The sequence below is a fragment of the Emydura macquarii genome, unplaced genomic scaffold (assembly GCF_026122565.2).
Source record: "Emydura macquarii macquarii isolate MOO-44397 ecotype Brisbane River unplaced genomic scaffold, CSIRO-AGI_Emac_v2 contig_2473, whole genome shotgun sequence".
Classification (NCBI taxonomy): Eukaryota; Metazoa; Chordata; order Testudines; family Chelidae; genus Emydura; species Emydura macquarii.
The window spans coordinates 46062181-46350538 of NW_027132610.1; positions in this window are offsets into that span (position 1 = coordinate 46062181).

Sequence of the window (288358 nt, forward strand, 5' to 3'; positions counted from 1 at the left end):
CAGTATGTGGTGATGCATGCAGCATAGCTGCAGGCAAAACTGAGGCTCTGTTGTGGGTTTTACTCATGTTATCATGGGTTTGCCTCTCACCTGCAACAGAATCATACAGCTCAGAGATGGGAAAGGTTGGTTTGGTTATTTAGTCTGCCTTGACAATGCATGATTGTTTTCTGCACATGTTCTTGTGATTTCCCAATATTTTCCCCCCTCCAGCCCTTACAGTAAGGTACTTTCTGACAACTTTTATTCTACCCTCAAGATATGAAATCCATTCATTGCCAAGGTCATTATGAGATTAATAGTTTTTTCTAGAAAACAAACTCTGAATACAGTACAAGGCAAGAATTATCCTAATGGGACAAAATTCACTGCCTCCCATGATGTCCCTGGGATCTCTCCATTCTAATGAAGATGAATAATGTCTGCTAAAAACATGCAGAAAGTGATACATTATCTCCATCAACTTCATTACGGGTTGATAGCAAGCCCTCCATGCAAGGAACTAACACGGACGTCAACTGCAATACTGGTCATGGAGGGCTTGCAGGATCATATGCAAGGGCACAAAGCTGCATTAAACCTGGCAGCTGAGGTAGGTGAGAGTGTTTGAGGGTACCTAGGAGTCCTGGATATTTGATCCCTACCATCGGGAGTGGATGGGTTCTTGATGAAGATGTCTCGGCATGAATCTGGCAGGGTGATGGTGGCGGAGTAATTGGGCTGGTGGTGCAATGCCTATGATAGCTGAATGTACTTGGTGGGTTGATGCATGGAGCAGTTGGGATGCAAAAGTAAAGTTTGCTGTGGGTACTGAGGTAGTGTGTGATAGGGGAGGTAGGGAAAGAGTCTACGGGCAATATTGGGACACCCCTCACCTCGTACTGCTGCTGCCTTCTTCTAGTTATCTTCCTGGCTGTGATCTAGCAGGGTGAAGTGGCCATGAAAAGGGGCTACCTGCTCAGCAAACTCCACAGTAGTCTGTATATTGGGAGTTAAGATAGGGCATTTATAATTTGACTACCTTTACAACCCATTACAAGAATATGAGAACAGTGTCCATTTTTGGTTGTTGTATTCCTCTTCCTTTTAAAATAAATAAATAAAAATCAGGACCTAGATATAATACTGAACAGTGTTCTAAAAATGCAGTAGTTACAGACTGATGAATAAGCATGAAGCAGCAGCAATAGGAAATGTCTGTAGCCTGGTAGAAATATGTTACAGGGCAGTCAGCTGTCTGAGTGCCATGCTTTAAACATCTATTATGCTAGTGACTTGGGATCTTAACTGATTTTCAATAGAGGTGTCTCATATATAGACACCGAAAGAAGACCCACAGGACAGCAGGTAAGTAATCATGTTAATGGGTCATTTTCAGTGCTGCATATAGTTACAGTATTTCATAAAGTTTTTCAGACACATTTCTATGTAAAATTGTCACTATTAAATTTGTTTGTATCACAGTTACGTGCACTTTGTATACGTGTTTGGGAAACTAACTGGAAGACATGTTACAAGAAAAGGTTCATGATAAATAGTCTTGTTTATTCTAAGTAGTGGTAACGGGTGATGTAAAGAATTGCACAGAGGAAGCAATTTGGAGTGCACAACAAGAAAGTGTTTTTGATTCACCAAAGTCAGGAATTATACTATGTGTTCATGAGCACCAACTTTTGGTACTTTCTCTATTATCTACATATCTCATCTCTCATAATGGTTACAGTAACACATGGACACCAATCTGACAGACAGCTGCATGTGGGGGGCTGTTCCCTCATGGAGCCGCATGGAATTTAATGTGTGACATATCTCATTTTCATAGTACTATACAGAGATAAACTAGTTAATTTAAAGAATAACTCAATAGTTCATCATGACTCCTTGAGTAATATCCCTAATGATATGTTCTAGTCATCAGCATTGAGAATGTTATTCTGCATGTATCAGAAAATATTTTTTCCCATCCCTACCTTCTGTAGACAATAACTCCAAACTCATTTCAATTAGAGCTGTACGAATAACAGATTTTTGGTTCACTGGCAGTTCTGAAAAAAATCTAAAAGGTGGGGAAAAGATGTTTCTGGGTGAACTAAACTTTTTGTTTGATACAAAATGAAGCACTTCATTTTCAGACATTTTAACACTTTTTTTTTTTTAATAAAAGAAAAGGAAATTTATAAACAAAGGGCTAGCATCACAAGGGGACTTAGGTGCCATTCACAAAACTGAGAAGGCGGTGGTGACTCCTTAATATCCAAAAGCTTAATGGTTAGGGCACTCACCTAGGATATGGGGAGCTAAGATATGAATTTATCTTGGGAAGCAGAGACTGAAATCTCACCCTTCCATGGTACATGCCTAGCCTAATCACTAAGCTACTGGTATTCTGGGATGGGGCTTTCTCAATTTCTCCCTTTGAAGCTGTTCCACTTTGTATAAAGTCAGTGATCCAGAGCATGAGAATGATTCTATAGCCTGGTGGTTGGGCCACTCACCTGGACACGGGGACACCTGAGGGCCACTCCCTGTGCTAAGGATTGTTACCTATGCAAAGTGGAACAGCTTCAAACAGGAAAGATAAAGAGATCTACTCCGTAATATAAGATTGTCATGTTCATGCTCTAACCGTCTCAGCCAGGGGTCACAAACTCTGGTAAGTGTCCCCCTGGTTTATGTAAGACATCTCTGTGGGATAAGAGGGAGAAATTGTGTCATGGTGGATTCTATTTTTGAATTATTCTATTTATTGCATTTTCATATTAGACTACTCAGACAAAGCTTTAAAACTCTGTGGGAATGTGTTATATAAAATACTGTAGTTATTTTACTTCAAGATATACCAACGAGAACACAGATAACAAAGATGTTGATGTACAAAGCCCTCCTATCACCACACAGTGTGGGTTCAGTTGTCTAGCAACTGTAAAGTCTAACTGAGCTCAGAAATTAGTCAGGGTTTTTTTTTTTTTGGTTGCATATGACATGCAATAACTATAGCTGTATCTAACAGCGAAATATGGACAGAGGGGTAAAGACAGGTAGTGTTAAGAAGAACACACAAAGTATCAGAGATGAGAAGGGTAGAGGTACCTGAGCAGCTGATAGATCTGGAAAGGGATATGGAATAAGAAAAATTTGGGAATCTCAGCCCTAGTTTATGGGGAGGAATGGGTTCAAGATGCTTCTCCAAAGATTCAAATCTGTGTTTCCCACATCCCTAGAAAGTGCCCTAACCAGTGGAGCAGTGGGTGTTAGGGGGGACACTACTACTTCTTCTTCCATTTTGTGAATCTAGCACAAAAAACCCTGAAATGTTTGGTTTCATAAATGGCCAATGAAACCATTTCCAAAACATTGTTTCTTTCAACCAAGAATTTACTGAAATCAGCATGAATTCCACAACGTGAATGTAATTTTTTTCTGGAAGAAAAAAAAAAAGGCCAAATAATTTCACTCAGCTCTGATTACATTATTCATTACTCTTCAGTATAAGAATGTCTTGAGTAGTTCACTTGTATGTATCCCAAATGTGTGTTAGTATCTGTAGCTTATTCTCTTTTTATTGTTAGCAGTTTTTTCAATAGCTCACAGGATGTAGAGCTTCCTTACTATTTTTAGTTTCCAATGATCTTTACTGAGTAATGATCTGTTATACTAAAGCTGGGACTTTATTTCATGCGTATTACCATGATACTTCTGTCAGATAACTACTTGTGGGATTTTGGTACAGTTATTGATGAAGTTTTTTGGGGGGGTAGTGAGGGGCTGGATAGCTTGTTCTATAAACAGCTGAGCCAGCTAATAAGAATATCATCCTACACAGCAAGAGTTCCTCACTTTCAATTAAACCACAGCAACCTTATGTTTACATCGACTATTTGTAAGCCTTGTGGCCTGAAGCTCTGGAGGGTAAAGAGCTCTCTGTGCCCAATGGTTGGTGAAGAGAGAGAAGAATGGCCTCAGAACTGCTTCATCTGCATAAACTACCCAGTATGGGGAAGTATGGCTACAGAGAGAGATTCACTTGCATAAACTTTCAGCCCTGAATTCCTTCCGTGATCCTTTAGGAATCACCATAATTGTACATAAACTGAGAATTGCTTTGGGAATTGAATTGAGATGCAGGAAAAGGGCTCCTACCTTGTAGTAAGGTGTGTGTGGCCCTAGTAACATGTATTCAGCTAAATAGCCATCTGTGTTCCTGGTTCTCCACTACTGAGGGATTTGTACTATTTGGAAGACTGATAAGAAGTGGTTCCTTGATGTGTCGTAATGCAAAGAAGGGTCTTTGCTGAAGCTGTAGAGGACAATAGCAGAGCTGAGTGAACACTTGTGAGGTCCCTCTTTTATAGCCACTACATAAAGTTGAAATCACTATAGCTGAACTAAGTTTTAGACCGCAGAACAGGAGCATACAGCATTTTCCAGGAAGAGGAGACAGTCCTCTCTCAGTGCACCTCAGGACGGTGGGGCTATACTATCCACTGACACCAAACTATGAGTGGGGTTTACCTAATGGGGAAGGGAGAAGTGACATTTGTGTATTAGATGCTCATACTGGAGGATGGGGAAACAGAGTTAATAAATTACTTCCAAAGTCATCATGGAGAAGTGTTTTATTTATCATTCATATAGATATACTGTTCCTGTGTTTTCCAAAGTTGATGTGTGTTTCTTTTTCCCCCATACAGTGCCCCCCCATTATTTAATACACAAACTCACTGCTTGTGGTTGGGGAAGTATTGCCTACTAAAGACAGCCGCAAAAGGCATTTAGTGTTCCCAGAAACGTGGGATAGGGAATCAAGCTGGTGATGTTCATTAGTTTTAAGAGGACCCATTAGCTATTTGAATCCAGCCCTTGTTACTGCCAGCAACACTGGGTAGAAGCATTATGCATTTGTGATACACATAGATGTCATTAACATTAGCAAAACTATAGTCATTTCTATTGAGTCTAAAGGAGTGCAGGCTTAAATGCCAAGTCTTTAACATTTTAGCAAACCAATCGCTATAATTCCATCTTGCAATTTTTCAGCACCTTTATCTTCTCCATTTCCATTCATAGGAACCTTGCCCTTTTCACTTCTACTTAAGGCTAATGCTGTGTTTAATAGGCATACAATAACTAGTTGTGGCCTTTTTATTGCTTATTTGACATGTGATTTTCTTAAAGAGGCTGAGAGAAAGTTTTAAGCATCTCACAGGAATTCAATACAACATGCTTTATGCTGCTTTCCCTTGTATTGTTGAAAATCTTCTCTGATAAGAGAATTAGAGAAGCAGCTTAGTGTTTCTCATGTAGTTTTCTAGCACCCTTGATGGCTGTGTCTCATCTAACTGCATACTGTAAGTGATTTGGTAGAAACCTCCAAGAAAAAAATCATTATTATAAATGTGGTCAAAGCGTAAAGTGGAAATAACAAAAGCCACAAGTGATGTTGATGATAGAGGGCTCAATTCTGCTACTCTTGTTCACGTTGACTCATACTGTACTTTGAGTAACTCCACTAAATTCAATAGGATTGCTGTCAGACACAGCTCAATGTGAGGAAGAGCAGCAGACTCAGGCCCAGAATGAATAGTGCCATCATTACCAGTTTTAGAAGTAATTAACCTTCAGAGAGCATGTGCAGAAAAGAATCTTGCTGTCAAAAATATTCTCTTCTCAAGTCCTTAGAGGATTAGAGAATCAGTGATATAAATAAAGTTGTAAGTGAACTTCCCAAAACTGATATTTGATTGGTCTCTAAGAACTACTGCATGATCTTGATCACTCAAGAGCATCAAACATCTCCATAATTAATCCTAGCAAACCAAGTGTGATAAAATTTAGCAGGCAATTTAGGTATTTATCAAATGCATTCAACTTTTTTCCCATCCATTAATTTGTGTTCTGTTAGCCACAATTCTTCACATGTAGTTACTGACTGAAAAACACTTTATGATAATAATCATGTGACTGCATCATTGCTTTATTGGCTAGTGTCCATTACTTTCTTTGACTAAGATAGTTCTGTTACTTTCTTGATGAAACTTTTTAATTTTTATTTAGATATTAAGAAACCAGAGCAAAAGCAGATCCTTATCAGGGATTGGTGGCTCATTGTACTTTACGCAGAAATAGCAGAAAGACAGCCGTGTCCTAAAGAGTTTAAATATAAATAGTAAAAATTCATCCCTGTGGGTTTTATCCTGCACATTATGGGTGCCGGGAATATAAACACAACGTAAAAGTTACGAAAGGGGGCCCAGAGTAACCCAATCCTGCACTAAAATGGACTTGTCTACACTAGACTATTTTAATGCTAATTAACTGACAAGTGATTAACTCTATTTAAAGTCTACTGTAGAAAACCCTTATAAGGCAGGATTCAGCTGAGGATAAATCACAAACTTTTGTTGAGTGTCCAGACTAGCATATACAAACATGTTGGCTAACCATAGGTAACTGGCAATCCTTAATTCAAATTACAATCTCTAGTGTACACATACCCTAAGAGTGCTACTACACAAGTGCCAAGTCATAGGTCTCTTGCCTAGCTGCTAGAGCAGAACCAAAAGAGAAACATGTAGGCAAAAACATTTTGCTTGCTGAGCATCACATGACAGCTATGCACCTTGTCCACCAATCACATTCATTCTATACCAACATCCATCCCTTTTCATATCCTGCAATCCTATGAAGAAAAAGGAGTGGCTATGGATAGGACTTGAAAGTACACCTAGGTTTTAACCTCACTTGAATCCTCCACTCAGCCTTGCTCTGGATTCAACAACCTTACACCCCCTTTTGTGCACCATACAAAGACTTTAGTATCAGGGTGCAGCCATTGTCCTCTCCACTTACATCAATTTGGCTCAAGTCCCTTATGAGCTTACTCCAGAATTTAAACGGGATGGGGTTTGGACTGACAAAGATCATGGCTAAATCAGACTGACTTAAAGGCAATCCTCTTCATGCGTATGCACTTGTCTTTTTGGCTAGTAGGCAGGGATATGTTGGTGGCTGCATAGCACAGATTTAATTAATCCAGGACTGGGTTCCCTTGTGCCTCCTGTTCTTGTCAACTTTTTATTTTCTATTTGTATTCACAACACCTTACAAGTGTATTATACAGCATCAACCCCCAATTTTATTTTTGCTTCAGAATCAAATATGAGATTTTTAAATGGAATTTTTAGGTTCTCAAATCACAGAGATACAATTTTAATAACATAGCTTCTGAATAATGATTCTTTAGTTACTTAGTTGAGAGCTCTAACCTGTGAACATGAAATTGCAGATCCCACTTCACATTTGAGTATATACTCATCTCACTTTCATGTAAACTAGGGTGGTTTTTTTAATTGACCCAGACCTAAAGACATTCCATGTTATCTTATGAATAATGAATTTAAAACAAGGTATTAGATTTTCTACAGCATCTCACTGATTATATGTCATTTAAATAATAGCTTGCACTAATGTTTTTTCAACAGAAGGAACCGACAGCAATACATGATGGAACTGTAGGAAAGGGAATGAGAAGTAATTCCACCAATCAAAACTACAGGTGGAAAATCTGGAACCTACTAGATACTACTGATGTGTACTATAACAATTACTACTTCTAGACAGGATCTAGGTAGGAAGACTAAAAATGGGATTATTAGTCCTATGCTTCCTAAAAATAGCCACAACTGGGCAAAATTTCCATTTTATATCTTATCCATACAGTAGCACCTCCAGTAACTCTGTCTCATAATGCGAACTAGATAGATTAAGTATTAACTCAAAGAATTGAATGCTACCTTCTGAGTCATGAGAGGCTTTCTCCACCAGGTGGCTTTTCTGCAGCTAAAGTCAGTTCTGGCACAATGGTGAACAAATCCTACGAAGTGCTGAGATCTCTCTGCTCTCATTAACTGAGCACCTCACACATTCATTGCCTTCTGGAACATTCTGAAAAAGATGGATGTAACTTCTCAGCATGAATTTTTCAAGCCTCCTGCAGTTGCTTTTCCAGTTCCCTGGCCCTATAACCATTGGTCCAGCTTTGATCATGATAAAATCAGTATGTCTTTCTTTCCTTTGCTCTGCTTCTGGATCATCTAAATTACAGGAAGTATGATGCAAGGCAGTTGCAACCATGTCCTTCCCAGTATATTAGAGAGGAAAGGTAGATGAGATAATAACTTTTATTGGACCAACTTCTGCTGCTGAAAGAGACAAGCTTACAAGCCACACAGAGCTCATCTTCAGGTCTGGGGAAGGTACTCTGAGTGTCCCAGCTAAATAAGAGCTGGAACAAACAGTTTAACTTAAGTAGATAGCACATATCAAAGGGACCATTCAAAGTAGTGCGGTCCTTTAAGACCTCTGCAGTCAGAGGACAAAAAGAGGGAGTTAGTGGGTTACAGATCATTGTAATAAACCATATGACCTTGAATGGTCCCTGAGAATATATTCTAACTATTTATGCTAAACAATCTGTTCCACTTTTCATTTAGCTATGACACTTGGAGTACCTTTGCCAGAGCTGAAGAAGAGCTCTGTGTGACTCAAAGGCTTGTCTCTCCAGTTCTTCAGCAGAATCACACAAATCTGCTAACTTTAACTCTTACCACAACTGGCAGGGGTTTTAGCTGTCCCTCAATACTAGGATGAGGTCTGCCAGGGAGGAATGTAACTGATTAGAATTAAGATGGCTGAGAAGTCCAATTTGTGCTCTACAGGTTTTTCCACATATGTGACATGTGATTGCTTGGAGAGGGCACAACTGCTGGGTGGGAGGCTGTACACTTTTCTTCCTCCTCAGCCATTTCTCAGCCACTTGAGCAAGGCAATTCTCTTCAAAATAGGCTGACACTTGATGTATGATGTGACGTGATTGCAGTCTATTGCTGGCCAGCTATTCCCATTTAGTGGGTTCAGTTTGTGCCTCCCTTCTTAAGATATACTTTTTGGTGTCCATAGGGACATAGAAACATAAGAACAGCCATACTGGGCCAGACCAATGGTCCATCTAGCTCAATATTCTGTCTTCAAACAGTGGACAATGCCAGGTGCTGCAAAGGAATTAATAGAACACGTAATCATCAGGTGATCCATCTCATTGCCCATTCCCAACCTCTGGCAAACATCAATCCCTGCCTATCCTAGCTAATAGCCATTGATGGACCTATCGTCTATTAACCTATCTAGTTCTTTTTTGAACCTCATTATAGTCTTGGCCTTCACAACATCCTCTGGCAAGGAGTTCCACATGTTGACTGTGTGTTGTATGAAAAAATACTTCCTTCTGTTCATTTTAAACCTGCTGCCTATTAATTTCATATGGTAGCCCCTAGTTTTTGTGTTATAAGAAGGAGTAAATAACACTTCCTTATTTATTTCCTCCACATCAGTCATGACTTTATAGACCTCTATCATATTGCCCATTAGTCATCTCTTTTCCAAGCTGAAAAGTCTGAGTCTTATTAATTTCTCCTTATATGGAAGCTTTTCCATACCCATAATAATTTTAATTGCCTTTTTCTGCTCCTTTTCCAATTCCAATCTATCTTTTTTGAGATGGGGTGACCAAATCTGCATGCAGTAGTCAAGATGTGGGGGTACCATTGATTTATAAAGAGTCAATATGATATTTTCTGTCTTATTATCTGTCCCTTTCCCAACATTCTGTTAGCTTTTTTGACTGCTGCTGCACACTGAGGGGATATTTTCAGAGAACTACAATGACTCCAAGATCTCTTTCTTATATGAATACTTGGGATTATGTTTTTCAAGGTGCATTACTTTGCATTTATCAACTATAAATTTCATCTGTCATTTTGTTCCCGAGTCACCCAGTTTGGTGAGATTCTTTTGTAACTCTTCTCTGTCTGTTTTGAATTTAACTATCTTGCATAGTTTTGTATTATCTGCAAATTTTGCCACTTCACTGTTTATCCCTTTTTTTCAGATAATGTATTAATATGTTGAATAGCACTGGTCCCAGTACAGACTCCTGGGAGAAGCCATTATATACCTCTCTCCACTCTGAAAACTGACCATTTATTCCCATCCTTTGTTACCTATCTTTTAACCAGTTACTGATCCAGGAGAGGACCATCCCTCTTATCCCATGACCGCTTACTTTCTTAAGAGTCTTTGGTGAGGGACCTGGTCAAAGGCTTTCTGAAAATCTAAGTACACTGTATCCCCTGGATCACCCTGGTCCATATGTTTGTTGACTCCCTCAAAGAATTCAATAGATTGGTGAGGCATGAATTCCCAATACAGAAACCATGTTGACGCTTCCCCAACAAATCATATTCAACTATGTGTCTGATAATTCTGTTCTTTACTATTTGCTTGGTACTGAAGTTAGATTTATCAGCCTGTAATTGCTAGGACTACCTCTGGAGTCTTTTTAAAAAATTGGTGTCACATTAGCTATCCTGTCTGGTACACAAGCTGATTTAAATGATATATTACATACCACAGTCTGTAGTTCTGCAATTTCACATTTGAGTTCCTTCAGAACTCCTGGGTGGATACCATCTGGGCCTGGTGACTTATTATTGTTTACTTTATCTATTTGTTCCAAAATCTCCTCTACTCACACGTCAGTTTGGGACAGTTCCTCAGATTTGCCACCTAAAAAGAATGTCTCAGCTTTGGGAATCTCCCCTACATCCTCAGCTGAGAAGAGCAATGAAAACATTTATTTTCTCCGCAATAGCCTTATCTTCTTTGAGTGCTCCTATAGCATCTTGATCATCCAGTGGCCCCACCAGTTGTTTAGCAGACTTCCTGCTTCTGATGTACTTTAAAATATTTTTGCAGTTTCGTTTTTAGTCTTTGGCTAGCTGTTCTTCAAATTCTTTTTTGCCCTTCCTAATTATATTTTTACATGTCATTTGCCATTGTTTATGCTCCTTTCTATTTTCCTCAATAGGATTTAAATTCCATTTTTTAAAGGATGGCTTTTTGCCTAAAAATGCTTCTTTTACTTTGTTATCTAGCCACACTAAAAGTAGCACTTTTTTGGTCCTCTTACAATGTCTTTTAATATGGGGTAAACATTTAATTTGAGCCTCTATTATGGCATTTTTAAAAAGTTTCCACGTAGCTTGCAGGGATTTCACTTTTGGCACTGTACCTTTTAATTTCTCTTTAAGTAACTTCCTCATTTTTGTGTAGTTCCCCTTTATGAAATGAAATCCTACTGTGGAGAGATGTTTTGGTTTTCCTCTCCTCCCCCACAGTGAAGTTAAATTTTATTATGTTATGGTCATTGTTACCAAATGGTTCATCTATATTCACCTCTTGGACCAGATTCTGTGCTCCACTTAGAATTGCCTCTCCTCTTGTTGTTTTGAGGACTAGGTGTTCCAAGAAGCAGTCATTTAAGGTGTCAAGAAACTATAGCTCTGCATCCCGTCCTGAGGCGTCATGTACACAGTCAATAGGGGGATAGTTGAAATCCCCCATTGAGTTTTTTATTTTTATAGACTTTCTAATCCCCCTGAGCTTTTCACAGTCATTATCAACATCCTGATCAGGTAGTTGGTAGTATAGCTCTACTGCTATATTCTTATTATTCAAACATGGAATTACTATTCATAGAGATTCTATGGCACAGTTTGGTTCATTTAAGATTTGTATTTCATTTGACTCTATACTTTCTTTCACATATAGTGCCACTCCTCCACCAGTACAACCTATTCATCATAGAATCATAGAATCATAGAGTTGGAAGGGACCTCAGGAGGTCATGCCTCTGTGTTACCTATTTTCTGTATTACCGCATCTGAAGAAGAGAGCTGAAGTCTCTTGAAAGCTTATGTCTGCAAATATTAAATTTGTTAGTCTTTAAAGTGCCACAGAATTCTTGTTGCCAAAGCTAGATAGCACTTTCTATAACACTTGACAGTTGATGGAATCAAAAGTCTTAGTTACGTCAATAAATGCCATAAACAATGGTTGGTGTTGTTCTCTACATTTCTCTTGGATCTTTTGTGCAACAAAAATCATGCCAGTGGTGTCTCAAGACTGTCTGAAACCATACTGGGATTCTGGAAGGATGTCTTTGTCAAGAAGAAGGAGACGGTTCGAAAGGATGTTAGCAAGGATCTTCCTGGCAATGTAGAGGAGTATTCTCGCACATTTACTTGTTCCTTTTTTTAAAATGGTCACAATATTGGCATTCTTTAGGGTGGAATTTCTCATTAACCCAAATTCTAACAAGAAGTTGATGAAGTTTTTGAACGAGTGCTATTCCAGCACCTGTGAAGACCTCCATGCAGATGCCATCTGGGACTGGTGCTTTTTTGTTTCTAGTCTGAATTATGGCATGCCAAACTTCCTCAGAAGATAGGGGGTTGGCAAGAGGTTCTATGAAAGATAGTGAGGAATGGACTCAATGGTGGCAGATTTCAGATTCACGGTTCAACTGGGTCTTAAAATGCTCCTTCCAATGTTGCTCGAGGGCTACGTTGTCCTTTAGAAGGGTGTAGCTGTCCTGAGATCAGAGAGTGTTTGTGCTATTTGAACTTGGCCCACAGATGGTTTTGTTGCTTGAAAAAAGCTTCTGGTGCCATGTTCATCAGCGAACCTCTGAATTTTCATGGCCTTAGCTTGCCCCCACTGATTCTTGATGTCATGCAGACCCCTTTGAACTACAGCTTTAAGCCAATGATAAGTCTCTTGTTTTTGCTGGTTAGAGGGTTCATTTTGCCAAGTGTAAAATAACTTTTCTTCTGATGACTAAGTACTAGGATTTCCTCATTGTTCTCATCAAACCAATCCTGATTGTGATGAGTGGAATATCCAGTTGCTTCAGCACATGCCTTGTGAATAATGGTCTTGAACTCTTCCCTATGTGCTTGGATTTCATTGATGTTGTCAAATAGGTCAGAGAGCCTCTCAATAGGCATTGCTGAAGAGTCTCGTAATTTTGAAGTGCCTTGATGTTAAATCTCTTCAGCATCCCTTTCAGTTGTTTATGGTGTTGTGGTGCAAGCCACATGTTTATGATTGATCTGGCTAAATGATGGTCTGTCCAGCAATCATCTGTACATCTCATGGCTCATGTAATATGGTTTGGTTTGAGTATTTTATTAATATAATACCCTAATGTTTAAAGTAATTAATAAGAGCTAGATTGAGGCATTGCTCCCAGTGTATAGTAAGGAATGGCATATTGCTGCATTACCCCACAAACAGTCCAAGGAAGGATTTTGACTCTTGGAACTGCAGTTCCTCTCTCCAACTTCTTCCAAGTGTTAGTAGCCTGTTACTGACCCACAGTGGTATCAGAATACTTTTTCTGCACTGACTGGTGCCTTGGGGTGGGAAAACTTCTTCTATTTTGTGCCCTTCCCCACCTGGGCAGGATGTTGGGGAAGTAGCAGCCCCCCAATATACAGGGGAGGAAAAGGAGCACTTTGTGCCCCCTTACTCCTCTGTACAGGCTCATAGCCCTGTTCCTATGCTTAATGTGCACTACATTTCCTGTATAGTATTTACTAGGGCTAGAAATTCTGAACACAAAGTTTAGAATTCTTCATTACAATAGAAGGCTGTACTTTCACTGCTTATGTTTTCACATTGCCTACGGTACCCTTAAGATATGAATATATATGTAAACCTAATAAAATTAATTACACAGCAAAACATTATAATACTTTGATTCAGGTTACACTTTTACCATCACTACACATATTAACATTCATCTGCAAGATATAAAAAACCCTGTTGTTGTTGCCTCATAGCAGAGTATGACTCATTTTAAAATTTATATTAATGTAACATGACTGGCTTCCAAATTGTACCTCTACAAAAACAAAAAAAAGAACACAGATAGTGATAGCAGTTGATGGTGTCTGCTCACAAATTACATGTAAGGTTTTTTTTAACCCCTTCTTTTGCCATCTGGCAGAGCATGAGATCTACATAAATCAGTTGATAATTATTTTGCCAAATGAAGGCCTAACACCCAAAATTTGGGTACTAAATGAAATCAGCAGGCTTCAATCCTGGCTGCCCTTGAGGTGGGCCTGACAACGGGAGCCTCTCCTCATCGCGGTCGGGGCTCCCGCTGTCAGCACTGAGTGGCTGGGGCTCCCGCTGTCAGTCCTGGGGCTAACTGACAGAGGGAGCCCCAGCCACCACAGAAATTTCTAAGTAAAATGAATCCTGACTCATGATCTGTGGATAGAACTCTCAGTGTCAGGATTTTTTTTTTTTCATGGCTCAAAAAAAACCCCTGACATTTAAGAATTTTCTTGCAAGATCATGAGTCAGGATTCATTTTACTTAAAAATTGCATCTCTCGTGATTAATTCACGAGAGTTGGCATGTCTGATACAGTAACCTTTGGTTTGGAGTGTTGTTTAACATGTGTTGCAACCTTCTTTGTTGATTGGAGCAAACATTTTGACACCTAGTGGAAAAAGATGTTTGAGAGATTATGGGAGAGCCATCAACACTAAATGACTCTCTCCTCTTGAGGCAAAGGGCTTTTTATTGATAGGCTTATTGATTTTGAATGATTTTCTATGTAGCAGCTGGGGCAGACCAATGTAATTTGAAAGAACACCAGACCAAGAGGGCCAGATGGACTGTCTGGCCTGAGGACGATGATCAGACTTCACCCTTACTGAACTGATGAAGCCAAAATTGAGAGGCTCCATTTAAGACTTTGTTTTTTGGTTAAAAGGTCTGTAACTCTAGTGTGCTTTAAGGGTAAAGTATCTGTGTTTAAGAAATCCCTTTGTTAAGCCTGTGTTCTTTCCTTTCCTTTCCTGCCACATTGTCTCTAGAAACCAGATCTCCCACACCCTGGTGTGAATGTTTAAAATACTGGGGACTCAGGCGGCCTGTGGCACTGCTTCTGGTGTCTGAGGCAGCCAGATTGTGGGTTTCCATTACCCCAAAAAGCTGTCAGACACTGGGAGTGCACCAAAGACTGTGCTTTAATTACCCAGATTCAGGAACAATGATAAGTCACAACCCAGATCATGGAGGCCTTAGAATCACATTGGATCTACTCACATCAAACTGGTGTCCATTCACAGAGGAGTACTGGGCCAGGTAGTGACAGGGCCCATGGGAAATGCATTTACTTGGAGCATACTTACCAAACTGCACTGTTTTTTGCACAACATGTACAAGATGCTGCAGTTACAATAGCAGCTGCTCCCTGATCGGATGGGTGGATGTGGCCCCACTAGACCTCCCTACACTATATCAGCATATACAATGATAACTGAGGAGGTATTTAGGTGAAGTGACTTTCATCTTAACTGAATTGTGTGGTACATATTGCAGGCTGGGCAACAGTTTAAAGAACAAGTTCAGTGACAGAACAGGATAATGATAAATTACAATGTAAAGAGTTGTGAGCGGGGGGGAAGAGGGAAGTTTGGGCACCTTGAGATGAAACAGGTATCTATAGAGTGGCACAGGAATTTGTATTTGGACTGGTTTTATTTATCATTATTAATTATCTGTACAAAAGGGTAAAAACAATACATTAATTATATTTTCTGATGATACTAAAAGTTGCAAACCCACCTCACTAGTGGTTTTTGTGAGTGGCATTCTATTTGCTATAGAACTAGAATGACTCACATCTTTTTTTTTTCTTGTCTTGTGTCGAAAGTGAAATACAATCGACTAACTTTGGTATTCCATGAGCTCAAAAAAAATATTGACAAGATTATAAATGTCCTTCATACTGAAGTAATTTTGAACTACATATAAGAAAGTCAGGAATACAAGTATCTTATATAAGCCTAATTATAATAAAAACAAATAATTCTTCAGGTTAAAAAGCATGCCCTTCTTTAATAAAGGTGGGATTTTCAAAAGGGACCTTTCTAATCCTATTGAAAGTTAATGGTAGGTGAACACCTAACTTTTTCCCTAGATAAGTTTGAAAACCCCTCTCAATACTAGTACTTACTGTCAAACAACTGACTAACTAGGAAATTGACACTATTATGGTGAAAGTCCATTTAATTCAAAATCTTTTCAGATAGATGCCTGCATGCCTCTTACATGTTATGCTTTCAGATGCACACAGATTTCCTACTGATGTTACATGTGGCAGAATTTGATCCATAATGATAAAATTAATGCAAAAATACTTTGAAAATAATAATAATAGATAATAATAATAAATAATTCCTTGGTGATAATAAATTGTGATTCATAATTATACTGTAACAAACAAAAAGTACTTGTTTTAAAATGATCTATATCTAACAAATGAGTATAAATCTCTATTTTTATTCCCATCTCCAAAATTGCACCTTAAAACACCTAGTATTAGTTTATGTCATACAATATTTAACTTAATCCATACGATTCCAAGAATGTTTTTAAATTGTTTTAGAGCACTCCATCTTATAGCAGCTAATACCATATTCACATCTATGACTGTCTTAATTGCATTGGATACAGAAGTGCCTCTAAAAAAACCAAGCATCACATTTTTCAATGTCATATCAACCCCACTCTCCATGAATTTAATTAACGGTCTAATTCTTTTAACCTTGGCTTGTTTGACTGGGCCAACAGAACATACACAACTTTTGTCACTTGTCTTTAGATATTTGTGTATACATATCCAAATATGATGGAAAACAAAAAAAAATCGTTCACGTTAACATATGTAATTAAATAAATCAGGAGACTCAATAATCTGAGATTTTACAAACAGACATCCAGAAAAAAATATCCCTCCATGGTTCCCTGTAGCCTGAGTATGAAGTTCTAACCTTAATAAAATATATATACAACTGAACATGTTAAAGCCAATAAGTACAGCAGACTATTTTTTCAGACCCCTTACAAGCCCCATAATGTAATTATTCTTTTTAATTTTTTCCAAATTATAAAAAAATCATATCCTCAAATTCAATGTATTTAGGTTTTATTTGGATAGGAAACATAGATGTCAGTGCTAATGTGTATGTATCATCAAATTATTTGATAGCAGGAATACATTTTTAAACTTTCTTATTGTTTTTTCCACTAAAAATTCAATCACTGACAATTAAATTTATTCAACAATACTTTTATTTCTGGATTCTGCTCAAGAGACAGTCTCCACAATGTATTCAATGGGGCTGGTAAATACTTTTTTGCAAATTCATGATATTGATAAATTTTTGTCCAAATATTGGTGATAAAAATGTGATGAACCTTTCATGAAAATTATTACTTCAATCCAGGTTTAGAAATGTATGACCTTCACTCTCCTTCTTTCACTAAGCACTGACTTTCTTCTTTCATTTTCTGCTGTCTATGTTATTCAACAAAGGACATTCTGACCAGCTCAGTAGACCATTTTATTCAGGGTAACCATTCACTTCATATCTGAAAGATAAACAGTTCCTAATAAAGCAGTAATGTCACCTTTCCTTGCTGCTCAGAAGTAGCTTAATTTTTGTCTGTCTTGATCAGGCAAATGGAAACAAATTATTACAGTTTTAGCTGGGTAAAGTCTTCATCTCAGCCCAGTAAGCTAGACGTGCTGAGCCAGCAAACCACATAAAGGTTTATATCCTGACAACAACACACAAAGCAAGAGTTACCAAGCGAGTACCAAATCAGAATGACTGGGCCTTGGGTATGTCTATAGTGATGGTAGCAAAGTCGTCACTGCTAGATCGATCTTTCTGGATTGATTGAGTGGTCAGTGTAGACCCGCTCAATTGATCAGGAAGTCGACTGAGTAAAACCACCCCCTCAAGTAGCATAGTACTGCATCAAGGGGAGCGCGGTTCCCGTCGGCGCAGTGGAGTGAAGACAGAACGCAGAAGGGAAGCACAGTGGTCGACGGGAGTTACTCAAGCTACTCTGTGTAGTTTGCATAACTGCCGTTGACTGCTGCCGAATCTCCAGGTAAGTGTAGACCAGGGCCTTGTCACCGCTCCAGAAAATTAGAGATCTACAAACAGTAACCTTCCAAAAGCCTGTGCATTGACATCACCTCCCAAAAAGTAGAGGTGATGAGCCACAGATTAGGTGTGACAAAAAAATCATCATAAAACAGCCAGAAATCCTTGGACTAAAACCAGTAAATCCAGCTGTTTTACCAACCCACCAAGATAGAGATGATAAATCAACCCTTGCTGTACAGTTAATTTCTATGCAACAATTTCATTGGTTGTATGATGGAGTCTACACCCATGGTGGATTACTTAGCCCTGTTTCCATGCAACAACACACACCCCTCATGGCAGCATACGCCCTTCATACACCACCCACAAAACACAGTAACCTAATATCACTCTGAAACCTGGAATCTCTGAGTTGGTGTGAAGTGATGAACCAGCTACAAGATGGGATGAGAACTCTTTATGCTTAGAATATCACCAGGTTAAATCATCACTGGAATATGTGGTCTGTTACTGTCCTATGAGTTCGCAGTCATTTTGACATTTTTTTAAAACACTTTAGGAACTACATCTTTGCGATATCACAGGCTTATAGATTCTATTTAAGAATATGAGCTGTGGCTATCTCCCACAGGGTATAGCTGCCTGAGCCAATTATTCTGAGACGGTAAGGGATGAAGTTTATTTCATTGAGCCCCAATCTCTCCCCCTCCAAAATAAAATTGTAAAAATTAAGCTTTTTAAATGGATAAACGTAAAAAAAAAGTCTCTTTCCAAAGCAAACTATTTTAATGGAATCAAAACAGCTCTCCCATTCTGAGTGGAGAAAAGAACTTGGCACACAGTCTCTCAAGGAGGACAAAGGGGAGAAGAATCAATCAGCAGCAAAGGCAGATATCAAAGAGTTATTGGCAGAGAAGAAAGCCCAGGAGGGCTGATATTAATGCTAAAATATTGGCTCTAAATGCAGAAGAAAGCAGCATTTTCTCTACCATGGAGAAGAGAATGAGAGAAAACTCTTAAGTAGGAGCTAATCTACAAAGAATGAAAGCAGTGGGGAAAAAAGAAATGAAATTAAAATAGGATGACATTGAAAACAAGGAAAGGATGAACAATATTTTAATTAAAAGGCTAAAGAGGGAATTCTGAGAATGATAATCCCATTGGGTTTATTCAGCAGGTATTAGAAGAGCAGCTTGATCAACAAAGTGCAGAAGAAACTAATTGACAGAGCATTCTACATTCACTGAACTGCTGGCAATAGACCAAGAGGAGGCCATCATGAGAAAAAACAGTGAGTTGATTGAGATACGTTTTCAAGGTCATACAGTATAAAATGGTCAAGCTTTTTTTTGTCTTGATCCTAAAACTGGGCAGGGAGTTAAGTGAAACAACAGAGTTATTGAAAGGAACAGAGAATGGTTACCAGTGCAGATTTTCCTTCAGGATTTTTTTCACATACTGCAGACAATCATAAAATCTGATAGATTTACATGAAAGGAGAAAACTGAAATTGCTGGGATTAAGTTGTAGAAACAAAAGTACAATTAAGGAATCAGTGGAAAGATTCAGAAGAAAATTCACTAGCAATAGCAAAGGTTTGGCAGTTGTTAAAACTTAACAGCAACAAAAAATTGGAGTGTAAACAACAATCTAAAAGGATCATGGTGAAGACGAAGAAAGCTCAGAGACAGAATTTATTAGAATGATTATTCAAGTTCTAATTTGAATGTTAAGTGGAAACAAATACATACAAAGGAACATGGGATTTGCCATAATTAATCAGACCAGTGGTTATCATTCTCTGGCAGTGACCAGCTCAAGATGCTTCTGAGGTAGGTGCAAGAAACCCTACAGTCAGCAGTTGTGCAATGATCTACCTCTCAGTGATGTGTCCTCCTAATCCCAATTAGTTAGATATTTGTTTGTGCCTTGAAGCATGAGATTTTATAACCTAACTGGGATAGAGTGGGAGCAAAAAGGCTGACTCACACTCTGGACAATCTGTAAACTTCCCTAGAGGTGCCAAACTGAGAAGATAATTGATTAAGTACAGGGTGATTAACCAGTTAACAAGGGGATTCAGCTCCTTAGCTAGGGATGGTTAAAAGAGAGACTGGAAGGGAGAGGCAGAAACTGCAAGAAGGAACAAACCCAAAGATCTGAGAGAGGTGAGATCTCTCCCACCTGTTACCCTGTGCTTAGGGAGTGGGTAGAAGCTTGTAGAAAACCTATGTTGTCAAGACACAAACCTATACAGGACACTGTAAATAAAGCACACAATGTTGAATCTATAGTTCTCACCCACTCCCCTGTTGGCAAGATGAAGCACATGGCAAGGGAGACCCCATCTTATGAAAAGTAGAGGTTTGTTCAATATTTTTCCCTTCCAGCATAGGAGAAAGACCAGGAGGACTGGGCAGCATGGAAAAACTTGTGCACTAGTTAGCTGACCAGCAAAAGGAATTTATTGGAATTGGAATTTATTGGAATTCAACAGAAAGAGCCTTCTTCTTCCTGAAATTTTTCATGTTGCATTTCTTTGAGGGCAAAGATTTTTTGGGACATTTGATAGAAGTTAAACTAGAAGTTTAAAATGATAAGCCAAGATTTTCAAAGGTTATTTGTGAGTTTCAATACCTCCATTTTTGGGTGCTCCACTTCAGAAACCTTAAAGAGGCCTGATTTTTCTGAAGGAGGGAGTTCAGGAGGTTGTTTTTTTGTTTGTTTGAATGTTTTTTTTAAGGTCAGACCCTTTTATGATGCTTCAATATGGATACTCCCAAGTCACCAATCACTTTTGAATTTTTTCCTGAAATTTATTTTGAAAAATGGTCTCACTTTTGTTGGCTCGGAATGAGTTGCCGAGGAACTTTATTTGTGAGGCCTGGTTTATCAGAAATGCCTTTCATATTTTGGAGGGTACTGGGGAAGAGTACAAAGGTATGATAAAATTAACTTGTTATACACTAGGAAAGAGAAGTATCACAACTCTTACACTTAGTGGAATGAAAAGGAGACAAAAGAAAGATAAAATGAACCTCAGCAAGACACCAGTGTGCAGGGGATCTGGGCAAAGCCTAATCCCTTTTGAGGTCACTGGGTCAGCACCACTTGCTTGATGTTAAACACAAGTATTCCAAGGATTACTGAATCTGCAACTCTAGCTTGCTGGGGTGATGTCAAGACCTTGTATTTGTGTGATCACCATCTAAAAAAATCGTGTTTGCTGAGATGATGTTAGTACATAGACTTCTGAGTTAGTATCTAAGCACAGCTGTCTTTCTGGAATTATAAGAAGGAACAGATGTCAGTGTGGTCACTGCTTCAGAAACTTGCTGGACTGATGTCAAAGGCTTCAGTGAAGTTACTGACTGGCATCTCTAAACTGCTGAGATTGTTAAGGAACAACTTGGTATGGCCACTGCTTCTTCACTTCTAAGTTCCTAGAACTGCAGTCAAGATACAGATCTTATTTAGCACTAGAGCTGGTTTAAAAAAATGCAGAAAAATTTGAAAGAATTTCAAATTTGTTTGGCAAAACAATCATTACAATTTTGAATTTTAACATTTTTGACTAGTCTATAAATTTGTTCACAAATAGGCAAAATTTGGACCAGCTCTATTCAGCACCAATCCTGCTGGAATAATAGAAGGCCTCATTTCTGTTAATTTGCCATGAATTAGAGCAAAACAAAGTATGGCAAATAGCAAGGAAAGTAATATGACTGCCAGATTGATAAATCAGATCTCTTTCAGATGTGAGATGAATGGACTGGGGAAATACTGCTACGCTGGGTTTTGGACTGTCTTGTTCACAAATGGCTGAGTAGAATAAAGAAAAATGTAATCAAACAAATGCTGTTTTCATGGCATTTTCAATATGGGAAACAGTGGCCATAAATATTTGTCAATGCTTTTTTTTTTTTTTTTTTTTTAGAATATTGTAAATTTCTACATCAATTCTATGTAAGTAGAGGGCTGCTTAGAGAAAATATTAATCTCATTCTCTTGCCACATCTCTTTTTTTTTTTTTTTTGGTCCACACTGAAAATAGAAACCTGAATATTAGCATCTGTCTGACCTCAAGTTCAGATTTTCTAAATGTTTCTAACTTTTCCAAGTTTTTAGCTTTATTTTTCACTAATACATTACTTGAATAATAGAACTAGAATATGTACCATTAAGATACATTTTGAGAGAGGGAGGCTAGTGGATTTTTATGAGCAAGACGACCTGCCTTAGTGGAAGAAAAAAAATCTTAAAATTAGTAATTTTACTTCAATCCACTGATTTGTCAGTGATCTTGAACATGTAGCAATCTCTATTTTAATGAAATAGATTGACAAGTCCAGAGATGAAAGACATGAGGTAGAATCTAATATAATCCTTCTCTATTAATATTTAATCAGGTCTGAGCTCAGCATAAAAATGATTTGACAAGTACAGAAAATGATCACTAAAATACATTCATTTTTCTATTAAAGGAATAACAATCTAGAACAATATTTTAAAGTTGGCTGAAATGCCCTTAAGATAGGGACTTACCAAAGTCAGTTAAACATTGTTATCAAAGTGTGGTTGATATTTGCTCCTCTGAAACTCCTCAGAACCATTTAAAGAGATCATACTATTTCTTTGCACACCAAGATATGTATCATTTCCTGCAAAATGGTAGGCAAATACATTAATTCTATAAATAGTCCCATTAACATCAAAAGTTTCCATTGCTTTGTAGATAAATTAATCTAGAAATCAAATCTTATTTTTTTTACTCTCTATATACTCTGTAATGTAATGTAATGTAATACTCTGTAAGTGTAATGTAGATATCATTTATACAGGCCCAGCCTGAAATCAGGTAAATTGCAGCAAAGTAATTTGAAGGATTCCTGTGCCAAATCATGTCAGCAGCACAACCTATTGGTGAAGGTACTGTATGCTCAGTACTTGTGCTGTTGGTGTAGGAAAGGAGGAGCTACCAGTAAAGACCTTCTTTAAGGGTCCCTGGGCTCTGGAGCTTGTCCAAAATAGCCCAGGTCTGTTGACTTTCAGGGGACAGTGCAAAGACTATCTATATGCCAAGGGTATGGGGGTGATGGGATTTGTGGTGTATTTTGCTAGTCTGAGTTATGTGGTAGTTAAGTCATGTCTACCATTTCATGGGGAGTTCGCTTTTTTTAAACTACACGTTAAGAGCCAGATTGAGAGAAAATGTAGCACCTTATTCTGCAAAGGATTAGGAAGTCAATGGGACCAGGGGTGTGTGCAAGGGGAGCAAGCAGGATCCCCCAATAATTGGCGGGAGACACAAAACTACTCGCTGTCACTGCTGCAGCACTGGGCTGGAAGAGCTGCTTTGCCTCCACTGCCATGGACCCAGACTGGAGGAGCTCAGCTCTCCTTAGCAGCCAGGACCTATTGGTGCTTTTGGCAACACTACCTGTTACAGTTGAAACTGCAGAAAGATACTTAGTAGCCTTCACAGCAACCTGACAGAAGCTCATCTTTAAGAAATTGTTCATTCTTGCAGCAGAGAGTGATTTAACCAACAGTGTTAACATAAAAGAGGCTTTGGATACATTTATTCAGATGTCTCCACAGTAAATGAATTTTCATTGAAGTATACTGCTGTTTATTTCTATGCATATGATGTATGTGAGCGTGTTGATATGGTTTAATGAGTATAATATGTGTGTGTTTAATGTGCCCCCGACAAAATGGTCAAATTTAAATTCTTGCACACACCCCTGAATGGTACTGTTTGTGTAGTAGAGTACTATGCAATGTGAATAAAGTTATCACAATCTGTCCCTAAATCAATTTTATTATAAAGGGATCCCAAATGTACATGAAGCTTATAAAATCATTCCCTCAAATTAGAAAACAGTTCATTTAATAGCTTGATTAAAATCTGAATGCTTAAAAAAATAAACAGCTTGTGTCAGTGTTTCATAGATTTTACGTTCGAAATGAACCAATATTATTACTAGTCTGATCTTCTTTATAACAGAGGACAAAAACATCACTCAGTAAACTCTTTATCAATTCCATAACTTTTTAATCTGAACTACAGCAGACCTTTTAGGAAGACTTGAAGTGGTGGTAAACCCACCCCCTCCTTAGGAAAGTTGTTCCAATAGTTAGTTACCCTCTTTAAAAAATGCACCTTATGTCTAAATCTGAATTTATTTACCTTCAGCTTTTAACCTTGGATCTTGTTGAGCCTTTTTCTTCCAGAGCAAAGAGACCTCTTCTATATCTCTTCCCCATGTAGGCCTTGTAAACAGTGATTAAGTCACATCTTAACCTTTTTTGGGCTAAGATAAACAGACTGAGCTTCTTAAGCCTCTTACTATAAGACATGTTTTCCAGTCCTCAGATTGTTCCTGTAGCTTTTTTCTGAACACTTTCTGAGTTTTCTACATCATTTTTGAAATGTTAACACCAGAACTGAACACAGTATTTCAGTAATGATCCCACTAATCACTTATTCAGAGGTAATACTCCCTATCTCTATTAAATATTCCCTTGCTTTCACATCTGAGGATTGTGTCACATTTTGTTTCCATTACCAGTAAACTGGCTGAAAAGTGAAAATGCTCCCATTTCTTTTTAAGAGGCCTGATCCTGAGAGTTCTGAACTCCTATTGACTGCAGTGGAAGCTGAGGGTACTGAACACTACTTAGGAGGTTCTCGGTTTATAATTCATAGCTCCAATCAGATGCTGCTCATACACAGTTCCCCTGGGCTTTTTTTATGACTCAGAAAACTGTACAAAAGTAACTCAACTTGAAATGAGGCTTTCATTAAACTTTTTTTAGATATGAAAGTAGAACCCAAATAGAATTCTATACAAATGCATATTCTTCCCATGTAACTTAGCATTTCCAGTTGTCACCCTATGTGTTTCCATGACATATACAATGTTGAATTGTTATAATTAATAACAGCACATATATTCATATTTGAAGTTGAACTTCATTCTTATTGTTGTATTCAAAGATCTGTGTTATTCAAGTCCTTCTGTTTCATATATATTTTTGCATTATTTTGAACTTGCAAAATCTGCTATTATGACTGAGTGCTGTATGCCTACATAGTAACTAAAAAACATGTAAGAAAAGTCCCCAAGATTTCAAAAACTCACTTATCCCTCCATTAAACAGGTAGCATGGAACAAAACATTAGACTCAGGTCTATCACTAAAACGGTACCTCAGAATTCATACCCTATTTTTTTCTTGTTTCTAATAGGCAGTGAGCAGCAGGACTAATTAGTTCACTCTCTTTCAGCGAGCTAACACTGCGTAAGACAGACGATTCTCACAAACTGTCAGTCTCACATAGCAGAATTTTTTTTCTCCTTGAGGCAGAGAAGGATTTACCAGACTCTGAGAGAGAGTTAAATATTATCCTGAAAACAGAATGGCTAGAGAGCTTGCAGGTGCCTCACAACACGTAGATGCTCCCTACTGCACTCAAAACAGAAAGGGTGTTCCTACCTGTCCTGGGCAATGCTGTTTAGCAGTGTAGAGGGGTCTTACTGCCACAGATTTTGCTTATGTGATATTAGTGATGCAGGCTATAAGAAGCCTTACAGAAGGAACACTGACAGACTGTTCCCCATCCTCACTTTTATCCCCTCGTACAGAGAAAGCCCCCTTGACCAAACTGCTGCCTCAGTTGTGTCCATTACTTTAAATAGCACTGCAGTTCCAGGAGATAGAGAGATCATAGGAGCTAGGACAGGAAAAGGGGAGAGATCACAAAAAGAAATGGGAAGTCACAGTCTAGATGAGAAATACAAAACAGGGAGAGAGAAAGAACTAAATAGGATAGGGATAGGAAACAAGGGATGAAGGTAAAGGAAATGTTATGACTATATGTGAAAACAAATATAATTTCAGTTCAAAGAAAGAAAAGGTTCCTCGCTGCTTTGCATATTCTGCAGTCATTTACACCTATGCAAAGAGGATGTAAAATAGTACAGATCAGAATGCATCCAGAAAAAAGGCAAAGAAAATAAATTTGTATGGGAGCTAATTCTTCACAAAAAGGAGAAAATAAGAATTCCCTAAGTGTCTGTACTTCTGTAATCTCTAGCTCAATCCCTTTCACAAAATATTCTCTTCTCCCTGTGGCTCCTCATTTCATACTGAATTTACTCCCTTATAAGAGGCTCAGGAATTCATTAAATTTTCACTTATTGTCTCTTACTACCACCGTTTGGATGAGAAGCAACTAATTAATTATAGCACAGGTGCAACAGATGTAATTTATTGGCTCATAGCCCTTTCTAGCCTGTGATGGGGTGAAACCCCATCATGAAGTATCTTCCATGTTTCTTTTCTGGTAAATGTCCAATTTCAAGCAGAGTCAAGGGCTTCTTGGGGATCATCTGATTATTTGGGGTCTACAATCCTAGTAGGTTCTATAGCTCAGAGCTAGTCTGATTTCCCTTTCAGTGACTTGCTGAAGTTATACGAGAAACTAATTTGATTGTGTGTGATTGGTACTCAGTCTATGACTCCAAAAATGAAATTGATTATTCCTTTCTCTTATACCCTTCTTCTGTATGTAATTGGGCTGCACCCCAGTTTGAGGGTATGCCAACTCCTTTTCCATATATGAAGGCCCTATAAATACACTTGTGTGACAAATTATGTAAGCGATGTGTGTTTTATGCTGCAAAGTTAGTGGGGAAAAATCTGTTCTTAGTTAAATCCACTGAAGTTGACGGGAGTGAATGGGTGTAATTCAGGATGAAACTGAGGACTTGTCTACATGGTGCAGCAATGCACACCAGAGGAGTATGAATTCTAATGCAAACCAGTGTGTTGCACAATAAGTGTCCCATGTATACCCTGACACTAGGGAACTTTTAGTCTGTGCCAGCATGGTCAACGTGGGTCAGTTAGTGTGTGACATGTTTGTACACATTAGATTTAATACCCCTCAAGTGCACGTTGTAGCACTGTGTTGATAAGCCTTGAGCCCACTGCTTCAAATTTAATATGTGTGTGTTGTTCATGGAAGTGTTTTTGTAACTGATTAATATCCTTGATTCTCTCAGTATCAAATTTTCTCTTTTATATTGCCGAGATATTGAATTCATATCAGCCTGTTAAAATTGTACTAAAAAGTAAGTTAGGCAATAAACAACAAGACAAAGCAGAGCTTCTATAAAGCAACCAAAAACATATTAGAAAATATCCCAAGGATTCCAAAACTCATTTTACATATTAAAAGAGTTAGCCTTTTCAAAGGTCTGGTTAAATAAGACAAAATTTGACTACTTTGCCCCCTCATCTATTGTTTGCATTTCAGAGCTCTCATGTATAGGTTTATGAACCCAAATTATCGCTCACTGCTTCCTGTTTAACTGCTCCATTGCTGTTGAACATATCAAGTTCATTCACATCCTGTCCTGTCCTATGTGCCTAAATAATATTCTAGAAAAGACATTTCAGAAAATCTTGTAGAACACAAGTATCACACAGTCTGTGGAAAGCTCCATCAGTAACTAGTTTAACACAACCAATTCCTTGTTTAATCCTTTCCTGGTTCTTGTACGTATCACAGCATTAAGTTGCTGAAATGCTCTTTTTCTAACTCTCTTTATTTATTTCATCATGTCCTGAGGAACACAGACATCATCAGTGACTGATAATGTTGTAGACAAACCAAGTGAAAAGGTAACATTTAGGCCTGAGGACCACATGAATATTTTAAGAACTATTGAGAATCTAAATATTAGAACTTGTCATTAAAGTATGAAACCTTTCATACTTTCATATATCCTCCTTCTATTTTTTTGGGTGTGTGTTTTTTTTTATTTATTTTTTGGCACTATGGTGCTTGTAAATACAATATACATAACTGTGCTTTTAAAACCCATCTTTTAGTCTCCTTGAAAAAAAATGTGTTTAGTGTCTTTGAATTTAACACACCAATTGTCCTTCCAGGCAATGAAGGAGCTTAACCAGCCCCCCTTAAATACTATGAAAAAGGACCAATTTCAAAGGCATCCATTGACAGGAAAGTTGAGGGGATATTTGTTTTTTTGTTTGTTTTGTTTGTAAAACAAAATTATCACTGAGTTTCTATTCATTTGATAAATAATCCTTTTTTGTACTGAGTCATTCAGGGTGGGGGGAAGTCTACTCTAGGCTAGCATATGTGGAAAACTGGAATATTAATACTGATCGTGGACATTCTATAGTAGGAGATAGGTGTAAAATGGGACTGATTTTTTTTTTTACTTCTTTGCATTTGGTAGTGATGCTCACATCTATGCACAGTGGTTCAAAAAATTACCAAATCAAAATGATGACATTTTCCTTTCATGTTGCCATGGTGCAATTTGCAACACAAGGTACAAAACAATAGAGAATCAAACATGCTGTGTTTATGTAAGAAAAGTATCGAACACCTGTCCAGCCTGATGTATTTATGTGCTTTACCTAGCACGCTCACACTCTACAGAATCTAGGTCTTCATTGTTGTGAAGTGAACCTTCCAAATGTTAAATGAAGTGCATTGTTATCTTCCTTAGTCTGCAGCTTGTATGAAACAATGACTCTGGGATATATGAACTCACCAGATCCCATTAATCTAAATGGGGTGTTGACCCTGAAGACTAATGGGAGGACTTTATGTGCCATCATTTAGTTATTTCATTGGTGATGGGATGAGGAAGAGGAATTGGAAGTTGATATACCAAAGGAAATGCAGAGGGTAGAAAGGAGGAATGATAGAAACACGAAGTGTAAGAAACAGAGAAAGAAGGTGGGGGAAGGAGAAAAACACAAGACAGAAACAGTGGTGATCCTGAAGGTGGGAATATTTCCCATCCTGGGTAATGCTGCATGGAGCTTTATATACTTTACTACAGATAATTCTTTCTTGGCAGTCTTGCCCAATTGGTCAGGGTTTAACTGATCACTCTATTTGGGGTAGGAAAGGAATTTTCCCACAGGGAAGATTGGCAAAGGCTTTGGGGTTTTTTTTCGCCTTCTTCTGTAGCATGGGGCATGGCTCACTTGCTAGTGGATTTTCTGTACCTTAAGACTTTAAATCATGATTTGAGAACTTTAACACTCACTCAGAGATTAGAGGTTTATTAAAGGAGTGGGTGGATGAGGTTCTGTGGACTGCATTGTGCAGGAGATCATAGATGATCATATTGGTGCATAGATGATCATATTGGTCCCTTCTTAAAGTTTATCAGTCTATATACAGACTATGGTCTTTGTGCATATTTCCCACTGTCAGCTGCAGGTCCTGCATGTATGCCCTGGCTCAGGGACTATAATTAAAGATAGAATTGAGTTGGACCAGTGGCTTATATCTTAGAAGGACAGAGTGCCCTGTAAGGCTTCTTTGTGATACTCAGAGCAACATTAATGGGCTTCAGATGAAGGAGGGATGACACACTGAAGTTTGTTTGTGAACTAAAATCTCGGAAGGAGCCTGGAAAAGATATTTTCAGTCCCTATTAAACTGAATTTAGAATTGTGCATGTCATATGGAAAGGCTCTGCTACTTTTCATTCTGCACTCAACCTATGTTATACGTTGTGCATTGGAAATATAGTACCTAAAATATTTTTAATGGTCACTGAACAGACATCTATTGGACTCAACACAATTTAATGTTTAAAACACTGTTTTTTGGGGGAAGTCCATTGGGCAGTCAAGCAGAAACATTTGAAAGAAATAGTCCCCACACACTTCAGATCATAGTCAGAGGGACTAGCACCCCACATTATTTCATCCTGAACTGATAAATGACTGATTTCTTGATGTCTGTTTAATAAATATTTTTTCCTATGAGATTTGAAATGGGGGAATTAAGTGGGTTAAATTGTGGATTTTACCAGCTTGGTTTTGGAGACTTAACAAACCTTTGATTATCTGATCTAATGTCAAGTAGAAGAACAAGCAGTAGAAACAAAGTTATACAAATTTGGGAGACATTTCCAAAAAAGAGAGAGAGAACATATATGGAATAAATAAATCCACTAAAGAAAGATATATAAATATATTTGTAATGTGTTTCTAAGTGTTTGGAGGAAAGGATTATCTCCTAACTAGGGCAGGCTAGAAAAAAAGAATTCCTTCTTGTGAAAAAATTAGAGCTTTAAAATTTGGTTTTGCTCTGCATGAGAGTAAAATCAAGTTCCCCTTTTGAAAAATTTCACAAAAATGCAGAATAGACAAAAGACCAGTGATAGGGTACCAGGGAAGTGTGAGATCCAAGTTCAAGACCCTGCTCTTCCTAATACAGAGCAGGAATTTTGAACATGTCTCTCTCACATTCTAGGTGAGTCTCTTTCTCTCCGTCCAGAAATTCTAGCCTGGAATGAGGGAGTTTTGCTGAAACCAGTATATTTCCATAAATTAAAAAAAAAATGGTTTGGACAAATCTGTATTTTCCAATAGGAAAAAAAATGTTTCTTTGATAAATTCCCAACCAGTTCTACTCTTAGCCCATACAAAAAATGAATGATTTGTGTTATTGGCTTCAATTTCTTTTTTTCCTCCTTCACATGAAATCTTATCTTAATCAACTACAAACTGATAGACAAAACTGTTGCAACATCTTCCCAAGGCCTTTTGTTAATTTTGTAAACACCAAAGAGGATTATTATTGTCTCATCTTTATTTAAACAATAGATCTAGTGCAGCAGTTCTCAACCTTTTTTTCCCGAGTGGTACTCGGGTCAGGTACAGTCAGGTCAAGTACCACTCGGGAAAAAAAGGGGGGGGACTTTCGGCGGCGGCGGGGTTTCGCGGAGGGTTGGGACTAGCTTACCTTTGATCCAAGGGCCAAGAGCCACATGTATTTTTTCCCCCTTCCACTCTTCAAGTGATTTATAGTGGTGGATGCTCCTAATCTTTATCTGGTTTTATCTACTGTGAACATGTCCCTATTATTTACACCACCTATCAGTCTTCCCAACTTTGTATGATGTGAATTTCCCTCCCTAGATTCACAAGAATGAAGTGTTATGCCCAAATTACCTCAATAAGGTGTTAATCCCTGTGAAGCTAAACCTATGAGCTGTTTCAGCCACCATTCCACCTCTCCTTTTCTACTTCTGTGTAAATTCTGTATAATTGCCAGTTTATACACAGAGCTCCAGTTCCATTAACACATACAAAAGGTGATAGTGCTCTCTTTCAGTGTATATAATAACATGCATTAGTTCCCAGGATACACTTTACTGAACTGTTTCAGTATAGCTGATGCTTTTAAAATAATCCAGTGCAGCTGTGATACATAATTTGGAGATGTCACATAAATTAGCTTGAAAGTGTCACATAGCAGAAGTTCTTGATGGTAACAAGTATATCCCATCACTCCACCCCTCCTTCCCTATTCTCAGCTTTCAATTTTGGGTTCTCTAGAGAACAATTAAAGGACAATAATGTTGATTTAATCTTCAGTCTATTAACTAGGACTACTGTGACCCTCTGCAATCTGGACTGGTGTACAGCTGTGTCACCCCAATCCCTCACTCCTGAAGCCCATCTTGTGCTTGCTCTGCTATGTGAATCCCCTGCTCCTGGGTCAGCCCTCGCACAGCCTCCTGCAAGCAAGCAGTCCTCAACTCAGTGCATGAGTGCTTCTTGCCAGCCACTCATGGGATTATGCAATAGAACAACCCCAGCAACACCCCTAGTCCCAGATGCAACCCTAGGAACTGCCATCTTGCAATGTTCAGTGCTGCCTACTGAACAAAGCAAGCTCCTTGGTTCATCAATTTATTAAAGAAATTGATCTGCACCAGCTTTGTCACTTCAAATGGAATCTCTGACACACCTTAACCACATGCACCGCTTTAGATAAAACAACAAATACATTTATTAAGCACAGAAAGCTTTTAAGTGATTATAAATCAGAGGAATATGAGTAAGATTTGATCAGGATGAAATAAAAGCAAATCACATTCTAAACTAAGCTTAACTCTTTCAGTAACCTTACAAAGTCAGATAATGCTCACCACAGTTTGGTTGACCTCCTTCAGCCAGGCCCTCCCCCTGTGGAAAATCCTTCAGTTGCTTGATGTTGTTTTGTAGATACAAGTGGAAGAGAGAGCTCTAGATTACAAAACATCTCTTCTTTTAACATGTTCCTTCACCCCCCTTTGGGATCAGGTGACAGACAATGTCTGCATGGCTTCCTCCACTGGAGTCAATGAGCATCCCCTTATCAATGTTTAGGCAAGTCCATTGTTCCTGGAAGAGCTGATTTATTTTATGAATGACTTAATGAGGCATGAACTACCTTTTTACTTTTGGAAGGTTTTGTTTAGATCTGCCTCAAGCCATGTGAGACACATATTTGGGAATATTATATAGCAGAGCTTCATAACTATACATATGACACTGCAACAAACATACTACTATAACAATAATATTCAGTATGTCATGCACATTCCAGAAACATCTCACATGACATACTTTGCATTAAACAATACACAATTACATTATAAGGATGAACATGAATGATACACAATCACATCAAAAGGGTGTGCATATGGTGCAGTGTGTCAAAACTACTCCTTAGCAAGAATTGTTTTGTGTTTTCTTTTTTTTTTTTACTTCCCCTTCTTGCAAAGCAAACACAAGAAACAGAAGAGGATTAGATACAACTTTTTGTAGGTTTCTTATCTGTTCTACTACTTGTGACATGTTTCTGCCCTACAACACATTAGAGATCAATATTCTCCACTGAAATGAAGTTATGCACACCCTACTATGAGATGTCAGCTGCAGGCTCCTGCCCTTTGCTGTTTTGCTTGACAGTTCTTTTTCTTCTTTAGCTTCAAAAAGGTCACTGACCGGTGTTTGTAAGACTAGTTCCTTCTTTCCCCATCCCCCTAAAAAACCAACAAACAAAAAAACATTCAACATTACAGTACATAGGTGTTCCTTCTGGGAAATAAACATATTCTGTGAAGCTCCAAGGTATTTTTTTGTTCATATAAATCAGACTACAATAAATAATTCTTTTGGTGGAAGGTATAGATATGTACCATATCATTTATAAATAAATCATATGATTTGTTCTCACAGTGCCTGTGGGATTCTGGCTTGAGTGTCCACCATGAGTATATACTTTAGACGACATATGTCGAAATGCATTGCTGTTAGAAACTTGAATGGAAATCTACCATACAAAAGAAATAATTGTAATAATAATAGCAGTCTCATCACACTTTGCCAGCCTATATTTTATGTTGTTTTAACTGATGAGTTGCTGCTCATCAATTTTCCTTTCATTTTAATTTGGTTTCATTTGAGATAATGGAACCTTATTTTTTCATCACTAAAAAGTCCTAATCTTTATTGTGTCAGTAGTTCATTCAGCTGTTATCTAGCTGTTGGCTGCCAAAAGTTTTGAACATTGAAAAGAATAAATAATGTCTTAGACAAACACTTCTATTTTTTCTGACCTGCATTTAGAAAAGATGGTGAAGCCATCAGTGAGGAACTTATTTTCCAGTTGGCTTCCCAACAATTTTCTTTAAGCCTTTGGTTGGATGGTGTTTAAATGAACAATGCATTTTTACTTATCTAAATTGAAAAAAAAAAAATAACTGCATGATATAAAATTGGACCACATTCTCCATTGTTATTGTAGCTCACCAGGACGCTTTCAAAGGCATGAACAATAGTGATTTTATGTTACAGTGCCAGTGAATGAGGAAAAAAAATAGATTGCTTATTACTGCCACTTATATAAAGCCCCGAAGCCCATTACTGCAATAGTGCTCCTTATTGAATTATCAGTATTTCATCTCATAGGCATCTGATGTCCTAGATAATATAGGGCTGGACTCTGGTCTTCAATGCACGCACAAAAATCCCATTGACTTCAGTGGGAGGCCTACATTTCAATGGAATTGTTACGGTGCATGAACTGCAAAACAATCTATCTCACCCTTTGCCTGATTGTAGGAAGGCGCTGTGGCCTCCCCCGGAGACAGAGCCCGAGGAAGGGTGCAAGTAGCCTGAATGGACCCAAACAGGCCTGGCGGCTAGGTCTACCCGACAACAAGGGAACCGGGCCGCGATAGGATCGCCCAGCCAGCCCAATCCGCGGCAGCGGGGCGGAGCCCCCACAGGAAGGGATGGTATAAAAGCACGGTCCCAGAGCTCAGTCAGAGACAGATTGCTGCCGGAGAAAGATGTGCTGCCCGGCCGGCAGAGCCCTGGGCCAGAGCAGAGCTACCGCCCGACCCCGGCCCCAACCGGGCCTGGAGACTGGGTAGGACCTTCCCAGAGCTGGACCAGGCAACCCGGGCAGAGAGACTGGGCTGAGGTACCCAGACCCCAGGACTGGACAGAGGCCCCGGAGCAGCCTGGGTGGAGGATACCCCCTGAGGCCGGACAGGACCTGGAGGAGCTGCCGGCCACCGGGCCCCCTGATCTGGGAGAGGACCTGGAGGAGCTTCTGGAAGTCAGACCCCTCCCTGCACCAAATGACCTAGAGGAGCTACCCCTCAAAGAGGAGCTCCCCGCCTTGCCACCCGTGGACGAGGAGGGACTGACGGGCCTACCCCGGACGGAGTACGCCAGCGACACTGAGGAGGCAGGTACCAGGGGATACTGGGATGAAGTCGCCCAGGGGCAGCCAGAGCCTGTGGCTGAGTTGGAGGTCTAGTTGGCGTGTTGCAGCGGGAGCCCCGCTGACACAGTGGCAAACGCCTTCGCCACTGCTAGGGCCCTGGGCTGGGACGCAGTGGAGATGGTTGGGCCTGCGTTCCCCTCCCCTCTCCCCTTTTCCTAGCCACCCTGAAGAAAGCCTCCTGATCACTTCCGCTCCCGAGAGCGCTAAACTCTTTGCTCACCCTGCCTAAGGGTTGGAGCAATTGACTACTTGCTCGCTCGCCCTGCCTGAGGGCCAGAGCGCGAAACTGTTTGCTCACCCTGCCTAAGGGTCGAGCAATAGACTGCTTTCTCACCAAAAGCGAGCTATTTCCCCCTGTATAGGAAGCCACTGTGGCCTCCCCCGGAGATAGAGCCCGAGAGGGGACCCCAGCAACCGGGCCAGAGAAGGCAGCCCGGTAACACTGCTGCTATTTCTTCTTCTACCTGGTGTCGAATTTAGTGAAGATGTAAATGACTAGGAGCAGAGCCCTTATCTTTAATTTGAATGTCAAGTACACCAACGGTGCTATCTGTAAATATTAATGTAGGCAATATTTGAATGGAGTTTGGTGCCTAGTATTACTTTTGCTTTGGAAAACCTTTGACCTGGTCTATCCTACAAAGTTAGGTCAACATAAGCCACTTTGTGTCAGCCTAGTTGTGCATGTGTCTACACTTACATTTCTCTCCCATTGATGTAAGAGCCCCATTACAGTGAAACAGTAACACCACCTCCCAAAGCAGCGCTGAACTAGGGTTGGTGTACTAGGGTCAACGCAGCATGAGTGTAGACACTGCATTACTTATGTCGACCCTAACAGTCATAGAATCATTGAAGATTAGGGTTGGAAGGGATCTCAGGAAGTTATATAGTCTAACCCCATGCTCAAAGCAGGACCAACCACAACTTAACCATCCCAGCCAGGGCTTTGTCAAGTCCTCAGCTAGCTATCCCACAATACCTGACACTGACCACTCTGATCACAATAGTGAAATCCACTGCCCAGAGGTCATGGAGACTAAAAAGTTCTCCGCCCCTTTAAAGCCCTGCAAATTTTGGAAATGTTTTTTTCTGATTACCCAGGTTGGCAAGCACACATAGCAGCCCTCCATTGTTGTGTGCAATTCCCCAGCTGACCATGCTGATTACGGGCTCCAGATGCACTCAGGCTTGGAACAGACAGAAGATATTGGATCTCCTCGATCTGTGGGCAAAGCACAGCTACAGAGGTGCTGTAGAAATGTGGATATCTACAAGAAGATTGCATGGGGGATATAGGAGAAGGGGTAAGATGGAGATGAGAAGCAGTGCTGTGTGAAAGCAAAGACAATTTTTCAGGCGTATTAGAAGGCCTGGGAGGCCAATAGTCATTCCAGTGCCAAGCCACAGATCTGCCACTTTTACAAAGAGATGCATGCCATATTTGATGGAGACCTCACTATCACCCTACAGACTACCATGGATACCTTTTAGGAGCCCCAGTCACAGGTCCCTGACATGAACAGTTAGGATGAGAACGAGATGAAAGAGGAAGAGAAGGAGGATGGGGGACATGCAACTCAGGGATGCAGCTATACTGTGAGCCAGGACCTGTTTAAGACTCTACCACAGTCCTGTCAGCCCCATCAGTCAAGTACAGGCAACCCCCGTTGCAGGGGAAGGGACCTTGAGTAAGTGTGTAATTGGTTTTCCCATTACAATGATGTGCTGATGGTAGCCCCAACTTAGCAGGACATAGCTATTGACTTTTCATTAATTCACTTGTACCAGAAGATGTAGTGGTACATAATCTGCTTTGCATTCCCCTGTTGAGTTAGGCAAGGAAGAGCACATACGGAGTAGTTTGTTTGTTTATGTACCCAGGGACATTCCCTGAGTCTTCCTGAGAAATCTCTATGAACTTTCATGGAGGAACTCTGAAATCCTCTCACAAAGCTTTCTAGGGATGGCAGCCTTATTTCTTCCTCTGAGGCAGGATGCTTTCCAATGCCTGTCAGTGATCACTTCAACAGGCAGTACCCAGGCTAGCAGCCTACAGGGCTCGGCATCTCCAAGATCCCAGCAGCTGCTGTGCTCTCTGTGCCTATGTTACCTTCAGGAGTGAGATATCAGCTAAAGTCTCCCTTTGCTGTATAGCTCCACATTTAGTTTTTCTAATAGCCCTTGTGTCTGGCTGTCCAAATGAAGCAGGCTCTGCCTCTGCCCTGCACCCTAAAGGCAACTTTTCCCCCTTTGCTTCACAAATATCATTCACACAGCAGGTGAATATTTTTTTCACTGAGATCCAATCTTGTGAATAAAGAACACCAGCATCTCTTCAGTCTACCAAAAGTGCATTCAACTGTATTTCTGTACCTGTTGAGCCAGTAGTTGAATCTTCCCTTGTTACTGTCAAGGTTATCAAAGTACCGCTTTCTGAGCTACAGGAACAAGGGATAAACTGAGTCCTCCAAGATCACTGAGGGCATTTCAACATCACCATGTAATCCTCCAGGCAAGAAAGAAAGCCCCTGCTTCTAGCTTTCTGAACGGTGCAACATTCTTAAAGATGTGAGTATAACCCTTCTACCAATTGGAGTCGGCAGCAACAAGGACCGGGTTCAACATCTAGGGGTTCCTTTTAAAAATACAACACAAAACTGGCTCAAGCCCCCACCCAGATATGTGGGCAATGATATGCCACCCTCTGAGCACCTTCACAAGGTGATACTTCCCCTCTCACAAGCACAGAGTCTGAGTGTAGATAGAAGACCATTTAATACGAGGAAGGAAGTAACTCAGCATTAATTTGGGAAAACAGTGCAAGCATGATTCATAAACGTAAAACCATTAGCAACCCCCCCAGACTCCAAAGTAGGTTGGGCAGTGTCCTTTGCCTCTCCTTTCAGTCTTCCCAACACCCCACTCACAGTAGTTGTCCTTCCTCAGTGATAACCCAGAGTTCAGGGGTGCATCTGAGCGAATTTACTTCCCACTGTGGTTGGGAGGGAGGGGGCAGGAAACAAGGCACCCTGCTGGCCACACTGCCTGCCACTTTGTTGGCTGCCCTGGTGGCCACTCATTGCTCCGCAGGCCACTCCACCAGTCACCCACTAGCTGCCCTACCAGCCGCTCTGCTGCACACAGTCACCTTCTGCTACCACCTGCTTCTCCACTATGACCTCTGCAGGTCAATCTCCCAGCTCTCAGATTCTCAGCTCTCAGTGATTTCAGCTAACAGTAACTGTCAGTTCTTAGTGGGTGAACCTCAGTGCTGAAGCTGGGCAGGAGCACTGTCCCACAGTAGATGATTTCAGGTCTAGTGAGCGCTTAACAAAACAAAAGAATCCTAATGAGCTCCATCTTTGAACAGTGGGAGGAGAAGTTAAATCATGCCTGGGTTTTTTAGCCAGAGCCCACACTTCCAGGCAGGAATACTGGTCCCCACACTCTCATCATCTTCACAGGGCTCCGGTATCTGAGTTTCTTGCTTAGCTCATTCCATTCAGATGATAGTGACCCTTCAATCAGAATAGGCTAAACATAGTTTCTATTGCCCTCTGCTCATGCAATAAGGCGAACGATATTTCATTACCCTTGCATTTAACATTAAAGTGATTTGTAACCCAATACCAGCCAAAGGTATCATTTGGGCAAAGCAGTCCCATCATGCTGAGCACCTAAGCAGAATGGGTGTGCTCATGCAAATATAGTCTGGCCCTGATGCCTGTTTCCCTCCTCCCAGCTAGCTAGCTGCGGAGGATTCATTCAGACCCTGCTTACACAAGAATCTTGCAACTTTCCTGACCAGCCAACACTGATGTCAGTGAAATATGGCCTGTGATCCAGCAGTGTATGCATAATTATAGAAAAGTAGCCTTTTCTGTTGATGTACTTTGTGACAAGGTGGTCTGGTGCCAAAATAAGGATATGTGTTCTTTCTATTGCTCCACAGAAATTTGGGAACCCCATTGCTGCAAATCTATCCACTATAACCTCCACATTGCTGAGATTTACAGATATGCGTAGCAGATGACTATGACTAACCCTGCACACTTGCATGAGAACAGCCCCATAGTGAATTTTCTCACTTCAAAATAATTTCCCACTGACTGGTAGCAACCTGGTGCTGCAAATTTCCACAGTGTGATCCCCACTTGCTTCTCCATTGTCAGTGAAACTCTCCTTTTGGTATCTGGAGGGCTGGTGCGAGCTTTGCACCCAGAATCAGGAATGTGGCCCTGCCCAGCTGAGAGGTCTGCAGCCACGGCTGATCATCCTAAACCTGCATTATGATGCAATCCCACCAGCCAGTACTGATTTCTCAGGCTCAGAAATAGTGCTCCCCCAGCTGCAGCTGCTCCATGAATGCCACAAACAACCTTGAATTGGTTCTCATTGTGTCCTACAGCAATTCGTCCTCCAAGAAATAGTCATATTCCCTGCTGATTCAGTTCTTCTTACAGCTTCCAAGTACTGGACGCTCATGCAGCCTGTGCATGCAACACTCATGACAACAGTGCAGAGCTGTGTAAGCTCCATAGGTCTGTCAGAAGGCCATGTGGGTTCATGGGGTTTTTAAAAACGTGTGAAAATTATGGGATATAAAAGACATTATAGGATACAGACAGTTGTATCTTGGGAAGTTGACTCCTTTACCACTGCATGACTCCTTTCTCCCCACCATGCATTGCCACAACTTTCCAAAAGACAATGCAGTGGACTGTGGTGCGTTGCACACTGGAACAACTACTCATTGTGCACCTCACTGTGCATTGACACAAGCTCTCCTGGTGAATACTGACAGCACTGACTCAAGGAGCCAAGTGTGCACACATACATGCACTCGACCAATAGTTGCAAATTATGCTGGCATAAAGCCGCATCAACCACAATTTGTAGCGTAGACATGGCCTTTGTTGGATGATGGCAAACATGAACCCTGAACTCAGCCTTAGGCATTGGTGTGTCTGTATTTCTACTATTTCATTATGATTTTTATCCCTTGTTATGAAATATGATGTGACACTGAAACCAAAAGAGCCAAGGTTTTTATTGTTCATCAGATAAACTCTAGCTTTTATTATCTAGTCTTTTTTTTTAGTGAATATTTGATGGATCAGGAATGCATTGAACTCCAAGCATTTGAAGATACTCAAGAATATTTCAGCATGCATATCTCAAATACTTACTTTTGATTTTATTCTCTAATTTCTATATTCTAAAGTAAATAAATAGATATGGGAGAGCACTGCAAAAATTACGCAAATATTCATTAGAATTTTTTAAACACATTCACTTCAACTGTGTTTTTTTGTTTGTTTGTTTCTGTGAACATTTGTGTGATTTAGTTTTACCAGCACAAATATTAATGAAAGTCTAATTTTTAAACTTGCGTTTTCATGTGCCGAAGGAATGAAACATTTAAAGTAACAATATTCACACCAGAAATTTTATTCTCAAAATTACAGTTACCCAGTCAGGGAACAGAAACAATACCAGGTGATTTATGTGACCAAACTAAGACACACACCTTATGTTTGGTTTTAGAATTTCAAAGCACATGCCATAGAATAAAGGAGATTCACAAATAATAATAGGTTATTGAACATATCAATTTGTTCATAGTAATTACTGGCACAGATTCTCAAGAGGATTTTTTTTTTCTGTTCCTGACTAGATAACTATAATTTTACAAATAAAGTTTCCGGTGTAAATACTATTAATTTAAATGTTGTCTGGCTTCTCAGCCATCACCTGTCTTAGGTAGAGACCTCTGTCTTTCTCCCTTCTGACTGGGAGTTTTATAAGCTGCACAAGTCCTTGCATACACTGTGAATTTCCCAGAAAACCAGACTACCTAAATAGGCCAGTGTCTGCACTTTGTTTTGTCTCTGAAGAGCTGTAATTGCCAACAGTTACAAGTTACCACAAAATCCTCTATAAAAAAGCACATTTATTCTTAGTGAAGGCATTAGAGAGAAAATATATTAAAAAGCATGAAACAATGGACACACATGATAAAAAGCTTACCACTGGCCACCCAAACTCCAACAAGGGCTCTGGAAGAAGTCAGATATTCAAACCCCACACAGAGTTATTTTTCCCTGTGGCTACAAGTTTGTAAGAGCCTTAGCTCAGAAGCAGCACCCCATGAATAATTCAGTCTTTCTTTTATAAAGGTTGGGTCTTTGATCTCCAGTCTCCAGGAACAGGTGATCAACAAACGATGGTCCCTTCTCAAGGTGTAGCTTCAGAAGGCCGGGCTTTTGCAAAACCACAGGTGGGCAGTTGCATTCACCTCCCCCTTGATAAGTTATATTACAATCCCAGCCCACAATACATAAACCATTATTTTTATATAATGCACTCCAAAGATATTTAAACTTAATTCAATAGAGCTTTTCAAGGAAATTGCCCTATCAGTCACAGAGTTGACTCAGAATAGTGTGTAAATTGCTTCCAGTGCTATGCCAGGTTGAGTCAAGTATCTGAGGTGGAATATGACATCACATGATTTATATGGAAATCCTCTTAATCCCTCACCCCACTTCCCATACCTAGTCCATGAAACCAGGTCTATTTCAGGTGAATCCAAAGAGTATATTATGGGGATGGAAAGAATATGTGCAACATGGCAAACTGGTTGACCTTGGAAAAAGCAGGCCTAACTTTAACTCCATGTATTCAATAACTCTCATTGGTGTCATCCCTCATTCCAGTCCTCTTGCATGGATGGCTAGTAGATTTGCATAGTCATGTTTTCACTCTTGTGTATGGGTCAGACAAACTCCCAGTCCTTTCATTTGGGAAACATAAAGACAGCTCCAGGTTATATCCAATGGCAGTATTATCCCCACTAAGGGGGAAAGAAAAGGTTGAGAATGTGTTCCCCTTCCACTCTACTTCACTCTACAGTGAAGCTTTACTACAGGTGGTCCATTAGAGCACAGCTCCTCTCCTACTTCAAGTCTCTACACCTATGTTCCATTTCACCCCCATAACCCATCTAAACTACTGTTTCCTTCTCCACCAAATGAGCACCTGCAAAAATCAGTACCTATTTTACTAAGAATTGAACTACCCTATGAAAACTAAATTGAATCGTTAACATGCAAATCTCAGAGATTTAATTCCTGCTTTAAGTGCAAATGTCAAGACAGTCCTTGCTATAGAGTCTTTATTAATGCCTCTTCAATAAAAATATTTTTTTAGATTTATTTAACTGCTTACTTCAATATAGCTCCTATCTCAGGAAACTTCTAGTACTTTCATGACAAATTTTGCTACACATTGAAAAGTAATTATTTTCTTAAGCTTCTTTATATTCTTCTGCAGAGCACTGGGTTTCTCTATGCTTAAAATCCTACAATAGCACAGCTGCACCACTGCAGTTGTGCCTCAGTAGCACTTCAGTATAGACACTATCTACACCAGTGGAGGAGTTACTCCCACTGGTGTAGATAATATATTTCCCTGAGAGATGGTAGGGTAATGGAAGAATTCTTCCAACAGCCTAGCCCTGTCTACAAGGGGAGCTAGGTCATCTTAACTATACTGCTCAGGGATGTGGATTTTTCACCCCTCTGAGTGACGTAGTGAGGTCAAGCTAATTTTCTCGTGTAGACCAGGCATCAGATATATTCAAGTTCAAACTTACTAGCAGAAGATGTTAATTAAATAAAAAGTATCAAGTGGCATTTATAGTATTCCTTTATTCTCCAGTCTCTTTAATCATAATTCTTCTTTCATAAACGCAGCATATGAGCTTATCTTTCATTAAATCTAGAGAGACAACTCTAACTGGTATAAATAGTCTAACTACCACCTTCATCCACATCATTTGCTTAGTGAGCTAAAAATTGAGGAAATCTGACAATACTTTTTTATTTAGCAACATTTGTGGGTAACTCCTCTTCACCATTTTTCTGTTGATCAGAAGATGATAGTATATTATTGGTATTGCAATAGTCTGTTAGGGTCCCTGTCAAGCTCAGGGCTCTGTTGTGCAAAGTATTATACAAACATACAGGCCTAGATCCATAAAGGGACTTAGGCACCTCAGTCACATTCTTAGGTGCCACTGTGATCCATAAAATTCCTGCTCTGCTGTCATCTACCCTTTAGGGCATTCACCCACTGCTGTTTTACTCTAGGTGTTTGGATGCTCATCTCCCACCCAAGTCTCAGAGTGACCAACAAAACAGGGCAAAATAGTCATTCCCTTGCCTAACTCAGATGCAGGGCCCAATCTGGTAGGTGTGTTCAGAGGCCACTTATATCGGTACAAAACAGAGAAGGAAGATCTCCTTTATAATCTTTGGCACTGTGGTTAGGTACTCACTGAAGATATGGGAGAGCCCCAGTCCAAATTCCCCCTTTGCCTGACGAGGGGAAGGGATCTGAACAGGAATCTGCCACCACTTACGGTGTGTGCCCTGGACTATGGGGGCTCCCTCAATCTCTTCTATCAAAGTTTAAACATTAATTGTGCCTGAGAGTGACAGTCATGCTGTAGTCCATTGGTGAGAGTATTGAGAAATAGCAGATCCCTATTCAAGTCTCTGCTCATCAGGCACGGGTGACAGGGACTTGCACTGGTATTCTCCCACATCCCAGATGAGTACCCTGACTATGGAGTTAATGGTTATAGGGGAGTTCCTCCTCTTCCAGTTTGTTTGGATTTAGGCAGCCTCTGAGCATGTCTACTGGATTAGGCTGCCACATGCAATTTAGGTGGCCGAACAGCTATTGTCCCCTGATTCGTGGATTAAAAATAGAGATAGGCACCTCCTTGCAGCACAGACTTAATTGTCAGTCTCCATGAGTGGGAGCTCCATGGAGCTTAGGACACACCCCTGCCCTCAAGGTGTCTCATTGGCTATTTTAGGCAGCTCCTCACCTAGTGTGCTTTGCTTTGTAGATACCATTCTAAGAAACTTATCCCCATTCATTGTATAGGGAATCTAGGCACTTAACTCAAGCTTTGTGGATTGCAGTGTTGTTCCTATGATTTTGTAGGTGCCTAAAAGTTAGGCTTTGCAATGCTTAGTGTTGCAACACTTAAGCCCCAAATCTCTGCATTAAGTTAAGGTTTTCACTTTTCCCTGTGGTAAGACAAATGAGTTTGACAAACAGGAAGGGAAAGGGTCATAGAGGAAAAGAGTGACAAAAATAAATTAGCATGGTCACCTAGTATTGGTATTGCATGTAATGCACTTGAAAATCCTTGATGGCTTGGTCCTTAATCCTTCCAAGCTTCTTTGAATGTAAATCCTACTCCAGAAGAATCAAATTGAGGACTGTATTAGAAGCTTCACAAGTGTCTGAGGACTTCATTTATAAAGTATAAAACCAACTATAGTTCTACACAATCTTAATATGCTAGTGTAGCCTTAGATTGCCTGAACCCAGCATGCAATACTCTCAGACATTCTCTGCAGTGTCCACAGCTTCATACTGAAGTTCAGAGGGGTCTGTATGCTGCAATGTAGAATCTGTGGTTCAGCCATCTTGTACTCCAAAGTGAGAGGGATCAGCTGTTTGGCATGGATTAAAAAAATCAAAAAACAAGCAAACAAATTCTAATTTCTTTGTTCTTAGATTTTTATTCTTTTAATCTGTAATTATTGAAAAAATATATTAGCTCCATTTGAAAGAAAAAACATAGATGTGGACAATAAAAGTATTTCAAAATGTTATCAGTAGCACAGTAAACAAACAACAAATCAAAACCAATGTTTCATTAAAAGGAAGAGTTACTGGTCAGAGTAATAAATGAGAGCACTATTTTTTCCAACATCTGGCATTCATCCATGCAAATTAGGAGGCAATAATGTAAATGAGGATCAGTACAAGGAAGACTACTATAAGAAGCAACGTATTTAAAAGCAAGAAACTTTCAGCATAAAGGAATTAAAAAACCACAAGCTAGCCATTGGCCCTATTGGATTTTTAAAAAGCATGTTATTGAAAAACAATCACTATTATATTTATTACATAGGAAAATAATGCGGTTCCCTGAAATCTTTTTCCCAGCTATGCGAGAGACTGATGTACAGTTGCAAGCACAAAAAGAATATGGCTCATGCTGAGAAATGATACAGTGTGTTCTTAATAGAATATAATGAAGCATCTTTTTTTTGGTCAGTAGAAAGCAGCTTCTTTTTAAAAACTGATGTGAATATAGTTCTTGTGAAAAGCATGACAAGAGAATAGACACTGAAGTACAGCATAGGCAGTGACAGTGCAAGTTTCCCAATTGTGCTCCACCAGAGTGCCTCATCCCCGAATTGGATATACTGCCATTAGTCATGAGAAGCTACAGGTTTCTGAGTCTCCATTTCCACTTAGTCCTCAGCATTAGCAGAGTCTGCTAACAAAGTTACTGAATAATGTTGTTCATGAAGGTGGCTCTACTTATGTGACCACCTTTACACTAGGATCTTGGAGGAGACCTCATTTCACATAGGCCATTGAAAATGTTTTAAATTATCTTGACATCCAAGATGCTCCATTATAGTTAAGATTTTGACAGTAATTCAGGTCATAAACCCAATTTGTAATGGATTTTTATCTCAGATATAAAAATCCACTCTAGGCTTAAACTTGGCATGTAAATTCTGAGAGACAAATTGTTTTGTATTCATAAGAATTTTTTTTAATTTATAGGTAAGAAATACTAAATGCCATTGGGTGGTCCTATCCATAATGCCTTAAAATGGCATTATTTAAAATTAAATTTTATAACAGTAGATATTAACATAGACTAACAAAGATGTTAACATAAACTAACACTGGAGAATTATACCAGGAGCAATAGAGATATTCGTCATTGATATATGCATAGGTTAAAGGAACAATGTGTTTCTGCTTGGTAGAAACAAAGCATGGAAGAAAAATTACGGTTGTGTGTTTATACTTTGAAGGAGACAAATGTGTATAGAATGTTTCCTTATCTGCTGCACAAAAAAGTTTCAATTCAAGTTGTGCAGTCTGTCAGTAAAAGTGTGCTATGGGTGTATTAAGATACCCTAATTAAGAAGTGTGCCATAACTCATCACTTCCTTGTGGTTAGATTTTGTTGAGAGGGATGTCACATTTACCAATCTTAATCTGGTTTAAACAAGTTGTTGTTTATGGATTAACTCATTTTAATCCTCACACACGAAGGTGAGTATATCCCCTTATTTGCTATATATGTGAATTTTTTTGCTGGCTCATTTATTTTCATGCATAGCACGGGACATACAATCAGTCTCAACAATCAGTCTCAACAGTGACTGTTTCATTATCAGTATTATGTTCATAGCTCTCAGAAGCACAGTAAGTGTTATCCCATGAAAGCAGGTGTAGGTTTGAGTGGGTGCCATTGCCACAATAGTTCAGAAGTGTGCTTGAAACTCTTTCAGTTGTTGCATTAGAAACCATTCGGTTTAGAGTACCAGGCAGTCTCAATCTCGAGGTAGTTTTAAGGTTGGCAATGCCAACTTCAGAATTATTTCATTCCCTAGGCCACCTCAAATGGGAAATCATCTCAAAATGTAGATCACCTAAAATAGGAGCTCATCTCAAACTTTGGATAATCTTAAACTCTTGGCTGTTTAACTTGAAATGTTCATAGTTTTAAGAGTACTGAACACATTTTCTTGAGTTGGTTTGTTCTGTAGAACTCTTTAAGACTTACAAATCAGTCTAAGTCTTAAGACTGAGAGCCTGATTTTCCACTACACATGAGAAGAGTTTATACATAGTTAGAAGGAGACCATGGTCATGTACAACAAAGTAGTATGTGATCATGTAATTAAAGACTATATCATAATACATAAGCAACCTTAATTGTGGCATTTTTGAACCCGAGTGCATTTTCCTGTATGGGACCAAGTCCCCAGCCAGACTATAATTTAGAGGATGCACTACTCACTATGGCTGTGGTGCCATGATGAATCATTGGACTTTTCCATCATGCTCCATGGTGATGCCAAGGGGTGCACCTGTTATTCACTCTAAGGAGTCCAACTCTGAAATCAATGATTATGAAACATCATTTCTTCTAAATGGATTCCACACTCTTAAAGAATCAGACTGGATTCTAGTTTCTTAAAATGGGAGGAAACATGAATGCTCTTGAAAGCTTAAATACTGGCACATGCTTTCAAATTTTCTACCTAGTTTGAATGGAAAAATAACTGAGGTATATAAACAACTTTTAGCTTACGTTAATATTTAAACATTGTTATTTCTGAGAATGAATTAGTGTAGAGAATCACATTATCTTTTGAATTATACAGTGTATGATTTTTCTGGTGACAGACAATATACCTGTGTTATACATTCCAGATAAACCGATTAATTTCAACACCAGTCATTCTAGCAATACAGCAACCTTAGCTGAAGAAAAATCATGGACCTTTTAAACAAAACAGAATAAAAACATTCCCTTGCTAACTATTTGTGTTTTTAATTATGCTTGTTAAGTTCTTTTTAGTTTTTTAGTGACTAATTAAAATACAATCGCTTAAATTAGTACATGCAGACCGTCACAACAATCATCATTCCCTCTGCTTGTGCAAATAGAGGGAAGGAACTCTCTCAGCTACAGTGTTGGGGTGTGACACCTACAGAACATTGCTCCTCCTTTCCTGGGATACCAAAAGACCTCCTCCTTCAGAACTCTTAGGTTGCATGTCACAATATTTTGGACTGGATTAGGAGATGGTCAGGAAAAGGGTAAACATGACTCAGACTTACATTAGTCAAGATGATCAGGTGCTAACGCTGGCTGAAGTAGTATTTAACTCCTGATAGGTTCCCTTGCAGATCATATGCCATAGTCATAGGGGGTAAGGGACACATCCAGTGAAAGCACAGTTCCTTCATGGGCCTTGTTGCCAATGGGCTCAGTGGCCTAGTGAAAGAGTCACACTTCTGTGTGGATACTTCTGCATCCAATGGGAATGGGATTGCTGGGATTGGAAGGCTACATCTCTTCCCACCTGTTGTCAGTTTTCATGGATCTTCTTTGGCTCCACCATCTCTAACCTATGGTTCCACCAAGAAAGTGATGATGTATTCTCTTGTTTCTTTTTAAATAAATTTGTTCTCCTCTGCTGAAGATTGCAGTTGTAGGGTAAGTTGTCTTTTAAATAACCCATCCCTTCAACATAATCTAGCATTTTCTTATCCTGCATAAAAGCACGGCAAGCCTTTTTGAATGAGAGCATGTTCTTTTAATTTCATTCATTTTTTTATTTCCACACTAGAATTCATAGAAAAAATGCTGACCATATTTAATCTGACATGTTTTGTTTTTTTTTAAATAGCATTGGAAAGGAAGAAAAAGCCTTGCACATAGTATCTAATAGTAATTTAAAAAACATTAGATTAATTATTTCATAACACTTTTACTGTAAAAGGTTTCAGGTGGCCGCTGTTCAAAATATGTTAGTAAAAACAGAAACACGTTATTTTAGCTGTGGGAGACAGCCAAAGGACACTTCTGCTAATACCTCTGTGACCCACTCATAAGTATGTATTACAGCTATCCCTTTCTGTTGACCTACAGAGTATGTGAGTTGAGCAGCATGGGAGACAGTTAACAGGAAGTTGGGCATCACAGGAAGAGTACCAAAAATTCTGTCTTGATTCACCTGAAATGGATTTTTTTCGGTCTTTCCCTCCCTGTGAAAAAAAGAAACAGGATTTTTGAGCTTTCATCCTTATTTGTGATGAAAGCTTTTGGCTTTGTTTTCAAAACTTTACAATTTTTCATGGGAAAGAAACACTGTGTTCCGGCCACTTTTAGTAACCACACTTATGAAGTAGATGAGTGAATATTGGTAGGTGTATTGAAAGAAGTGAATTTTAAAGAGACATTTGAAGGAAAAAAGGTTAACTTAGCAACAGAGAGAGATGGAAGGAAGCTCTTGAGAATACTTCAGTTGGAAAGGGGAATTTTTCAGAAAACTTTGAGTATGTGAAAAGGGATAATGAAAGTTCAGGTAATCTTTGCCTATGGTTCCTCCCACAAAAATTGCTGTGAAATTTTTACTTAATAAGTAGGTTCCAGTAGTGGAATGTTATTTTATAGTAAATCAACATTCATTAAACAATCACACAGAGTAATATGAACTCACACAAAGCCTTTCCCAGTTCTTATCTTTAGACATGGACAATTCTAACTAATCACAGATGTGTTACAAGACTTCTAGCACTTGACTAATAAATGAAGAATAATTCTGAATTCATAATTAAATCAATTCTCAACAATTTTTCCCCAGGGCAATAGATTATCGTAAGTACATAACTATTAGAAGTTTTTCTGAAGCACTTATCAAGATAATGCCTGGTGATTTCTTAACAGATCAGTTATCTTGTTCACTTTATTGTGCCCAATTAGTAGGTGACTTTTTATAAATTTAAAAAAAAAAACTTCTCTCCTACAGAATTCATCCAGCACCTTGCCACTTACTCTTCCAAAATATCCACAGAACCCATGCCATCCTTGACCCTGGAGGCTGCAGTTTTCATCTATCCTCCAAAGCCTGCCCTTCTCTCCATAGGTCATTATTACTCTTCCTTTCTCTGGTTTCTGTTTTGCACTTAATGTCTCTTTCAGATCTGTCCCACCAAACTGTAAGGTTCCTTTCAAGCTGTCAACTGTCATGTCCTCTATTTCCCTTCTTTAGAACAGCACATGTAGTGGTCTCTGCATTAAAATGTGGGCTGTAGAAGGCTACCAAATTCCTGTCTCCTATCCCTTATCTCCTGAAAGGCAGCATGAGTGACTCCATTCTTATCTTAACTTCTGATATTCTCTCCTCTAGGTAGCCAGAGGGAGAGAGACATGGCACTTATTGGAGCTTCATTTTGGCCTTAATTTCCTTGCTCTATACCACTGTCGTCTCTTACATGCTTACTCTTCTTAGCAGAGCCAATAAGGAGTTTCCATAAGTTAAATGTAATAACTGAGTTTTTACTTGTGAAGCAATTCTGAAGTCAGCCAGTATCTCATCAGAACAGCAGTATAATCAGTACAGTGAGTGACACAGAGAAGCAGAACTTCTATAAGCACAAATATCAACTCCCATTAACATTGTCAGCCTTTCAGAGCCACGCTAGAGCAGTAGGATCAGTAAAAAAAGGTAAAGGGCATTTGTAGAAAATGAAATATATATATGCACTGCTAAATATCTGTTGCCTTTTTTTAATTACATTGGTTTGGACACCCACTCTCTGACAATGAGTTCCTTCTTTTATCACTTTACACAAAGCTGCTCAGCACTATATTCCAAAAACAAACAAGCAAACACAAATAAAACAAAACCCTTGCTTTTAAAAGCCAGCTAAGTTTGCCAGGTGACCACAGTGTAGTTAGCTATTGCATCATTTACAAAACCTAAACTCTTGAAAGCAAGGAATGAACAATCAGGCCATCTTACACTGCCCATATAATAAACAAGCAAAGTATTCTTATCTAGGATAAGAAATGCACATTTCATCACTAATACTTCAAAAGCCAGGGAAAACAAACAAGCCTTGCAGAATGTGTTGAAGGGCAAACTGTTGGTACTGGGTTGAAGCTGGTTCCTTTGATTAATGGATCATTTCATGTGGATGTTCCTTCAATCTACCAGCATCACTTGTTTTATCCAGTGTAACACGGGGGCCAGTCTGGCCGCGCAGTAGTGGCCCTTCTTTGGGCCCTGGCTCGGAGGAAGGCCATTCAACCTTCCAAAAAGGGGAATGTTTGCTGCAAATATGAGTCTGGTGCCCCTGGCCCTCAGGGAGGGCAGGCGAGCAAAGCAGTCTATCGCCCCCCGGCCCTCAGGCAGGGCGGGCAAGCAAAGCAGTGGTTTAAATTCAAGAGTGCAGGAGACGGTGCTCACTCTCTGGGTGGCAAGGGTAAGGGGGGAGGGGGACACAGACCCACTCAACTCCACTGCGTCCCAGCCCGAGCAGTGGCAAAGGCATGCCACTAAGTTGGCGGGGCTCCTGCCGCAACACGCCGACTGGGGCTTGCCACTGTCTCAGCCACAGTTATGGCCACCCCTGGGCTACTTCCTCCCCATATCCCCAGGTACCTGCATCTGTAGGTTCCTCAGAGTCACTGGGGTAGACCATCCGCGGCAGGTTCACCAGTCCCTCGGCATCCACCGATGGCAAGGCAGGGAGCTCCTCGGCTAGAGGCAGTTCCTCCAGGTCCCAGGGCTCGGGGGATGGCTCAGCCTCGGGCAGCTCCTCTAGGACAGGTCCGGCCTCGGGAGGGGTCTCCCAGCCCACCGGCTCAGGGAACTCCATCCAATCGCTAGGGCCTACAGGATTGGCCCAGTCCAGGGGGCCTGTAGGCCTTGGCCAGTCTAGGGGTCCGGGGGCGCTACCCAACCCTTAGCGGTTGGTCTCTTGGGCTGCTCCCGGGGTTTCCGCCCCAGAGGGCACTCGCTCCTATCAGCGTCCCGGCCTAATTCAGGCTTCATCTGTAGCAGGCAGGGCTGCACATCTGCCTCCGGCAGCAGCTTCCTCCACTCTGAGCTGTGGGGCCTGCTTTTTGTAGTCTCAGCCTTGGCTAAGACTCCGCCCCTCTGGTGCGGGATTGGTCGGCCAGGAGGTCCTATCACAAGCCAGCCTCCCTGTTGCCGGGCAGACTGGGCTGCCGGCCCTTTGTCTGTCTGACCCCCCAGTAGTGGCCTTTCTTCAGGCCCTGGCTCGGAGGAAGGCCACTGCACCTTTCTACATCCAGATTGACTCTTAGCCAGCTTACTGTCCTCTCTGTTTTATTCAAATGGAGAAGCAATCAACTGCACCTGTCAGATCTGATTAAATAGTTGTAGATACATAACAGATAAGAGGGTGGTTGGGACCTTAATTGTGGGTGTTTCAGTTTTAATGAGTTTTATAGGGGGGCAGGAGGGAGGTCTTGAAAAATCATTAAAAAAAATTGTACAGTTTAAGAACAACCCCTTATTACTGAACTTTCTCCCCTCAGGAGAAAGCCTTCTCCCTCAGGAGAAGGAGGTAAATAAGTAGTTGTTGCAAATTCCCACTGAAAGTAAAGAATGAATGTTCTTTCTATTCCTCCTGTAATCAATAAAACCTAGGGACGTTTGCATGGGCCTTGAAAGGGAACTCAAAAGAAGCATTCCCATTTAATATGAGGGTCACACACAATAGCAGAGGGACATATCCTTGCTGTTGCTCTTCTGGAGTCCTAGCCAACCCGCTCAAAATGGTGAAAAAATGTCTGACAGCTGGCCACAGAAGGGAGCACATATTGCACCTTCCTAAGGAATGGTACATCGGACACACTCCCGATGTAGGCTGTTAGGCACAACACCTCCCAGAGCTCTCCCTTAAGTAGTGTGGATTCAGGAAAGGAAGCTGGGAGGTGCAGGTTGTTTATTAAAATGCTTCTGGCTGATCATGTCTCCACTTGGTTCCTGCTGTGCTGCCCTCCTCTTCATTGGCCTATTTTCTACCTACCCACTCAGCAAATCCCATTCCTGCTCTTGCTTATCTCTTGCTCTTCTCTTGCTGATCCTTGACTTTCTTTGCTCCATTGAGGCCCTGTTCCCTACTCATATCTTCCCCTCCTGGCTTCAGTTCATTTCAGGAGCTTCTATTCATCATCTGACATCTCTCTCCTCTCCCTCCCTCCATACCTATGTTTAAGAATATACTCTAGCTTCCTGTGGCTCCTAGTGACTCCCCAGCCCTAATTAGCCTCTATGTGGTCTGAATCCCCTCAACTGCTGAAAAACACCCTCTTCCCAGCTAATAAATAAACTGGATTTGACCCCTAAATTATGGGTCTACAGCTAAAAGGTAGGACCCCTAAGGAGAAAGGAGAGAAGAGAGTTAAAACAAAGGTTTTGATTCTGAACTCACACTAGAGTAAATCAGGAGTTACTCACTGATGTCAATGGAAATGATTTTTGGTTACACCATTCCTGCACTTAGGTTAACTTTGTGCTCTGGAGTTGTTAGTTCAACCTTGAAGCTGTTCTATTTACACTGATTCCCAAGACCACCACTTGGCTCACAGAAGAAGGGAATAGCAGTGATCCAGTGCATTCTGATAACATCTCCAGTATGTTCCTGCTGTGCCCCTTTTTGCTGAGGGCTGGTGAAGGGCTCATGTGCAGCCCTGAAGCCAGCCCTACAGCTGTCTTCTGCACATGAGGCATCCTCAAGGGAGCTGTTTCCACCTACTTTAAGGCCCTTTTATGCTGCTGGAGTGGTGGGAAAGGGCATAATGTAATCAAGAATCTGTTGTAAACCTGTTGTAAACATGGGATATAAGTGAGAGCAGAATCAGAGTGAAAATATTTTTAACTCAAGTTAAGAGATCAAAATTAAGGTTTTATTTCCCAAGAGCCTCCCAAGTTTTAGAAGCATATTCAGAGATAAATCAAATCTAACCACACTCTAAGGCTGTCTGACTTGATCTATTCTCTTGAGAACTGAATCCCAAAACCTAGAGCTCTTTGCTATCTATTTAATCATGCCCCATCTTATGAACTGTTTACTTTTTTTGCTTGACCTCTTATGGTCAAATATATTTGTGACCTTTCAGGTAGCATGTGTTACCGTATATAGCAGGGGTGGCCAAACCTTGGCTCGTGAGCTGCATGTGGCTCTTTTACAGTTAAATTCCGGCTTGCAGAACCCCCTACGCCCACTCCATTCTCCACCAACCAGACTGGGGTGGGTTGCTCGGAGCTTCTGCACTACAGCAGGGTGGTGGGGTTAGAGGATTCTGCTCAGCGGGAAGAGGACTCTCAGGGATGGGGGGATCAGTAAGTTTGACCACCCCTGGTATATAGAACTCCTGGAGTACTGATCCTGCAGTGTGCGGTGAACCTCGTGCCAGGGGCTGAGTGCCCTTTACCTCCCCTGACTTCAACAGAAGCAGAGCCTTCTCTGCAACTTGCAGGATTGTGCCTGTGTTCCATGTGATCTTATTTGGTTATGTCATCAAACACAGGCAGATGTGCAGTCCCACTAGGATTAAATTAAGAGAGTGTGACCAATGCCTCAGATACAGTCAGATGCTAAAAGATCCTTTCCAAACATATTTTCTATGCTCTATAATTAGTGTCATAGTGCTCCACTGGTACATTATTTGCCCTTCTGACTGAAAGGATTAAAGTATATACTTTGATAAGAGATTCAAATGGGTTAAAGTGAAAGTTCATTTAGTCTATAAAGAATTTATCTTTAATAAATTAATTCAAATGAACTCCCATTGGCCTATATGTTCCTCTCTGTTATGGAGCATGGATACATGCAGGTTGTTCTTACAGGTCTAGGGTCCTAGAATTTATTCTCTCCCTTTCCCCCCTTCCCCAAACTGCCTCATCACCATCTCTCTGCTCCCAGAGAGTGACTGTAGACTCTTTCTGGAGCCTCCCTCTTTTTTTTAATGGCAAAGCAGACTTGACTGAATAGTTTATAGTCAACATCAACTATAATTCCTGAATATTCAGGAGTTTACATCCTCTTGCTCTATCCCTGGTTCATTCAGGCAATGTAACTGTGCCTTTTGAATAATACTCTGTTTCCCTGATATTTTTACTAAATAAGAATGTATATTTTTTACTTTAAGACAGTTGAACTCCCCAAAAAGTGTTTCTATTTCTTTATCAAAGCCCTTACATGTCCATAAAAGGTGATCAGCTGTTTCATCCTCCGTACAAAGTCCATCTTTCTGTCTATCTGAAAAAGATTTTTGTTTAAACCACAATGACCAGTTAGTAGCAAAAACACTTCATTAGACCTGTCCAGGCCCTGAAGTGTGTCATAATCCTCAACTTTAGGACAAGGATGTCGGAACCTTTGTATAAGTGGGAGGGGGCATGGACACCAGAAATGGAGGTAGCCAGGGGACCATGCCCCTCACTTTTTATCGTCGGCATACTTCGTGGGGGCAGGAGGCAGCATTGCCTCCTGAACTGCAAGCGTCGGGCAGTCATGGAGCAGCGCCAGCAGGGGCTGCGCTTTGCAACAGGGTTGATGAACATCCCCAATGCAAAGTGCAGTCCCTGCTGGCCCTACCTAGGCCTGTCCAAGGCTTGCAATTCAGAGAGGTCCCTGTCCCCACAAACTATGCCCAAGTTAAAAAGTGAGGAGCTGTGGTCCCTTGCCCCCTCTCCCGGTTCCAGCACTGCTGCTCTAGGACACAATTAAAAAAAAATCTTCCTCTTTTTCCATTAATCCAAATTTTTTACCATTTAAAAAAAAAAAAAATTGATACTATTTTTTAATTCCTGTTTGAATTCCTGTCAAGGATGTATGTATGTCAAGCCTTCCATTTCTTTATAGTATTTCAGCTGCTTTATCCATCATTTCATTCCCTGTTATCCCGATATGTGCTTGGATCCAAGTTAATGCTACATGTATTTCCATTATTAAAAAAACATTACTGCCATTGTTGTGGGTACCTCCCAGAACCAATTTAATGCTAGAATCACTGCTACTAGTTAGGCTGTTATGACAGCTACATAATCAGATATTCTTCTGGATGTATTAATTCCAATTCTGGTGTACAATATGTCGTCCCTACTCTTCCTGGTTTTATTTTTCCTTTTTTGAACCCATGTGTATATATTTGACAACATCAACTCCACTTTTCATTTATACACTGGAAGACTTCATTTTTAATACCTACTGTCTCTTTTTTCCCCTTAAGTTTTTAAAACAAATCTAAATCCATGTTTGGACATGAAATTTTCCATTCATAACTAATTTTCCCAAGATGAAAAGTTTTGATTTCAGCTTTTCTTTATCTTTCTACTCCTGCATCACATTTTAACTCAAACAAATGTTGAATTCTGACATTTTTTATTATAGTTCAGCTATCAAATCCCCAACAAGCCTCAAATTTGTTTGGTATGTTCATCATTGCAGTTCGCATTGACTTGGGCCCAGAAAGTTAGGTCCAGTATTTTCAGTCATAGTGCAACTTGTATTTTACTAGAAGCTATCTGTAGCATTCATATAGATGTTATAATAAATTAACCACACATAACTTGTAGAACCTGAACTTGTATTAAATCTCATTTTTAAAGTTCTGATTTTGACTCTGACTTGGCAGCCATAGTCAATAATTGGTTAAGTCTCTGTATACCATCAGCAGTTTTCTTATCACCAACCCCAATTAATCCCAACAAAAGTTTTCAGTAAATTAATCCTTCCTGTACATTTCTCATTAACATTGTTTCCATGATCTTTCCAAAGTAATTTAATATCAAACATTCCCCTTAAGAATTTGAATGTTTCAACTATATCTATACTCCATATCACCATAATGGTTGATTAACATAATGGTTGATTATTTCCAATGCTGGAAACTTAGGCCTAACCCCCCCAAAAGCCCATGGTCACTGCTTTCTGTCTGAACAATAAAATGTCTAATACCGAACTTGACATGCAGTTGTGTGATGACAATGTCAGCCATGAAGTTAACCCAAATTATCTCGGCGTTACACTGGCCTGGAGTTTGACAACACCTTGAGAACATCTGCAATAAGGTAAGGAGTCATGTCATACTTATTAGGAAACTGTCCAGAGCACCATGGGACCCCAGTTCATGGACCCTATGAAATGCAAAAATTGCCTTGGTACACTCTGCGGCTGAATACTGTGCACCAGTGTGGTCTCATAGCAGTCACATTAAACTCAAGTCAATAACACTATGTGCATAGTGTCGGTGATGTTCAAATCGATCCCAGTTGACTGGCTCCCGGTTCTATCGCACCTCCAGCCTCCACAGTTTAGAAGAGCTGCCCAGACATCTTGCTTTCTTAACCATGTCAGTGAAACATGATCCCATTGTATGATGACCTGCATGATCCTTTTACTCAAGAAGTCTCTATCCCAGACATTCTACAAAATCCACGCATACATTCTTCCCCTTCCCTTTAGTGTACCTACTTTGTACAATAAGTCTTCCCTCCATAGTATGTCATCTAGAAAGACAGCTACCAGGAAATCCTGGTGCCTCAGTTTTTTGTATTTCAGTTTCTAATTTGGCAATGTGATCAATTGTGCTCCTTCCTTGCCTAAAATTTCTCTGAACCTTATCTATAATGCCATTCCAAATAGGAAACCAATCTTTCATTCCTCATTCCCTCCATAATTTTATGCACACGGGACATGATGGTACTTGGTCTATAAGTATCCACTTTTGTGGACAGTTTGCCTGATTTTCTACTAGTGCATGTTTCCACTTCTTTTCACTCCTTTTTCCGATACAGTGCTAAATAATTCCAAGATAACTCTCTGAAAGCAGACTGACAGTTATCTAAAAACATTATGTTACATATATTATCTTTACCTGGGGATGTATTCTTGCTGATATCAATAGCTTTCTCAAGGTCTCACAACCAAAACCATTCATTAAGTATAGTATCTTCTTGTCTTCTTGTTTAATTGTCTTTTAATTTGGTGGAAAACTTCACTTTGGTTTCCATCATTAATCACATTTGGAAGGTTTCTGCTAAAACTTCTGCTTTCTCATGATCAGAACTTCTAACTATTGTCAGTACCAATAAGACCTAAGATATATCTTTTAATACAAATTCCATTCATTCTTCTAACTTACAGTATATTTTTGATGTTTTAGTATATTTGTTTATTCACCCACAGTACTTTCTCCAACTTTTTTTTTTAAAATAATTATTTATGCTATCGCCTTACTACTTTTGTACTTCATTAATTCTTCACTAACTATGGGGGGATTTTTTGGGGGGTGTTTTTTGGCCTTTTTTTTTTTTTTTTTTTTTTTAAAAAGACTTTGTTCCTTTCTTTAACTGCCATTTGCACTCCTTCATAATAGTGAATTTTTAGTTATGGGATACTTCAATATCCTAGGTATGCCTACAGTAGATGTTGCTATTAATCCCTTTGTTACACTGTCATCACTCACACAATGTTTATTCACAAATTCAGTACATTTGTAAATAGCTTCCAGTTAGTTTTCTTGAAGTTCCAGGTCAGTAATTTTCCATTACAGTCAACCTTACTTTTTACTTTTCAGGGGCAAGGTATAAGGAAATGATCACTCCCCATTTCTTCTTTCCCAATTGCATTTATTTGCAATTATCTGCTGTTATAATTTCCAGGTCTAGGCAGAGAAAAATGGTCATCTGCTGCATTAACTCTAGTTGGGGTGCCATCATTTATAATTACTAGATTGTTTTCACCAGTAAACTTTTGTAAGCATGAACCATTTTTATCAGTTGTCTTATTTCCCTTAATTAAAATGTATTATGACTATTTAGGTCACTGCTTATAATATATGGTCTTTTAGCTTTCTTCACAATTTCTTGTACTCCAAATTATTTAATTTCCCACATCAGTTATAGATATTAAATAAATACTTCTCCTCTGCATTGGTCATCTCTAATGACACTCCATATATTACCCCCTTTATTTCACACAAACACTTTGGTAGCTGGCAGCTTATTTAACTTTCCCTAGCATTTTAGTTTATAGCAGTTTATAATTTTGCTCTTGGTTTTTTGTATTCAACTAAAAGCTCCCTCCTTCCCCAATCTCACAACCTCCTAGCTCTTACAATATCCCCTATGGCTTTTTAAAAAAAAATATACTCAGCTGCTTTCACGGATTTAACATCACCTCATCTCCTGTCTGTGGCTAGCGATCTTACAATTGTAACATTTTGGTTTATTTTCTTCCTCAGCTTTCTTTGTGATTGATATCATCTGCTTTACTCCTACTTTTCTTTTTTTTCTTTTTTTTTTTTTTTGCCTCTACTGTGTATCCATTCTTCCTCTTTATTAGACTCTTCTTCAGTTTCCAGAGTGACTTCATTTGAGGATCAGACAATCCTCCATTTTCTACCAGCCCCTTTCTGCTACAAACTTTCTCTCTTTATACTAACCAGCCTGAGCTTCATGATCAGTTAAATCGGGTTCTCCCTCCAGGGGAAGCCGGGTAACATAATTGGCCTGTTAGGCTCACATTAACCCATTTAGGGTCTGTGTGGGGTACACAACGCACCTCAGGCATCATTTCATTTCACGAATAGTGTTTATTGCCAGGATGGAGTGTAATCCTTTAGGATCCTTGCTCTTGGTTCAGTATTTTAGCTACTGTAGCAATGATGAACTGCAAAATGGCTTGGTGGGTATACCAGGGTTTTCTGTGTCTTGTAAGAGGTCATGGGGCCTGGGAACAGATTACTCTGTTCCATGACATGGACTCTTTAAGGAAACAGGTATTCAAGGAAGCACCGATGAGTTGGAGGAGGGAGGGTGGAAGGGTGTTAATCAGATAATCTGTTTATCAATCTGATACTACAACTACCTCCCGAGCATGATAAAACCCAGATGTTAGGTTACTCATAGGAGCACAAAGGGCCGATATCCTGGAGAGGATAACTGTAGGGAAGTATTATGACAGGAGAGACTTTCTCTTGAATAGGAACCAGAACCAGAAGGGAAACTGGTGGGCTGAGGAAGTCTGCAGGAATCATAGCCTAACCTTGAGAAGGAGGACTGGGAGTCCCTGAAGTAGGGGGATGACATGTGTAAGTCCCAGGACCAAGGGAAGATCTGTGAAATTAGCCTGGAACCTGGATTTGATATCGTGAATAAGCCTGCTGGAATCACAGCACAGCCCCATGTAGGAGGGCTGTGAAATCCCTTAACTATGGAAAAGCAATGGAATCCGGGGACAAGAACAGGAGACCTACTCATGGGAAAGACTTTCAAGAGAGGCTCTGGGGGTGGGGAGAGGAACTGTGGGACTGGCAGAACTTTTTGGCTTGGAAGGCATTGGAAGTCTGAAGCCTTGAAACAATGGTGAAATGGAGGCCCCAACAGGGAAAGGTTTGTGCCTGAAAAAGCCAAAGGGGATTTTGTTTTATAAAGACATAATAAATCAGACCCTCAAGAATGGGACTATTACATAAAGTACTCTGCTGTGAATGTTATTGGGAGGACAAGGAGGAAATTGGTGGCAAGTTCTAAGCAGAGTCATGCTGTGCTATGAAGGGGTGTTTGTTGAGGCAGCACCTTTCCCCAGAGGCCTTTTGCAGAAATGAGCAAATGAGGCCAAAGTCTAAAATAATTAGGGGTTTGAGCCAAAGCCCAATGAAATAATGAGTCTTCACAGATTTCAGTCGGTTTTGAATCAAGTCTTAAATAAGCAAAACTTCTCATGGATATGTTAGGATTTTTTGTTTGATTAGAGAAATGGAATACTTGCCCCACTGTCCTTGTCTTTCAGCTATAGGTTAGGAAGAGCAGTCACATTTGGTGTAGTAGCTGGGTTGGTGAAAAATTGATGTAGCATGTTTAGAAATACATTGTAGAAAGAACACTTGATTATAGGGGGAAGGCATGGGCAGCGGGGTGGGGGAAAGGAGGAGGGCAGAGGAGCCACTAAAGTGATGGAGTTCATACAATTTATTTACAGATAGAAAAGATTTAGAACAAGAAAATGCTATATAATACATATTGGCAAATATTTAATAGCCCCACTGAGTTCAATGCGACCACTCATGGGAGAAACTTGAAAGGATTTGGCTCATTCTGTTGCTCCCAACTCTAAGCTTGTGAAGTCCTCCCCCTGGAAAAAATACAATATGCATTTAATGCATACAGTCCAATGTATATTTGCTGTGTACAGTGATAAGTTCTACTGTTATGAGATAAATAGCTGTTGTTTTTGTAGTGCATATTAATATTACAACATTCAATTATGGTTTTGAAGACATTTAAAATAATTCACAAGTATTTCACTTTAAGAATCCCCTGAAGAACTATACTCTTGTTTGCATATCTCATTCTGACATTTGTAGTTCAAAATTTATATATATATTCAGGAGGTGGTTTGGAATGTATTTAGTTGCATAGATTTTAAAAATTGGGATTTTGCTTATTGTAGTTTAACTAATAGTATTAGTGCTGCACTTATCTACTCATACACTGAACATGTCTTAATAGACTTCTTTTTCCAATGGATTAAATTCAGATTTCTAACAATAAAACTGAGTAAGGTGTATAGGTGAGACAATTTTGCCTGTTAAATGGCATAAACAATTTGATTGGATTAAATGGCATAATTTTGTCCGAAAAATTAATGTTTCCTTCTCATCATGGAAATGTCTCTGGAGAAACTGTATTGTGAGGTTTTACATGACATTGATACTTTCTCTCTAGAGGAATATATTATGCATCTCTTAGAATGGTGATATGCAAAGGAGGTTATCAAAGTAATCCTATTTTTTTTGTGAGAGAAAGGAAGTTTTCTTGCTTAGTTTTGTTTTTTTAAAAGAAAAGAAGAACGAAGCATAATGGAACCTAATACTGGTCTGAGTTGTCAGAACATCCAACTCTGTGTGGAAAACAAAATTAGTCCTTCATGCTCTCACAAAGTTCTGCTATATATGACAAGCAAGTCTGAAATAGCACTCCAGATATTTAGATTGTATTGTATATCTCTCTTCCTTCACTGATCCTCAGGATCTTGTCCAATCATGCTGGTTCTTCCCCTCTAACTTCTTTATAGACTCATATAAGGTTAGGGTTGGAAAGGACCTCAGGAGGTCATCTAAGTCCAACTCCCTACTATCCTGTGCACTATGAATCTGTCTACTTTGCAATAAAAGACGTGTGGCTTCCCCGGGTCAGCTGACTCAGGCTGGCAAGGCTTGGGCTTTGGGGATATAAAATTGCAGTGTAGAAGTTTAGGCTAGAGCCCAAGTTATGGGACCCTCCAACTGGGGAGCTGACCTGGAGCTGCCAGCTGTGCAGAAGGTCTTTTATCATAGTGTAAGTATATCCTGTAGAATCTCTCTATCAATAACTAGCTCAGCCACTATCTGCTTTGGTTGCATGGAGCAGACATGTCTTCTGCAGGGGAACTATTTTCTATTTCATCTCCCTAGTTTATTAAAGCCTGACTGTGGCCTCTGCCAGTGCTTATAGCAATATACATTGTATGTAAAAATTACCACATATTAACCCTGCGGTTATCACAATATAAAGCCACAACTGGCCACTTCACATTTTCATGAGCTGTTTTTCACATTTTGAAAGCCCTGAGCAATTTGATTAAGGGATGAGGGGTGATTATATCTGTCCACACATCATATGCAATCTAGCATGGTTTTTTTTCCTATTTCTAAACCTGTATAGTGTGTTTGCTCGGAAAAGAAACATGGGGCAGATCTTCAGCTGCTATAAATTTATACAGTTCTATTGATGTCTGCTGGCATAATTGTCCACTGAAGTCATTACTTATGTATCTTAATGAATTTTATTTCCTTTTGAATAAAATTCATAGTTCTATCAATGAAAGGGAATAAGCTGTGTAGCTGAGAGAGAGCTTTGTCTATTGCAAAGTATAAACAGTTTGGGGTCTGCATGTGTGTGTGTGTGTGTGTGTATACATATATAAAAAAATCCATCATAAACATAATGCTTTCTCTGTTTAACTTCTCAGTCAACATCCATTTAAGTCAATGAAAGTCTTTTCCTGTGAAAGAAAATACTGATTAACTCTTACATGGTGTTTTAGCTGTTTGTAGGGAGCAATGTGGTTTAACAGATAGCACGCTAGCCAAGGAATCCTGAGACCTATGTTGTATTCCCAACTTGGCTGCTTGGTAACCTTGGGCAAATCACTCCACTTCTGTTTTCCCCTCTGTTAAACAGAGGTAATGATATTGATAAGAGTTGGATGAAATTTCCTGGACAAATAGTTTATCTGAAAAATGGAGTTTCAGTTTATCTGAAACTATTCATGGACTTTACATGAATTCACTCTATAGCTTTTAGTTATATCACATTCTAAGAAGTGGAAGGCTCAAATGCCTGCCACTCCTTCCATTCGCCGCCAGTGAATGTTTAATTAGTTATACAAAGTAGAATAGATTTAGCGGGAAACATTGAGCAAAGCCCTCCAGAGTATCCTATAGTGCAGTGGTTAGACCACTTTTCTGCAACATGGGAGACTAAAGTTCAAATCCTTTCTCTGCATCAGACAGAGGGGAAGAACTGACCCTGGCTCCTCCCCCATTCCTGATGAGTGTCCTGACCACTTCAGTTAAAGATACAAGGAAAGTGCTTCTGCCTCCTCCTGTGTTAAGAATCTGTCACTTTATAAATGCTTGAAAAATTTATGTCAGGTTGAATAAAACACATTGTATTAAACCCAAAATAATTTTTTTTATTTGCTAAAATTTTTCTCAGTTTTTCTATTTGATTTGACCTGAATTCAATGTTGTTGTTGTTTCAGAAGTGCCTGTGAATTGAAAAAAAAAAAAGTCAGTTATTTGTCCAGCTCTAATACTGACCCACTTTGCAAAGTGCTTCAAGCTCCACTGGTGAAAAGTGTTATATAAGATCTAGATATTAAAGCTTATTTGTTATAAAAAAACCCAAAACTTTAAAATTACAACTCAAAGTAATACTGTTAATGATTGTCATTATACTGTTATTTATAAAAACTGAAATTATTATGCAGTAATGCAAAAGTGTTCACATGAAGTATAAACAATTCAAATTCCCCTAAATCTTTGAGTTCTTATCACCCACATTATTTATTAATGTCTCATAATTATAAACCAAATCCAGATGAATTTTATCTCTATCAACACAAGCATGCTGTTTTGATAAAAGCACAGCATGAAATTGTCTGGGAATATTGAATTATCATAAATATAAAATATTTTATACAGAGGCGATTTCAAGTGCAAAAATCTGTTTCAATTAAAGTCAAGAATCTGCAAATGATTGAGTCAGGGATGGCACTCATTTTCTTCACATGACATTTGTAGTCACGATGTTACAAACTACACCAAACCACTGGCTACAAAACCACAAGTATGACTTATAACACTCTCTTCAAGCAAAGGTTAAAGCCAAAATACAAGTTATTGATCCGTTGGCAGTATCAGTCATAGAGTTCAAGGCCAGAAGGGACCACTACATCTTCTAGTTTGACCTCATGCACACCACAGGCCATCAACACCACCTGGGATCCACACACTGAACCCATCAACCAAAATTAGACCAAAATGTTATAGCACACAGGACACTAACCTATTATGTACCACAGACAGAGACGAGGAGAGACCAGGTGCAACAAGACCTGTGGCCTCTGTATTGGGAGGGAACTGATTAAGTGAGAGATACCTAGATAATTCAGGCAAGTGACCTGTACTCTGAGTTGCAGAGGAAGTTAAATAACTCCAGGGTCACGGCCAATTTGACCTGAGAGAAAATTCCTTCCTGACACCACATACGCTGATTAGTTAAACCCTGAGCACATGACCAAGTACCAGCCAGCCAAGAACCTGAAAGAGAAAATGATTGGTGTCACTTTAGAGGCCTGTCCCTCCTGCCTTGAGTCCCATCTCCAGCCATGGCTATCCTCAATGCTTAAGAGAAAGGTGAGTTTAAAAGAAAAAAAAAAAAACCCTCCCTGAATACAGTGGTGAAAAAAATCACTTCCTGATATCAGCAGGTGGCTGGCTGAAACCCCAACAGATGGAAAATAAGATATAAAGCAAAGGAGAGTCCCAGGCTTGTTGCCCCTTACCATCAGAATTAACCGTATCATACAACTGCACTTATAAATGCATCCACTTCTCTCTTATATCTAATTAAGTTCTTTGCCCCCACAACTCCTATTGAGAGGCAGATCCGAATTTTACCCCTCTGATGATTAGAAATCTTCTAATTTTCAATTTGAATTTGTTCATGGGTGATTTAAATCCATTTATTCTGTGCCAACATTTTATTTTAGTTTAAATAACTCTTCCCTCCCTGATATTTACCACTTGATGTATTTAGAGGATAATCATAGCCTCTCCCAGACTTCTTTTTTCTAGATGAAACAAGCCAACATCTTCCAATCTCCTCTCAGAAGGCAGACCCTCCAGTCCCCTGATCATCCTAGCAGCTCTTCTCTGCACCTATTACAGTTTAAATTACTCTTTCTTGAACATGGACAGTATTCCAAATGAGTTCCCACCAGTGCCTTGTAGATATGATTTCCCATTTTCTAACATGTGTTTAGAATTAATAGTGTGATGGTGGCTTTAAGCACAGTCCACAGTATATGGAATAATGAAATGAAATATATAACGAGCCTATAAAATAGAGATCACTAAAATGGAACCAATATGAATTCTGAGTGCTAACTGGCATTTCTCCAGGCCCCATACTTCAGGGGTTAACACCGTAGAATATATAATAGCATTCTTTTAAAATTTTAGGCTTAAATCCTGCAAAAATTTATGTAACTGTATAATTTTACTCATATGGGCCCTAATTCAGCAAAACTCCTAAGTGTGTGCTTCAATCCTTCTGAAGTCAATGGAATTTAAGAACATGATTAAACAGTTTTCTGAATCAAGAACAGGGAGAATGATTAAAATCCTATTGAAGTAAAAGGAAAGTCACACTAACTTCAACTGATCAGGCTCCAGTTCAATTAATTTCAATGGGACTACACAGTTGTGCAGTTATAGGTGCGTGAAAATTTTCAGATTCTGAGAATATAGCATGAATGCATCTAATAAGATGTGACACAACCAAGTGAGAAATGGTGGTGAAACAATGTTATTTTGTGTTTTAGTATTTTAGTATTTAGTATTTTAGTGCAGAGTATTATAATAGCATAATACTTTTTTCAAGATGTTAGAAGTGAGATAATTTCAAATAAAGTACTAGAATGATAATACAAATTAAAGATGACCAGATAGTCAAGCTTTGAAAATTCTGAATTCACACCAGTGTAGTCACAGAGAGAAGTAGGATTAAACCTTGCTGATAAAACTTGCCTGTCCATCTATCATTTGCCATAAATGAAGTCTTAGACCAGAATTTTCATTTTCTTTCTTACTTCTCTAACAAATGCTAAATTACATTAAAACATATACAAATAATATAGAATTTTTGGGGCATTTTCTCCACTGTGAAATGCCAATATCTTACCAATGTGGTCAGGGTTAATTGCTGATAAGTATTTCATTTACTGTTTCCATTATCATATGCAAAGGAACTACTAAACTATTCTCTGGTATAACTTTGTTGTCTTCAGTTGCGTTACAGTAGCGATAAATAAGGCCCAGTGACTAATTTTTTGGCAATAGATAATACAGGAGAAGCATCTTTTAGACTGGGATAGGGGAAGTTTTATGTAGGATGTAGATTTCCTATTCCTCCCTGAATTCCTTGAGACAATATCAAATTTATTTTACTGGACAGCAAGTCTGGTTTGCATATTTAATGATGATTCTGAATTATAACTTGAATAATTAGATTGTTCTGATTGGAAGTCGGCACAAATGAAATGGGAAAAAAAGCTATCTTTGTGTGAGACCACAAACCCAAATGTGTGAGACCACAAACAAAGGGTTAATGGGCAATTTTAAAAAAAGATAGAACAAATTGCAGAGAGATTAAATGAAATCTTGAGATCAAAATTTGATCCTAGAAGTACTGAGAAAATCACTATCCTGAACTATTTTTAAAGGGTAATATGGTGTATTTCTTTCAGAGATCAGAGATAGAGGTCTCTTGGGAAGAGATGTTTGAACAGCTAGAGAGTCTTAATAGTAGAAAATCTACAGGTCTGGAAGCTAATCATCCAAAAAGAGTTTGGGAGGATCTACAAAACAAAAGCAACTGATTAACTAAAAATTATCATAATTCTGTAGTCCTTAAGGAGGTGTCTTTTCTTAGCTATTTTGCACAAGTACGGAGTGCTGAACTAGTGATAGAAATGGTGGGGAATCATTGAAAAATAAGCCTACTCAGAGAAGATCAAAACAGGCTAATCTTCAATTAACTTTGGTAGACATTTAGTCTCCATAATATAAAGACTGCAACATCAGACTCAAAATATATAATATTCCTGTGAAACTGTTTCTATATTCAGAACCCTCCCAGTAAGTAGAAGAAAGAGTTAACTATCCCTATTCAAAAAAAGAGAGGCTACTATACCCAGAGGCCTCTATGCAAGCTGTCAATCATGGAGGGAGGAGCAGACAACTATACTAAGGGTGGATATAAAAATTGGATCATAGAATTAGGTAGAGCCCTTTGTAATTAGAGACTATTCTACTTGCATGGGAGCAGCTTCCAGATCCCAGTGGCTTGCAGCAAAAGATTATTGAGTCTCTCCACTGAGGCATGAAAGACTGTTTGGCCTGAGAAGGGCAAAGGATTACTGAGTACCTGCACAAAAGGGAAAATGTCTCTTTCCCCATATAGCCTTATCAGCACAGTAAAGCTGAATCACAGAAGAGGAGTAAATGAGATATGGCTGTGTTTGGATGACAGATGGGTAGGCTGTCTGGGAAATCATTATTTTTCTAGTGATTTGTAGATGAAAATGAAATAGTTTTTGTCACAAAAAAATCAAAAATATTTCTGATCAAAAAACAAAATTTCTTGGTTGCTGAAAACCCAAAAAACTTTAGAATTAAGATTTTAAAAACCCACATTTTGCCAAAAAATCCATTTTTAATAACAAAAGATATTCTTTGACCATCTATTGACATGAAGTAAGTGAAACCTCACCATATTTTAAAAAAATAATGTATTTCTTAGGCCTGTGTGTTCAACATAGTGCCCATCTTTAAAAGTAAATTTAAGTCTGACACTGGAATCTTGTCTACCTCAGTTGTTGTAGCCAAAATTTCATCTAAACTTCTATTCATGTGTGGTTTACTTGGAAATCAGCATGGCAATTGAAATGTTTGTTTCCCAGTGACAGGAAACAAAAATCATAGGGCAATCATGTGGTACTGTTAGGAGTAAATACAGAATCTTTAATAAATTACCTCTAGAATTGCAGCTTTTATCCATTGTATCAGGAACTTTTATCATATCAAAGAGAAAAGTAACCAAAAACTTGAAATCAAACCATCTAAGAACTAACTTTTCAAACTGACCATTTGTAGATGGGAAGCTAGATTAAGTATAACTTTTAATTCTAGCACTTATCCAACCTTATGTTGTCACTTTATCCAGTTATAAGATATTGATTGAACCATCTAGCTGGATAAATCCTGTTCACCTTTCTCATAAAATAGTTCCTTTCCATCAGATTGACTTTATTTACACTGTTATAAAACCCATAGTAATTCTACTGGCCCAAAATTGACTTGAAGAGGACTGAGAATGATAGCAAGGCAAGGTGAAGTAGTGAGTACAAAATTATAGAGAAGAGGTGTCAATTAGGCATGAAGCAAACTCTCCAGTTGCATGGCTTTGAGATTATCATCATTCATACTTGTGTTAAATGCCACAGACTTCCTCTTTTAAGTGAATTGCTGTAATCTCTTCCCTCATTCTTGATAGGTGGAAAAGATCACTCTAATTTTTCAATAGCACAACCTCTTGGACTGAAGTACAAGTTCGGACTCTAACCCTATATTATGTTCTTTTCAAAGAAAGCTCTCCATTCGCTTGGCAACTGGAGACTGTGTCCAGTCATAAATCAAGCTGAATGATTTATTTGCTGTAGTTCCAGGGCTATTGGATATTGTTGATGATAAAATATTGCTATTCCAATCTGTAAACATAGCAAGGGTTAATACAACTCCAATATTTCTTTTCAGACTTACACCAACTTACATCATAGGCAATATCTTGCTTGCCTTTAGAGTTCTCATGAGCCTTGCACCCTGACACAAAACAAACCTTTACTTATTACAGTAGCACTTGGAAGCCCAAAGTACGAATAAAAATAACTTCATCTCTATTTCCTGGAACACTGGAATGCTTCCTCCATGAATGTCCTAGGGTTTGAGCAGGGAGGAGGCAAAGACAGGGATATCTACCCCATACCCTGGCTGGTGTATCTGGGCAGGCACATAGATGAAGTAAGTTTCATTCCCTGAAGGAGGACAGGAACAGGTGCAGCAGAGAGTTTGGGGAAAGAATTTTGATTTGGATGCAAAACTCATGCAGAAAGCCCCCTGGGAAGTTCAGCTCTCCACCACTTCCAACAAAGAGCTTTGTTTTAAAGGCACATATAAGTTCATATCAGGTTTCAAGTCTGCTTGTACTAGTATGATGCTAAATGACTTAATTTTGACTGATTTCAAACTCAAGCCAGTTAACTACATTCTAAGTGTGAATAAGGGCTTTGTATAACAAACATCAAGAAGACACCATGAATAGCTTTTCATAGGATAAATTGCTTAGCCATTTAGAACAGAATGCCATTCCATTTGGTTATGTGCAAAATTACTGCACTGTGAATGCAAAGCATAAAATTTCATAAGCACTTACTTAGATCAATTTCACACATTAACAGTTGTTGAAATGTGCTTGAGATGAGGCCAGATCTAGAAGCTGCTAAATCAACATACACCGTGGAATGGCAATGGGAAACTAGGTTCTCTCCAATTTCCCAACCTGCCTAACTAATAATTACATTTTGTAAAGTTGATACGGAAAGAATGATTGGATCTTTTCATCAGAAAATCCAGCCTGATTCAGAATGAACTAAAGAAGTTTCCTGCCATCTTTTGGTAGGTAACTTTTTAAAAGTAGCAGCACCCTAGAAAAGAAGAAAATATCCTTCACAAGACTCATTCATATCCTGTCAGCCCTGCTGAGCACACAACATAATTCAAGTCATACTAATGAAGAAAATGTGTTCATAATTAACAACCTTTTTGTAGCAGTGCCCAGGAAGTAAATTGCTGCCATGATTGCACAATTGCACCTGAAACAATCAGCTAATGAAGGGAACTTCACTGCAACAGAGGTGGGGAAAAGAATAGCTTCATGTAGGTGACTATAATTAATGTATAGAGAGTGCTTTTTTTCAAGGGACTAATAATAATGTGCATAATAGTATATGATAAAGTTTGTTAAACCATTCTGGTTGATTTTAAATTTAATTGAGCTATGAATAAATAACTACTCAAGTCATGGCACAAAATAGCAAAATTTCCACTACAAATTAGTAGAGGATCAAAGATTAGATTATATTTATTTTGCTGCATCTCTTGAAATCAATCTAAATTGTTCTTATTCTCCAAAGATACAGGACAGAGTTTTAGAATTGCACCATAATGAGGCCCAGTCTTCTATATCTCTCCTAAAATTCCCTTTTCTTTATTTAATAAAATACATTTCACTTTTCCTTTAATGGAAACAGGCATTATTTTGCCATATAATGTGTTGAATTGTATCCATTGTTTGCTAACTCATCCTTAAAGTTAAAAGAAGAGTTTGGTAGAAATTTCATCTTTAAATATTTTTATGGGGTATTTTTAAATGTTATTTTAATTTTCACTTGCCTCTTAAGACATAAACTACACTTCTTCCACAAATAAGTTTCAGTGTCTAGCAGTATTGTTACATTACCAACCAAGACTTTACAAAATAGAGTAAGACATTTTTGCTGTGAGGGGAAGAGGGTGGAAAGTGTGAGAAAGGGATTAAAATTCAAAGTGTAACGATGCCTCTGGTTAGATAATTTATTTAGTTTGCTCTTGACAGCCTTGTGCTGTCAAAATTATGAGGGGGGGGGGGGGGCCCTTATGAAAACTTTTCAACTTTTCATCCCACTAGTATTACCAACTATTTTGACAGGGGGAGTCACCATTGACTGGGTGTCTCTTTGCTGTCGGGCATTGTTTGAAGGTCTTGAAAGGATTGGGTTTCTCATGTGTATTTGAGGGAGGGATTGGGCATTGTTTTGCCAGAGTGGGACTTCTAAAACTTAGCCTGGTGATGGACATGCATGTTCAGGGAGAGGAAGAGGTGGTCTGCAGTAGGTACAGTATTTGTGCCTTTTGTAGTGGTTAGTCCCACTTCCCTCTCCCCTTCCTACTCAAGTGCTCTTGGAGAGGCTGACAATGAAGGTAGTGCACAGTACTGATGAGAGACACTTTCAGGAAGTTTTCCTTACCTTTTTACCTTAAATATCTGATGAAATGCTCTGCTCAGTTGGAGCCTCAGATTAGGTGTTGTTGCAGAATGGAGAATCACCTCCCCCCACCAGTCTTCCATGAAGTAAGTAATACAGCTCTCTATGGCAACTCATTCTTGAATGGTATATTTACGCATGGTTTGTCTATCGAGTGAAGTGAGGTTAGAAGTTCTCCGTCAAGTGAAAAGTTACCCATCAGAAAAAGTAAGCCCAACTTTTATTTGAAGACTAAATAATAGTGTGATGGATCTACTGCTTGTATAAGCATTTGTCTAGATAGAGTTGGTATTATTTGAATTTGTTTTCTGGGCAGTCTAAATGTCATACAGAGGAATATTTACAAATAATGCAATAGACTACTTTACCATTTATCTTAAATCTGAATGGATTATTCTTGTGGATAGTACATAAGGAAATATAGAAACGTTTGCTGAAGAGGAATCATTTGGAATTTGCATGGTAAATCATAATTTGCATGTTAAATGGAAAACACCCAGGCATCTTTCCTGTGCTCTTTTTAAAGAAACCCTGGAAACATATAGATTTCCCTGGAAAAATATAGTATGCATATTTTCATAAAACATAGCTTTCCCTCCCTGGGCATATTTTATGTTTTGTGCCACAAATAAGTAAGTAAATAATTAATCTCAGTCTTTCACTACAGTTTCCATAGCTGAATCATTCGAAGTTGGATTTTGTCTGGTGCACTTTAATTTGGATCTTCTGGATTCTCTTTGAAGAAAATAATCTTCATATTATCTGGTTCTTATTATTTCCAAACTCCCAACACAGTTTCTCACCCTCTGCTTCCAAGATTCTAGATCAGTAGCTTTATTCCATGCCCCAGGCATCAGAATATCATCTTCTTTTCTACCTGTTTCTTTTCCCCAACTCCATGTGTTACATACTACAGTTAAGGTTGTCTAGGTGCCTTAATCTTTATCTCCATACTAAACATGTTTAGATTTCATAACCTTGATTGTGAATTTCCTAGGATATAAATGCTTGTTTTGGGGGATAATTACAACATACTTGTAACATTTTTTCACCCTAAATTACCCATATGTCCTCTCAAACAAATTTCTTAATGTAGTTTTTGTCTGGGATTTTTATGGTTTACAGCTTCTCTGCATCACCATGGCAGCACAGAGCAACCATAGAGTATACTAGTTTTCTCCTCTTGCCTTCCTTTATGAGTAGATCTTGTGTAATAAGTAGTTATAGAAATTTAAAAACTAGGATTAATTGTTGTTTATGAAAGATACCAAAACTGAAAGTGTATCTGTCAGTACAGGCTAGTGTACAAAATCTTGTTTGAGAGAATCCCATGAAGAATTGCTCTTTTTCAAAATGGCCACCACTTCTGATTATTCCTAATAGTAGTGAAGCCAAGGTGCCATCTGACAAGATAGTGCTCTCAGGAAGGCTGTAAGGAGCAGATCAATAGTAGTGGTTAACTTAGGCCACAGGCTATTTGTCGAGTTTGCATTGAAAACAGTAGGATGGCAGCCATTTTCCATGAGGGAAACACTTAATTCTGTGAAGAGCATAATACTTCAGTTGCTACTGAAGAATAAACATTGGGTTATAATGAATAACTGCACCAAATGACCAAGTAAAAAAAATCTGTAAATGTGGCCTATGCATAAGATTTTGTTGAGTTTTAATTATATGGTAAGTTTGAAGAGTCAGATATTACTGAGATTTTCCAACACAAACAAAAGCCTGATGCTAATTATCAAAGTTCTTAAATCCATTATTTTTAATGTTCATAAGCATAATATATTGATAAAGTCTCAGAATATTCATTCTGTACCCAAAGAGTAATTGTGATATTCTGTGTTCTTTGGGTAAACATGAAAGGGGATCATATTTAGGAAGCTGATGAAATGCTAGCTACATTTCAGCTTTAAAATCTATCAAACTAGATTTGCCAGTGTTAGAATGGAATCTAATAAAGTAACTCCTTTTTTAATAGAGTTCGGAGAATGTTAGTTTACTAATTTAATGCTAGGCTCTTTTCAGGTCAACTTTTAAGTTGAACAGGATTTCTTATATCCAAACACTTATTAATTATAATTAATTATAAATGAATTAATAAATTGTTGATTGGTTAAGAATAAACACATCGGTATACAATCAACAGTTCTTTAATCAAGTGTAGAGAAAACCAGTATGCTAGGCAAGTACTGAACACACCATATGATCTTGCAAGCAATTTTCAAAGACTGAAGCTGGGGCTCAGCAATTACACAAGGAACAATGGAAACCACCAAGATTTCTTATTATATTTACGCATGATCATGAATTTTTTAGTAACTAATCTTTATCACATTTCCAGTATTTCACCAAGGAGCAAGGATGCCCTTGTCTTTAAAGCATTTTTAAGACTATTTTCCCTGCTATTTGAATGTATTGGTCCAAAAGGGACAAGGTTAGCATATCAAAAGCAATAGCTTAAAGTTATTATTCAAATCTCTTAGGTCAATTTGATTGGATTTATAAAGGAGAGCATACATGTAGCATTAGTTAAGCTATAAAATATGGTTATGTGATGTCTAAAGTGTAGACTCAGCATTATAACCCACTGTTATTTATGTTAAAAAACAGAAGGGGAAATACAGTCTTTAAAAAGAAACATTACTCTCATGTTAATCCTAGAATAAGGAAAAATACTTTCCATGCAGCAGGTATTTATAGTACTGGGGATTTATAGTCTCATAGATTTTAAGGTCAGAAAGGACCAATATGATCATCTAGTCTGCCCACCTGCACAATGCAGGCCACAGAACCTCACCCACCCATTCCTGTAATAAGTCTCTAACCTATGACTAAGTTATTGAAGATCACAAATCATGGTTTAAAGACTTCAAGGTAGAGAGAATCAACTAGCAAGTGATCCATGCCTCATGCCACAGAGGAAGGCAAAACCCGCCCAGGTTCTCTGCCAATCTGCCCTGGGGAAAAAAAATTTCATGACCCCAAATATGGTGATCAGCTGAACCCTGAGCATGTAGGCAAGACTCACCAGCCAGACTCCCAAGAAAGAATTATCTGTAATAACTCAGAACCCACCACATCTAATATCCCATCACAGGACAGTGGCATATTTACCATTAGTAGTCAAAGATCAGTTAATTGCTAATTTAGACTGTTCCATCATACCATCCCCTCCATAAATTTATGAAGCTCAGTTTTGAAGCCAGCTAGGTTTTTTGCTCCCACTGATCCCCTTCCTATTCCAGAACTTCACTTCTCTGATTGTTAGAAACCTGAGTCTAATTTCAAGTTTAAACTTCCTGATGGCCAATTTATATCCATTAGTTCTTGTTATTAGTCCCTAAATTCATGACCTTGCACTTTCCACTATTAAATTTCATCCTATTTCTGTTACTCCAGTTTCCAAGGTCATTTAGATCTTCTTGGATGATTTCCCGATCCTTCTCTGTATTGGCCATACCTCACAAATTTGTGTCATCTGCAAACTTTATTAGCACATTCCCACTCTTTCTGCCAAGATTAGTAATAAAAAGGTTAAAGAAGATTGGTCCCAAGACTGATCCCTAAGGAACTCCACTAGCAACCTCCTTCCAGCCAGACAGTTCACCTTTCAGTATGACTCATTGTATGACTTTAACCAGCTGCTTATCCATCTTTCAATTTTCATATTAATCCCCATCTTTTCCAATTTAACTAATAATTCCCCATGTATCAAATGCTTAGTGAAATCTAGGTAAATTAGATCCACTGCATTCCCTTTGTCTAAAACATCTGTATCTTCTCAAAAAAGGAGATCAGGTTGGTCTGGCATGATCTACCTTTTGTAAAGCCATATTTTATTTTGTCACAATTACCATTAACCTCTGTGTCCTTAACTACTTTCTCAACATTTCTCTCAACATTTTTTCCAAGATCTTGCATGCTACTGAGGTCAAACTAACAGGCCTGTAGTTATCTGGACCACTTTTTCTCCCTTTCTTAAAAATAAGAATATTAGCAACAGTCCAGTCAGATAATACAACCCCTGAGTTACAGATTCAATTAAAAATCCTTGCTAATGGGCTTGCAATTTCATGTGCCAGTTCCTTTAATATTCTTGGATGGAGATTGTCAGGACCCCCGAGTTAGTCCCATTCAGTTGTTCAAGTTTGGCTTCTGCCTCGGATGTGGTAATTTCTACCTCCATATTCTCACTCCCATTAGCCACTCTGCCACTATCCCCAAGCTTTTCATTAACCTAATTAAAAATGGAGGCAAAGTATTTGTTTGGATATTCAGCCATGCCTAGATTATCCTTAACCACCAGCCCATCTTCAGCCCTTAATGGTCCCACTTCTTCTTTCTTTGTTTTCTTCCTATTTATATGGCTATAGAACCTTTTACTATTGTTTTTTTTTCCCTTTGCAAGGTCCAAATCTACTTGGTTTTGTCATTTCTCACTTTATTCCTACATGTTCTGACCTCTAAGAGGTTGCTTTCTTTGCTGATCCCTCCCATCTTCCACTCTTTGTAGGCTTTCTGCTTTGTTTTAATCACTTGTCTGAGATGTTTGCTCATCCAGCTTGGTCTACAATTCTTTCCTATAAATTTTCCCCCTTCCTTGGAATGCAGGCTTCAGATAGTTCCTGCAAGTTTGACTTGAAGTACTTCCACGCCTCCTCTTCCTTTAGATCCATGAATTCTTCAGTCCAATCCATTTCCCTAACTAATTCCCTTCATTTTTTAAAGTTAGCCCTTTTGAAGTTGAAGACCCTAGTCAAAGATTTATTTTTTTTATCCTTCTATTTAGTTTGAACTGAATTAGCTCATGGTCACTCGAACTAAGGTTGTTCTGTACAAATCAGTTCTTCTATGAGGTCCTCACTACTCACCGATACCAAATCTAAAATGGCACCCCTCTTGATGGTTCAGTAAGTATTTGTTGAAGGAATCCGTCAGCTATCACACCCAGGGAAAATCTGGGCTCTATTATTACTATTAGCACTTGTCCTCTAGTCTATATCTGGGAAGTTAAAGTCTCCTATAATCACACAATTTCTAACAGTATTTACTTCACTAAAAGCATTAAAGAGATCTCTATCCATGTTCAAATCAGATCCCTGGGGTCTGTAGCATACCCCAAGCACTATCCCAGGGGAAGCTCTAGTAGTTTTCTTTCCCAATGTAATTTTTGCCCAGATAGCCTCTGTCTTATCTATTCCATCACTTCTGATTTCTTTACAGTCCACCTCATTATTGAAATGCAATGCTACACCACCACCTTTGCCTTTATATCTGTCTATCCTAAACAGCACATACCCTTTAATACCTGTTTACCAGTTGTGACTACTATTCCACCATGTTTCTGTTATCCATATAATGTTTGGGTTGCACTTCTTGCACCAATGGTTCCAATCCCTCCATTTTGTTACCCAGGCTCCTCACCTTGGTATACAAACATTATTTTTTTCTGTTTGGCTTCGCTCACATTCCTAAACCAATTTGGCCCAGTCATTCTACCAGCAGTGTCGCCTATTAGACTGCTATCTACACTACCCTCTCTCTTAACATCCGTTCTTCTACTCACTGCTGTGTCCTTTCTTACGTCATTTTCCTGCTTATCGGTGTTAAAATCAGCTTCAGCTTCTTTCTGGATTCAATTAACTATTGTTAGTCCTATGACCCAGGATGAGATGGAGGGTATTTAGCATTCAAGGGATAGCAAGCTCTGCTTAACCTCTTGTGAAAAATCTCTCTGGGATACCACATGGTAACCTCACTGTTGCCTTATTTGGTAATTTTTTGGAGTTCTGCTTAGCTAGGTTGGGAGGGAGAGAGAGGTTTAATCCATATACAAATTATGAGAAATTCTTGCATAAATGACTAACAATACACACTCTGCCATTTTAGCTTCTATTCTTAGAGAATGGAATGCTTAACCTTATCTGATATGCAGGTCCTTAAATAGATAAACAGAGGTGGAGAGATTTTTTAATTTTGAGGTGTCAGGAGGAATTAATAATTATTAGTCAAGGCATATCTCTCCGTATTCCTTACATTCATAGATAAGAGGTTGAGTCCTTGCAGTAAGCATAAAACTGAACTCCATGTTTATTATGGAATCATGAGTGCCAGTTGAATAATGAATAAAGAGTGTCTGGTATACGGATAGTCAAAATAGGCCAAAGGAGGAGACAGAAATATTTTGGGTTTGAAATTACTTGGAGGTCCTGCTCAAAAGACAAATAGAATTAAAAGTATGAAAGAACTGACCAAGGAAAAATTAAGACATCTATTAGGCTATGAAAGAGTCTTCCAAAAACAGTAGTGAAGGAACTTAAACTGCTGTTCTAGTATTAAAAGTGATTCCACAATGCTATCTGTACAATTCCATGTTTGTCTTTGAGTAACTTCCATATCTTATAAGTTCAGCTTATATGCAAAAGGAAGGCTTTCTTAGCTGAAAGCACCACAAAAATCAACCAATAATCAATGTAGACCCGCTCAATCGATTAGGAAGTCAACTGAGTAAAACCACCCCCTCAAGTAGCGTAGTGCTGCGTCAACAGGAACAGGCGCAGCGCAGTGTAGATAGCACGCAGAAGGGAAGCAGAGCAGTTGACGTGAGTTAGGCAAGCTACTCTGCGTAGTTTGCGTAACTCACGTCGACTGCCGCCGAATTGCCAGGTGAGTGTGGACCAGGGGTTAGAGTTTCATTCTTAACTTTGAATTTACTGAGATTTGTTGATCTGAACTACATCTGTAAAAATGGCATTTTCATCACTGAAAAACATGATCTCTAGCCAGATCCTCGGTTGGCATAAATCATTGAAATTCCATCATCTTTGGGCGGGTTAGATCAGTTTACATCAGCTGTGAATCTATATTCTATGTCTGCTCTGATTATTGAACACCAAATCATACCTGCTTACTTTAGAGACAAATGATGTACTTTCTTTTTAATCACTGCCGGTATTGCAGAGCCAGTAATTATGAGAAAGTAACCCTAGATTCTTGTCTTTTGAATGCACTGTCAACAGCATTGCTAATGAAGTGCAATTTGCAAGACACTTCTTCCTCTGGTAGAATTTGACCTGCAGAATTTGGATTACTAGTGGTGTATAAGATGGGGGCAGATCTGACAGAATATATCCCTGCGTTTACAACATACACACTATTGTAATAATATATATATTTAAAAACATTTACAAACTTATAACTTGCTGATCAAAAATATCATGGTAAAATGCACATAGTGACGTTACATGTAAAGATATGAACATAAACTGAAATTATGACTGAAGCCAGTTTTCCAGAGTGGCTAAATCAGTTCCTCAGAGACGAAGAGCAAATGACACCTCAGCCAGGTGTCAACAATGCTGATGGACCATTATCTGCTAAGTGGTCTTTCTTTGGCAAGGAAGAATGGAGTTACCTTTTCACCAGATTGTCTGTCACCTTACTCCCATTTGGAAATGATTCTCAAAGTGGGGAACAGGACTATAAAAGGAGAAGCAAAATACCCCATTTTTCCTGGACCACCTCACTATCCGCTTCTGAGAAGAGCCAAGGAAATAGCTGTTGGACTCTGGAGGAGTGGTCGTGATGTGGAAAGTTTGGGTATTAATCTGCTTGAGAATGTTGCTTAAGTAGATACAAGTAAACATTTTACCTTTATTTTTCTTGTAACCATTTTTGACTCTTATGCCTCATTACTTGTACTCACTTAAAAATCAATCTCTTTGTAGCTAATAAACTTGTTTTGCAGTTTTAAAGATAATTTTTGAAAATAGAGTATTCAAGTTGGAATGTCTGGGTAACTCTATTTTACATAGTTAACTGGCATATTATTCCCTTAAAGGAGTAATGAACAATATATTTGTACCATCCAGGAGAGGCCTGTGCAGTGCAGGGCATACATTTCTGGGGGAAGATCCGGGGTTGGGGGTGCATGTTTGGGTCATCTTTGCAGCATAACCAAGGCTGGTAAGAGCCAACGTGTGGCTGGCTGATTGCAGCACACAGACAAATTGCTGGGAGTGACGTACGTGCTGGAGGCTGTTTGTGAGCAGTCCAGGTTGGAGGCTGCTGCAGCAACGCATTGTAAAGGGCACCCCAGATTACAGGGCAGGGTAACAATGCTACTTATTATTTGGATTGTGCCCCAGTATGTTGAAGGACAATTTAGGAAAGATAGCAGAGTGCTCTAGTAATAAGGCAAAGGACAGCCAGGAGGGACATGTGTGGGGGGCGGGGGAAGAAGAAGACTACTATCAGTAATGTCAGGGATGGAAGTGGAAAACCCAGTAACCACAGAAGCAGTAGGGAAAGAGGTGATCATGACTGTGGCAGCAGTACCAGGAAGAGAAAACAGCCTAGCAAGTCACAGAATCAGCAAGATACATTCACTCTTGGGAGAGAACATTGGACAGCCCTCCAACAGCATCAGAGAAAGACCTCAGTAGGGATGTCCTCTTTACATCCTTATGCTTTAGTGCCAGATGCTCATCTATTATATATCAGTATCGTGCCAGTTACTCTAATAGGGCAGTGATGTTGACACTAGCTGAAAGCCTGGCCCATTACTTTGCAGAAGGGAAAATGCTGAGATTTGCCATAATTTGGTTTTCCCTGCCTTTCTAATTGTCTGACTTCAGAATTTCTTTTTTCTCTTGCTAGAAATGCCACATTGGGAATGTACTCTTTTGATCACTTGTGTCGTAAATGGAAATGCCTTTTGCCACCATTCTTTAATTTTAAAATTAGACTAACTCTCATTGTGTGGGTTCATTTTTTAGTAGAAATCTATGAGAAATCCTATTATAATACACTGTCACAAGGTGAGCCCTCCTCGTCACCCCCAGATGGGAAGTTCAAAGGGGTAACGAGGGGAATGGGACGCCCCCATGGCTGCAGTCTACCAGGCTGGGTCTCCTCAGCTCTGAGGCCTATCAGCTGCCTACAGAGACAGGCAGCACAGCCTGGTGGGCAGCGTTGATAGTCGCCTTCTGGTCAGGGCAGTATGGCCTAGTGGCCAGAGTCAGTAGACACCCTTGGATCAAGGCAGCGAGGCCTAGCAGCCAGAGTCTATGGTCGCCCTTGAATCAGGGAATCAGGACCTAATGGCCAGAGTCAATAGTAACCTGCGGGTTAGGGCAGTGTGCTCTGGCAGACCGTTGGGTTAGTAGGGGGTTAGTAGGGTAGGCCTAGGGTAGGAGGATTCTGGCCCTCCCTGCTGCTCTAAGCCCCAGCCCAAAGCCCTATCGGTGTCAGGGTAGCCCGACACCAGGTCAGCAGGAGTCCTCCCAAAATATGGTGACCGGTGCATTTCCCAACCCTTGTCTACACCATGCAAGCCCCACAGGCTACTTCTTACACAGTCATCAATGACATCATCCCTCGGGCCTCTGGGTTTCCCCTTCTGCGCAGCCACCTCCTGAGTCTCCCCTGGTGTGTGGAGACCCCTGGCAAAGGCATTTCCTTGGGCGTCTAGCTCTAGGAAGCCAGTGAAGGGTAGTCAGTGTCCAACGAGGTCTCCTGAATTCCTGACTCCCACCGTCAGGGGCTGAGGTGGGTTATGGCTCAAAGCCTCCTACACGCCTCCTCCTTTCTTGATGGTCAGCCTAGAATGAGCTGGACTGCTCCTTTTTTAATGCTAGGACACATCTGGGAGTGAACGGACTTTAGATTCCTCTCCACTACACGTTAGACATCAGTTTGCAATTGCAAAGTGACCTCTTTCCTTCTGTTTCAAACTATCTAACTTTATTTTTCTCTCTGTTCCAGCCTCACCTTTTTTGCACTTAGTTAAAAATCCATGCCATAGGAATTTTTTTTATTAAAAAGCATGACAGAGCCTAAGGTTCAGTGATGATACAATATTAGCCCAATTAAATATTTATATGTTTTTTTTCTAGCATCACTGTTTCTGACAGATGTAAATACACTTATTGTTGTAACACCTACTTTCTGAAACAAAACAAACAAAGCATTAGTATGGTTACCAGCTGTATTCCATTCAGCCTGTGACTGACTACAAATATAAAGCCTCCCCCTCCCACCCCAGACCTCTTTGGGATCATTTAATCAGCAGTATACAGGGTCATTCTTTAAAATACTGACATTCTGGAAACCAAATGTACAGAGATTATTGAAGTTTTACTAGTGGGACCTACCCCAAATAGCAGTCAGTGAAGCTAGGAAAAAAGCAAATTAACACATACACATTAATTAATGAATTAATGTTATAAAACAGTGATGTCCCTATGCTTAGATTAGATCTTATCTTATGTGAAAATGTATTTTAGCTATGTATTAAGATATTACAGCATAAAACGTGTTGCATTCAGGTCTGTGTATTCGACAGTCTGACAACACACTCATTTTTAAAAGAGTATTCTTGGATGGTAATTATGTGCCTAGCCTTGCTCCCATCAAAGTAAATAGCAAAACTCCCTTTGAAATCAATTGAAGCAGATCCTATGATCTTGGGACTTTTTTTATATGGAAGTATCTTATCAGCTTTTTAGTAACCTCTCCTACATGTTATTTATTCTATATCCTTCCAAACAATCTGTGGCCTGTGATGCTAGTTTGTTCACTTTGGTCACTGTTTGTGACTTCCTAAATACCTGGATATGTTGGGAGGACCACTCTTACTGTTGGAGGCTTGCAGACCTTTATCATTTTCAGCTGAAGAAAACAAAATGGAGGTGTGTATGGGGAGAAGAAGGCGGGGAATGACCTGGAGGCTGAGACAAGAGTCTCTGTTGGCTGAACAGTTCAGATAGCATGATGTTAATATACAGTAGTTTCATAATGATGTGACCTATATGATCTAATTTATAACACAGTTTCCTTTTTATTTACTTATGGTTTCCACTGAAAAATATTAATCTTAATTTAAGGATACGAAGTCTAGAAAGAACTGAGCCTTACTGGGTGGACTCTAGAGTCCTGGTATTCCCTTTATATTTCTTGCCTCTTAAATCACCATGTGTTCTATAGGAACTATGTTTAAGCTTTTCAAGGTAACAGATTTCTTATTCACACTTCAGTAATTATATAAAGCATTACATGCTGTGCTTCAGAAATTTCTTGTAATCAGCAAAATATGAGGACAGTGGAGGATATGTTTAATTTTAAAGATTAGTATAGTTTACTTTGTAGTTTAAGTAGCCAAAGCAGTAACAATGGATATGACTTTTCTTAAGCTGAAAAACTTTTCTTTCACTTATGTTCAGTTCAGCTGAAATTCTCAGGAATGATTGTGTAATATAGCGTTCATCATATACAAAATATAATCATGTTAACACTGGATATTCTTGTTATCCACATAAATGTCCAATCCGATTTTTGAATCTTGCTAAATTCATTTCTTTAACAATATCCTATGGCAATGTGTTTAAAGATTAATAATGCATTATGGGAAAAATATTTCCTCTGATCAGTTTTGAATTTTCCCCTTTCTAATGTTCATAAATTAGATCAGTAGCTAATGTTCTCCCTAACTTCTCTATACCATTAATTATTTTATATATTTTTATCATGTCCCCTCATATTCTTCTCCTTTCTAAGGTAAATAATCTCAATCTTTTCAATCCCAGGCAGTAGGGAAAAAGTCCTACAAATCTGTGTATCCATTTTTCCTTAGATTTTTTAAAAATAATATGACCAGTTTTAAAAAATTGACCTTTTCAATATGCACATAGGGCCTGCTCCAAAGCCCACTGAGCCAAATGGAAAGACTCCCATTGATTTCAAAGGTCTTTCTATAGTATTCAGCCACTGCTTTAATATTAATGCTTTCTGTCTAATACTAATGCTTCCTGTCCAACACCGATTTGAACTTACAAGAGCCTATGCTGTACAATCCATTGTTTCAAAGTTTACTCATCAGAGTTGGAATGGTGATGACATGCCTGTTGAACCTTAGGTACAAAACTTTCAGCAGCTTGCCATGTCAATGTTCCTGGATGGGAATACTGCCTATGAAACTCAAGCATGATATATGTCATAGTTCTTTTCATGATAATATTCATGTCCATCTGTTAGTGTGGCACTGTGCCCATTCAGATGTTAGGCCAGTATTTATAGGACATTGGTGCTAGCCAAATATATGCATGGAAGAGCAGCCTGCAAAACACTCAAAGTGCCACCTCCTGCCAAAAGATCCTCCTGTTTGCAAATAATGCCAGCTTAAAGCCACATGCTTCATTAGATGGGTAGACAGCTGTAGACACTTGTGGGCATTACATAATCAATTAATGGCTCTCTACTATATCACATACTATATTTCTATATATATGATATGTCTGGTTCAGTGCTTCTAATTTTTAGAAGGTGAACTAAAGGTTGTATGACCTTGTTAATCAGTACCAGTCATAGACCTCCTGCTATATACACTTCTCAGCAGTTCCTTAATGCTGCTCTTTAGCAAAGTTTAAAAATAAGACACAATCTTACTATTTTTTGCTTGATCTTTCTCCTGTTTTCTACATTTCTACTTTTCATGGTTGGCATTTTATATAGTATTTCACCAGTTTTGGTTTTGTGGAATATAATACTCAAGGTTAATTGGAACTTTCATTTTATGTACATAACTGGCCTACGTAAGTACCTATTTCAAATAGGAGAAAACACTCATGTTGTGTTATGTCTTGTCACATTAGTTGGAAGCTTTTTGCAAAAGGGACCTGTCTTTCTGTCTCTGTACAACACCTTGCACCATGGTGCATGATCCTGAATGGGGCCTCTGTGTGTTAACTCAAAACTAATAAACAATCATTGTCCTGTTGCTATTGTTTCAAGGATTCCATCGGATCAGTTGACATTCAGAAAGTTATTCTTCAAAATAATAAGGGATAAGAATTTTTTTTTTTTAAATTGGCTTAAATTCTGCAGAAGCTGTGAAGTCATAGGAAACATCTTTCATCATCCTGCCTCCAAGCTATTGCTAAATCTTGCAGCCTATTCCTGTCTCCGAAAATCTTTCTTTTTCTCTCCATCCTTATTGCTCAAACCTTAGTCCATGCTTTGGTCATCTCTCAAAATCAACAGGAATTTTCCCCAAGTAATGACTGCAGGCTCAAGACTGCAGTGTTCTCTCTCTATACGTATTAGTCTGTTTCTTAAATGTATAAACATCTCACAAATCTTGTTAAGAGTCCAGTAATCCTTAGCTTTGAAGTGAAGGAACAGAACAGTCATTTGCACCAGATTTCATCAGGAATTCATTATTATAACACATGTGCAAAGAGTAAACTAACTATTTTACAATCCAAAAGATGAAGAAGGGGGAGGGGAAGAGGGAGAAAAACCCACACAGCCATCAGGAAATTGGTTTTACATTAACAGGCAAGACCTGTTTTAGGTGAATACATAATTAATGCCAACAATTTGTATGCCACTCAGAAACCATAATATGAGCCCAATTATAAGCACACTTTAAGTTCAGCTAAATTCCAAATCTCTGAAGACTATAACCCTTGTTTGTGTGCATGTGCATGTTTAGAGATGATGTAGTCATGAGGTGGTGGGGATATAAGCAGCATATAAACAATCTATGTAAAGACTTTTATTGGCAAAAAAGTTCTATATGTGTTTATTGCGATTTTCAGTGAGGAGAGGTAAACAAAATGAATTGAGATAATGCAAATACAGTATATAACTATCCGCACTTTTATGTTTTATATTGCCAGAAAGTTCCTTGATACAAACCACACATTGTTTCGGAAACCTTAACACCAGGGATTTTTAGCTCCTGCTGCTGTCCATCTCCTGCTTCTTATATTTCTTTCCTGTCCCAAGTATAAATCTATATTCCCTTGTCTCACTCAGTATGTTTGCATTAAGTTTTAATGATTTCATAAATATTTTCCCCATCTCACTGTTTGTTTCAGTCAAAAAAGTTGAGACTTTTCAATAGATTTGAAGCTTTTCACAGTTCTGTTATAAGAAATTCCATGTTTCAAATAGATCCTAACACTCTAAATGCTAAATTACTGCTAAATTCTTTTACAGTAGTTTAGGCTTGCTTCTGACATGATTGTCTCAGAAGCTAGCAAGGACAAATATCAATATTTCAACCTTTCCTGGCTTTGCAGAGGACTCTTTCATACCAAAAAGTTCAAACACAATTTGGGAAATTAAGGTAGAAAAAGCAGTACTAGAAGTCCCTTCGCTGTTGGTGAGATCGTAGACTTGAGGGTAATTAAAGCAATTACCGTATCACCTGCAGGCCTGATGGGTTTTGCTTAGTGTCAATCCTTTCAACCATCCCAAAAGGAAACTTGTGCCTTCTAGCCAAGGCAAGTCATTTTAAGAGTCTAGAGCTTTGCTGGTATTGATGCTAGATTGGGTATTCATTGAGGTTTCTGGCCACAGATGTTCTGCAGACTTGAATTTGCATGGAGCAGAACTACCAAATGATTAAGTACTAACTTTTAACTCCCTTCCCCTAGTAAAAAATCTCTTTGATTGGGCAGTATTAAATAAACTTTTTAGGAATAATGTATGTAAGACCAAAAATATGAAGGCTTAAACTGCAACACCTGTGCTAACTTAATAAATCAAACAATATTTCAGAAAAAAGCTTCTATTCCTGTCTATCCTTTTACAAAGAGCCAAATCTTTCTTCCCATGGAAAGCAACTAAATTCCAACGGATGAGTTCAATGGAAGCAGGTTCTCAGCTATTTGTGAAGATATCTCACTAGTGACATGGTCCTTGATCCTAAAACTGCATCAGAAAATGGTAAGTTTATAGAGTTAGGACTTAAAATATAAACCAAAATATATTTTTAGTGATAAATAGTACATGGAGAAAGTGGTCTTGTGTCTGCCCTCTTGATCTTGCTGATTTGTGATAAGAAAACACTCTGATACTATCAAACAATCCAGTTAATACCAAATAATTAGTTTAATAACTCTGATTGTCAGGTGTGAGTGTGTGGGTGGAGGAGGGATTGAGAAAAAACAACCTCCAATATTATGTAACACATTAAAAGTGACAAGTGAGTTAAATGGGAAATACCTTACAAAAGCATCTACCCGTGACATAAGACTAAATTTTGATTCTTGATCAACACTCTTTCCATGAAATTCTACCATTAATGTATCCTGTGTTACTTGTGAAAACTTATGTTAGTGAAAGTGTGGGGTGGTCCACACATATATCAATATTTGAATCCAACTACCCACATTAATTCTTTATCTCTTGGAGTCAGCTGAGATAGGCTAAGGTGATATTATGTAATTAGTGGGTGGGCTTTTGTAACAATAGCAGTTACATTTTTATAAGATGTGAACTGTTTGTGTTGAATGTATTTAATTGAAGTGATTGCTTGGCATATGGAAAGAGGCATAATTAAAAATCTAAAGAAAACAAAGTAAAACTATGGGATTGCTTTTTGTGCTCCCATTGTTTCTATTTAGTATAGGAAAAAGATCTTCCTTAAAGGCATTATGGATTCACTAGCTATTGCAAGATGAAACAGAACAGTGAGATTCATAGCAATATGGATTCATATTTACTTTATGATGGAAAAAGCAACTAACATTTAAAGGAAAAATTGAATCATGCACATATTGTATTTATTAAAATTTTAGGAGGAAAGGAAAGTGAAAACATGTATTTAGATTTGCTCCTCTACCTCCAATGTTGGAGGTCCATGCTCAGGATTTGAAGTGCAGGATTCAAACTCTGATTGTCTATAAGTGGGAATCGTATGGTTCATGATCATCCCTTCTGACCTTAAAAATCTATGGGTGAAATCCTGACTCTATTGAACCTCAATGGGAGTTTTATTTCTGATAGTCAAAGGGGCCACATCACTTTACATTTTTTGCCACTACAATAAAGAAGTATTAGTGCTTTAAAAATGTTTTCAACCAGCACTAAAGAAGGCATGCATCTTTCTGTGAATATTCTCCATAGTCTATTCTTCCTATCTAAAGAGGAGATGGGGAGCAGAAGTAGGCATATCAGAACAGGCAGTGCCCACGTTTGTTTGGTTTTTTTGTGATCTCAGTAACAAGCTTAGAATGAGATAAAAAGGAAAGCAATAGCTTTGTTTTGTGTGTGTGTTTAAAATATGACCTAAAAAAATAGTAATGTCAAATTTGCCTAATCTCTCGTGGATGTCACCAGTCTTCAGTGATGTGGAGAGGGGTGGGGTAACACGTCTCTTAGTTCTTGAGGTTCTGAATTTGCATGATTTGTGTTGATTTGGTCATTTATCTGAGACTATCTATGCCAACCATCAGTCAAAGACTAATGCAATTTATCTTGTTACTTGCTTCCAGAGTTGTTATAACTTGTAATGTTAATAGGACAGATTTCCTTACTTATAGTATTTGCTAGCTAGTTACTACTTTTTCATAATCTTCTTCTAACATGAGAAATCTTTCCTCTTCATTCTAAAATCTAACACACTTAATTTGAAAGAAAAAGAATCTTATGCAAGTGCAGGCTTTCTTCATAAAAATTAAGGAATGCAACAAAACTAATGAACATTATTGATAGAAATGCCACATCTCACACTTTCAAGCAGCTTTAATTGACTGTGCCAAGATGCATATACATCAAATATGTATCCTCTTAAAAGCATAAGTTTCCTTTAAAAATAGAAAAATATATCAAGTTACACTACTGAGACTTGTTAAGGCACCATTGTAACTCACATTCTGCAGTTTCATTGTGTATGTGCAATTGGAATATAATGTGGGCTTAAGAGTTAAACATGGATTGTTCTCCTGACATTCATCAGATCACTTGATGATTGTTACACTTCAGAAGAAAACAGAACACCTTCCTAAGGAAACACAGGCACACATTAATATTTAATACAGATTTTATTAGACATTGAAAGGAAATAGCTATTTAATAATGAACAGACATATCCCTTAGGACTGTTCTTTTTTAACACAACTTTTAAGTTAATATTTCAGACTGTACTTTCCATTCCAAAAGGAAACAGTTAAAAATGCAGAGGTGTCATAAATAGAGCTGGGGAAAAAAATTTGTAGAAAAGTTTTTAACCAAAAATTGTAGATTCAAGTTGACTGAAGTATTTTGCATATTTGTATCAATTCTGGCAAATTGTTTCAAACAAAAGAAAAAAAACAGAAGTGCTGAAATGGTTGGCTTTGACAATAACAAAACACTTACTTTTTGGGCAGATTGACAGGGGAATTTTGGCAGAACAGCCCTTCCTGAAAAGCCTATTGGTAAAGGACTCACCTGGGATGTAGAAGACCCAGGCTTGACTCCCCTTTCAGGAGCAGGAACTAGAATCTAGAGTTCTTTTCTCTTAGGGGAGTGCTATAGCCACCAGGCTAGAGTCCAGTCTCACTCTCTCTCTCCCCCAAGCCAGAAATGGAAGTGGTGGATTCTCTATCCCTTGATGTCTTCAAATCAAGATCAGATCACTTTTGGAAGATGCATTCTGGTCAAATATGAGTTATTGGGCTTAATGTAGGGTGAAATTCCATGGCCTCTGTTTGTTTAGCAAGTCAGATTAAATTATCATAATGGTCCCTTCTACCTTTATAACCTATACATTTTCAGAGGTGCTGAATACCCAGAATTTAAATTCAAGCCCATAGAATTTTGGGGTAATCACCATTTCTAAAATCAAGCAGTCGGTGTGTGAAATCGGACATCCGATATTAGTGAATACCTTTAAAACTTTGGTTTAAGTACCAGTCAGTAAGTTCCAACATTCTTAGAAAAGAAACCCTCTAAACTGACTCTGAATGTGACATTTTAAATCCACTTAAATAATGTAGTCTACAGGAGCTCCTTATTTCTGCTTGTATTCTTTAGAAAAACTAGGAAACTGAATTGTGTTTTTTGTGAGTTGTGAATTTTGTGGTTTTTTGGGAGGTGGTTGTTTGTTTTTCCCCCTTTGAAGAAGCAGAGTACAAAAGAGGTGATATCTAAATGTTTAAACTTCTTTTCCTTATCCCTGTACTGTTAATTCAGTTTTTTGTTTTACTACTTTTTCAAGCAACAACACCAAACAATTTGCATACTTGATAGAGTTTGCAATTAGTTGACCTGAAAGTAACAGATGAAAATGATTATATATTTAATTGACTTTTTTTTTTCTTTCAACCTGCCTGGTTCAGACTTGGCTCCAGTCTGAAAAAAACTGAGTCCTTTCCCCTATTCTCAGCAATTTTTGAGTGGTATAAAGTGGAATTAGCTAAGTGCCTCTTACATATATTGATTATCAGCATGAATGGTATTTTAAAGTGAGCTACAGACACTGTGCTGTATTTTCAGTAATGTGATTCATTAATTAGCAGTAAACATATACTTAAACTAAATAACCCATTGTGTTTGTTTTAAGGAACTGTATACATAGCTTAATTAATAACATAACAAGTATTTCTGACCCAGCATGTTCCCTTGTTAATTAGAATTTTAAACTTCTGTAGTTTCCAACTGTCAAATTATATTCTATGGGTAAATAACTACATACTTGCCTAGATTTTTAAGATAACATAACAAGGAAATTACAATCATTTCTTCTGAAGCCCCCAGGCTTTCTCTCACTGTACCTCCAAAGACATTTCTGCTATCAGCAAACTTGAAGCCAAGATCCAGGAAGCATATAAAATATCAGGATATCAAAGGACTTCTGGAAAATACACTTTTAGACTGTTGGATGCCTCTAAGTTTTGGTTTCTAACAATTAAGATTGTATACAAACCTATATCAAATGAATTTGCTAGTGAGTACCTAACTATATCTTGAAGCCAAATTATAATTCCTCCTTAGCATACAAATGTTCTAATTTTTAAACACAGTAAACAGACACTCAGCTGGGGTAAACTAGTATAGCTCCATTGACTTAAATTGAGTTACGCCTATATACACCAGCTCAGGATCTGAACCAGTATTCAGTTCTCTGATCTAATCAAGTCAAGCACTCAATATATTTTTAAATTACTGGCAAACATGTAAGGCAAACATAAAGTGACAGAGGTTCTGGAGTTATTGATGGTAAGACACTATGTTTTGAGGTGTAATGTGAAGCCAACAGAACTCCTCTATTTGCTTTTTTAATTGCATGGCAATCTCTGTGGTAGGGAATTCTGTCATCCTGGGCACCATTCTTCCTCATTGCAAAATATATATCCCACTGAAAACTGTTTTGAAGTACATTTTAAACCATCAGACCCTGGATTATATCACCCCCATCTGTCCCTCTATTAGCCCATTTTAACAACACTTTGAATGGGTTTTAGTAAATGTATTTTTATTCTAATAGAATTTAATATAGTAAAAATAACGTGTGTAGTGGCCCAAACAACTTCTTAATGAATAGCCAGAAGGTCCTTTATATAGTAAATGAAGCCATTGTATTCTTCAGTAGAAGTTACCAGTATACGTTACTTATTTATTGTGCTTATTGCAACAAAGCTCCATATGTTGCACATAGCAAAACATCATTGTAGAAAGTTAGATTGGATTGGATAGATTTGCATTGTTAAAATAAGAATGTTAGGTGTTTTCCCTTTAGGATCATTGTTGGTAACACAATAAAATGTAATTCCTACTTCATCCGCTTCTGCATTTAATTCATCAACTGCTCTGTTTTTTACTACTGTTACTCCTTCACTACTGCTGCCAAGATTTTAGCACTATGTCCTTGATTTTAATAAGTTTCCTTCAAAGTGAAGGAAACTATTTCCCCCCTCTGCCCTCAGCTGAGGCTGTTGGTTCTAGAAGATAGTGGTATTCTTTTTCTGTCCTTTTTCATTTCTCTTCGCACCATCCAAAGTTTGAAAGAACAAACAGGTGCACTTCCATTCTTATATTGATTGAATCCCTTAGGAAACCATGATTCTTGGTTTATGACCTCCCAGAAAACATTTCATTACCTTAAAATTAAACTTCCTGTAACCTAAATTTTAACATTTTGAATACCAATAAAAACTGTAAGGAATCTGGTATATTTAGTAATATAGGGCCCAGTGCTGTGACCCTTGGTTTTGTGAATCAGCCTCCTATTGCTGTCAATAGGACTCCTTTTTTAGGGATTTCAGGATCTGGTCAATACTTGGGAACAGACCTGAGAGAGAGATGCTGTATCAAAAAGCAGGTAGAGTGGGAGAACATACCTATGTTGTGATTATGTTGCAATAAGTGGAGCTGGTCCCCTGACCTTGAGACACACATTTTAGTTTTGCAACATGGAAATCAAACTCAATGATGTAAACTGCCTGGTGACTTGCAGCAAAAACTCATAGGATGAAATCTGGGACCCACTGAAGTCAATAGAAAAGGTACCATTTACTTTAATAGGGTCAGAATTTAATCCATGATAATTATTCAGTGATGATGATTCAGACTTAATTTCCTTCCCAGCACAGGAGTGCAGAGCAGTGGTAACATAACATTCTTGTACAGGATTTATCATCACTTCAAACATACAAGCAGAAGTCATTTACAGTCAGTACACATCTACAAGAACATTTAAAATAAAGCCAGATGAATCACACCTTTAAAAGTATAAAATATGAAATTTATAATAAAAGGTGTCAACTTGGTCTCTTTCCAAGCACATGACCTGAAGATAACATGATGAATATTTAAATGCACCAAGGGAATTAACAGCTGTTGAGAATACTTTTGAACCAGATTGAGAGTTGTTTAATATTTTACTTGAAGGGCTGGAAGATGTTGAAAATATGAGAGTATATTCTTTGCAGTTGAATTAAAGCCATGTGTGCCTACCTTATTATAAAAAGTTCCAACATCCCACAGTGCACTGCATTTAAATGCAGGTATGCTCCGACATCTATAATTAATTTGTCCATTTTTTAATTATTTCTATTATGTTACACAAATTTTAATCAGGTGTATCATTTGTAATTGGCTGATTTGCACTTGTTAATTTTTCATGAAAGCAATTTCTGCAATTTGCACAAGGATAGAACATAAGAATGGCCATACTGGGTCAGACCAATGGTCTATACAGCCTAGTATCCTGTCTTCCGACAGTGGCCGATGCCTGGTGCTTCAAAAGGAATGAACAAGTAATCATCCATTCTCTGTCACACATTCCCAGCTTCTGGCAAACAGAGACTAAGGATACTCCAGAGCATGATTTTGCATTCCTGCCCATTCTGACTAATAGCAATTGATGTAATTATATTTCAGAGGAGAGGAAATTGATGACAAGATCTCTGTAAAGATGTTGCCTATGACACACAATTTTATAAAGCCTGCTCCAGAAAAAATCAAAAAGGCTTATTGTGGCCCTCATATTCTTAGATGCAATTAAGAATGTTAACTCATCAGCCTTTAGATCCCACTAGTTAAAAGGAGGAACACATTATATCAGTCAAAACAAGATAGTAGAAAGGAGAAGTTTCTGAAATCTTGTTTTTTGATATTGTGACAAAGTAGACCTGGAAGTCTGGAATGGTGGTTGAAGGCAAGTATATCAGTCTTAGAACGGTTAAAGCCCTTTTCCCTATGAACTGAAAGTTTGTCAGGTTAATTATAGACATCTGAGTCTAAGGGCAGCCTGTGACCTTTCAAAACCAATTCTAGTGAGAAAGTGTTTATATGATGCATTCTCCCTATATGTACAGCTGTTGCTCCAGTGTGAGGTCCCTGGGAGGCTCCAGATGGAATTTCTAGATGAATCAGCCAGAACTGTTTCCGGAGTCCCTGGCAACCTGGCTTTTTGAGATTCTTTCCAGTGTGCCTCTGGCTGCAAAAACCAAAATATACTTCAAAAGGAGCAATATGTTTGAGTAGTTTGAAACAGAGGACTTGATTCAAAGATCATTGAAGTAAATAGACTTTGACTGATTGACATTGGGTGGGCTTTGGAATAGGCCTAATGTGCACCTGATCTTGCTCTTGCAAGTAAAAGTGATAGAGGATAATAATCGTATTCTGTGGAAAATGTTGAGACATTGAAATGTGTTTCCATTACAATGAGAAATGAAAATATTATCTCTTATATTGGTACAAAAATAAAAATAAACCTATAGACTCATGGCTAAGGCACTGACCTAGGAGGCAGTAACCCAGTTGCAATCCCTGCTTTGTCTGATTTAGAGCAGAGGTTTTTTCATCCCAGCTCACTCTGATCAGACAGAGCAAAGACTTGCAGTTGGGTTTCCCACATCCAAGGCCAGTGCTCTAACCACCAAGCTGTAGAGTGAGTAGAAATCGATATCACTGCAGAATGATTTGGAGTGGATGTAACAGCATATTTTGCCAATATTTTGTCTGTGTAAACTGCTCTACTTAGAAGTAATCATCAGACATGAAAGTAGGTCTACTGACATCAGTGAGACTATAACAAAATTGTTTATCAATAAATGAATATCTGGTTATATCTTCTCACCTTCAATTCACATGTGTCCCTTGAGGGGAAACAAGAAGTTCTTTTAAAATAAATACAATGAAATCCAATTATGCCACAGGGAACATTCACATTCAATGCATTGTTCTTTTTCTTTTTGCCTTAAAGCTTCTCCTCATCATTTGACATGATACACCACTGTCTTAGCCTGTCAGTGCCAGAAGCACAATATATTATTTAGTGATACAATTATATTTAGTGACATCAACAGCAGTATTTCTTTGACATATTTACCTTACAGTAATGTATGCTGTACTCCAGCACATTGTATATATTCAGACTTATTCTGCAGTTAATAACCATTCAAATTTGTTGTTTTGCAAATGAATTCTGAAAAAGTGCTGGAAGAAGGACAGGTTAGATGTGATAGCAGAATTAGGCATAATAGGCCTTGCTATTTGTTTGTATACAATTCCTGTAATGTTAGTTATTCCTTGCTATCTAAGTACATTCTGCCATAGAAAGGGCTAAACTTATGCTAGGACTGAATTCCAGTAGCTCAAATGGGCGCTACAGTACCTTTGTGATAGGAATCAAAACCAAATTAAACTGCCTTCTCCTCCTTACTTAAGGCAGCTGAACTCCAACATCTGCTATCCTAGTGGATATTTTCAGCTGAAAAATATGAAGGAATATTTTAGTATAGGAAAACTTATTCTGATTATTACTGGTTTCTTTCTCTCATCTAAAAATGGATGAAATAATCTAATTTCAAAATTTGTAAGAAAAATCTCTTATGATACAGATACTTCTTATGCTAAGTTTCAGCCCAGAGCAAATTTTTATGGCCATGTTATAAATCTTTTTTTTTTTTTTAAAGCTCTTAATGGAAATGATGACAAATCCTCAAATTTAGCATTGCTTCTAGGTGTTTTTATAACTGCACTTGAGGTTCATATAAAAGATGATCTTGTCAAATGGCAAAGCATTAAAATACCTGATATTCTAAAATATCTCATACTATTATCATTCAGTGTCATTTCTGGAAGCTACTAGAAAGTCTTATATAAGAAATGTAGCTTGTGTAGTAAATTGTCAAGCTGACCGCATTGTTTTCCCCATGATTTGTGGTCCTGATGATATTGTCTGTTAGGTTTAATGGATTATTTTTTTATGGAGAAAGTTAGATTACTAGCTCTGCAATTTCAGTCTTATTGTAATTAGAATATAGGTCTTATGTATGAAAGCTAATAAAATTACATAAACCAATTTTGTCCAGAATTTTTGTGGGCTTTTAGCCACACTGTTTGCACGTCAATTAATGTAAATGGCAGCAGCATGGCTAAAATCTTGAGTGCTTTAATAATATTGTCTGTGGCTTAAATTCTGCCATCAGAGCTGATCATACAATTCCCATTGACTTCAGCAGGAGCTGGAGAGAGAAATTTGCCTTGGGAAAGGAACCTTTGACTTTGATATTTGTTGTTCAGATGCCCGTTCTCTCAAAGGAGCAACTGAGGGAACGATAGTGTAACTGCACTTCTAACTTCAGTTCTATAATGAAAACCCATCATCGGGAGAAAGCACTTATGAGGCATGGTGTAGACACTCAGGTTTTATAAATGAAACAATTAACTGCAGGTTAGATGAGGGGCCATCTCCGTTAACATACAATAAATATCAGCAGGATGCGGGAGCCAGTGGTTGCTCTTGCAGCTGCAAAGTATGCTGATTTTAAACCTCAGCATGGCACTCTAGTTATTGCATTGTGAAAAGTAATTAAACATGGGATTTACAAGTACTGGCATTAAAAACCACTGTCAGAGGTTGATTGGAGGAATGTGTGTGGTTGATTGACTTCCATAAATGCTAAAGCAACATTGAATCTATTTTTAAAGAGACATGGCCAGCTAAAACTACAATAGAAAACAATAAATGGAGTGAACACTAACTGATTTAAAAAGGACTCTCATCTTGCATAAAGTTAAACATGTGCATAAGTCTTTGGAGGCTTACACCTTTGGAAACCATGTACTCAAAACAAAGAGAGATGTGAAAAGATTCTGGAAGTGATGTGAAATTAGCTCATCTTGGATTTCTGGGCAAGACATTTCTGTTCAGTCTGCTTTGCTGCCTTGTTTCCCTGAGGCTATGTCTATACTGCACACCTCTTGGGGTGGCATTTTGGGTAGGTGTAGCTACATGTTGCAGTGAAAAGCACTGTGTCCATGCTGCAGTGTGTAACTATCAGTAAAAGATTCTGGCAGGGGGAGCATGGGGGAGCTTCTGGAGCCCTTCTCTGTTGCTAGAATCTTTAATTGTGGAGGGGAAAGACTCCAGCAGTGGGGACACGAGACAGCTACACTGTTATTTTTAGCAAGGGAAGCAGGGCTTGGGCAATTGGAGAGCCCTTCAGGATACACACCCAGGTACATAGCTACAGGATTCAGGATTGTCTTTACTTGCCTAAACAGCATATGCTGTCTACATTACTATTTATACCTATGCCAGGGGTATATGTAATATATGTATATACTCTTAGGGTATCAGAACCTAGAAATAGGCAATGAAAAGAAATAGAGCTGGGATGGGAGGGAAATCAAAAGCGGAAAAATGTCATGACTGAAGAGTAAATAACAAATGGTAAAAGGAAAAATGACTGTAGTATAGCAAACAAAATGCTTAAAGATGTATTGGCCCAGTAAGTATGCAGAGCATAGCAGTAGTAGGCCTTGGTCATGGAGCATCATTGGCAGAGGGTGAACAATGTTCCCTGCAAGTCTTGTGGGAAGCTCCTTCATGTGCAACAAGACTTTCCCTACTTTCTCCCCCTGAGACTTTTTTAAAAAATCTATCTAACGTGTTATTTCCTGTTCCTGATGATCTTTACGATATGCTTACCAGTGTGTACTGTCAGCACATCTTTTTGAAGGTGCAATAGTATGTTCTGTTATCTTATTACTTACTTCAATGGCATTCCCTGTTTCTTGGTCAGGAAGGAATTTCACACCTGATTTTTCCTACTTAGATTTGGCTGCACCAGGGATAAGTTTTTAATTCAAATAGGCTTTTGACTTCCTTGCGGGTTTAGTTTTAACTTGTTTGTTTGTTCTGTGTGTTGTTGACAATAAAGCACTGGCCTATCAGGCAGCTAGATAAAACCCTTGTGGTGGTCACTAGTATGGATTTTAAATCTACTAATATCTTTAGGACAAGACCACACCATTGAAAACAGGCAATTTGCCTACATGAAGGTTTATCCTACCATATTGGAGCATTGCTACTGCATAGATAGCCATAGGTTTGGATTTAACACTGGCATTGGTTCTGGTACCTCAGCAGTGCAGACATCCTCGGCATACTGATTTGGATTGGCTCAATTAGTTATCAAAAACTTTAGCTGGTGGCACAGTTCTGTTCAACTGCTCCTGTATTCTCCCTCTGGAGTCTAGCAAGGGCGACTACCCTTTGGCTTCTGGATCTCCAGCACTCACTTTTTGGGTGAAGATATGTATCTCTTTCCCTCCACCCACGTATTTTCAGGCTGAAGAGTTCCTTTCCTTCATTGTGGTGCTCTCCAGCAAGGCAGACCACCTTTGTGCACAGTGATCTGTGCTTTGCTTTCTCTTTGAAGGGTATAAATACTATAATTGCCACAATTAGATGTTATCACACAGCTTTTTCTAAGCAAGCACCCTTATTTTTAAGGTTAAAGCAATATAGAGAAAACATTAAAAAAAAAAAAAACAACCCCTCCACACCTGCTAATAAGCTTACCAGAGATCACTCCAACTCCTACAAGGTCTCTGACAATTGAACAGATCAACAGGTTTTTTTCTGTGGTCACAAGTTTATAACAGCTGTTAGCTCAGAATAAGCACACCCATGAATCTGTGAATGACTTTTTTTATCCAGTTAGGGCCTTTGTGATCTGTCCTCAAGTAACAGGTGTACAGAAGATAAAAGGTTCCCTCCTCCTTGAGAAGCTTAAAAGGGTGAGTTCTTGCATACCAAAATAAGATTATATTTGCATGCACCTCCCTCTAGCCTTTCCGGGAAACCCACTTAAATTTAAAAGGTTCACGTAGTTTCAAATAGTCCTCTGAAAATGGTAACCCTTACCAGCATTTTTCAATAGTCAGGTCTCCGCCTTAGGGATGTTACATACCATCCCAAAATGATATATAAACAATGTTGTTTTGAATACAATGAACTCCTCAGATAATTAAACTTAATAAGGTTTCAAGAGGGATATTTCAAGAAATTGCCATATCTATCAAAGCAAGCTTGAGTCATCACCCATGACCACATAGAAGCAATGTGAATAATATCTACAATGTTTCTAAAATGAGATGTCAAGTATGGAGGGAGAAAAGAGAATATATTTGGCTTCTCTAAAAACGCTAAATAGAGTTGACAGCAACCAGTGTTTACAGAAGGCACTAGAAAAATAGTACATCTGGTATAATGCCTCTAAGATCTTGAAGACATGATTTTCCAAACATTTACTGCTGTAATTATTCTATTGAATAAACAAGAGGAACAAAATATTTTAGCTGTTTAGATTTTAGGACCTTTTCATTAAAGTGATATCTAGATTTGCTTCTTTAAGAGTTATTAATATGCTATGCAAAGTAAATTCTTAATATCCTCTAGGCCTAGGCATTTACTGAGAATCAGCTGTTGTCACCAAGGAAAATAGTTTTTCCAGATCAGGTGTGTGATGTACTGGATGAGCAATGTGAAGAAGCTGGCATTGCCGTTACCTGTGCTGTTCCTATCTGTGGTTAATGCTAGATAATGACATCCTGGGTTTATCAGTCAGATGTATTTTGTAAGCATGAAATTTATTTTTAAAGTAAATGTAGGTTACTGCAATAAAAAGAAACCAAATAAGCTGAAAACCTTTTCTAAAGCATTTTCTAAAGCTACTGTGTATCAAGATTTTTCTGACAAGTACCTTAGGTTCTTCTATATATTAATGATGAGCCTCTCTGCTGGGCTCCTAGGAATGTCTATACAGGGATGAAAGACCTGTGGCATGACTGCAGCTGGCCTGACTGCAGGGCTAAATATACCTGTGTAGATGCTTAAGCTGGAGCCCAAGTCCTGGGACCCTCCCCCCTCACAGGGTGCCATAGTTTGGCCTCAGGCCCAACCTTGTACACAGTGGTTTTTCAGCCCCAGAGCCCAAGCCCTGGAAGCCTGAGTCAGCTGACCTGAGCCAGATGTAGACTTTTCATCCCTGTGTAGACACAGACATAGCCACAGGGTTCTGAAATACCCACCTCAGTCTAGTATGCAGTGGAACTTAAACTGCTCCAAATCCCAGTTTCAAGAGCCATTGGGTGTTAATGTTTTCACAATAAATAGTAGGCACTGGAGGATATAGACTGAGTTGAACAGGAAATTCTGCCACAAACCCCCTCTGACTGCTGTGTAGCAAATCAAATTCTGCGACTAACTGGAAGCACTATTTGCAATTTTTTCCCATCCGTTTTATGATGCTGTAAATGTAGTGTTATGGTTGTGTGTGTTTTTTTTATTAAAACTTAGTTGTGTCCTTCTATATTAAATTAGTAATACTTTTTTGTATTGGAGTGTTTTGTCCACAGATTTCAAAGTGCTGCAGTTTCAGTGATTCTGATTCAGAAGTTGTGGTAGGGGGGAGGGAGAAAATGTTATAAAGGGCCAGTGTGCCACAGTGTGTCTCATGCTCTCAACATACATATGCTTTTTACCACAGCTTGCCTATGAAGCTTTTTCACTTTAAAATAAATAAATAAACACCTCAGGCTGGTCATTCCTTGGTTTTCCCCTAAATCCACCTCAACACCATTTTTCCTTATATTCCTGCTATCTTATAGAATCATAGAAGATTAGGGTTGGGAGGGACCTCAGGAGGTCATCTAGTCCAACCCCCATGTTCAAAGCAGGAACAACCCCAGCTAATCTTGTTTCCTTTTGATCTCAATGAATAAAATAATTCCTCACTATCATATAACCTTCAAGTGTCAAAATGATGCAACATTATGATTCACATGAATCTGAGTAGAAGTAACTGGGATGAAGCTTTTTGCAGTTTGAGATAAATGGAAGTTTGGGAAATTTGACTCCTGTTTCTGCAATGAGAGGCTTCCTTCAGACTTAGAAATGAATTTGTTCTGCCAGCAAAACTGTCCACAGAGCAAAACATTTTTTCATTTTCATCACAATATCCGTGAATACTTGCAAATATATAAATTCCCATGTGCAAGCAGTTGCTAAGTGAAAATGGTTTGTTAGTCACAGCTTACAGAGCTTTTCTGGAGGCTCAGGGAGTTTTCAGAACTTGTTGCTTTTTTTTCCATGGTTTTCATTTTTAAGCTGTTTTGGGTCTTTTCTGTGATGTAATTCTGCAATGTAAATAAACCTGCTTCTAAACATTGTTATATCTAGCAAGTTTAATTCTAGCCAGAAGAGCAAATTACAGGGATAGAAGGAAACCACAAGGGTCATCTAGTCTAACTCCCAAATTTTAATTTGGGTTTTTATGAACAAAACCCAATTAAAAATCATCCTCAGGAGCTATGGGGTGAGGGGTTTGAATAGTCCAGAATGCTCCTCCTTCATCCACCTCAAGCCCTGCTACCTACAATTAAAACTGAGATCATCTATGCAAACATGTCATGTGCACCGTTATAAAGCAGGAGGAGACGTGTGAAGCCCCATGATTCCATCCCAAATAGGTCTGTGGCCTAGTGGATCCATGTGTGACTACTTAGAGAAAATTTTCCATGTACAGATTATGAATTCTCTTTGATACTATGTTCATTTGTGTCAGACTTGAAGACTCCATTTTGAATGTGGAATTTGTTTGCCTTCCCTGTCCTTTTACCTCCATGTTGGACTGGAATTCCAAGTAGAGGGATCAGATAGCAAGTGTGAAAAATTGGGATGGGGGTGCGGGTAACAAGCAACTATATGAGAAAAAGCCCCGAATATCAGGACTGTTCTTATAAACTCTGGACATCTGGTCACCCTAATTCCAAAGGGTGGTAGCAAAAGGCTAATAATAGATGGCATTAAACCCTGATGTTCCTTTATTCAAATAGAAGTGCCCTGAACAAAAGGCTGGCTCCTACCAAGGTGAACTGGTTTATCAGAGAAGAGATCATTTGGCAACAGTCACTTGGTAGGTGTCTGTAGACACCTGTTGAGGAGGGTACATAACAGAGGAGACTGGAAAGTTACAAAATGGCAGGAGCTGCTGTATTCTGGTTCTTTGGCCATTTTTCACCAAGCTATGGAGAGTTACTGTAGGAGCCGGATGAGGCAGGAGGAACCCTGCTTACCTGAACATAGACAGACCTTCAAGGACTCCCAAGGGAAGGGTGAGCTAATGAGGGGTATTATGTTCAGAGGGTTTGTTTTCTACATTGTAATCTCTTGTGTTTCATCTCCAAAGTAAAAAGCAACTGAATTGGAAATCTTTTCATACATTCTAAGGCCAGAAGGAACCATTGTGATCATCTAGTCTGACCTCCTGTACAGCACAAGCCATAGAACTTACCCAAAATAATGTATAGAGCAGAGCTTTTAGAGAATAAATCCAATATTGATTAAAAACATGTCAGTTATGGAGAATCCATCAAGAATCCTTGTAAATTGTTCCAGCTCTCACGGTTAAAAAGGTATGCCTTATTTGCTGTCTGAATTTGTCTAGCCTCAACTTCCAGCCACTGGATCATGTTATAGTTTTCTCTGCTACTCTGAAGAGCTCATTATTAAATATTTGCTCCCTATATATGGACCATAATCAAGTGACCCCTTAACCTTCTCTGTGTCAGGCTAAATTGATTGAGCTCCTTGAGGCTTATACTATAAGGGCATGTTTTTTTTTCTAATCCTTTAATCATTGTGGCTCTTGTCTTCAGTTGTCTCTCTTTGCTTCTGCTGCTATCACATGTCCCTGAAAAACTAAACTGTAAATCAAAAGTGGGATTTCAATCAAAAACTAAACATTAAACCTCTGGTGGGATTCTGGGGAATACAAGAGCTGCTGGGAAACTGTGTGGGAAATGATAATAGTTTGAGGGCCTAGGCAGTTGGACTACTGGGTCCCTACTGCCAAGAGAGGTGTCAGACAGGTCTGCACCTGGAATCTGTACCTTCAGGGGCAAAGCCAGAGGCAGTGCCTTAGGGCACATGGGATTCATTGTTTGGACTCACTCACAGCCAGTGACCAAGCAGGAGGGGAGCTCCACTATATCTGTGATGCCTGGGTGTACATGGGTTCATCTGTCACGTCCTTGACATGCTATGTGCTTTCTAGCATGAAGAGTTGCCATTTAACTCAAATCCACTGCACACCTCTGGGTTCCCAGAGCTCAGGCTGCAGCCCAAGCCTGAATATCTATATTGCAATTTTATAGCCTCACAGTCCAAGTCCCACAAGCCTGACCCAGCTGATGTGGTCCAGGTGCAGGTGTTCTATTGAAGCATAGACATACCCTTAATATTCAGCACATAGCGCCATGGCGTGGGCCAGCCAAGATTACAAATGGTATCTTAGCTAGCAGGTGAAAGTAGAACAACTCCTTATTCTGTTACTTATCCCACCCTAAGATTTTATTCTGTTTAGTATATTTTTACTACTAGATGTATGCAGAGAATGCTCTCCTTCTCAGGTTTGGAAATAGCTAAATTAAGGTAGATGGAATGCCAAGTAAGAGATGGAGGAAATAGAAAACAGAAAAAAATGACTCCCCGGGAGAGTCAGCGAAACAAAAGTAACATTTTGTTAAATATTCAACAAGGAAAACTAAGATTTGTCTCCCTGATGATATTTCCAAAAGACACATCTCATTCATGGTTACCTAAGTACTGTTACATACATTCTATTTGCCCTTGCTAAATGTGGCAAGCAGTGTCAATGAAAAGCTGCTAGGAGTACTGTACTGAATCTATGTATGTATGGCACATTATTGTGGATATGCCCAGAGGTGAGTCTACATCAGCTCACACTTTGTTACTATTACAAGTGACATGCTGTCATGTGCCACTGCAGTAATTCACAGAACAAGTATTTTATCACAAGGTATGTGTCTATGCATTGCTGCCCTGTTTGGATGTAAGATAAGATTACTTTTCCTAAAATTCTCTAGCATTAACTGCCTTGGAACTAGCACTGATTGACATGGAAGTATTCTACGTTTTCATTCCTCTTTGTTTACTAAATATTTGGGGTGGGATTTTCAAACAGTGCTTCAGTGACCTAGAAGCACAGGTCCCATTAACTTTGAATGGGAACTGTGCTCCTCTTCTTTAATCTTCCATTCTAACCTTAAAATTGTTTTTTTTTTAGAGAGAATTTAAAATAAAATGTAAACCTCTATCTTATTGTTAGTGCTATTGGGACAATATAAATAATATAGTTCCATGCATTTGAGAGCTTGGTCTTATAATAATTTAGGGTAATAATCTTTAGACTACAAAAGAAAGCAAACATTATTGTCCGTCAATAACAATACATGAAGTGGTACTGATATATTTTTCCTGTCTGAGTGCAGTGAGTTCTGCATAAATGACTGACTGTAGGGTTACTCCATGGCAAACATGAAACCTCAGACCTCAAAATGTACTATACAGGAAAAAAGGCAAGTGGGGATAGCCTAGGAAAGCAGTGTGCAGTCAGAAGAAAAGAAATCTATTGACAAAAGGAAAATAGGGAAGTGAGAGGGAGTGCAATTCAAAGGAAATCTTCAAGCCTTGTTAAATCCCCTTTAATACAATGTAAATCTAAAAGAGCAAAAATCTAATAGAGCAATATCCCTGGAATTTTGGTCAGCCTCATTGACCTTAAATATTCTGATTTTTTTTTAGGTGTAGCTGAGGGTGCAGAACTTACTGAAGAAGATTCTATTATTAATCAGGGATTATTTTAAGATGATACATCACTGACTTCTGCCAGTTATTTCCCTTGAAAGTAAACAGAAATTTTGTGCTTAAAATAAAAAGGGTAGCAAAATAACATGAACCTATTTGAATGGTGCTCATTCCCTAGTATATCATTCCCTAGTTGAAATTAATGGGTATTTTGCATGAGTAGAGACTGCTCATGGGATGGTTTTCCATTTAAACTGGTAGTTGGTGCAACGGTTTTGTTTCAAAACTATTTTAAATGTGCCATGAACTATTGGATCATCAGGATTAATCATGCTCAATAAAAAAGGCTTGCAGGATTGGGCCCAATATACTTCCAATTGAGAAAGATGAAGCTGGAAGAAAGAATATTTTCTTTCTAAAAGAGCATGACAACAGAGAATGGGGGAAACTATGAAGAGCTGAAAGTGACATTTTAATTAAAGCAGTTAGCTGGATTTAAAAAATTGGATAATTTAAAAACCACTTGTGATGTTGGCTTCTAGGGGAGTCATGCTGAGATAAGCTTAAATGCACTGAGTGGGGCAGGCAAAGTTCTAATACTGATGGTTTTTCTTCCATGAGATATACCAAGCCAGAAACAAACAGCTTCCGATCACCTCACTTGTTATTCAGAAGATAAAAGCACAGATTCCTTAAATCTATCCAGCCCTTCAACTTGCACCCAGACAGCCAAGTCAAATATGATAGAGATTACTGAAAATCTTTATCCATCATATGTAAAATAAATTCTATCAATCCCAAAGGACTGGACACATTACCAACCAGGTCAATGAACAGTTCAGATCTTACTCAAACACATGCTTAAAGCTAATGCTTATTAACTAAACTAATATTTATTTTTTTAAAAAAGGAAAGACAGTAATGGTTAAAGGGATCATTATACATACAGATGAAAATAAAGTCCTTAGGTCAGTTTCAAAATAGAGATTATAAATGATTTGCGAAGTTCTTAATTCACAAAGTCTCTGGAAATTACCCAAACATGTTGGGGGTCATAAGTCCTTGTTTAGAGCTTCTTTGTTAGAAATCCAGTACAGAGAAGTGAAGCAGTAAATGAATACCAAATAATCCATGCACAGTTTGTTCAATTCTCCTCTGAGAATTAGCAGGATGGACCAGAACAACTTGGGAACCCAATCTTGCGATCCAAACTTCCCCTGACAATGGGGTTGGACAGATTTAAGATAAAAAGGATCAGGCCCAAAGCTTCCTTTATATTTGAAGCAAGATGGGTGCTGGCAGGTAACTTCATCAAGTGGGCTTTCATGAAAGTGAGTGGACAGTTTGATCTTTATGCAGTGGGTCCTTTCTCAGACAATACAGTCAGGAATAGCCATTTAAACTATCCAGACACTTCACAGATATTTTCTTGAGTGGAGAATAATAATGCATATTGTCTTTTGAAATAAAACCTTCGTTTCCTAGGCACACATTGGTAATTAGCTATATTACCACAGTTAATAGACAGTTTACTTAAACCTCAAAGAGAAATACAGGCAAATGATGTTATTACATCAAAAATTCATCTAGATGTTAATATTCCTTGTTGATCTCTTAATCAATAGAACAATAGTACTATGAAGGAAAGCAGTTTGTCTACACTGTTTACCTCTAACAAGATATATGTAAACAACATCAAATAACTGCCAACAATATCCTCATTACCATTTGTATTTTCCTTTCATATGTCTTTAGAGATCGGATTTGGGTCATGCAGCTTACACAGATGCTTAGCCCTTTCTGGCCCAGTGTCACACCATTAATAACTTTTGTAGCTATACAAGCTAAGACAATATTATAAGGTAATCAAATTTCACAGATTTGGGGAAAGCAATGAGTCAAGAGGCAACTTTCCTCATGTACAGATTTGAGTAATTGGGTAGGTATAATATTGGAGTACTGGGAACTTCATTCCTCTCTGATTCTTAAGGTAGTGGCTTCTTGCTGAAATAAGGACTCAGAAATTAAAGATCTAGGATCTGGCCTACTCTGATTGCTTCTCTGTGTCTGGGATATGAGGAGAGACTAAATTTGTCTTTTACAAACTTAGAAAGAAATGTCAGAAGAGCTAGAATTTATCAGTTAAAAGCAAATGCTGTGTGTAGTCAGCTCCCTCTGTCTGGGCAATTTAGGTTTGGAGAAATGGTGGTGATTCTCTGTAGGCATACAGGACTAAAACCTGAGACAACTTGGTGTAACTGCGTAGGAATAATAAGTGATTTCTGTCACTCTCACTCTTAAAAGAACCCCTCACAGTTGTGTTCTCTGAGCTCCAGGTACTCTGTAGAGTGCATAGGATTTCTTGCTCCTGTTCTCTTGTTCCCATTCCCACCTCCCCAAGGAACAGTACAGTGGGAAGAGGCAGGCGTGAGGTGTGTCTATAGCCTAGACAATCCTCTTCCCTACTCCATTTTAGGGCTTGTTTAAATTAGAGAATTTTACTCTGAACAGGTTTGTGAACAATGGCGTGGGAACAGAGTTTACCATGCTGGACATGGTGGCTGCATTATGTCATCCAACACAACTTGCTCCTCCCCTGGTAAACAAGGAGCAAATTTGTTGAAACACAATCTTTCTGGTGTTTTGCCTGAGATTGTACAACTCTGTAATACCCACTGCTCAGGGCTGTGACTTAAAGCCACAGTTGAGTCTATTGTATTGAAATTGTTATGATTTACTATTCACAACTTCTGCTTTGTCTCTTGAAGGCCAAGCACAAAAGATCTAAGATCATATCATCTCTCTTTCATAAGATGAGACATAACAGCGGTTTGGGCTAAACTGACCAACTCTGAGGAACACTGTACTTTAACTAGTGCAATCACAGTAACATTTCTGTTGAATTCAGATAGATCCCATAATGGTACTTTCTGTTTAACACTCCTCAACCTGACTATGTATGCCCTCACAGATTCTGTGGTAGACCTTGACTGGGTCACAAATCTCAAAAGCTTGGAACCAAAATTACTGTTAGAGTCCCAAAAATCAAAGAGATCTGTGTTCTGTCTTGTTAACTGTTTACCCCACTATTTTTTTTTTTTTTTTTGCATGAGTTTAGCTTTAGAAAATATTTCTTAGTTCCCCTATTTTCACTGTGGGAACAGATCATATCAGAGTTGAAATGAAAGATGCCATTGTTTGAGCTAATTGGCATAAAGTTATCCAATATACATGCACTGATAAATTGATAAAACACTTATTTGAATCTTATATTAAGGGAAATCATTTGCTTCCATTTTTCCCTTGAGAAACCAGAGATTGCAAGCATATATATCAGATGAAATGATAAGGGAAAGTCTGCTAGGAAGCTACAGAGGTTACCAAACAAGATGCACAATTAATAGTTTCTATCTATCACTTATTCATGGATTTTATATGAAAAACCCTCCAAAACATCACAAAAAGATGATACAGAGAGAAGAGAAAAGCTACGAAACCTGGGAGGACACTTCTGGGTTTTTTATTGTAGAACTTACTGATCAAAACTAGGTTTGTACATTTCATAAACCCATCAACAAGTCATGTTGACTCACTTGAATAACTATTAATCAGTTGCTGGATTTCGGTTTTATCTGAATGAATTTCTGTGAAACTACTCCCTGGGGGTCCCAGTACCATCTCCCCTGGAACACCTGCACTAGAGTGGAGTGAGATTATTTGCCCTTCATTTTTATAAGTTGTGTGTTAGAGAAAAAGAACAGGGAGACCCAGAGGCGGATTGGGTCGATGGTGACCCTTTATTGCCTGATGGTTCCCCCTTGACGCCACAGGTGAGCAACGAGGGGGTTACTTTACTATCCTTTTATCCATAACAGTATGTATATGTATAAATTTCCAGCAGCTCCCCATAGACTCTTATTTGGTTACATTAACAACTATAATATAATGAATATTAACTATACGACGAATGCAATTATACCTGCCCCTGTTTGTTATTTACAGAATTACCATACAGAGCGCAGACACATTACCTTGAAACCTATTATCTTCTAACATTCTTTAAAATACACAGTATGCAATGGAGGGAAAGAAGATAATACTCTCTTTCCACCAAAGGCTTTGCACAGGAGGGGAGATGGCCAGGAAGGGAGGAAAAGAAGAGAGATAAACAAGGTTTGCCTGTGCCATGACCCTGTTCCCCGTAGCTTAGGCCTGACCATTTGTCCAGGTTTAACTCTTTAGTCTCCTACATTTTGCATGTTAATGCATTTCACAGATACTGATTTTTCCTCACAACTTCCCTGCCAAGTACATGTTGTAGGTCTTACCCCACATCACAGATACAGAAAGTCAGAGGTTCAGGGATTTGCCTAAGGTTGTACAGCAAGCAGCTGTCAGTGCTATAACTAGAAATGCCCTGATTCCTGATCTTCTGGCTATACTGGGACTTGGGAATTTGCTCCACACGATGGTCCAAAATAGTTTGAATCTGCTTACCTTCAGGGCATGCTGAAAAGCTCATATTTTTTTCTTCAGGGTTTTGGAAATGAGGGAAGAGCTGTAAAGTTGGTGAATTCTTGGAACAGGAGGGTAATTTTCATTTACTGATTACCTGGATTGCTGGTTATTGAGTCTATTGAATGACATTGCTGAATTTTAATTATGTTGTAATCGTGTTTTTGATACGGGTATTTTTAAGTTATATTAACAGTGTCAAAAGCTTATGGATAGATGTCCTTATTTAATGTGTATAAATCGAAATACATGATAATATCAGTGCAATGTGAATAATACAGATGCAAGGGAAAAACTAGGGAAATGTCCACTTCATGCTTGTCTTAGCTTTTTACTCCAGTTTCTTTTCAGTTTGAATCTGATATTTGAATGCACCTACTACCCTAAGCCATACATAATAAATGGAATTGAATAATGACCTTAGGATGTCACTAAGCAGAGATAGGTTACTTCCATGATTGTTTTGGGAGGCCACAGTCATATAGATATTAAAGCATTGGTTTCTAGAGACTCAAGAGCCCTTAGAAAAAATAAAAAGACCCAGCATAGGTCAAGGGTAAGATTTACAAAACATGTTTACAGAATTCAGCAAGACTTTGGATAGAACTTGAATATTAAAAGCATTCTGTTAAGGAAAAAAAAGTCAGCCTAGATATGTCATATCTTTTCTGCTTTTTTTTCCCTCTTCTGTTTCTTAGAGACATTTTTCATGAAAACAGGGTTTTTGTTTCATAAGAATTCATCTGCTTCTTCCACTTATTTCTTCAACTGAAGTCACAATCCTCTTCTATTGCTGACATCACAATCATTGACAGACTAACTCATTTTGATGTCACAAAAGTGGCTCCAGGAAGGGAATAAGGAGAGGGAGCAGACTTCTTTACAATGAAAATCCTGTTTTTATGTTCCTGCTGATATAAAAAGAGAGAGAAATACATAAAATATAAGCTGTAGTAGTAGGAATGTTGTCTAATTAGAATTCTTGTTCAAAGTTTTGCATGAATATGGGTGTATTTAACCACTCTGTTGCTGACTCTCCATTCTAACTCATACCACACTGAAATCAATACAGTATTGAAACAAACCTGGTATATTTAATGCTACAGCAAGTATTTTTGCAAACAAAGGTGCAGAAGCAGTCATCCACTAATAGCTAAAAGTTGAGTTCAACGTTTAGATTCAGTGTCTCACTTCTTGAGTGTGCCATTGCAATACTGAGGCTATGCCTCTTCTGTGGATAAATATATGAGTCCAGTCTCCAAAATAATTAGGCAGACGTCTTTCAGGGACAGTAAGGTCTCCATCTATCTGGGGTTCAGTGATTAAAAACCCAACAATGAGGACCTAATGTGACAGCTCTTAACGGAATTTTTTCCAGAGTAAACCAGTGCAGGCTCAGGTTCCCAAAGAACAAACCAGGACATCTGGAGCTCTTGAATTGCTGGATAGAGGTGGCTGGGAATCTTCCGATAAAATATTTTTTCATCAGAAAATGACCATTTGTCAAAAGTCAAACTTTTTGGCTTTAACAAAACTTTTATCAGGAAGGTTTCTCAGGTGCAGGATGGAATTGAGAATGAGACCTACCCCAGAATACTGGGTGGTTAGGGCATGTATCTGGGATGTGGATGACCCAGGTTCAAATCTCTGCTCTTCTTGATTCATATCCCATTTGAGTGCCCTAGCCATCTGGATGTTCTGGGATGAAGGGGGTCTCAATTTTTTTTCTCACAAAAAATGTCAAAAGATCTCACTTAATATTGTATAAGAACAAAAATATTTCAAAATCAGGAAGATTTTCAAAGTACTTTGAAATTTCTGCTTTCTGGTCTGTCCTATTGCTGAGTGCTATCAACTCTAAGGCCTTGTTGACAAAACAGTAGAGGTGTATACAGTACAATGCTCCTCCCACCAATTTAACTCTCCAGTTATGCTGACATAAAAAAATCACCTCAACCACAGGTATAGAGCTTTTTTGTGACAAAGTTAGATCCTCACAGCATCGGTGTAGACGCTGCACTTACTTATGTCACCATAAATTCCTCTTCCTGTTTCCTCAGCATGGAATGCTCACATCACATCTTCCAAGCTGACCATGCCAGCTCACCTCAGCAAACATGATCCCACTTGGAGTACACTGGAGTTGTTGGCTCTTCTGAGTTTGTGGAGAGAGGAGATTGTGCAATTCCAGCTGTGCTCCAGCCCTACGAACTTCGATACCTATGGGCAGATAGCTTGTGGCATGTTGGCGAAGGGGAATGAAAGGGACATGCATCAGTGTCATTCTAAGATCAAGGAGCTGAGGCAGGTGTACCAGAAGGCAAGGGAGGCAAACCATCGCTCTGGGGCAGTGCTGAAGACCTGCCATATCTACAAGGAGCTGGACACCATCCTTGACGGTGACCCCACCTCTACCACCAAGACCCCATTGATACATTGCGGGGCCTGGACGCAGCAATCTGTAGAATCAACCCTGAAGACAAAGTGGTGGATGAGGAAGTGGAGTTGGAGAAGGATGTGGGACAAGCAACAGGGTTGTCCAGTAGCATGGCAAGCCAGGACCTCTTTTTTTGACTCCGGATGGATCTAGCCAGTCACTGCACTCAGTTCTTGTGTGCCTGATGCAAAAGAGGTGTTCTGGTAACTACTCATATTGATTTGATACCGCATGGTTCCATGAGGTAGAGGTGTCCTTTATTTTGTTACATGTTAGAAGTGGGATAAGGGATAGAAATTAACAAGACTCAGACTGATTGTACCTGCTTCCCAGTCCCCTATGCAGCTATGCAGTGAGGGCTCTGCAGAAAAGTTTATTAATGCACACCGGGATTTTATGGGAATCCTCCATAGAGATTGCTGGGAAACTTTCCGGAGGTATTCTGCAATCCTCTGCTGAAGGTTCCTTGGTAGAGCTGCTTTGTTTCTTTTCCCACTGTAGGAAACTTTGCTGCGCCAATCAACTATTATTTCAGCAGGAACCAAAGTGACACACAGGCGAGCAGCAGGCAGACCTGGTCTGAAGCCGCACACATTCAGGAGATGCACTCTTGCATCCTCGGTCACCCTCAAGAGTGAGATATCAGCTTTGATCATCCCCGCCTAGGGCAAATGGTGCCAGAATTTACAATAGCATCCCTAGGCGCTTTTAGTGATCTCCTTTGAAAACCACCTACATCTTTGCCCCATCTTGCCCCTTTTCCCCCAGTACAAACTCATCATGTTTACAGCACTTGCTGACCTGTGTACTTGCCAAGGGAGAATGAGAGAGAGGTGTATTTAACTGTTATGATTTATACTGTGAGTGTACTCACAATACTAACTCTGGCAGATAAGGACGAGAAACAGGAGGAGTAAGGAAGACCTGTTTAGGGAAGATCTGCAATCCTCTGCAGATTGCAATCACAGGGCATGGAAAGAAACAAAAATGAAAATTAAAAATGGATAGCCAGGAGAGGAAACAGTGGCAGGAGCATATGATAGAGGGGTATCTTAAGGCTTGGCAATGGATCGTCCACACAAGAAATCCACTTCCTAGACACTACAATAAAAATAAAGGATGATCACATTAATATCACCCTATACCGAAAACCAACTGATTGCAATATGTATCTTCATGCCTCCACCTTTCACCCTGGACACATTACACGATCCATTGTCTACAGCCAAGCCTTAAGATACAACCGGATTTGCTCCGATCCCTCAGACAGAGACAAACATCTACAGATCTCTATGAAACATTCTTAAAACTACAATACCCACCTGCAGAAGTGAAGAAACAAATTGACAGAGCCAGACAGGTACCCAGAAGTCACCTACTACAGGACAGACCCAACAAAGAAGACAACAATACACCACTGGTCATCACCTACAGTCCCCAGTTAAAATCTCTCCAATATATCATTAAAGATCTACAACCTATCCTAGCAGATGATCCATCTCTCACTCAGGCAGTGGGCGGCAGACCCATCCTGGTTCACAGACAGCCCCCCCAATCTGAAGTAAATACTCACCAGCAACCATACACCCTACAAGAAGGCCCATCCAGGAACCTATCCCTGTAACAAACCCCATTGTCAGCTCTGCCCACACATTAACTCTAGTGACAGCATCACTGGTCCTAACCACATCCATCACACCATAAGGGGCTCATTCACCTGCACATTCACTAATGTTATATATGCCATCATGTGCCAGCAATGCCCCTCTGCCATGTACATTGGCCAAACTGGACTATCACTTTGCAAAAGGATAAATGGACACAAATCAGACATAAAAAATAATAACATCCATAAACGAGTTGGAGAACACTTCAATTTCCCAGGACATTCTGTCTCTGACCTGAAAGTTGCTATACTTCTATAAAAACACTTCAAAAACAGATTTCAAAGAGAAACTGCTGAGTTAGAAATTATCTGCAAACTTGACACGTTCAAACTGGGTTTAAACAGGGATTTGGAATGGCTATCTCATTACAAGAAGTAATTTGCTCTGATCACCCATTCTCATCTCCTACTCAATGGTTGTCATTAGGCCTCAAGTACCCGGCTTTCATCCACCTACCCCATTGTTGTCTATGCCTTTGGATATGTATATGTTGCCTCCTATATATGTTGCCAATATTTGCTGTATTATTTCTACCAACTGCATCTGAGGAAGTGGGCTGAAGCCCACAAAAGCTTATGCCTGCTGAAATTAAATTTGTTAGTGTTTAAAGTTCTCAGAACTCTAGTTGTTTTTGCTGTATACAGACTAACACGGCTACCCCTCTGGACATTTTCATATTTGTATCTCATGAAATACTGCAGGATCAACCACACTGTATTCGTAACACTTCTCACAAGACTGGAAACCATTGCAGGATGTACCTGATTCTAATGTTATACCTTTTTTTTTTTTTTTTTTTTTTTTACTATTTATAGTAGTTTAATATTATTGTCAATCACATTACTCTTGATTTAAATACATTTCATTATTGGTGCTTTAGACTTAGGAGGTGCTTTTATTTAAAAAAAAAATTCTACTCAGAATTAGTTGGCTCAGATTTTTGGAGCTATATTATATTAAGATGGGAAAAAACCTGCTACTGGAGTGTTTCGGGCATTCTGCACATATAGGGAGGAGAAACCTACTGGAGTAATGATTAATTGTGTAGAACTGACAGCAAAATTTTGCCCTAAGACACTATTTTCAGATGCTTATAATTTCATGGAAAAATTACCATTTGGGCTCAAAACTTAAATGTATTTACTGCCAGTGTTTTTAACTAGTGAATTATACCAGATCTAATGTGCAGCCTTTAAAAGAGGAAAGTATGCCATCTAGTCCACCCCCTGCACTGAGGCAGGGCGACCTACACCTAGACCATATCTGATATCTGTGTTTGTTTAACCTGTTCTTAACCTCCCTTGGAAAATGATTCCAGAGTTTAACTACCCTTACATTTAGAAATGCATTTTCTAATATCTAACCTGAATCTCCCTTGCTGCAGATTAAGTCCATTACTAGTCCTACCTCAGTGGCCATGGGGAACAATTGACCCCTGTACTTTTCAGAACAGCCCTTAACATTCTTGAAGAAAGGTATTGGGTCCCCGCTCTGTCTTTGTTTTGAAGATTAAACAAGCCCAGTTTTTAACCTTTCCTTATAGATCAGGTTTTCTACATTTTTTATTAGTTTTGTTGCTCTCCTTGGGCCTCACTCCAATTGTCCACATGTTTCTTAAAGTATGGTGCCAAAAACTGAACACAAAACTACAGCTTAGGCATTACCAGTGCCAAGCAGAGCCGCACAATTACACCCCACATCTAACATACGAAACACCTGTTAATGCATCCAGGAATGATATTAGCCTGTTTTGCAATTGCATCACAGTTTTGTCTCATATGTAATTTGTGATCTAATAGAACTGCCAGGACCTTTTAAGCAGTTCTACTGTCTAGCCATTTTGTAGTTGTACATTTTGTAGTGGTACATTTGATTTTTCCTTCATAAGTGAAGTACTTTGCACTTGCCATTATTTAATTTCCTCATGTTGAATTCAGAACAATTCTCCAATTTATTAAACTTCCTTCATATTCTAATCTTCTCCTCCAAGTTGCTTGCAACCATTTGCAGCTCTATGACATACGTTAATTTTATAAGCATACTCTCCACTCCATTATCCATATCATTCATGAAAATATTGAATAGTACCAGACCCAGGACAGACCCCACTAGAAACGTTTTTCCCACTTTGACAGTGAATCACTAATTACTGGCTTGCGTATGGTCTTTCAATCAATTGTATCACATGCCTTAAAACAATTTAATCTGGAGCACTGTTCCCTATCTTGCTTATAAGACTGTCATGTGGAACTGTTTAAAGTCCCATTGAAATCAAGATATATCAGTTTGTCTGCTTCCACCGTATCCACCAAGCAAGTAACCCTGTCAAACAAGGAAATAAGTTTGGTTTGGCATATGTTCTTGATACATTCATGTTGGCTGTTACTTATCACCTTATTATCCTCTGCACTATTGTCCAAGATTTATCCCAGCAAGTCACAGTGATCCCATTTAAGTCATTTTGCTTGTGTATTAATATGTCCAGTTCTTCCTGTTTATTCCCCATACTCCTTGCATTTGTGTATTAACATCTAAGATGTTGAACAGATTCGTATGACTCTAGGGCAATTTTCCATTTCTCTCCAACTTCTATAAAGCAATGGGAAAAGAAGCAAAAACTGTATAGCTCTAACTATGTTTTGCACTAGCATTTATCATCTGCCGCTGATGAAGGTACTTACGGAGGATTTTATCTATTTGCAAATGTCTCACTGAAAAACAATCTTTCTCGTGCAAATTATCCCAATAAACCCATGCCTCTCCAGCTGGCCACTGTGTTGTTCATAGAGAAGGCTTAGCTTCATTAGTCTGCTAAAATTTTAACTGAAGTCCACTGAGCAAGCTCAGCCATTATTTTTCAGTCACTTGTGATATGATATTTATATTATATCCCAAATCAAACACTCTTCCACATGAAGGACTAGCCATGTGAAAAGTTTTGAATGGTTTTTGTTCACATATGGATAAATAAATATCTCACAATTTTTCAGGTTAATTAAAGAATTGTTCTCACCCTCCCATAAATCAAACTGCTGAAGGGATTTTGAGAAAAGCCCTTGCAGCAGGAAAAGTTTCTGTTAAAACTTCTCCTTTGAGGGATGAAAGTATGAGCAAGTAAAAACAGGGCTTTACATTGGAATTCCATATGTAGCCTTAACTATAGCAGTTGCTGCTGCACACACTAATGCTTGAAATGAAAATGTGGCAGAAGCAAAATACAGCTGTAGTCCATGCACCTATCTGCTAGGGGCTAATGTATTCTTAGAAATTGCTCAGTCAGATTTAGTTGAAAGTCAGAGGATCAGCATATGCAAGCCTGGCAGGGACAGCATTTGCACTGCAGATCTAAATGCGGAAGTTTTATCCTCCCAAAGCAGGTTAGTAAAAAAAGGGCCACTTCTCCATTCCCCATATGCAGAGATGTGTCAGCTGACTCTAATCATAACCAGAATGCCAGATAACCTCTTAATTTCCTACTTTCTGATGGCTTTCAGCTGCTCAAAAGCTATGAGATCGAAGACAACAGATTTCCTTGCTTATTTTTGTGTTCCTAAGTTTATTGAATCAGCCAAACAAGTTATTTGTTTTCTTTGTTTGGAATTTTAATTAACTATTTTTTTTACTACTTTTACACATTATAATAAGTCTTCTGCCCAAAGCGATCATATCAAAACCACAATCACGCAATATCATACAATCATACAATATCAAAACCACAATCATACAAACCACAGTAAAAGCAGCAGTGTCTCTTTACTACCAAAACCTGAACAAGAGCAACAAAAAGTAACAATCAAGCCAAGATTGTATCCTACTGTACTCAAATACCAGATCTCATCATGGCACACCCTCTCCAGAAGCCCAGGAAAATGAGTAGACTTCCGCACAACTTTAATGTTAACAGATTCAGGCTAATTTGGACCAAATTAATTTGTTTTGAGTGTAAATCAATGAGTGTTGGAAGAATGTTGTTTTGTCCTTTTTATGTAGTAAATTAGGATTAGGGGCTGAATGTATGTGACAGCCTAAAAGTAGTCTGTCTGGGTAACAATACAGATGTAAATACATTGGAAACAGTGGAATCATACTTCTATGTCAGATCTTAGGGTCAGACTGGTAAAGGCAATTAGGCACGTAAGGATTCAGATAGGCCTTTAGGGGCTTAGTGGGAAATTCCAAAGTGCCTAACCCCCAGTGAAATCAGAATACACTAACTTCCAGCACTTAGGTGCATAGACTACAGCTGTATTTGCTGCTGCCACATTTTTCATTTCAAATACTATGGTGTTTGCATCAGCAAATGCTGTAGTTAAGATTACGTATGACATGCCGATATAAGCTCCTTGTTTTCCACTTGCTCATAATTTTTTGTTAAAAATGTCTTCCTTGACATCAATATGAGTTAGGTACTTAGTGAGATTTTCGAAATCATATAGGCATCTATCAGCATTTTTAGGCAAAGAAACATATTTAAAAATCTGTCCCTTACTACCTAATCCTGCAATGAGCTCTGTGTGGCTAGACTCAGGGATACAGAGACTTCAGTGGGGCTTCACATAAGCAAAAGGAGCCTCCTGCACAGAGCTCACTGCAGGACCAGGCCCTTTAACACTATTTCTTCCCCCTATCAATATGTCCTAATTGGGAAGATACAGTCTATCAAGTGATTAATGCAGGACAAGGATCATGTCTGTTTTCACAGTCCTTGCATCGTATTGAATTACTGCATAGTGATTGCTGTGGCTTCTTTAATTTCTAGAAGGGAGAGGGAGATGTTCTTGAAACAAAATACACTTAATATTTTTTGACATTTTAGTGACATGATGAGTGATTCTGTAAATTTAAGGGGTCACGGATGGGATGCTTTTTACTTACAAATAATCTTACACTGGTTTTTGTTGTCTTAACTAATTGGAACTACAACTTTGCCGAATACAATATAACTCTAGGTTAGAACAATAACTTTTATCAGATAGTAGAGCTGCTTTGTTTTGGTTTTTTAGATAAGCAGATCCAACTGATCAAAATGGAAAACTAATCAAATGTTTAGGCAGGGAGTGGGAAAGGGAATTTAGTAAAAGGATGTTATAACTTACTAGTGTAGGATGTGGGGAAGAGAAAAATGGAAGGAAAGAAAGAAAGAGGAAAGACAAAGGAAGAGAAAGAAATGATGGATATATGTGCCTTGAGTCTCAAAAGATACCAGTATCTGGCAAAGTGATATGGCACATCCCTCATAATGATAATTTGTGATATTAGTGGACTCTGCCAGATGTACTCAAAACTGTTTAATTTCCCCATCCACAGTTCATTGATGGTTCCTGATAAGAGTTCAAGCATATAGCACCACCTATTTGTAAGTTTGCATGACAATTGTCATTATAAGATTGTCTTCAGTTGCTAAAAACTTTAATCAATAGGGCTGAAATTTGTGTGCCAGGTGTCTGCCTCAGGATTTCCTCCCCTTCTTCACCCCAAGATAAAATAATCTTGTTGTTTCCAAGAACAATGTTAGTGGAAAAAATACATGCATTTATATCATCAAGAATCTGTAGTATGCCCATGCTACGGAGCAGGCACTTAAAATTTGGCAGGACAGATGTCCTGGTATTCAGGATGCATCTCCTGATCTTCTGTGAAAGATCACCCAAATGTGGCCATGTTATAAGTCTCCAAAAATTTCAGTTCACACATTTTCAGCAGATTTGTAAATTCGGCAACTGAGGACTTGTGCATTGGACATGCTCCTTCCTGTCCGCTCCTATGTGCTGATTGGATCGTGCATGCACTATTCCTACAGAGCAACTAAGAATGCCCCAGCTTAGGGCTGAAAGGGCTGAGCAGGACTTTCCCTGCAATTGCTTCTTCTGTCTGTAGAAGGCTAATGCGACACCTTCTCTAGGGAATGTTGTATCGCCTGTGCTATCCCCTGCTGGCATCCAGACTGTATGGAAGAGGAGGAAGTAACCAAACTGGGATGTACAGGGGTGAGGAAAAGAGGGGAGGGGACGGATAGGAGGTGAGTCTGGTAAGAAGAAGGGAATGAGCAGGGATGGGGCTATGTAGAAGGAGAGGAAGATGAGGAGTGGGAGGAGGAGGTCAGATTGGTCCAGTGTGGGAGTTGGTGGGAGGTGGTTAGAGCAGTATAAGGTAGAAAAAGACAGGACTGGGGTGCATGGGTTGGCTGGCAGTCTCAGATCTCTCAGAGTACAGTTATTGTGTTATAATTTGAAATACGTCCAAGGTCACCCTGTCCCAAAACCACCTACCAAGATTTAATCACACTACTTTTCTCAGTAGGTGAGCACAGTAGCCAGCAAACAGAGCTGAACATAGGGGAGTTTGAGCCTTAAGGGTAGTGGGTGAGTTTTGTGGAATTGTGTGTCTTTGTTTTTGTTTTGTTTTGTTTTCTTCAGTTTGCAGGTGGTGTACTGACATCAGCTGACACTAATTAGGGGGGCTTATAAAGGCAGCCACTCAGTCAGGCAGTGGCACAGCTGCAGCAGCTTAGGAGCCAGCAAACAGAGCTGAAAAGAGAGGCATTTGTAAGGTGACTTTGGGGAAGGAGTGTGTGGTGTTCTGGTATTGTTGAGGTTGTTGTTTAGGTGGTTTTTTTTGTTTTTGTGTCTCTCACTGACAGGAAGTAGAGGGAAAGGATATGGCAAATACAGAAGCAGTAGAGATAGTCACTCAAGCTGTGGAAGAGACAATGAAGATGACTGGAGGTGGAAGCTGAGGGATGTATATGATCATGGAGGGGGTGGGTGATCATGGAGGGTATTTATTTTGTATGAAGTGCTGCCTCATAGAGCTAATGGAAGAAAAGTTTTGAGGGTTGGAGATGCATGTTGAAAATCTGGCTGAGTTTAGAAGGGGGTTCAAACAGATGATGAAGGAAAGGAATGAGGAGGCTGAAGAGAAAAACCCAGACCTGCAGATGGAAGCCGGACCAATGAAATCTGAGGAGAAAATGCTGGGTGAAGAAAGAGGCCAGTGGAAGCATGTGACTGTGAGAACCCGATAGAGGAAAAGAAGGACTAGTGAAAGAGAAATTGAGCTCAGAAACATGTTTAAGTAGTTGGAAAATGAGGAAGGGACACAGCAGGTGGTTACTGAAGGTGGGAGGGCAAGGAAGCAGAGAAGAGCAGCTAGTCCTATACAAACAGTGGATGAGTCAATGGAGATACCATCAAATACGAGCCACAGAAGGATACAGGGATGATTGCAGAGGAATGCAAAGGCGAATAGTAGATGAGATGACTTGCAGCCAGAAAGAGCAGGGGAATACAGAGAAGGAAGGGATATCATACAGGAAGATCTGCGTGACATTGTAAACTGGAATAATAGAAATAGAATGATATTTAATGGCAGAAAGTACAAGGTCATGCATTTAGGGACTAATAACAAGATGTTTTGCTATGAGCTGGGGACGCATCAGTTCAAAGTGACAAGGAGGAGAAGGACCTGGGCATCTTGGTTTATCACAGGATGACTATGAGCTGCCAATGTAATGTGCCTGGGAAAAAAGCTAATGCAGTCCTAGGATGCATCACACGAGGTATTTCTAGAAGAGAGGGTATGCCAATGGCCTGAGATGGGACGTTTGATGTGGTGGGTTCTGAGTTATTACAGAGAACTCTTTCTTTGGTGTCTGGCTGGTGAGTCTTGCCCACATGATCAGGGTTTACCTGACGGCCATATTTGGGTCAGGAAGGGATTTTCCCCCAGGGCAGATTGGCAAAGGATCTGAGGGTTTTATGCCTTCTTCTGTAGCACGGCTCACTTGCTGTTGGATTCTCTGTACCTTAAAGTTTTAAACAATGATTTGAGAATGTCAATAACTCAGTCATAGGTTAGAGGTTTATTATAGGAGTGGGTGGGTAAGGTTCTATGGACTGCATTGTGCTGGAGATTAGACTAGATGATCATATTGGTCGCTTTGAGTCTGTGCTGCGAAAACCACCATTCCTGATCTGTTCACACACAGCATCTAGTATGTAAATCACTCCAAGCTGAATTATATGGGTGCTTCTGGCCACCCACTACTGAATTATATTACAAAGCAACACCAGCAAATTTTCAGTCCCAAACATGTGTGCCTTGTACTGCCCAGCTCTTTCCCTCTGTGTAGTGCGTTTTATGACTTCCTGAAGAGATGAACTTGACTACGGTGATGCTTGTTAGCAGGGATGCACACTAGACCATACATATGAGATCTGAAGGACCTTTGGTTCTCCTATTCTGGATTCCAGGATCAATGATAGGAGATGACTAGATCTGATGATCCAAAACATACAGGACCAGATGGTCAGGAACACGCCATCCAATATGGACTGACTTGACCAGCCGGATTTAAACTGATGGGACCTTTTTCTGCATTTCTGTCTATCTTGCCCAACTTCAGCTTTTGCACTCACTCTCTGTTTCCCTCAATCCCAGTTTCCCTCCATCTTTCTGGCCTCCATCTCCCCATATCCCTGTTGGTCTCAGTTTATTGAGAGACTCTGTTTCTCTTTGACTCAATCTCTGGCTCCCTCTTGCCTGCCTGTGTCCCTCAACTGTCCCCCTCTCCTCCAACTTTCACTTCCCCTACTCCTGAGAGGAGGGGCCACCTCCTCCCACTAAACACACCCTGAATCATATATCCCCATACATGGCCAAGTCCCTTTATCATGTTTACACTAGATGCATAAGGAAAGTGAAAAAGAACCATTTGGGGTGGGTGGAGTGAGAGGGTGTGACCAAAAGCACTCCTGTACTCACGCCCTATGCACGATTGTAATAATATTTGTAAAAATATGCCTTGTTTGGTATCATATGAAAAGTAATAACTCACTGGTCAATAATATCATGGTGAAATGTATGTAACAATACTATATGTAAATATTAAGAACTCCCCCCATATGATTTAGCACATGTCCAAACTACACAGTCCTGCCCAGGCAGAAGTATTCTGAATAAAGAAATGTGTGTTTATTTCAATTTACATATAAGTGGTATACAGGGTTCTTGAGACAGCAGGAAGAAGAGATGATAGACAAAGAAAATTTCCATTGCAGCAAACACAGGTGAGAAGAAAATGGAGCCTCCTTCACCAAATTGTCTTCTTTACTTTTTGAATAAACTTTGCTTTGAGGAGTGACCCTCAGAAAATTGCACTTCAAAGGTTAACTGTATTATAAAAGAAAGGGGCAGAAAAACTCCAAATGCACACACACACCCTCTCCCTCTCCCTCCCTCTCTCTCTCTTTCTCTCTCTAACCTAAGATGACAAAGGAACCAGCCCTTTGACTTTAGGTGGAGACCGTGACCTGAAAAGTTGGTCAGCCATGTTGCTGGGAACATGTGGTAGGGATTTTACCTTGAACCAATCCAGTTTATTATGTATACGATGCTAGATAGCATTTTACCTTTTTTCTGTTGTAACCATTTCTGACCTTATTACCTGATAGGATTTGAAGTTAATTCAAGTATCTTCTTTTGCTAATAAACTTGTTTTCAATTTTAATCTAAATCAATACAGTGTTGTGTTTAAACTGAACTGTTTGGTAATTTCAGTTCAAGTAGCAAACTATTGAATATTGACCCTTTCCAGGGGCAACAGACCTTTAATATCTGAACTGTCCAGGAGAGAGAACATGTGTTTTGGGAAAATTTGTGACTAGGAGTGTGTTGGGATAACTCTACAAGAAGTACCCGAGGCTGGTGGAAGCTGAAGTGTGACTGGAGTGTTGCTGCTGGGCTCAGAAATGCTGTACCAGGGCTTTAGTTATACACAGACACTCAGGGCGTGACCTACATGCTGCTAGGCTGTTTGCAAATGGCCCAGCTTGGGACCTACCACAGCAAAGCATTGTAAGACACCCAGAGATATGGGGCAGGCAGTGACACAACCTCTAACTGATCTGGATAGCACTCTGGAATGTGACAGAGGGGAAAGAAGGCAATAATAGGGGTGCAGAAAGGAGTAGAGTAGAACACAGACAGGGTAAGGGCACAGGGGCAGAAGGGGCCATTGAGGGGCCATTGAGGGTCACACTGGTGAAAGTGAGAGGAGAAGGTCCTTGGGCATGGCAGCAAAGATTCTTTTCTGGTTTATAAATCCTAGTTTTGAGGAACAGTAACAAACGAGAAAGACTTAAGAGAATTATTAATCAAAAGAGTGAAACAGCTAAAGAGTACCCCAGGCTGCACTTTGCGAAGGTTATCGCAAAGTCCCCATCAGTCAAAGCAGCAGCACCTAAACTAAAATTGGCAGGAAGTGCTAGCAACATTTTCTTGTCTATTAAAAAACAGCAAATCCATGAAGCTTTGACTGTTAAATCAAGTATTTCCCCAGTTGCTCATCTGTAGTATCAAACATGCCAATACAGGCTCTTCAAAGGCCATATGAAAACTAAGGGTCTTGTATCTGCAGCTTCTTTGCTGAAAAAAACGTAGATTGAATGTGTTACTACTGATTATATAAATACCTACCAAACAGCAATCATGGTGTTTACTTTCCATTGGAATATTTATCTGCCCACTTCTTCAGTAAAAGTAAATTAATCAGTGGTTTACTGGGACAACTCTGGATGCTATGTTTCAAAACTGGGTTTGATGTAGGTTCTTTAATCTCATCCTCTGGAATGGAAAGTGTTCAGTGTTCTCCATTCTATTACATGACTTTCATGTCAGAGTAATGAAACTGATTGATCAACAAAATCAATGGTTTACGCTGGTGTAATGGAGTGGAGAATCAGGCCTTATTTATTCAAGTCCTGGAGGTAAGGAAAGGAGAAAGTGGTTGCTAAATGAGTACCCCTGTTGTCAATTAAGGACCACTGATGTTGGATTCAGAAGCATGAAAGACTGTGGGCTTGTCTTCACTTACCTCTGAGATTCGGCAGCAGTCAACCAGAGTTAAGCAAGCTACGCACAAAACTTGTGTAACTCCCGTCGACTTCTCTGCTTCTCTTCTGTGTGCCGTCTTCACTGCAGCGCCAATGGGAACCGCGTTTCCCTCGACGCAGCACTACGCCACTTGAGAAGGTGGTCTTAATACGTCAATTTCTGGATCGACTGAGAGGGTCTTTACTGACCGCTCAGGCGATCCAGGGAATCTGACGGTGGTGAATTTGCCGCCGTCAGTGAACATATAGCCTGTGATGGGGTGCCTCCGACATGGGATGCTGACTGAACTAGTGGGGAGAGGTGAAAATAAATGAATCTTCAGGGATTCATGTGAGATGTGGAGAAGACTCAATTTTAAAAAAAATCAAATCCTGAGGATCCAGTCTTTAAAAGTAGTGCTGAGTGCACTTCATTTCAGCTGAAATCAGTGGGAATTTTGGGCACTCAGGAGTTCTTCAGGGCACTTCATTAAGTCAGGCAATTATTTTGTCTGAAAAGACTCTAGAGTCTGAGAGTTTGGAGTTTAATAGAAGCTGAATTTCAACAGCCATATTGATATTTCTCTGCTGGGATGAGTGTATTTATATTTGTGCAACTGCATTTTAAGATAAACAGGGCAATTTCAGAGATCATTTCAGAAGCATCAGCATTCCGGTCATAAGTATAAGGACAGGGGCCTTTTATAATTATTATAACATGGTAATGTTGTTTTTTTAAATCATTACATGTATTACTGAAATGTAGATGCCAATTTCAAATGATTACAATGACGGGGGAAGGGGAAGAAATCATGCCAAACAACTTTTTGTCAGGACTCAATTGAACTAAAATATTTACAGCACTTAACATTTATGAAATCTTGCCATTATTTAATACCACCTGCCTGATTTTACTGTAAAATTACACTGAGCCCAGAATTAGAATATAACTGAAGGTGTCCTCCACAGCTGTTGAAGCTGAGTCTGAGACTGAGCTATCTATTACTACAAAATACACAAAGTTATATAAAAATTACCTTTTAAAGATAATTAAAGACAGGCAGCAAATGGGAAGAAGCATGAATGGCTTCATTGCATATAAATCATTATTCTACTGTATATAACTTGCTAAGATTGCTATTCATAAACTATGTGGTTGATGGAGGTGTTTGAGAAGTGTTTGTGGGGGTTGAGATATGCAAACATAAATTAAACATTTTTTCACAATGTTCTCCTTCTATCTACTAGGTAATGTATATAGAACTGTAGGTACTGTTTCCCTCTGAATGGATCGTAAGTTTGTCTCTGAGTTGCCATATGTATTTCACAAAATGAGGATGTGCAGAATTGACAAGTGTTTGTTGTTTTTATTCATAAATTCCCAGGCTAGAAGGAATCATCGTGATCATCTAGTCTGACTTCCTGTGGCACACAGGACTTGCAACTTCCTCAAATAATTCACACATACTTAGTCCAGTAGTATTTGCACACTGATAACAAAGAAAAGATTCATAATTGGCTTACAGTGTGTCACAACTAGTAGTCTCTTTACTAAGGATGGCTCCTGCATATCAAAAGGAATGAAATGGTAAATCTTTATGGAGAAAGTTGCATTTGGAGCTGCACAAAATTTAATGGCATTGCATTAATCTAAATAAAAATTTTGGTGGGGCACTGTAACTCACCTTGGCTCTATATGAGTTTGTTATTCAGTGCACTTCTGATAGTGTTATATTGGTGCTGTTAAGTTGTTCAGTAAATTGATGCTGCTTTGGAGTCATAGAATATTAGAGTTGGAAGGGACCTCAGCAGACCTCCAACCCCCTACTCAAAGCAGGAATAACTGCAGCTAAATCATCCCAGCGAGGGTTTTGTCAAGCTGCAGCTTAAAAACCTCTAAAGATGGAGATTCCACCACCTCCCTAGGTAACCCATTCCAGTGCTTCACCACCCTCCTAATGAAAAACTTTTTCCTAATATCTAACCTAGACCTCCCCCGCTGAAACTTGAGACCATTGCTCCTTGTTCTGTCATCTACTACCATTGAGAACAGCCTAGCTCCATTGTCCCTGGAACCCCCTTTCAGGTAATTAAAGGCTGCTATCAAATCCCCCCTCGTTCTTCTCTTTTGCAGACTAAACAAGCCTAGTTCCCTCGGCCTCTCCTCATAAGTCTTGTGTTCCAGCCCCCTAATCATTTTTGTTGCCCTCTGCTGGACTCTCTCCAACTTGTCCACATCCTTTTTGTAATGGGGGGCCCAAAATTGGACACAATACTCCAAATGCGGCCTCATCAATCCCAAATAGAGGGGAATAATCACTTTCCTCGATCTACTAGCAATGCTCCTACTAATACAGCCCAATATGCTATTAGCCTTCTTGGCAACCAGGGCACACTGCCGACTCATATCCAGCTTCTCATCCACTATAACACCTAGGTCCTTTTCTGCAGAACTGCTGCCTAGCTTGTGGGTCCCCAGTCTGTCAATGTCCCCTCCACGATTATCCACTATGCAAACTGGAGCACCAGAGAAACTCCCAGGTGGATTCTTCAGGTTTGACTCATTGATGCCTTGCACCTTGTCTAATTATTTACACCTGTGAAAAATGGCAAAACTCACACTTTTATTTTGCACATGTGTAAATAATAACAAGGCATAAGGCTATGGAGAATCTTGAAGGACTATTGCTTTCACACCTGTGCAAGGCACATAGATCTGGGATTTATTTTATTTTGACTCTACTTCTCACTTCTGTAAGTGGGCAGCATCCCCAAAAAACTCTCTCAATGGGCTTCACCTAAGACCTTGTCTGGCACTTGGGTTGGAATATAGGGTACATGCCACAGTCAAACGCAGGCTGTGTTCACACTCACTGCCATGTGTTGCTAGATGTGGCAGTGAAGAGCTTTGGGGTAGCATGACACTACACTGCTAAAAATAGCTGTGTAGACATGAGAGGTACTTCTTGGGCATGTAGAGAGCTGTTTAGGCCATATACCCTGGGGTTCAGATGTGAAGGGCATTTTACTCATCTAAGCAGTGCCTCACACTGCTTTGCTTCAGCTCCCAGCCAGTACAGGCTGGGCATTCAGTGTCTGTATTCTCTACAATGCTTTAAGTGTAGACATACTCTAAAGCTCCTGCATATATTTATTCTGGCTTCCACAGAGGTGGGTTCGTATTCCCCTCCCACATTTTGGATTCAAATTAGTCTAAAATCAGATGGGTTTATTTTTGGCCAGTTTTTAATCTGGATTTTTTATTTTTAATAGTAGGGACTTAAAGAAACCCATTAAAATAATGCTACAGAACTCATTAAAATCTTAGATTACGTTCAGGGCTTGAGAGCTTCTTGAAGTAGGGGCTGCCAGGGATCGTGAAAAATTTCTGTAATTCTGTTAGTAAGTGAGTATGTCCATGGGACTATAGATGATACCTAGAGGGAACTATCAGGGATGACAGCGTGGACATGGATTACCAGTTGCAAATAAGTGGCAGGGAAACTGGCAGCTGAGTAACCCAGGTTGGGTCACTCATGCAGGTGGTAAAGAAAGAAAGAGAAATTGCACTTTGGAGATAGTTAAGACGTGGGGGAAGAGGAAGGGATGGAGGGCTGAGGAGAAGCAGATAACGTCACCTATCATCATGTTTTCAGTGAAAGTTCCTTGAGAGCTGAAGCAAAGAAGTTGAAATGTATGGCTGAAACTAAAACCTTCATCTGCCCCATCTTGACTATCACAAGGATTCTAAATAGTGAAATTGTTATTGTCACACCCTCTGGTACAATGCAATGAGTCAAGATTGGATTTTATTGTTGGAATATTCTTTGTTGGTCATTTGTCACAAGCAACAGTACAGAGAGACAGAGAATTTTAAATCCAAAGAGCCTTTCTTGTACTTCAGAATAGCAGAAGAAAATAAATCACTAAAGATAACAATATCACAGTTTCAGATAACTATAGAAAAGCTTTGATTTACTTTACCAAAAGAACAGCTATATTCTTTTTGTTTTTATGCTTTGATCTTATCAGTTTGACTTTCAGGAATCTTTGCTTTTGGAAGACATACTGATTTAAGATCTGCTTTCATGCACCTTGTGTAATCAATTATATGTGTGCAAATGCAAGATAGGTATAAAATGTCACCAAATAATTCTGTTCCACCCATTTATATCAGTGATAGCATTTTACACCAGCGTTACACAGAAATAAATGACTACACAGTATGGTAGGCAGTGGATCATTTTCAGATATTTTACCAGCTGTTGTCACCTCTCATTGAAACACTGTATGATGTCAAAGAAATTTGAAAGAAACAATACCATGCATGGGCCAGGTTAGTGATATACTCTAGCTGGTCCTGCAACATAACAGATTGCGCATAAAGGTCAGTCTGACCCTGTTTCCCCGCCCCCACACACCCCAATAAATAAATAAATTAAATCAATGACTTCTTAGCAAAATATTAAGAGGGTTCCCTTCTTCTACTTTCACTGATGTTCAGTCATACCTGGCATTGCAAAGTAGATGAATGGGAATATCTGAGGAGCAAGGTACTAATCAATGGAGGTAGGCATAGAAATTTGCTCAAAACGAGCTTTCTAAATGCACATCATAATCTCTAGAGATTCACTTTTGTATGTTGTGTATGTTGAATCATAAAACTATCTATAGTATGAACACTCAGCAGACAGTGATGGGCACGGTAGGAGAAATTAAATTGCAAGTAAATAAAACAGGCTTCACCATATAATTTATATACATAATATAAATCTAACCATTTATTACTGAGATAAAATAGCCCGCAAATACAATGGTATAACCTATGGAAATATATTGATTTATTAATATATTTTTAAAATATCCATTTTAATCCCAAACTTACAATAAAAAATATTTCAGTGGTTCAGTTGCAAAAAACAAATACCTACTATGGAGAATCACTCAAGAATATGAAAACCAGGTTACAAAGGAAAATATTCTCCACCTTTAACTATAACATTCACTAAAACTGATTGCATCACTCTTCTTTTGTGATACCTATATTCTTCCCCATTCAGAAGTCAAATTACAGGCTTTTTGTGAAGGAACCTCCCCCAACATTCTTAGAAATTTATTCAGCCACTCTCTGCACATAGTCTGCTGTTTAATTCACTTTTTAATTTTTCTTCCACACATTTCTGGACCTTTTTTTTTAAAGTGTTTTCTCGTAATCTCAGGTATGTTCCAAGGTTTTCCTTTTATAATTTTATTCTATCTATTTTACGCTTAGCACTTATATTTTCACTGTCAGCAAATGTTACTATGTATTTATACACATTAGATTTCATTTGCCATGTGTCAACCCCATTACATAGAAGAAAGTCTCTCGGAATTTTCCATGTTCCTTGCTTTGAATATTTTTGAACACACAAAACTGATCTCTGGTAATTTCTTAAAATCCTGTCACTATGTCTAGGTGATTTATTAGTTACAGATCACAAGGGATCTAGACAAAGACTGCTGTGGGACTGCACTCACAACTCTTCTCCAGTTGAACATATTTCCTTTATCTTTCTTTCTGACTTGTGTTCAGATTGGAATATTTATTATCCCACTTCACCCTGAGGGTTGCAAAAACATTTCCTGTCTCCTGACCCATAAAGTATCTGCATTAAGGCTTAAGCGGTGACCACATAATAACATTTATTGCAAAGAAAGTGGAGAGATGTGCCGAATATGTTAAGAAAAATCCTAGCAATTCTAACCACCAGTAGAATAAATTACTAAGAGTAGATTTGCTACTGTGCTATCAACTACCCATCTCTATAGTGTGGATACTGCTGTGATTAAGGCACCATCCCCTGATGAAATAACACAATGATGCCATTATGGAAGTGCCATGCTAAATTCTGAAGGCAACTTTCCTGGAGTGATGGTATGATTTAGTTTATCAGCAGGAATTATTTTGTCTTCAGTCTCAATAACGAGGGCTCAGTTCACTGTTGCCTTGCATTTTGTGTAGTTATTTATTGTAGTGCAAAGTGTATATAAAAGCACTCCTTTTCTGATAAGGTAATGGTGGTAATGTTGCAATGGTAAATCAAGCCTTTCTGAAATTCTCCCATAGATTTTTTTTTTTTTAATATGAAAGCTTAATACATTTGGATAAACTTTAGTTGATTCCAGATACTTACTTCACTGATCACCTGGAAAGCAGGGGAATAGTTCCTATAAACCCACTGTTAATAGTGTGAGTTTTTAACCATCCTTTTTTGTGAAGATAGCCTTCAAAATATGCATAGATATAAACTCATAGGGCTAAAAAGACCAAGAAGCTGGGCTCCATTTCTGCAGAAGGAGTCTGGGCAGGACCCAAAGAATCTTTCTGCACACAAATTCTCTTTATGTAAAATGAGTCGTTAAAGTTTGGTGTGTATCCCAAAATACCCTCTTACCAGTGTTTCCCACATAGCCTTGTTGCAGACCTGTGTAAGTGGTGCTCATCATAGACAGGAATCAATTGATGTTTTGTTTTTTTGCTGTGGGAGTGGGAGGAGTTTGTTTTATCCAAGGAAAGCCATATTCAGGAGTCAATGTGACCCAGTGACTAGGACACTAGACTGGGAATCTAGACACATGTGTTCTATTTCTAGATCTACCACAGACCTGTATCAGGATATTTCATGGGTCACTTCACCTCGCTTTTCCTTCCCAACCTTTAGCTATCATTGTCTTTAGATTTTAAAGGCAAAGCAGGTGAGGTAATATCTTTTACTGGACCGAGTACTGTTGGTGAAAGAGATAAGCTTCTTCATATTGTAAACTCTTTTGGGGCAGAAATTATATTTCACTGGGTTTGTGCATTGCTTATCACAACAGGGCCTCTAACTTGGTCATTGCCTTTAGATGTTATTGTAATACAAATAGTAACAGTTCTGAGGTGAGAGAGAAATTTTGATCAAGGCATGCGGAAAACAAGACACAGGTAACAGGAACAGGATTAATGTATTAGGCTGCAGCTTTGTTATTCTAATCCCAAACAAGTCAGATGAGGGAGTGAAACTATCTCCATTTCAAGTAGCAGACAAGTTATTAACATCCAGGGTTGTAAAATAATTCAATTCTTTCAAGATAGACTTACCCCAGTATCCCTCACCTCAGCTGATTTCTTGAAGGGGAGGAGGATGCCCGCATTCAATCCCCATGAGATTGAAGCCTTCCCTGGTTTCAAACCAATATGGGTAGATGTCAGCCCTTCCTGGGTCCTGTAATGAAACTTATGGTTACTTACTTATTGTCTGTCAGCACTGGACACTGTCTCAAAGTTGTGACAAAGGTGGTATTTTTGTTTTGTATTATTCCTTTTCCCTATGCCAGCTAAGCAGACAAAGCTCCAGGCTACTGTGGAGTAGGTAAAAACCCAACCTGATATGAGCCAGTCTTATCTGGTGGGGAAAATCAGGTCCAAGAGGTAAATATAGCTTAACCACTCAGTAATAATGACCATAATGTAATTAAATTTAACATTTTTGTGGGAGAGACAATTCCAAATATGTTAATGATAGAAGCATTTAATTTCAGAAATGGTAAAAATGAAGAAACTAGTTAAATGGAAATTAAAATGCAGTCACAACAGTGAAATGCCTACAAGTTGCACAGAAACTTAATTTGAGTTTCTATTATATTTTTAACTGTATATCCAACATTTTAAAAACACAAACATAGTAAGAGGAATGAAAAATGGCACCATGGTTAAACAGAGCAAAAGAAGCAACTGAAGGCAAAAAAAGCATTCTTTAAAAGTTGGAAGTTTCATCCCACTGAGTAAAACAGAAAGGAGCATACAAACTGGCAAGTCAGTGTAAAAGTATAATTAGGCAGGCCAAAAAAGAATTTGAAGAGCAACTAGCAAAAGAAACAAAAACTAATAGCAAAAAAAAATGTTTAAGTACATCAGAAGCAGGAAGCCTGCCAAATAATCAGTGGCTCCACTGGAAAATTAAGGCACTAAAGGAGCACTCAGTGAAGACAAAGCCATCGTGAAGAAGATAAATGAATTCTTTGAACAGGTCTTCACTGTTGAGGATGTGAGGGAGATTCCCACACCTGAGCCATTCTTTTTAGGTGACAAACCTCAGGAACTGTCCCAGTTTAGGCCTCAGTAGATGAGGTTTCGAACAAACTGATAAATTTGACAGTAATTTCTCACTAGGAACAGATGGTATTCACCCAAGCATTCTGAAGGAACTCAAAAATGAAATTGCAGAACTTCTAACAGTAGTATTTAACCTATCACTTAAATCAACTTCTGCACCAGATGACTGAAGGATAGCTAATGTGACTCAATTTTTTTAAAAAGGCTCCAGAAGCAACCCCAGCAATTACAGTCAGTAAGCCTAACTTCAATACCAAGCAAATTGGTGAAAACTATAGTAAAGTACAGACACACAGTTGAACTCAATTTGTTGGGAAACAGTCAAAAACCCTTTGGTAAAGGGAAATCATGCCTCACCAATCTTTTAAAATTCTTTAAGGGAGTCAGCAAATATGTGGGGAAGGGTGATTCAGTGGATATAGTGTACTTGGACTTTCAAAAAACCTTTGACATGTTCCATCACCAAAGGTTCTGAAGCAAATAAGAGGGAAAGTCCTCTCGCGGATCAGTAACTGGTTAAAAGACAGGTAACAAACGGTAGTAATAAATAGTCAGTTTTCAGAATGGACACAGGTAAATAGCAATGTCCCCCAGTGATCTGTCCTGGGACCAGTGATGTTTAACATATTCATAAATGATCTGGAAAAAAGGTGTAGACAATGAGGTGGCAAAATATACAGGTGATACAAAATTACTCAAGTAGTTAAATCCAAAGCAGACTGTGAAGAGTTACAAAGGCATCTCATAAAACTGGGTGACTAGGCAACAAAATGGCAGATGAAATTCAGCGTTGATACGTACAAAATAATACACGTTGGAAAACATAGAGTAGACTACAGTAGAGTTACGAACACTAAAGTTACAAACTGGCCAGTCAACCACACTCCTCATTTAGAACTGGAAGTGCAAAGTACAGGACAGTACTGTGTTAAATGCAAGCCACTAAACAAAAGAAAAGGAAAAGCAGCATTTTTCTTTAGCATATTAAAGTTTCCAAGCTGTATTAAGTCAATGTTCAGCTGTAAACTTTTGAAAGAAAAACCATAATGTTTTGTTCAGAGTTACGAACATTTCAGAGTTACAAAGAACCTCTATTCCCTGTAATTCCAATTATACATACAAAAAGATGAGATCTAAATTAGCTGTTACCATTCAAGAAAGAGATTTTGAAGTCATGATGGATAGTTCTCTGAAAATATCTGCACATTGTGCAGTGGCAGTCAAAAAAGGTAACAATGTTAGGAGCCATTAGGTAAGTGATAGATAAGACAGAAAATATATAGTGCCACTATATAAATCTATGGTACACCCACACTTTGTATACTGCATGCATTTCTGGTCACCCCATCTCAGAAGAGAGATATTAGATTTAGAAAAGATTCAGAAAAGGGCAACAAAAATAATTAGGAGGATAGAACAACTTCCATATAAGAAAAGAGTAAAAAGACTGGGATTTTTCAGCTTAGAAAAGTGACAGTTAAGGAGGGGATATGATAGAGGTCTATTAAATGGTGTGGAGAAAGTGAATAAGCAAGTATTTTCCCCTTCACATAACACAAACTCTAAGGGTCACCCAATGAAATTAATAGGCAGCAGGCTAAAACAAACCAAAGAAACTACTACTCACACAATGCATAGTCGACCTGTGGAACTCATTGCCAGGGAATATTGTGAAGGCCAAAACTATTAGTGGGGTCAAAAAAATAATTAGATAAGTTCATGGAGGATAGGTCCATCAGTGGCTATTAGCCAAGATGATCAGGGCTGCATTCCCATGCTCTGGTAAGCCTCTAACTGCCAGAAGCTGGGAATGGGTGATAGGGAATGGATCACTTGATAATTACCCTGGTCTGTTCATTCATTCTGAAGAATTAGCCAGTGTCAGAAGACAGAATACTAGGCTAGATGGAGCATTGGTCTCACCCAGTTATGTCCATTCTTATTTTCTTATTCTTAATAGGTAAATGAATGACAGAATTGTGAACTTTTAGAAGTAAACAGTCTTTTTAGGAATACCCCACCTAACTAGAAATTACATATATATGTTAATGTTGTATAGCACCATTTAAAAGAATCACGGAATCCGTCTGAGATTCAGCAATGTTGGCCCTGCTGCAGGATGAACTGGAAAGTGACAGTGAGTAAACCTTTGTTTAAACACATATGTATTTTAACTTCAGCGATTAGTCAAACACGAGGAATGTATTGAGAAAGCTGTTAAAGATAGATTTGTTCTTAGATTTGATATTTTATGTGTTGAGAGATTTTCTAGTAGTAAAGTTGAATTTTTTAAAAGTATTCTGCTGTAATATTGTCATAAACATTTTATCAAAGCCTTTCCTGGAAATGTAGATCAATTATGTCATGCACTTCTATATTCTCTCATGTCTGTAACTTCCTCAAACAACACAGGAGATAGGTTTGACAGTATTTCTCCCTTCTATATCTGTACCTGTTTTCTCTAGTTAGCTTACTGCCATTTGAAGTTCTGTTCAAAACTTTCTCTTATATATTGTCTCTATGTTGTGACATTACAGATTTTAGATAATATTAAAGTACTTTCCTACATTAGACTCATGACAAACTGGGAAAATGGCTATTGTTTTGTAGGAATATGTCTTGTTTCCCTGAGGTAAGGTTAGTGAGGTAAAGTCAACTTCTGTTGGTGGAAGGTACAAGCTTTTGAGCTTCAAAGAGCTTGTCTTCGGGTCTGGAGAAGGAAACTAGAGGGTATGTCTACACTGCAATATAAAAAAAACTGCAGCACCTGGTTTCAAAACCTAGTCAGTTGACTCAGGTTGGTGGAGCTCAAGCTACAGGACAGTAAAATTGCAGTGTAGGCTTTCAGGCTTGAGACCCTCCTTCCTTACAGGGTCTCAGAGTCTGGGCTCCAGCCCAAGCCCAAACATCTATGCTGCAATTTTATAGCCCTGCAGCTTGAGCCCCACAAGACTGAGTCTGGTCTACACTATAGACCTATATCAGTATATCTATGTTGCTCAGGATGTGAAAATTCCACACCAATTAGGTTACACCGACAGAATCTCCCGAGTAGACACTGTTATGTCAGTGGGAGAGCTTTACCTATCAACATAGCTACCACCTCTGGGGGAAGTGAATTAATTACACAGATGGGAGAGGTCTCTCTCGTCGGCTTAGAGTGTCTTCATTAAAGCACTACAGTGGCGCAGCTGCATTGGTGCAGCTGCACCGATGCAGCATTTTAAGCATAGACTTGCCCTGAGCCAGATGAACCTGGCAAGCTGTGGCCATGCTGTAGGTCTTTTATCTCAGTGTCGATATACCCAAAATGTCCAAGCTAAATAGAAGATGGGGCAGTTTGTTAAGCATTAGTGGCTAACACATGTTGTAGGAGACCACTTAAAATGAACTGGGCAATTAGCACATCTGTGGTCATAGGGCAAACACACATTGTTGTAATGGGACAATAGAACCAGTGTCTCTGTTAAGTTTGTTTCGCTGTTCAGTTTTATGTTGCTGCCTGACCACACATATAGTCAAATCAAAAAAGGCTGTAAAGAGTTGTTAAGGAGCCAAGAGAGGGGGGAAAACAGATAAGACAGCCTTTCAGGTACCTGCTTCAAAGAAGTTTAAGACAACAATGTCTGGGCCATCAGTTGAAGGAAGAACCTATCTGCTGGCTCCATCCAAATTATGATGGCTTTCTCTTCCCAAGGCTTATATCAAAAGACTCTGAGGGGTTAAAAAAGTGCCCCTGGTAGAAAGGGAGGGGGAAATGGTCAGCACAGCTGGAAGCTGGCAGGAGCATGGAGTCAGCATGCAGTGCAGCTGACGCACAAACTGACTGAGATTCAGGGTCTGCAGCCAGCTAGCTGTAACCTAGTGCTCTGAGAGAAAAGGGGGAACCAAGGCTAAGTCATGTCTTCCTAGGAGCTTGAGGAGAAAGCCAAGCACGGGTAAGACAACGTGTGTGCAGGTCTCTTTGTTGTTTTTAAATCTATTTCTCTAAGCCCTCTGTATCATTTAGGCAAAATAAATCCTAGTTTCTTCTGCAGAAACTGCTACCTGGTCACTGCATACTATTACTGACCACAGGGCCCTGGAGAACTCTGGCAGGGTCCAAGCCTAGTTAGACCTGCTAGGTAGCATGGCTGGCAGCTAGGGAGATTTAACCGGAGATCCAGTCAGAGAAGGATCCCACCCCAAGAGAAGTAGAAGCATGGGCTCAACACTTGAAAGGGGTGTACTCAGAGGAGTGGTAAAGGGTCTCAGAAGGGACAGCTTTCCCATAGACCTTGACAAGACTGTCCTCCACCCTACTGATGTTAGTACAGCTTGTGCATCCTACACTTTCACTGAAACTTTATGTACCCAGGGACTTTTCCAAATATTTACCTTTGATCTCCTTTGATTTTACTTTCTTAAATGCCCAGAAATAAATCAGGCCTCTCCCATGACACTTTTTGGCTTTCTTTCCTTTTCATTCTTTTACTAATGCTGTCATCCTCTCAAGTATTGTATCCTCAATCTAGATTGACACATTTATAACTAGACCTGGTAAAATCATTACCAGGGCTTTAAATTTTTTTTATTCTATTCACTTTGATCTTGCTTCTTTCTGTACTATAACACATCATGAGGGTTTTAAACATTTTTAGCATTCTGAAAAATATGTTTTGGGAAGTCTAGCTGTAGCAATATAGTTTGTTAGCCTGGTACCCTTTTGTCTTTACTTATTATCAGTAACCACTTACTATAAGAAACCTGTCTTTTCCTTCTTTAGTTCTATCCAAATGCTCGATTTCATTGGATTTCACAGATTTCTGGAATACAGCAATATGCAATTTGTGTGTACATAGCTGAGGTACACGTGGACAGGCTTAATCAATTCTGAAGCAGAAATCCTGAAGCAGTTGTTTACCAGCTCTTCTTGAAGGCATAGGCCCTCATTTTTAAAATGATAGAGGGCAAAATTAAGGACACTGCAATTTATGACACATTAAGGTACGTTTGTATTGGACTTTGATATAATAAAACTATGTAGCCAATAATGGATTGGGGGGGGGGGGGGGACGGGAAACATAATCTCTAATTCCACCTTGTCTGGATCTTTGATTAATTGAGATGATGCCACTCTTCTCCTGCTGAACTGGAACTCTGAATCTGAACACTTTTGAAACACATTTTTCCACATGTGAGCATGGTAGTATCAGTAGCTTAGATCTCCATAATTGTTGCAAGACTTTGAAATTCTATCAGAACCCCAGAATATCTTGCAATGCTGTTTTTTACCACATGCTTTCTGGGTCTTACAGATGAAATTTCCATCAATAGCGCAAGTTAGCAGTAGATAGCACGTCATGTTAATAATTTTAAATCTGCATTTGGAGTCACTGTTTTAAATTCAATTTGACTTCCTTGTATCATTTCAGTGATATTTAAAACTTCTACTTTCTCTCACTGCATTCAGGCATAGCTTCTAGTTACAAGAGAAAATAGCTGGATACAAATCCAAACTTCCTAAAGATCAGAGGAAGTTCAAGTTGCAGTTAACAGGCAGAGATCAGGCTGAAGTGAAGCACTTGATATTAGTTCAATAGATCAAGGACCATCAGTCAAAAAAGCTAACAGAATGTTGGAAATCATTAGGAAAGGGATAGATAATAAGACAGAAAATATAGTATTGCCTCTTTATAAATCCATGCTACACCTACTCTTGAATACACCATTCAGATCTGATCTCCTCCCATCTCAAAAAATAATATATCGGAATTGGAAAATGTATTTAAAAAGGCAACTAAAATGATTAGTGGATGGAAAAGCTTCCATATGAGAAGAGATTGATAAGACTGGGACTATTCATCTTGGAAAAGAGATGACTAAAGGGGGATATGATAGAAGTCTATAAAATCATGACTGGTGTGGAAAAAGTAAATAAGGAAGTGTTATTTATTCTTTCTCATAACACAAAAAGTAGGGGTCACCAAATGAAATTAATAAGCAGCAGGTTTAAAATGAACAATAGGAAGTTCTTCTTCAAGCAATGCACAGTCAATCTATGGAACAACTTGCCAAAGGATGTTGTGAATTCCAAGACTATAATGGGGTTTAAAAAAGAGCTAGATAATTTAATGGAGGATAGTTCCATCAATGGCTATTGGCCAGGATAGGCAGGAATTACTGGTTGCCGGAGGCTGGGAATGGGTGACAGGATGGATCACTTAATGATTACCTGTTCTATTCATTCCCTCTGAAGCACCTAGCCTTGACTACTGTCGGAAGCCAGAATACTGGACTAGATGGATTATTGATCTGACCCAATATGGCTATTCTTATGACCATCAGACAAGATGGGATGAGATAATATATTTTTCCTCCCAAATCTATTTTGGGTTACATTTTTAGTTTTATCATAGCTAATCCTGGCCCAGTTAACACACTGCATGTTGTGTGTTATCATTTACTAGCAAGCTGGCACTGGTATTTTTTTTCCCAGAACCAGCCATTGCTTTCCAGCTGAGAGAGAAATCACTGCAACATGACAAGGTACATCTCTTTCCCCACAATAAACTTTTTTCCACCACAGAACTTCGTTCTATTGTTCTGTGTAGGCCTGATCCTATCTCCAGCAGTGAAACTTGCCTGATTCTCAAACTAAAATTAAAAGTGCTATACGGCATTTTGCCAATTGTGCAATACCATGCATCTGGGGTAATTCCTTCCGGATTGCTCCTAATAGCATGCTGTAATGCTATTGTAACATTTGAATGCAGTATATCTCTCTAATGCTATCTGTCTCTGTGCCTTGCTGGCATACCCACCATTATGATGCATGGTATGTATTATTATATATAACTGCAGATATTACTAACTGGAGAATAAGAGTTTCTCATTCTTCCTAGAAACAGACTTTTCCAGATATCACTTCTGATATGAAAATGATAGCACCCATATATGTATAACCAGTATGTAACCCCTAAAATTTCACAATTCTCATTATGCTGTACGCGATGCCATTCAGAAATCCCCAGTGATAAAACTTGTATCATTCTGCTCCAAAAGGAGAGTTCAATATTACTTAAGCTCAAGTAGAATCTTCATTAGTATTAAGCAGTTACGCAGCTCTGATTCAGTCCAGCCCAGGGCAGTGGTAGATATACAACATATCAGTTTGTTATCATGCATAGCAAATCAAGGGTAACAATACAAATATCTGTGGTTTCAGTGCAGAAAGGTTGCATATTAATTTTTGTCACAAGATCAATGTTTCCTGCTTTGAGAATAAATTTGCTGCCTTTTCCTCAGCATTTGTGTAGCAGAATGAGGCTATTACCTTGTCACGATTGATTCCAATGTTATCTCAGTTAAACCAAAAAGTGTAAGATATTGCAAAAGTTTTAAAATATTATACTGTCTTGAATCATTATTTAATTACTTCTTACAAAGAGTCCTAATTTATCATTTTGTCATACACTAATGTGTCTAACAACCTGATATTCTATCTTACTTTCTTTAGGACTAAACTGTGAAGTCCTAGAAATATAAGGTTGGACGGGACCTCCAAAGGTCACCTAATCCAGGCCTCTGAGCAGAAAGAGGATCAAGTAAACTTAGACCATCCCTGACAAGTTTCTTTCCTATCTGTTCTTAAAAATCTCCAAGGATGGGCATTCCACAACCTCCCTAAGTAGCCTATCCAGTATGTTACTACCTTTAGAATTTTTTCCTAATATCTCACCTAAATCTTCATTGCGTCACATTAAGCTGATTACTTCTTGACTACCTTCAGTGCACATGGAGAATAATGTCCTCTTTAGAGCAGCCCTTAAAATATTTGAAGACTCACTCACCTTTTCTCAAGACTAAAAATACCCAATTTTATAACCTTTTTGTGTAGGTCACATTTTCAAACTTTTTATCATTTTTGTTGCTCTCCTCTGATCTCGCCAGTTTCTCCATATCTGTCTTACTGTTGCGCCTGAAACTGGATACTATATTTCTGAGGATTCATCAGTGCTGAAGAGAGCAGGACAATTATCTCCCATGTCTTATATGCATCACTCCTGTTAATACTCCCCAGAATAATAATAGCCTCTTTTTACAGCTGATCAGATTCTTGCCTCATATGCAATTTGTGATCAATTCTAAATCCCAATGCTGTTCAGCAGTACTACAGAATACCCAGTTATTCCCCCTTTTGGTTGTGTGCATTTGATTTTTTTTTTTCTTTCCTAAGTGTAATACTTTGCACTTGTTTTTATTGAATTTCCTCTTATTGATTTCATACCAATGCTCCAATTATCAAGGTCACTTTGAATTCTTATCCTGCCCTCCAATATACTTGCTAGCTTGGTGAAGTCCACAAATTTTATAAGCATATTCTCCACTCCATTATCCAAATCACTAATGAAAACATTGAATAGTACTGGACCCAGAGCAGACTCCTGTGGGACCCCACTAGATAAATACTCCCAGGCTGACAGTGAACCATCAATAATTTCCCTATGAGTATTGTTTTTTTAACTAGTTTTTCAAAGTCACCTCTGTTTCAAAATGTTTCATTAACCCTTTAAGATTGCCAGTGTAGTACAAATAATAAATAGGTGTTTGAACTGATACCAAAAAGACAGCATATGCATATTAAATGCTGTGACTTCTGTATTCACACTCTGTACACTATGCAATAATATTTGTACAAAATATGTCTTGTGAGGTATTATATGAAAGTTAAAAACACATGGGTTATGAATATAATTGTAAAATGCATGTACTAATGTTATATAAGTTTTGAATTCCCTCTGTATCATGTTACACTCTAGCCTAGGTAAAGGTGATCAGCAGATTTGTACTAGATAAAGGGATGTGGGTTTTCTTCAATTTACACATTAGCAGTAAACAAAGTCATCAAGATAAACCAGTGGGCGTTAACTGGCCCTGAACTTGAGAGACAGAATTAACATGGTTCCTGCACCCCAGCGAAACCCAGGAGACTGAATCTTCAGGAGGCCTTCCTGAATTGTGAGACAAACATATCCCTTTGGGAATATTAGAAGACAAAGAAACTAAATGATAAGATCTGTGTGATACATTCAGGCCAGACCATCCAGTAAAAAGCTGAAAAGGAACCTGTGTGTGAGAAAAATCATTTTGACCAAAGATTATTCATGCTAGATTAAGTCTTAGATTTTAGATGCATGCTTTCACTTTTATTTGCTTGTAAGCAGTTGTCTCTATCTTTTTTCCTTGGTAACACTTAATCCATGATTCTTTTGTTAATAAACTTATTTTACTTTTACTATAAACCAATTCAGGGATGTTTCTTGAAGGGAGAGGTGTATTTACCCAGTTAAATTAATAGTCTGTGATGTACTGACTCTTTGACAAAGCAGTAAATTTAATTAGGGATGTGCATTGCTGAGAAATATCTTTGAGAAGCTCAGAGCTGGGATTCACTGATTGTTACCCGCTAGGTGAGGTCTGTGCTAGGAGAGCCTTGAGGAATTTGCTGATGAAGACGGCAGTCCAGTGTGTCAGGGAGCTGGCAAATCACTAGCAAAACTCAGTCTTGCTGAGGCAGAGAGGTAACACAATGGTTTATAGCTCTGGATATTCTCAGCAGCATGTTGCACATGCTTGGGACAAAAGTAATATATGTATTACCCCTATAAAACCTTTGTGAGTGGTTTCATCTTGGGTAAACACACAATTTCAGAGTTTCTCATGAAGTTTTGGTACCTCCAGATTATTAGTGGGTGGGAATTACTGTAAGAGAGGATTTTTTTCTTGTAATTTTGACACTGTGAAATTAATCAGGACTAGTTTTTTTGTTTTTTTTTGTTTTTTAAAGAGTAAATTATGTAAAGGTTAAATATGACCTCCAATTACAGCTGTGATGCACTGGGAGTATGGAGCTGTCAACATCAAGAATGAAACTTGTGTATAGTTTTCTCAAGAAAGGGCTCAGAAATTTGGAACTCAGTCTTGGAAGAGAACAGGATAGCCATGAATCAGAGCAAAATGCAAAATCTTCTCTTTGACCCTAAGCCTAATCACAATTACAGTGCATGTAACCCCAAGAAACAAAATAGATTCAAGAGAGGTACAGTTATATCTCTGGTCTGCATTGTACTCTTTTTTTAATTTGGAAGCACAGAAATACCACAGATATAATGTTACGCGATACTAGTGCTAGAAATACCATGGAAAAAGACCTATTTAGGAAGGCTACATGTGATTATACAAGCTGGAATTTATCTAGACTCACTGGTTCATACAAACACATTCATGAGTCATCAGGAACTTGTATATCTCATTTGAAAGACGGACCCCTCAAGGAGTTTAGTGTTTCCTAACACCATGCTGTGGCATTGGACAAGTACTGGCTTTTGCGGGAAGAGTGACACTTTTTGTTTTGGACGTACTCAGCAGGACCAATTTTGAATAGTCTGCAAGATAATGTGTTAACAAAAGAGGTGATATGGTTGTACCACGTGCTGCTCAGGATATATTTGAGTTTTGGCAAAGGTTCAGTTTAGTTCTTAGTTCATTAGAACAAAACTAGTTTATCCATCCCAAATATAAACAAACTCTCCAAAAGCCTATATAGTATGTGACTTTCAGGCATTTCAAATAGTAATCTTTAAAATGCTTCTTACTCCAGAGCATGTGCTTGATAACCCATGTTATGCTTAATTAAAAATTAATTCTGTGGAGAATTCACACTGCTGACCAAAAATGTTTCCAGCTAATCATCAAATAGGTTAAGGAGAAACTAGGCTACTCTGAAGTCCATACAGCTGTATAAAAGTCAAGTAGAAATAAGAATTCCCTTGCTAAGAAAACATACTATTTGTCTTTGTGTCTCGTATGTGAAAAATAAAAACAAATGTATATTAGACAGACTAAAACATCTTAAGAGATCATGACCAAATATTATTTAATTAAATGTATGAATAAAAATATATTCCAATGATTTTTTTTCCATACTTGGCAGGTAGAAATCATAGGGGACTGTAATCTAATCAAAAGGAATAGTTGAATGACAATTTAACATAATGTGTAACGCATTTTTCCCTAGCAAATAGCTGTGCACAAATACTCTTAGCTTAAACTTGCACACTTGCTTACACATATCGTTAATGCTCTGAAATATGGGATCTGTCTCTTCCCCTGAGCACCACTGGAGATCCACTGATAATCAGAAAAGGATCCTAACACTGAAATTGCGTAGGTGCATTTGGCCTTAAGTAGAATATGCTAAATATATTACAAATATTGATTGTGGCAGTGAAGAATAGTAGCTGAATACTGTGAAAGGTGAAAGAGTTCTTGAGGATACAGCAAAGGATAAGAGTAATATGCACAATCAGAAGAATTTTTCCTTGGACTATTTTGGGTTTTTTACACTGCGAGAATAGATACATCTAAATCTAATACACATAGTGATTATTTAATTTCAGTAGTTTTGCATGGGTAGAACTGAGGGTAGAACTTGGCTCATAATTTAAAAATGCAGTTGGCATTTCTAAGCCTTTTGCTGGAGGCGGCCAGCTGGCTTCAAAGTGATGTTATAGCTGTGACACTGTCAATGGGGGTGCCTAATGTCACAAAGTATTAACCTGTCTCCAAAAGGCATTAATAAATTAAGAATTAAAAGGAAATACCTGAATATTTGAAGTAAACATTTTGTTCCGTGTTTCTGTAATGGTTTAAACAAAAGCTAAAAATAAGTTACTGTAGCAATTTTTATAGCGGAGGTGCTCAAGACAGAATAGGTGGATCTGAATAATGAAGAACTCAAAGTTTTGGGGAGTTTGGCTCAACCCAAAATCTCGGATCCAATCTTCAATTTGAAAACTAACCTGTATTGAGTTTTCACAGGAGAAAATAAATTGTTTCAGGTACTAAACATGATATTGGTATTTGCATAAAATATGCAAGGAATGTTTGTCGGTTGTTTGTGTTGCCATAGCACACAGGACACTGATAAGCCCCCCCCCCCCCCCCCATTTTGCTAGGTGGTATACAAATACAGAATAACAGGACAGTCCCTGCCCCAAAGAATTTACAATCTAAGTAATAAAATTACATTCAAAGAGACTTGTACTATTGATATAGCCATAATCTATGTATACTTACTGGTATATTAGATTGATAAAAATGTGTCTTGAACAGAGAAGAATATGAAGAGATGAAGGAAGGAATAAAAGAGAGTAATAACCCTGGTAGTATTCAGTCATATGCACTGGCACATTAAGGCCAGACTGTGAACTTAACTCATGTTGGTGAGCACTTACTCAAACAATTTGTCCCAGTGAAGTCAATGCGCTTTTTCGGTGATATAAGAGGCTACTCCGTATGAGTAAGGGTGGCGGAATCTGGCCTTTAGAATTTTGCCTTTCTGTCTTAGGGAAAGAACGCAATCCCGATAACATTTATTTATTTTGTAGAGAAAAGCCTCAAATCTATCTTACTATTTAAGGTGCAGTATGGATTCCAAAATACATTAGAACAACTTCAGATGGTTTAAGATTTATCTTTGTCCTATTCTGTATATCATTGCATTTGTGCTGTTATTTTCTGAAGTCTTCTTACTAAACAATTGTGTATATTGCAAATCTACATTAATGATGGATTACAATTTTCAAGTACATAGCCCAATTTGGAGGACACTAAGTAATACCTCATTTAAGAATTCTGTGCACATTGCTTAAAGGGAAGAAGATAGTAAAAATGGCAGACAAACGATGAATTAATACTTGAAGTATGTGTATGCATAGCAGTATATCTGGCCAAGATGGGCGGATTTGGTATTGAATTATAAAATATAGTTGCAGATAATTAGGATTCAATTAAATGTGGGTTTTTTTTGTACTAGTTCAATATTTTAATCAATAAAAATAATGCTCAGGTGTAGCTTCTTTGAAAGACTATTTTGTAAACATACATGGCAGCCCTGGGTAGGTCCAGTCCTGGGGAGGAAAATTCTGTTCACCTTACTCTTACAAGTAGTTCCTTTTGACATCTGTGGGATTACTCGTGTGTAAAAGGAACAGGATTTATCCTGAAAGCTCAGTTAATTAAGAAACTCATCCTCCATCTTAAAATATGTGACCCTCCAGGTTTTATTTGACAGCATGATTTTCTGACAGAGAGATTATTTGGCTGCTGTTTTATCTATACTTTTGAACAATAATCTCAATAACATTAATAAAAATTGTTGGGGATAAAAAGCAGGGAAAATAGTGGAGTTTTGATGTAGATTAAAATTATTTAAAACACTGTAGATAACATCGTAGGACACACTAAGGTCTACTTCAAGACGCAGTGTAGTTGGCAATCTGTGTTGTGGTAGTGGCTAGGGAAATAGCATACTGCTTTTAGTATGGGAAGTAGTTCAATGCTCTATAAATAGAATTCCCTTGTGAAATTCATTAGAAAGGAAGAGGATGTCATTCTGAAGAGACAATAAATGTATTAGTTACACAATTCTTCCTGTATAAATTTGCATTATATATGCTTCACTCAGTCGCTAGACGACAGCTTTAGTTTGGGATATGCACTCCCCTCTTTGTGGCAAAAATATAGATAAAACTTCTAAGAGTAATACTGAGAAATGTGATTAAGGAATATTAAATCAAAATCTTCTATTATAATTAAATTGGGAAGCTGACTAAACTGATTAAATTCAAGAAAATAACATTAAATTGCCATGGTAGCCTTAGATTGTTTGCACAATTCTTTAAAGCAGTGTTTACAACCTTTTAAGTAGCAAGTACCCCCCAACTTCTGAAAAATTTAAGTACCCCCAACACTGAATTTTCCACTCTGAGAAATACAATCTTTTCCCCCTTTATTGCTGGATGACTGTATTTCTCGTAAAGCAGAAGAGTTCTGAGTTCTGCAATGCTGTGTGGCTGTGGCAGATCACAAACCCCCCCTGATGTTTCTCCCCTCCTTCCCTTCCTCCATATAGGAGCAAAGATCAATGCCAGCCAATCACTACGGCCTGATGGCGGTGTGAGGTGGTGTTCTCCTCATACAGGCGGGAACTTGTGAGGTCTGAGCAGTCACTAGCGGCCCACTAGAGTGGATAGCAGCACTCCCCATGGCTGTCCCTAGGGGGGTGCGAGCTTGGGGCAAATCACACTGTGTGGGCCCCTCTTAACATTTTTATACTGGTAAAATCTGGGGCTGTCATAGTTGTCAATTTCACTGCTCTAGTTGAGCAAGTAATCCTGCGGGTAGAGCCCGGCTTCAGGACTGGGCAAGCTGCTGGCTCTCCACCTGGCATTTGAGCACCGGGCTTTAAGCCAGAGAGGGGAGCTGCCATCCGGGCAAACTGCAGGCAGCTGATGCCTGGCTAACAGCCTGGGAGGTGAGTGACTGACATCTTCTTCGAGCTGGGGCAGAGGAGGCTTCCATGCAGGCTGGGACCCAGGGATATGGGCAGGTGGTTGGCAGCAGGCTTCTGCCTGTCTTCAAGCCAGGATGCGGGAGGCTCTCTCTTGGCTCAGAGCCGGGATGCAGGTGGCAGCCACTCAGCTGTGAGCCCAGCTCGCAGGACGCAGGAAGCTGCTGCTGGGCTCCCACCTGGGAGCTGCGATTGGGTGGGATGCAGGCGGCTGCCATCTGGCTTCCCAGAAAGCCAGCAGCTGCTGCCTGGCATCCCAAAAAGCTGGCGGCTGCAGCCCAGCTTCCCAGGACTGGGGTGGCTGCCATCTACCTCCCAACTAGTTGGGACTGGGCGGGAAGCAGGTGGCTGCCGCCTGGCTTCCCCAGAAGTCAGCGGCTGTTGCCCGCCTCGCTTCACTGGGTTTTTTGCTGTGTACCCCCTGCCTGTGCCTCGCGTACCCACAAGGGTACATGTACCACAGGTTGAGAAACTATGCTTTAAAGAACTTAAAGAACTTAAAAAGACCTTTAAAGCATTAGATTGTTTTCACAGTTCTTTTAAGAAATGTATAATTGCTGTCTTATTTTCACTGACAACATTGTACCTAGGAAGGTATATTGTATCTAATTATTGTTAGGTCATAGGATTCTCATGATATTTACAGACTATTGGAGTGACCCTGGATGCTGAAAGTTTATTTTGCAGAATGTAAATGAGTTTGGAGCCTTTGGAATGTTACAGTATCACACTGTATTGTCAGGTGATGAGGTTTTATCTCAATATAACATAATAAGGTTTGGGTGCATTGTATTGTGACTTGCTAATGGAACATCATAGTAGAATGCAAACGTTACAACATTGTGCTTAACAAGCTTGTCCTGAAAGCATGTAGCCATAGGTTGCCATCTGAACTATTTCCTTACTTTGTTTTAAGTGAGAAAAGCACTGAATTACACTTCTGTTCCTTTTATTATTATTATTCCTTTATATTATTATTACTGTTATTATGACTATGTCACACTTCCCATTTTAACCATGTATTTAATTGCTTATAATATTGCCAAACCCTTTTGGGCTGAAATTTTTCATGTTTGGTTTCTGCCTTCAATTGATTTTTTATGTTTCAACTTTAAAAAATAAATAAACAAAAACAAAAATAACACCTGCCATTTTTTTAGAACAATGCTATGGGAGAAATTGGTAGTTTAAACATTCTCATTCCTTTGAGCAGCTCTTGTGTCTAGCACCTGAGATGCTGGAGAAGAACTTTTAAATTTGACAGGCATATAAGTCTGGGACCAAAGAGAGCCTTTAGATGTCCCCATGAAAATCTATTCAGGATTGGTCAAGACATAAGCCACAGAAAAATTATCACCTGAATTATCACCTGAATAATGGTATTTCCTAATGCTTGCATGCTTTGTTTTGTAACCTTTGTTTTTAATGTAGAGTTTTAGAGTTTGGGGCAATTGTTATTCTGGGGGAGGGTTTATGCAATAGTTAGGTACTGCCAGGATCAGGACTAGACCTATATCAAATGCAGGCTAAACTTTTGCGTAGAGCAACAAGATTTATGGGTTGGACACAAAAATAAACAAACCTAGCTGGGTTTCCCATCTGTCAGCTGCAACTTTCTTTCTTTTGGCCCTCCCACTACCGTACCACTTCCACTCTTGGATTCCACTCTTCCAGCTGTTGTGTCCCCCAGAGCCTAATGTTTTTTCTCCCCTCCATCTCCCTCCCTCCAGAACCTAATATGCCTTTTTCCTGATATGACAATCAGAATTCAAACACCTTGAGGGGAGAAAGAATAAGCAATTTAATCCAGTGGTCGTACACAATGTTGTTGAATATAAAAATATGGCAGATAAGGTCTATTATGAAAGCTTGCCATGTTCTGAATTTAATGGTCATATTGATATATGTATACAGACTGTGGCTATGAATCTATGTATGTATACATAGATTTGTTTGCTCATGACTGGCACTGTTCAGAGGAAATAAGTTACTTACCTGAGAAAATAGAATTTTTCTAATACAGAAGCGTAAAACCTAAAGTTGTGTCTTTACATTTATTTTCTGAGTAACTTGTATGTGTTTTCTTTTTCCTACTGTCTTTTGAATCTGCAATTTTTCTATTAAACTTTGTTTGTTTTGCCACAAGCAGGGCTCTGTGTCTTGTGCAATCCATGTGTGCTTAAAATTAGCTGATAACTGGGGTCAGGTTTCGTTCCTTTGTGAGTGGCAAACTTGAGGGGAAAAGACTGAGTGTTTGGCAGTTAACTTGGTGTAAATAGATTTGGGAAGACTGGAAGAGTTGTTGAGGCCACCCTTCAAGGAGTAACAAAGCTGGTGGAAACCAGGGTGAGATCTTTATGCTTGTAGGTTCTCTGAGCCATAGCAACATAGCATTAAGGCACCCAAAGTTATAAGGAGGGTAGTGAGAGAATCCCTTACTGGTCTGGGTGATCCCCAAAACATCACACCTGCCTCCACCCAAATACTATTCATTCCTAATGCCAGCTACAGCACTCCCCTTTCCTCACTTCTACTACTTGGCCAATGGAACAGGCTTTTTGCCCAGCATGGGACCCCTAACTAAAAATGCACCATATTTCTATCCCTGTGTCCAAAGAGAAAATATCCATCAAGGATAGGAAATATCATTGAAGCTCCATTCTCTTGTCCTAATCTGTGGGGAAGGAAGAGAACAACTCATAACCATGTAGCAGGGAGTCACTGAAATAGGATGCTTAGGTGTGACACAGCAAGGGACATGAAGAAACTCCCGCCATCCCTCTTTTGTCTGTCTCCTTTATTGTACGTCCTTTTGGCTTATCTGTGGTCTGCTTTGTAGTCCTTCCTGTCTTGTATGATGTGCCAGGCTATGATGTTATCCTATTTCCAGTTACCATGGAATATTCTGTAATTTGGCTCTTGGATGAAAATGAAACAAAACAACAAAACAAAACAGCTGTCCATTTGCCAGGCGTGAGTGAGAAGCTTTCCCTGAGAAGTGTATAGTTTCTACAGAATTTAAGTTTCTGCTGAATTTCCGTTTGCAGAGGTGATATTTAGAAACCTGAGCCAAGAGTGAATCAGTGCAGTGCTGTTTTACTGAGTCAGCAGACTAACCTCTCCAGTGCTTCAGCTCTTGCTCCTAAGCAGAAGCAGAGTGAGTAAGGCTTTCATCAGTTTCGCTGCTGAGAACCCTGTTGGTGAAACTGGCAAGAATTATTTCAGTTTCAGGCTCCTGATTGTCAAAATGATGAAACAAAACAAAGGAGGTTGCTGGAGTCAGTCCTTGATAGCAGGATCCACTACAGAGCCTGGGGACAGGGGAAAAGTAATGTTTTTTTGCTAAAGTAAATCTGACTTCTATTTCTGGTATGTGTGGGAGGAGGGGAGGTGGATTTTTACATCATACTTCCTCTATCCATTCCCCCTCTTCTCCAAAGATGGCTCTGAGTTTCTACATATAGGCGTATGTTCTCCCTCCTCTTGCAGTAAATGAAAAATAAACTGAAAATAATAGGTTTTTTATTTTAAAATATAAACAATATTTAAGTACAACAGAGCCTGGAGATAGCAGAGTTGGCATCACGGTGTGACCTGCATCCATCACTGAGGATCATGTTCCTCATGAAGTGTCATTCTACAGGAGATCTCCCATCCCTGTACCTCAGTTCATGTGCTCCTCAACTAGTTCACCAATTCCTCATATTCTCATGTGGATCCATCTTCCGTCCTTTCCTACACAAGGAATGTGTAAAGCTATGTAAAGTGGGAATTCTCTACTGTGGTGCCCTGAAATCAAATGGCTAGCTAATGAGACACACAGTGATAGAGAGAGAGAAACTCCCACTTAAATAATTCATACTCCCCAATGTACCAACAGTGTAATGGAAACAAAAGAAAAATAAGTGTGAGAAAATTAGCAAATGGAGTATTGGCTCTCACCACCAGCACACTCTCTCTCTCTCTCTCTCTCTGTCTTAATTAAGGTACTAATCCTTCAAGCTGCTAGATGCAGGTGGATCCCTGTGGAACCTCACAGATATCAATACGGTCAGCCAAAGCAGACCTGCTTGCAGGACCAGGGCCTTAATAAAGATATTCTAGAAGACAACTCTTGTTAGGGGAGGGGAGGAAAAGATAAAGGAAAAACTATACCAATAGCAATATTGCAAATACCTGTACCCAGCTCTTCCCCACAAGTAGCTGGTGCCCTTATGCACTATCTTTAGGCCATCACCTTCCAGCTTTAAGTAGCAGTGCGTGGAAGCCACCATTATGCAGAATATGAGTGATATAGCAATTACAGCAACACTACAGGGAGGTCTTGTCGTATAATGGAACACTCTTTTATGCTAAGTATTGCAACAGTGTTACAACAGCTAGTGTATATCTCCACATCCGCAGTTGCTTTTCAGTCACCAAGATCCTTAGGTTATCATCAGAATGTCTGCCATATTTAGTCATATTGTCATTTTGCATATTACTGGTGCAGTTACTATAAAATAATCTGGTTCCATTAAAATTCAGTGTGAATGCTGGATTACAGTCATCATCTCCTATTAATGCAACATGTCATGAGAAATAGCTCACACATTTGATAAATGTGTAGTTCTTTGTATATTATGTTGACCCAACATCATCAGTCATATTTGCTTTAAAGTAGCATCAATGCTAATTGGATGAGAACATAATCCTGAGAACAATTTTTGAAATATTTTAAATGGGTAATATTATGGTGTTAATTGTGTCATTAAGAGTAGGATGAACAGATAGCAAGTGTGAAAAATCAGGACTGTGAGTGGGAGTGCCTATATAAGACAAAGTCCTGAATATCAGGACTGTCCCTATAAAATTGGGACGTCTGGTCACCCTAATTAAAGGATAGGCCTATGCAATGCAGAGCTATGCAATCTCTAAGGAAGTTCTAAGAAGTGTTCTGAATCTGTAAGTTAGAACTCATCTCAGAGCTATCTAGTTTGCAAGGGAATGTTCCTGCTACTACTCTCCTTGAATTAGTGTATCATACCCATCATGGGTGAACATGGCCCAGCAATTAGCAGCACTAAACATGCCTTTTCCATACCTTATTCTGGGGTGCTTGGAGGAAGCAGTCTCTGTTTTCTGAGAAGCATATTGACTGCAGTTGTTCTGGGCTGTTGAGCAGGAGTATAAGTGAGGAGCTGCTCCTTGAACTCTCCCTGCCTCTATCCTTCCACGAAAACTGGAAAAAAAAGATACAATGTGGTCTTGACTTATTCATTATATAAAGCACATTTAATTAGCAAAGTTTGCTTTTTTTGTGCCAGAATGCTGTGCAAGTTGCAGGGCCCATGTCAATGACAGGATCTGTTTAGTACATGGTCTTAAAGCAATTGCCATGTCTATATATGTAATTCAACCCCACCCTTACCTAAGCTCTTCACAGAACCTGTAGGATGCTGTAGATGTATATGACATTCTTGGCTAGCATACTAAGTAGTACATCGCTGCTGATTCATAGAAGAGGAACAGCATCTATAAGAATAATTTTAAATTTAAAAACAGAATAGAGCTCTTTGTAATGAAGATACTTCCACTTTTGTATTTCAGTCATAAACTACCAGATTCAGTCCCTTCAGGTGAAATTGGCTTTTGATTTAACTTCATAGTATACAGTATCTTTGCTTCTTGAACAAAAATATTTTAAAAAAATCACCTCCAATGTATAAAAGTTTTGAGCTGAATTCATTATATTTTGGAGTGTGCTATCTATCCATTTAAAATAGTCTTTCTCTACAATTTTCCAAGTTACATTTTTTCTCCTTTGACGTCTGTGCTCTGGGAGGGCTGAAATGCAAGAACCTGCATAATGGAAAAGCATGAAAATCTAAAATCACACATTAGGTTGTGGCCACCGCAATCTTCACATGAAGTAGGCCTTTGTCTGGCTAACTGGAAGAAAAGGGGAATTGCCCCTTTTAAGGGGATCCTTACAATGGGTTTTGAGAATAGAGAACATTTACAGCAATAGACCCCTTTCACGTCAGGCAAGTGGTGGGTGGTGGGGTATGAGTAGCAGAGTGGCTAGGACTTGGCTGGAGATTATTTGGAAATGATTAAGGAAAGGATGAAATCTGCACTGTACACTTGGTTGCCGGCTGCTCCCAGATATTTTAAGTGAATAAAGTTGTAGTGTAATTAAACACATCCATTATCTCCTGTCTTTCTTTTGGCATTACTGGACAATGACCTACTGTTATTCCTGTTACTTTTTTTAATTAGGGCTTCATTGTACAGCCCTTCCACACACAACTCATATTACAGTTAATGGGAATTGTGCATCTGTAAATAGTGCAGGATATATGGAAGCACTGGAATTTAAGGCTTGTGTTTATTGTATTAAATTCAGTATTGAAAGACATTCATATCATTTTACTCACCTTTTTGAGTCCATTGCACTTGTTTTTCACTCTGTGTTTCCTCCTGAAATTCCTTATATATTTGTTCCCTCTTCAGTTTAAATTTAATGACACTTAATTCTGGTCTGTCCAGCAACCTCTGATAGGATTTATATTAAATTTTATAGTAGTCCTTAGCTATCTTAATTTGTTTTACTTACATCACTTTTAATTCTGCTCTATGTTCTATTTCAGAGATTACTTATTGAAGTTAAGTGAAAAAATGCCATGGTGCTCACATATTTTATCCATATAAAAGCATGTAGTAAGAGCATCGTTTTCTGTGGACTGTAAAAGCAAATTGTAGATTGTAATTTGCTTTTGGTTTAAAACACTTGAACTCATTTGATTCACTAGAAACATGCAGTCAACATACTCCCAATACTCTACTGTATGTCACATACTACAGTTTCTCCATACTGGAGAGCAAGTTGGGACTTGTTGACCTTTTAAACTTACTATTATGATTAAGATCCATAAATCCTTCTAAGGAGATTCCAAAGCGAAAGAGGAACTTTTAATAGAATAGAAAATGTCCTCAGGATCAAATGGGCATAGGAACACAATTTCATGTCTTTGAAGCACTTTAATATCATATGAAAGTTGATAAGTAGTTCAAAATATTACTGGTATATTATTTTTAGGTTCATATCCATTGTAGGCTGTCCCTTCAAATCCAGCATGTTATTGGAACTAGTTTTAAGATCAGCTGAACCTCCTTGCCAGATGAGTTCTGAATCTCAGATTGCAAATATTTAAAATTTTCCTCAAAGTATTTTCAAAACCTGCTTAGATGCTTTTGAAAATGAGACTCAGTCGCTTTTTTAAATTGAACCCTAAGTAGCTGATATTTATTCCTCCTAACCTTAATAGGTAATCCTTTAGGTAATCTGCTTTGCTAGTCCATTTGAAAAGGATTTATGATGAGGTAAAGTAGTAGAAGACACAATATAATGAAATAGATTGGGGCTGCAGCACTAGATTCTTTTCCAGATGATTAAAATGTGCAAGTATATTTATCCTGTTATTGAAAGCCCAATCCAAAACCCATTGAATTTAGTGTAGTACATCCATTGACTGGAGTGTAGAAAGCTACAAGACAATGAATGAATTTTCTCCTCTTTCATGTTCACATTTTCTTTGTTGCTCTTAAAGCTGCTTGATTAAAAATGCCCGACAACAACTGAAAATATATTTTATAAACTGTCTGAAGGAGCAAAAGTGCTCCTTATACTGTCACACACTCTTCTTTTATTCATCATTCCCTTGTTTAAGGTGGCTATTTTGAATTACCCACACAGAGAAGCCACATTAGTTATTTTTTATTCTAAGGCCTGTATAGACTAGGCAAATTAAGATTTTTGGCTTTTTTTGTTTTACTTTTCTTTTAGCTACAACACTGTAATTGACACATTTTAAGCACCACTTAAATCTTATCTACATTACGTGCTAACAACATTAAAATGTGTAGACCGAGTTTAATACTAGATGCAAAGTGGCATGTAGAAATGTGTCAAAATATATTTTTTAATAACAAAAACAAAACAAAAAACCTTTTCCCCATAGTCTAGTCCCTAATTCAGTAAAACATTCAAAAACGATTACTTTACCATGAGCTTTGGTCCCACTGAGATCAATGGAACTGCTTATGTTTAAGTAATTTCTTAAGCAATTTTCTGAATTAAGGGTCTAAACAGGGCCTAAGAGACAAAGTATCATTTCAACTGCTGAAAATGCCTGAGGGAAGGAAGGAGCTGTAATACTGATGCAGAATAATAATATAGTAAAGTTGAGAAATTGAAAATAAAGTCAGAAGATTATTATATCATACATACAATTACTGATGAACAATTACTAGTGAACAATACTGATCTCATTGTTCAATATTCCCTTACCATTTTGCACATGATCTGTTGTGCCATTTATTGATCCTTCTTTGTGTGATTTAGACCATTGGTCCCTTACAGAATGGATGTTAGAAAGTTAAGGTGGGAGAGGTAAAATATTTTTTCTTCAACCAAGAAGTTGGACCAATACAAATTTTTACCTCAACCACCTTGTCTCTCTAATATTTTCAGACCAAAATAGCTACAACAGCACTGCAAACAAGAAGGGACTTTGCCATTTTTAAATTTGCAAAGGGTCATTTGTCATATATGGTGATTATTAAATAGCAACACAGAATAATATATATAAACGGGACTAACTAGAGAAGTGCTGAACTTCACTGATCATTCACTTTGGATATTTTTGCATTCCATGCTATTCCATCACATGCAATTCACCTGTAAATCCTGTGGAAATTGCAGACTCCTCAGGGAAAACGTTTTGTCTCCTTATAGGCACTAACGTATGCAGCACATATTAGTTACACACCTAAGAATAATCAGATATTCCAGTGCTACAACCCCTGTGTAGAAAGAAATGTTTGAATTATCTGACTTCTCAATCCTGCCAGCATTACCTTGTTTTTATCAAGATGGAACTTCAGACAGCTACCTTTATTCTATGTCACATTTTCATTCAAAGAATACAAATGAGGTCCAAATACATAATGCCAGGTAAAACATAAGACACCGGTGAAACTGAATTTTACCATTTCATAACTAACTCCTGTGCTGCCTCTTGTACAGCATGAATAGAGAATATAATGCTCTGTATGCAGGCAGAGTAACAATTCACACACATATATATATATAATGACCATATTCTGTTTCTCTGCATTGAGAGGGGAAAAGAAACTTTGTTTAGAAATTGTTATGCTTCTTCCAACTATCACAGCAATACATAAAGAAATTTTTCAGATTAGATGTTTGTGCAGAGATTGCAGAGACTATCAATGTATTGAGGTATGAATTCCAGGGGTCACAAGTGATTTTATTAAAATCCATCTACAATTGTGTAGGGTAATGATACCTATCCTGTTTTATATAGGATAACTTGAACTCTGGTCTATATTGTAGGAGACCTGATAAGTACATTTTTTTCCTAATACGAGTTTTTTCAACTTACAACTTTTGAATAAATAAATAAAGTTTGAAACTAGAAAGAGAGGTCAGAGGAAAGTTGGACAAGTTTTGGAGGTTCAGATTCAAGTGCTTGAAGCTGATAAGAAGATGACCAAAATCCCAGTGTAAACTTGCTTTTGGTTCCTTTCTTACTAGATACTGCATTGAACTTGGCAGTAGTTTGCCTGCTACCAGTTTAACAAACCCTCCCTATAATCATTAAACTGAGTAAAATAATATCATTCACTCACTGTGGTGTCTATATGTGATATTCTGCTTTAAACCTTGAAGAGTGGTTGGTAGCACACACACTAGATGACCAGGTCCTGAGCTTGTTAGCCAAAGGTACACCTTTGGTAGCTCAAGCCACATAAGGATTGGCCATGCATTCAAGCCAGTCAATGGTCTCTAGATAACCATACTATCCAAATACCTTGCTTAGCAGAAACATCATCATGCTTTCATTAAACAAGAGACATAGACATGTGGGACCCAAAATATCAATAGAACCTGCAGGAGTTGCTCCACTGCCATCCCCTGATTCCAGACCTTGATCAACCAGCTTCATGTGGTCTCCACATGTCAAACCTTTTCGAATTTGTGTAGCCTCGATTATTACTGATCATTTTTCTACCTTCTAAGCATTTTAAAAAAGTAATGAGTGTCTCCATTTGATTTTGACCTCGTATAGCAGAAATAGCAAGAGAGATTGTATTGCAAATAATATTCCCTAGAGACTCATAGACTCTAAGGTCAGAAGGACCAATATGTTCATCTAGTTGGACTTCCTACACAATGCAGGTCACAGTATCTCATCCACCCATTCCCGAAATAGAACCCTAACCTATGAATGAGTTATTAAAGTCCTCAAATCATGGTTTAAAGTCCTTAAGATACAGAGAATCTACTAGCAAGTGAGTCATGTCCCATGCTACAGAGGAAGGTAAAAAACTCCAACTTCCTGACCCCAAATATGGCAATCAGTTAAACTCTGAGCATGTGGGCAAGACTCAACATCTAGACAGCCAAGAAAGAATTATCTGTAATAACTCAGAAACCACCCCATCAAATATCCCATCACAGGCCATTGGCATGTTTACCACCAGTAGTCAAAGATCAGTCAATAGCCAAACTAGGATGTCCTATCATACCATCCCCCCCTAAAATTTATCAAGCTCAGCTTTGAAGTCAGCTAGGTTTTTTGCCCCCACTGCTCTCCTTGGAAGGCTATTCCAGAACTTCACTCCTCTGATGGTTAGAAACCTGCATCTAATTTCAAGTCTAAACTTCCTAATGGCCAGTTTATATCCATTAGTTCTTGTGTGCACATTGGCTCTGAACTTAAATAATTCCTTTCCCTCCCTGGTATTTATTCCTTGGATGTATTTATAGAGAGCAATCATATCTCTCCTCAACCTTCTTTTGGTTAAGTTAAACAAGCCAAGCTCTTAGAGTCTCCTCTTATAAGGCAGGTTTTCTATTCCACGGACCATCCTAGTAGCCCTTCTCTGCACCTCTTCCAGTTTGAATTCATCTTTCTTAAACATGGGGGACCAGAACTGTCCACAGTATTCCAGAGTAGGTCTCAACAGTGCCTCGTAGAATGGTACTAACACCTTACTCTCTCTACTGGAAATACTTTAATGCATCCTAGGACCATATTAGCTTTTTTTACGGCAACCTCATATTGGTGGCTCATAGTCATTCTGTGATCAACCAATATGCCAAGGACCTTCTCTTACTCGATCACTTCCAAATGGTGTGTCCACAGCTTATAGCAAAAATTCTTGTTATTAGTCCCTAAATACAGCAGAGCACAGACAATCCAGGAGGTTTTTGGAGAGTTTTGCGAACAACTTCCTGGTGCAAGCGCTGGAGCAACCCACTAGAGGCTATGCTCCTCTTGACATGCTCCTCACAAACAGCGAAGATTTGGTAGGGGAAGTAGAAGTGGGTGGCAACCTAGGCAGCAGTGACCATGAGAGGGTAGAGTTCAGAATCCTGACAAAAGGAAGAAAGGAGAACAGCAGGGTACAGACCATGGATTTCAGAAAATCAGACTTTGACTCCCTCAGGGAGATGATGGACAGGATCTCCTGGGAGGCTAATATGAGGGAGAAAGGAATCCAAGAGAGCTGGCTGTTTTTTAAAGAAACCTTATTGAGGGCGCAGGAACAAACCATCCTGATGTGCAGAAAGAATAGTAAATATGGTAGGTGCCCAGCTTGGCTTAACAAAGAAGTCTTTGGTGAGCTTAAACACAAAAAAGAAGCTTACAAGAAGTGGAAGCTTGGTCAGATGACTAGGGAGGTTTATAAAAATACTGGTCAAACATTCAGGCCAAAGCACAATTGGAGTTGCAGCTAGCAAGGGATGTGAAGGGGAACAAAAAGGGTTTCTACAGGTATGTTACCAACAAGAGGAAGATTAGGGAAAGTGTGGGCCCCTTACAGAATGGGGGAGGCAACCTAGTGACAGATTATATGAAGAAAGCTGAGGTACTCAATGCCTTTTTTGCCTCTTTCTTCACGGTCAAGGTCAGCTCCCAGACTACTGCACTGGGTGGCCCAGAATGGCGAGGAGGTAAACATCCCTCAGTGCTGAAGGAACAGGTTCAGGACTCTTTAGAAAGATTGGACATACAAAAATCTAGGGGGCCAGAGGCAATGCATCTGAGGGTGCTGAGGGAATTGGCTGATGTGATTTCAGAGCCATTGGCTATTATCTTTGAAAGCTCGTGGCAATTCAGTGAGGACCCAGATGATTGGAAAAGGCAAATATAGTGCCCATCTTCAATAAAGGGAAGAAAAAGGATCCAGGGAACTACAATCCAGTCAGCCGCACCTCAATCCCTGGAAAGATCATGGAGCAGGTCCTCAAGGAATTCATTTTAAGGTATTTGGAAAAGAGGAAGGTGATCAGGAACAGTCAACATGGATTCACCAAGGGAAAGTCATGCCTGACCAACCTGATTGCCTTCTATGAAGAGGTGACTGGCTCTGTGGATGTGGGGAAAGCATTGGACGTGATATACCCTGACTTTAGCAAAGTTTTTGATACGGTCTCCCACAGTGTTCTTATCAGCAAGTTAAAGAAGTATGGGTTGGATGAATGGACTATAAAATAGATAGAGAGCTGGCTAGATCATCGGGCTGAACAAGTAGTGATCAATGGTTAGATGTCTAGCTGGCAGCCAGTAACAAACAGAGTGCCCCAATGGTTGTACCTGGGCCTGGTATTGTTCAAAATCTTCATTAATGATCTGGAGGATGGGATAGATTGCACCCTCAGCGAGTTTGCGGATGACACTAAGCTAGGGGGAATGGTAGATACCCTGGAAGGTAGGGATAAGATACAGAAAGACCTAGACAAATTGGAGGATTGGGCCAAAAGAAATCTGATGAGGTTCAACAAGGAAAAGTGCAGTGTCCTGCATTATAGAACGGAAGAATCCTATGCACAGCTATAGACTGGGGACCAACGGGCTAGGCAGCGGTTCTGCAGAAAAGGGCCTGGGGTTTATAGTGGATAAGAAGCTGGATATGAGTCAGCAGTGTGCCCTGGCTGCCAAGAAGGCTAATAGCATATTGGGCTGCATTAGTAGAAGCATTGCCAGCAGATCAAGGTAAGTGATTATTCCCCTCTATTTGGCGTTGGTGAGGCTGCATTTGGAGTGTTGTGTCCAGTTTTGGGCCCCACACTACAAAAAGGATGTGGACAAGTTGGAGAGAGTCCAGTGGAGGACGACAAAAATGATTAGGGGGCTGGAGCACAAGACATGTGAGGAGAGGCTGAGGGAACTAGGCTTGTTTAGTCTGCAGAAGAGAAGAATGAGGGGGGATTTGATAGCAGCCTTCAACTACCTAAAAGGGGGTTCCAGGGACGATGGAGCTAGGTTGTTCTCAATGGTGGCAGATGACAGAACAAGGAGCAACGGTCTCAGGTTGCAGTGGGGGAGGTCTAGGTTGGACATTAGGAAAAGGTTCTTCATTAGGAGGGTGGTGAAGCACTGGAATGGGTTACCTAGGGAGGTGATGGAATCTCTATCTTTAGAGGTTTTTAAGCTGCAGCTTGACAAAGCCCTGGCTGGGATGATTTAGCTGCAGTTATTCCTGCTTTGAGCTGGGGGTTGGACTAGATGACCTCCTGAGGTCTCTTCCAACTCTAATATAGTATGATTCTATGATTCTAATGCTTTCATTAGAATCCTTTAATTTCACACTTCTTGGTTTCAATTTAGTCTTGAACACATGGGACTTTGATAGGTCAATTGGATTTGATTAAATATTTTTAAACTTAGGCAGAATAAATATTTAAAAATAAGATCATTGTAAATTCTTTCCTTGGAATCTCTTGGTTTAAAAATGTAGAGTTTAACAACAAAATTATTTCTCTGATTCAGTATAACCTGATGACTAGAGCCAGGACTTCCTTGGGATACCAATAATCTGAGACAGCAGCGACAGGCTTTGTCTTTACTAGAAAAGTATATTTATGTTGGGAAGTTATCAATATAAGATAAATCGATATTAAGGTTTAATCCAGTTTAAATCTGTCTATATTATGGGTCTGCACCAATTAAACTACATAAGAACATAAGAATGGCCATACTGGGTCAGAACAATGGTTCATTTAGCCCAGTATCCTGGCCAACATCAGGTGCTTCAGAGGGAATGAACAGAACAGGTAATCATCCAGTGATCATTCCCTGTTCCCCATTCCCATCTTCTGGCAGAGGCTAGGGACATTTCAGAGCACAGTTTTGCATCTCTGAATTTATCTAATTCTTTTTTGAACCCTATTATAGTCTTGGCCTTCACAACATCCTCTGGCAAAGAGTTCCACAGGCTGACTGTGTGTTGTGTGAAGAAATACTACCTTTTGTTTGTTTTAAACCTGCTACCTTTTAATTTCATTTGGTAACCCCTAGTTTTTGTATTATGAGAAGGAATAAATAACACTTCCATCTTTACTTTCTCCACACAAGTCATGATTTTATAGACCTTTATCATATCCCCTCTTAGTCATCTCTTTTCCAAACTGAAAAATCTTAGTCTTATTAATCTCTCCTCGTATGGAAGCTGTTCCATGCCCTAATAATTTGTATTGCCTTTTCCTATGCTTTTTCTAATTCCAATATATCTTTTTTGAGACAGGGAGAACAGATCTATATGCAGTATTCAAGATGTGGGCATACCATGGCTTTATATAGAGGTAATATGATATTTTATGATTTATTATCTATCCCATGTTTAATGATTCCCAACGTTCTGTTAGATTTTTTGACTGACCCTGCACATTGAGTGGATGTTTTCATAGAACTATCCACAGAGATTCCAAGATCTCTTTCTTGAGTGGTAGCAGCTAATTTAGACCCCATCATTTTATCTGTATTGTAGGGATTATGTTTTCTAACATGCATAACTTTGCACTTATCAATATTTAATTTCATCTGCCATTGTGTTGCCCAGTCACCCAGTTTTGTCACATCTATTTGTATCTTTTTGCAGTCTGCTTTGGACTTAACTAACTTGAGTAGTTTGTGTCATCTGCAAATTTTGCCTCCTCACTGTTTACCCCTTTTTCCAGATCATTTATGAATATGTCGAATAGTACCAGTCCCAGAACAGACCCTTGGGGGACACCACTATTTACCTCTCTCCATTCTGAAAATTGACCATTTATTCATACCCTTTGTTTCCTATCTTTTAAGCAGTTACTGATCCAGAAGAGGATCAGACCTTCCCTCTTATCGCATGACAGCTTAAATTAAGTCAATTTTGAAAGTTCTTTCTTTAAATTGGTGCCCTTTCCTAGGCATGACCAGGCCATAATCAATTTACTCCTGATACCTGGTTGTCCTCTGTATTTCATCTTGTATAATCCATTAAGGGTGGGTGCAGAACACTCTCATTCTCATCTTGTAAATTGCTACCCCTACTTTGCATGCGTGTAAATGACTAGAAGATACACAATGCAGGGGAAACTCAAGCTCCTGGATTCTAAACACTTTTTGTCTGTGAAAGAAGTCTTTTGTGTGTCATATATCAACAAAGAGGATGTTGTAGTACTTCTGCTTTTTCCGTCTAGACAAATGACAATAAAGGATGAAGGAGAAAAGAGATACAGGCACTGGTCAATGCCTTTTGCAAAGTTATTGGTATTTCATTAAAAAATGAAAGAAAGCTACAAAGATAAATATTACATAATTCTAGCTATTCCAGAAATGGGAGCTGATTGTTTAGTAAGCAAAATAATAAACTATTCATCTTTCTGCATCTGAGAAAAGGTCTGTTATCTCAAGGTCTGAAACTAAATAAATAAATAAATCCCATTCTGCTTCATTGCAATTTTGCTGCAAAGGCTGCAGATCAGCATTCTGAGAAGTCACACAGTTTTAGCGGCATGACTTAGGAGAAGAAATCTTTGCCTTAGTGGGAAATATAAAAGCTTTAATAGATTAAATATTAAGCATGCAGCTGTTCTAAAGACAACTACTATAGTCAACATTTTAAAAGTTAGGTTCCCTAATCTATACATAAGTACTTAAATAACTTTTTATGTAGCTGCCTAAATATGGATTTGGGTGCTTAAATTTAAGCACCCAGAGTTTAAAGTTCTGAACACTGTACTTGCCACTACCCTGGTTTATCAAGGACTGTCTTCACTTTAAAAACAAATGGCTGGTATTCACAATCCCTGTTTGTTGAGTCACTTTCCCTTCCCCAATTTCCTTAAGAAATGCTTTCCCTCAATCCACTCCAGTGCACTCTCTGTAATGAATACTTTCACTGGAGACCTGCCACACCTACAAATTTGTGACATCATGATCTATCCTCCTTATCTATCTCTTTGGGTCCCTGATCAGCTGTGGGAAAGGTGAAAAACCCCACCTCATCTTGGCCAATCTGGATGTGAGGGAAAAATTCCTTCCCAGCCTCACTGCCCCTATTCCATCAAAAAAAGAAAAGGGAAAAAAAAGGAGGGGAATAGCACAGTACCCAGAACAGATCACAAAAAAACAGTCCTACTCTGATCCCATTCATGGGGTAGGGGTTCAGTTGCTGTTCATCCGTGATAATAGAGAGGGTTCCAGCTAGAGGGGACAGGGTATAAATACTACCTGCCAAAGTGCATGGTGGTTCAGTATCACCACCTGATCTGGCCACTTCTGTTTTCCCCCTCACCTCCACTCAGGTGAGTCCCCCTTTCTCTCCCTCATAACTCAGACAGCGGAGGCCCTTAAAAGAAGACCCCAGCTCCTTCTCCCAGAGAATTCTCTCCACATTCAGTTGCAGTGAGAGCACTGTCTGAAAGGATGAGAGATGAAAGATCATTAGCCGCTCAATGAATGATAATCTAATCATTTAAGCTCTGACCTTGCAAACACACAAGTGCTTGACCTTAAATATAGGAGCATTCATTTGAAGTCAATGGGATAGTTCATGGGCTTAAATGTAAACCTGTATTAAGGTAAACACATGCAAGGCCAGGGTCTTGTTAGCCAAAACTGTAAACATTTTGGGGTTAGATGCAGAGCTGAGTCATCTTGAGGAACAGGGATAGTTTGTAGTGTGTTTCAGTGGAAAGAACACAGGGCTAAGAGTTAGGAGATCCTATCCTGGTGCTGTCACTGTGGGATCTAGGGAAAGTTGTTTTGCCTCTTTGTGCCTTAGGTTTCTTATAGTGATTGTTACCCACTTTTATTGTTTTACCCAATTTTAATTGTTTTGGAGGAAGAGAGGCCAGTTTTCTTCAGTATAAGGCAAGATACTGTAACAGAGCTATAAAAATGATGGGATCTTGGGAAGGCTGATGTAAAGTGTATACTTTTTTAGATTGAAAACTTGCATTTGTAGTAATATGTTGTCTCTCTTGTGTGGGAATTTAAAAGTGCTTTGCTGGATGGAAAGCACTTAAAATTACTATTCCAGATCAAACTATATGTTTTCCTTCCAAGTTGATTAGCAATTCATTAAAAACTGGTTACTGGATTATTTGTTGATTACAGAAATAGCTGACTAGAATAGAATAACAGAAATTCACACAGTTCACTGGCTAAAAAGCTAAGTTCAAGTCTTGAACAGGTTGTTGTAGTGTGGTTTCTGTGAAAATAAATGGAGTCTGGCTCTGGTTTCTAAATGTGTCTGCTGCACAGCGTCCCCTGTGGTACATCTTCGGTTAATTATTTTGGAACTAATCAACAGCAATAAAACTGAACTTGCTGTTGTTAAATGGCCTGAAAATAATAGGGGCTATTGTGTTATATGTCCACAAATGCTAGGTTTTGCTTTTGTGATATGCAGTTCTAACACAACTGGTGAGACAAATGAAAAATGCTAAACTACAGCAATTATGACCTATATATACTTCTTTAATTAATTGACATTGGTTGACAGTACAAGATCTGACTAAAGACAGATAGCATGCCTACACAGCCCCACAGTTTGGACTACAGGGGTGTGAATAGCACTGCACACATAAGTGCTGCACTGCAACTCACCCATGTGGACACTATTGTCACAAACTAAAAGGTTCCTACTTCATATGAATGTAGTCCTGTTTGAAGAGGATTACATTGGAAACCTTTTAGTTTGTGTCCACAAGGAGGTGCTAGAGCACAGTGCTTTCCTGTGCCTTGCTGTTCTACACCCCTGTAGTTTAAACTGTGGGGCAGTGTAGTTAGGTCCAGAAACTCATTAAAGGTCAGATTCTTGCCAATCTGCTCTGGTGAACAAGATGGGAAGCTACAACACCAAAAGGCCTTCCTTCTCATTATTCTTTGTGCTCCTGCACAAATCCTATATTTAGTCCTCCTTGGAGATTGTGTGTTCAGTGGGTGTGCTTTGGGCAGGGGAGGGGGAAGAAGGGTAAAGGTGTTAGTGCAAATTAGCAATCCAAAATAATGCAAATGTTACAGGATTTGACAACCCTGGAGGCATTTGGGGCCTGATCCTCCATTGCACTGCACCTTGCATAGTCATTTATACTTGTTCAAAGTGGGTATGAGTTGCTACCAGATCAGAACAGTAGTGTTGTGCAATAACTTGATAGTCATGTTAATGGCTACACCTTGTGTAAGGCAGTGGTGATCCACGCAGAAGAGGCAGAATACATGCAGAGTCTGAAATCCAAGAAACATTGAATTACAAGACTCAGTAATTGAAGGACTCTGGCACTTAAAAGTTCTAGAATTTAAGCTATCTGACAGCAGAATGACTCTACATAGAAACAGCAAGACTGTAAGGGAAAAAATAAAACTTTTAGGAAGTTGGGGATTTCAAGAACATAGTCTCTTGTGCCTTATTTTTGGTTTTGGAGAATTAAAGATTGGTCTTCCTAAAATGAAGAATGGAACACTGGAAATGTGTAAGAGACAAACTAGTGAAATTATATATTAGCAATACCTGCTGACTTCAAGAGTCATTTATTTTGATCTGTATCCTAATTTTAATACTTTTGTTTTTGACTCTCTTCCACCTATTAAAGTTCAGGATCAAGGTGCAGTACTTGAGGATATTTGCTTCTAGTAACAGAGAACATTTAACTTTGCTAGATAATTCTACACCTCCAAGAAATAGACTGAATCAACTCTTTAAAAGGTTACATCACATTAATTATAGCAATTTCTTCATGCATTAGAAAGACAGATAATGATCTGTGCTTTCCAGTATGAAGATCTGTACCTGTTGGGAAGATACTGTATTCAACTCCAAAACAGTGATTTCAGACTAATATATAGTATACTTAGGCTCAACCTGGAGGTGACTTTTGTCCTATATTTTTTCTTCATAAACGTTCAGAAAAAATGCATTTGCCTGTTTAAATGTAAAAGATTACAAAACAAAGGGAAACAAGCTTACTTGGCTTGTACTCAAGGAAATTTAATATCTCCCTGTATCCCTCTCTCTTTCTTTATTCTATAAATTGAAATCCTACAAACCATCAGCCCATAATGGATGGATCCTTTCTAATATTTGCAGAGAGCAAAATTAAAACAGTCAAATTGTTCAGTTAGAGGAAAAGCTTCCACTGTGTGTTTGCAGTAACCCATTTCCAATGGAAATTCACTGCACATTAAGAATTATAGAACTTTAAGTAATATGCTATATGATGTAAATTTGTATTAAGACTAATAGGCAAGATCCCAGAGCAGTGCTTGATGTAGTTGAGTGGAACAGATGATGATGGTGTGAAGGTAACTTTATAGCCACCTTTGTGACTCCCTGATCTTGGGGTCACTCTCTGCAAGCCTCTGTTTCTGACACAATTTAGAGCAGCCATAGGGTGGCTCTAGAGTATGCCATCTGTTAACAGATGTCATTATGGTGGCTTGGAAATCACTGAAAGGCCAGAGTAACCTAACCTTCACCCTTTTGCCCACTGATTATCCAACATTGAAAGAGAGAATTGGTTTAGGAGCTGTTAAGGTAGCCCTGTGCCACCTGGAAATTCCCAAATGCTGTGTAAATACTGAAACTAACATTTAAAACATGTTTAAGGCCGCATTGCACCATCAGAACAGCACAATGTAGACTTAACAGGGTAAGGGTCTGACTCAGGTAAGATGAAATGATTTTGAACCTAGTATCACTTTTTCTCTGGACTGAAAATACATGAAAAATTGAATCTAATCTAATAAAATTGAATAAAAAAACCCCAAACCTATATTAAAAGAATATTTAGGTTACAAAGTCAACTACTCCAAATTTTAAAAATGCCAGAGTTAAGATTGCACAGGCCTCTTGTGTGTATACATCATGATAGAGCTTTTAACTCCACAGTGACATATTAGCTTTTCCACCTGAACTCTGCTGCCTTCACTGCAGCTACACTCAACTCTGCATCTCTGAGTTCAAAAGTAAATAATGCCGTACCCCAGCTTCCCCCATGGTTACCTGACATCAGCACCTGGATGAAGAGCAGGTGGCTAAAGATGAACACAGATAAGAGTGAGGCGCTGCTGATAGGATAAGGGAAGTGCTTACATTTCTCTCCTCTCTAACATCCCTCAGTATTAGGAAAATCTGGTGACAAGTTAAATTGGTGCTACTGCATCCTCGAATAGCTGTAGCAGCAAAAAGCACCCACTTCCATCTGCAAATGGCCAGAAGAATATATACTATCCTATCAGACACAGATCTGACCATGGTGGGCCATGCAGTTGTGACTTCCAGGATTGATTATTGCTGCTATTCTATCCAGGAATGAAACACATCTCTGAAAAAAAGCTTTAACTGGTACAAAAAAGCTGTTTAGTAACAAATACTACAGTGGATGCATCACTTCGGTGTTCTATTGTTTCTACTGGCTCCCAACTGAAAACAGAGTCTAATTCGAGGTCTTTGTGCTGATGTTCAAAGCCTTCCTTGTGATTGGTTCTAGTTAGTTGAGACATCACTTGTCTGTGACTTTGACCTGTCATGCCAGCACTGGAACAATAAAGCTGTCAAATAATAAACTAAAGCTGATGAGTTCCTGAGACAGAACTTTCACAGAATCACAGAAGAGATAGCAATGACCAGGGAACTTGCCACTTTTATAACAAAATTCATTTATGTAAAAAACCCAATCCCCTTTAGGTCACTCGCCTGTGCAAAAAGTAGGGCACTGTGCTTTACAGTGCTTTATTTTGTCACATTTTGAAGGCCTATTTTTGCTGTAAATCAAGAGCAGCCCTGAAATGACATTGCACATTAGGGTTCTGTGGAAACAGAGCACTCTCTTAAACATAAAGTATTTTAATTATTTATCATTTTTCATCTTTTTAAAAGAAAACCACAGTTACAGGAAATGTGTTAAAAAAGAATTAGGTAATGGCAAGAGCCAGGAAATATTTCTGGCTTTTCTCCGGTGTTTTTAGAGATCCATAATCATACCCTACTTAAAGGTACAAACCTTACCCACAAGTTAAGGCCTTCTCTACTTGGGGATGTTAGTGCACAGCAAGCTGGGGTGTGAATTTACAGCACATTAGCAACTCCTCACTAACTACGTATGTGGGCATTCCTATTGCACACTAAAGGTGCTCTCGGGTGGCTTATTGTAGTAGGCTTTAAACTGTAAGGCCAGGTATATACTAGTAAGCTTTGTCAGCATTGCTGCATCAGCCAGGGGTGTGAAAAAAACCCACATACCCTCTTTGACATAGCTATGCCAGCCAAAGCCCCAATGCAGACTCATCTATGCTGACAAAGTGTGCTAACTTCCCAAGTAGAAAAGCCATAATGGATCTGACTGGGCCTGATTCACTTCTATGGCTGTCAGCTGGCAGCATGGGCCTCCTAAGTCAGTGTCACAGGCCGATTCTGAGAGGAATTTTCCCTGTCAAGCAGCCATGGGATACAGAATTAGGCAGTCCAGTCTACCATCTTCCCAAGGCGAGTGACATTACTTAACTAGCAATCTCCTCTTGGGAAAAACAAAGGCCTCCCCAAAGCATGTGATCATCTTTTCATCTGTCTGTCATTGTTGTTGACATTCCATGATTTTATCTTGAATGCTGCAGTATTTGGTGCTCCTGGGGCTCTGTTATTATGAAGGAAGCTCAGCTTTCATTTACACAAAAAGTAATTTTCTAGACCTTGCATGTATTTTTGTAATCATTATTTTTAGGACAATCTTGTGATTTCCGGGGGCAGGCTCATGATTTGTGAATGGCTGTAGTTGGCAGCACTGCTATCTTGAATTTGCAGAAAGCTCTGTGATGGAGTTTACAAATCCCAAGAAAGGCTAGAAGAGGACTGTGCCAGGAATGCTCTGCCCCTCAGGTACTGCCAAGCATGCTGCTGGTGAAAGGAGCAGCATAAAAAGAGCTCCAGCAGTCCAGGACAGTGGGTGAGGAAAGAAGCTATCCCTAGGAGGAGAAGGATCTCTTACAGATAAGGTTCAGGCTGTGAGCTTTTCCCCCATCGCTTGGAGAGCCCCTGAAATAGCAGTCATTCCCCAAACTAAGACATTGGTTGGGGTAGGAAGTGGCCCAGAGGAAGGTGAACAGGAGGTTGCCCAAGGTTAGGCCAGCCCATGTTGTCACACTTTCAGTCTGGGCCAGGATTCAGTGCAGAGGGAGGGCTTGGGTCCTCCCACCCACCCCAGATTCCCGTATGCCTAGTCCTGGAATGGGCAGGACTAGGGAGCTACCAACAAAAATGCTGAGCCAGCTGGATCTTGTCCAGGGGTCCCTGACACATTGAACTGAAAGAGAGACAAGAAAAGCAGGCCCTGACCACTAGGCCAGTTGACTGGACAGACCATCCAACTAGAGGCTCCTCTCACTGTGGCATGTGTACATTTTTCTTAGTCAGTCCCTTAGCATTCTCACATTGATTCTTTTTCAGCTGAGTGACCTGCAGGCACCTTGGGAAGAAGTGAAAAACAGTTATTGTGACCTATTGTGAATTTTGTTAAAAAATGGCAACAGAAAGTAGAACCTCTCTGATCCCTCCTTCCCCCAAACACCAAAATACACCTTGAAGGAGCTCGTGTTGTTTTTTCAATCTCCTAAAGGAAAGGAAAGCAAAGAAAGAGGCTTCCTGTGGCACAGATAGGATGGGGATTGGAAAAGGAGTCAGATTCACCACAATGGCTTTCTGTTCAGCTTTCAGTAATCAGGGCAGAAACCCACCATCTCTGCACAAAACCCTCAGGATTATCAGAACAAAAAGAAGACAACCCCCCCCCAAACAAACAAACAAACAAACACATAAACAAACAAGCAAACAAATCTGAGATCAAGCAGCACTTCAGCATGGGAAGCAAGGAAGTTTATTTTCATGCATTCCCTTCCTTCAGAGTACAGCCTGTATACAATCCCAATGGCTGATATGATTGGGGGCAGGAGTGTTGGGCAGGGAAGGCAAAAGGAAAGGACAGCTGAATGGAGAGTTGCTTTTAATGTGCCATAATCTGTTTCTTCTGTAAAACTCGTCCTGTCACAGGCAAAACATCTATACTACGACCTTCAACTTGTGCAGCTTGGAATGCTGTAGCAATTCTATGCCAGACCAGCACCTAAATATTTCTATCCTGGGTACTTGGCTCCTTTATTGATAGTGTTGATTTTAATGTCTACAATCAAAGGTTTTGCTTGACTGCTGTAATGTATTTTGTGGGTAATGAGGCTCAAAAACCAATCTTACATTCAGTGACAGTCTGACATCTAACAAAGGATGTGTTAGGTAACTACCTCTGAGCTGGTGTCAGAAACAGAGGATTTCTTCCATCTGTTAATTCACTTGGAATAACTCATTATCTACTGTACACCTGTCACCTTTGACAGTGTCACAGATGTCACAGACATGATTTTAGGACATTCAAAAAGAGCTGCTAATAAACTATCTCTGTCTTACTGCTGGCACCTTGATGAATGTTTATGTTCAGTGATTTTATTCCCCACAATCAGAGCAGGTGGCCAGCATAAAAAGGAACTTTCTGAATATTTGTTTCATTGTATTGTTTGTTACATGAAATCACTCTGTAGTGTAGTTAGATACCTGCTAGATATTTTAAGTACTTAGTCATTTTCTATATAGGATTCAAAGCTTTGAAGATTACTAACATTTTGATAGCACTAAAGTAGTGTAGAGCAGTAGTGTAGTGACTGTTTTAATGAGTATATAATAAGTTTCTAAGGTATTCACAGATATCTATGATCCAAATGGTGTTCTGTTATACTTGCATAAATCTGATGTGACTCAGCTAAAAGTAATAACTCCTCAAAATTTCCACTAATGAAAATGAGAACAGAATTTGTCCTAAAATGTCCTCAAGAGAAGTCCTATTAATATCTTGTAATTCACTTCTCACTTCTATCTTCAGCATGATTGATTTGTCAAAAGTGCAGCCTTCAAAAGCTCAAAATTCACCTATTGAGATTGTATGGAGATTTTGACTGGAAAGATCTGCCCTTTGCTGAACTCATGCAGACCTGTTGAAGTCAGAGGTCCAGAGCATACTGTCGTTTATACCACTGTAAGTCTGGAATTTACCACTGATTTCAGTGCAGTTACTCCCGATTTTTAGTTAATAACACATCCCTAGTGAGGAAAATGGGGACAACATTTGTCTCTGTAAAACAAATTCATCTCTGGTATAAGCCCAATAATTTTAATGGAGTTAAAACAGGAAAGTCCATAGTCCTCTAAGACCCTAATTCAGCAAGATACTGAAGCATGCGAGCATTTGCATTGAAGTCAGTGAGACTACTTTTTTGCTTAAATTAGGGATGTACTTACATACCTGTGAATCAAGCCCTAAATGTACTTTATATGCTGTAATAGCTGACATGGCTACTGTTCCAGCTATGAGTACATATAGAGAAAACCTGTTAAAGCAAAGACATTGATTATAGAAAATATAAATCAAATAATAGTTTTTTTTTCTTTCATGCCTGATGACACGACAGCAAATTGTTTCAATGTGTCTGAAGTCTAAATGCATGTATGAACTTGCACTTCAAAACCTTAGGCAGGAGAAGTAGCAGCCTGCACTTTGCTTTGAAAGAGCTGCTGTGGGCAATATAAGTTTTGTAACACAGAGTAACAGCCAATTCACTGGCAAATGCTCTTGATAAAACTATTCTTATTCTGAGTCCCATCGGAACAGTATGCACTAGCAGCTGTGAGTGAGTGACTGACAGAGTGAAGAAAAGAAATCGGGGACTCATTATTTGGTCATGAAATATTAACTATTCTCAGCTGAGGTTTTCCTATGTTGTATTAATGTAGCAGTGAATGCTCGTATAGAAAGGAAAACTGTTAGCAGTGCAAACAAACTAATGCACTTGAATTATGAAGAGCAACACATTAATTAGCTTAGAATTTGATAGAAGATCTGGTCCTTTTGGATCAAACTGTGTGTAGTTTCATAATATTTCCATTAAGGATTAACCTCAAATTTATTTCACAACAGATTAGAGATGAAGAAGTCATTACTACAGCTGTTAATGTTTTGCATTGGGTGGGTTGGTGGGGAGAGAATTATAGTGTAAGGTTGTGAGAGTGTCCTTTTCTTATTTCCCATTTTGAAAATGTATTGAATGCTTGGATGGCTTGAAGAATTGGTAATGAGATTCAGAACACTTTATCTTGAAGTCACTGGCACATAGGTTGCTTGGGTGGATAGCGGATGAATGGTTACTTGTGGTATCTAACAGACTCTCATTGTCATATGTGAAATAAGTCTGTGATCCCAGACTACTTCCTAGCTGGCAGGTGTCTACATCACAAAAATTATTGCCCCAACTGACACCATTTGGTACTTCTCTTTTTGGCCTTAGTAAGAGAGGTCCAGTATTGAAGAGACACTGAGAGTACTGCATGCTACCCTTTCACTACTACCTATGGTCATTCCAAGACTGGCCAAGGTCAGTTGATAGGAAAGAAGCAAACCATGAGGGAAGATGTTTGACAAGTTCTCAGTGCTGCTGTCTCTGCTGGATTGTACTTTCTAGGTGGACGGATTCATTCACAAGAACTGTCAGTCAGATACTTGCAAGCAGTAAACTCTTGCCACTTTCACTTGAAGCTTTATTCCTGCAAATCACTGGTGATCTTAATGTCAGACTGTATTTCTTCAGGAAGTCTTTGATTACCAGTTGTCTAAGCACTTGATGGAAGATATCACTTTTTTTTTTTTTTAACTTTTCAGTATAATAGAAAAGTTCTGCCATGATTTTGTCAGATCATTTTCTTTGCAGGACTTTGTTGTTTTGGTATGAATGTGCCTGACCCTGCAGAGGTGCACAGGGAAAGGGGAAGATTATGAGGAGCCCCTGCGTAGAGGACAGACACGATCCTTTTTGGGAACATAGGTCAGGCCCCTTTCTATGCCCATAGCTGAAAGTAGCATAAGTGGGGCAATGGTCCACGCTTTGCCTCCTTTCAGAGCTGGTCAGCATGGAGAGGACTGTAGGTTGTACCCCTCAAAAGTGAGCCACAACAGCATGCACACCTGGGCAGTCAGCCAGAAATTATCCCAGTCTCAATCAGTACTCAGTTACTTCTCAGCGCTACTGCTGCCCATCATGCTTGACAATGACAATGCTGCTGGTGTTCAAAGACCAGTGCCTATCTTGCTGATCAATGTTGTCTGACTGTTTTCTTGTATTACCCCATCTGTCTGTCCGTATCCTTCTGTTTATTTCTTACCTCATACATAAATTGTGAGCTTTTGGGTCAGTGGTCATCTTTTTTTCCCCTGTGTTTCTACAGCACCTTGCACAGTGGGGTCCTGATCCATAACTAAGGCTCCTTGGCGGTATGTAATAATTATAACTCATATCCTCTGCACCCTCTCCTGCATGGACTTTAATTTAAGCCATAAGAAGCACCGCTCCCATCAATACTCTGAAACATCTTTGACCATTTTTGCCTTCTTCAATAAGTTTTAAATATATTTTTGCTCTCCCCGTCATCAAAGACTTGTGCTGTAAAATGAACTTGACAAGCAGTGACAGTATAAAATGTAAGCAGCTGATGATTTGTTTAACAAGGAAACAATGTTCAAGATATTAGAGTGCAAAATTATTTCTTCTCAGGCACAGTAAATGTTTTTGAATTTCCTAAGATTTTTTTGTATGGGCACCAGGAGTACTAAGTACATATAGTACATTTAAGTAGATCAGAAGCCCTGATTAAGGCTGATCATACTGATATAGATTTGGAGCTACATTAAAATTTAATTGTAAATTGCTTGAATATTTTATTTATTCGAGAGACTCCATGCCTTTGTGGCAATGAAGCAAAAGACATTATGGTTTGTAAAGAATAAAGGTTCTATCAGGCCTTTAACTTATTGGTGTGTGAGTGAGGAAACGTGGAAATAGTGCCATACAGGCACAATTGCATCCTCACTCTTTACAAACTCTCCTATCTTCAGTGAAGTTGCCCAGTTCTACTATTCTGTGTAGAATGAGGTGAGATCATGTCTCCATGGGGTTGCCTAGTGCTATAGGGCTAGCTCGTGGATTTCCTGAAATCAGGTGAATATAATGATTATGACCACGAATGACACCTCCAAAAATTGGGGAAGGTTCCATGAGATCAGCACTTCTTCTAGGTACTCACCCATACACCAGCTGATCACAGCGTATCCCTTAATTATTTTCAAATAGATTTGTGATTTTTTGACAGGATTACAAAAATAGGACCCAGTCCCACACTCTTTCAATGGAAATTTTGCTTCTGTTAGGAGCACAGGATTGGTCCTTTAGTAGATGAAGGAAACAGGAGAGCTACATATTTGCATTTGATTCATGTATTTGAAACTGTTGTCAAATCATAAAAAGTTAACTCAGATTGGCCTGCGTAGGAATGTTCCTTGATTATTGCAACATCCTTCTCTCTGGCTTTGACAACTGCAATCGTGCCCCATTCACTTGCATTCAAAATGCACTTTCCTAGCCTGTTGCTTTGACCATTTCACCCCTCCCTTTGAATGCCTCCATGGCTCCCCCTTCTCTATCACATCAAACATAAACTGCTTGGATTCACTTTCAAGGTCCTTAATTGTCAATTCCCACCTTAACCAGCATCTCTCATTTGCTATTGAGCAGTCAGTGCTTGCCTCTGGTCAGCCCTTTGATGCCACCCTCCTTTGCCCACTTGTCAAACTTTCAAACAAGTACCTTCATGCTTTCTCCCTGCTGTTCCATATGCTCACGAGGAACTCCCCAGAAACATCTGAAAACCTGCCTCATTATGTATCTTCAAATACCTCTTCAAAACTCTGTATTGTCATGATGGCTACAATGAACGTGGCAGTGGTTAAACTGCTAGCATTCTGAGACCACTGCCTATCAATCTGATTAATACTGTCTCATTGTTTTCTTGTACTCCCCTGTTTATCCATCTGTTGTCTCTTATCTTTATACTTGAATTGAAAGCTCCTTTGGTTAGGGATCATCTTTCTGTTCTGTGTTCAAAAAGCTCTTAGCATAATGTGCTCCTGGTCCATGACTAGGGCACCTAAGCACTATAGTAATAAAATAATAATAATAATAATAATGTTTCAGTACTGGCTGAAAGATGACTGAAAGTCTAAAACTAAAGGTCATCAGAAAGTGTAATGGATGTCAAAGGAGGAAAATTTTTAATGGGGGTACTACACAGGTCAATATTGTCTAGTCTTATTTAACATCTTCATGAATGACCTAAGCCCTGATCATGCAACTGTTGGTGTGTGGAGTCCCATAGACTTTAGGAAGCTCTGGGTAGGCACAGCAGTTTTCCTGTACACTAACAATTGCATGGTCAGGCCCTTGGAATGCTAATGAAATTCACAGATGATATTGGGAGTTGCAAATACCACTGAGGACAGAGAAATGATATACAAATTGAGCTGCAGAGATGAGAAACAAGTAAAGAAATAGCAAAATAAGGCTCAATCAGAAAAAAAAATATATAAACAAAGATAGCTTGGAACAATCTTAAACAGAGATATTCAATAGATGGGATAAAGTGGGTCTATTAATAAGAGTGTGAGGCTGCAAAATTGAAGTCAATGGGAACAGAATTGGATCCTCAAGGCTTGATACTACAAATACTGAGTTCTCTGGCAGAGATCCAGGAAATCACTTAAGTATGAGCTTAACTTTTAACATATTAGAAGACCTATTTGACTGGCTGGATGTGGGACTACAGTGCTCAGCACTTTCCAGAACTGAGCCCGAAATGAGGAGGCCACTAAAATTAACAATGTCTCAAAAATGCCAAGGGAAACTGAACTTTGATATTGATGAAGAAACAGATAAGGAAATACGTGTGGAACTTGAACATATAGAAATAAATGAGGCTGGGTGTCAGACATCATCAGTGTCTGGTTAACACTGGCAATTTTTTTAAAATTGTGGATTACTAGATTGGCACCAAAATATTAGAGAAAAACAAACATGGGAGGTTATTGGGGCCCAGAGGGAGAGACAGGTGAGAGATTAAGAGTTTAATGTGTATAGTTTGGGTAAGTGATCAATGTAGGTGGGAAATGACCTAGGTGCACAGAAAACTGAGCCAAAAATGGAGAGGAATTCATTAGTAGTCTTGTACATGGTGGAAGAGTTTGCAAACAGGTGTAATAGAATGAAATTAAGAAAGGGGAAGTTTTAACACAGTATCAGGAAAACTTCCTCAGAAAACATATTGGGCAAAATACTAGAAATGTATAGTGGAACTAATCTTGTATTGGCTGGAACTGAGTGACCTGGTAGGTTTTTTCCATCTCAAACTTCTGTGATTCTGTGACCTCTTCTGGTTTCAGACTATATGTTTATGAAAATAATAGATATCTACTGTATTTGCTTTAAACTTTTAAATCAAAAGCTGATAAACTTTGCCAGGTAAGTGTAAATACCTTCTAATAATTTAGCTAATTTTGTTTTTTTCAAAGTGAATTACATGAAAAAAAATGCTACATTCAAATACTAGTAAATCTAATTAGAGAAAACTTTCTAATAAAGAAAATCAGGATATTCAAAGGTCAGAATTTAACTCATGTCATTATACCCTTGTCTTCCTCCATGTCTACATGAGTTAAAAACTGAATATCAATCTTACCTTTGTTTCCTGACTCCTGATTAAGTCAGATCATTACTCTCATCTGAAAGCAAAGGATTTTATTATTTAATAGATGCATGCAACTGAAATTTCACAGTCATTAATATAACATTGAATAAGCCAGTATATTTTTTTCTTGTATGTTTAAAAATATCCCCCATTCAGCCTTTAGGTTAGAGTTTCAGTAACAATCCCATTTCTGAAGTGTTGACAAATTAAAGCATGATTCATTCACTGTAGAAAATATCTACATATTAGTAAAGGTTTTCTCAAGACCCTTGTATCCCTAGTGCATCATTGCAAATACAAATCAAAGTCAAAGATTAAAGAAGCAACCAGAGCTTTACACGTTCATAACCTTCATTATGACACAAAAGTTACTAAAGCTACACAGCTTAATTTGCTCCTTCATTTACTTTTCTGATCTCCATGCTGTGCTGAAAAGGTCAGATTAAATGCAGGCAGCTACCTGTAAAGCTGCAGAAGCTATCAGAACTGGCACAACAAAGCAAGGGGTGGAGGGAGTAGAGGAATTCTGCTTTTGCTCTAAATGCCACATGGAAGTGCTTGGGCCTGAGGTGGTAAGAGGAAGGGAGAAGATTTGACAAGGATTTGCAGTGAATCAGCTGTTATAATGGGTGTCTTACGTCTGTAGCGCATTTGCTTTTAGTACCAAAATCCTGCGATCTGACCGTTTTAATCCATGAAGAGTTAAGAAGACTCAGAAACCTGTTGTAAATAGTGTATCAGTAGTGACATATTATGTCCCCAGATGACGTGGGGTGGCAGCCTGAGGTCGCAGAAAGACACTGTTTCCTAATTAAACAAATGGTAAACAGAAGAGACAACTACCATTTTACGAGAGAAGTGCACCTGTTACCTCCAAATAAGATGGAAGTTGCTGTTGTTTTCTCCACCATCAGTAGTTAAAAATACCCTCAGAGCTGCAATAACAGGTGTAAATGAAAACAGGTATGTATTGCCCTTTAGGCAACAAAATCTGGATTTAAAAAAAAAGTCTGTTTACTGAAGATTTTCCATATTGATGTAAACAATGCAAAAATCAGCAGGAAAAAAACCTATAAGATGCTGTGAACAGATGCAATCCACACAGGAAAAAATATCAGCCTTGGTCTCCGACACATAGATAAAAAACAAATGATGTTTGTTTACAGCACTATCCAGTATGTGCCAGGTGCTTTCTAAACAACGCAGACAAACATTCTCTGTTCCCAGGAGATCACAATTTAAGGACGAATAAATACGAATACTTTTGTTTCAAATCACAACATTTTGAAGACACATTTAATTCTGAGATATATATATTTTAGCAAAAGAAACCAATAATATACAAAACCTGAGGCTTTAAAGACAAAATAAGCATCTCTGCAGCTGATTTTTTAAAAACAATTCTTCTAAGGTAGCTGTGTCTCTGTGACAGTGGGGGAAACATCAGAAGAATTTGAGGGGAGAGGTTTGGTTGTAAATGTGATAGGTATTTACCATTTTTACCTAATATTGCCTGAACTGAAGTGGCATAATAGGACGTGCCATGATGGTGTAGAATACCTCCCACACAAACACACACACTAGTAATAAAAAAGATTTTCCATAGCTCCCTGGATTAAGCACTGCTTTCATGATATGCTGGAGCCAGCACAAGAACAGGGGCACAAAGTAGGGTGTGATAGAAAGTTGTGTTATGTACAGTGAGAGGTGCTTGAAGACTCTGAAATCTAGAATGGATGAGGTCCAGAAAGTACAGCTGCCTAGGAGGAGAGAGTTGTGCAATACCTGAAGATGTTGCATCTAGGAGTGAGTCAGGTCCAGAAGTAAGGGAAATAGGGTAGACTGCAAGTGGGAGGAGAGGAGAAAAAGACAGATAGGAAAATATACTTTGAAAGCCTGAACAGCACTACTGATCTGGTCCAATTTATACTTCATTGGGTATTTAGATTGTGCTCTGAGGCCTCTCTAAACTGGCATGGAGATCAGTGGGAGTTATGAATAATTTGCCAATTACTGAGCCATACAATTACTGTTCATAGAATATGCAGGTCTCAATATGTCAAAGAATCAAAGCCTCTTCATAAATTCTGAAAGGGTAGTATTTTGGTGGACAGTATACATGGTTCTACATTTGTTTGTTGTAATGTGTAGTATTCCATGGTTGCCATTATTATTTTTTTCCCTGTACAAAGATACATGTTTTCAGTTATTCCCTTAGCCCCTAAATTTATGTGATGGATTTTCTAATTTAGTCCATGGTTTAAATATCATCTGTATTTTAAAACAATCTTCAATTAAAATCTGAATTTGCTCATAAGAAAGCATGTGGCCTTATGAATACAATTTACCCAACAGTCCACCATCTGACACAAGGACTGTGCTTACTCATCCAGCTGAAATATGTGGATATCCTAAGCCAGACTCCATTCCATTCTGATCTACTGTTTGTCAGATATACTGGCCTTCTTAGGTCTGAAGATCCTGGTCTCCTGCTGGATACATTCTGAGCAATTTGAAGCTGTCTCTAATAAAGCAATTAATTGTAGACCACCCCAAGAATAAAATTAGTGCTGATCCATTTCCCCAACTATATTTCCTCCATTCCATCAGTTTACACTACTTACACCACACTAATTTATTGTAGGTGAGGAGATACCCTCCCTCTCTCCTATAAATGAATGTACGCTAGCCCCTGCTGCTGGGTAGCAGGAAGAGTAGCCAGAAGATCCTCTTCTAATCCCTATAGGATTTTCCCCAGCTCTGTGCTATAGTAGCATGGGACTGAGTTTCGTTTTGCTTGAACTGGACTCCACCCTCAGTAGCAGGGATCAGAGGCCTGATGAGGGCTTGACTAGCCTGATAAACAGTGGTGGAAGGCCCTATACCCCATGGAGTGGAGGTTACAGCCCACCCCACTCTGAAGGGCCTCTACTCCTAATTGTAGCAGTATGGGCTCTTAGCAATAGGCATCCTCCTGCCATTCCCGTTAGTAGATTTAGAAACAAGAACTCTGTTCACATTTGTAAGATTTTCTTTACAATCATAAGAGCTAGATTGAAGTCTACATTCAGCAGATGCTGATAGCCCTTGCCCAGCAATGATTCCTTTTTCAAGTCTTATAAATCAATGTTGAAAACTCGTATAGTACATTAATTTTGTTAGTAGTGTAATTATCCTTTAGCATTATAAAAATGGTACATGTCCTGAGAACTGAAGATAGACCAAATACTGTTAAAAAGACTAACTGTTCAGTAATAAGTATGATCCTAAAAATATCATATTTCCATACAATATACATGTCCTATGTTTTATAATATGTGTTCAAATATATTAATTTCCTCATGCTAAATATTTAAATATTTTGGAAATCTTTCAGTTTCATAAAATCATAAATAATGCACATAATTAAGCATGCACATTACATTTTAATATATTAATTACACCTCTGGATTGTCAAACACAATCCAGTAGGGCTGATAGGATTGTGGGATCTAAAATAGATGGGCACTATTGCTTACCTTCCTCTTTTGAAGTTTATTTAGGTCTTTCCATAGAAAAGATTTTCCAGTGCAGGCACTGATACATGATGCTTAAGGAAGCACTTATATATGTTCCGGGAGTTTTTGTTAAATTACAAGTGGCCTGATATGGGATTTGTGTGTGCTCAGCACCTTGGAAAATCAGGCAATGTATTTTGGTGTCTATCTTTGGGAACCTAAATTTAGGCACTCGAGTCTGAAAATATTCATTTTTCATGATGGATGAAAGACATTGTCTCCTATCCCCAAGCTTAAAAGTTACTTCTGTTAAATAACTAGTTCTGTTAAAAGTTACATAACTTTAACTGTTACTATATTTAAACTTCAAAACACTTGACAGAAAATCAAGAATATGGCTGAGTAAGTAACTGATAGCTTAAGTTGAAGATGAACCAAAAAATGCCCCCTAAAATTCATTTTGGGTTTTTTTTTTTCATTTTGAAATGGTCAAAACAAACCATTTTGACTTTCAAAACAAAACCAACAAAATCAGCAAATTTGACCTAAATTCAATTAATAGTTTTAGTGCTTCTAAAAATGCATTTTTCATCAAATGTACTGTTTGCTTAAAAAAAATAAAATTGCCTGGCTTTATTAAGGTGGCTTATTGACTTGAATGATGATCATATGCAACAGGGCACTTTTATTAACTACTTGGTCACTGTGGTTTCTGCAGCACAGGGAGGGGTGCAGGCTTAACTGAAGCCAAGTAACAAGTTTCTGATGGAGATTACTGACAGTTGTGAGTCAAATATTGGGCTAATGAGGTGATTGGCTAAGGAATTGAGAGGATGTATCTAGGAGGAACTGGAAATAGGGGATGCTCAAAGGGTGAGCCTGGGTTGAGGAGAGAAGGCTGTATGAAAGTCTTCTCCTCCAAGTCTGCAATATGCTTTATTATGCTATGTAAGTGAAGAATAAATAGACGCATGGTTAAAAGGTAACTCCCTAGGATATGTACACACTGATGCCAGCAAATTTGCCACAGTCAGATTGATCTGTCTGGATCAGTTGATCGGCAGTGAAGATTCATAGACTGAGACTCTAAGGTTAGAAGGGACAAATATAATCATTTAGTTGGACTCCTACACAATTCAGTCCACAGAACCTCACCTGTCCACTCCTGTAACAGACCCCTGACCTATGATTGAGTTATTAAAGTCCTCAAATCATGGTTTAAAGACTTTAAAGTACAAAGAATCCACCAGAAAGTGAGCTATGCCCCATGCTACAGAGGAAGGTGAAGAAAACCTCAGATAATTTATTTATCCTGGTATTTATCCCTCTGATGTTTTTATGGAGAGAAATCATTTCTCCCCTCAACCTTCTTTTGGTTAGGCTAAACAAGCCAAGCTCTTTGAGTCTCCTCTCATTAGGCAGGTTTTCTATTCCTCGGATCATCCCAGTAGCCCTTCTCTGCAATTGTTCCAGTTTAAATTCCTCTTTCTTAAACATGGGGGAACAGAACTCAGTGCTGAAGGAACAGTGTTGAAGGAGCAGGTTCAGGACTATTTAGAAAGATTGGACATACACAAATCTAGGGGGCCAGAGGCAATGCATCCGAGGGTGCTGAGGAAGTTGTCTGGTAGGATTTCAGAGCCTTTGGCTATTGTCTTTGAAATATCGTGGCCACTGGGTGAGGTCCCTGATGATTGGAAAAAGGCAAATATAGTGACCATCTTCAAGAAAGAGGATCCAGGGAACAATAGACCAGTCAGCCTCACCTCATTCCCTGGAAAAATCATAGAGCAGGTTCTCAAGGAATCCATTTTAAGGCACTTGGAAGAGACCAAGGTGATCAGGAACAGTCAACATGGATTCACCAAGGGAAAGTCATGCCTGACCAATCTATCTGCCTTCTATGAAGAGGTGACTGGCTCTGTGGATGTGGGGAAAGCGTTGGACGTGATATACCTTGACTTTAGCAAAGCTTTTGATACAGTCTCCCACAGTCTTCTTATCAGCAAGTTAAAGAAGTATGGGTTGGATGAATGGACTATAAAATAGATAGAGAGCTGGCTAGATCATCGGGCTGAACAAGTAGTGATCAATGGCTTGATGTCTAGCTGGCAGGCAGTAACAAACAGAGTGCCTCAATGGTTGTTCCTGGGGCCGGTATTGTTCAACATCTTCATCAATGATCTGGAGGATGGGGTAGATTGCACCCTCAGCAAGTTTGCAGATGACATTAAGCTAGGGGGAATGGTAGATACCCTGGAAGGTAGGGATAAGATACAGAGAGACCTAGACAAATTGGAGGATTGGGCCAAAAGAAATCTGATGAGGTACAACAAGGAAAAGTGCAGTGTCCTGCACTATAGAACAGAAGAATCCTATGCCCAGCTAAAGACTGGGGACCAACGGGCTAGGCAACGGTTCTGCAGAAAAGGGCCTGGGGGTTATAGTTGATGAGAAGCTGTGTATGAGTCAGCAGTGTGCCCTGTTTGCCAAGAAGGCCAATAGCATAGGGGCTGCATTAGTAGGAGCATCGCCAGCAGATCGAAGGAAGTGATTATTCTCCTCTATTTGGCATTGGTGAGGCTGCATTTGGAGTATTATGTCCAGTTTTGGGGCCCCCACTACAAAAAGGATGTGGACAAGTTGGAGAGAGTCCAGCAGAGGGCAACAAAAATAATTAGGGGGCTGGAGCACAAGACTTATGAGGAGAGGCTGAGGGAACTAGGCTTGTTTAGTCTGCAAAAGAGAAGAATGAGGGGGGATTTGATAGCAGCCTTCAACTACCTGGGGAGGATGGAGCTAAATGTTCTCAGTGGTGGCAGATGACAGAACAAGGAGCAATGGTCTCAAGTTGCAGTGGGGGAGGTCTAGGTTGGACATTAGGAAAAAGTTTTTCACTAGGAGGGTGTTAAAAAATTATGGGTTACCTAGAGAGGTGGTGGAATCTCCATCTTTAGAGATTTTTAAGCTGTGGCTTGACAAAACCCTCGCTGGGATGATTTAGGTGAGGTTAGCGCTGCTTTGAGGAGGGGGTTGGACTAGATGACCTCCTGAGGTCCCTTCCGACACTAACATGATTTTAACTGTACACAGTATTCCAGATGTGGTCTCACCAACTCCTTGTATAACAGTACTAACACCACCCTATCTCTATTGGAAATACCTCGTCTGATGCATCCAAGGACTGCATTAGCTTTTTTCACGGCCACATCACATTGGCAGCTCATAGTCATCCTGTGATCAACCAATACACCCAGATCTTTCTCCTCCTCTGTCACTTCCAACTGATGTGTCCCCGGCTTATAGCAGAAATTCTTATTATTAGTCCCTTAATGCATGACCTTGCACTTTCTACAATTAAATTTCATGTTATTTCTATTACTCTAGTTTCCAAGGTCATCCAGATCTTCCTGTATGATATCCCGATCCTTCTCTATATTGGAAATACCTCCCAACTTTGTGTCATTCGAAAACTTTATTAACACATTCCCACTTTTTGTGCCAAGGTAAGTATTAAAAAGCTTAAATGAAATTGGTCCCAAGAGCGATCCCTGAGGAACTCTACTAGTAACCTCCCTTCAGCGTGACAACTCATCTTTCAGTATGACCCGTTGTAGTCTCCTCTTTAACCAATTCCTTATCCACCTTTCATTTTACATATTAATCCCCATCTTTTGCAATTTAACTAATAATCCCCATGTGGAACCGTATCAAATGCCTTACTGAAATCTAGGTACATTGGATCCACTGCATTCCTTTTGTCTAAAATGTCTGTTATCTTCTCAAAATAGGAGATCAGGTTGGTCTGGCATGATCTACCTTTTGTAAAGCCAATTGTATTATATCCCAATAACCGTTAACATTGATGTCCTTAACTACTTTCTCTTTCAAAATTTTTTTCCAAGACCTTGCATACTATTGAGGTCAAACTAACAGGCCTGTAGTTATCCAGATCACTTTTATTTCCTTTTTTAAAAATAGGAACTATGTTAGCAATTCTCCAATCATATGGTACAGCCCCTGAGTTTACAGATTCATTAAAAATCCTTCCGAGTGGGCTTGCAATTTCACATGCTAGTTCCTTTAGTATTCTTGGATGGAGGATCCATTCTTGGATCCATCTTATCCAGCCCCAGCAATTTAGTCCCATTTAGCTGTTCGAGTTTGGCTTCTGCCTCGGATGTGGTAATTTCTACCTCCATATCCTCAATCCCATTAGCCACCCTACCACTATCCCCAAGCTCATCATTAGCCTGATTAAAAATGGAGGGAAATTATTTGTTTAGATATTTGGCCATGCCTAGATTATCCTTAACTTCTACCCCATCCTCAGTGCTTAGCGGTCCCCCTTCTTCTTTCTTTGGTTTCTTCCTATACATATGGCTATAAAATCTTTTACTATCAGTTTTAATTCCCTTTGCAAGGTCCACCTCTACTTGGCTTTTGGCCTTTCTCACTTTATCTCTACATGTTCTGACCTCCAAGAGGCAGCTTTCCTTGCTGATCCCTCCCATCTTCCACTACTTGTAGGCTTTCTGCTTTCTTTTAATCACCTGTCTGAGATGCCTACTCATCCAACTTGGTCTACATCTCTTGCCTATGAATTTTTTCCCTTTCCTTGGGATGCAGTAGTTCCTGCAACTTTGACTTGAAGTAATTACAAGCTTCCTCCACCTTTAGATCCATGAGTTCTTCAGTCCAGTCCACTTCCCCAACTAATTCCCTTAATTTTTTAAGTTAACCCTTTTGTAGTCAAAGACCCTAGTGACAGACCTATTTTTGTTTATCCTTCCATTTAATTTGAATTGAATTAGCTCATGGTCGCTCTAACCAAGGCTGTCCCCTACAACCAGTTCTTCTCTGAGGTCCTCACTACTCACCAATATCAAATCTAAAATGTCATCCCCTCTTGTTTGTTTATTTAGTAAGTATTTGGTGAAGGAATCCATCAGCTATCACATCCAGGAAAATCTGGGCCCTATTTTTACTACTAGAACTTCTCATTCAGTCTATATCTGGGAAGTTAAAGTCTCCCGTAATCACACATTTTGCACTAGTATTTACTTTATTAAAAGCTGTAAAGGAATCTCTATCCATGTTCAAATCAGAACCTGGTGGTTGTAGCACATCCCAAGCACTATCCCAGGGGAAATTCTAGTAGTTTTCTTCCCCATGATTTTCGCCCAGACAGACTCTGTCTTATCAATTCCTTCAATTCTAATTTCTTTACTGTCTACCTCATCATTGATATACAGTGCTACTCCACCACATTTGCCTTTATATCTTTCTTTCCTAAACAGCACATACCCTTCAATACTTGTACACCACTCATGACTACTATTCCACCATGTTTCTGTTATTCCTATAATATCTGGTTTCACTTCCTCCACCCGTAGCTCTAGTTCCTCCTTTTTGTTACCCATACTCCTCGCGTTGGTATACAAACATCTTAATTTTTGCTGTTTGGTTTTTCTCACATTCTTTACCTGATTTGGCACAGTCATTCTACTGCCAATATTGCCTATAGACTGGTATCAATCGATCCGGAAGTTTATTCAATATAACCACCTCTTCAAAAGGTGAGCGCTGTGTCGATGGAAACGCATTTCCCATCGGTGCAACGTAGTAGAGACTGCATGAAGAAGAGAATTTAGTAAGTTGATGTGAGTTATGCAAACTACTCTACATAGCTTGCTTAACTCCCGTCGACTGCCACCGAATTTCCCAATAAGTGTGTACTAAGCTCTAGTGTGTTTGCTGTTAAGAGATTAAGAAACAGGCCAAGCATTTTGGCACACAGAACCATCCTGTGACACCTTAGTAAAAAGTTTTAAAATGTATACGCAATTTAATACAAGGCATTGGCTTGTTTTACTATTGGGTTATACTGTGGCTGAGAGGCTCACGTGACCTTGGAAATGACTATATAGAAAAGTCTTTGTTCAGCAGAAGGTGGTGCAGCACATTGAAGGGAAAAATATAGATTGAATGTTACATTAACTTCCATTGACATAAGGTTTTCTTTGGCCCTTTTGAGAATCCAAACCTGTATCTCACATTTTATCTTACTGTTTCTTTCCTGTTAACCAAATGGCAGCAATTGTTCACTATAAACTTCAAATCTGAGGGATATTATGTTCAAAACTGTTCATACTTGGAATTTGACAACTGATCCATAGCTATTTGGACTGTTGACTGGTTACCTATTAGTCAACAAATTCACATGGTTCCATCTTAAGATAAGTTTAGTTGTTAAATACTATGGTGATGAACACTTCATAAAAGACTACAGTAGAGAACTAGATTATAAATTGTTATGGAGCATAATCTCCCATGCTTTCTTAATCTATTATGTATTTGGTTTGTAAGATCTTAAGGACAGGCACCCGGTTTTATTTGTCTGTAGAATACCTAGTGTGGTTTTCATGTTCTATAAAGTTTATCAATCCAAGGGAAAGCCATTCTTTTCATGTTTCCTTCATTTAAAAACCTAATGGGCCAGAATCTCATCTGGTGTAAACTAGCATTTATCTGACTTGAACGGAGCTAAAACAATTTACCTCAGGTGAGGATCTGGCCCCACATCTTGTTTGTCCTGCTTGTTTTGGAAGGATGGCACACTGCCTGACATGCAACCTCTAATATACCAGCAAGTACCTCCTTTCCCACTGAGCCAGAGCAGATGATACTTCAAGGCTGTGATATTTTTTGGAACAATCTGTAAAATTTCAAAGGAAGTGTCAAATCAAGCAGCAAGGAACTTACAGACATTGGAATATGCAGCATTGCCTCTTAAGCACAACATTTGCCACAAAAGCAGGCTTTGGGATGCTGATACCTGTTGTGCGTCTCTCTTGAAGAGAGGCATCAGCTTTCAAAGAGAATCTGGGGTGCATTAGAATTTAGCAGATTCCAGCTGCCTTGGCTCAGAAGCAAACTGTTTCTGATGCATTTCTGATGGGGTGTGGGTGTAGGCAGAAGGATTTTAGGTGGTCTAAAAATGACAGGTCTATTGTTGTCTGACAATAGAATTGCATTAATTAATAATATCTGACAGCTAAAACAACTTTTTAAAAATACATATTTAATGTTATTGCTTCCTTTAAGGAAAGTACATTTCAGTATTGAACAATAGATGTAATGTGGCTCCTAAGGTGATTTGGTCTACATATACTAATGGAGCACTGCTGCATGACTGTATTAGTCCATTTAAAGGAATGATAAACCCAGGGCTGGACCAAGAATGGTGAAACACAACAGTGCTGATCTCTGATTAGCAGTACTACCGGATACCGGATAAAGGAGTTGAGACATTAGAAGAGAAGTTGAACTATAGTCCTAATGCTTTTCATTTTGAAATATATAGGCTCCCTGCTCCAAGTGCATAGGCCCATATATTAGCATGCCATAGTGAACAGAAAACTGATTTGCAACAGTTGTTACCCTGTTTCAAATTAGGTAACTTCCACCATTGTAAATTGAAGTTTTCCTTGTCAATGCTTGGTGTTTTGTACAGAGCAGCTGGGAAGGGGAGGCGACAAAAAGGGTTGTTGAAATGGGCAAAGAGTGTATGTCTGTCTCCTCTCTTCTTCCGTTTTTAAAAGGGTATAAGAAGTAATACTATTTACATATGCACAGACAATGTCTGTGATACATTGGTTTGTGCTGTATTGCAGAGGAGTAAGTAAGAAGTAAATGAGTTTTGGAATGTATACTTCAGCCATGTGAGCTCCTGGGAATAATCTGTAGATTAACTTTGTAGGATTGTAGCTTGCACCTGTATCTAAGTAACATTAGAGTGTGGCTTTGTGCAGAGATCTTCTGAGAGTGGATAAAAGGCACTCTGTACCTGACAAAACTTCTTTACAATCTTTGTTTTGCTTTGTTTTTTGTTAGTTGCTTTATCAAGGAAATACAAGTGACTGACTTTTGTGCTTCTTATTTTTTTTAAGAGAGCTAATGGGAGGCTAATGCACTTTTCCTGGAAATAATACCATCCAATGTATCCTCGTGATTTCATCCTGCAGCTCTGAACTGAAGTTGATGCTGTTGACATGTACAATCCTCAGAGGGAACAATTTTCCAATGTAACAGGGAACCAGACGTTCTTGGTGCCTGACCCATGGCTCTTCAGAATGATCACACATGTCACCACGTTCCGAGTGAGATGTAAGACTAATCTCTTTGCAATAGTTTTCTCTCAACAGCCAGCCCAGGATCATTTGGTTTTATTCATTCCTGAAGATAGAACCAGCAGGAAGAAGGAGTTTCATGTGCTGTCCAGTAACATTTCTGAGGAAGGGGTAAATAATATAGTCTTTGGAACATTTAGGTGTTTAGATAATTCTTGTTAAAAGCCAAGAGAGATATATAGCCCATAGTAGATTATGGTGATCTGTGAATTGTATGTCTTTCTCTGTATCCAAGACATTAGAAAAGGACTGAAATAATGGTAATGCATATTAATGATTTGAAATTAAACTGACGGAACAGGAGATTGAATTTAGATTTAAATGGATGATGCGAGGTCAGGGTGATACCACTGTCTATCACACTGACCAATATTGTCTCATTATTTCCTTCTACTCTCTTGTCTGTCTCCACCTATTGTTTTTGGCCTATGTTTAGATTGTAAGCTCTTTGGAGCTGTGATCCGTGTCTTGTTCTGTGTTTGTACGGTGCCTATCACAACGGAATTCTAGTCCTTGACTAGGGATGCTAGGCACTATGCTAATACTACCACTACTACTAAAAAAAATCCTTGTGCTCTTATTAAAGACAGAATATACGTAATAAGAAGGACTGTTTAGTAAAAAAGGCACCATTTACAGCATATGGTCACTTTTTTGTGATAATTGTACTTTAAAATAATATTCATTTGAAAACTAATCTAGGGCAGTTCAGAGATCTAAATAAGAGTATTATTGCCAAATCAACCATGAATTGCAAAAAGTCTGGATGCTATCTATAAAAATGCATACATCCTCTATTGCAGAACAATAGTCTTAGTATGTATTTGAGAGAATTGGTTAAGCTCAAATTCTGTAGAACATTCTGTACTGTATTACACTTAAAAGCAAACAAAGCACTATGATATAGCTTCATATCAATGGAACAGCTTGAAAAGCAGGGATCATTAAGAATGTGCTGCTGTTCTTGCCCTATGTTGAGTGACTTTTTAGAATAGCCTCTTATGTAACAATCCAAAGGTGAAACTGATTTTGAGAATTCCCTTCATTAATCTTGCCTTCCAATTTTTCCTCCATGGGTGATATTGGTTTTAATAAAAACAATTTTAAAACTTGGAATCAAGTGTTCACCATTTTAATATTCCTGTGTTTTACTAGGGCAGGAGATGGAGGAATATACTTTTTTATTGGAAATGTTTGATCACAATAAAAGCTGTTGCATGGAAAAATTACTAGCCCTATGGCAAATAAAAAATAAATCAATCATTATTTTGATGGTTAAGCAAAAAATAAAAAGCAAAACATTTTGCATGTTCTATTCCAATATTTACTGAAACCAAGCACATGTATATTTACTCACAATTTTTCCCATCCACATACATGAACATACACAATTCTTCTCTGGAAGGTAATGTGAAATGTAACCCTTTTCCCAATTCAGATATGTCTAAAAATATACATAAACAAAGTGAGTGTTCTCAGGTGAAAATTTGTAAACCCTAAACTGACCATTCATATAGCCTTATTCCTCATTTGCTTGAAATCACGGTACATGTAAAGGGTCCAATTTTGTTTTCAAATATGACTCTGCAGCTTCTGATTCCTTTCTATGATGAAAAGATGCAAAGGTCCACATCTAAGATGTAGATGTGGGGAAAGCAGTGGATGTGGCTTTAGCACACCATTTGATACAGTATCCCACAGTATTCTTACCAGTAAGTTAAAGAAGTATGGGCTGAATGAATGGACTATAAGGTGGATAGAAAGTTGGCTATGTCATCGGGTAGTGATCAATGGTTCAATGTCTAATTGGCAGCCAGTACCAAGCAGAGTGCCCCAGTGGTCGGTTCTGGGACCAGTTTTGTTCAGCATCTTCATTAATTATCTGGATGATGGGGTGGATTGCACCTTCAGCAAGTTTGCAGATGACACTAAATGGGGGGTGTGGGGAGGTGAGTGTTAGATACGCTGGAGAGTAGTGATAGGATACAGAGTGACCTAGACAATTCGGAGGATTGGGCCAAAAGAAATCTGACAAGTTCAAAAAGGACAAGTGCAGAGTCCTGCACTTAGGATGGAAGAATCCCATGCACTGCTACTGACTTGGGACCAGCTGGCTGAGCAGCAGTTATGCAAAAAGTGTCCTGTGGGTTAGAGTAGACAAGAAGCTAGATATGAGTCAACAGTATACCCTTGTTGCCAAGAAGGCTAATGGCTGCATTAGTAGAAGCATTACCAACAGGTCCAGGGAAGTTATTATTCCTCTCTATTCGGCATTGGTTAGGCCGCATTTGGAGTATTATGTCCAATTTTGGGGCCCCCACTACAAAAAGGATGTGGACAAGTTGGAGAGAGTCCAACGGAGGACAACAAAAATAATTAGGGGGCTGGAGCACAAGACTTATGAGGAGAGGCTGAAGGAACTAGGCTTGTTTAGTCTGCAGAAGAGAAGAATGAGGGGGGATTTGATAGCAGCCTTTAATTACCTGAAAGGGGGTTCCAGGGAGGATGGATCTAGGCTGTTCTCAGTGGTGGCAGATGACAGAACAAGGAGCAATGGTCTCAAGTTGCAGTGGGGGAGGTCTAGGTTGGACATTAGGAAAAAGTTTTTCACTAGGAGAGTGTTGAAGAACTATGGGTTACCTAGGGAGGTGGTGGAATCTCCATTTTTAGAGATTTTTAAGCTGTGGCTTGACAAAACCCTCGCTGGGATCATTTAGGTGAGGTAAGTGCTGCTTTGAGCAGGGGGTTGGACTAGATGACCTCCTGAGGTCCCTTCCAACTCTATGATTCTAATAACTTTTATTATCCCAGTAACCTGGGATCAACAATGCTAACAGAGTGTCTCTAGGCAATTAGGAAGTGAAACTGTAGTTGTGTGATTCCATTGTCTTCTTAATTGTCTATAAACCACCATCTAGACTAGCATCAGGGATTGAGCTGGCAATTTCCAGTGCTTAAAGCATAAGTCTCTACAGCTTGAGCTAAATAGTCAAGCTCTGTAACCACATGCTCTGCAGATTGGACACAGAGGGGAATGCATAATACACACAGACCAGTGGGTTACAACTATGCTAGACTGTTTCTTCTTGCTTGAACAGGTGTAACACTATAGCTGTACCATGCTGACATGGATCCTTATCCTGCAGCATATTTTTGGCAGTCTGAATGTTCTCCCTGCTGCTCTGTTTCTCTATGTATAGATATGAGGTCACATGCTGGAAACCATAATCATTTCTAAATAACTTGAACTCTCCACAAGGAAATTGAGTTCCATTTTCAAATAAGGAGTTCAAGGGCTTACTGGCACTTCTGTTTGTTTATCACCATTTGCAGGCTGTACATAGCAAGTTTGATATCTCTAGGAAATGTGGAATATAGGCAGCTGCTAATAAGTATCTCTGTCTATTGTGCTCACATAAATCTGCCACTATCATGATTCATGGGTCATCAGGCAGGCGAGTCAATATTAAAGGTGCTTTAAACCCTGCTTGCAAACAGCCAAATGAGCCAAACAAGTTGTGTGTTTTTTTAAATGTATTGAATAATTAAAAGCCTCATTCACCCAGCCCATGATATTTTCTAGCGTAGACAAATTATACTTTCACTGAGAAATAGTGAATTTAAATGTTTGTTCAATATGACAAATCTACATTTTATTCTTTTTAATGGAAGGACAATAGGAGGTGTGCATCACTCTCTTGGTTTGTCATTCTTCACTCTAACACCATTACTCTTCATTCTCTACCTCTACATGCCCTTTTGACAGCAATTGTGATTATATTCTCTGAATAGCCCTTATACTATAGAGCTTCACATTCTGTCTGAGGAAGAACTTTACATAATCCCACTTCAGAAGGCCAAAGTCCTCACACTCATGGTAATAGTTTTATCTGTTCGATTGTTTCCATCATTCTTGCTGCATTACAGCTTTCAACCTATCAACTTTGTGACTACAGAACATGACAACTACCTATGCCTTGCCCTTTATTTCGGCATGTGCAATAAATAGTCTTTGCATTTCACAACTAACTACTAGAAATGTTGAATCAGCACTGGTTGGCTGCCTCTGTAGCTGTGACATCTTTCCATCACTCATCAACCTGATATCACAAGCAGACAATGAAACATTTTATATTTGTGCTGTATGACTTTACACTCTTCAAAGAGGTTCTTAGTTATTTTCACACTTGAAAAACTTCTAAAAGAAAATATCTTTAGAGCCCTGAAAATCCATATAAATCTGCTGATGCGGACCATTTCTTGTGGATTGCGGTTGGATGGTCACAGAGGTCGGGACATCTGCAACTTTTGGGGTAAAGCTGGAGCAGCTGACAGCCAGGTGTGCAGCAAACACCTGATCAGCTGTTAGGCAGGAGGGCAGGGCTGATCAGCTGTTAGGTGGGAGTGGCAGCTAAGAGAGCTCTTCAGCGACAGGGCTCAACAGTTGATCAGCTATTAGGTGGGCTGGGCTCATCAACTGTTTTGGGCAGGGATTCAACAGCTGATAGAGGGCTGCTGCCTCCAAAACAGCTGATGTGCCCATGCCAGTAAATCTAAAAGAGGGAGGGCAGATTGCGGGTCTGGTGAAAGTTTATTTCTGCAGATGCAGATCCACATATTTGTATCCATGCAGGGCTCTAAATATCTTTCATGTTATTCCTTAAAAACTACAGCACAGTGGGACACTAGATGGGATATTGGTTATTTTCTTACAGGTTTGGCACATTGCTGTCTGGACAATAATCATGCTGTGCAAGCTCATGTTTGTATCTGGTCCACAGTACAGATTTTGTATTTTAGAGACTCCTGTGATGGGTGGTGTGGACCTAAAAAGGTGCCCGTGTCATCCAAGTTTTCATAGGACCTAGATTTCCTAATATCTTCTTTCTAATAACTTGCTGCTGTATTAGGCATTCATATTGGATTACTCGAAAATAGTCTATAGAGTTGTCCCCATTTTCCAATGTCACTAACACTAAGAACCTTAATATAAACAACCGTAATATACAAAGTGTTCAAACACTAGCCCCAGCCCTAAGAAAGCATTACCTATTCGTTAAAAAGATGGTTATACATGACAGATTAGTAACACTGTTTTGTAGATTCCTTCACTTAAACTCCATATTCTCTTGCTGCAGTCAATTCTGCAAGTGGCAGCGTTCATAAGTAACTGAGAATTAGTGATCACAGATGGGAAACAGACACCAGAAAGCTACAAATGTGTGTGAGGCACTCTGAGATGCACACACACACTCCGGGTTTGTGCATGAACATACCTATGTGCGCATAAACCCCCATCTTGCATGAACACATCAGATGTGTGTGTATACAAGTTCAATATATGCAAATGTAGGCATTGGAACCTGGCAATTTTAATATTTGGGCCATGAAGTTCGTTATAAGCCCAAACTAACCTGAATGAAGATGAGAAAATGAGACATGCTGTGCAAAATACAGAGACAGAGATTTCTTCATGCTATTAAAACCTCAGCTAACAGAGGGCATCGATAGTCTTGTAAGACAAACTTGCTTGGTGATGTGAGAGGACACAAAATTGTCAACCTACAGGAAACGCTTATTTTCTGGGGAGGAAGAGTTTATACTGATAATCTTATATTCTGCAAAACTGGTACTTTGATAAGATAGGTTGAGAGAAAAAGAGCCAAAACCGACTGTGTAGGCTCTTTGAAACAAAATCTTTATCAACTGAATTAAAATAGTATTTGCACAGTTCATCTGATAGCACTCAACATAACTCATGCTACAGGAAATACAGGCCAGGTTCTACATATTGAGTGACCCCATTTTGAGTAGTGTAGTCTTATGATGTAATGTAAGTTTTATGTCAGGGTTTTGGGGCAACTGCACCTGTTTCCCCCTTTGGTCTCCCAAGGACATCCACCCTTACTTCCCGGTTCCTCGGTCGTCACCTCTCTTGTGCAGAAAACCAAATTTCACTCCCTCCTGACCGAAGTTTTTCCAGGCTGCACAGTTACCTGCTTACACTGTGATATTCCCAGCAAGCCAGATTGCCCAGACAGACCAGTGTCTGAACTTTGCTTTCTCTCCAAGGGCTATGATCAATCTAACTTGCAACTGCTGGCAATACCAAACAGTTTTTTCTAAGCAAGCACATTTATTCTTAAGGTGAAAGCATTACAGAGAAAACATATACAAAGAATAAAAGAACCTACATGCCTCAACTCCAACAAGGGCTCTGGTATGTGTCAGTCTTTCAAAACCCACAACAGGGTTCTCCCTGTGCTTGCAAGTTCATAACTGTCTCCAATTTAGAACCAGAACAAAAAATGTGAGCTCATTTTTTTCTTTAGACAGGTCAGGCCTTTGATTTCCAGTTTCCAGGAACAGGTAATCAATAGAAAATCACGTTCTCCTAGGGATATAATTTGAAAAGGCTGGATTTTTTATTAGTGGAGGTGGGGAATTTGCATTAACCTCCCTATAAGGATTCCCCAGGGAGAATTTCCCAGGGAGAATTAATAAACTTAATGTTTATTGTCCCAAAAGTCCATTCTTGCTGGGCATAGTTTCAATGTTGCCCTGTGAACTCCCTGGCCTCACATCTCTCATATCCTCCAGAGTTTACATTCAATCCCAGACCACAATAATACATAAACCATTAATTTAATACAGTGGACTCCCAAAGATACTTAAACTTAATTCAGTAAGTTCTCCCAAGTTTGTTGAAGGCTTTGCTATATCTGTCACACTTTAAATCAATGTGAGTAAGGGCAGCTCTATACGAAACAGCTCTCGTTGCTCGATAATGAGTACACATAATGTCCTTTGGCACTATGATATGCTCCATTAAATTTATTAAATAATGAAGAGATTGGCAAAAATATTCCAAGACAGTTTTATCTTGTGCTCTGAACCATATTTTTCCTTTCAAGCGAATTGAATGGTTGTGTGTGTGTGTGTGTGTGTGTATGTGTGTGTGTGTGTGTGTGTGTGTGTGTTTTGAAGCATCTTTGGAAGAGCAGCCTGGTAAATAAGACAATCAAACTGAATTGCCCTTGAAAGCAATTTTCCTGTACATGAATGAAGAAGTCATGATTTATGTTTATGTTCCAGTAAAAATGTGGCTGTGTGCATAACAATCGAATGGCCACAGATTATAAAAAATAGAAGTAGAAAATAATATATGCTACACTATTGGTTATGAAAGCTTTAGCAGAGACTAGATGCATGGATTACAAAGATATCTCACAGTGCAGCTGTGTGCATGTTTTAGCATCATCTAAGTCACCAAGAGTCAAGTTTTCTGGTGCCCAATAATTTTGGGTGCCTAGTGAGAGACATCTAGTGCTTGGTTTTTCAGAGGTGTCTAATTCCCACAGCTCCAATTTACTTCACTGGGAATTTAACGACCTGCACTTCTGCACAACATGACACAAGGGTCTCAAGTTGGGCATCACAAAACTGAAACACCCCAAATCAATGGATGCTTTTGAAAATTTAGGTCTGAATCTCTCTGTACCAACATTTCCTTCCCTGGGAAATGGAGCTGCTAATATACACCTGCATCACAGGGATTTTATATATATACTGTAGAGTGCTAAGTATTTTTGTTTTAATCCTTGTAGTACAGACACGTTTATAAAGATATTATACTCAGGGGTGCCAGTAAGAGACTACTCTTTATTTCCAGGCCTCCATAACATAATGTGCGTCATTACACATTTTATACCCCTGTCCGGTGACAGGGAACAGTAAACCCTTCAGTACATACTGTTACAATGGCCCTTAACACTGCTTTGTATGCAGTAAAACTCATGCTAAGTGCCCTCTTGAGGGACTGACAAAAAATGGTCTTTTACTGGGAGGTGACCTTCTCTCATAAAGACTGGAGAATAGCTTCCAGTTTATATCCACACACTCACACACCTTTACACTGTTTGTACAGGGCCAGCTGCTAATTTTTATTTCTCTTATACAGATTCTTACCTTATTTCTAACTCCTCTCCTTTCTTTTCATGTTCTTATCCTATTTTGGTAATTAATTTGTCCCCCCCGCTCTTTTACTCTCTCTCCTCTACCGTTTCCCTTCCTCTTCCTCTCCTCTCTCTTCAGTCTATACATTCTTTCCTCCTTCACCTCTCCCCTACAAATTATTCCATCTATCTATCTATCTATCTATCTATCTATCTATCTAATCTGTCTCCTGATATTACAACAAATTGATTTTAATTTCCTTTTACCTATATATTATTAACCTAATTCCTTTTCCATGTATCAGTGGCTGAAAGTTTCTAGTTTACATGGAAATTCACCTAGGGCTCCTCATCTCACCATGTCTCCACATCTCTCCATGTTATAGTTACTTTGAAATTGGAATGTTTCATGGGAATGTGTCTATTTTGATTATATTGACAGGAACAAGTTGCAATGAATCATATCAACTTTCTTCTTTGTTTCAGCAATGCCAGTGTTTTATTTTGATACAGTCAAAAAAAACTTTTTACTTGATCATTTTCATTCTTTGCACTATATCAAAAATTAATTTTAATATTATAATATATTTGATGCACTTATGTTTTGATATAATCAAATTGACATGTTTCAATAGTCCTGAATCAACATGTTTCAGTATTTTTGTTTCACAGAAAATTTTGTAATTTTAGTTTTTCATTCTGATTTGGAATGAGAACAAACTTTGAATGTCAGATTTCCCGTGGAATGGAAATTTCATTTCTAACCAGCTCTAATCATTGTATAACTGCTTATATGACTGGATGGAACCAAATTCTTGGACTTGTCTTTTTACTGTGTGTTTTATCATTCCTAAATTATTGCTAATGGTCTATGGAATAGAAGTACTTTTTGAATCCAAAGAAGAGATGTTATCTAGATGATTTGCAACATATGCCATTCTGCTTTTGTCATTCTTTAAATCTATATGGCTAGAGAATATGGCTCCATATAAGTCTGCTGTTTCACATGTTACTGATTTGTCTGTGGTTAGAAAAATAAAAGGTGAAATCTAGAATTCATCCAGAGAATGAGATATGATAACATCATAATAGCTGATCAATAGAGATCGTCCAACCTTAGAGCCCGTTAAGCTCTTTGAGGCTAGGGCTTTTTTTTTAACATGTTTGTAAAGAGTCAAGCATGTTCTCGGTGCTGAAATAATAGGTATCATAATATATCTACAAATCCATTGTACTAAGTCTGTATATAGCAAAGTATACAGAAATAGAATAAATCTGCCCATAGTCAAATCTGCCAATGCAAACTTGTGGTTTTTGTTTGTATGTTTTTTTTTAATAAAAGAACAGGAGCACGTCAAGTAAATGATGCTACCCTTATGATATGGAGACATCATCAAAAAGTTAAAAAAGCAGTTTCTAAACATGGCAAAACTTTGAATTTAGTGAGGATATTGATGTACATAAATGGAGTCCGTTCACTGTTGCAGAATGCAATTACACAATCAAGATTTTTTTAAATAAAAGTACCCGCACTATCTGATCTTTGATAACCCACTGTATATTTTAAATGACTAAACACAGAACAGCAAACAGAATATTTTCAAAGTAAGGGTTCAGTCTTATTCTCTTCATACCTTTGGGGAAAAGTCCTTAAATTATACAAAAGAGAGACTTTTTTGTTTCCCATGTTAAATTATACATATTTTAGCAGATCTACATGGTCATGAATCTAGATTATTCTCACTGAATAAAGCTCTAAACTGATAAAAACCATACAGGGTTAGAAAACCATATGGCTCATTGTTGCCAACTGATTGTACACTTGAAAAAGAACCTTTACAAAAGAGTTATAATGCATATAACAATTACCTTTCTCTAGTTAAATTGTTAACATCTGTGCACAATTAAATTGTTGCATTAATACCTGCTGAGCCAACCCAAGTTTAAGGGTTACAACTGATAGGCAGAGTTAACTTTGATTTTTAGAGACTGCAATCAGCCTGTTTATAAAGGGAATGTGATCTTAGTTAATAAAAATGGAATCTTCCACACATTAAAATTTAGAACAAATGCATTACTTGGGCTTTCACTGCCACCAGATTAGGGAGGCTTTTTAGTTCTCATTGCCTTTTTGGGGAATACCAAAGAGCCTGAAGGCAAATGAAAAAAAATCAATATACGTGTTGTATGATCTCCTTGTATTGGGCAGGAGAGGATACACTTTGGGTATTGTCATTAAGGAAACAAAGAAGCTATTTGTAGATCTAAAGTAATTGGAGTTTAGAAGCTCTGTGCAAATCACTGATAATTATATATCCCAGTTTGCCACAGAAGATGCTACTTGCAAAGGGCTGCATTCTGCTTTATTCAGTATGCTCTCTTTGCACTGTAATGTAGTATACTAGTAGGAAAGATATGGCTCATGTAGACTCATGCAATATAGACTATAGAATGACAATATTTTCAAAAAAGTCTTGATTCTAATCTAAATGCCAGGGGCATCCATCACCACATATGATATCTGAAAATATCTCTTACTGTATGCATGTTGAGTGACAGAAGTGTGTGTTTTCCATGTTCTTTTTCTGCTGGTCTGGTGCTTTATTTGAAGAACATTGCACTGACAAGTAGAAATCTGAACATGGGATTGTACTGTGGTCCTTTGTTTTTTGGGGAGTAGACTTTGTAATCATCATGAGGTTAATAAGTTTAGCTTCAAAATATGGGAGGTGGAGATAAAAACGCTTTTAATGGCTTTTAAACTCCTGCTCTAGATATTTTAAGAATAAAATTGACTGACCATCCAAGAAACCATGCCCATATATTTTTATCAGTAAAACAGTCTTTACATGAAAGACATGGTAGAATAAAAGTTAAACACGACCGTTTCCCTTTCTCCACAACTTTTATCAGGCATTACAGAAGACAAAAGGGAGTAGGGCTGAAAATATAGAGATAAGAAAACCATATGGAAAGTGCTACAGCTTGGATAGGTTCATTACGGTGAAATTTTTGCACATGTCATTTATAAAACTGTCTAAAGAAGACATCATTCCAAGCACCGGTTACCACTAGTGGGTGAGTGATGTCTGCGTAACTTCAAAAACAGCAAGTCACTATCATCCAGCCAGGCTCCCTGACCAGATACTCCATTAGAGCGAGGGTGACCAGATGTGCCAATTTTATAGGGACAGGCCCAATATTTGGGCTTTGTCTTATATAGGTACCTATTACCTCCCACCCACTGGCTCAATCTTTCACTTTCACACTTGGTCTCTGGTCAACCTAAGTATAGCTGAGCTGCAATCCATGCATCACCAAGATGATAACTCTAACATCCCCCTGTGTTGATCTCGTCACCCAAGAAGGGCCATTCTGGTATCTGGTACAACTTAGAACTGCCACAGCCTGCTAGATGTAACCTGGGGTAGCTCTAATGTCCTACCACGCTGATTTGGGAGCCAGGAAGCATTGGAGCATAGTACTATGGCCACGCTATCTTTCTCCTGCAATTGCCCCATATGCTGGATGCTTGGAGGGATTGATTATAGAGCCACTACTCTGAATCTTATGCATAGGGAATTCCTAGATAGCCAGCTAATCTGGCAATGTGGATGCTTTGGGCCATCAAATGAATGCAAAGCAGCCACAGTGGGCCTTGTGGATCTATCTCTATCTTCCTTCCTTCCACAAGAGTGCAGGGAGCTCCTACTTGGTTTCAATCTCAGCTGAGTGGCCACTGGTTCTATCCTGAGGCATGTTGGTCCAACTTCTTGCTGTGGCCAGTCCTCGCTCTGCTGCCACCACCACAAGAGAACTGTCTCTCTAATTTCCTTTACATACTCTCAGTATTGTATAAATATCAGCTATGTCTTGGAGGGGAAGAGTGAGCACTGTTCCCATACCTAAGAGGCGGGAGTAGGGAAAATCATCTTTTCACTGCAGATGCTCTGGAATTAAATTCAAGGGTAGTGAAGCTTGCTAACTGCCAACCCAGTCAACCTGTGGGGATCCCTAGCAAGAGAGCACTGTGGATTATGCGGCCTGATCCAAAAACATGTGAGCCCACTTTTAGATTCTTATTTACTCCAGTAGACTTTGGATCTGATTTTGTGCACAGTTTTAATCAGTGTGCATAAGGATAATGAGGCTTCACTCCCCTGATGATTCATTACAACCCATTTGTAATTAGTGGTATATTTTTTCCCTCCCCATAGGTGGCTGGAGCTTCATGCCCTTCCCTTTCTGTTAGTTAATCTTTAGTTTTCTCTTGACTGGGGAATACTGTAGTAGTCCACTTTTCCCTAAAACATCAGCATCCATTAATTTCAACCACTCCCCTGCAGTTCGATTGCCATAATTACAGTTTAAGAAGTTCTAAATTCATGGACCACTTGGTTGTATAGTCTTTGAACTAATAACTGGTATCCTTGTGACTTTTAATTTGGCTAGTAAATGTTCCTTACAATTGCTTCCCTCTTGTCTGGTCTGAGATTGAGGTATTTTTTGTGGATTAAGGAAGACTGTTCAGTTGATAAGAATTGATTTCAGACCTCACACTCTCTTCAATTTTTTTCTTTTATCAATTTTTCCATTTGTCTTTGCTTTACTTAATATTTATACTTCCTTTCCACATTTCAGTGGACCCGTCTGGGTAGACCCCTGATGCAACAAATAACCATATACCTACAGGTGGATACAAAATGAAGCTGCTCATGTCCCTGCTGTGATGCCACAGGGGCAAACTGACCTTTTTTTTTTTGCACTTGCTGTTTCCATGTGAATGCTCCACCCACACACATAATAAGTTCAATTAGAACCTAGATTTTCATTGAGAGGTGATTTATTGCACTATTATCTGACCCTTTTATCCTCTAAAGATTGAGATTTCTGTGCTACCTCATCTAAGCCTTTTAAAGCTCCTTGACTATTTATTTGGCTTTTATACATTCAAAATATGTGTAGACTCTGTGTAATTTTCTTCCAATTCAGCTCAGAATCTAGCCTCAGTTTCTGGGAAGCTCTTTATCTAAGATGCATATGACAAGTTTGTCCCTGATGTATTCCTTCAAACTCTTCCTTGTCCGAAAATTCATTCAAACTTATTGAATTTTTTTCTTTGGTTTCCCATTTGGTTCTTCTGGTAGAAACGCAATCTTATTAATTATATTGTTTCTGGGAACAAAGAATTCACCAAATTTCTCATACAGTATTTTATTATCATCTTCCTCACTTTTACATTCAAAATTGGAAGGATTTAAATATTAAGAAACATAAATACTAAAAAATATGTAAATATAATCTGTTACCTGTGCCTTTTATAAATCCCTGTACTCTCTCTCTGACTTTTACAGCCCTGTTCCTGCAAAAACTAACACATGAGTAATTTCAGGGATGTGAGTAGTTAATAAGCAAATTCATGCTTCCATGAGACCTCTTGATTCTGACCTCTTTCCTGAGCTATACGTGAAGGATGATATAGGTTTGTTTTCGTCCCTATTTAACTTCCATGATCCTGCAGTAGGTGTGGTGTTGTCTTCAGCCAGACTATTCCCCTAAATGGATAAAATAATAAACCTCTAGTGGATTAATGACTGGCATATTTTTGTAATCAAATCCCTCTCTCATTCCTTCATATAGTGTAGTGTTTGCTTCTTATACCATACAGAATACAATCTGGATATATGAGTAGGATTACCTCTGGTTTGTTTAACAACCAGCAACTAGCTCCCATCACTTTGTGTGTGTCAGTCCACACATGCTATATCACTGAAAACACTTCTCCTTATAATGAACTTAGGAGCTGTCGATTCCAACACTAATTGCTGTAATATTACTGCTTATTATCACACAGTTGCCAGGAAGGATAGCCATTCTTTGCTCATTGGGGCTTTGAGGGATGGGAGGGGACTAACTGGCCAAGCCATATATAATATGTTCTATATAATAGTTTCATCAAAGGAACATATTGCAAACTTCACCCATACAAGTTGGTATGTATAATAAAAAAATCACTAGTTGTTGTATAACAGAAGGCATTTTGAGTGTTAGACCGTTTAATGTCTTCCCATACTGGAAATGTATTACTAAGGCTATGTCTTCACTGATGGCGGCCGTCAGATCGACTTATCTGGATCAACTGAGCAGTCAGTGAAGACCCGCTCAGTCGATCCAGAAATCAGCGTATTAAGACGTAGCACTGCATCGACTGGAATGCAGTTCTCGTCGGCGCAGTGCAGTGAGGACGGCACACAGAACAGAAGCAGAGAAGTCGACGAGAGTTACGCAAGTTTTGTGTAACTCCGAATCTCAGAGGTAAGTGAAGACAAGCCCTAAGAATACAAAAAAAAATCTGTTTTTCCTCTTATTTAATTTATCCTTGGAGCCATAGATTTGAGCAATTAGGATTAATGATCAAATTAAAGGTATCCCAGTGTAGGATGTTCAAATTAAATTATCACTTTATGTTGATGTCTTGTTTACATTTTTTAGCGATGCAGAAAGTTCAATCAAATCTTGGCTTGAAGTCATTACTAAGTTTTATTGTTTTCTGGGCATATTGTTCATTGATTTTAATTAGAGGCTGTCCTAGTGCATGCCATAATGCTCTTCTTTCCCTTTGTCTCTCTCTTGGAAAAATGATCAGATGAAGCATTTGGACATTATTCTTAAAGTAGACTTTAAACAAATGGTTGACTTAATTTAGAATGCCCTTTCAGTATAACAACTATTTGAGGCAGTCTTCTTTCAATATGACAGCTGAAGACCGGAAGTCAAAATGATGCTGATGCTTTAAATTACATCCACCACTTCTGGCCCCCTTCAATTGTAACTTTCTCTCCATAGTGCATTTTAAAAATCATACAATAACTATGTCTAGACACGTGAATGGCCATTAATATTATCCCAGTAAATATGATGGAATAGAGTACAATTTTCCAAGTATTGTATAATGCTTATTTTTAGAAAATACAAATGGGGGTTTCTTGAAACAAAAACGGATTTTGAAAACAATGGAATTAACATTTCTCCTACTTATTTTTGTGTGTCTTCCTTTATCCTGTAGGTTTCTTAAAGATTCACAGATTCCAAGACCAGAAGGGACCTCTGAGATCATTTAATCTTACCTCCTGTGTAATACAGGCCATAGAAATTCCCCAAAATATTTCCTAAAACATATCTTTAAGAAAAACATCCAATCATTATTTAAAATGGTCAGTGATGGATAATCCACTGCAACACTTGGTAAATTGTTCCAATAGTTAATTATCCTCACTGACAAAAAATTACACCTCACTTCCAATCTGAATTTGTCTAGCTTCAACTTCCAGATATTGGATAATGTTATACCTTTCTCTGCTAGACTGAAGAATCCATTATTAAATATTTGTTCAACATGTAGATACTGTAATTAAGTCACTCCTTAACCTTCTCTTTGATAAACTCAACAGGTTGAGCTCCTTTGGTTTCACTATGAGGCATGTTTTCTAATCCTTTAATCATTCCTGTGGCTCTTCTCTGAACCCTCTCCAATTTATCAATATTCATCTTGAATTGTGGGCACCAGAATTGGACACAGTTGTCCAGCAGTGTTCCAATAGTGCCAAATACATAGGTTAGAAAACAAATAAACAACCTTCTCTATTACTACTTGAGATACCCCTGTTTATGCATCCCAGGATTGCATTAGCTCTTTTGGCCACAGCGTCACATTGGGAGCTCATGTTCAGCTGATTATCCACCACAATCCCCAAATCTTTTTCCAAGTCACTGCTTCCCAGGACAGAGACCCCATTCTGTAAGAATGATCTACATATTTTTGTTCCTACATGTGTACATTCACATTTAGCTGTATTAAAATGAATATGTTTGCTAGCATCAAATTCACTAAAAAATCCAGATCACTCTGAATCAGTGACCTGTCCTCTTCGTTATTTACCACTCTCCCAATTCCTGTGTCATCTACAAACTTTATCAGTGATGATTTTATATTTTATTTCAGGTCAGTAACAAAACTGTAGATTGCATAGAGCCAACAACTTATCCCTGCAGGATAGGAAATACACTGGAAATACACCTGCTGAATGACAATTCTTTGTTTACAATTATATTTTGAGATCTATCAGCCAGTTTTAATCCATTTAATATGTTCCATGTTCATTTTATATTGTTGTATATCTTATAGAAGTCTAAGTATATTATGTCAACATTTATCTCTGTCAACCAAACTTGTAATCTCATTTTAAAAAAAAATTAGTTAGTTTGACAGGATCTATTTTCCATAGAACCATGTTGATTTGCATTAATTACATTACCCTCCTTTAATTCTTTATTAATCGAGTCCTGTATCAGTTTCTCCATTATCTTGCCTGAGATCAGTGTCAGGTTGACAGGCCCACCATTACCTGGGCCATCCTGTTTAGATTTTTTGTATATTGGCACAACATATACTTTCTTCCACAATTCTGGAACTTCCCCAGTGCTGCAAGACTTATTGAAAATCAACATTAACAATCTAGAGAGCTTCTCAGTCTGTTCTCTTGACTCTTGGATGCAAATTAACTGGACTTGTTGATTTTAAAATGTCTAACTTTAGTAGCTTTTATCTAACACCCTCCAGAGATACTAGTGGAATGGAAAGAATGTTTATCCTCACCATATGATATGACTAAATCATCTATTTTTTCTTGAAAATACAGAAGATAAATATTGAATGCTTCTGCATTTTCTGCATTAGTACTGATAATTCTACCATTTCCATCAAGCAATGAACCAATACCATTTTCAGGATTCTTTTGTTGCTAATATATTTAAAAATCTCATTATCCTTAACTCTGATGGCCATAGATTTCTCCTTGTGTCCCTTTGCTTCCTGTGATGGGGTGTATTCCCCACACTGTCCCTGCACGAGCTGAATTGGCCAGATGGACCCAATCAGCCAGACTTCCCTTAGCAATTTTCTACACTTCCTAATTTCTTATTAATGTTCATTGCTATCAACTACCCCTTTCTTTCCTTTGTCTTATTATTATTATTATAACTGCTTTCAAATCTTCTCCAAACCAGCTTGTTGTTTTTTCTTTTTTTTACCAGCACACCTTCTTCCCAATTTGTGGAATTGTGGTTTTTTGGGGCATCTAGTAAAGTGTGCTTAAATTATTCCTAATTATCCTTCATATTTTTCTGATTAAATTCTTCCTCCTAGTGTATTTGACTCACAGTTGTTTTCAGATTTGTGAAATTGGCCCTATTTACACACCAAGTATGTATGTTATTGGTCTGGACTTTATTCTGTTTTCACATTATAAAGTTGATCAAATCATGATCGCTTGTAATTTTTAGTTCTGTGATCACTTCCTCTTCTCCTGTTAGGACAAAGTCTAATAAAAAATTCTCCCATGTTGGCTGCAACACTTTTTTGTGTTAGGAAATATTCCTTTACAATATTTAGAAATTCCAAGGATATTTTGGTACTGGCAGCTTGAGACCTCCAGCATATATCCCTCAAACTGAAGTCCCTCATGATCATGCAGATTTTTTCCCCTATGCATTGTAGATAGGTATATAAAGGGGTAGTGATCCTGTTTCCTATTGTGATTTGGTGGTCTGTAGCAGACACTAGCTAAAACCTTATTTTGTGCTTTATCTGTTAGGATATTGATCCAAAAGCATTCAGCATCATTTTTCTTCTGAATTATTTGTGATTTGGAAACAGGTAATGCCCTTTTTGACTGAGTGCCACTCCTTCTCCCTTTTGCCCAATGCGATCCTTCCTAAATAGGTAACAACCATTAATTTTCAACTTTCTATCATGCAAATCATTCCTCTAGGCTTCAATAATACCACCTGAATTGAATTTATGCTCATAAATAAGCATTTGCAATTCCTTTTGTTTTGTTACTCAAGCTTTTAGCATTGGTGTATAGGCAATTCAAGAATTTATCTTCAGGTCCTTTGGGTCCTTGATTAATTGTATTCTCAATATCTCAGTTTTGTGTTGAATGCACATATATTTCAGTCCATATCACATTACTTACCCAGAAGAGGTACCTTATTTTGGTCTTTGCACCCTTATTATTCTATAAAGAAAATTATTTTTTCTTATAGGATGACATAAAGCTGTTGAGTGTGTGCTGCATCAGCATGAAAAATAGTAAAAACACAAGTTTCTTTATAAACACAGACTGGATTAGAGGGGAAAAGAGATCTTTTGACTTGGAGTTGCTTATAAAAATGCCTATCGAGAGAACAAACAATTATATTTAATGTAGGTCTAAATCTATTATTGACAAACCCTGAAACTATATACATGCATAAAGATGACAAAATAAGATGCTACTCTCCAAACATTATGGTAGAAATGGTTCAGTTATCAAAAATAGTAACAAAAATAAACAAAAACACTTATAAACTGATCTGTCAGTGTATCTTCAGCCAACTATATATATCCATAGCTTGATAACCCAGAGTGTCATCATCATCATCCCAAACTCATGCCCCATGGGATGCCTCCAATGAGAAGCTCTAATGAGTCACTTTGGGCAGTCTATTTTCATTTGCATCAGAAGTTTCCAAACTCTCCTGAAGTACTCCCATGTTGCTCTTACCCCACTCTCCTTCTATGTTACATTTGATTTAAATGTGTATGAAGATGCACAGTGCTGTGTAAAGCAGCTCTATGTTCCCTGAAGGAAATACTGTATCTGATCTTTGAGATTAATGTCAAGTTTACAACTTTTAAAGCAATCCCATGTCAATTTACTGAATAGATTTTCCTAACTGAATGATATTACCATCAAACTGAATTTCTAAAACAGTAAATAAATCAATATTGGCTGACTTGTTGGGATTTATAGTCTGCTATAGTTGATGGGTCCTGCATTTTAATGTTACTTCTTTTCTCCTTAATGTTGTTATATTAAACTATTTAGTCACTTAATGGCCCTTCTACTGATTCAAACACTTTATTAAAATAAACCTTTATTTTTTCTAACTTCCTTATTTATAATATACACCTTTATATCTACCTATGGTACTAATATTGACCTCCATTATTGTCTGCAGTATTTGAGCTCCACACAGTCTTTTATGTATTTATTCTTATAACACCCTTGCCTGGTAAACACTTTATCCCCTTTTATCGTCCTTTTATGGATGGGCGGCTGAGGCACAGAGAAAATAAATGACTTGCACAAAGTCACACAGGACATCAGTGGCAAAGCACGATTAGTAAATGGTTCTTCTGGGTATGAGGCTGGTTCATTCTTTCTGAAGTCTAGTGTATTCGATGGTACAAGCAAAATGCATTTTTATAGCCAGTAAAACCCATTCAGTGGGAAATAAGCTGTCCAAAATGTTATTGGAATTATCAGAATAAAAAGTTATCAGTGTTTTAGAAAATACTACCCATAGTTACCATTGCCTTTTGTTTAGTCTAAAAGAGAACTTTATAGGTGTGCATCTATAAGTTAGCCTTTCAAAAACTGAAACGAGTTTTGCGGCTTTCTTCATGAAGATACTTCATCTCAATGTTTTGACAGATTACTCAGTAGTAATTGTATTAGTCAGAAACTAGGAACTAGTGAAGTATATTCACAACTGAAACAGTGTGTTAGTCACTGGAAGACTACCAGGGTCTTGTCTCTCTTTATCTTTAACCATTTGCTAAACAGAAAGACCAGATTCAGTTCATTTGCTAGTTAGCTCATTGTTGTATCAATAATATTATTGATGGAGAATATCTTAACCTTTGGGTACTATGAACGGCTAGTGTAGATCGGAATTTTAGTTTTGGTGAGAATCTTCCTAAGGCCAGGGATACTAAAAGTGTGCATATATAGTGTGTGTGGAGGCATAATGTATTGGAGGAAATGAAGTACCTGATAAAACAAACCTACCTAGGAATCCCAGAGACACTGCTATAGAAATGAAGGCGAAGGTATCGGCATGGGAGAGATAGATGTGACAATGCCTGTCAAATACCCTTCTCTGCCATTCTCTTCCCCTCCCTCCCTCCCTCCCTCCCTCCCTCAGAAAAGTATAGTCTTTTCTCTTTGAGCAAATTTCTCTTAGGGTTTATGCTGTAGTTAATACCTGTCTTGCTTCAACTGAGCTTGTACCAGTTCAGTGTACCAGTGAAGTTACGTCATTCAGCTAGATTCTGATAACATAAGCCAAATCAGACGCCTAATTATTTTTATCAGATTATTGCAAATTGACTCATTACTAATCATCAACCTTCGCTGAAAACTGGAATCTGTCTTCACCAACACCCCAACCATCAGAGCTAATTGAAGATGAAACCAGTGGAATTGAGGCTGAATCTATCTGTGGCTTACATCTTACCCCAAATCTTTTCTAACTAGTTTCCTCTTGCCCACTGTCATATGGATTAAGGGACCCAGATTGTAACTGCCAACTCCCCTCCTCTCCTCAAGTCTTCAAATTCCTAACATACGGTAGTGGCATCCTATCCTCTTCTCCACATAAAGTGGTCAGCGAAAGGATGCAGCTGACCCCTGAGACAAAGACTTTGTGATGGGGTGTTCACCCCACTCTAGGCCACAAAAGGATAACAAGGCTCAGAAGGAGTTAAGTAATGTGATAGGCTGCACCTGAGGAAGAGTTGGGCTTGATAGGCAAAGTTTGACTGAAGATGAAGCCCAGCTGAGCAACAGCAGGTCAGGCTGATATAAAACCAGGAAGTGAGGGCAGAAGGAGGCTGGGTGGGGCTGGCCAGGTTGGCTGTGTAGGCTGAGATGGAAAGTGTGGAAATTATGTTGAAAAATGAGGGAAACGAAACAAGGGATGAAGAGTTCTGTGACACCTTAAACAAATTTATTTGGTCATGAGTTTTATGCCCAAATAAATTTGTTTAAATTTGTTTAAGGTGCCACAAAACTCTCGCTGTTTTGCTAAAAACAGACTACGTGAAAGTGATTCTGACCTAGGTCCCGAAGTCTGATAGTCCTGATAGGTTCTGGTTATTGGTAATACACCAGCAGCCAAGGGCTCCTGCTGTGGGGGGAGCAAGTGTCTTCCCAGCCCCTCGGTCCCCACGCTGGATGCAATGAGGGATCCATGGGGAACAAAGCCCATCATGCCCCCTACCACTGGGATGCCAGGGCATCTGACTGCCCTGTCACTCCTTCTCCCAGCCGCACCCACCACACCCACAGCGGGAGCGGAGGAGAGTGGGAAATGGGCCCACAGACCCCCCCCACCCATGGGGCACTGCTGCTGCTGCCACCGATGGGAGGCAGTGGGGGAGAGTGAGAAATGGGCCCACAGACACCCCCCTGCTGGGTGCAGCTTCCAACGCCCCCAGGCACCCGGGCTCCGGAGACCCATGGAACACCACTGGTAGGGACTAACAGTAAGAGACTCTTGGCTATGACGTTAACTTATTCTGTAGGGCAGATCCCTGCCAGTGTAAATTGGCAACACATAAAGCTACCAATCTGAAAGGATCTGGCCCTACATTTTTAGTCACATCAAACGTTTTCTGAAAATTAGTTCCTATGTATGTAAAATAAAATTAGTTACTGTGACATTGGCCTCCAGGGAAGCCATGCAGAGACAGCTTAAACAGGGCAAACTGCAAAGAATGGGGCAGGCATAGCTCTAAATGCTAGTGCTTTTTCTTCCATAAGATATATCAAGCCAGCAACAAATATTCTGATGTCCTCATTGGTCATTCAATAGACAAAACACAGTTCCCTTAAAACTATACAGCCCTTTGGCTAGCACCCAGAGAGCCAAGTCAAATATAATGGGGATTACTGAAAATCTTTATCCATCATATGTAAAAAAAGGATCAGACACATTACCAAACAGGTCAATGAATAGTTCAGATCTTACCCAAATATATGCTTAAAGCCAATGCTTATTAACTAAACTAACATGTATTTTAAAAAAGGAAAGAGAGTAATAGTTAAAAGGTCAGTATACATACAGAGATGAAAATAAAGCTCTTAGGTCAGTTTCAAAGTAGAGATGCAGCGAAAATCCTGTGGCACCTTAAAGACTAACAAATTTATCTGGGCATAAGCTTTCGTGGGCAGAAACACACATTCTCGGATGCAGCGTAGATGCAAAAGTAGAGATGATAACTGAATTGCAAAGTTCTTAAATTGCAAAGTCTCTGAAATTATCCAAACAGCTTGGGGGTCATCAGTCCTTGTTTAGAGCTTCTTTGTTAGAAATCTAGTTCAGAAAAATGAAGACGAACTAGTCCATGTGCAGAGTTTGTTCAGTTCTCCAGTGAGAATTAACAGGGTGATTCCAGGCTGGTGCTGGGATCTCAATCTTGCGATCCAAACTTTCCCTGTTGAGCTTGGACAGATTTGAGATAAAGAGGATCAGTCTTTTATAGATCCATGCAGGCTGACTAATATTTTCTTGACAACAGGTGCATCCTGGAACAATTAATAGATGATTATTTGTGACTCTGAAATAGCATCTCCTATGTCCTGTGAACACCGGTAACTAGTTACATTAGCACAAGGTAATTGGCTACTTAGAACCATTCACAGGTATTTACTACTTAAACATCAAAGAGAAATACAAACAATAGTATTGTAACATTCAAAGTTTCATTTCAATGTTCATATGTTCCTTTTGAACTCTTAATCAATAGAACAGCGATAGATCTACATCTGTAACAAGAGATATGTAAACAACATCAAATAACTACCAACAATACACTTGCATATCAAAGCTCTAGTCTACTCACGAAGAATGACCCTCACTACCATTGTATTTTCCAATAATATATATTAAAAGGTCAGATTTGGGCCATGCAAGTTGTAAAATTCCTTGGCTTTTTTGGGCCTAGCGTCACAGTTACACATATCCACTGCATAGGCGTTTTGTAATTATTGTGAAGTCCTACAGAATTGCTACAGTTCTGAAGAATACAAAGAATGCCCTCCAGGGATTCAGTTGGCCCAAGATCTCTAAATTATTTGTCACTTGCTTTTGTTGCTCCGCTTTTCCAATAGGAGACTGATGGTGACTTTTAAGATCCATGTCCACCATTCCCATCCCCTACTTTTTATAACAAATAAATCAGTTCAATTTGGGCATTCCCTAAACAATCCTCTTGCAATCTATCCCGTAACTCTGGACCTGGGTGTTATAGTGTGATTTTGGTGGGTAGTCAAAACAACAGCAACAAAAAGTCATAGGCACCAATAAAAATATGTAGAGCCTGGTTTTCTAAGCTAGAGTGCTGAACAGAAAGAACGATTCTTGAGGACTTGGAAAACATAAGTATGTGGGTAGATTTGAAAATGTTCTGTGACAAGGTAAGAAATCAAGACATTTTGATTGGTATCACTTTCTTATTCAAAAGTGAGTCCTGTTCTCGGACCAGCAAATAAAATAGGCTAAGATCCCAGCAGACCATGTTTGATTACCTGCTCAAAGTTGAACAAAGAGAGGCCTGGAATTTTTACTGTTACTGACTAAAGAGATACAGTCTGTAAAGAGCTGAGTGCTTCATCTAATGCATTTTGTTTCTGGAGACAATCCTATCCTTTAACTTTTTTGCTCAGAAAATAAGATGAGGGACAACAATACTAATGAAAATTTAAGAGACTGAACTGAGCTTTCTTAGCTGCTGCATGGGGATTTTGTATCTGAGTTAGCCCAAAGAAAAAAGTAACAGTAGTTTGATCCATATTAGACAAATGACTTTGCCTAACAGTGGATCTTAGAAACTTACTGTTAAAAGATGTTAATATTAGTAATAAGATAATTGCCTTCATTCCATCTGAGTAATGAAATAGGATATATAACCTTATCTGAGATGCTTACTTGCAGAGATTTGAATTGGGTTTTCTTCACGAAAATATATGTAGTCAGTTGAGCTTTAAACTTTGTAAATAATTAGCTTAGTTGTTTGCAGTTGGTGGTATTCATTTCCTTCAATTTTGTTTTATTTTTTTCTGTTTGTTTTCAACTTGTACTTAGTGCTGTTGGTACTTGACACTAAGACATGCCTAAGTCTACAGGCTTTAAGCCCTGCTCTGCTTGTAAGTAATCTGTGCCAGTCAGGAACACTGACTCCCATTCTCTAAAGAGTTTTAAGTGAGGGCCATGTTTGAGATCGGTGCCCAATTTTCAGGGGATTCAAAACTAGGACCAAGAAATGTAGGGTGGTGAGACTTTGTCATATTCTGATGGAAGCTGCTTAGCGGCTTCCTTTGGAATCCAGCCACTCAGTGAATGAAGGTCTCCACTGCATTTCAGAACATTCCACCAGACGTTGCTGCTTCTCCCCATAGGCTGACATCAGAAGAGAGGTATCATTCTTCCTTCCTGGTAATGTAGAAAAGGCTTAGGAAGTTGGATAACCTGTGTGCCTCTGAGACTAAGAAATCTTCCTAACTAAGGAGATCTCAAGGCCCTCCAGAAGTAAAACAGATACTGGTAGGAGAGCACCAGCTCTGGGTAGGAGATCCCCAATATGGCATTTTACTAAGGGTTATGGTGTATTCTCCATCATTGGCAATTTTTAAATCAAGTTTCATTGTTTTTCTAAAAGATCTGCTCTAGTTCAAAAAGAATTAAATCAGGCAACTTCTATGGCCTGCTATTCAGGAGGTCAGAGTAAATGATCACAATGGCCCCTTCTCTCTTTATTATCTAGCAATCTATGAAACAATAGATACTAATATAAGCAGCATTTTCATTTGTGTTAAGTTGCATATTTCCTGAGTCCATGTTCTTCCTATTATCTAGTAATCCCTGCTTGGCTGCCAACTGAGTACTAAGGCTTAAGAGCAGTACAGAAACACACTTCAGTTTTTAAACTGGTGAACGCTTACCTTACCCTAATGTGAGAGTTGCCCCTTGAAAATTCCAAAGTTTGAGCACTCAGCTAGGGTGAGAACACCCAGCAGAGGAAGCCAAAGCATGGGATAATTTTCAGAATTTCTGGACTATCCCAATTCTCATAAATCCCTGATGCATGCTGCCATGCCCACCTTTAAAAATCATCCTGCTAACCTCTCTGAATGAACTTCCCCATTATCTTATGTAAGGTGCATTATCATTCTGAACTGGCACACATTAATTTAATGAATATTAAAGTTTGTAAAGTGTTCTACACAAAAACATCAATATATGTTGGTTATTATTATTAGCAGTATGTTATTTTACAATTAAAGTCTCCCTGAGAAAAATAGATTTGCAATGTCTATGCCAGCATTTAATAAGTTAAAACCTAGATGTGTTGCTTGAATGAAAAACGTGTCTGAAGCTGTTGGAAACTGAAATTTGTCTCTTGATTATTTTATAAATAATCTTCGAGACTAAGGGAGACAGGGAACATGTTAAAACACTGCTGATATGTTAATTTGGCTGCTGTCTTGAATGGAAGTGAGTGGTTTGATTTATAAACCCATGAAAAATGGTATGCAGATTGGACACTGAGACTGGATTCCGTATTATTGGTTTGGTGTGCAGGTGTGTATGGCTGTCTAATGTAAGTGTATTGTTTGCATGGCCACAATTGCTAAGGATATATGAAATTTAAGTATTTATTTTTTTAAAATTCTGTTTATCTGTAACTACATTTTGTCTTCTACACACAGGACACTAACATTTGTTCATTTGCGGACATGTTTTTAGTGAAACTTAGAAACTCAACAAATCTCAGACATAAACCAGCTGTCCATGCATGATATGCATGATTGGACCTTAACTATATGAGCCAGGAGTTAGAATCAAGACTCAACAGTTACTTATTACATTTTTGGCCAAAATAATTAGAGTTTGTCAGCCTAAAGTTAGGCTTCTAAATTAATATTTAGCCCCTTTCCTGAGTTCTGTTTTTTCAAAGGTGCAGAGCACCCTCAGTTCCAATTAATTAAAATAGGAATTGTAGATACTGAGCACCTCTTAAAATCAGACCACTTCTGATAGATGCTCAAGAGTAGAATTAAGTGTCTACTATGGGATCACAAGAAGAAAATTTGAATCTAATCTGTGTATGAAATATTAAGATTTCCAGATACTGAATTTTAAGGTAAAAGAGAGCTTTATCTGTGTGCTGGTGAAGGTACTGTATTTTTAGCACTCTGCTATCTTATTTCTGCAGGTCAGAATGCAGCTCAGCAACAGCCCAGGTAATATTAATTGAATTGCTTGTTAGTGGCAAAGCAAATGAGCTTTTATTTTTTTTTTAATCAAATAAGTAGAAATAAACACATGCTTATTAAATAACACACACAGCTTTTTAAATTTTAGCAGTAATAAATTAATATTATCAATTAAATTATTTAATAATAATTAAGTTATTAATACATTAATATTATTATATTACACACAAACATAGCTTATTTTCCCCTTCATCTCATTCAGAATGGAAGGATGACTGTGTTTACAGAATGACATTGCTATGGGCACTACATTGAAGGAGGCATAATGACACACAAAGGTTTTCATCAGGTTGTTTCCCCTGGAATGTTTTCTAAGGGAATAATTCTGCACTAGGAAATGTGGATTCCACAATACATATTTTCCTTTTGTATATGCAGCGTTGTCCTGGAAATTCTAATAAACAAGATCAAGAAGTTGGAGGAGGAGATAGAAGGTCTGGAAAGATTCTGTGAAAAGAAGAAGCATTTGCCCAGAAAGGACGTAGCGTAAGCACAATACAGTCAAAGACAATGGCTGTGGAGGCAGTGCAGGTAGCAAAGTGTGATGGGAGATTGCCAGGAAATGTGCTACCATAGTTCCTTTTCTTCTGTTTTCACAGATTTCTTGTAATTTTCCTTCTCTCTGCCTTGGCCAGTAAAAGTTAAATATCTCATTAACCCAGGTAATTTGAATTATTCTAAATTATTTTGTGGACAGTACATTTTAAGTGTAACATGCTAAATATTATATAGAGAAACAGATCAGTTAATTAACTAATAAATGAGTCTCATCCAATAAAGATGTTTAGTTCTCTGTGGCCTTGTCTTTAGTACAAAAAAAGGTATGTTCTTAACTCAAGTTAGTGAACCTGAGTTAATTAACTCAAGGTAAAATCCTACTGAGGAAAAGATAGTTGGTAGTTAAAGACTATGCTCATTTTGGTCTAAATGCTTTTTTCTTTCCTTTTCTTCTTTTTTAAACAAACAACCAGAAACCAAAAATGTTTGACTATTAAAACGTTTTGGGAAATGAATCCCATGTGACTTCCTGGGGTGACAGGAGAGAGGCATACTGAACATGGTGTGCCCCCAAACGATGCATGAAAAAACTCAGCTAGTACAAATCAACAGGATTCTATCTCCTAGACTAGAGCCCATGTGAGAGATGACATGGGCCTACAGAAAAAGATGTTGAAAGCTTTACTTTGATTGTTTGCTTTGAATTGTAAATTCATATATAGTTACAAATATCTTTATCGTTATAAAAATAATTAGTCTTTAATCAAACCCTGTTTGATAAAGGAAACACTGTTGTCCATAACCCCTCTGCAGTAGGCAGGGTTATCTGTGAATGCATATTTTACAGCTTGACATGGTAACATTGGAGGAAGCATGTATCCAAAAGCACACAGGAGGATACACAGAGACAAATACAATCTCACTGAGAATGCTGCTATTTACAGTTTAAAAGTAATCAGCATTACAATAATTATTCCTATATTAAATAGATTGTACTCCAGAGTTGGCAGGATCACATACATCACAATATCAAGTATCCATTCGGTGGGCCAAGCAGTAGACTTTGATCTCGCTTTCACTGATTTTATACCAGTGCAACTCTGGTGTCAAGGGGATTACTACAGATTTATATTAGTATGAATTCAAAATCAAGGCCATAAGGATAAATAATGAAGAGTAAATGGAAGAATTTAATCAGAAGTGTTAATAATGGATAGAGTTTTAGTTGAATAGGAGTGATAACTAGTTATCAGTTCTAGCTGTTGATTTACATTTATAGTTAGTGACCATGGTGTGTTTTGTCTAACTATTCTACAGTTCCTGACTATGGATGATGTTAATCAGGTGCTTAGGTACCCTCAGCATGAGTCAAGATAAGTATTCCCACAGTGTTTTACTGAATAGAGATGCTTTCCTGAACCACAGCCTTGGCTTAGTCAAAAAGACTACCAAATTGTGAAGCCATTTTGAAACAAATACACACACATAGACACAAGCAACATGTTTTTCAAAATGCAGGGGATCTTAACTGAGATCATGAGAGAAAGAGAACAGAAAGCTGTTTCTTTGTATAATATCCCCTTTTGGAAATATGTGGAGTTGGAATGTATATGGTTATTTGTTCATAAAAGTATGAGTAGCTGTCATGTTCCTACTGCCACAAAAACCAAATGCAAGTGACAGCAGGAGAAAGCTGTCCCTTAACTCCTTCACTATTCTCACACAAAGTATTGTCAAATGTGATACTTCTTTTTTTTTGAGAGAGAGAGATTAAAATAATACAAATATAGTCTCTGATAGCTAAGAAATAAACAAGACAATAACATGTCGAAACAAACACTCTTCTTTGGGCAGCTGTCTACTCTTATAAGAAAGTAAACATAACAGGAATTGACAGTACACTTTCACACATGGATTCTCTTTTATTTTTTTTAAGTCTGTCTTTCAGAAGGAGAAAATATTGAACAGAATACAAGATTTTTTTTTAAGAAATGTTTCTTGTCTACCTGGAAACTATTGCCTATGTTTCAAAGAGAGGAACAGTGGTGACTGTCATGTTTATCCTCCCTCAACATGGAATCCTTTCAAAGTGAAATGAGGCAGATTCTTCCAAGTCAGAAGATATACAAAATGGCACTGTTAAAATACGACAGCTACGGAGAGTTTGGGATCAAGCCAAAGTTGAATGAATGATTATACATTATTATGCTTTGTTCTGACCTTATTTAATATGCCATGCTGTGTATTTATTATCAAAGTTCTCCCAAAACAATGTCTCATCAGGCTGATGTTTTAAGGTTTCATACTCAATGGTGCACAAGGGAGTAATGTAGCTAGCATCATATCTAACTACCTTTCACTGCCTTAACACAATAGATCAGGCACCCATTTTGCACCTGGTTGAACTGGAGATGACTTTTCACTGTGAGATGAAGTAAGACTCAAACCCATGCTATTCGCGTTTATAATCAAATACATTACCACTCAGACACAATATCTTGGTTGACATGCATAACCACTCACTCACTCTCAAATTACACCGGTAAACTGAATTTATTCCTCTCTTTTTTTTCCTCCATCAGCAGGCAGCCTCTTTCTTCTCTGTCTGCCAGACCCAGCCTCTCCATCTTCCCAGGATGATTGTGTGTCACTTTTCACCTGCCTCGAGCTTCATGTTCACTCTTTCACTGACTTCTTTGAATGTGTGCTGTGCTTCTCTTCTGTTGGTTCACAGTTCAATGGTCAGATAGGGAAACTAGCAGTGGGGAAGGAAGTCCTGCAGGTAGTGCAAGCTGGGGATTAAGAGGGATATTGAGCAAAACTGGATTTATCTGAGGCAAGAGATCTGATAATTACACCTTGATGTTGCTAGAATGGCAAATACCATTCCTGTCTGCTACTTGGGGGCTAGGCTTAAAGTGAAGTTCTGCTCTGAGAAGTGACTGTCCATAGCCACTGCTGTTTGGTTCCTTGTGTTTCATCTCTCTATAAATGTTCTCAGTTTTATAATTTAAAAATGTGTTTGTTTTTCCCTAACCACCAGCCCTGCAACCACAACTTGGGTTTTAAAAGTACAGCTGATATCTTTCCTTCTTGCACACCATCAAAACTAATAAAAGCTGAGTTAGACCCCAGTTACACTTGGGCAACCCCACTGCCTTCAAATCATGCCCACAGTGACAACTGTGCAAGGCTCGATTGCCTTCAGTGAGTTTGCACAGGTATAACTGGTTTGCAGCTTAGTAAAAAATTGCATTGGTGATGCACAGAACGAAAAAGACTCACTTTTCCTGAGTCGTAGTTCTATTGGCCTAGCAATGCTAACAGGAATAGAAAGCAGTAAAATATGTACATTTTTCAGTAAAGTTTAGAGACATAATTCTGATCACGCACAGAGAGCAGACAGGTCTATTGAGTAAAAATGAAAAGTGCTATTTGTACTTAGGGCTTGTTAAAGTGGTTCAGCTATATGCTTTATACCTGAATAACTATTCCTATATGGGAAGTGGAATAACTATACCAGTATGTTAACTTTATAACACTATAACTGCATCCAAACTTGGTAAACAAGTAAACAAATCATACCCCGAACTGAAATAATTATGCTGATACAACTTTTAAGTATAGACCAAGCCTAGTTGTCCTGCAACTCATTTTATTTACTAACATGTGATGGATTGTGTCTGCACTGTATTAGCCAAGGGACTTCAGTGGCGAATGTTTATCTATCTGTGTAGGTCTTGTCCGCAAATGGAGTACTCACAAAAAAAAAAAAAAAAAAAAAAAAAGTTGAATTGTAAATAATGGATATCATGAAATGTGACAGTCCTTCCATCTCTCTCACATATGTGTACATATACATATGAGAAAGATGTACATATGCACATTCTGTATGTATATTCCAAGACTTCATTTGTGTATACTAACACCTAATGTAATTGTATCATAATGGCAGATTAGCTTGCAGATGCCAAAAATACTGTTGTAATGAAAACATATAATTGCTATTTGAAAGGTAAATATAGTTACTATTGTACACAAAAAGATCACTACTCCTTAATAAGACTGAAGAGAAAAAAAAAAACCCTGAAAGAACCAGGCTTATTTAGCTAATATAGCTTTTCTATATAGAGAACAATTCTGCCAATATTTCAGCATAAGAGATAAAAATTGGAACTACTAAAATGTTTGACTTCATTATGCTGTACTTATGTTAATGAATACAACAAGACAGTTGGGGATATTAAATTTAATGATTAGAGTTTAATGTTTTTTGGGTATTTTTTCTGCATAATACAATTGTTCATGTCAAAGAGAAAGAAATCTTGTGCTTAAGCCAGTGGACTGGGATTGTTCTTGGCTTTGCCAGAGATTTCCTATGTGACCTTGGGCATGTCACTTAGGACAATATTTTCAAAAGTGGCCTCTGAATTTGAGTCCCTGAGTCCCTGAGCTCTTCACACACCCAATATTTGTTTTAACCTTGAATTTTGTTTGTATTAACAAAATATTTAATAATAAATAAATCACAGTTAAAAATAAGAATAAAGGTATGCAGCATCATTACAAAAGATGCCCTGGAATGTATTGTATTTCAAAATCTATTAAGCAGTGCTTCCTGCTCTTCTATTTGCCCATGAATTGATTCCATTATGTTTTCAGTTATTTAATCTGCAATAGAAATTAGGTTCACAGGCCACAAATTGTTTGGGTCGTCTTTCTCTCTTTATACACTCAAGCCACATTAGTCTTCCTCCAGTGCTTTGGCACCTCACCTGATTTCTGAAATGTATCAAAAATTTATTGCTAGAGGTTCTTCTGTTTCTTCAGCCAGTTCCTTCAGAACCCCTGGGACTTGCTCCATCTGGTATTGGAAACTTGTGTTCATTAAGTTAGCTAAGTAAACTTTTATCATCTCCTTTGGATTATTTAGTTCTATGCTTTTTTTTTATGTTTCTTGAATTTGGCTCTCAGGTCTCTCTATTCCTGTCTCCCTCTTAAAAACAGAAATACTAGAGACTCCATCACTTCTCAGTTCTGTTTTCCTTTTGCTTTCTTTTGATTTGCAGATATATCATCCCCTAAATTTCTTTGACTGCAACAGGCCCCAGTCCTGCTCAAGGATCCACTCTAATGAAACCCTGGGTCTATGAGTAATGGAATTCTATAGACACAGGGATGACAATAATGGATCTCCATGAAGGATAATGAATTCCTTAGTCAACAGAATTTTGTTGCAGGAAACATGAAAGAAAGTACAAATGTAACAGGGTAACAGAGATAAAACAAAGTAGCTAGAGAGAGGCCTGGGCAACTAGAAAAACCAGGAGGGAAGTAAAGAAGGGGACTGTGTACAGTTGTTAAATGCCTTGAAAGTGCAGAGAAACTGGTTTTGTCCTGCTCCATTGTGACACACTGCACCCCCATGTAAACTTTTATGATATAATTGTGTATTATTTCCTTAGCCAGCTTGGAGCCACTATAAGGTGATGGTCACTAATACAGGACATAAATATACCCATACAAGAACATTGTTTGTCACCTAACCCTGAAAGGGGGGTGGGGAGGGGAGGAGAAATATTTTTTAAAAGGGGAAACATTTTTGCAATCTCTCTCTCTCTTCCACCTCCGTCTACAAACACCACCAAGCAACCGAAGTGCTGATCACAGGGGAAGGGCCTGGCTGGAGGCAGACCAGCCAGCCTGTGGTAAGAATCATCTAACTTTCTAAGGATGCTAAAAGTGTTAAACTTAGTTTAGATTACGATATGCCTTTTATTTTCTCTTGATCAAATCTCACTTGCTTTCCTCTGACTTATAGTCACTTCAACTCTTTCTATACTTAATAAATGTGTGTGTTTTATCTAAAGCAGTACATTTGGTTTAAAGTGTGTTAAAGTTGAAGTAACAAGGCACGTGCATATCAATTTATTTAATAAATTGATGAACATATAAGCTTGCAGTGTTCAGTGGGCAACCCTAAACTTTGTAAGATGGCTGTTCCTATGGTTGCATCTGATTACTGGGGATATTGATCCCATGAGTGGCTGGCTTGAGGCACTCACTCACTGAGTTGGAAACAACGTACATGTTATAGTCTGTGTATGAGCTGCCCAGGAGTGGGCGTTCTCACAGGAAAGCAGGGTAAGATGGGTTCCAAAAGTGAAGGATTGGGTGACACAGTGATTCGACAGTCCAGATTTCAGAGGAGCATGTCACATCTATACCCCTTAGTTAATCTATAGCAGGTTCAGACTGTAAAAGTGCCTTAATTTCATTTATTTTATAATTATCAATAGGGTTTGATTTGCATTTACACTATCATGACCTACTGTAACTTTCATATTTGATTTCGTCACTTGTAGGGTCTGATAAATAGCCTCTGACATGTGAATGCCCTTTTTCTTCAGTAATGTGCAAGATAAGCATGCAGCAAATTATCCTGACTGTCCACCAGTTATTAGTCACATTGATAGTCACAGTTACTCAGTCATAGTCATAACTGTGAATATTCAGTAGAACTCAGAGGCCCCATTTGAGATTAGGGTTCCATTGGGCCTGGCACTGTAAAAACAGAGAATAGAAAACAGTCCCTGATGCAAAGAGCTTACAAGCAGAGCTGACTGGAAATTTTCCAACGAAACTTGTTCTGTCAGAAAATGGTAATTTTTCAAAACTAAAACAATCTGTGGGAAAGCTGAGATTTTTATGAATCATTTTGTAGAATCATGCCCATCTGGCTGGGAAGCATAGGCTACTGGTGAGCCCTGGGAGCTGACTGAAATTGATATAACAATAAAAAGACAAGAAAGACAAGCAACAAATAAACAATTTGTCAAAAATACAAAACATCACAATTTTCCTTGCTTGCCCCTGCCACAGCCAATCTCCTGCACTGTCAATGGCCACTAACAGTGGCCTCTTTCTGCACCCTATAGAAAAAAAAACATTTAGCCTTAGTCTAAACAGTCTAGACATCTAGTTTGTGAGAAGAAAGGGCAGGGGCAATGACTGAGTATCTACTCTTGGCCATTTCTCACCCCATGGAGTGGGTGGATGTGTCTCAGCCATATCTGTAGGAAGAGAGGGCAATCCTTGTCGACTCACCATTAATTACTATTAAAATTATTTTATTCATTATTTAATTATAACTGGAGTTGGTAGTTAGAGTTACCTGACACTTTCTATTATAAGATTCTGTTTCATTTGCTTGTGACTTTTACCAAACTTTAATCATTCAGGCTAAAATTTTCAATACCAGATGTCTGTCTCAGACTCAACTTTTCTGGAAAGTTTAAACAAAAATGGTTCTGAAATATTAAGTTAAAATACATTATTTTGCCAGAGTAAAAAATATCAATCTTATAACTTTTGTTGAGACACTCTAGCACTCCCATACATTGGAGCAGGGACTTGAATTGTTGCAGGGGTGTCACCCTGGTGTGAATGGTGTGCTTTTTGCTGTACCTGGGGGAAAACACCCAAATTTGGTCAAGATCTTAGTTCACATATGCTCAGTAGTCACTTGTCAGGGCTAAATTCTGGTGATTCTGTCATCACTGAGAATTCTCCAAACCAGGGCTGATCAAGAACTTTGCAATTGCTGTTGTGGGCTGCTGTGGTAAGAGGCATGAGAACTGAGCATAGGGAGTCTGTCTCTCCTGTATTGCCAGTGCTCCTCCTGTTGGCACCCAAGAAATTTAGAGGAGGAAGAAGCCTGACTGACATGAAGAGGAGACAAAAGCTGGGAAAAGCAGGAAAGCAGGTAGGGCCCAGTGGAAAAAAAAACATGTGATCATGTAATTAAAGAGACTATATTACAATGCATACATACAAGGGGGACAAATAGAGGTTGCACAGGCAATCTAAATTCTGACATTGACTAATGCTTTACTTTGCAGCTTTTATATTCTTTTCATATAACTTTTGTGTGTAATTTTATATATTATCATAGCACCTAGAGATGGTATCAGAGATCAGAGCAGCATTGTGTTAGGCACTGTACAGACACAGAGTGAGACACAGAGAGACAGTCCCTGCCCTGAAGAGTTAGATGTCTAAATAGACAAGACAAGTTAGTAATAGAAAGGGAAAAAGAAGCACAAAGAGGTTCCTTGACTTGCGAAAGTTTTCAACGGGTCACTTTCAGAGCTGATGGTAGAACCCTGATTACCTCAGTCTCAATTTATTATCTTATCTGCTGCACTGTCCTGCCCTTTTAATATTTAAGGGCAAATAATTGTTTATTTTAGTACATACTATGCATTTTTAAAGCTACCTGCCTGTATGTATATCTGGATTAAATGTTAGACAATGTATATTCAATTTTTTTTAGTGAAATATAAATTGTTTAACTTTGAGATAATTATATAAACCTACATGGCAGAAATCTAAATATTGGCAACTCCAAAAATAATATGTCAGAAGGAAAACTAATGACAGAGTTTTTTTACCCCAATTCTTATTCATTCCAGGAGTTATCATTCTGATGCCTGTGAATAACGGGAGCCAGAGGAATTTTAGAGAAAGGTTTAAGAGGTAACCTACACACTTGCACATATACATCACCTTGCCTGATAATGGTAGCAATGTACCAGTAGATTAGTCTTACTTAGCGTAAACTAAGAGCATTTAGAGGAGTTTGCACATGGGACCAATTCTACCTGAAATATATGGGGATATTTATACTCATTCACAGCATTAATGTGTACCCTTTTGGAAGGAAATAACTTGTTGAGCCAAACTTGTGGCCCCAGGTGAGGAAATTCAATATGAACACTTTTATTGCATTCCCAGATCACACCATCATGCCTGTCATTTTTCTTTCATAGTTATGAGTTGGATATTTTAATTTCCTGGCTTATCTGTCTGTTTTACATGCTTACTCTATTTATATAATAAAATTGTATCTTTAATTGCATTCTGTATAGTTACTTTTCAGTCATTTTTTCAGATAAAACATCCCTCACCCACAGCTTTCATGCTTGATTATTGTTGTGGGTAATTAGCCAATGAAGTTTAACTTGGTTACTTGGCCTTTTAATATAGAAAAGGAAAATGAACTGAACTCACTGCTGATTAAGGAGAAATAAACAAATAACATTATTGTATGACCAGGAAAGTGGAAATACAAGTCTTTAATTAGAAATCATCTCTCTTTGTTGCTCAGCCCCTAAACCTCTTTTTTGGTTGTAACACCACCTATTGCACAAAGAGGCTGATAAGTGCCCTACAAGCATAAAACTAATATAAGAATAAAGGTGTTTGTGGGTAGGTGATGAAGGGAATTTTAATTAGATAAAGACAAAATGAAATCACCGTTAAAAATATTTTACATATCTTAACGGTAAATGATCCAACTTGTTTTCTAACAGTGACAACACACAAGAGAGTGAGAGCTGTTTGCTTTCATCATCAGGGAGATTTTAGCAACAATTATTTTTGCTGTTGAATCCAAGACATCATAAAATGATTACTGGTACATTATAGGGAAATGAAAAGAGTATTGTTACTTCTCTATCCAATGAACCTCACATATAGAACCTAAATAATATATTAATATGTCCATTTGTCTTCTTTATAAATATTTCATTTGGTGGCCCATCAATTTCATAGTCCCCCCTTTAACACATCTTACTGTTGCTCATAAAGTGGCTTCCATTCCTGAAGCAACACACATTTCTGAAATCATCATCCTTCTCCTACTGGAATGGGACAAATAAAGTGATCAGAGCACTACTTATACCAAGAAATGTTCAACTTTTTATAGAACTTTAGTTTATGTATTTATTTTTGTGTATTTAACAAATATATGATTAATGATATTAATATTATCATGATCTATTGAGTTCACATGACAAAATATAAGTATATTGTAAGCCAGCTTGTGTACTGGCACATGTCTCTCAGGATGAATATCTGCATCAAAGTGCTTATGGGAATAGTCATGCTTGGTCAAACATAGACAATAGTCATCCTAAAAAGAGGGAGGGGGAGGGATATTCTGATCCCATGCCCTTTACAAACAGGAGGAATGCAAACAATATTACATTCTCCTGTCATTACAAAAGATTTTGAAGTAATACAGAAATAAGTGACATATAGGTTGCACTTGGATAATAGGTGAAATTGAATGTGCCATAATAATTTATGACCTGAACCAGAATTCAGAGTATCTGTGATATCCAATAGGTCCCAAAGGAACTCTGAGCACTACTCTAAACTAGACAGCAACAGTTGTCCAACTGTGTATCAATGTATTAGATAATGTTCTGCAACCACTGGACAAAGGGGAGGCTTATTTTGTTCTGGAGCCATACTGCTAATTTGAAAATGTAGCTAGGCATCTGATATGTTTCTAGATGTGAATGTTTTACATAGGAATGGGTGAAACTAGTGGAGTTGTAGGTTTTGTAAACCATTCAAACTATTCCTTGGATTCATGGTACTAATATGAGTTGTCAAACTTTTGATTCCTGTAATTATAAATTCTTTTTAGGCAAGGATGATTCAACTTAAAAAGAAAAAAAGGTTTTCTAGCTAAACACCAGAGAGAGCGCACCATTAAAAGGAGGCAGTGGAGCCGAGTACATATATACTTTTCAAGTTTTATTTAATGTTTTCTCTCTCACCACTCTTTTCTCTGCTCTTTTTATTACACTTTTTTATACTCTGCTTCCTTCATTGCTTCATTTTTCAGTGTGTGCTAAGTGTAATGAATACCCAGTAACACTGAACTTCTGAACCTACAATGCCTGTATGGCTTTAAAATTGGGCAAACTTAATCTTAAATTTATATCAACTAAATAATTTAGCATTTAATATCAGTTCAAAACTTCAGAGGAAATAATTCCAATACTCTGTCTTCATTGGAACAGATAGCAGTTTTAAATTAGTACTATGGTGAGGGCGTGCTAGAGGGGACAGTAAGAAAGCTATCCTATTCTTTCCATGGTGGAGATTTGGGGAGCAAAAGGGGGTGTCTGGCCAGCACTGTCAGCAGTACTAATGGGTCTTGTTATGTCTTTGCTCTCTACACAACATTAAGAATATGAAGAAATCCCACTGCCATAGTTGTGGGTTTCAAATAACTGTTTTTATTAATTATAGACAAACATACAGACCTAGCCACAAATGTGCACTGTTGCTTTGTTAGCATCTAAAAGTGTTTTTGGCAAAAGAACACACAGAGGCCCGCTAGAAAGCTTGCAAATCATTTAAAGGGATAATGCACAATTCCTATGCTCTTCACCCCTAAAGAATCTGCCTATGGTCTGTGAGGGGGGTCTCTGAGAGGGCTGAGGTAAGCCAGGTGGGCCCAATCAGCCAATAAGGCTGCAAGTTGGGGGAATTAAGGGTGAATGGAAAAGCCCTAATTAGGTGGAAGCTCACCTGAGTAGAGGTTGTCTGGACTAATATAAACCCAGGAATTGGCAGCAACAAAGACTGTTGGGAGGAAGTTTGTGCCCACCCTCTGTTTAGCAGAGAGGGAAGAAGCAATCCTAGAGAAAGAGTAGGAATTTGGGATCCTGGCCCGGAAGGAACCGTGTTCCCTGAAGAGAGCAGGGTGGAGAAAAGAGCCTGTGGTATGTGGGGTAGTAAGCAGCCAAGAAGTAAGCAGCAAGTTTGGGGACTGAATGGGCCTTGGCTGCATATTGTAGGGTCCCTGAACTAGAACCTGGAGTATATGGTGTGCCCAGGTTCTCCTACCCACCACTGAGGAAGTGACACCAATAGTGAATTAGAAGACTGCCTGGGTCACTGCAGGAGTGACAGGATCAGGGCCCCTTGAACAGAAGAGACTTTGAGGGTCTCTGCCTTGGAAGGTGGGCACACTGAGTGATTTGGCTGGAGGGCCAAGTCATGAGGAAGTAACTGCAGCTCCTGGAGTGACAGAGGGATTGTGAAGCAGGATGGGGTGTTGGTCTTTCAGAGCTAATCCACAGAACAGCAAAGAGGAGGCACCATTCCAGTGGTGAGTAGAGGACATGGTCCACTCCTATGGCCTATGCAGGCAGAAGTGCACTTGTTACCATGCTTCTCCCAGCGCATTAGAAATGATTTATATAATGCCTCCACCCAATGCCAATTGGGTTGTGGGCAACTTCCTATTCCCTGATGCAATTCAGCCTCAGTGGCCTTGTCTTCATTAGGAAAAAGGTGTTTTCTTGACTCAAGTTAACTAACTCAAGATAAAATCCTAGTGCAGACAAGGCAGTTTTCACGTGAGTCGGCATGTTGATCTACAGACTAGCGTACCCCACAGGTTTTTAACTTGAGCTGCCAACTCATGTGACAACTACATTGTCTCCACTAGAATTTTGCCTTGTGTCAATTAACCTGAGTTTTCTAACTTACATTAAGAACATACCTGTCTTTCTTAGAAAAGATAAGGCCATAAGATGTAAAATAGAGCCTTGTGTGTTGCTATCTGGTTAGTCCCTCTCTTTTTTGCTCTCTTTTTTTAACACTGAATAATTCCTTACTCCATGAATAGACTCATTGGTTTTAATGGCACTGCTGATGAAGTAAGGAATTATACAATATCCAGGTGAAACAATCTGACCTGTATGGCAAGATTATAACCTGCTAATTCATTGTTTGGTTCCCCACTCCTTTATTCTTGTGGGGAAAAGTAATCTCCTATTTGAGTAGCAAAACTGGTTACATGTCCAGTTCTTTAAATGAATTAGGAAACATAGTACTGTTAATGGATCCTCATTTTAGGTCACTTCCAAGTAGAATGAACTGAGATGGTTGGTGGCAATAGCAGCCTGTTAACCAAAGTTGATAAATGTGCAATGTTACAGGCCTGATTCATGTCTATGTTCTAGTTTGGCACCAGTTACTCAGTTGATTTCTATGTGAAGACTGTTCTGTCTGTGTAATACTTAGACTGTAATCTCCCTAGATTTAATTTTTTCTCCATTTCCTGTACAGTGCTGAACAAAGTATTGGTGCTCTATAAATAATGCAATAAAAATAAAGTGCAGTGACTAAGAATTAAAATAACTATTTGAGAAGACCCATTGTAAATACTGTGATCACCCTTAATTTCATCGTAAAATAACAGTAATTACTTGGGTCTTACTAATTCTTCTCACTATGTTTACTACTCTTTCACTAGCATGTATTTCTGTGGCTGTCCCTTTAAATTTGACAGAGGAAAGCACCTGCAAACCTGAAGTGATCCTTTTGAAAATGGCTACTGTTTGCTGCATATTTCTCTTTAACTTTTTTGTTAAGTTATATCCTGTTAAGTTTTCCCTTAGTTCTTGTTTTTGTTTTCTGATGAGATAGTGAATTTTCATATCTGTCATTTATTGAGAAGATATAATTAAAAAAAAGAATCCAGCCCATCGCTGATTACATTCCTTTTGATGGTCCTTTAGAAAATTAATGTATTCATACACTGCTTTCTCTGCCTTTTGGGAATCCCAGGCTTTTATAGATTACCAATACCTGGTTGAATTCCACAATGTGTTTGACATTAAAGATACATTTGGAATTTAACTTCAAGGATCTTTAGAGACTATAATGGAACTAATCACATGAGATATGGTTTCAGGATAACACACTAATTGATGAGTATAATTTACAAACAAAGCATTTTTTTTGTCTGCAGTATAATATCTTTTCTTGTGGCAAATTATTGAGACACTAACTGCATCTGTGGGCTCTCTAGAGTTTCAGACAGAATATAGTTCCTTTTAAAGAAATAAGAAAAAGCTGGAACTCGAGATTTGTAGAAGTCGGTTTCTTTGTTCTGTACATATAGCTGTTTTCTTTAATAAATATCTCCTATTCAAGATGCACAATGATTTTATGTATTGTGACAGCCAGAGCCTAGTGTAAGACGGCTTCTGTGAGGGAGTTTTCAGTGTACTGAGTCGGTATTAGACCATAGAATTATTTATATAGTTCTATCAACCTGTATGTATCCAGCTATCCAGACTGTCTGTGGGTTTTATAAAGCATTTATCTCTGCTGTATTAACTGCTGTATACAGTCTAAAAATACAGTAAGAACTACACAATGGGCAGTCAGGTGGTCTATCAATAAGTTTGTGGTTTCCAACTGAAGAGAGGGTAAGTTTACCTGTCTAGCAATTACAATCAATCACAATCAAAGCATACAATCAATTACTATGTGAACAAGGCTCAATGGAAGGGTTAAACTACATTTTTTTCCCTCCTGATTTCAGTAGGCAATAAACATGCAATTGTTACTTTTGTCTTTTATAGTCTTTTAATCTATCAGATTGTCACTTTATTTTTGTTTGTCATTTATTAATGAAAGTTTTACAAGTCCTGGGGTGCTTGTGAATTTAACTGTGGGGGGAAAAAATTGAGCTCTAATAAATAATTTACCAACCTAATTACAATCAAGCTCCATGTTCGTACATGTACTTATTACATTTACCCTGTGAACTGAGCAATTTTAGGTTTATTTATTTGAATTTTAATAACTATGTCAGGATGATATACCTAAAAGTAGACCACTCTTTTTTTTTTTTTAATTTCTTACTTAATGTTTCTGTTTGGATGTTTAGATTTGGAGACATTGTGGTTTCTGTCTGGCTAACGTTGTCACATCAGGTGTCTAAAATATTTCAGAAGCAGCATTGCCAACCTTAAGTGTTTAAAAATTATGAGTCAATCCTCTAAAATAAGTAGCATATTTTTAAAGTAATGGTAAAAGCTGGTGTTCTTTATTGGCCTTATGCTTTTAAGCCTTTAATGACCACATGCTTCATATTGTCATTTTTTTTCTCCACAGCTGTGAGGGAGAGAAACTTAGTTTATATGAGAAACTCAACTTTCATTAAAAAAGATCACATGAATCTGGATGTTGGGATTGAAGAAAAACACCAAATATTGGAGCCTCACAATAAAATTAACATTTGGCAACTTTGTAGAAGGTATTACTTCTTGCTATGTGAACCTATTCTGAATCTATTAAAGAGAGAGAAAGAGAGGGACAGAGAAGACAGACTAATAAAAATATATTCAGTTTGCAATTTATGGCGTTAACTTGCAATTTGAAATAACCCTTACAAAATACTCCATTATACTACGGAACTAATACAATAACACTGGTGGTAAACTGACTGCAGTGCTTTGGTCCATTACAGTTGATTACTCTATTTGATATCAGGCAAATGGCATAAAGTAACCAGCCTTTCAAATGTTCCATGATTACAAAACTCAAGATACCTTCAGATCTGCCCTAAGCCTCAGAATCTGATCTTCTCCTCTATTAGAAATGATATTCCAAAAAGGAATTTTGTTCTTTCTCAGCTGACTAGCACTGCTCTTTCTAGAGTTCACACCTGTCTTATATTTGTGTCCCCTTCTTCCATACTCATTCATTGCAGATGATTGATTAGAGCTTAAAAAAATCAAAACACACTGCCTCTTTCTGTGACTTCTAGTCAAAGTGTTTGGAATCTTGCTTTCTTCTCTGTGCCAACTCCCATGTTTCAGTAATAAATGCCACATTGCTGAAGAAAAGGAGCTGGAATTTATATATCTATTATTGTGCAGCAGTAACAGCATCATAATTAGGGTTGTTACAGGTCTCCTTTTACAGGAGTCTGGGAAAAAAAGGACTGAGACCCCTTTTACAAGAAATCTGAAACACTTTGGGTTCTGTGCTTTGCTATACATGTTGCTCTTTGTGTGCTGATTGTGACACTATCAGTTACACATTGAGTAAAGTTTGTTTATAGACTTTTTTTCCAGATATAATTATGCTGCTGTCTCGAAATCATATAAAATGATACAGACTTAAATGTCTTTATTCAGGTCAAAGCTACCTGACACAAAAATTCCATTTATACTTTCCAAATGGAAAATTTTAAAAAAATCAGCAAAATCAATTTTTTCTCACAGAACTTTTGTTTTCAAAAACTGCATTTTGTATCAAAATAACTTACAGGGAAAGTTCCTCAGAAGCTCTGCCTATGACCTAGCTTGGTCCATCTTGGTTCTTTCTGGTCACAGCTTTGGCAGCTGATCAGTATTCCCTGCTTCTGTTTGCCAGCATGGGTTCACCATCCTACACATGCTATACCTACATCCTACACCATCCTAATAACAATCCTACAATTCTGATACCAATACAACATCAGAACTTTTGGAAGGAATCAAGTGAGACCAAACTGTCTAAAAATCTAACATTTTTAATGCAACTGGAGCCCTTTCCCTACTTTAGAGCTGGCAAAGGCACCACCCACCCACCAGAAGAACACTTTTTTCAATTCCCATTCCTTCAGCCTTTCTATCAAACCACACATACCTGGAACCCAGCCAGAGGGGGAGTGGAAGCCCATTAAAGTATCAACAAAGCACCATATTTTACTGTCCAACAGTCCATCCATTTAGGTTACTTTAACATTGTCTAGGTCACCATTAAGGTTTTGTGTGAGTGTTAGCTTGATGATGGTGGAGTATAAATTACTTTTCAATATCGGTTGGAACTGGAAATGAAAGCCCTGTGAAGTATTAGGGTGATATTGCCTAACATGATGCCAATAAGAATGGGGCAAAGAATGTAGGGAGACTTTACACTTCATGACTTATTTCTGTTTTTGAGTTTTTTTTATCTTGCTGAGGTAAATCCTAAGCCAACCTTAACTGTCACTAAATGTAGTTTTTTGTTTTATATACACACACACACGCACGCAAAAAAGTGTGGAAGGATTAATAATCATTTTACTTCAGGGCATAAAGTGACCTTTAACTTATGGAGTTGGGAAGAAACTTCCCTGATAGGCAGGTTTTTTTCTATAGCTTCTCAGTTTGAGTTATCGCATCTTCCTCTGAACCATATGATATGGACCACTGGACCGATACAGAATGACAATTTCTATGCTCCAGTGTTAGCAATGGTAAAAACTAATGTTAAATTCTTAGCCAACAATGGACTGTAGTTCAACTATTTTCTAGCATTGCCTGAGAGAGCAAAATCCTGTTTTGAGGATGGACATTTGAGAGAGTATATCTGGAGGAGTGTAAGTTTAGGAGCTGGGTGTTTGTGCTTGATAAGAAAATAAAATGTCAAAATATATACACACATAGCCAAATTTTCAGCCATGATCAACTCCATGCTCAGTGCAGCTGAGAGACACTGGCAGGGAAAGTTGGCAATAGGTTACCTTTCCAGTCCCCCCCCCAAGCATGAGTCTGCAGCAGACCCATAATGGCCCCTCAGTGTAACACAGAGCCTCTAAGTTGCAATAGCTTGAGAGATCCCATAAAACAGCTGAGTATTTGAACCACTGTCTTTGCTCTAATAATCTAACTGTAATCATCTCATTGCCATCTAAAGATTCAAGAAAGGCTACCTTAGCAATTGTCACTGTTTTTTATTATTCTCTTAAGTATTAGTATAACAGGAGAGTGCTCTGCTATTTCCCCAGATTGCAGTGGTATATGCCCATACATTATTCCTTAGAGTGCTAATGCTCTCTCCTAGCTTCTGATTACTGTTCCTGACGCCTTATGAAATGATGGATGACATTCTGCCCACAGAAGAGGTTCCTCACAAGTCTGTTCACTAAACTTCACTTTAAAGATTACTGGTAGGCGGACTGCTGCAAATTACACTGGTGTATGTCACCTCTGGTGACTAAGACAGTGCATTCTTGTCCTAGGATTAAATAGTTAATGTTTGTACAGCACTTCTGGAATTTAAAATTGCTTAGTAATATCATTGTCTTAATTCTGAGTGTGGCCCACCTAATTTGCTTACAACAGCAGCAACCAAAGAAAGCGAGAAAAGTCCTTCTGCTTTCTCTAGTTCTCAAGGTAATTGTGTCATAGAATTTTGAGAACTTCCTGCAGAAGTTTGATTATTTTGCAGCCAGAGACAAATACAATAAAATTGCTACAACTTTTAAAGACCTTGGAATGTGCTTAGTATGAACCACATTATTCAGGATTGACATCTTCCTCCCACCACATAGAAAACTAAATGTCATTCATAAAATAATTGTCCAGCTGGAAAAAAAATATATGCAGACTACTGCTTTCTGCAGTACTATTACAATGTGTAAAATTGCTATGATTCTTACTGCTCAGCATATTAATGGATTTATTTCACATATTTGCCTGTATTTGTACATAATGGATAGAATACCCTATGGTGAAAATATAGACTGAATTGCCATGTGCCTGCAGGTTTTTGATTGGCTATGACAGGTTTGGGGAAATGACCATTTCAGACAGGACACAATGAAGCAGAAAATGGGCAGATGCTGTAAGTTGCATAATCAGTATAAAGAAAACTCATCTGCCATTTATAGTACATAAGATTAACTGATGGGATGCTGACTGTTTCAGGCTAATTTAATGACAACCTCTAACCATCTGGATAGAAAGCTGTACTTTGTGAAGACCTAATGCTGACCCACATAAGTTGATCTAAAAACAGTTGGAGAGTTTAATAATGGATTATATACATCAAAGCAAGAACTCATTACTTTTACAAGCCATGAAATATTTATTTTTAATCTGACAGTTCTACACTGCTAAACAATAAGAGATTACACTGTGAAGCAGCATATATAATAAAAGACTACTTTAACTCCGTTAGTAAATGCATAGTTTTCTGGATGCCATGTTTTCACATGCTAGCTGTGTGAATCTGTGGGAAATCAAGCTGTTCTCATATACCTCTAGGTGCTCTAGCACCAGATCTTTCCATGATGTATTCCCTTGGACATTTAGCCTCAAAAGAGTTGAATTTAGGCCAGGTGGGTCCAATTAAACTGCAAATGGGGGGAGATTTAGGCTGTGTGGGAGGTACTATTTAGAAAAAAGCTCACCTGTGAAGGAAGAGACAGAGCTTCTATGAAGCCAAGATGCTGACATCAGTATGAGAGGTGGTCAGAGAAAGTTTGTAGTCTCTTCCTGAGGTACGGGTGAAGGAAGGATTTACCTCATAGACCAAAGAGAAAGGGATCTTACGAGGAAGACTGGAGGATGAAAAGCTTGAAGAAGTATTGTAGGAAGTAGTCCAGGGGCAAAATCGGTAAGGTAGGTGTAGCCACAACCCTTAACTGATCTCTACAGGACTCTGGACTTGAACCCACTATAGATGGCAGGCTTGGGTTCCCTTCCCAGTCACTGCAGAGTGGTCTTGCTTGGGGTAGTGAATGGGGAGACTGCCTGAGTCACTGTGCAAGTGACAAAGTCAGGGCAGTAGGAGTGAGGATGCCTGATTTTGCTTGTTCAGAGAGATTTGGAAAGACTCCTCCGGAAGGGGAAAACACAGAGTGAGCTAGCCGGAGGGCTGAGTTATGAAGCAGCTGTACTTAGGCTCTGTGAACAGGAGAAGAGTTGCAAGAGGGAAAGAGAAGAAAGAAGGTGCTGAACCAGGCACAGCTAATCCCCAGAATTGCCAAAAGGAGGTGCAGCCCAGCAGTGAGCAGACCACCCTGTAACACTCCCCCACACTATGTGCTATTTGTCTGTAATGTTTATAAGGTTGGTTACCCAGCTGCCATGAAGCATTCTTTCCATTTCACGTCATCACCCAAAATAAAGATCCTGCAGACCAAATTATGCCCTCAGTAACATTTGTGCTTTCAAAGGGTTCAGACAGGTGTCAATGAAAGCATAATTTAGCAGAAATGAGATGACATGATTTGGCTAGCAGAATCGGTTTTATGGGTGGTCATGATGGAGATGGAAAGAAACCAGCTTGACTCTCAGGCCCAGGGCTGGCAGTTAGGAAACATATATGAGCAAATGTGATTCAGAGTCTGTGAGACAATGAACACACAACTCACATGTGCACACATCCTGGTGACATTTTTACATATCTGCTGTTCTGGATAGAACCACACCTTAAAATGTTGCTGAATTGCAGTGATGTCAGCTGCCCTTGGGAATGCCTCTGCTGCTGTTCTCCTGAGCAATGCTCTCTAGGTCTGTGTTTCACAGAGTGTGATGCATTTTTGTTTATTTTGTCATTCTGCTTCTTTCTTCTTTCCCTTCGGTGCTCATGCTGGCCAAATGATGTACAGTTCCATATGACATTAAGCAAATTACTTAATGAGATACCTTGCATATTTATACAACAGCCTAAAATTGATGCATATGGATTTGTTCATAGGGCTGCCCCAAGTGGGGTCTGTGGGCGTGGGGATGAGGAGAGTGAAGGACATAGATCTGTATAAAACTTGGCAGCTGTGGCTATGGTATTTGGTGGTGGGGAGACAGTGTTTGAAAGGTGCTAATGCAGTTGTGTATGTGTTTTTTGGACAATAATATTATAGGCAGAGTTGGCAGTAACTTCTACAGCTAAAGTTGCCTAACACTTTCCATTGCAACACTGATTTCCTTTGCTTGTAACATTGCCAAAACTTACTGTTCCGGCTGAAATTTTCCATACCTGGTCTCTGACTCTGCAAAGTATCAGCAAAAATAATTTTGCTGGCTCAGAGAACAAAGCTAACATGTATTGTTTTGGCTGTAGTAAAGTATTTGTATAATTGTTTCACTGAGAAGGTCTATGGGGATGGGAAATTTGGCAGGGGGCTTGTCCTGGTCTTAAGAGATGCCTTTTGCTGTTTACATAAATATTCATCCATATTTAGCAAAGTGGTAAGTCTCTGAAAACTGCCATATCCACGTGTTCAATAAAGGTTAGAGACCAGCAGCAGAAATCTCCAAAGACTCTGTCTCCACTGAGCATGCTCCATCCTGCAGTTTCAGGGACTGTAGAGGCATTTCTTTGCAATTGCTCTTCCCAGCTTCAAGGGGCTGCTATGGAACAAAACACCAGAACTAAGATCAGGGAAACATTATTTTGTAGGCTCCCAATGCCCCTACCCTGGACATAGCAGACTGACTTAAATATAGACTTAGTGAGGGGGCAAGGGCAGGCTATGGGGTCTGTGAGAGACAGATGGGAGGAGACAGTGGAAGAGGGGACGATCTGGGAGCAAGAGGGGCAGGGATAGAAGGTGGTCGGATGTGCTAGGAGGGACGGGACAGAATGAAAATAAGGAAAACTGCCCTCAAGTATACAATGCAATCATCGTAAGCATCAATTTAACATTTAAAATGGTCAAGGGGCCATTCCTTAAAACAAGTGACAGGAGGTCACCCTATCCCAGCATCCCCAAAAACCAAAACAAACAAAATGCCTTACAGACTGCTACTTTTTCATAGCTCGCAGTACTAGAAGGGAACTTTATGATCGAGTCTGACCTTATGGAGAACATAGGGCATACAACTTTCCCCAAAAAATTCCTAGAGCATATCTTTTAGAAAAACATCCAATCTCAATTTAAATAGTGTCAGTGATGAAAAATCCACCATGACCCGTGGTAAATTGTTCCAATGGTTAATGTCCCTCACTGACAAAAACATACACCTTTTTTCCAACCTGAATTTGTTTAGTTTCAACTTTCAGACATTGGATCATTGTTATACCTTTCTTTGCTAGATTGAACAGTCCATTATATTTGTTCCCTATGAAGGTATTCTATAGATTGTAAAAAAGTCAACCCTTAACCTTCCCTTTGTAAGCTAAATAGATAGATTTAAAAAGCTCCATTACTACAAAGTATGTTTTCTAATCCTTTAATCATTCTTGTCTCGTCTCTGAACCCTCTCCAATTTATCAACATTCTTCTTGAATTGTGAGCAGCAGAACTGGACACAGTATTCCAGTAGCTGTTGCACTAATGTTGAATACCAAGATAATATAACCTCTTTATTCCTACTCGAGATTCCCCTATTTGTGTATCCTAAAACTGCATTAGCTCTTTTGCCACAGCATCCCATTGGGAGCTTGTGTTCAGTTGATTATCCACCATAACTCCCAAATCTCTTTCCAAGTCACTGCTTCCCAAACTGAAATCCCCCATCCTGTAAATATGACCTATATTTTTGATTCCTAGATGTTTACCTTTAGCTGTATTAAAACTCACATGGTTTGCTTGTTCCCAGTTTGCCAAGTGATCCAGATAGTCCTTTATTAGTGAGCTGTCCTTCTTGTGTCATCTGGAAACTTTATTAGTGATTTTATGTTTTCTTCAGGTCATTGATATATGTTAAATAGCATAGATCAAGAACCAATCCCTGAGGTACCATACTGAAAATATGTTTGCTTGATGATGATTCCCCATCAACAGTTATATTTTGAGACCTATTATTTAGCCAGCTTTTAATCCATTTACTGTGTGCCAATTTAATTTTATATTTTAGTTTTTAATCTAAATGTCATGTTGTACAAGTTAAACTTAGTACAGAAATCTAATTATATTACATTGACCAGCATATATTTCCTTTATCAACCAAATTTGTAATCTCATAATTAATATCTTGTTGTTGTTGTTATTTAACTGATACCTTTAATTCTTATGGGATTCCAGTCCCATATCAGCTGCTCCATCATCTTGCCCATGATTGAAGTCAGGATGATGGGCCTATAATTACCTGGGTAAACTGTTGGGTCATCCCATTTATCCTTTCTTAAAAATTGGCACAACATTACCTTCCAGTCTTCTGGAACTTCCCAATGCTCCAATTCTTATTGAATATCATCATTAAAAGACCAGTGACCTACTCAGACAGTTCCTTTAATACTCTTGGATGCAAATTATTTAGAACTGCTGAATTAAAAATGTCTAACTTTAGTAGCTTCTGTTTCACATCCTCCAGAGATACTAGTGCAATGAAAAGTTATCCTCACAATATGATGAGACTATATCATCTGTTTTTCCCCAAATAAAGAACATAAATATTTATTGAACACTTCTGCCTTATTATTGACAATTCTACCATCTAGTGATAGACTGATAACATTGTCAGTTTTCTTTTTATTGCTAATGGTTTTTGTTTTTTTAAAAAAACTCCTTGTCCTTAACTCTTCTAGCCGGTCTCTGGTTCCCACTGGCTTCTCCAGTCTTACCTGTCATTCCAAGGTCTCACAGACATATGCTTTTCCACATGAGAAGCATAGGCTTCTTCCTCCCACTATCTTGTACCACTGCTCAAAAGCACCCAGGGAGTGAAATAAATTACTGTCTTTCACTGGTGAAAAATGTCACATGAAAAATATCATATGAAGTTGCACAACATTTGACAGCTGTGCTCTGGCTGGATGGTATCACCACAGTTCTAGTTCCAGCTCTTCCACTGATTTATATTAATAATTCAGTGCACTTCAATCCTTATTGAGCATCCTATTTTAGGAGGCAAGCAAACGTCATTTTCTCCCACATTTTCAGATGCGCTAACAGGTTGTACAAGGTCATTATTGCTAGAGATGGAAATGGAATCCATGTTTCTCACAGGACAAATCTAAGTTTCATCCACTCAGCCATTCAGAATCAATGTGCCAAATCTATGCAACAGAATGTAGCATCTGTGACCACAAGACCATATTCCCTTCCAGATTCTAGAATAGAACCCAGGTTCCCTAGTCCCAGCTTTCCTTTGACATCTAGCAAATAGCTGTGAAACGCACTGAAAAAGTGAGTAACTCATCCTCCTTCGGTAGTGGTGTCCATAGAGGATAAATGTTTGCTACTGCTGTCAGTTACTCTGTTAGCTCAAGTAGTAGCGGTCAGTCTTATGGATCCAAAATTTCTACCCTTTCTAACCAACAGTGCTGTCACTATGATTCCACAAGACTGAATTCCTTCTCTTTCAATTTTATGTTTTAAAAATGTAGGAAAGTACATATAACTAGCTACGTTAAATAAACATAGCTATTATATGTTGTGAAAGCTTGAGCACTCAAAAATTAGGAATCACTAGAATTAAGGTTGGTCATGAAACCTTATTTTTGCCTATTTGTGTGCTAAATCTATGGTACAGTATTGAATTACATGATCACATACTACATTTTCCCATAGGAGATCCCTGCCTCATTCAGTGTACTGGTAAAACAAAGCTCATTGAACTGGTTAATATTCTAAATCTACTTAGTTTGCAGATTAGGCTTTGAAAGATTAAAGTAAATTAAATAACCTTGTTTTTAGTTCTTCAATGTCACTCTTCTTTGTATACTCACTGTTTACTCCATGATCTCTGATGTTAAAAATATTTGGGTTTTTAACGTAGCATATTCTCCTTTCTCAGATGTATTTTATTTTATTCAATTAATCCTCTGTTAGTTGTACACTGTCTACACTAGTACTTATGCTGGCAAAACTTTTGTTGCTCAGGCATGTGAAAAAAACACACTCTTGACGCTCTCCAACCAATATAGCTACCTTCACTTGTTTAGATGGTTTTATTATGTCGACAGGAGAGCTTTCTCCTGCCTACATAACGCGGCTTCACAAGCTCTCTTACAGCAGTACAGTGTACCAATACAGCTGTGCTGCTGTAGATTTTAAGTGTAGACTAGCCCTTAGCTATTTTTACAAATAATTAGATTAATCTTTATTGGACTGAGTGGATAGGAGTATGAAATTAATGCAATTTGGTGGGGGTGAGAAAATGGAATTAAAAGGATTTTTAGTAGGGATGGAAAAGTATGTAGCTGATAGTTTTTTGTCTGAGGGAGGGCTATAGATGGATTTGGGGGAGGCAAATGGGCAGTATTTTTTCTGTGGAATGTGATATGCATCACTGACTAAGGAAAATCTTTTTTGCAGGTGTCATTTGTTAAAATTGTTAGCATATCAGTGTCCTCTTCCTCTCTTCAAATGAGTCTCCCTTCACCTCTGTCCCTCTCACAGCTCTGTGTAGCATCCAAGTATTGAATCCAGTCCTCAGTCTCAGGAGGCAAGGTAGAAGTATGGAAGTGAAGGGGAGGGGAGAGAGGGGTGAGAAAGAGGGGAACTCTGAGAGAAAGCTTTGCACAATAAATAGAATAGGTGACAGGAGAAGAAAGGGAAGAGGAAAACTTTACTTACCAACTCTCAGATGTCTCAAACCTCCACTAGTGGTTAGTCAGTATCTGACTTTATAAATGCCATTATATAATCAGGTATTTTAGGTCAGTTTATCATTCATGAAACTTGTAAAATTTGAATTCAGTGGAGTATACTACTATAGTTCACACTTGTTTAAAAGCAAGCAGGTTCCTTCTTTAGTATGTTTATGCTGCTCCACTGCAATAAGAAGCTGTTTCCAGAACCCCATGTTTCAGATTGTACATGAGGTAAGAATTTAAAATTAGGAAACATATGCAACCCTCTGTGCTTATGTATACATTTACCGATACCTGGCATCAATAGAGCCCAGTAAGTTCTACACAGTTTAGTAAATGGCTTCATAAATAATGCACCAGTTCAAATAGAGCCTATTCAGATTCCAATTCACACCCATCTGATACCATTGTCAGTTACTGATTGATTTATTTTGATAAATATCTGTGACAATGAAAACCATATATTTTTATCTTTCTGCTCTCAAACTTCACAAGGTAAACAATGTAATGTCCATGGTAACATAACAATGCTCCCAGCTAGATCGCCTCTGGCCATGAAACTTGGGATTTGAAATCTAAAAGCATGTCTCTCCTATGGGAGCTAAACAGAGAGATCCAACAGGTTGGCGTCAGTAAGCAAGGCGTACACTTGTATACTTGGACTAGTGTCTAGAAGGGGACAAATACCCATACTGTGTGAGTATTGTGAACATTCCAAAATTTCTATAAAGTACTAAGATCACACAAATAGGCGTTAACATTTTTAGCCTTTCTTACATTATGAAATACAAAAACACTGTCTAAAAAAAACCCCATGCAATTTCAAACATTTTCGCCACCAGTCATAAATTGTTTTGTGTGACTTCAAATGATAATTCTTTAGGGTTGATGCAGGATTTCAGGATGGCTGTGATAATCAAAGAACTGATCTAATACACTTATGTCCTAAGTAGAGGGCTTGCTATATTATTCATTTTGTTTTTGGACTGGGATTAGATGTTGTAGAGCCCAACTATTTATTTTTTCTGAGATTAGTTAGGGAGAAGGAATTGTTTTTAATAGTTTATGCTGGATGTCCTTCAGGTTTCAGATAACCTCAGGGAAGAATATTGTTTAGCTGTCTGGCCATATTCACTTCTTATTTCCCCAAGGATACCAGGTACATTAGAGACTTGGAACAGAGACACAACTAATGGCAGAGTAACCCTTGTTGTTTTCGTCTAACCTCAAATGTAGAAGAGAATCCCTTGAAACAAAGTATGTTAGTGCATACCTCCAGGCATTTGCTAGCAGGTGGAATGGAGCTGATGTCAAATATGGTGTTGAAGGTCCACAGTAGACTTTATAGAAAGTATAATCATTATGTCCTATCTCAGATGGGTCACAAAATCTGTAGAAAGAGTATAAATTTTCTATTAAACTATATACTGTTTTTTCTGGAAATGTTGTGAGACTAGGCATTAGTTGAGGAGGATGCCAAGTTACTGAACATGTCTGCCACCTCAGTGGCAGCCAAGTCATGCAGAACTATTCTGGGCAGTAAATTATTTTATTAAACTGGAATGCTTCCATTCAATCCCAGTAACCAGCAAATCCCACTCTAAAGACTTCTGTGTCCTCTATAGAGATATCACCACCTGCATTAGGGATAGCCTCTCTGGACACACAGAACAGGAACTTGTCCTTTCATGCAAAAGGAATTCCTGGGAGCTCTAAGATATACCCTAGTCAACAACCTGCCTGTGGTCCATGCTGTTCATTGCTAGTGAAAGAAAGTTGAAATCACCTCTGAATCTATCAGAGCAGGAACTTGAACCTGTTTCTCCAACATAGTCTGTGAGTAGCTTGACCATGATCTGTTGGGTATTCTAGTGTAGCCCTTTCTTAATTTTTTTTCTGTGCAAAATTTTCAAGATATAGCTTTCATTCTGGTATAGAACAAAAATAAATTCAAAACTGCAGTTTTTGAAAAACAGAATTCTTGTTTTCCAGCTAACCCTAGAAATCATCACCAATTCCTTTGAAGTAGAATCTATCTGCTCTAACACAGTAGTCCAAACAATAATCAAGAAATGGTCACTCAACAACATCATTTTGGTATACTGCCACTCTGTTCAGGCCTTCCATTTCTGAAACATTTGTTCAGAAAGTGAAGAATTATCTCATTTTTTTCCAATCCACTACCTATAACATCTTTCCCAGTCACAGTTAAGGTCAAGACATGGAACAGAGACTGTATTAGAGATTATGGTTTGAGCCCATATTTATTTTAAATCTACATTTTTTCTATGCATTCACTTCCATTTAAGCAATTTGAGGAGGGGATTTGATAGCGGCCTTCAACCACCTGAAAGGGAGTTCTAGGGAGGATGGAGCTAGGCTGTTGTGTCAGATGATAGAACAAAGAGAAATGGTCTCAAGTTGCAGTGGGGGAGGTCTAGGTTGGATATTAGGAAAACATTTTTCACTAGTAGGATGGTGAAACACTGGAATGGATTATATAAGGTGGTGATGCAATCTCCATCCTTGTAAGTTTTTAAGGCCCAGCTTGGCGAAGCCCTGGCTGGGATGATTTAGTAGGGGTTGGTCCTGCTTCGAGCACTAGATAACCTCTAGCACTAGATAACCGAGGACTAGATAACCTCCTGAGGTCCCTTCCAACCATGATAGCCTATGAATTCCTATCCTTTCTTCCTGCTCCAGTCCTTTCTATTTCTTCATTCTGTTTTATATTTCTCTCTTCCTCTTCTTGCTTTCTCTCTCACCCACATAAATATATGCTGCTATGTTCAACTTCTGGTGAAGTTCTGCTGCTGCTTTTTTGAGAGAGAAAGAATAGCAAAAAAAAAAAAAAAAAAAAATTCTTTCTACAGATCTGTAATCAGTTTGCCCAGGGAAAGAAAGTCAAGATTCCAGTTCCTAATCCAAAAATCAAGAAGTGCTGGCCCACAAGTTTACATTTACTCAAATTCACAATCTGCTGTTGGATGCAGGCCTCAGATTTCTGGTGGAAGATTCTTCTAGGAAGGAAAGTGTAGCAAATCAGTGTGTGGTCCTCTGTTCTCATCTCTATACCTAAATAGAATCTGTACAAAAGGTTCTGGAACTGTTCAACCATATCTTACAGTAAGAGTGTTGCTGTCATTAAATCCTGTTAGCAGAACAAATGTTTCCCTCCATTTTCTAATGCCCATGAAGATAGCTCACTGTAAGTGATCATTAAAACAGCTATTCCAGTTCTCACAGGTTTTGTTCTTCTCATTGTCTGACATGAAATTTATGCCACATTGTGACATTTGCATTTAAATCTACTTGTGACTCTTTACAAATTTGCCTTCTGGAAATGTAAAATCCATGAGAAGAGAAAAACATTACATTCCTGAAGTACAAATAATATCCCTTCAATAAAAAGGCTCTCTTTGGAATAGTCTTTGTTATTTCTTCAGTGCAAACATCTCTTAAACTATCCTCAAGTGTTCTTGGCATATTTCTCTTACTTTTAAATCATAGGCCTAGAGAGCATTTCAGTCCTGTTTCTTTACTGACTGTGTACAGATTCTGTCAGTAAACTGCTGCCGAGAGAATTATTGAATGACAAGCTTAAATGAGAAGTTCCAAGTTGTTTTAATGAATTTTGTTCTTTGCTTTGTTTTACTATTTTTTCTGAGCTACAGCATGAAAAATAAATGGGAAAACACAATCAGCAGTATTTTCCCTCTGCTCCTTCGTTATCTTAATCCTTTGTTTTTCTCACAGAATTGATTAGAGCAAATTTTAAGTATGTGTAAAAGAGAAATGGTATTCATAATCTGACTTGAATGCCCCAAGAAGAAAAATTCAGATATAGGATGGTGTATCTTAGTATCACAACTGCCTCACTAATTTTGCTTTCATTCCAGCTGATTCATTTCATGGTGTTAACGAAGACTAAGGGTCCTTTCTGAACTTCTTACTAAATTAGTGTTCCCACTGAAGTCAATGGGAGATTTGAAAATTATAGACTTCGGTATCACATCCATAAGCTAAACTACAATGGTAGAAATCAGAGGTGACTTTCTTGAAATCACTGGATTTGTAAAGGTGTAAAACTGTGATCATTTTAAATTCCCAAATTGCTAACAAATCAGCCCCCTCCATTTATCATAACTCTCCCCATCTAATACAGACATTCTTCCCTTTCCTTACTCTTTAAAAATAGTATCCTTCCTACCCTTATATAAATCATGACAGAAAAAGTAGAAAATTCTCAGACATCTCCTGTGTTATTCAGCACTGGTTATTTGCTACTCTTAGCTGGTAATCTAACAATGAGACAATAGTGAGCTACAAGGGGGAAAAACAACTCTTGTGCATAATAGTCTTCTTGCCTGATGGGGTGGGACTCTGTAAATGATTACTCAGCCTTTGCATTAGCTTGCTTTATCTGTAGTTTATTCCTTGCTGGTATTTATCTGTTTGTAGCCATCAATATGCTAAGATTTTACTTATTAAAATTACAACTTAATGTCCTTTACCAGGCTGAGACCCACTGAAAGAAAACAAACAAATAGAAAACATAAAAGATCTATTCACTTAAGTAGGCCCTTGGTAATAAACCTCTGTATTTCATTGAAAGATACTGGACCTAATTCAGAACTCTTCTGCACCAGTGTAAATGGTGGATAATTCTAACAAAATCAATGGAGTTATACTAGTCCGCTATATACACTAACTAACATGCTGTGCTCTACCACTGAAGTTGGTGGCTCTGCATTGTGTGTGTAAAATTTAGCCCATCTAGTCCATCCTTCCAACAGCCTGTGAATTTGGTAAACAGACATTTTGCTAGATTTATGCCTGAGTTATGCTTCCTTCACAGGGTCCTCAAAGAATCTGCTTGGAAGAAGGGGATACCACAATTCAAGTTGCTTGCAGTCCAATTACAATGTGGAAGGGGAAACCATGATCTGCCACCATACCACCAAAGGTGCTGACTTAGGAAGGGGAAGAGCAAGGGATGCATTTATTCAGCATATCCCCTTGGTAGTTTCCACTGGTACAGCTCTTGTGAAGGCTGATCCGAAGACTTTCCATGGACTTCAATAGGTGTTGGTTCAATTTCAACCACAAAGATGCTATTCTTCAGCAGTAATCCCACAAAGGCACAATTGCTTTTGGTGGGGGATGGTGCAATTTGAACTGACACATTTTAAAACAATGAAACTAAAGCAGACACATCTTTGTAGTTGCCCAAGATAACAGAAGAAATATTAGACTGAGGATTAACAAACTGATTCCCTGTCCTTGTTTAAAACCACTAACTAGAGCAGATGGGAAAACTAACATTTTCATGAAAATTTTCACGAAAAAGTCCCTTTTCTGTCAATTTCACACTTTGAAAAAGATTTTAAGCAGCCTTACTCCTAAACCTATCAAAATTGCAAATATATAATCTTAATATATAACTTCCTGGGACTCATTCTTGCAAACAAGCATATGGATATCTGGCATCAGCAGGCCCAACTCAATGGGATTACTTAAGTGGGGAAAGTTATTCACTCTCATAAGCATTTTACAGGACAGACCACTATTTTATATCTAAAAATATCTACAAATTAGGGAGAAAAGCATCTGAAATGCTGAGAAATAATTGGTTTGCTTTATGTGCAAACCTTCAGTTAAAAAAGGGTTTAATAGATTAAACAACTTTTGAAGATTAACATTTGGCATAACTTCTCTAGAGGGTTAGTTTTCACTGACTTCAGTGAGACTACTCCTAGGAGTGTCACTATGCATGTGTTTTGGTTTTTGCCAGACTGGGGCTTAAAGTTGAGAAGGTAGTCTGTAATTTTTTGATGTCCAGTTTTCTTCCTGCTACAGGATAAGACAATTGAAATATTAAACCCTGAATTTGCCTGTCTGAATTAGACTCTTATAATCCTGCATTTCTTGGGCAATCCAAAACCCCATTGACTTCTGTGAGATTTTTAGTTAAGAGTGTACAATCAGTCTCATTGAACAGTAAATACATAAAATAAAATATAACTGTTGAAATAGCACAACCATTTTTCAAATGAAAATTATTGTGCTGTTTTGCAGCATTTTTCTTAAAACAAATAAACAAACATGAAATCTTTCTCTTTGAAAGAAAAGTAGCCCCATTTTTATTATAATAGTTATTTTTTTTTATCTGGGATTGGAGAGAGAGAATCACATTCTGGCTAAGACAATAGGCCAAGTTTGGGGAGATGTAGGTTCTGTTTCCTGACAAAGGCTTCCTCTGTGACCTTAGGCAAGTCCTTTAGTCTTTCTCAACCTCAGTTCCCCATCTGTAAAATTGGGGTACTAATACTTCCATATCTCTAAGAGGTGTTGTGAGGATAAATACATTAAAATATGGTGAGGCACTTAGATACTGTAGTAATGGGGAGCCATGTAAGTACCTATAACATATTAGTAAATAGTTGTCTAAAAGCACTTCATACCAATTTCCCGATGCTCTGTCTAGCAGCTGATCTCATTTATCCTATTGTCTTGTGAAGAAAACCACATGTGGTGACAAATTATATATACTTGTACTATGCAGTTTAAAATAACTGCTACAAATTGCAGACAGTTGTAGCTGATCATGTAAATGTATAATAATCCTAATCTGTAATTGAACTATCTGTTGCTCTGATACTTAAATTAAAAATAAGATAATGGACACAAAATTTAGCATTTAATTACTGATGTCCTATAATTGACTTCACAAAATGTATGTAATCTGGTTCATGAATTAAACTAACAATCTGTCTTAATTTACTGAATGCTTGCTCCAAATTTCTTACTGTATAACATGTAATCTGCTCAAATAGTCTTTACTCCTAAGGATATGTGCAAATGGTACTTACTGTGGTTTATAATTTAGCTGCAGAAATCTATGTGGATTTTCATAGGACCAGAAAAAGGTACCTATCTGACTCCAGGACCTATTACTCTTCCAAATTAAAAGTTCCTGCTCTAACTCCCTTAGGCCCCTAGAGTTGTATGAAAAATAATTAGTTAACATTCGGGAACCCTATTTAATTTTTGATAGCTTTAGCGTCGGAAATGGGTAAAACATTTTTGCATCAACATTAAAAAAAAAAAGGGGGGAGAGAGAGACCAAGTTGATGCAGACAGCAAGCATAGAACATTTCTGACTGAGCAGTTAAATTTGGCAAAGTTAATAAACAGGAGCTATAACAGGTAGGGTTAGTCAATCCTTAAGATTTATATGTATAGCTAGATATAGGTATATAAATAAAAAAGAGATTGTTATAGATATGATTAAACTTATAAAACAACTTCAAGTTTTGCAACCATAAATGTGAGTTCATAGCAAGGAAAACTGATTGCAATTATATTGCTAACTAACTCATCATGGTCATAATTCCACAAATCAGTGGGATATGAGCACTTACATAAGTGCTTTACTGAACTGAGGTCTATGTATATCAATCAGTTGGAGAGCTAAGTGCTATCGGTTTTTGTACTTAATTATACCTTCAATAGAAGGAGATGCAAAGTCACAGGCAAACATATGGACTGTGATATGATAGCTTAAATTAAGTTATATGATAGCAACAGGTGATAGGATAGCTTAAATTAAGGATGAGAATGTTCCTTTTTCTACCAATCCCCTCTTTTCATCTTATGTAACTTTGGCAGTAAAAGTAGATTGTTTGTATTATAATTGGATTATTAATTCTAGAAAAAATATTGCACTTCTATCCTGCTATAAGCACCTATTTTTCAGAGGTTAATTCTTCCAATTAGTCTTAGGCTATGTCTACACTGTCGCCGCCATCAGATCGATTTATCTGGATCAACTGAGCGGTCAGTGAAGACCCGCTCAGTCAATCCAGAAGTTGACGTTATTAATCCACCCCCACAAGTGCAGAGAAGATGGCGCGCAGAAGAGAAGCACAGCAGTTGACAGGAGTTACGCAACTTCTTTGCATACTTTGCGTAAATCCTGTCAACTGCTGCTGAATCGCGGAGGTAAGTCTAGACCGAGCCTAAATTTTAATCTAAGAACAAATTGATCTCCAAAATTTAACATTTGGTTTATTTGCCATTTTTATTTTACCAGAAGAAAAACAAAATACAATATTTTGATAGAAACGGTGGGAGAGAGTATTCATTTCTAGAAAAAGCATAATATTTATAGTTCATAATAGCCAACAATGCCAGATAAAACTTATGAGAAGAAGAAGAAAATCCAAGCTATGTGATATGAGGTAAAAATGCTAAACAAGAAATTCATGTCAATGGTTCTAGGTGTGACATAAATCCCGAAGGGAACTACTGTCCTAAACAATAACTTATGTTTTTCTTCTATGATATGGGATTGATTTGATGTAAAATACTTTTAAAAATGAGGACACACAAGAGCCCCAACTGATAATTGAAAGACTGAAATGTTGGGTTTTAGCTTTGACTGCATAATGCTGAGGATTTGATATTCTGATATCCAGTTCATTTAATTTCAATGCTAAATGAAAATAGAAAATAGAATGAGTTTGAATAAAAGATGCCTGGGAGATCAATTGCAAAAGTCCAAGTTAGAAAGGTATCCAGGCCAGAAGGCTGTTGTAAAATCCCGATTTAAGCCAACTGGTAGGATGAACTCCAATCATATAACATGTTCACTGCAAGGAATGAAGGAGAAAGAACGAAATAGTTTGTTGTCCACACAGCTAAAAGTTTCCTTGTGTACAGAGGTGTGCACAAAGGGGGAAGCAGGGGCATAGCCAACCCCCCCAGTGGTCAGTGCTCCTTCAGCACCTGGGTTCCCCGCAGAGAGGGCATGTGCCCTCGGGGCCCTGGTGGGAGCTGACAGCTCCTCTGGCTCCCAGGGAGGTGGGGGGTGGAGGGGAGAGGGCACAAAATGTGCCCCTCCAAAAGCGCTGGAATTTAATTTCCTGCATATGTCCCTGCCTCTGTAAATAGTCAAGGAAAGAACTCAGGAAAACTCTGAATTAGTGTGAACTAACCTGAAAGCTTCTAATTCTAACCTGTTGCAAGGAGAAGAAAGAAAGATTAAATACAGTACACCAGGCCAATTTATAAATTATGCCAGTCTTTGTCTTTAAATAAGAACATGTCTAAAATTTTTGCAACTGTAATTGCATGTGGAGAAACTGTGCTATCATATCAACTGTCTTTTTTGTGAATGATAAATGTTTATGCTGACTCCTGACGTGTGATGTATTATTGAAAGAATTGAGTTTAAAGAATTATTTAAACTTTTAATTAAGTACATTTTGTTTTCTCAATTTATAAACTATTTCTTATCTTCAGTAACAGTACAGAATGATGTCATGAGAATAAGTCATAATAAAGATATATTTGAAGAATAACTTATTCAATGAGTGGCTTAATTTCAATGCAGTAAATAGCAGGACTGCCTAGCCAAGATTAATAAAAATAAATAAATAAAGGCAAATGTTTAGCCTGAATTGCACACAGAATATCTCAGAACCTATGCGGATAATGAGGGGAAAGCTTTTATATCATATACACTCACATACAGTTCTTTAAAAGGGTCTGTTACCCGGAGTTCTGCCAACCCAAAGCTCGTGGTAACTTTATTTTGTGTGAGTTGGTGTCAGGAAATAAGCCAAATGGAGACACGGCTGTCCAGCAGATAGATGGACTGGTAGAAACAGTATAACACGAGAGTGCTCTCACTACAAAGCTGTACTTTACTTAGGCTCAAGCACTTACACACATTCGCAACACATTAGTAAAACACCTCAATCCTTAATAATTACCAAAGTCTGGGGCAGCTTTCAATTAGAAACAGCGATGGCTTTCTGATTGGCCAGATCTTCCAGCTGTCATTGGAGGATCCAGAAGCTTCATCCAAGAAGAGTTCCCAAAGAATCCAAGCCTCTCTCCCCTATTTATCCTTGTTAGTAGATGATAACATGTCAAGAAAAAGGAAAAAAAAGTTTCAAAAGATAGACCTAAGGTCACTAGAGTACTTAATTAACTAGATGTGTTCTGACAGAATCTGCGTATCTTAAGGCCTGGACAAACATCTCCCAGAGGGGATGAATACATAAACTTATTGGTCTTTTCCTGAAACACAGATCCTAGCACATCCTCCAGAGCATCAAGGAGGGGTTCATGGCCAGGCAAAGGTTAAGCAAATGGCTCCCCTTCTCTCCTGGCTTAGTCATGCCAAGGCTGCACAGGCCAGTCAGAGAGGCCTACTGATTTTGGCTGCTGTTAGCAACAAATGTGATAGTATAATATTGATTATCTTGTGGTCTCTGGCCCTTTTACTGGTCTATCAAAATCTCCTCGTACAGGTCATGTTGAATGTACTGTATTGTTTGTAGCTAAGTGAATGTAAATCTTTATTGCTGTGTTCCTTTTCCTCAGTACACTCAATATTACCCACTGCATCTCTTTATGGATGGGTTCTTCATCACTGTAGTAACCAAGCATCTCACAAACAGTTTACTTTCACAACACCCATATAAGGTACAGAAAGGGTTCTATCTTTGTTTCTCCAAGTGAGAACTAAATAGTGAGATTTTAAGGCCATGTGTGGCCATTTTAAGGCCAGCATCACAGTGAAGAGTAGAACCCAGGCCCATGCCTTAACTCCAGGACTAGACTTCTCTTTATGGGAATCAGGATTAACACCTCCTTGATATATCTTAGTATGATATGGAAATGCTCAATAATGTTGATAACTATGTGCCTGAAGTATACAGTACATATTCTGCTGTTTATGGCCCCAGTTATACACCCTGGACTGCACATGATGGGGACTTTTCATACCCAGGTTTCTCTCAGGGGCATGCAAAAAGCGCAGTCTGGAATTTTGAGTGGGGATAGAGATGTCATGGAGGGCAGGAATGGAGCTGAGGATGACTCTTGTTCTCCCTACATCCCACCCTTTACTTTCAGAGATTCCAAGCAAATGATAATACAGTTCCCCCACTAGGGGTCATGGCAGCACCTGTGAGAAGGAGGCGGGGAGGTAGATTGTAGAAATGTAGCTCCAATCAGGCTGCCCTGATGGATGCCACCAGAATCCAAATAGGGTGTGGGCACAGGATCCCCTGCATGAATCTGGTAGATCCTCCAGGATCTACTGTAAGGAAGAAAACAACAATGCTGTTTCAGGTCACAACAACACGGGGGAAAGGAAAACTCAATGAGGGGATTCATCTAGAGAATTCCTTCCTCAGGGTTAGTATTTTTTTTAATATACCCTTAAAGTGACATGTGAAACTACTCAATAAAGTGAGGATATATTTGAACAATTAGATCTTCTCTCACATACCTGATCCTTATTGCTGTATTTTCCCCTCTCCTACCCTTTGCCACCAGATTAGTCCTCTCTTCCTATTCTCACATACCCATCTGCCTCAGTCCCAAATATTTGGATCTTCATGTAATGCTGGGCCAGTGAAGGTTAAACAATCAGTAAACTCTGTGCCCTCTAAGCAATCCTTAAGGGCATATCATAAAAGTTATTGCAATGGTAAAGAAGGTCATTCCTTGTAGTTGCTTATAAAAACCATGTTAACAGACTAAAAAAAAAAGAGAGAGTGAGAGACTCCTGTAGCATTTTAAAGACTAACAAATTTCTGCAGGGATTAGCTTTTGTGGGCTGCAACTCACTTTGTCAGATGCATGAAATAGAAATCAGATAGGAGGTATATATATACATCCAAGGGTAAGAACCAACAATGGGGGGGGGGGTGTAAACAAAGTCCATTCAGTTAGAGTAGATGAGACCTATTCACAATCATTGATTAGAAGGTGAGAATGTGTGAACAGTGACCATTACTTCTTGTAATGAGATAACTATTCCAAGTCCCTATTCAGACCCAGTTTGATTGTGTCAAGTTTGCATATGAGTTCCAGCTCTGCAGTTTCTCCCTGAAGTCTGTTTTTGAAGTTTTTTTTTGTAGAAGTGTGGCAACTTTCAAGTCAGCTACAGAGTGTCCTGGGAGACTGAAGTGCACTCCGACCGGTTTATGGATATTTTTACCATTTTTTATGTCTGATTTGTGTCCATTTATTCTTTTGCGTAGTGACAGTCCCGTTTGGCCAAGGTACATGGTAGAGGGTCATTGCTGGCACATGATGACATATATAACATTAGTAGATGTGCAGGTGAATGAGCTCCTTATGGTGTGGCTGATGTGGTTAGGATCTGTGATGGTGTCACTAGAGTTGATGTGCGGACAGAGTTGGCAACGGGGTTTGTTGCAAGGATAGGTTCCTGGGTTAGTGTTCTTGTTGTAAGGTGTACGATCACTGGTGAGTATTTGCTTCAGGTTGGGGGGCTGTCTGTAAGCAAGGATAGGTCTGCCTCCCATGGCTTGAGCGAGTGAGGGATCATCTGCTAGAATAGGTTGTAGATCCTTAATGATGTGTTGGAGAGATTTTAGCTGGGGGCTGTAGGTGATGGCCAGTGGTGTTCTGTTGTTTTGTTCTCTGGGTCTGTCCTGTAGTAGGTGACTTCTGGGTACCCGTCTGACTCTGTCAATTTGTCTCTTCACCTCTCCAGGTGGGTATTGTAGTTTTAAGAATGTTTTCTGGAGATCCTGTAGGTGTTTGTCTCTCTCTGAGGGATTGGAGCAAATCCTGTTTTGCCTAATTTGTTAGAGAATCAAAGAATAAATGTGAAATGTTCTTTGTTTACCTGCATCTTACTAGAAATCTAAAAATCTTGTAGATCTAATCATCTTGTAGATGCTAAATCCCGTTCCTAACTTATAATTTTTCATTACTGTATTCTATTGACTCAGAGATCAAAAGGGGATATTATCATTTAGATGGGATTTGTGGTGTAATAATATTATTGCCCCCACCTCTCCTCAAAGCTTGTAATTTCACATAATAAACCACCTGTGAACTAGCTTGGTGGTTTGAATGGCTATTACTAAGGGTATTGTCTGAGGAAGGACACATTGAATAGAGATCACAAACTGTTGGCTCACTTTCATCAAAGCCTATGTGGTGGAGTTGCCTGTAGCATCCAGCCTGCTTCAACCATAAAGGACTCTTCGTGCCTGATTCTTTCATCTCAGGTCTGCTTAAACTTTAACAGGGAAGGTCCAAGTCAGAGGACTGAGGTCTCCAGGTAGTTACCTGGATTATCCTGGAATTTTCATGAAAAACTCTAGCAGACTGAACCGCCTAATGGACCATAACCTATCAAATTAATCCCAGATAAATTTCTGCAGCCTAGTAGTTTATTTCATCGCTGCCATGATCCTGATCTACGAACACTGAAAAATCACTTTTATATATATGATCTATTAACCATTTTAACTCCCTTATTTTCTCTTCTTATTAAACCTTTAATTTTTTCGTTACTAAAGGATTGGCATCACCATGATTATTAGGTAAGATCTGAGTTATATATTGACCTGTCTAGGTGGCTCATCCCTTGGGATTAGAAGGACACTATATCTGATTAAGTTGGTTTTCAGTAACCATTCATTTTAAAGCCCAGTGTCTAGGTGGTGAGTCAAGGGATGGAATGCCTGAAGAGACTGCATTTTTTTACTTCTTGTTAACCAGTGTGGTTATCTAGAAGTTCATTTTTGTTACTCACTTGGTATAATCTACTGATCGAATGATCACTGGTCTGCCTTATTTCCCAGCAGTTTTTCTTGAATTCTCAGCTGTGACTCTCTGAGGCACGGTGACATCCCACATCAACATTTACCAAAAAGAGCTTTTTCTTTTAAGCAACCCATATAAAATTTAAAACAATATATATGCACACTGTCTTGAGCCATAAAGACAAGTCCATGTGTAATTGCATGATTGTAATTTTGTACGCCTTTTCTATCTATTCTATTCTTCCTATTGCCATAATTTGTTCCACTTGCTTTTGTCTTGTCTAAATTCAGTGTCCTCTTTTGAGGGTATAGACTTTTTTCTTTAAATTTGCCTGTAAAGCACCTCACATACCTCTGGGCCCAGAATAATAATACTAAATACTGTAATGATATCATCATTTCTAGATATGTCTCTCTCACGTGTGTGTGTGTGCATGTGTGTGCACTTTCTCAGGAGATATCAAAGCACTGAAAAACACAGATGGATGCTATGCTGTCATTGTAGAAAATACTACCATCTGTGGGCAATATTTCCAGGAGCTACATCATGATGGACTGTCTGCAATGTGATGTGCCTCTGGATCAGAATGATGTAAGTGGGATGGGGTTATTCATGGCCCCAAAGACACATGGTATTCCTACAGGTGAATCTTTAATTGAAGAAAAAAGTAAGAATAGACATAGAAATCAACAAAAACAATTTTCATTCTCTCAGCGGCCTTACAGGAGGGGGAAAAAAAAAAGCTCTAGAAGTTGACAGACATACAATCTTGCTCTTAAGGAAATAATAATAAACTGGATACTCCAATTGATTTCACTTCATTAACTGTTCTTTCTAAGATTCACCGTAAGTAGTGCAACACAGACATATGTGACACAGACATTGGCTGACTTGGTTTGCAATTCTCTCCATATGGGAAACCAAGAAAGTGGACTAAACAAATACGCTCTCCCCAAAATACCTCCAGACAACAAAACAAACTGTTCTTCATTTTCTTTAATCGTCTACGTATTTAATCTATTATTTTTCCTGAAACAAGTCATTTAACTTTAAATTAAACATGGTATGACTTTTAGGAACAATGATGCCTGAAGAACTCTCAAACACAATAAAACCTAAGCACTAAGTTATGCTTAGCCAAAGCTTTATGGAACATACAAAATGTCTTCAAGTGAAGTATTTGTCTTCTTTTCCAGTATAAAAATAGATATGATTACCCACTCCAGCAGTTTGCATTATATTTGTATTATTTTGTTAGTGGCATAGAGTTTTTAATTCAGTGTAATAGAAAAGTCTTCATGAAACAAACGACAAATGAAAATGTCCAGCAAAAGAGCATTTCTAAAATTAAATATAAAAACTAAATTAAACATGTTAGAATTTCCTTGTTTTTGTGGGATTAAGTCAGAAGCCTAAGTATTGCTTCCTTCCACAACAAAGCAAGCTAACTTGCTTCTCATATGGTCTTCCATCAGAAATACCCATTGTACTGGTGAGGTTTTGTCATCTGAATGATTCTTCGCGGTACTGTAGTTCAGTATGTAGTTTGGTAGAGTTGGTGTACAGATAGTTCTGTGTATAGCTATCTATACACCAACTCTACGAAACTACATATTGAATTACAGTGCTGTGAAGAAACACTGATTCATTGCTGTTAGAGAACCTATACATGTTATAAGTGCTACACAAACCTATCACCTGCAACAAATATATTGTGGAAACCTGAACTCAGAAATTATTTTCATATGAAATTCTAAGAATAATTTCAATGTTGTAGTAATATGAAGGTGTTTGTGTACCTCATAATCTTGTAATTATGTTACAGTGGTTTGCATGGGCAACTCTCTGAAGAGCTCTTAGAAAATGTCCCCAAAGACTTCCCATATTCATAATACAGTCTTAGAAAAATACAGTATTTAGACAAATAGACTTATGAGCCAAACAGTTGTCAAGTATTTTGAATTTTCAATGGCATTATCAAAGGAGGAGAGAATTAAAGTTGCTCAGTATATTGTGAATTTCCATACATCCATGCAACATTAATAGTAGTATTTTAAAATTTAAATTTAATCTCAAATTAGATTTTACTAGCTTTATAGAGCTTGGTTAATTTTTAAACTGCATTCTTCACACTGCATTTGCTTTCTGGTTAATGATACCTTCTCAGTCTAAACATCAATTTAATGAAAAGTTGTTGTCTGAAATTTTACTTTTTTTTAAAGTTGTCAAGGAAAATTACTGGTATCCTTTCCATGTGGAACAAATTCATTACCACCAAAGTAGTAAATTACATTGTATCTAAGATTACAAATGGGGATTAATGTAATTGAGCTTCATCTTGGTACAGCTGCATCAGAATTTTCTTCAAACCTACATATGAAGGCTTCTTTCAACCTTGCCAGTATGATATGGATATAAAAACTTTCTGTGCCTCAGACCATCTGTGAAGCATGTGACCTATCATAAGGGTTCTAATTAGCCCCTGTGAAAACTAGAAGTTCCGGAGGAGTGAGTATGCTATATTTTGAGTATGTTGCGGTGCAGGGGAAAAGAGAAGATTGAGTTTGTGGGGGAGAGAAGAAAGATCTGGGCCTTTAATGTTATGTCAAGTGTTACCTTTAGAAAATCACTAAAGAAAAATTCCAGAACACCCAATCCTTTCAAAGCTAGTCCTATGGACTACGGCTCTCAAGGATTCTTGAATAAAAATATTTGCAGGTGATAAACCAAATTCCTTTTGAGATACGACATGGTAAGAAATGATTAGGATTTTAAAAAACTGCTTAAGACCTATATTTTCCCCTAAGTTTCATCTCTCGGAAAAGTCTAAAATGTTTCCAAATGTCTCTAGAAATATTTTTCTGACCAAAGACCATTTATGCAAAATTTGCAAATACAGAAGATTTTTTGAGGGGGGGTAAAATCTGGAAGTGTTAGTAACAAATTAGTGCCTACAATGAAAATGTGGTTCCATATTTAACTGAAGCAATGGTTTTGAAAAATGTAGAAAATAATAACTCAGAGTTATGGTAATTGAAATGTAGAGCTGGAATTTTCCATTAACAAGAAATAGCTTGTGTGAACAAACAAATACATATCCATCAAGCCCTCCAGGAAAGCATTTATGCCTCTGAGGCTCTCATGATGATGATGATGATGATGATGATTTAAACAATAGCTTGTCTTCTAATAGAACACAAATAATTATTAATAAGATATGTATATGTTTTGACTAGCATCATTTACAAGTATTATACACATGCTTTTAAATTTGAGATATGAATGGTTATTTCAGAGGCAAAAGTAGGAGTTAATAGTTCTATAATTACTAGTGTTTTCTACAAATCTTCCATTTTCAACATTTATGAATTCATATGACATACCACTTTATTTTATAAAGTAAGAGTTTTAGAAAGACAGATACAAAATAATGTCCTATTGTATGTGCGACAATCCTATTGTCATTGCCCAATTAGATGAGCAAGAATTGAGTGTATAAAGAGGTATCTCTGGAAAGGAATTCTCCATTTACTTTTTTGTAACAGGTGGCTTTGTGGCACTCAAATTCAAGTAATAAAAGTCTCTAGGGAGTGGAAAACACATTTTTCAGCAGGACTATAAAATGGATAGTGAACTTGGAAGAGGAAGGCTCCATGATCAAGGAAGTTCCCCAGTCAACACTGGAGGATGGGGGATTCACCCTCAGCAAGGGAAGATACCCTGCAAGGTAGGGATAGGATACAGAGTGACCTAAACCTGGAGGATTGGGCCAAAAGATCAACAAAGAAAAGTGCAGAGTTACTGAATGAAATCCTGAAGAATAAGTGGTCATTGTACAACTCTAATGTCATAACTGGGGGGAAAAATAACAAACTTTAAAAAAAGAACCCATGAATAAGGATGAATGAAAAAAGGAAACCACAAGAAACAATGAGATGTGGAAAAATGTTTATATGAAATAACTACTCTAGATAAAAATAAAAAAACTCTGAAAAAAAGAACAAGATGAAGTGACAGGAGAAAGAAAAAGAACGAAGACACAGAAGGGAAACAGATAAAATACAATAGTGGGAAAGAGACGATGGGCCCAAACCAGCATCCATTAAAGTCACTGAAACAATCAGATCATAGATAAGTCTATATCCTCAGGATTACCGAAAATCTAACCTTCCATAGTTATTAATATAAGGTATTGGTAACCAGCTTGCACTATGTAGTGTCTAGACATATAGGAAGAGGGTCACTGCCCTGAAGAACTTACAAAATATGAGGAAAAGCGATACAACATACAGCAAAAGGGGTCAAGGTTATGAATGATTGACACACATGGTTAATTCTGTTTTCGGTTTTATTTTCTTATTTTTGAGAGTGATCACCAAATGCCTTTCTGCCCAGCCAATGCAAGAAAATAAAAAGATCAGAATACAGAAAGAAAAAGAGATTTTGGAAACATTACCCACTATGAAATAACAGGAATTTGACTGCTTACTGGAAATCAGCTATTGCTGTTTCAGGAGATACATCCTGATGAGTTAACAAAGCAACTGTGAATAGAAATAAAAAGCTGTAGCAAAATATGACCTATTTTGGGACAGTTTCACCCTGATTCCAAAGGCTTAGTAGACAGGAACAGATAAAATGATATCAATTATTTTATTGTTTAAAAAAACGTGGAAGGGTTAGGCAGATTCTATTAACCCATCAATGGGCCCTGTACAGACATACGTGAGTGTTGGCTCTGAAACTTTTTTATGGCAGTGCTATAAGGAAATTTCAGTCAATGGTCCAAAATCAGTGCAAGGGGAATCAGATTCAACTCTACTGAAGTAATCTTGTTATAGCTGTAGTTAGTTACAGGAGATTTTGCACACTGTTTTAAGACTTCCCCTTCTGCAGAAGATTGTCAAGAATTTTGGAGGAGATGGAGTATTTTGATGAATATGCTTTTTTTGGATTCTTCCTATAGTCATGAGTTATGACTATATAGCATGAGTAGCTAAGAAATCTTAGGGTGGCATTTTATTAATGAGATAATTTAGGTATTATCTTAACTGCAGATACCCAGATTCTGAGATTTGAGAAATGAAATCAGGAGAAAAATTCAGACTACATCATGAAGGTAATGGATTTGGATGTTGAACAACTTGGAATTTTGAAACAAAACTACAGCTGTATATTGAATGTTTTCATGGAGCTTAATTACTAAGATCTCAGCCACATTAGAGAATACTCTTGTAACTAATTCTGCAAAAGAAGGTGTGAAATTCTTTGCCAGTGGCAATCTGGGAAATGACTGCACTATCCTACACCTGATTGTAAGTAAAGAGGAAACCATTACAATAGATATGTGTGCCATTTGGTCTAACTTCTCTCCTGAGGTATGCAAATGCTCTAACTAAAGCACCCCACCTTCCCGACTAGTGGCACTTGGTGAGTCTGAAGCGGATTTCCATTAGCTTTGGAGTGCAAGGTTGGTATAAGAGAAATGTAATTGTTAGGACTGTCAATTAATCGTAGTTAATGCATGTGACTAATGCAAAACAAATTAACTAGATTAAAAAAAATAGTCACAATTAATCACAGTTTTCATCGCCTGGTTAAACAGTAATAGAATACCAATTTAAATTTATTATAAATAGTATTTTTCAGTTCACCTCAAATAACTTCACTCACTCCTACTTCTTGTTCAGCCAATTGCTAAGACAAACAAGTTTGTTTACATTTACAAGACATAATGCTTCCCTCTTCTTATTTACAATTTCATGTGAAAGTGAGAACAGGTGTTTGCATGGCACTATTGTAGCCAGTGTTGCAAGGTATTTACGTGCCTAATATACTAAACATCCGTATATCCCTTCATGCTTTGAATTGTAGGTTCTAAAGTTTTACAGTGTTTTGTTTTCAATTGCAGTTATGCTAAAATATTCTACATTTGTAAGTTGCACCTTCAGAATAAAGAGATTGCACTACAGTACTTGTATGAGCTGAACTGAAAAATACTATTTCTTTTGTTTGTTTTTTTCACAGTGCAAGTATTTGTAATAAAAATATTACAAAGAGCACTGTACATTTTGTAGTCTGTTGTAAATGAAATCAATATATTTGAAAATGTAGAAAAATATCTAAAAATATTTATAATTTAAATTGGTATTCTATTATTATTTAACAGTGTGATTAAAACTGAAATTAATCACAACTATTGTTTTTAATCTCATGATTAATTGCAATTCTTTTTTTAATCATTTGACAGTCTTAATACTTATAAAACCTCTCCCTCCTCTCCCAAGATTGATGATGTAAACATTTCTTAAATGCAAAACTGGCCATAGGTTTTATAGAGACAGGCAGATTTCAGCAACCCATTTACCTTATTTGGGTGGACAGTTAACAACAGGTCTGAAGATCGAGGTTCTTATAACTGGGGATCTGAAAGGGAAGTGTCAGCAACTGGTAGGGGTTGTGGATCATGGCGCTTGTCTTTATGAGGCCATAGTAGGTTGAGCCCTAATGTCACTTTTCCATAGTGTGATATTTCATCAAGAAGTGAGAATTGATAGTTGAGTGTTGACAGTCCTTGTGCAATCACATGCCTAGTGCGAGAGCAAAGTCATTAAATCAGCCCTGTTCAAAGTATTTGGACTGAGGGAAGGGCCACAGAAAATCTTTTAAGACCCATCTGAGATGCAGTTTTCCTTACTGTTACTTAGCATCCGCTCAGAATGTTGAACTGTCACTAAAAGCAACAGTAGATCTGTCCTAGTAGGGATGTTTGATATTTTGTTATATATATTTTTCAACTTACGTTGTTTTTTTTTCACTCTGTGTGTGTCTTTCAAGGTCATTTTATCTTCTATACCTTTGCTACAAAAGACTTGCATGTTTTAGAACATTTTATTTGCAACTGAGATCAGGAGTAATACCAAATGTGCCTCTTTACCCTCACTGTTCAAGTGCTACAATATCACCATAAAAATAAATCTTCGCAATTCCACCACATTTTTGAAGACTATTTCTCCTTTCTCTGAAGATCAATCATAACAGTTAAAACAAACAAGGCATTAATTTAATTAGTGGTGTAAAAATCTGTTCAGAATATGTTACAAAAAAGGCAACCCATTAATCATCTTTAAAGCTACTAAACTGAACATCCATGAAAAACACCATGGGGTAGATTTAACTTGAAGGCCATCAAACAATAGACACTATAATCAAAACTATGTGTACACATGGTGTTCATCATTTAAAAAGTCAGTGTTTGCCTACACATAGGTATATACAATACTGCACCATACTATACATACTTAGGATAGGAAATATCTGTGTAAGAAACTGTTGGTGAATCTTAATGTGGTAATGCTGTATGTGCTTCCATATTTGTGCTCACATACCAGAACTGTTCACTATATAAAATCAATTGATTGGATGGACTGCCTCTATATTTTCCCCTCCTCTAACTGTTGTACCAGTTATTTTCATGATAATGCATTCAGAGGCTTAGATCTTACTTTTGGGTTTGTTTATAAGGACTGCCTGTCTGTTTTTCTGGAATTATAATGTGTTCATGTGAGCAGCGTTGGTGACTTCACGTGTCTTGTAGTGCAAGTGATTATGTAATAACTCCATTGGCACAATCAACATAATGGGAGTAGGGTTTTCTTTAGTCTCATTTCTGTATATATTTGTAGTAAGAGGAAATAAATTATTTTTGGCAAGGTCCAAAGTTCTTAGTCAAGGTCTTGACTCCAGAGAAACAATTTTCACACCACAATGAGATAATGATAATAATAAGTAAATAAAAAGTTTTTTGCAGTCTGATCCAAAGAGTCTGGCGGTCTGCATTTGGCCCATGATCCACGTATTGACTCCCCCTTTTGTAGTCGTTCCTTATCTCTGCTATATTGGGAGGTTGGGTTCTAGGTAAGCTTGCATTTCTTTTGTTTAGTTTTTCCTTCTATATGTGTGTTTTAAAAGAAATAATTGCAGAAAGCCTGGGATAAGTATCTTTTTAGTTTCTTATAAATACAACTTTTGCAAAATAATAATGGTCATTTAATCTACATATATCCAGGAGCAGGTATAAAAGTTGGACCTTTCAACTTGGGAGATTTTTTTTTTTTTTTTTTTTTTGACAAATACCTTATTTGCCAAAAATGCATTTTGGGGCTGACTGAAACTATTTGCAAATATGGCACAAACTTGACAACTAGTTCCCTCTAGTGCCATTAGGAGATTCACCTAGGATATGGGAGACTGAGATTTCACTCCCTGCACTTCTTGGTTTCCCCCCATCCCAGGTGAGTGCCCTAGCCACTAGGATTGCCAATTTTGGTTGGATGTATTCCTGGAAGTTTCATCACATGATATAATATTTAATTAAATATTAATATTTAAGTGCTGGAGGCTCCAGAACAATGCCTGGAGGGACGGCAACCCTACGTAGCCACCAGACTACTCATTGTTCTGCGTTGGCACTTTCTAATCTTTCCTGTGGAAATTGTTCCATTGTGTATAAAATATTTGACTAGTCTGTGACCAAAAAGACTAATGTGATCCTTACACGTATAAACAGGAGAATGTTGAGTAGAGAGGTTATATTGCCTCTGGCTTTCATAGTGATGTGACCACTGAAGGAATACTGTGTCCAGTTCTGGTGTCTACATTTCAAGAAGGATGTTGATAAATTGGAGAGGATTCAAAGAACCACACCAATTAAAGGATTGAAAAATATGCTTTACAGTGAGACTCAAGGAGTTCTATCTATTTAGCTTAAGAAAGAGACAGTTATTTGAAGGGTGACTTAATAAGACTATAAGTACTTACACATGAGGAACAGAAATTTGATAGAAAGCTTTTCAGTCTGTCATAGAAATGTATAACAAGATCCAGTGTCAGAAAGCTGATGCAACATCAATTCACACTAAAATAAGACACGCCTTTTTAACAGTGAGGGTAATTAACCATTAGAACAACTTAACTTCTCCATCACTGACAATATTTAAGTCCTGACTAGATGTTTTTTCTAAAATATATTCTCTAGTTCAAACAGAAAATTAAAATCAGGGAAGATCTTTGGCCTGTGCTTTGCAGGAGGTCAGATTAGATGATCATAATGGTTCCTTCTGGGTTTATAATATATGAAACTACATCGATGAACTGGGCATTTCTGGAACCTGATTGACTTCAGTGGATCACTGTAAGACTCTGTCAGTTGCAGGATCAGGGCCTTAGACTATAAGCTCTTCCTTAGCAGGCACTGCCTCTTAGATACGTTTGACAGCTTCCATTGCAATATGGCTCTGATCCTGCTTGGGGCCTCTAGGCAGAACTACTGTAATACAGATACACAATAACAAGAATAAAAATAATTTTATTTTGAAATTTCAAGGAAATGCAAAACTTCTGGAGCATGAAATTGCTGAGTACAAAATGTGAGAACATTATAACGTTTAAAAGGTAGTTCCAGCATTGCTACAAGGAAGTTATCATTCTTTACACTCTTGCATGAGGTTTCCTTGTGTGGGTCTTGATCTGCTGATGCTTAATGTTGTTTCTGCTCTCCAGTGGCTGTGGTAAAACCTCTCTCTGTATGTCTTTCTCTTGCCTCTTTGTTAAGAAATAAATAAATCATTTCTATTTAAATTAAATCCATGCCCTTGAGAGTTTCCTTCATGTTGCTCTTTCCTTCGTCCCCTCCCCAACATCCCCATTTGAATTTGCTCAGAAGAAAAAAGCATAAAATGCTTTTGTTGAGCTTTAACTCATCAAACTCATTGACATTTAGATTAAATCACTGGTTCTCAAACTTTTTGTATTGACAACCCTTTTCACACAGCAAGCCTCTGAGTGCAAACCCCCCTTTGTAAATTAAAAATACATTTTTTATATTTAATAGTACTTTAAATGCTAAATTCATAACCCTATTGTTGAAAATGAATTTACATTTTCTCACTGCTTTTAAGTTAAGACAAAAACACATTTTTACTGAATTATTGTTATAAGTAGAACATTTTTTTAAAAAATTGTTACTATTTAATACTGGGGGGTGTGATGAAACTTTGTCAATATCACTTTTCACAGCAGACTTAGCACCCATTGCCACCCTTACTTCTGCACTGCTGGTGGTGGCGCTGCCTTCAGAGCTGGGTGGCTTGTGACATGCATATAATAAACTTGCAACCCCCAGAGGGCTTGTGACCCCCAGTTAGAAAACCCATGTGTGATGTTCTCCTCTGCAATCTGGACTGCTGTATTGCTGTGTCATCACATTCTTGGAGCCCGTCTTGCTCTGCTCCACTGTGCTAACCTCCACTGTGCTAACCTCCACTCCTGGGTCAGTCCACGCACAGTCTACAGCAAGCAAGCAGCTACCAACTAAGTGAGTATGTGCTTCTGGCCAGCCACTCTTGGGATTATGCACTGGTATGACCCCCGCCACCAGACCCAGATGCAATCCTAGGAACCTCTGTCTTAAAATGTTTAGTGTTGCCCACTTTTGCTCATACTTGTCAATTTATCAAAGAAATTGATATGCACCAGCCTTATCACTTCAAATGGAATCTTAACACATCTTAAACTACATGCACTGCTTTAGATAAAACAAACAAACAAATGATTAAGTACTGAAAGATTTTAAGTAATTATAAATCAGAGGAAAATAACTTAGCTTTGATCAAGATGAAACAAAAACAAATCGTATTCTAAGCTAAGCTTAACACTTTCAGCAACCTTAGAGTCTTGGATGAGTCTCAACAGTGGCTGACTAGATTCCTTCCCAGCCAGGCTCTCCCTTGGTCAGCATTTCCCTTGCTTGATGGTGGTTGTAGATAGAGGTGGAAGAGAGAGCAAGCTTGCAAAATATCTCTCCTTTTTAACATCTCTCCTTCGCCCTCCTCTGGAACCTTGCCACCCCATTTCAGGGTCAGGTGACAAACTATGTCCTTGTATGGCTTCCTCCATACTTGTGTCAGTGAGTATCCCCTTATCAATGCTTAGGCTAGTTCATTGTTCCTGGAAGAGCTGGTTTGTTTAATGCATGCCTTAGTGAGGATCAAACTGCTCCTCAGCTCTGTAGAGTTTTGCCAGAATCTGCTTCAAGCTATAAAACACACATTTGGGAACATTACATAGCTAAGCCTCATAACCATACATAGGATGTTGCAACAAACATATTACTATAACAACAAGGTTCAGTATGTCATAAGCATTCCAAAAGCATCTAACTTGACATACTTTGCATTAAACACTACACAATTACCCCATAAGGGTGAACATGAATAATACATAATCACACCATAAGTGTGTACATGGGGGTGCAGTGTGTCACACCCAGGTTTTGAACCTTTGTCCCTTTTGTCTCTATTGGGGAGACAAAAGACAAAAAAGGTATGAAATACAGTATTTCAAGTGAGTTTCCATCACCTAGATTCCTTCAGTCTGCTGATATCTCTTTCTCCCTTCCCTCCCCTTTCTTCCCCCCAGAAGTCAGAAGGTAGGAAGTAGTTGTGGTTATCAATCCCCCAATATCATAGCAGCCTCATATTTCTTGTAAGAGTCATAGTGACAATCACCCAATAAATACGTAGGAAAGAGCAAAATCTCTTTTCTTCCTGTTTCTAATTTTTAGCTCCCTTATCCTTATCTAAACTTGAAGTTGCTCCCTAACCCATTTGGACAATCTGTCACTGTTTCCTGCCCTGACATTTATCTGTCACTTCTTATTCCCTCAGAATTTTTCCTTTTCTCTCCTGACTTCTGTTCCTGTTCTCTATTTCACATTTTTTCAGGTTAAAAATTCTAGCAGATCTTTCTGTCCAGAAAAGCCAAATTCTACAATGAAGGAAACAACTATATTTCAGAAGCACCAAAGTAGGAGACATTAATCCCATTATGACTTTTAAATGATCAGAGTCTTGATCCCTTATTGGTTCCTTCCATCTCTGCGTCTGTCATGCAGCCAATTCAGATGAACTGAAATGGGACCTATCAAGTTAACGTTTGCCAGCAACAAGACGATCTGTAAATTACATTTAAGAGACTGTAAAGAGGAAGGATTTCCAAGACCCAACACAGTCTTGGAGTGGTGAGTTTCACAACACAGACAATTAGTGCTAGAGGTCACCAACTTCAGGCAATGCAATATTAATTCTCTTTAGTCCTACCTGAGACAAGTCATCTAGCATTAATGGTCTTAGACCCTCTGCTTTTGCCATAAAAGACTGCCCTTGGCTTTCTAGTGTCGAGACTGAAACCTTAGAAACTCCCCATCAGTGACCTGCAAGAGGAGTTGAAGGATCAACTTACTGAGAGAGAGACCAACTATAACTACTAGTCTGCATTTCTTCCTCTTACCTATAGTGCTTGAATCCCACCAGTGGGCTCTGGGAAAACACCATGTCTGCCTGAGCACAAGTCACTGAGTACCTCCATTAATAAATATCATTGTAGTGAGATGAACCCGAACTACCAATTTACATTAGTCATTAAACCTGGCCAAGAGATGCAAGGTAGCAGACTTCACGTGTTCCTTATCAGTACCATCATATCTCAAGCAATTAAACTATGAAATGGAGTGCTCACTGAGTGAGCAAGCAGTAGCTAGACATTTTATATAACATGCATTTCACTTTAAAATATAAGAAATTTGACTGGGAAAAGGGGAAGTAAAAGTAAAAACAGAGTTGCCTAAGTAACCCCAGGGACTGAATGTATAAATCAGGGAGAATAATTTATAATGAAAAATGTTTTTGTCTTCAAACAGATCATGATTCTTTTCAAATTTTGTTATTAGAAATTATTTCTGTGATTAATTCTTGGCTTAAATCTGATCTGAGCATTCAGTATTTGAAAATGGAGTTGCTGATCAGCACACAGATCACATGTTATATTTATTTTTCATAAATTTCAGAAGTTACCATTGAATTTGAGTGTCTCAATTTTGTGGTACCCAGTTTTTTATCTCTTTCAGAGGACCCGATTTTAAGATAGTACTGAGTCCTCTGAAAATCAAGTTACTTAGTGTGTCAAGGTGAGCACTCAAAAAGTGAGTGACACAAACTCACCAGCCACACTTGAAAATCTTGGCCCATGCTTATGAATATGCCTAAATCCACAGTTTTGGCAAACACTCCTGCCAGTAACTATTTGCAAAAAAGTGAACAGAAATGGTGAAAAACACAGCTAAAGCAAATTTGTTTAAAAATGTGAGTGAATATTCCTGGACTTCTCTGTTTCTTTACAGTATTTACCTATCATAAATAGCTCTGACTCTACCATTCTGAATGTTGATTCCCTAATCTTGGGTAGTCGTGAAAATTCAGTTTTCTTTAAGGAAGTATTGATGACTTTCCTCCAAAACTGTATTTTCAAATATTTTTTTATAAAATACACAGCATACGTATAAAATATTTTAAGCTATTAATTTCATATTTCCACTGCACAATCTGAATATATTTAAAAGAATATATACAAAAAAGATAATACATTGATGGCAAAACACTTTGACTTACAAGAATGTTCCATCTGCTTATCTAGTTTTGAATGACACTTCAGTATCTTTAATGGAATTTGTTGTGCATTGTGAATTGCATTAGTTGAGTCAGACATATATTTAGATGGTAATTTATATTTCAACTTCTACCTTTCTGCACAGACTTCACTATGCTTGCTTTGACTGGATAGTTATGAACTGAACAGATTTGTATTTTGTTTCTGACAGTTTGAAATGACTCCAGCAGTCTTAAGGCAGATGTCAAAGTAAACCCAGTAGTTATCAATTCATACTTTCCCAAAATATAATGATTTTACTTTTTGGCATTATTTTTCCCTGTATTTTAACTATTTTCCCTTTCATTTCCTGCTTAAATTTCTTGGCCTGAATTTTTACTGTTAATTTCTGATGTAATCATGCTGATGCCAAACTTAAGATACTGTATAAAATTTAATTGCAAGACTGTGGCTTTAAGCTACTGTCTGCTCTCTGTGTAAATATGTGTGTGTACCTGAAAGAGGGTGAGTGAGTGAAAGGGTGGCTGAGGAAAATAGATACCTATTGGCAGCTACTTCCAAAGGAGTCTGAGATGGCATAATATCTCTGAAAGTCCTGGGGTTAGGGTGACCATTTAGCGAGTGTGATTGGCAGATAATAGGTACCTATATGAGATCACTCCTGAATATCAAGACTGTCCATATAAAATTGAGACATCTGGTCACCCTACCCACTCACAATATGCTTACAGGATGCTGTGTTTCCCCTGTGCTACCCCAACTGCTCTAGTTTGTGCCAAAAAAAACCTCACCTTCATCCCTCCAAATCCTATGAGCTTAAAGCTGCTGTGTGAGCACTCTTGCTGTGGCCATACGTATTGGGACTTTACCTGGTGCCTGCACAGATGAACAAATTGGCAGGAAGATTCTTCAAACTTTTCTTACTTACACGAAGCAAGGAACAGTGTAGCTATGCATATGTAGATTTTTTTTAAAAATCTAGTCATTTAGTATAATATCAACTGTTCATACTACCTTTGCAAAACAGCATCCAATCATGTTAGAGGCTTTTGTGCAGTTTCTTCTTGCTATTAAAATGATATTTCAGAGATTCTATGCCTGATGCTTTAGGAACAAACTGTCATGTATTTCAATAACAGATATGTGGGAGTAAGGTTTATAGAATGGGCCCCTCAGTGACCACGCGTTATATGGCCCAAGCCTGCTGATGATTTCAATGGCTAAAATGCCCTTAGACTTCAAAGTAGCCACAGGCTCTTGGGAGAGCAGGGAGAAGTAAACAAAACTGAAGGATCTGAAGGAGAGAGGAAAGGATTCTTGGGGAGTTAGAAAATGGTGTCTACAAATTTATCACTGTTTAGCTTCTATAAACTTGCATTTATTGTCCCTTCTCTCTTCTGACTGTCTCTGCAAGATAAGCCGTGCAGTCAAATGACTTTTTATTTCAAGGAAATAAAATAAATAAATAAATACATTTAATAAAAGAACCACTAACACGATGGCTCTCAACTTCTCCAGATTACTGTACCCCTTTCAGAAATTTGTTTTTTCTTGAAATCCTTTACTAATCCATTTATCTGATTGCTGTTCTCCTTCCCTATGAAGTACCAGCACTGGACATCCATCCCACATCATTATAATGAGTTGTGACATCATAACCTAACTCCTGTTTCATGTTTGTCCCCAACGACGATCCTTCTCCCCCCTCCCCCATGAACCTGCTGTGGGGAAGGTGAGAGGGGGAAATATTTTGCCAAGGCCAATCTGGCAGTGAGGGGAAAATACCTTCCCAGCACCCAGAGAAAGGAGTGGCTAGCTCAGTGCCCACAGCAGATCCTGACCAGATACTTTGCCACTTCCATGAGTGAGAAGGTGGGTACTGCTCTTCCTGGTCCAGGAAATAAAGGGCTTCTCCTGCCTGGCATACGTTTATATAATTTATCCCTCTCATCTGGTCACCTGAAGAAATGGGTCAGTGTCCCCATGCTCACATGTTGTGTGACTGCTGCAAAATTACTGTGTCTCTCTATCCCTTAAAGTGGTACACACCTTCCTCTAGCAAGCTAGACAACCCCTCTCCCCCCCTTAATGTGTTATGGAGTCATTCTCTTTTATTTTTGATAGGTTCTTATACTGAACTCATCTCTGTAGTATCCGAGCACCTGAAACGCATTCATATGCAGAAAGCTTTGTGAGGGAGGAGCATTTGGCTGCTGAGTTTCCTGTTCTCCACCTACCTTTTCTCATGACTTTGACTGCTCTTAGTAATTTAGTGCATACAGATAGTTTGGTAGAAACACATCCTTTTTGGTCCTCAGACTTACATGCATGTACACTTTGTACTTGCACATATTTGCTTATAGGGGAGATGGCTACATAATTTCTGTACTTGAACATAGTTTTTATTCACACTTAGGGTCTGACATATTGAGAATTGTTAAAACGGTTGTGTCTTATCCATAAGTTTGGACTGCACGGTTGCCTTTGGCCTACTTTGCTTGATACGAATGAAATGTTGCTTTAAGTGACCTTATTACTGAGTAAATTAAAGGACAAAGAGGGGATGTTTTTAACACAGGGTGTACTTAAATTGAACTGCAGATTTACAAAATGTACTGCCAAAAGGCAATTAGGGAAAAGGCAAGTGGGGGGAAAAAAAAGACTGAAAGTTCCAAAATATCCTTATGCAGAGAAACAGGTCAGACTGAGGTGGCTAAAATAAGCATAGTTACTGAGTAATTAGTGGTAATAAGCCAATCAGAAAAAATAAATAATATGAAAATAGCAAAGACATCAAAAGTTATGATAGTTAAAGTTCATGCATGCATATTGCATGAGTTATATGAATTACATATTCATAATTCTTAATGGAGATTGGAAGAGAACTAATGAATATATAATTTGGATCTGTATAATATGTGGGAGATTGTAAGAGGTAATTGGATCTTCATGGAAAAAAAAGCATTGTTACGCATTTATGCTGGAAACTGGCTGCTTATTTCTGTCTCTCATTTCCTGTAATCATAAGGAATGCTTTTGGTTAAAATAAAGGTTTGGATTAATAAACCTGAGTATCTTGAACCTTCATATGTGGCATTCTCACCCAACATGGACAGATTGGTGTCATTGAAAATTGGACATTCTGGAGAGTGCTTTTCTATTAAAAGGTGATTCTATTTTATTTATCTGTTACTGTGGGAGGCCTTGTTTGCTCCCTTGCTTGCTGTATATTATGTTCACCTGTCATAATCCTTTGTATAAAAATAAATGAATAAGTCATACATTAAAATATTGGCCACACATCCTGCATCTGACGGGGGAGGGGAAATACTCTCTGCCTCCTGAGGAAAATGCTCACATGTCTTGAGTCTTTGTAAGGTAATGGATTTGACCAACCCCTTAAGTGTCAGTTTTAGGCGCAGGATGCACAGACATCTCCCTAGAATGCTGTGTCAAATGAGGCATCTGTGAAAACCAGCTTCAAAAGTACAGCACCGTACAAGAATTCTTGACAGTTTCTCTTTTGAGCTTCCTCCCTATATCAAACTTTATAGGGAGCTTCCTGCAAAGAGAAACTGGGTAGGATCCCTCCACTGTAATTATTGTCTCTTTGGAACCAGCACACTGAAGATGTAACAAAAGGAAATTGATTAAGATTCCTGGCTACTCCAAGGTGGTTTCCTTCAGAATCAAGCACTTCAGGGACCTAGTTAATTTGCTCTTTCCTGTGAGGGTAAAACATTTTAATGGAGAATAGAAAACTGCATAAAACTGATTTAGAATCCTACTCATTTTCCTTTGTAGTCTACAGTCCTTCTGGGCCAGTTCATCCCCTATGGACACCTCTGCAGTAAGAAAATTCATTAGAAAAATTCCCTAGTCTAATGTAGTGAAGGCTCATGTATCCGTACCTATTTCCAACATGTTATTTAGGCTTGGGGTGGGGCAGATCTTACCCATTTTGGCTCCTTTATGCTGACTAAAGGGGCCAGAATGGCAAGGAGTTTTAAGCCTTATATCTGGCACAGGGAGGAATTGTCCCGTGCAGGAACAGAAAGAGATACCTCTAAGGGAGGCAGTGTTCACCTCTCACCTGGGTTGTAAGCTCCTAAAGTTGTCCTGTCAAGCCACTCAGCTAATCAAAGGCAAGCAGGAGTAGTTGAGGTCCTCTTTCTCCTGCCCCCCCATCAACAGTAGCTATTATTTGGAGGAGCTCCTACTGAGTTTAACTATCATCAAACTCTTTTCTCTTCTCCTACAGGTGTTCCTGCAAGGATTACTGGTGCTGCAATTTCCTCAAAGTTCCCAGGAAGGGGAACAAATGGGGTTCCCGATCTTTTGTAGTCTAATGGAGGGGATGGGCAGTTCATTGATCTTGTTTTTTCTAGGCCTCCAGGGGTCTGGACTACAGAGTGCCTGTGTAGCTGCTTTCAGCATTATATCATGCTGGCTTGACTGTCCAGCCAGATCTCTGCACTCAGCTCCCCTTCGTGCTAGTATGAGCCCAGCAAAGACATTAGGAAGAGTCACAGAGGAGGCGGAAACACCATATTGGATAAAGCCAAATATCTAAATACTACAAGCCTGCCAGACTTCTGTCTCATAAATTATCTAAACACTTGTGTAATGCTGGACAGGATGGGTGACCCTGACCCCTTGCAGGAGTATAATTTAGATTGAAGCAGGAGATTTCATTATACTTATCAATAGCTTAGCAAGAGGAAGACCTTTACCTTCTAAAATTCCCATGGGTTGAAGTCAGTGTTTTTCAGTTATTTATTTATCATTTTGGTGGCATTTCTAGGACTAGAACAATTGCTAAGATTATGAAAAAATGAAATTTAAAAACTACATTTTATAATAATTCAGATACAAATGTTTTGTGAGATTTTAGAAATTGCTTTTGTCCTATAATAACCACCCATGTTTGTGTATTTATACAAACATAAACTTTGAAAATAACATGAATTTTACACAGCCAACATAAAATAAATCTAGTGGCTTTCGAGTGGGAACAATTAAGGATAATCGGAGTGCATTGAAAGGGTAGTTAGTAACCAGATGCATACCTTCTACTAAGAATGGGACAGGTGCAGATGCCTCTGCCTACAAGGAAACACAGCCATCTGTATGTACAACAGCTTCATTGCTATGTGACAGTTTCCTTCTGAAAACTCGGTGGCTGAGTCTGGAGTAAATTGAACTAAATCACTTTTCATATATGTCAGTCATTTATTTGTGCTGGGGAGCTGCAGATTATGTTTTGTTCTGTTTCAAGAGGGAGAGTGCTAGGCCTTGGACCCAGTGACTCTTCAATATGATTTAAAATAACTTCATGTTTGGAATCATAGTGCCTAAACACTTAAGGATACAGAATGCACATGAACAAATATCATCCATTACAGCATGCATGCAGAGACCACACATCATGTTTAAAATTGCTGGGTGCCCACACCAATTCCAGTACAAATCTCTTAGAGGAAATCTTCCATGCTTGGCTTCAGCCCAAAGGTGATTATTTATTTTAATAACCAAAACAAAATCAGTTTAAAGGATTCAGTTATATGTACAGAAGGGGGGAAAAAGAGCATATTAGCCCATGGGTTTTGATCAGAAATTTTGCTATAGAAAGCCTAATCTACAAAACTGTCTGAGAGGTCCTGATAAGAACCCAATTGCCTGTAACACAATTAAATTGTGCAGACGGGACTGTGTAAAAGTGTTCACTCAGTACAGGCATCCCCTTGTGGCCAGCCAGGGACATAGCAGGCTCTTTGCTTTACTAGCGTTGCCTGCTGACAGCTGCTCTAGATCTGCAATGGTCTGCCCTCTCTTGTGAGTCAGTCCTTTGGACAGTTCACGTTTTTATGTCTACAACGTTCAGGGTATATAAAGAGTCCAGCACAGGACAGCCCTTTGGTCAGGCAAGGGTTTCAGGCTTCCCCTCGGTCAAAGCCTCAGGGTCTTGACTCTTGTGGCTTTAGGACCTTCTCTTATATACTTTCCACTGTATCAAGGGTAGGCTTTCCATATTCTGCATTGTCTAGGTGCTGGTAGGGGAAAACAGGCCTACTATGTCCATTGTGTTCCAATCCAGGGCCCAGTGGTAGGCAGCAAAGTTATGTTCTGCAAAGGTACTATACCACTACTTCCATGGATTGCTTCCTATCAGGCCCCTTCTACTAAAGGGCAAGGTGAAGACATTAAACAAAATAGATCTCAGAACTTCTGAGTGTGCAAAGTCCTTTTTTCCTCAGCAGTTCTTGCAGAGTGCCATGAGTCAGCAGCCACAAGCAACTTGACCTCCCACAGTATTCCCTCCAAGGAGCTAAGACTATAGCCCTATTCACCTCCATTGACTGCCTGCTATTGAGCTATTATATTCTCGTTTTATGCTCCTCCTCCAGCTCAGATGTGCTTTCCAGGTGTGGTGGGGTGGGACTATGTAGGGCCAAAGTAGCTATTTAACTCCTTCCTTCAAGTGTGAGGTTTGTACACCCCATTACAGACCATCATATGAATCATACTAAAAGTGTGGACTGTCATAGACATTAGCACAATTGAGGGAAGTGGTTAAGGTTCCATTTATATTATAAAATAGAACTGTGCTGTAACTCTGTCATAACTGGATTCCTTGATACAAGAGGACCAACTCAAAAAGAGTTGAAGGGACATTCTTTGTACATGCATGGTTTATAACTTCACAAAAATGTAGGGCTGTAAGGGACCTCAAGAGGCCAGTTAGTCCAGCCCCATGCGCTGAGGTATCACAAAGTATACTTTGACCATCCCTGATAGGTGTTTGTTTGACCAGTTCTTAAAAAAGCTTTTTATGACAGGGATTCCACAACCTCCCTTGGAAGCTTATTTCAGTATGTAGTTATCTTTATAGTTAGAAAGTTTTCCCTTAATATCTAACCAGAATGTCTTTTGCTGGAAGGTAAGCCCATTAATTCTTGTCCTAACATAAGTAGATGTGGAGAACAACTGATCACCATTTTTTTTATACCAGCCCTTAACATATCTGAAGACTGTTAGCAGGTTTCCCCCTCACTCGTCTTTTCTCAAAACTAAATATGTCCAATATTTTTAGTCTTTCCTCATAAGTTTGTTTTTCTTTTCATTTTTGTATTATTTTTGTTTCACTCCTGTAGACTCTTCAATTTGTCCATGGCTTTCTTAAAGTGTGATGCTCAGAATTAGACACAGTATTCCAGCTGAGGCATCACCAGTGCCAAATATAGTCGGACAATTACCTCCCATATCTTACATTTGACACTCCTGTTAATGCAACCCATAGGTATATTAGCCTTTTTAGCAACCGCATTATAGTGTTGACTCGTATTCAATTTGTGATCTATTTCAATCCTCAGTTTCCCTTCTGCAGTATTGCAGCTTTGCCACTTATTCCCCATTATGTAGTTGTGCATTTAATTTTTCCTTCCGAAGTAAATTGCACTTTACAATTTGTACTTGTACTTTGCAATTTGTACTTTGCACTTGTCTTTATTGAATTTCATCTTCTTAATTTCAGATCAATTCTCCAATTTGTCAAGGTAGTTTTAAATTTTGAATCCTGTCCTTCAAAGTGCTAGCAATCCCTCCTAGTTTGGTGTCATACATTGCCTTAGTTTTACATGGAACCATTTATACTCTTTGAATATGGTCTTTCAATCAGTTGTGCACACACCCAATAGTAATTTCATCTAAACTACATTTCCATAGTTTGCTTCTGAGAATGTCATGGGGGACTAAAATCAAGATATAGTACGTCTCTACAGCTTTTTCTCCTCCCAACCTGCTTGTCTGATGGTGAGAGGATCTACATATCTGTTCCCCTCCCTGTTCAGCACCAAATTCAGAAAATCCAGAGCTTTAGGCTCACTGTCATGGGCTCCCCTCTCTTGCACTGGCATCACCCCACTCTGAACGAATGGACCCTTGTATTCACATCCTACACACCACTGTAATAATCTTTGTACAAAATATGCCTAGTGAGGTTTCATTTGAAAATTAGTAACTCACTGGACAATAATATCATGGTGAAATGTATATAGCAACATTATATGTCAAGTTATGAATTCCCTCTGTATGGTGGTGTTAGCACATGTTCTAACTCATGTAGCCCTGACTAGGCAGAAGCTGTTAAAGACGTATATCCTAAGCAAAGAAGTGTATATTCATCTCAGTTTACATATATGTAGTAAACAGCAAGGGGGGTAACCAGTTTCTCAAAGACAAAGAACAAACTGATGCCTCTAGCCAAGTGTCATTGAAGTTGATTGGCAATCACCAGTGAAATGGCCATTCTTTGGCAATAAAGGAATGCAGGAATAAATTAATCTGCATTTTAGTAAGCAACAACATGGAACATCTTGCACCATGAGACTCCATGACTCCATCCTCACAGCTGGAATGAACTTAATCTGGGGGTAACCCTCAGGAAAATGAATTTCAAAAGGTGAGTGGACTATAAAAGTGAGGGGCAAACACACCTCATTTCTCTCTCTCTCTCTCTTCCCCCCCCCCCCCCACACACACACACCTATAAAGACATAAGAACCAGTCCTTTGACTTGGGAGGGATCCTGACCACAGAATTTGGTCAGCAATGTTGCTGGGTACACAATTTTTCCTTTAATCAAGTCTAGTTTGTTAAGTTTTGGCTGCTAGAAAGCTTTTTAACTTTATTTTTCTTGTAACTATTTCTGACTTTAATATATTATACTTATATTCACTTAAAATCTAGCCCTTTTTAGTTAAATACATTTGTTTCATCTTTAGTATAAACTAATTCAGTGTTATGTTTAAATGGAACTGTTTGGTAACGCCAGTTAAAGTAGCAAACTCTTGCATATTGACCTCTTACAAGGGCAATGGACCTCTAATATATGAATTGCCGGGGAGAGGGCTGAACAGTGCAGAACACATATTCTGGGGAAAAATCAGGACTGGAAGTGTATTAGGATCACCCTGCAGGTAGTAATCAAGGCTGGTTGAAGCCAAAGTGTGAGTGTGAGTGTGAGTGTTGCTGACAGGCTGATGGGGTCAGAGCTGCTGGACCAGGGCTATACTGATAGCCTTATTGAAAGTAACTGTCTGAAGATGTGTACAATACTCAAAGCATTGCTACTCTATAGAACTGGTCAGAAAATAGAATTTTCATCCTATGGGAAATGCTGAAATTATTAAATTTCCTTTTGTTATGAATCAGAACAAAAAGTTGAAGTTTCAAAATTCATAGTAGAAGAAACTATGAAAAATGTTTCATTCTGGAAACTTCAAGTGGATTTTATTGAAAAGTTTTGTTTGGATAATATAAAAGCATTAAAGTATGAAACATTAAATATTACATCTAAATACTAAATATAATATTAAAATTAAGTTTTAAAAAGTTTAAAAATTAAATCAGAATGAAACAAAACAAGAAAGTCAAAATTAAATGAGAATATGGAAACAAAATAGTCCATTTTGATTCACATTGTTTCAATTTTTTCCATTCAACTTTTTCATTGAAATTAACATGTTACTGTGAAATATTTCATGAAAACTTTTTTAACTAGTTCTCCTACTTTATAGCTAATAGTACCGTAACATCATGTACCCCACATTCACTACTTTCATAGGGTTATTATATATTTTGTACAAAGTATGCCTTATCAAATGAGATATCATTTGAAAACACATAATCTATGGAACATCAGTGTCCTGATAAAATGTGTGTATCAACATTGTATATGGAGCTATGAGATTTTATTTATGATTGTTACTGAAATATGCTGTAGTTCTGGGTAACACCCTCAGACCAATTTCTCAAAGACAAAGACACACTGGCACTCCAGCTAGGTGCTAAAGGTCCATTACCTGCTTAATCAGAAATTCACCAAAAGGAGAGTTGTAAACAAGAAATTTACAATTTACCTGAAGGATAACTGGCAGCTCATATATGCCATGAAACTGCCTGATCCCATGGCTCAGCAAATACTTTTTCAGTACAAAGGGTCAGAGTATAAAATGGAGAGACACTGACCTCCACATCACCTCTTCTCCCCCATCTCTATTCACAGCAGCAATGCAAATGTGCATCATTGAAATGGAAGGAGTGGTCCTGGCCTGAAGGTTTTCCAGCCAGTACAGACTGTGCAAAGTATTTGGATGAGAGAAATCTTTTTGCCTATTAGCATCGGTAAAGTTTAGGAATTAGCTTGTGTGTTTATCTTTTTGTTTCTTTTGTAACCAATTCTGACTTATGTGCCTTATCACTAATAATCACTTAAAATCTATCTTTTTCTACTTAACAAACTGGTTCTACTATTTTATCTAGACCAACATGTTTGATTGAACTGTTTGGGAAATCTATTCAGGTCAATATGGCTGCGGCATATTCATTACCCTTTGTTGGAATGACAAACTAATTTTGTGAGCTTGTACAGGCAGTGGGCAGTGAACAGTACAAGACTCACATTTCTGGGAGCCCCGGCTGAGACTGAGAGATATGCGGGTGTCGCTCTGTATCTATTCATGGATGGCTGGGCATAGTATTCATGTACTTAGCTGGGAGTGACTTTGTATGCTGGTGGCTGTGAGGGAACAGCTCCTGGAGAGGTTTGTTGTTCACTAGCAAAACAGTGCAAAGGCATCCCAGATTGTTAGAGAACTAAGGAGACACAGCAGCTCAGGTTGCACCCTGGGGAATGTCACAAGAACCTATTCTCATATTTTATTATTTATTTCTAGTAGTGCTCACAATGTGCTATTTTATCCCAGATGTACAAGGAGGAATGATCCCTGGTCTGAGGAGTTCGCCAATGAAGGGCAAATAAACAAGTAGACAGCCTAGTGACAGGGGAACAACAACAGGTAATTTATAGGGAAATTAGCAGTTCCACTGTATGCCATCTGGCAGAAATTAGTCTTTAAAAGGTACTTAATGGTGTGGGTTCAGTAACTTATGTTTGGAAAGTGAATTGAGACTTTCAGGAGAAATGTGCTGTAGATGCATTACATTAAATTTACAATGTTACAGCCACCCCAAATTATCCACAAGTTTTCAGTGTCAGCAATCAGGGCCCGTAGCGGAGCCAGTCTTCAGGTAGCCTAACAAGCACAGCAGGCCTGTAGTAGACTTCCTGATTGACTACATCAGTTCATTGGTAGGAAGAGACAGTAGATCATCTCTCAAGTCCAGCAGCAATAGTAGCTTGGTGGCTATTCAAAGCATTTACTAATGGGTGTGATAGTTTCTGTGCCTGTTCTGAGCCTTGCTCCTGCCTCGCCTCACTGTAGATAACCCTGCTTTCACCATTAGGTACAACTCCACATGTTCTGGTCTCTGACAGCCTGCACAGTAAAACAAAATCCCAACAGTGTGTTGATGTAACTGGAGATCAAGCCTAAGAAATTCACTAAAATTTTCACCCTGTCCATCCCTGCTGTAACAAGGACTGTAGTTGGCTGCCAGTACTTCATGAGTTATTTGTTGGATGCTCAGTGGTCTGCTGACATAATTGCAAGCTGTTGAAAACTCACTGGTCATTTTAATAAATTGGCTTGCATCCCAACTGTGTTACCAGCTCTGCTTGCACTTAAAAATATACTTAAAATCATCTCAACATTTGTCATAGAGCTGAGGGAAAGGCACAGTCTACCTGGGTCTTCACAATTCAGTCTGCATCAGTGACAAAGAAATTGAAACTAAAATTCCCACTTCACAAGTTGCAGCATTCACTGTGCATCTCCAACCCTTACACTTTAGTCTTCAGTAATTGGGGAGGAAAAAAAACAGTGTTAAAGAAATTACAAACTGCTCAACAAACACTGCTGAGAAACATTTTGGGTGGGCTGTTTGAATTCCTTAAATTTTGGTTCATGAAAAATATGCAGTCTAAAGCAACTCCACTAGATTTGCTTGATGATTCAAATTTAGTGAACATCGAACAAGCAAGGAAATAGTTGATGTTTGCACTTAAAAAGTGACTGACTTTTGAGCTAACATAATAATAAGATTAATGTCAGGCAGAAGTTCATACCTCTGAGTCAGTATTTCAGGTGTTCTGTCGACCCAGGCAGATGACATAATTTCTACTATATTCACTTTTGAAAAGTTTTTCTTTGCAACCATGAGGGTAGAAGGTTACCTTTTAATTTAACAAAAGTTTTTTTTTTATTTTTATAGCAAAGTCCAGACTCTAGATTCTAAATGTGCAGACCATCAATACAATCTCTTAGTCCAGTGACTGTTTATTTGTGGAAGCACAATGCTACCATCTTCAAAAAATCTTTTCTGCTTTGGAGGTCTCATAAGGTCAATAATTATTCACATTGCTCTTTGACAAATATTGCATGCATTAGTTGGTATTCATCTGAATAATAAAAATTGCTATTTGCTGCACATCCCCCACTCAAACTTCCCATTTATACGATCACCAGCAATGAATAATAAAGTTAAATCTTTCTCAGAGTAAGCACATCATCTCAGCAATAAGCTATAACCTTGTAAATCCCAGCAATAAAATATTCAGGAACAGTGGCTTAATTAAATAAATTGCCAAATCTGACAAGTCAATAAGCAATAAAAGGCAAGGGTGGGAGGACAGCCTGTTTTTCCAAAACTCAAAGGCATAACATGTTGGCATGTGCTTCATTTACTATTATTATGCTCATCTGATATTGCTAAATTACCCACCCTGCTAGGAGATTAGGACTGAGCCCTTAGGTCTCATTTTAAATATACAGTTGATAAATTATGATACTAAAAGTGTTAAAGTGAGACAATTCAGCAAATTCTGCCCGTGTATCCCCCTTCTCAAAGTTTGCTTTCATGATGAATCAAAAAAATAAATCCTCAGAACCCCATAAACCTCAGCCCCATAAAACTCTCCCCTTAAACCTGGATAAGGCCAAGAGTTTCCTGCAGGACTTCTTGTTTCTGCTCCTAGTAGGTCATGCTCCCTTCTCCTATGTCCTTTTGAAATAATTTAACTGCCCCGACAAAGTGAGTAGGCAAAATTTGCTAAGCATTTTTATGCAGGGTACCAATTTCTGATGGCAGAATAGCTCAGTAGAAGGATTTATCATCCCTTTGTGGTGATTCTGACAACATTTTGTATGGGACCTCTTGTTGGATTGGCGTGGATCTTAGCTGGATTTAATCCATGTCAGTATATGAAAGAAATATGAGTTCATATGATAAAGTACAAGATCAGAGTAGTGCAAGGAAATGTATAACTGTCAATCACAACAACCAGTTGAATAGCCCACCATCTATAGCTAAATTCCACTTCACAAACAACTGGAGTAAAACAACATAGCAATGAAAATGTAGAGACAACATTTCACAGAACAGTTTGCTAGCAGTATGAAATGCCTCCAAGTAAGGTAATGGAAGACTAATGATTTAATGTAGAAATCAAGATGACACCTTACAGGAATAGCCCTGAAGCATTATTTAGCAACAAAAATGGAGCCCACATTGTTGGAGCTAAGAGATCTCTCTCAGTATGAAAATATGAAGTGCCAGACTTATAAGCAAAGAAGGTCAGAAAAGCTGGCAACTTAATATGCAAACATCTGACTCCAGAAAATAAAACCCACAAAAAACCAAAAATTCTAGATGTTTTCCTAATGTTGCATATTAAAACAAACAAACAAAAGCAAGTTCTGTACAGTTTATAGAACTAAACAGCATTTTCTAATTTAAATATGCTAGGTACTAATATTGTGCATGTACATTCTAGATTGCTTGTTGCTACAAGATGAATACACAAATAAAACCAGAATCACCTGTATTTCATGGTATTTAATTTAAACAAAAAAAAAATCTTTGGAAAGACATACCTTTATGTAGCACTTTACACATAAAAACAGAAGTCACATTCCCTGCCCTAAGGAATATGTAATTGAAGGCCCCAATCCTGCAAAGGCATCTTTCTGAGAATAAGGGTCTTTCCATTAATTCCTTTGCAAAATCAGGCCCTAAGACACAATACTTAAACCTTGTTTGTAGAGCTAGTTGCAAATATCAGAATTTGAAACTTTTTTGGGAGGGAAAAAAAATGAAAAAAAAATCATCATTTTTCTCAACCAGTTCTGCTCCATTTAAGAACAATGGCTTCTTGAAAGTGTGAACACATAATCATCACAATAAACACTTTCCCCAAAACACACAAAAATATATTTTCCTGTATATGAAAATGCAAAGGTCTGTGCCTTAATACAGGGAGAAAGGGACATGTTTAAGGCTACAATTATTGTGCTGTTTCATTCTGGTTCTTACCCAGCCTTGAATGGATGGTAGAGAATTTTGCAGAAGACGAAATTAGACAGTCTCCCACAGTCTCTCTTTCCTGATAATAAATTCAGTCATTGAAAGAGTCGGATTCAAGAATAGCACAATTCATTTATACACTCAGGCTCTTATTTTTAAGCAGATGCTTGCCAGTCTTTGCACGGCATGCAATGTCTGTAATGCCAAAGAACAGGGGGCAATCTGTTCTTTGCTTTTTGATGATGATTAGCTAGTGATTCATCTCATTCCTTAATTACTAAGGATGAGCAAAGTGGTTTGGATTTAAAAAAAATCAACCTGAAACTCCTGATCAAAATAGAAATAAATCCCAAATATTTTTTATGAGAGCTAACCAATTTCTGGAACAAAAATATCTAAAGAAAAGCTATTTTTATAGATTTTTCAGCCCAGTTGAAATCAAGAAGATTGTTAGTATCTGGGTTCTTGAATTATATATACAAAAGTTTCTGTGAATTTTGACTTAAGTATTCAAACCTTCAAAGCTCTTTTGAGGTTTACTTATCATTACTTTAATGTACCAAATTACTTCTAGATTGAAATGTCTTGAATTAATACACTGTACTTATACAGTTATTATGCTGGTAGCACTTGTTAGGAAGGGAGGGTATTACAAAGAAAATTAGGGTGCTGTTGCTAAGGACACTCCAATTTTAGTTATGTTTATGTAGAGAATCTAAAGCGGTCCCCCAGTGGTCTTTACTGGGATCAGTACTGTTTAATATATTAATAAATGATCTGGAAAAGGGATAAACAGTGAGGTGAAAAAATTTGCAGATGATACAAAATTACTCCAGATAGTTAAGTCCAACGGAGACTGCAAAGAGTTACAAAGAAATCTCACAAAAACGGGTGACTGGGCAACAAAATGGCAGATGAAATTTGGTGTTGTTAAATGCAAAGTAATGCACATTGGAAAACATAATCTTAACTATACATATAAAATGGTGGAGTCTAAACTAGCTGTTACCACTCAAGAAAGAGATCTTAGAGTCATTGTGGATAGATCTCTGAAAACATCTATTCAATGTGCAACAGCAGTCAAAAAAGCTAACAGAATGTTGGAAATCATTAGGAAAGGGATAGATAATAATAATATTGTATTGCCTCTTTATAATTTATAATTATTAATAATTTATAATTTTAATATTGTATTGCCTCTTTATAAATCCATGGTACACCCACATCTTGAATACTGTGTGCGCCCCATCTCAAAAAAGCTATATTGGAATTGGAAAGGGTCCAGAAAAGGTTAACTAAAATGATTAGGGGTATGGGCTTCCTTAGGAGGAGAGATTAATAAGACTGTGACTTTTCAGCTTGGAAAAGAGACAAGAAGGAGGGACATGATAGAGGTTTATAAAATCATGACTGGTATGGATAAAGTTAGTAAGGAAGTTTTATTTAACCCTCTCATAACACAAGAACTCGGGGTCACCAAATTAAATTAATAGGCAGCAAATTTAAAATGAACGAAAGGAAGTATTTCTTCACACAATACACAGTCAACCTGTGGAACGCCTTCCCAGAGGATGTTGTGAAGGCCAGGACTATAATGGGGTTAAAAAAAGAACTAGATAAATTCATTGAGGATATGTCCATCATTGGCTATTAGCTAGGGTAGGCAGGGATTGTTATTTGCCAGAGGCCAATGGGATGGATCACTTGATGATTATCTGTTCTATTCATTCCCTCTAAAGCAAATGGCATTGGCCACTATTGGAAGACAGGATACCAGGCTAGACATCTGACCCACTATGACCATAAGTTCTTAAAATTTTGGATGGTATTTCACAGTGACATTATGAACATTCTGACCACAAGATTACTATTCAGAAATGTTAATTGATAGATGTAAGTAAGACTTCCTCCTGGATATTTTTAAATGTTTATCTTTTTTTCTTCCAGACTGACTCCTCACATGAATAAATATTTGTTGTGTGTATGTTTGTTTGTTTCATTTGCACATTAAGAGACAGATTAAAAAAAAATAATAGATGTACATTGTCACAGGCAATGATCTGCACCATTTTGCCCTTTATTTTTGCAAACAGTTTCCACCAATTTACTTACAAATGGCCAGAGCTGATCACTTGTGTTACTCAGTAACCAATTTGTAAATGCAGTTTAACACACAATTGGGCATGCAATTGGCAGACGCATGTTATGGCCTAAATATTTTAAAAATCTGTCCCAGAGGACTAAAACACAGAATAGTCTTGAAAAAGATCAAAATCTTGTATGTGTTCACTCACTTTATACTTACTCAGCCTTACAGGGTTTGTAACAGCTCTGAGGTGATAGGACCACACATTATTCTTATATTCTCTTGATTCTGGACTTCATCCCTGGCCTCAGAGTCCTTTTTTTCCACTAATGAGCATTTCTTACACAAGTAGAATGGAGATATTTGCTTCTTTTGTTCCTCCTAGGGAAAACCTTGAAAATGAGGTCATCTTAGTGTAAAGAGAGGAAGGGAACTTACCAGCATGAAAAAATAAAACTCTGACAATATTATTTATAGTTATTTCCATAAATTACATCTCAAAGCAGGTAGTCTATGAAAGGAACCCTTAAAAATCTATGCATGTTTGCATTAGTGCTGATGAATTTGTAATGAAATTTTATAAGACTGAATGTTAGCCACAACTTTGTAAATGTTGTCCCTTTCACGTTTTAATTCTTATTGTATAATACAATGTCATTCGGTATTTCTTCATGGGCAAAATATTCAAAGGTTTCACCACAAATAATTAGGAGTTAATTTTTTGTGAGGGAACGATAGGGTCTCTGCTGTCTGAGACAAACTACAGACTCTTCCAATTGTTTCTGTAGCACTGGCTGCTGCCAGGCCACAGGTTTGTGACCTTTCTTTCAGTTCTTTCCTTTTGGCAATGAAAAAACTTAACTGTCCATTTCCAGCTCAGGCTGACTCAGAAAAAGTTGCAATAGCCTTTATTCTAGCTAATAGAAGTCAACAGAAATGATTTTATGTAATGGTTCTGGGGTGATAGGACTGTAAATTATGCTTACGTAACTCTTATTTATAAGCTTCATTCCTCTGGGTCCAGTAATGAACATATCTCAAACAAATAGGTTGGAGGCTCTCAGCTTTTCTTTCCAATATTAACATTCTCTCCGTACATAAGAGACTCAGATTTCAATCTTCTGCCAAAGAAACTTTGCCTCTGCACTGGCTCCTAGTCCTCCCTATCCTGTGTCAGTACAGCTCCTGAAAAAGCCATGCAGATGGGGCCCCCTAAAAGTGGTTGAAGAGGAAGAAAAGAAAAAGTTCATGATGATTAGTGGCATAGAGTCGCTACAAGATCAATCCCTGATTTCTTTTATTAGTTTTCTTCGCTGGAGGGAAATATTTAAAATGTTACCCATTGTGCTGTGTTGATGTGTTAATTCGGTGACCTCTAGTACGAACTGTAATATTTTTGACAGCAACTAATATTTTTGTTTGTTTGGGTGCAACCTGCGAGAAGCAGCAGAATTACACCTGAGTAGTGATTCCACTCAGAGGGACAGAGGCAGTTTTGCAGGAATTGTGCTCAGCTTCTGAAGAAGAAGCGCTTCACAGCTGACAGCACAGCAGTTCTTCCCAGATCTAGACTCTAACTGTTGAAGTCATTTGAACAGATCAGTGGAGCAAAGGATACCTCTCTAACTCTGCCTCATTTGTTTGCCTTAGCCCCAAATTTATCTACAGTACACACAAATTTGATGTTCCATCTCTTTGATCGCTCAAAATTATTCACACCAGAATTAAATAATCATGAAACTGAGAGTTTCATTGAAGGACTTAATCTTGCAACATTTTCAGTTTCCTGCATAAATGTTTTGTCTCACACACATTGGCTCTGTCACACTTTATTTCTTAAATTTTAGCCTTAGTAAGTTGAGAGGGATACAAAGAAGGCAAGATGGATGAGAATCTAATTAGTTAAATGTTAGACTTGACTTTAGTGCATATAGCGGTGGACACATCAGTACAAGAAAAATATAGCACAACTGAAGGAAATTGAGGGGAAAAAAACAACAAATGTTATTTACTGTCAAAGTACTGTAGTGACTGATTTCTAAAAAAACTATTAAAATGTTTATATATAACTCAGTTACTGATTACCGAGGGAGAGGACATCATAACTATTTACAAGTATCTGAAGAATTTCAACAGAGGGAGAGGAAGTACTCTGATGGCACCAAAAGTGTATAAATAATGGGATTAAAATTGTTCAAATGAAAATCTTGCTTTAATATCGGGGGGGGGGGGGGAAACTCTCCTGGATTGCAGACCTAGTGGAAGCTACATAAGATAAGTCATTTAAAATTGAACTGAACAAAGTAAGAGGGAAATATACTGAAGTGAAAAATCTTGCATTGTCAGGGAGCCGGACAAAATTATCAATGGGATCTTTCCCATCTGCAATTTCTATGATTCCATAATTAATTCATTTATCTTTCTTAATAAAGTTGTCTGGGTAGAAATGATTGCTAAACTTCTTTGCAGATAATATTATTCCTGATTGCAAAACTAATATATACAGGGCTGTCCCTTTAAAAATGTGTCTGCACATAATGGAAGTCCTTAAATTTTACCAGACTACTGAATTCGAGTTGGCCATCTCTTTTAAAGGTTAATTTCCTCTTACAAAAGCATATTTCACAAACAATTATTTTTTTAAAGTAACTCTTGGCAGTCTTGGAAAAAGCAATTTTGTAGTGATGGGCTTGTCTCTTCTGATACGGATCCAACTGATCAAATGTATTCAATAATTCTTTAAAGGACATCCTTTTTTGCTTCTAATCACAGGAAACTGAGACACTACTTTGGATTGTCTGTTTGACAGAATTAAGTGGCTTTGCTAGGACTTTACAAAATCCTGCTGAGGCTCCTAGGGTTTGCCATGCTCTTCATGTGATTGTAATATTAATATTAATGTAATATTTAATGTACTGTACTATTAATATTAATCTTCAGAGTCCACCAAAAGATGTGTGTGTGTGTACATATATGACCTTGGATTTTGCTGCAGAGATAACAAATTAGAAATGAAATTTAAATGCTAGTGCTTAAAACCTATTAATGTTGAACAGAGATGGGATTTCTTAGATGCTTAATGCTGAGCAAGTGTTTATGTGCTTTTCTGAGTCTGGGCCTATGTTGGGAAAGTTAATCTGTGATTTGGTGTCTTCAATTTTAAGTATTTACATCTTTATGATCAAGGGGAAAATGAGTTTGTGGAACTGGCGGGAGAATGAGCTACAATTTTCATCCAGGTTTAAAACCTATATTAAACGTGGCATTTTTATCTTTCATCATGTGCACTTGGAAAGCAGTGTGGAAGAATGTGATTTGTTTTTTGCAGTCTCTATCTCTTTTTCCTAATGCCTGCCCTTCTTATAACATCACTTCACAGTGCACACCTGACAATAGAAATTATCCAAATTATTGCCAAATCCTCTGCTGGTGTATGTCATCATAGCTCCATTGACTCAATGTAACTAAGCTGATTTAGACCAACTGAGAAACTAGCCCTATTACCTCTGGGTTTTTCCTGCTTGGAAAGGGCTTTATTTTGCTTAAATATCCAGGAAATCTTTGAGATTCCCACCATTGTGTAGCAGTTACACACATAGTAGAATAATTTTAAAATCCATGTTATGCGAACAAATATATCTGTATATTTTATGGCATCCTGAGTTTCCCTTCCCTATTTATAAGTTGTTAGCTAATTATTCACATACCATGGTATTTTGAGAAACACGATCAAAAGGATTTTGCTTCATTCTGTAGCTTGACACGAGACTATTTGTAGGCATGGAAATGTTAAAAAATAACCATTGATTGATACTGTTGAAAACAGAATGTAGAAACACAGTTAGCCAATTGTGCAGATGATGACATTGGGGTTAATTGAGGATTCAATAGCTATGCAGAAAGGACTGGGTCAGACCCTCTGCAGGTGTTTATTGATTTCAGTGGGGGCATGCTGGTTTGCAGCAACTGAGGACATGGCTAAAGATGCTTTACTTAAAAAGAAATGGAGCAAAACAGTTTAGGAAAAGTTGGGGTAAACTGCTGATGTTTGTCAAAAATGCATTGCTGATCCATTTGGGGTTTTTTGTGTAAGCTTACTTCTTTTAAAATTTTCCTAGAAATGTTTTATTCGAAGACATCTGTGAATTCCAATTATATAGGCTTTTTCAACTGAATTCATGACCAATTAAAACCAGCGAGTACTGCAGTTATGTTCACCTTCCTGGCTTTTATTTCTGAGCTACACAAACTTGTCAGTGCTACAGAAGTTTGCATTTTTTTAATAAACATGCTTTAATAAAAATAACAATATGGCAGTCTTATCTCATTTCAAGCTGAGTTGCTTGAGAGTAGGTCTACATTGTAATCTGAAATATGATTGCAACTTTGATAGACATACCTGCACTAGCAGGGCTAAAATAGAGTTTACATGTGACAACACAGGCTTCAGCAACACATGCATGGTCCTCAGCATGTTCGTGCAGCCGGGGCTAAAGCTTGTGCCGCCGCAACTACGCCGCTATTTTTAGCCATGTAAGGCCATAACTCCTACAAGGTTTAATATGGTCCAAAATAATTTACGATTTAAAAAATCAGTGTAACAGGTCTCTATTCTCTTTGAAGAAAAATACTAATTTAAATGTGGAGGTAGCCTTGTCTTGTATTTATGAATCAAGTATTGGACTGGGAATTAGGATACCTGTGTTCTATTTCCAACTTGGCCATTGACATGTTTTTTGATCTGGGTCAAGTCACTTCACCTCACTGCGCCTCTGATTTCCATACTACTCTTCGTCAGGCTTGTCTGTTTAGATTATAAGCCCATCAGGGTAGGGACTGTCTTTTACAGGGTGCTTGTACAGCACTTACCGAAATGGGGCTTCATTTTCATTTGGGTCCTTTGAGTTCTATAATAATAATAATTAATACATTGTGATAGACAGTGCTTACTGGAAAAATAGGCCCCCAAAATTCTGATTTCTTGAGATGGAAATGGAGAAAAGTGATGCTGATTATTATCCATATATAGCTGTAGTTTGGGCAGAGCTATTGGCTCTCAGAGCTGCTGAGTATCTTCAGCCCCGTTTGACTTCACTTGGGGTTCTGGGTGAGTTGTCCCCTGATCTGCACGTGGACCTCTCAGTTCATGTTGAAAGGGGTGTTCTGTGGTCAGCAACCTTACCAGCAGCACCCTTCCCCCCAACACATAATCCAGCAGAGGATACTCAATTAAACTGAGGTCTGCTGGGGGTGGTTGGGCACTTTGTGTCAAGCAATGTCATATTGGAGAGGGAAGGGGAGATGGGGTACACATCTCCTTTTCCATTAAACCCTCTCTAATTTAAGGATGTCCTTGCATTGGAGATCCATTGCCAGAAAGTGGACCATGACAGATATCACAACCATATGTATCATCATTGGATATCATATTGTATTTTATGTTTAAAGTATGTATAAATATCTCAAAAAGTTATTAAACCCATCAGCCTGAGATGGGCCAGACAGTATGAGCTGTAGAATATTCATTGCCCTTTGTATAATACAGGAGATGTGTATTTGTGTGTTCCTGACCCACTAATGAGGAAGGATGGGCTCCTGCAGAATATGGAATCACTAGGGGGGATGAATGCAAAATCCTAATGCCGGCTTTGAAGACTGACTTCATGGGGAATAGCAAGTGGGACTAGTTTTACCTGTTTTTAGGAGGCTAGGAGAAAAAACAGAACTTGTGGTTATAAAGGGCGAAATTTAAACAGGCTCAGAACCTTCTTTCTGGTCAGCAAATGGACAGGAATTTTTGTCCAAAGATGCACTACTGCTGCTGAAGGGCTGGAAAGACTTTAGTCTACCAGAATCCCCAGGCAACTGAAGGGCAATTTGTGGTACATTTAAGCATTCTACAAGCATGTAGAATCTTTTATTGTTTTTATAAGTTTTCTCTGTGATGTTTTTGTCCTTAAAATAAATGTACTTTGTTTTGAAAGGCCTGTGTGGTCACTTGTAACTGTTGGCAATGCACTGGTTTGTAGCCCTGGGAGAAAAAATAAAGGCACAGATACTGGCTGTTATGCAGACTGGCTTGCTAGGGATATTACAGTGTATGGAAGGGGTCTGGGAAGCCTTAAAAAACGCAGTCAGAGGGGAGTGGGACACAGTTCCTGCCCAGTGGCAGGTGATGGCTGAAGGCCTGATCTCCTAACTGGGCACTCCTGGAATGGCCCATGATGGAGGTGATAAACATGCAGTTACTAGGATATAAGAGCCAATGAAGAGGTGGGAACCTCCATGGGGATGGTTCTAGCCACCTATGATTCTCCAAGATATGCATTGCTTTGGGACAAGGTCCATCACACATTCCACAAGGGACTAACCCAGCCTCTAGGTGGAATGGTATGGGAAAAACTACAGGGAAAACCTCATGGAGTTTTCCTTTCCCATAGCAATTTCCACAGATTTTACGGAAGGTGGTGCCGATGCCAGTTATGGGATGCCAAACACAACTAAGGGACAGTGGATCAGCATTCATGACATGTCCTCCGTAAGTACCCAGCTGCAGCTTGTCTGCAGTCTGGAGAAATGGACCATCCAACTAGAAGATTGAATTTGAGGATTACCAGAAATCTCAGTCACCTTGTCAAACAGATTCTGGATGATGATTTTCTAGTCAGAGGTCTGGCACTTAAAGTCCTCCAGCTGAATGTTGAAGGATTATCTGCAGCCAAGTGGGAACTTACTGGTATCCTGATAAAGGAAGTTCTAGAGGATGTCACTTGTATGCAAGAAACTCACATCATGCTGAATGAAGCACCTTAGTTTAAGATCATTGGTTAAGTCATGATCTTCATGCGAAACATGGTTGAGACATCTGAAGTGATAAATCAGATGCTGTCCATATTGAATCTTCACCCTTTTGTGACACTATTGAAGTTGGTGGGTTTTAAATAAAAAATGTATATAAGCCACCAGGTGAAACATGGGGTCCACAGGTATTCCCAAGGCTTAAGCAGTGTATGTTGGCAA